This window comes from Zalophus californianus, chromosome 6 (genome assembly GCF_009762305.2).
Source record: "Zalophus californianus isolate mZalCal1 chromosome 6, mZalCal1.pri.v2, whole genome shotgun sequence".
Lineage (NCBI taxonomy): Eukaryota > Metazoa > Chordata > Mammalia > Carnivora > Otariidae > Zalophus > Zalophus californianus.
The window spans coordinates 61,427,426-61,676,492 of NC_045600.1; the positions used below are offsets into that span (position 1 = coordinate 61,427,426).

At 38.7% G+C, this 249,067-nt stretch overlaps 6 protein-coding genes and 1 non-coding gene across 13 annotated transcripts; 5 read left to right on the top strand and 2 right to left on the bottom strand.

The window, feature by feature from the left end:
• Positions 1-44,654: 44,654 nt before the first annotated feature.
• Positions 44,655-140,664, top strand: BAZ1A (bromodomain adjacent to zinc finger domain 1A). 6 transcript variants are annotated; one of them, XR_004820125.1, is made up of 27 exons: positions 44,655-45,053; positions 45,547-45,721; positions 58,229-58,507; positions 79,483-79,626; positions 93,304-93,405; positions 95,676-95,763; positions 100,104-100,238; positions 101,018-101,117; positions 101,785-101,975; positions 104,826-104,921; positions 105,825-105,963; positions 107,231-107,377; positions 112,353-112,448; positions 112,575-112,799; positions 113,734-113,899; positions 114,375-114,488; positions 117,448-117,572; positions 120,747-121,343; positions 122,949-123,112; positions 123,801-123,955; positions 124,891-125,039; positions 132,145-132,392; positions 132,486-132,712; positions 134,682-135,151; positions 137,206-137,349; positions 139,143-139,230; positions 139,670-140,664. XR_004820125.1 is itself a non-coding variant. In XM_035727934.1 (27 exons), exons 2-27 carry the CDS (start codon positions 45,609-45,611, stop codon positions 139,864-139,866), a joined length of 4,674 nt encoding a protein of 1,557 aa, XP_035583827.1. In that variant the 5' UTR covers positions 44,655-45,053; positions 45,551-45,608; the 3' UTR covers positions 139,867-140,664. The 6 variants fall into 6 exon arrangements, 2 of the variants coding, with proteins under 2 accessions (XP_035583827.1, XP_035583826.1); XR_004820123.1 differs by having other exon boundaries at positions 45,551-45,721; XM_035727934.1 differs by having other exon boundaries at positions 45,551-45,721; positions 101,809-101,975; positions 137,207-137,349.
• LOC113909015 (heterogeneous nuclear ribonucleoprotein A1-like) lies at positions 87,886-88,883 on the bottom strand. Its single transcript, XM_027569863.2, has one exon. The coding sequence runs from the start codon at positions 88,846-88,848 to the stop codon at positions 87,886-87,888; it is 963 nt and encodes a 320-aa protein (XP_027425664.1). The 5' UTR covers positions 88,849-88,883.
• Positions 140,665-158,093: 17,429 nt separating the features above from the next.
• On the top strand, positions 158,094-158,215 carry LOC113910787. Its single transcript, XR_003516273.1, has one exon. It is a non-coding gene; the product is annotated as a small nucleolar RNA SNORA28 (small nucleolar RNA).
• A 3,078-nt stretch (positions 158,216-161,293) lies between these two features.
• CFL2 (cofilin 2) lies at positions 161,294-166,826 on the top strand. 2 transcript variants are annotated; one of them, XM_027571429.2, is made up of 4 exons: positions 161,294-161,445; positions 162,538-162,845; positions 162,965-163,041; positions 163,122-166,826. In XM_027571429.2, exons 1-4 carry the CDS (start codon positions 161,443-161,445, stop codon positions 163,232-163,234), a joined length of 501 nt encoding a protein of 166 aa, XP_027427230.1. In that variant the 5' UTR covers positions 161,294-161,442; the 3' UTR covers positions 163,235-166,826. The 2 variants fall into 2 exon arrangements, with proteins under 2 accessions (XP_027427230.1, XP_027427231.1); XM_027571430.2 differs by lacking the exon at positions 161,294-161,445 and adding an exon at positions 161,546-161,859.
• Positions 166,827-177,941: 11,115 nt separating this feature from the next.
• Positions 177,942-179,414, bottom strand: LOC113908579 (60S ribosomal protein L39-like). Its single transcript, XM_035727860.1, has one exon. It carries the CDS (start codon positions 178,538-178,540, stop codon positions 178,385-178,387), a length of 156 nt encoding a protein of 51 aa, XP_035583753.1. The 5' UTR covers positions 178,541-179,414; the 3' UTR covers positions 177,942-178,384.
• Positions 179,415-215,376: 35,962 nt separating this feature from the next.
• LOC113909434 (60S ribosomal protein L7a-like) lies at positions 215,377-216,250 on the top strand. Its single transcript, XM_035728233.1, has one exon. The coding sequence runs from the start codon at positions 215,391-215,393 to the stop codon at positions 216,189-216,191; it is 801 nt and encodes a 266-aa protein (XP_035584126.1). The 5' UTR covers positions 215,377-215,390; the 3' UTR covers positions 216,192-216,250.
• A 4,695-nt stretch (positions 216,251-220,945) lies between these two features.
• On the top strand, positions 220,946-248,553 carry SNX6 (sorting nexin 6). Its single transcript, XM_035728234.1, has 8 exons — positions 220,946-221,266; positions 221,429-221,476; positions 234,630-234,734; positions 235,527-235,637; positions 238,349-238,470; positions 240,376-240,499; positions 245,995-246,090; positions 248,355-248,553. The coding sequence occupies exons 1-8, from the start codon at positions 221,018-221,020 to the stop codon at positions 248,481-248,483; spliced, it is 984 nt and encodes a 327-aa protein (XP_035584127.1). The 5' UTR covers positions 220,946-221,017; the 3' UTR covers positions 248,484-248,553.
• Positions 248,554-249,067: the final 514 nt, after the last annotated feature.

Here is a 249,067-nt window from a genome sequence, read left to right on the forward strand (position 1 = left end):
GGGCAGAGCCCAACACAGAGCTCGATCCCAGGACGCTGAGATCATGACCGGAGCTGAAACCAAGAGTCAGATGCTTAACCGACTGAACCACCCAGGTGCCCCTGTATTTTAAATTTTTTAAGGAACCTCCGTACTGTTTTCCACAGTGGCTGTACCAGTTAACATTCCCACCAACGGTGCATGAGGGTTCCCTTTTCTCTACATCCTCACTAACACTTGTTATGTGAACAAGTGTTCCTACTGCTGTGAGGTGGTATCTCATTGTGGTTTGATTTGCATTTCCCTGTGATGAGTGTTGTTGAGCATCTTTTCATGTGTCTGTTGGCCATCTGCATATCTTCTTCAGGGAAATATCCATTCATGTCCTCTGCCCACTTTTAATCAGATTATTTGGGGTTTTATGGTGTTGAGTTGTATGTGTTCTTTATATATTTTGGATATTAACCCCTTAAAGGATTTATAATTTGTAAACATTTTCTCCCATTCAGAGGATGTCTTATCATTTTGTTGATGGTTTCCTTCACTATGCAAAAACCTCTTAGCTTGATGTGGTCCCACTTGTTTATTTTTGCTTTTTTGTTTTTGTTTCAATTTCCTGAGAAACATCCAGAAAAATATTGCTAAGGCTGAGGTCCAAGAGATTACTGCTTATGTTTTCTTTTAGGAGTTTTATGGTTTCAGGTCTTACATTTAGGTCTTTAATCCATTTTGAGTTTACATTTGGATTTGGCATAAGAGAGTGGTCTAGTTTCATTCTTTTGCATGCAGTTGTCCAATTTCCCAGCACCATTTATTGAAGAGATTAACCTTTCCCCATTTTATATTCTTGACTCCTTTGTCATAGATTAATTGACTGTATAAGCATGGGTTTATTTCTGCCTCTCTATTCTGGTCCATTGATCTATATGTCTATTTTTGTGTGAGTACCATATTGTTTTGAGTATTATAGCTTTGCGTTTTAATATAAAACATGATGCTGTAAGTGCCAGTGGTGTTTAAATTTTTTCTTTTGAAATATGAAATATGTTATAAAACCAAGAAAAACAAGTTGAAAATGCAGAGACATCTAGATACCTGAAGAATGGATTTTTTTCTGTATTTTTGTATTTTTCATAAATAGTATAATTATTAGAAATGTCTATGGCATCTCATCACACTGAGTGTCTATCTCTGTGTGCTTGTTATTAACTCTTGTTACTAGGATTACAGGTGCTAGAAGACAGTTTGCTAATATAGACAAATTAAAATTAAACCAATAATTTGGAAGGTATTATTACAATTATTATCCTATCAAGTTCTTAATCGTTCAATATCAATTGGAAGTCTACCATGGGCAAGTTTTCCCAAGAGAAGAATAACCATTTCCAGAAATCATTCTCATTATTGACATTAAAAGTTATTTTTTAAGTTAATCTGTGTTCAATATCTATATATTTCTTTTTCCCCCTGTATATTCCTATATTGTGGAAACAGACTAAATATATACCCTCCAAAAAGTTCAAGGGCACCAGTACAAAACCAGGTGTGTACCTAATTGTAATTATCACACTAAAATCTTTTACCATGTTATTTGTTAAAGATCATCAAATTTGTAGATTTTGCTTCTGTTGACATAGCTTCTTAATCAATAGCTTAAGTAAAAACTATTAACATATAAAAATAAGTGTTTTTTTTGTCTGGTAAAGTGATAAACTGTGATAAAAACCTATTCACTTTACGCAGCCATCAAAAAAATGAAATCTTGCCATTTGCAAACATGGATGGGACTAGAAGGTATTATGCTAAGTGAAATAAGTCAATCAGAGAAAGACAATCATCATATGATCTCACTGATATGTGGAATTTGAGAAACAAGACAGAGGATCATAGGAGAAGGGAGGCAAAAATTGAACAAGATGAAACCAGAGAGGGAGACAAACCATAAAAGACTCTTAATCTCAGGAAACAAACTGGGGGTTGCTGGAGTGGAGGGGGGTGGGAGGGATGGGGTGGCTGGGTGACAGACACTGGGGAGGGTATGTGCTATGGTGAGCGCTGTGAATTGTGTAAGACTGATGAATCGCAGACCTGTACCCCTGAAACAAATAACACATTATATGTTAACTTAAAAAATAATTTAAAAAAACCCTATTCACTGTTGGTTGGGTTGGTTGGACATATTTCACTTTGTATACTGATGTCTGTTGCCAATATGTAGTCAATTAAAGCTCTGTGCTTTAGCCCAGAAGTCTCCTATTGCTCCTCTAGTCACCTTTCCGCTTCTTTGTAGACTGGTCAGGAAGCTCTTACGTAAATAAACACTTACATTGAAAACCATGAATGTATTTTGTATTACCTGATACAGCTTCCACATAGTCCTCCTGCTCCATTTCTTTCACAGGCTGAACCTGCTCTTTGCAACCCTTACTATCAGTCTCTGAGGAGTTGAACCTGCCACACAAACCAGCCGCAACCGGGAGAATCTCCAGATGAGGCCATCTCCTGCTGTAAGTCACCACAGTGATTGAGAGTGGAAAGAGTGTAAGGAAGAAGAGAGGGGTCGAAAGACGGGAAAGTCAGAACAACATGCTTTTCAACAAGGGAAGAAAGATAGATTCTGTGTACTGTATTTTGGCAAACTTAACATTTAAAAAGTTAAGAAAAAGGAAAAAGATGAGGATGGATTTTCTTCAATGATCGGAGCGCAAAGGGCAGGACACTGATCACTTGGAGCCGACATGAGTTTACTGAAAACCGAGTAAGCCACACTAACTTTATTTCATTTTCAGGTAATATTGGGAGATTGGTCGTAAAGGGAGATGCTATGTGAAGGGTGTAAAACATTGAACTCCTTGTGGACAAGATGAAAAACTATGAATCAGATTATAATGCAGTTAGATCTTGCTTGAATGACTTTGGCCCCCAGAAAAGCAGATAAATGTTCTCTTGGACAAGTCCTTCATTTATGCTGCAAGGGGTTGGACTGTCATGGACTCTACTGCACTTCACATTTTTATTAATGGCTTGATAGAAATGCACACATAATTACATTTGTAGATCACATGTAGTTAAGGATTACTAACATTGACACTAAAGATTTATTTGATAAACTGTTGTAAATGCCAGTGTTTCAGTTAAAAATCAACTCTACAAGTATAGTCCAGGTAAACATGTCCTCAAGGAGAAGAATTTTAATAGACTACAATCTTGGGCTTCATTAATTCAAATTCAGTGTGTAGAACCAGAGGGACATTGACCCTATCTATTCTTGCTTGATTAAACAACATCATAGTTTCAAAAAAGCATTGATAAACCAAAAGTATCACAAGAGGCCAACAAGGATAACAGGAATTTGAACCTATGTTTTATGAAACTGCTGAAGAAATGGCATATTTTCAGATACCTGAAGGAGAGTTATGTGGCAGATATTAAACTTAGTATTTGTGACTTCAGAGAACAAAACCAGGATCAATATATAGAAACTACATGTAGACAAAGCTTAGCTCAATGGAAGAGCTTTCTAGCATTAGAGTTGTGGGCTATTTTGAAGGTGTGGTAGACGTACTAATGATGTCTATATCTTAATCCGTGCAACCCCTGCATATGGTGCTGTACATGGCAAAAAGAACTTTGTAGATGTGATTAATTTAAGAATCTTAATTTAGGGAGATTACCTGATGAGCCCAATGTAATGCCAGTGGTCTTTAAAAGATGGAAGAGGGAAGCAGAAGAATCAGAGAAGGAGAAGTGTTGATGGAAACAGACGGCCAGAGAGAAAGGGAGATATGAAAATGTTATATTGCTGGCTTTGACGTTGGAGGAAGGGGCCATAAGCCAAGGAATGCAGGCAGGCTCTAGAACCTGGAAAGACAAGGAAAGAGAGACTACCCTCTAGTCTCTGGAGGGAATTCAGTCCTATAAACACCTTGAATTTGGCCTAGTGAAACTCATTTTGGACGTTTGACCTCCAGGACTATAAGGTTATATTTTTGTGTTATTTAAGCCACTAAATTTGTGGTAATTTGCTACGGTGATAAGGGGAAACTCATGTAGGGGGTTAATGAGTTTCCATTATCACAGGTCTGGTAGTAAACTGGGATCATTTTATTCTAGGGAGTTGAGATTTGTGTAAAGGCTTGGACTAGAATGATCTACGAAAAGTCTTTTCTACCTGAACTGAGCCCTCTTTTTTCATTTTTTTAATATTTTCCTTGGAGATCTTAATTATCTCCCATAACTTCAACTGTAACCTCTTTATTATTAACACCCAAATTCGTATTTCTAGTCCCAATTTCTCTTGAGTTCTAATTACATGTATTAGCTGACATATTCATCTGGACATATTGAAATCCCTTTAAATTCACTATGCCCCCAGAGAGGAAAAAATGCAGGGATTGAAAGTTCAGGATGCAAAGAGATAAATGTGGCCTTTCCTTGAAGGAGGAAAAATAAGGCCAACTTCTCTTCTATAAATGAACAAATCCAAAATTGAGAAAAATCAGCCATGAAGACTTCTGATGACAAAGTGTCAAGAGCTTTTGTGCAGCAAACTAGAGGTTTTTAACCTCATAGGGGATAAAGATGTTTTTCCTTAAGTTGTACTTCTTTAAGTTTTTTTCTTAAATGTTATGTTCTTACCAAGAAAAATTAGACTAAATAATATCTGGACCTGATATGCCTATCTTCAGCCATCTCTCTCAGGACCAGTCTGAGCCCAGTGAAATGAAAAAATGATAAACATGAGTTCAAATGGCAAAGAGCCATGTACTGTAATGGTTTGGAGTGCAGGCTCTGGAGTTAGGCTGCCTAGAATGGAGTCACAGCTCTACTCAACATTGGATGAGTAACCTTGGACAAGCTGGTTAACCGTCTTTGCCTCAGTTTCTTCTTCTATAAAATGCGTACAATCGATTACCTACTCCATAAAGTTGTTATAAAAATTAAAAGAGACAAGACAAGCAAAGTGCTTAGAACAGTGATGGCACATAGCAAATGCTCAATAAATATCAGATTTTTTAAAAAGAAGATAACTATGGGAAGTTCTTGACCATCAACCCAAAGGGAGATTCTGATTTCCAAGAGGGATGTGTTTGCATACAAACTTCAATCCAAGGATACACTGGCTTTTCCCCATGGCAGCCTGACTCAGTTTAGTCTCTAATTTCTGCCCTGGTGAGACATCTTCTTTGGTTTCCTAATTCCTGGATCATTCTGGTCTTGACTTAATGTCAATATTCTCCCTGTCATCCCAGTGACTAATCCGGAGCACACCACAACTCCCTTCTAGTCCCTACCCTACCTGCTCTACATTGGCAACTTGACCCACCTGTTCTTCAGGAATGCACTGCTCCAGCAGCCCTCTGCTGTCTTCACCTTTCACCCATCCTAATAGGTGTAGCATTCCAGCTCTGACATTAGCTCCAAAAGAACCTTTGGTGATTTTGGCAAGGTGTTGTTAAAGAGTTGAAACTGACTGAGGGAGGGGTTTTGTATATGAGTGCTATGGCTTCTCTGAATCTTATTGAACATGATGTTCAACATATGTCATTAGTAAGTAGAGAAGTCGTAATTGAAGACTATTATTCTTTTTTTATTTATTATGTTTTTAAATTTTTAATTCCAGTATAGTTAACCTACAGTGTTGTATTAGCTTCAGGTGTACAATACAGTGACTCAACAATTCTGTTGTACTCTTGATCCCCTGCCTCTATTTCCCCCATCCCCCACCCACCTCCCCTCTGGAAGCATCAGTCAGTTTGTTCTCTGTAGTTAAGAGTCTGTTTCTTGGTTTGTCTCTCTCCCTCTCTTCTTTTTTTTCCCCCTTTGCTCATTTGTTTTGTTTCTTAAATTCCACATGAGTGAAATCATATGGTATTTGTCTTTCTCTTCTTTTGCTTAGCATTATACCCTCTAGCTCCATCTATGTTGTTGCAAATGGCAAGATTTCATTCCTTTTTATGGCTGAGTAATATTCCATTATATATATATATATATATATGCCTCACCTTTACCCATTCTTCTGTTGATGGACACTTAGACTGCTTCCATAGTTCCATAGTTTGGCTATTGTAAATAATGCTGCTGTAAACATAGGAATGCATGTATCCCTTTGAATTAGTGTTCTTGTATTTTAGGGGTGAATACCCAGTAGTGTGATTGCTGGATCATAGGGTAGCTCTGTTTTAACTTTTTGAGGAACCTCCATACTGTCTTCCACAGTAGCTGCACCAGTTTGCATTCCCACCAACAGTGCACGAGGGCTCCTTTTTCTCCACATCCTTGCTAACACTTGTTGTTTCTTATATTTTTTATTTTAGCCATTCTGATGTGAGGTGTGAAGTGATATCTCATTGTAGTTTTGATTTGCATCTCCCTGATGATGAGTGATGTTGAGCATTTCTTCATGTGTCTGTTGGCCATCTGTATGTCTTCTTTGGAGAAATGTCTGTTCGTGTTAAGACTATTATTCTTAGTAAATAGATATGATGGAAAAAATTAGCTGGGTTATAGACTAATCTATGTTCTCTTACCCAAATCAGAGAATAAACTAAACAGTAAGCCCATGCAACCATAAAGCAGGCACCACCATCCACTTGGTGGCATCTGAATTATAAATATAATGGCTCACAGAAAATAATACATTTTCATAAGGTTGGCCTTACCAAAATTAAATCTATAACATGACAACAAATAGCCATTTTAAAGTGGTGTCCAGTGACCTATATAATGATGTAAAGAAAAGGAAAAATGTCAATATCGACCATAAAGATCAAAAATAGAAATAATTGGCCATAGAAGGGATGACCTTTTATACAAGTTGTTTACAAAACACAAATTTTTTGAAAGATTAACATTCGTATAACACTTCAAAATACACTTTTCATACACTCTACCTCATTTATTTCTTGTAACACAATTACAACACTGATGCTATTATTATTCCTATTTTTAAAGATGAGGAAATTAAGGCTGGGAAAGGTTATGCAACTCGCCCTAGGTTAGGTTCACACATTTAAAAAGAAGCAGACAGGAGCCTGGGTGGCTCAGTCAGTTAAGCGTCTGACTCTTGATCTCAGCTGAGGTCTTGATCTCAGGGCTGTGAGTCCAAGCCCCACACTCCCAGGGTGGAGCCTACTTAAAGAAAGAAAAAAAAGAAAGAAAGAAAGAGAAAGGAAGGAAGGAAGGAAGGAAGGAAGGAAGGAAGGAAGGAAGGAAGGAAGGAAGGAAGGAAGGAAAGAAAAGAAAAGAATAAAAGAAAAAAGAGGCAGAACCCTAATTCCAAGTTTTGGACTTTTCCCGTTATATCCTGCTGCCTCACTAGTACAGGGGCTCCATTTAAATGTATGTAAGAACTATCTAAATAGGCTTTTAGAATCTCCATCTCTAGGAATCTTCAAGAAGATAATCCATTTTAAATACTTTTAGCCAATCTGTAAGCAGATTTTTAGGCATAATCATCTTGAGGTGATTTTCCACTTTTCTAAATTTTCAATTACTATCAGCCCACTTCTCATTGACGTTTACAACTCGTATCTACCCCCCATGTGACGAACGGATTTACTGAGGTAGCCAGAGCGTCTGCTTTGGAAAGGTACCGTTCAATCCAAGTCAGTGGTGTGTAGGTGACCAGGTAGGTAATTGTCTCTCTCCGACACGACCATCTGACCGGAGCTCCATTCATAACCTCACTAGAGGCTGGGTTTGTAAACGTTTCAGGTCCCTTCTGCTTCCCTCTCAGCCCCACCCCTGCAGGGACCCAGCCACCCCTTCTTCCCCCAGCAACTTGCCCCCTTCTGAAGCTCTGCTGATGGGAAAGGCAAACTTAGGCCCCTGTCTTGCTTTTGGTGAGAGCCATTCAAAATGTTTCCCGCAGAAATTCTGTCCTGACACATACGCAGTGATCTCAAGTGATCTGAAGTTGTGTTCAGGCTGGCAGCCATCCTTCCGGGCAGGGGCACAACCCCCGCGGGCTTGCCCTAGGCGAGCTGGGTGGCTCTGAGTGAAGGGGAGTGAGATGAGCAGGTGGCCAGCAGGGAGAATGCGAGAATGAGAGAATGCATGCGTGGTCCCAGGCCAGAGCCACGGTGACTCAAGGGGTGAGCCCAGCCCGGTGGGAGGGTGGTCACCTACCCTGGATGAGTAGTCAGGGTCCGAAGGTTAACATTGGGCAGAAAACAAAAATAATCTGTTGTGAAATGTCTTTATTCCACAGAGCTTTAGAAGACCCTTCTAGACTCAGTTTCTAATGATAAAAGTCCCTAATGGTATAACCCAGGGCAGGGGTCTTGACACCAGTCGTCCCCCAAACCCATTGCTGAAGCAGAGCGCTCATCTTTAGAGCTGGCTCCTTTTGGTAACATCCTCTTTTTTGAAATTCAGACCCCAGTCCAGTTCTCCTTCCCACACTGATGTCTTTCTTTATAGGCCCCTAAAATGCTGTGGTGTAGAGTATACTCAGCCTATGAAATACAATCAACCAAAAAAAAAAAAAAAGGCATTTTACTGAATTAAATCTACTTTTTAAATTGTCCACAGTGTATTATTTTATTAATAACATAATATATATAATAATTTTTAAAGACAAATATAGGATGTAGCTACTACAATCTTGAGTTTATAAATGAGAAAAATAAATATAACCAAAAGGCATAGGAAAATCCACATGCAAAAGAATGAAGTTGGGTTTTTAACTTACATCATATATAAAAATCAACTCAAAATGGATCAAAGCCCTACATATAAGAACTAAAAGTATAAAACTCTCAGAAGACAATATAGAGAGAAATCTTTATGACATTAAATTTGAAGAGGTTATCTTAATATGACACCAAAAGCACAAGCAACAAAGGAAAAAGATAAATTGTACTTTATAAAAATTAAAGCCTTTTGCACATCAAAGGATACTATCAAGAGAGTGAAAAGACAACCCACTGACAGAAAGAAAATATTTGCAAATCATATATTTGAAAAGGGATTAATACCCAGAATATATAATGAACTCCTACAACTCAATAACAAATAAAACTCCTAATTTTAAAAATGGGCAAAGGACTTAGACATTTCTCCAAAGAAGATATACTATGGCCAATAGCACATGAAAAGATGTTCAACATCACTAGTCATTTAGAGAAATGCAAACCAAAACCACTCTGAGATACTAATTCACACTCATGAGGATGGCTATTATAAAAAATAAAAAAGGTAATAAGTGTTGGTGAGGATATGGAGAAATTGGAACCCTCCAATATAAAATGGTGCATACCATGGGGAATATAAAATGGTGCATATTGGAAAACAATGGGGCAGTTCCTCAAAAAAGAAAGAAAAAGAAGGAAGGAAGGAAAGGAAGGGAAGGAAGGGAAAAAGGAAAGGAAGGAAGGAAGGAAGGGAAGAAGGGAGGGAGGGAGGGAGGAAGGGAACTGCCATATGATATAGCAATTCCCCCTCTGGATATATACCTAAAAAAAAATTTGAAAACAGGAACACAAACAAATACTTGTATACCAATTTTCATAGTAGAATTATTCACAACAGCCAAAAGGTAGAAACAATCCAAGTGTCCATCAGCAGATGAATAAACAAAATGTAGTATATATATGCAATGAAATAGTATTCAGTCTCAAAAAGGAATAAAATTCTGATACATGGTACAACATGGATGAACCTTGAAAGAAAGCATCATGCAAAGTACAATAAACAAGACACAAAAGGACAAATATTATATGAGCCCACTGATATGAGCTATCTAGAATAGGCAAATTCATAGAGACAGAGACAGACATAGAAAAGTTTACCAGGAACTGTGGGGGGGGGGCGGTAAGGAAGGAATGGGGAGTTATTGTTTAATGGGTACAGGGTTTTTATTTGGCGGTGATGGAAAGGTTCTGGAATGCATAGTGGTGATAGTTGCACAACATTATGAGTGTACTTACTACCACTGAATTGTACACTTAAAAATGGTTAAAATGGTAAATTTTATATTATGTGTATCTTATCACAATTAAAAAATCTATTTTTAAGCACAGGAAACATGAGTCCTTAGCTTTATTACTGGAAGCCTTTGGGACCTCCATGTTTTTGCTATAGAGTGAATGGATAAGCCACCACACCATGAGAACACCAGAAACAAATGTGAATTTAGTTAAGAAACTGTATGTGTAGACAATAGGTGTTTTGTCTACATTAGATATGATTCTCCTTTTAATTGACTTGTCAGAAGTGTCACAGCCTCTTTGCTTCCTTTCTTCAGTATATTTTGCTTCAGTTTTTACAGGGAGAGATGGAAAAGAAATTGTTAGTGATGCTGCAATGAACTTACTTCACTCTAACCTTGAGATGGGTTGAAGGAAGAAGAAATGTGACAGAGGCTCTCCTGGCCATGCTTCTCAGCCATTTAATTCCTCCCAGGGTCAGAGGTGCCCCACGACCACACTGTTTATGGATACTCTAACCATCATTTCCCCCTCAAGGTTTAGCTTTCAATGTTTGAAGACTCAGCAAACTGGATTATTTGTTCTGGGTGAGTTTTGGCATATACTGACGTTTATTGTAGACTGTTGACCTTGAATAATAATTCTACACAAAGCTTTCATCATGCTTGGCAAAAGGAAATTTGTTTAGTAAGCTCTGAATAAAGTGGTACAGACATATATTAAAACTAGTGCCCCTTATGTGATTAAAATATATCATTTCGATCACTGTTTTTGGGAAGTTGGAGAGTATTAGTCATTTATAAATTGTGGTGATGTTTATCATAAAGATTGTTTTAAAGAAACAAACCACAGTGAAGAGGGAGATAAAAGATAGATAGATAGATAGATAGATGATAGATAGATAGATAGATAGATAGATAGATAGATAGATAGATAGATAGATAGATAGACAGACAAGCCTAACACAAGATGGAGGTATGAAAATAAAATAACCAAGGAATTTTAATTACAAGAACAGTTTCCTGTGGCTTAGTCCTACTGAGACATTAGTGGAAAATAGCTGACACCTGTAGCTTAACCCACAGTGTCACTAAACTAATGAGAAACTACCAGCTATCTTTTTAGGATCCTGGGCTGCTCCAGGGGTTTAGAGTAAGATTAGAATAGGTGTGAGGGACCTAAAACAAGGGAGTGGAAGTGGAGGTACCATATGCCCAAAAGGTCAGAAGCACTATAGAGTCTCCAAGGAGTTCTGATCAGTTTCAGAAAGTGTGTGCTACCTGGGGATTCCAGTTAGCATAAGCATAATCAGGCATTGGACCAAACTGGGTTGTTTGGGGTCACTAGAATTATTCTGTCTGGGGATTTTTCTGGAATTTAAGGATACCCCCAATGATACATTAGAGAGGCAATTGACCAGATCAAGTGTCCTAAACCTCGTAAATCATCAGGGACTAGAGACTGAATTTCTGGGTTTGCCAACAGTATGTGTGCTTATGACAGATTTCTGGTACTAGTATCAGATCCAGATACAGACTTTTTTTTCTATCTTACAGACTTTTTTTTCTATCTTACATGTTTTGTACTTAGTTAATGGTAAACATTTACATTTGAGGAAATTAAGGTTCATATAGGTTACATAGACCTGGGATTTAAACCCAGGCTCTGTGGTTCTAGTGTCTCTCCTCTTAATCCGTGTCCTCTGCTGTTCATGCCACTATGATCATTTTATCAAATACAGATGTTTAAATTAAATCTTACATGGTTCTAAGACTAGGAGAAAATTATGTGCTCTTTCTAAATAAGTTTGTTAGATTCAGGGCATGCATATCCACATACAATTAGTCAACAAATTTGTATGTTTTTAGGAAAATGTATATGACAGCTGCAAAAGTATTGCAGATTATAGATTTTTCTTTTTATAAAACACTAAAACAAGAATGAGAATGCAGATGTGTGACTCAGATAGATTAAAAGGTAAAAAGTAGAAGGGTGCCTGGGTGGCTCAGTTGGTTGTGTGTCCAACTCTTGATTTTGGCTCGGGTCGTGATCTCTGGTCCTGGGATCCAGCCCTGAGATGGTTCTACACTTAGCAAGGAGTCTGCTCATCCCTCTCCCTCCCCCTCAGCCCCTCCCTCTGCTCACTCAGCTATTGCCCTTCTTATCCTTCACCTAACCTTGAAAGAGTTGCATATACTTTACTAACTAGACTTCATTTCCCACTCATTCTTTGGTCCACTGCAATCTGTCTTTGGCCATCAACCTTTGTAAAACTACTCTTGCAAAGGACATCAGGGATATCCTAGTCTCAAAAATCCAATAAATGCTTTTTAAAAGAGATATAATTAAGATACCAGAAAAATCACACGTTTAAAGTATACAACCCAGTGATTTTTAGTATGGTCACACACACCAGGTTGTGTGACCATTACCCCTGTCTAATTCCAGAATATTTTTATTATCCCCAAAGAAAAACCCTATAGCCATTAGTAGTCACTTTCCATTCCCTCTTCCCTGCCGACCCTAGCAACCACTTGTCTACTTTCTGTCTCTATGGATTTGCCCATTCTGGACATTTACTATGAATGGAATCGCACAATATGTAACCTTTTGTGACTGGCTTCTTTCATTTTTCATCATGTTTTCCAGGCTCATCCATGCTGGAGCATGGATCAGTTCTTCCTTCCTTTTTATTGATGAATAATATTGTGTAGTATGCCACAGAATAGATCTATCATTTTCTTTATCAATTCATCAGTTAATGGACATTTGTGGTGTTTCCACTTTTGGCTATTATGAATAATGTTTCTATCAACCTTTGTGTGCAAGTTTTGGTGTGATTATATGTGTCAGTTCTCTTGAGTAAATATGTGAGTGGAATTACTGGGTCCTACGAAAACTATTTAACCTTTTGAGGAACCGCCAAACTGTTTTCCAAAGCAGCTGCTCCATTTCACATTCCCAGCAGCAATAGATGAGGGCTCCAATTTCATCAACTCTTGTTATGATTTGATTTTTTTGATTCTAGCCTTCCTAGTGGGTGTGAAGTGATATCTCATTGGAGTTTTGATTTGCATTTCCCTAGTGACTAAACATATTGAGCATCTTTTTATGTGCTTATTGGCCATGTGTGTATCTTTAGAGAAATCTCTATTCAAATCTTTTGCTCATTTTTAAATTGGCTTATCTTTTTATTATTGAGTTGTGAGAGTTCTTGATATATTCTAAATATTAGACCATTATCAGATACATGATTTGCAAATGTTTTCTCTCTTTCTGTGGGCTGTTTTTTCACTTTCTTGATAGTGTCCTCTGACAAACAAAAGCTTTTTTTTATTTTTTTACTTGAAAGAGAGAGAGAGAACATGTGAGCAGGGGGTGGGGGGAGCAGAGGGAGAGAGATAGAGAATCTTAAGCAGGCTCCATGCCCAGCGAGGAGTCTGATGCGGGGCTCAGTCTCACAACCCTGAGATCATGACCTGAGCTGATATCAAGAGTCAGACACTTAACTGACTGAGCCACCCATGGACCCCAACACACAAAAACTTTTAATTGTGATAAAGTCCCATTTATTGATTTGTCCTTTGGTTGCTTGTGTTTTGGTGCCATATCTAGAAACCAGGGTTTCTAATCCAGGGTCATGAAGATTTATACATCTTGTTTATTCTAAGACTTTATAGTCTTAGCTCTTACATTGAGGTCTTTGATCCATTTTAGTAAATTTTTATATGTAGTGTGATGTAGGGGTCCAAATTCATTATTTTGCATGTGGATATTCAACTATTACAGCACCATTTCTTGAAAAGACTATTCTTTCCCCATTGAATTTTCTTGGCACCCTTGTTGAAATCAATTGACCACAGATGTATGGATCCAATGGGCACTTTTCATACTTGACCTCTCATCAGCATTTGATTCTTACTGATGATCACTCCCTCCTTTTGAAAATGCTCTTTTTCTATGACTGCTCAATTAGCAGGCATCATGAGAATTTGCCTGCTTTAGAGATAATATAAAGCATATCTGTAGATAACTAGTTGGGTATCAGTATGTCTTAGTTGAATAAGCACACTGGTAGAGGAATCATGAGATGTATTTGTAACATTTTCTGTGAATAGCTTGGTCATATACTTTGTTCATCTTTCTTGGGGGTTGTGGGTTTTTATTATTATTCTTTTGTAGGAACTCTTTGATATTAGAAAAATTAATTATTTGTCTATGCTATGAGTGACAAATGTTTTTCCTCAGCTTGTTCTTAGTCTTTTGAATTTCCTATGAAGGTTTTTACCATGCATTTTTTTTCTGGTTAATTCATTAGTTTTTTTATGGCTTTTAGCTTTATATCATATTAAGAAAGGCTTTCCCATTCAGACATTAGCAGCAAAAAAAAAAAAAAAAAATACTTCCATGGTTTTGTCTCATAGGTTCAAGGGTTTTTGTTTTTGTTTTTGTTTTACATTTAAATCCTTGATTTATGTGAAACTGGTCCTAGGGTTAGGTGTGAAATATGGATCTTAATTTTTTTTTTCTGGATGGCTGTTTTTTTTTCTTTTGTTTCATTTTGATTACATGTAATTGAATAATCCTCTCCCAATTTAAATACCACTTTTATCATATTCCAATTCTCCTGTTTTAAGATGCATTTCTCTTACTATTCATAAGCTATTTCCACACTGTGAAATTAGTATTGCTTTCTAATGCATTTTAATATCTTCTCCTTTTTTTCAGAATTAGCTTAGATTACAGACTTTTTTTTTAGATGACAGACTTTAAATGGTCCCTGTTAAGGAATAAATTTCATCTTGTTTATTTCAGCTGGTAAAAATATTTTAAAATCTTAATTCTGAGGTAAACTGTTTGCTCTCTCTCTCTAATTATCATATTTAATAATCATGCCTATAGCTCTTAATCCAATATAAAATTTTCAACAGAAGAGGTTAGAAATAGATGCCTGTAGCATTGTCCTAGAGCCTCTTTACTCTAAGTATGGTCTATGAATCAATCCCACCAATACTACTTGGGAGCTGGTTATAAATTTTGAATCTGAGGCCCCAACCCAGACTTACTAATTAAAAATCTGCATTTTTAACAAGATCCCCAAGTGATTTGTACGCATGTTAAAAGTTCGAGAGCAATATACAATAGAGATTTCCCTCTAGGATAGTAATCCACAACCTTCCCTGCACATTAAATTCATCTGGGGGAGCTTTTAAAAAATACTGAGGACTGGGCTACACCCTTAGAGATCGATTTAATTGGTCTGGCGTTGGGACCCTTGGCATCGTATTTTTAAAAACCTGTAATTGCAGCCAGGGTTGAGAAACAGTGCTCTAGAATTACAGCTTGCCATTGTTAGGGTCCTGGTTACTCAAAAACCATGAAGGATGCCTTTATCATCTGGTGGGGTGTCATTAGAAAACAACCATGATCCATAAGCATTATCTGTGCAACCTGCATCCCCAGAATTTCTTAGCTGTTGCACCAGCTGGGCTTGACTTTTTCTCCCACTGTTTCTTTGGTTTCCTTGATAAATTACTCTTGCTTCCTGATAACTTAACCACCTCTTCTTCATCTTTCTGTTGTGATGCCCAGTGAAAGTTTCTGACTTGTCTGCTTACTCTAATAAGAAGCCATAAGTGGGTTCCAGCCAGTGTTTCTGTGCTACCTTAAATATTCCAGTTCATGAGCCTGCTTTAATTTCATCCCTGCCTGCTAGCTCCAGTGTTCGCTTAAGAGATTTTAGGTTTTGTGTACCATCTGAATCCTATACTCATAAATAGCTTTCACAGTGGCCAGTTCATCTTACTGTGGAGCCATGGTGATTAGCAAAAACAAGCTATAGAATTCCCCTGATACACCATCCCGGTAACTTTAGCAAAAGAGGGAAAGGGATTACTTTTGAAGGGCATTCTGAGAGAACATGTGCTGGCTTGTAATGATCACTATGTACTTCCATTAACGTTCATAAGCCAATGTTTAATAAACCACTACAGAATGTTGCAGGCTACCAGAATCAAGGTTTCCACTGTGTAATTATTAGAATATACATTATTGAAATTTTGTAAAGTTATCAGTCTACAGTTTCTAGAAACCTGCTCCCCCAACCCCTTCTCTTATATTATTTCTCAGAGATTACTAACACTGACTCTGGAATCAATGGGCCAATTCTTTCAGCATCTAAGTGTATGATTCTCAGGAGTCCTGGAGTCTTGAACTCTGTGTAGAAGTAAGAATATAAGAATAGTCATTATTGGGGCACGTGGGTGGCTCAGTCGGTTGGGTGGCTGCCTTTGGCTTGGGTCATGATCTCAGGTCCTGATATCGAGCCCCATATTGGGCTCTCCGCTCAGTAGGGAGTCTGCTTCTCCCTCTCCCTCTGCTGCTCCCCCTGCTTGTGCTCTCTCGCTCGTGCTCTCTCTTAAATGAATAAAATCTTTAAAAAAAGAATAGTCATTATTTCTTCACATATTGTAGGCTTCTTCTCGTCTAGTTTCATCTACCTTTACTATCTAACATACATGAATGAGCACCATGATGTGCTAAACTTGGACAAAGTTGAATAAGCAGGTTTACTCTCCATTTGTAAAAGGTAATATGTATGTCTTCAACCAACAAACCCTTGTGTGCCTGAAGTGGATTGGATGGGGTAGATGAAATTCTGTATGTGAAAGTAGCTGGTCTTAAAGTTCTGAATTTTGAATACTGATATTATGGATTTGCAGATTTTAAAGCTTGTCCCAGGCATGTGGATTATGTGAACAGTTTTATCTTGGAGGGACTGGAGACCAGTATCCAAGCAGTATTTTGATTTTTCTTTCCAGCTTGAAAATATTTCTTTTTGTGTAGAAGATGGGATCTATGAAATAATCAAGTAACCCAACTCTCTCTCTCTCTCTCTCTCTTTTTTCAGCTGTTACAATCATACCGTTTCTCTCAAGCAGTGGGCCTATTTTTTGTTTTGAAGTATTTCCTCCCACAGACTTCTAAAGAAAATCTACAGGTGAAAGATTTTCTTTAATTATATCAAGATAAAGATTTAAAATGTTTGGTATTTTGGGCATACAGAGTGTTAAAGCAGATTTGGCTCAACAAATAATTTAGCAACAAGTCACTCGTAACATATTTTATGATCTCCCTCAAAAATCTGTCCTTTCCAACTTCAGAACAGTGGTAGAGAAGAGAGTTAATAATGATGACTATTGAGCTCATTTATGCCAGGCACCTATTTTATTTGATCTTCACAACAAGCCTCTGATGTAGGCACTATTATTAACTCCACTTACAGATCAGGAAATAGGCACAGGATCAGGAAACAGACACTTATACATTGTTTAGTAGCAGCTCTTAAGTGCCCATGGTAGGGTTCAAACCCAAGCCCGCCTGATGCCAAGTCTTAACTGAGGAGCCACCATACAAAGTGCTCTCTTGTTTGTTGCTGTTCTCTCTACACTATTGGGTGGAGCTTGCCTCTCCGCCTTCCTTCAGGCTGTCAGTGGGATAGCAAAGCCTCGGACTTGAGATGGTTCTTGGAAGCCACTGACTAAGCAATTTCATCTCTTAATGCCAACCATACTGGGTGTCTGTGGAGATGGGTGTTTTTTTAGTTTGCTGTTGCTTTTTTTAAAGATTTTGTTCATTATTTATTTGAGAGAGAGAGAGAGAGAGAGAGCACACAAGGTGGGGGGGGTGGGAGGGACAGAGGGAGAGGGAGAAGCAGGCTCTCCGCCGAGCAGGGAGCCTGATGTGGGACTTGATCCCCGGACCCTGGGATCATGACCTGAGCTGAAGGCAGATGCTTAACCAGATCTGAGCCACCCAGGCACCCCACTGCATTTGTTTTTTAATAAAACATTCTGCTTTCCTTCAGTGACATATGAAAAAAAAATAAAAACAACAAAAAAATGGGAATGGTCCTTTTCTGGCTCCTCTGGCCTACTTCTGTTCATGCTCCCAGTGGTGCCCAGAGGCCCCATTTGAATATTTGCTTTTCTGTCTTTAACACCCTTGCACATACCTGAAACAGCCAGAAACATGGACACACACGCTTCCCCAAATACTTTACCTTATATTACATTTGCAGATTTTGAGCTCAACACCTGATCACAGCCCATCTATTAGAATTGCGCACAGAGAATAAGAAAGGATAAAAATATGGGTTTTTTCAATAATTTAAATGTTCTGTAATCTCCTATTTCCAATAAAAGAGATTAAAAACACGCACATGTATCTTTACTTCACTATAAATGACAATAAATGACCTTACCACTTCAGTATTGGCCCAGCTCCTGATTACGGTCAACTTTCATGGAATGTTGGGATTATACTACCGTTTTCCTGTAGGTTACTGGTTTTTAACGGCTAGGAGGAGAAAACCAGTAGAATAAATAGGATACATTCACAGCAATATGAAATTCAGCCTATAACTTTTCGACACCAAAAAAAAAGGTAATTATTTAAGAATTTCTTAGTCATTTAGAACTTTTGTTATCTTTATTTAGTATTTGAAATCTGACTATTTTGTTTGAATCCTGCTTGGGATCAACTGTATAAATAACATACTTTTGATTATTTGAAAAACTGTGAAATATGTGAAGTTTCCTCCATGAGTGCTTTATCCCCTTTTCTGTGGCATCTTTCCGCATTCTCCATTCTTCCAGGACTGGTGTTCTGCCGCTGCTCCCCAAACTGCCTACAGTCTCTACCACAGATATACTAGCCGGACAGTTGTCCTTTCTTTTTCTTTCTGCACTGAGCTCCTGTTTCCTACAAGTCTTGCACAGGTTGGTAACTGATAAACTCATTCAAACTAACATATTAATGGCTGACAGCAGTCTTGGGAATTTGGGGAAGAGGTTTGAGAAAGGCCTCTCCCTGTGGCTTTCAAATCCCACCTGGGCAACAGATTAATTAGCTTATCTACAAGTGTGGTCTTTTTCCTAAACAAATTAATCGACAAGTCCTGAGGTACATTTGGAAACAATATATTGTTTAAATATAAAGTAGTTCTGTGCTCGCTTCGGTAACAGATATACTAAACACAAAATTGTTCTTTATTTAGGGGGCTACTGCTTAATTGTGTCTGAGAATGTGGGAATTTTATTTTTTTTAACATCTAGAGTTAAAGTAAGAATTAGGAGACTAATTCCAAAATCACATATCAGAAACTCATCTTTTTCCTAGCTTTGTTGCTACCACATATCTTATATGCATTCCTATACGAATAATTTATAAATAGGAATGAAATGTCACATTCTATAGTAATGTCACAGAACTCAATGATTATTTACTACATTGTAAGTATAAAAAAGTAAATAATAATTATTTTATTTAAAGTCACAATCTTGTGGTTTTCTACAATATTACCATTTATAAAATCATACAGGTATAAATATAGCATTATAAATTTATAATTTAAAAAGTGTGTGAAGGGCACCTGGGTGGCTCAGTCGGTTAAGCGTCTGCCTTCAGCTCAGGTCATGATCCCAGGGTCCTGGGATCGAGCCCTGCATCGGGCTCCCTGCTCTGTGAGGACTCTGCTTCCCCCTCTGCCTCTGCCCCTCTCCCTGCTCGTGCACTCTCTCTCTCTCTGTCAAATAAATAAATAAAATCTTTAAAAAAATAAAAAATAATAAATAAAAAGTGTGTGAAATGTTAATTCATATAAACGTTAAATCAAGATGGATAGAGCTTTTGGAAGTGTTAAACATTCCAAATGGATAAGCTATAGAATTTAATTTTTGTGTGTGAAATTTGTCCCTAATGAGCAAGTCAGAATAAAATAAGAAAACTACTGGCACTTTACATCATTGCTGATTATAGGTTCTAAACCAATACTGCTGATTAATATAAACTGAGTTATAATTTTTAATTTATACAGTGTATAAACCACATACTCTTTCAGTTGCAGATCTCATGGATTCTATTTTTAAACCATACTACTTAATTTGGATTTCTCCCTGAGGTTTTAGAATTGGGAAAAAGAATTGGCATAGCTTTAAAAGCAGAATTGTTTTTAGTAACTATGTTGAAAGGTCCTTGTATATGTTTACCATCATCCAAATAGCTCAATTAATTTTCAATACTTTTGTGGACAATCTGAATCATATGTATTTCTTTTAATTAAAAAATTCTTTATATTTTCACATGAATGTAATTAAATATTATGCATCATTTTAACAAACATTTTATTTGCTCATTTATTTTGTTTGTATGAGTGGTGAATCATAACTTTTTGACTAATCTGTAACTATAGACTTAAATGTACAGACAGTGATGTTGCTTTCTCATTATTGCATCAAATTGCAAAAATTAAATTGGACCTATATCTTTCGAATTTAATAAGAGATAAAACTCAGAGATAATTTGTGACAGCTGCTTATTCTTTCTGATCTGTTTTAAAGAGATATTTCTGTTTACCTGTGAATTCTTTGTGTATTTGCTATATAATAATCATTCAGTTATTTAACATAGATATGTTAGGTATCTTTAATAACCTTAGTACTCAGCTAAATGATACTTGAATATAATGATCCTATTTTCTAAGCTAAAAAAATAGGACACATGCTCTGACAAACATCTCTTTGGAGACAGTGTTTTTAAATTATAGAGAGTGCTAGCCTGAACAATCTAAAACACAATGTTGCCAACTACAAGGTACTTGAAACAAATAAACATCATATAAAACAACAATAGACAGTGATTTATTGAATAGGTACTGTGTGTCAGGCACTTTATCTATAGTATACCTAATTTTTACAGCGACCGTGCAAGATAGGTGCTATTATTTCCATTTTATACTTACAGAATTCTGCTGAGGTTTAGGGTGGAAGTGAGGTGGTTATGTAACTTGTCTAAGATCAAATGGCTGGTGTGTGCTAGAGCTGGGTCTCAAACTCAGAGCTGGTCTAACATCAAAGCCTATGATGATCTAGTATCTCTTAGCATACAGATATTCGTGGTTAAGAAAGGATGAAGAGGGAAATCAGGAGTCAGATCTGGGTTGACTATTGGCTGTATTGTCTCTACCATTTAGTAGTTGTATGACTTTAAGTAAGTTCAGCTTAACTTCTCTAAGCCTTAATTTTCTCATGAGTAAAATAGGTTTAATAATGCCTATCTCAAGGGTTTGTGAGGATTGAGTGAGATAATGCATGTATAGTACTTAACATGGTGCCTACTACATGGTAAGCACTCAATAAATGCCATCTGTTATTTTTATTATTATTTCACAGTGACTCTCTCTCAAAAGAGAGAGTGACATTGATATGTACTAGTAAAAATGTTATTGCTGGTGAAAATTTTTATGGCATGTATCTTCCAATGTCATGTACGTCTCCATTATCAGATTTAATAACTTAACAAATAAAAATAATTTCTGAATAGTGATTTCAGTTTTTACGATTCTACTTTTTAAATTCCCTCTTTTAAACCTTTAGTATTTTAGTGCCTGTGGTAAATCTGGACAAAGCCTTAATAGAACAGAATTAACATGTATTTATTGAGCATCTAGGTGCCAGGCACTCTTCTAAGAGCAGGGGATCTAATAGTGAGCAAAAACAGCCTGTGTCCTCATGGAAGAAGCAAAATAATCAAATAATTACACAAATAAATGTAAAGCTGTGCTTGTGGTAAGGGCTATGAGAGAGATGCACATAGTGCTGTGAGAGATTAGAGCAAATAGGTATTTAACTGAGTCAAGGAATTCTCACTAGGCTTCCCAGAGGACGGAAGGGATGATCTCTGAAGTAACTAGCCAAAAACAGTGGGAAGAATATCCCTGGCAGAGAAAACAGCTCCAGGAGACAGGAGGAATACCAGGGATTGAAAGAAGGGAGTGTGGCTGGAGAAGGCCAGAAGATGGCATTGCAATAAGAACCTGAAGAATAGATGAGAGATGAGAACGTCCAGGGTTTTGAAGGCTGTGTTAAGGAGTTTGGACTTTAAGAACAATGGGAAGACGTTGAAGGTTTTCAAGTTGAAAATGGCATGACTAGATCATATTAAACAACAACAACAAACCATAGAGTTTTGTACAGTGATTGTGGTCATAGTAGGAAAATTAAACTGATTTGAGTGATTTTCTAAAGGGATTTTTATTAATTAGATAATGGAAATTAAGAAAGAATTAAGTGGTTTTACCATGAAATATGGTCATGTTTTGGGATAAAGTAATTTGAGAGCTAGATTAACAACCACCACCACAACAAAACAAAACAAAGACCCTCCTAAAATGTAGTTGAAGATTAAGTTCTATTAACAAAGATGAAGGGGCACCTGGGTGGCTCAGGTGGTTAAGTGTCTGCCTTCCACTCAGGTCATGATCCTGGGGTCTTGGGACATGATCCTGGGGTCCTGGAATCGAGCTCCACATCAAGATCCCCGCTCAGCGGGGAGTCTGCTTCTCCCTCTCCCTCTACCCCTACCCCCCTGCTCATGCTCTCTCTCTCTGTTTCTGTCTCAAATAAATTAATAAAATCTTAAAAAAAACAAAGATGAAACATTTTAGCTAGAAATAATGGACTAAAATAAGCACTAATAAAAATCTAAATTATTTCTGATTTTGTTTGTAGCATGATATGGCACATTTGCAAGTCCTTACAGAATTTGAAATGGTATTTTAGATGTACTTTCAAATTCGTGTGCGTAGATTGTGGTGGCACTGATGATGATGCATTACTCTTGAATGTCTTTCATCCCAACATGGTAAAAGCCTTTACAGACATTAAAATTCACAACACTTCTGACAGTTTGTAGGTAATTAAATTCTGTGATCTGCCCACTTGATATATGAATCAGTTCCTCATTACTATGCTCTTACATATTTAAAATGAAATTTAAAACTTTAAATAACAATAATGGCACAAACCACAGAGAAATACAAATGAATTTAAAATAACTATGAAGTGTTACATGCAAACAATGAATCACGGAACACTACATCAAAAACTAATGATTTATGGTGATTAACATAATAAACTAAAATTTAAAAAAAAAGATAAAAATAAAAATAAAATAACCATGAAGACTCCTAAATTTAAGAATATGTGAAATTTTATGCTTGAAATAGTTCAAGGTGGACCTAAAATATTAAAATTTAATTCATTCTTCAAAAAATATCTTTGGAGGGGGCGCCTGGATGGCTCAGTTGGTTAAGCGACTGCCTTCAGCTCAGGTCATGATCCCGGAGTCCTGGGATCGAGTCCCACATCAGGCTCCCTGCTCGGCAGGGAGTCTGCTTCTCCCTCTCACCCTACCCCCTCTTGTGCTCTCTCTCTCTGTTTCAAATAAATAAAATAAAATCTTAAAAAATATATATCTTTGGAGGTCTGCTGTGCATTAAACAGGTACTGGAAGTGGTTTATCCAATGATACATAAATACATCAACACTGACACCTGGCCTTGAGGAGCTCTCTAATGAGAAACCATAAAGGAGGCAAATAATTATGATACAGAGTGACAAGTGCTATAACAGAGGCCTTTACCAAAGTGCTATTCTGCTAAAGCATGAAAACAATGGTATGTAAAAAGGCAAAAGATCTTACATTAATAACAATCATTCCCAAAACTGTGTTAATAATACCAATTTTTCTAAAGACAAAGATACATTTCTGTGCTATGGAATAATGAAGGGCCTCACAAAATCTATAAATCAGCTGGTTCTAGGCATGCCTGGGTGGCTCAGTTGGTTAAGGATCATGAAATCAAGCCGGGGCTGGGCTTTGCACTGGGCAAGAAATCTGCTGGAGAGTCTCTCTCCCTCTGCCCCCACCCCACCCCCCACTTCTCTGTCTCTCTTCCCCCTCTCTCTTTGTTTAAAAAGGGGGGGCAATAAAAAGCTGGTTCTGTGGCAAGCGTCTGATTTAAACCTCTTTATTTTATAGATATGTCAACCCCACCACTAAGAAAACTGGGTCCCCTTCACCCCCCACCAGAAGTTTAATGAATGATGGTAGAAACTAAACCTCCTGCTATTGGGGTTCTTTCTATCTTACTTCTTTTTTTCCATTCCACTTTTAACATGATTTTATTTCAACCTTATTCAAGATTCAAAAAAGGAGAAACTATTTCACATCTCTTTAAGTTCATACAATGGAGTTGAAAAAAATACAATCCAGGAGCACGTGGGTAGCTCAGTCAGTTAAGCATCATGATCCCAGGGTCCTGCTCTCTGCTCACCAGGGCTCTCTGCTCAGCAAGGAGTCTGCTTCTCCCTCTGCCCCTCCGCTCTGCTCATGCTTGCACTCTTTGTCTCTCTCTTCCTCTGAAATAAATAAATAAATAAAACCTAAAAAAAAAATACAATCCAGATTCTTCCTAACGTCCATTCTATTCATTCATTCATTCATTCATTTAGTATATATTAAATAAGGGACTAAAGTGTGTCATGTATTGTTTTAAAGGAGGAAGGGGTTGTCCCTGCCCTCCTCCATACCAGGATTATTAACATATAAACAAATGGGTACAATGTGTTATAAGAGCTCTGTAGGGAAATAAGGGAACCAAGAAAGAAGTGTTCAGTGTTTGGTGTTTGGGTGGGGGTGGGGAGGATACAGGAAGTGCTTCCTTGAGAAGATATGTGCTTAGTTTAATATGTTTTAAGATTACTAGTCTTGATCTTGCAAAACAATGGCTTGGTCTACATAATTCTATCTGACTTGTACAAAAATAGAAGTTTTTATTCTGGCCAATTAAAGTTACATAAGACCTTTTGGACCCCTTAAGTTTTTCCCCGGGTCCTGCTTATTTTGGAAGTTTTAGCACTACTTGTTGCAATTTGCTTTCTCTGACTGTTGAGACACACTGATGAGCTTTTGTTCTTGAACAGACTGGTTGCAACAGCCTTGAAATGTGTTTGCAAAGTCAAAAGACAAACAAAAACACAAAATGTTACAGTTCAGAATTTGCTTTTTATTAGATCTGCTACTTTGCTTCAAACTTTAAACTGTACACAGATGATACAAGAAACAGATAAGTGCAAGTTGCAGAAAACTGCCTGTGTTGATTGTCTCTTGGGAATCTTAACATTTGAATATACTTCCCAAGGTCCAATCATGCGACAGGGTGGACTCCAGAAGGTACAGGGGTCGACCGAGTTGTGTATCCCCATTATTATGAAGAATGAAATTACAGCATAATTAAATTTTAGGCTATCTTTGAGAACATGCCTAGAAAGTTAGGTGTTACTAACAGACAATTTGTAAGCCTGAAGCCATTCAAAACCCAGAGAAGCGACATTCAGACTGAAACAAAACTTGCTATTTTGTTAGAACAGAGAGACTATACTTTTTGCTGGGAAGCTAAATCCTGGGAGGGACAGAGACTAAACACTCCATAGATAGCAAGTCCCGAAGAGCCTTCCTTTCAAAGTGAGTGGGATCGAGCCACCCTATGACCCAGGGACCTTTCCAGAAAAGCTGAGTGTTGCCCCATACAGACATCAGAGGGGGTTTTTTCAGTGAGTTTGGTCAGAAGTCCTACATGAGCTCTGGGGAAGAACAAAAACAACATAGAAATAGAGGTGAATGTGTGGATGGGGCTGTGACTTTGAGGCGAGGCCTCCAGGACCATTTTATAGAGAGAGATGGGCCCAGATCACTGGGTGCCCACCCAGCATTTTTAAAAAGGCAAAATCAAGTTAAAATGAACATCAAAACCAAAAGTGGTCCTCAGTTTACACAGATAAGGCAAGGATCAATCCCGTTTTTGGTGGGAGGGTGAGTGACAACATTGACCATATTGATTTTCCTGCTGTTTAGAAAGACTCTTGTTATAAATACAAATATTGCTTAAGGAGCATAGAGAACAATACTAAATGCCTGTGTGCTTACTACTTTCTCTGAAAGGTAACAATTAACTATCTCAGTATAAACAAGCAATTAGAAGACTGAAAAATTATCAATCTGTAGGGTCATCTGACCTTTGCTAGCCAGTAGACTTAATGATCAAATTAATTTACTAGAGCAATAATTTTTCAAAATCCATTTTCCTTGTGTTTTTGTGTATGAAATTGCCAATATTATCAACAGAGAGAATTGGAAAGGAGAAAGATAAGTGATATTGGGTTGTGTTCTACTGCCTAAAAGAACAGTGTGGAGGCAGGGGCAATCAAGCAAAGTTTAGGGACTGGGATGATGTTGCTTGGGGGGCGTCCATACTTGCATTTTGCATTCTTCATATGTAATCATATTGTCAAAAAAAATATTTCATTGTGTATTGTAAACACTTTTTCACAGACCCATCATAAAGTTTTCGTGCTGTATTGTCTTCTGGTTGTCATAAATATTACTGAGTTGCAGTGCTTCAAGACAAACAAAACCCAGCTAACCTTACTTTTTATTCTTTTTTTTTAAATCTTATTTATTTATTAGAGAGAGAGCACGCACCCACACGTATGAGTGAGAGGAGGGGCAGAGGGAGAAGCAGACTCTCCTCTGAGGGCAGAGCCAGGGCGGGGTCTCTATCCCAGGACCTTGAGATCATGACCTGAGCTGAGGTCAGACACTCAACCCACTGAGCCACCCAGGCACCACCCCTTAGTTTTTATTCTTATTGTAAAAACAATATATGCCAATTGCAGAAAAGTCAAAACAGCAAAGAAAATATTTGAAATAAAAATTAAAAACACCATTTAACCCATCAATCCAGAAATAAACGCTGGCCAGTGTTAAAATTTTGATACATCTTTAAGACCTATGATACATACTATTTTGAACCATTAAAAATTCACTTGAACCATACATTAAAAATATCTTTCCATGGGAATAAAACACACTTCTACAATGTCATGTCTAATGGCAGGAGTACAGTAGTTGTCTGGATATATCATAATTTATTTAATCCCTTTCTGCTAACTATTTGAATTGTCTTCTGTTTCTTTGTTTTTTTTTTTCTTTCTTTGCTACTATAAATAGAACTTTGATGGACAATCTTATATATAAATCTTTGCCTACAGTACCCAAAATTTCTGGGGAATACAATTCTAGTGAAAAAAAAAGTGAGTGAAATTTAACCCTTGAAGATTCATAAATGAAAATTGGTGTCCACATCTCTAATGTCTAATGAGACAACATCTTTCCCAAACAGTTGGCCATTTGTATTTCTTCTTTTATAAGGGGCTTCATGTGCTTTCCCCATTTTTCCTTTTCTTTGTAAGGAAATGACATTAGTATAATCCATAGAGTTTATTCAGATTTTATATGCACTCGTGTGTGTGTGTGTGTGTGTGTGCGAGTGTATATGTATAAAGTTCTATGCAATTTTGTCATGTGTAGATTAATGTAATCACAGCCACAATCAAAATATAGAACTGTCCCATCTCCACAAAGCTCACACCTCTGTCACCCCCACTTCTAACTCCTGGCAACCACTAAACTAGTCTCCATCTCTATAATTTTGTTATTTCAAGATGGTTACATAAATAGAATCACATAGTACATAACCTTGTGAGATTTTTTTTTTTTTGCTCAACATAATTCCCTTGAGATCCATCCAAGTAGTTATACCAATGGCTTGTTCCTCTTTATTGTTGAGTAATATTTAGTGGTATGGATATGCCACAGTTTGTTTATCCATTCACCCGTTGAAGGATATCTGGGTTGTTTGCAGTTTGGGCCTATTACAAATAAAGCTGTTATAGGTTTTTGTGTAAATTCAAGTTTTCATTTATCTGGGATAAATGCCCAAGAATGCAGTTGCCAGAATGCATTTTTAGTTTTATAAGAAACTGCCAAAGTGACTGGAGTGACTGTACCATTTTACATTCCCACCAGCAATGTACGAGTGATTCGATTTTCCCACTTCTTTGCCAGCATTTCATCTTATCATTTTTCATTATTTTAGCCATTCTGATAGATGGGTAGCAGTATCTCATTATGGTTTTAATTCACATTTCCCTGATGGCAAATGATATTGAACATCTTTTCATGTGTTAATCTGCCTTCTGTCTATCCTCTTTAGTGAAATGTCTGTTCCTGTCTTTTGCCCAGTTTTTTAACTGTTGAAGTTTGAGAGTTCTTCATATATTTTATAGATATATATATAAAAGTATATATATATACATGTACATATATACATAAAATTAAAAAACTTCTGTAAAGCAAAGAAAATCATCAACAAAATGAAAAGGCAACCATTCTGAATGGGAGAAAATATTTGCCAACCATATCTGACAAGGAGTTACTGTCCAAAATATTTAAAGAACTCATACAACTCAATAACAAAAAAACAGTCTGATTGAAAAATGGCAGAGGATCTGAAAATTTTCTTTTTTTTCTAAAAGTTTTATAGTTTTTATGTTTTAAATTTAAGTCCCTGACCCATTTTGAGTTAATTCTTATATAAGGGGTAAGTTTTAGGTTGAGGAAGGTTTTTGTTTTATAGCCTATAGCTGTCCACAATCATTCCATCACCATCTATTAAAAAAGTTCTCCTTCCTCCACTGACTTGCTTTTGCACCTTTGTCAAAAATCTGTTGGGATTATTTGTAGCTCTATTCTATCGGTCTGTGTGTCTACTTGCCCTTTTTATTCTTTTTTATTTTTAGAGATTTATAATACGTTTTGCTTCTGGTAAAGTAAGGAAGGCCATCTTCATGGCTCTTCTTTTTCAAAAATGTACTTGCTCTGGTGAATCAGTATAGCCTAGTGGTAAAGAGCTTAGTCTCCAAAACCAGTAGCTTAACCACTCAAGTAGCTATGGGGTCTTGGGCAAGCAAACTGAAATGGAAATGGAGCTGAGGGAAACTAAACATTTAATGTCTACAGAGTGCCATAATGTTTGACAAACAATAAATGTATTAGTCTGGTTGTCTAATGTTGTAATAAAAAACCCAAAGACATCTTACTTGAAAGAAAGAAACTTACTTCCTGCTCATGCAACAAACCAAAGTGGGTGTTCCTGATAAGGTGACTTCCTTGAGCAATTCTCTTCTAAACCGTGACTTGTGGACAAAGCCTCCTTAATTCTTACTTCCTTCTTGTGGCTCTACCATCTCTGGGTCTTTGGAGCATTCTCATTTTGTTAGTGGGAAGAGAGAACAGGGAGCAGAGAAGTGGTTGAGAGGTTTGTGTCCCACCCCGCTTCAGAAGTGGCACTTTCTCCCATAGGACATTGGCCAGAATTCAGTCACATGGACCCAACTCACTACAAGGAAGGCTGGGAAATGTGTTCTGTGTACCCAGGAGAAAAAGTAAACACAGGCAAACACACATAGCAGCCATCTCTGCCTCTGGAAATGATTAAGAGTGTTAGGGCCTAGAATGGGGAGAAGTCTTTTATAAAGAGCAGGAAATTGAGAAGAGAAAGGAATGATGAGAGAGTGGCAGACACACAGAGGTTGGAGGCGAAATATTTCAAGCAGAAGTTACCAAGGCAAAGGCCTCAATCTGGGCTCTTTTGAATGGGATCTTTCTTATATTTTCCAAACGGCTACTGCCACTGTAGAGGAAAGTTGTCTTTTAACCAAACATCTTTCTGAACCTCTCTTATTAGTGGTAATAGCTTTTGTAGTTGACTCTTGGTTTTTCCAGACAATTAGACCATCCACACATAATGATAAATTTCTCTTATTTTAAAGTAGCTATGTCTTGTTCCTTTGTCTTGTCTCATTTATTAGCTAGCTTCCTGAACAGATATAAATAATAGCAACAATAGCAGGGATTTTTTTTATTGTTCCTGATTTTGATGAAAGCGTAACTGAAGTTTTAACGTTAGGTTTGAAATTTGCTGTTTATGTTTTATTGTGGTTTTGTTTATACTTTTTTTTTTTTTTACAAACCAGGAACAGACATTGAATTTTCCCAAGTTCTCTTTTGTTCTCTCTCAAAGCAATCTTGGATTTTTACTCTTTTGATGCATTTCTGTAGTGAAATTTATTTATTGATCTCTTAATGTCGAACCATCTATACATTCTCAAAATAAACCCTTCTCAGTTAGGGTGTGTTATTCTAAATAATATACTACTGGATTCGACTGCTGATATTTTATTTAAGATTTTTTTTGCATCAGTTTTCCTAAGTGATATTAGTCAGTGGTTTTCTTTTTTTGTGTACTATGTGTCTCAGATTTTGTTCTCAGGGTTATGCTAACTTTGTAAAATGAATAATAAAGCTTTCTGTAGCATTCTATTTTCTAGAGTGGATTAGATACTATGGATTATGTATGCCTTAAAGTTATGAGCCTGGAATCTAGCTCCATTCTTTATAGATGAGGAAACTTTTTGTTTCTCAAGGCTTTATAGGCCAAACAGAAATTTAAAACCCCAGTCATACACATTCTGCGTGGAGCACTGGGTGTTAGGCACAAACAATGAATCATGGAACACTACATCAAAAACTAATGATGTAATGTATGGTGATTAACATAACAATAAAAAAATTAAAGAAAAAACCCAGTCATAAAAGACATTTGCTTTCTGCAACAACCTATTGTTTCTCCAGCATGATTTATTATCCCTAACTATTGTAGAGATGTCTTGCAAATAAGGGATTCTTGTCATTTGATAGAACAGAATTTACAGAAAGTCTCAATAATCTGACATGAAGGGGAAATGAAACTCGTCTATATTTGTGAATTTCCCATATGTGATCAACCAGCGGTTAGCTGGCCCTCCCATTTCAGCCCCCACTGTAGCTTCACTTTTAGACTGGGGGAAGGCTTCCAATGTTAGGCTTGCAATCTCTCAAAAATATTCTTTCTGGTTATGAGACTCTCTGCTGCTATCAAAACCCACTAGACACCCTAGAAACTGATGGATTCCATTCTTTGGACTAATGCCTTCTGGATCCTGAGGCTTAAAAGGAAATGTGATAGAGCAGGGTCCCTATGGTTTTAGCCTCCCTGCTCCTTTAGACTTCACAAAACTTGCACATTATATTTTGAAAGATAAATTTCTCCAAAACCTATTGAGAAAATAATATTCTCTCTCTATTTGCTGGCCTCAAGCTCACTCCATAGAAATAATAACTCTCCATTGCTGTACAACAGCTTTTGGTCTTTTCTTGCCTTGCTCAGAGAGCCCAAGAGCAAAATTAAAGAACTTTAGGGGCGCCTGGGTGGCTCAGTTGTTAAGCATCTGCCTTCGGCTCAGGTCATGATCACAGGGTCCTAGGATTGAGCCCCACATTGGGCTCCCTGCTCCACGGGAAGCCTGCTTCTCCCTCTCCCACTCCTCCTGCTTGTGTTCCCTCTCTCACTGTGTCTCTCTGTCAAATAAATAAATAAAATCTTTAAAAAAAAATTTAAAGAACTTTAGTAGCTGTTCTTTGTCCCTTTTCCACTTAACAAAATTCATTCTGTTTATTTTAACCACTTAATAATCAAAATCCTTTAAAATGTAAAGGGGAGGGGTGCCTGGGTGGCTCAGTTTGTTAAGTGTCTGCCTTCAGCTCAGGTCATGATCTCCAGGTCCTGGGATCGAACCCTGTGTTGGGCTCCCTGCTCAGCAGGGAATCTGCTTCTCCTTCTCCCTCTGCCTCTCCCCCTGCTTGTGCTCTCTCTGTCTCTCTCCCTCTCTCTAAATTGAATAAATAAAATCTTTAAAAAAATAATAAAATAAAATGTAAAGAGGATATTCACAAAGAAAAAATCTAAATGGCCAATAAACATATAAAAGTATAATTAACCTCATTAGCAATCAGGAAAATGCAAATTTAAGCCACAATGAGATAGTACTACATAGCCACCAGAATGGCTACAAAGAAAGGCAATACTAAGTATTAATGAGGATTTACAGTTACTGGAACTTATATAATGTTGTTGATGGCAGTGCCAATTTGTGTGACCGCTTTGGAAGAGGGTTTGACTATCTACTAAAGCTAAAAATATGTATATCCTATGACCCAATAATTCTGTTGCTATCTATACACTCACATGTCCAAGACGCATGTACAAGAATACTCATAGACAAAACTGCAAACAACCTAATTTTAATTAACAGAAAAATGGATAAATTATGGTGAATGTATAGAATACCACGTTGCAACAAAAATGAATAAACTACAGCTATGTGTAACAACATGGATGAATCTCATAAATATTAGGGTATGCACTGTGTTCTCTTTCTTTACCTAGGCAGTGTTTTCTGTGATAATTCCTTAGGCTAGGCTGTGTACTTCTTTTGTGTACTGTTCTACGTATTTTGCAATGGAAAGGGTAAAAATGTGTGTGCGTATGTATACACATATACATATATAAAAAATACACTGTATGCATTCTCAGACTCCTTAATAGTATATTGAACGTAATTGTATCTTTTCTTAATAATTTAGAGACACTATAATAAACACTTATTGGGGCTATAATACAATTGATTTATGGGGGACTTTTTGTCCTAACATTAAATGACTTCAAATCCAGGCTTTTAAAATTCTTTTATCTGCTTCTGAGTGTGTCTTGAGTAGGAAGTAGTTCTGAGTCATCTTCTGAGTGGTAGAAATTGTCTTTTATGTCAGTTGGAGTTATCTGTGCTTTCCACTGAAATACATGAATATAAATATGTATCATCTTGTATTAGAAAGATCTTAGGGGCGCCTGGGTGGCTCAGTCCCTTGAGTAGTTGAGCATCTGACTCTTGGTTTTGGCTCAGGTCATGATCTCAGGGTTGTGAGATTGAGCCCCATGTCAGGCTCTGGCGTGTGGAGCCTGCTTAAGATGCTCTCTCTCCCTCTACCCTTCTCCCCCAACTCATGTGCGTGCTCTCTCTTTCTAGAAAAATAAAAAGTTAAAAAAAAAAAAGTTTGAAAAGAATAATCTTAAAAACGTGAAAAAAAGATACCTGGGTGGCTCCATCGGTTAAGCATCTGCCTTTGGCTCAGGTCATGATCCCAGAGTCTGGGGGTCGAGCCCTGCAACGGGCTCCCTGCTCAGCAGAGAGTCTGCTTCTCCCTCTGCCCCTCACCCCACTCGTGCTCTCTCTCTCTCTGTCAAATAAGTAAATAAAATCTTTTAAAAAAATGAAAAGAAAAAATTCCTCTAGATGATTTCAAGAAAAAATCAGCCGATTTTCTGACTTATTCAATGTATCACTGTGATGACATTATTCACAGGACAAGATGTTATTTCTTCTTAAAGATAATTTTATGGATGTAGAAACACCATTCATTCAAAGCCAGCATAAGGTGACTTCTCAGCAATCAAGGAAGGAGTTTCTAGGAGTGGCCAGCCTCATTAAATGTCATGGACAAATCGAGAGGCATGAGGACTGCAAACAACCTGTGGAAGGGAAACCAGGTAGCAGAGGGTTAGAGAGCATGAGTGCTATGGAATACGGAGGATGGTGTGGAGCAAGAAAGAAGAATGGAAGTAAGGACAAGTAGAGGCATTTTTCAAGATGAGACCTGTATATAGTTAATGTAGTTGAACGGATCCAGTGGAAGAGGCAATAACTGATTAAGCCAGGCTTCAAAGGAGGTTTACGATAAAGATGAAAAAATCAACAACCTAGGTAGAAGGGTTAATCTTGGGAAAGTACGTGTGTGTGTGTGTGTGTGTGTGTGTGTGTGTGTGTGTGTGTGTGTAGGTGGGTGGATGTGTGTGGGGGAGTGGCAGGCAGGAGAGAAGACAGGAGTTGTCAGCTAATGAGTATAAACACCAAGAGTGCAGGGATCTTCTGTTTTCTCCCCTAATGTAGCCCATGTCTCTAGAATAGTGGCTGGCATATTGAAAGCACTTAGAAATATTTGCTGGATGAATAGACTTTGACATCTAATCAATCTCGATTCACATCCCAGCTCTACCACTGACAGACTGTGGGAACTTGAACAATTTCTTTACTCTGATAAACTTCAGCTTTATTATCTATAAAATGAGAATAACAATATAAAATGTATTTCTAGACATGTTTGTAACACAGACCTTTAAGCTGAGCCGTTATGACTTTCTTATATTATATTTAAATATTAAGCTCAGTGCTTGGCAAAGTGCTTTATAACAAGTAGTTGCTTTCTAAATAATTTTTTTTAAAGATTTTATTTATTTATTTGAGAGAGAGAGAGAGAGAGCACATGAGAGGGGGGAGGGTCAGAGGGAGAAGCAGACGTCCTGCCGAGCAGGGAGCCTGATGTGGGGCTCGATCCAGGGACTCCAGGATCATGACCTGAGCTGAAGGCAGTCGCTTAACCAACTGAGCCACCCAGGTACCCTCTAAATGATTTTTTAAAAAGATTGATTGATTGATTGATTTTAGAGCGAGAGAGTGTGGGGGAGGGGGAGCAGAGGGGGAGAGAGTTCCAAGCAGACTTCAAGCTGAGCGTGGAGCCAGACATGGGGCTTGATCCCACGACTCTGAGATCACCACCAAAGCCAAAACGAAAAGTCAGACACTCAACCCACTGCGACACCCAGGCGCCCCTCTCTAAATGGTTTTTAATTGAATTGTTATACTTAACTGTGAGGAATAAACTTGCTTTACCTGCAAATCTCAATCTTTAAATTTTTTTGGAAGTTTTCTAGTTGTGGGGCCTTAGTTTTGTTAGGATGACATAAAAGACATATTTTATTTTTGTGAAATTAAAAAAATAACTTTTTCTAGAAGTTGGTTATAAAAATTAATTTAAGTTTTTAAAATATTTTGTTCTTTAGCTCTTAGAGCCAACTCATAGCATCACATTCTGACATTTTCTCTAATTTCATCAATTAAGAAGGCAGCTATAGTGGATCAGGGCTGAAAGGTAGATTTTTAGGATAGAAGGAGAAATGTAGGTGTATGTATGTATGTATAGAGTATAGAGGGGAAAGCACTGTCAACTTCCCTGTTGGAAAGCTCTATAACACAAATAACTTTACTGAAGATTGATTATATCTAAATTAATAATGGAAAAAAATAGTGTTCTCATGGTGCCTTCTAAGTTTAAAACTTGACTGCCTGTTTCTCATGTGAACATCTACATTCATTGCCATAGGGATTGCCCAAGACTCTTACTTATGGGCTTAAATGAATGCAATTGCTCTTGTTATAGATATCAGAAAAATCCTGACTTATGACTAAGAGATATCCATTATGTGAAACTCTATGTGCATTTAGAATTTTAAATCCTTGGAAACAGCTAATGGCAAAGTAGTATTATATTATTTATTGTTTCTCAGAAGTCAGCATCCCAAATCTCACAACTATTTCTTGATTAGTCATAGCTGAAAACATTTTATGATTAATTTACTATATGCCTTTTGCCCTACAGAAACGCACATTTTCGAGACTCTGACATAAACATATAGGACATACTAACACAAATAGCTCTAGCAAGAATTCAAGCCACTATCAAGACTACATCTAGTTGTAAAGTTTATATTACTTAGTAGCACACACAAAAAAAGAGTAATAAGGTCATAGGAAGCTCTGAGGAAATCAAAGCGAAGGAAAAAAGTTTTTTAAAGATAAGGTGGGCTTGAATATGTTAGCAGCCCAAAATAAAGGAGCAAATGAGGTAGGAGATGATAAAGTTTAATTCATAAATTAGACACAGTAAGAGATTAACTGCAATAAGTCATAATAAAATAAAAAATTATAATAATATACTATATGGGCGCCTGGGTGGCTCAGTCATTGAGCATCTGCCTTCGGCTCAGGTCATGATCCCAGGGTCCTGGGATCGAGCCCCTCATCGGGCTCCCTGCTCGGCGGGGAGCCTGCTTCTCCCTCTGCCTCTGCCTCTCTCTCTCTCTCTCTCTGACTCTCATGAATAAATAAATAAAACATTTAAAAAAATAATATACTATAATAAAAGTTATGTGTATATGGTCTCTCTCCCTCAAAATATCTTATTATACTGTGTTCACCCATCTTGTGATGATGCGAGATGATAAAATGCTACTTGATGAGGTGAGGTGAGGTGAAGCAGTTTGGTTGGCATTAGGCGACTGTTGAACTTCCAATGATTCATCAGGAAGAGGATCATCTGCTTTTGGGCTGCAGTTGACTGTGGGTAACTGAAACTGTGGAAAGCAGAATTGTGGATTGAGGGGGGCGCCTACATCAACTTTAGCAGCTTTTGTTATCCTGTTTCTGGAAACTGTTCCTTGATTCTTTTGATTACAGAGCCCAGTCTTCCCTCTATGGGGCATCTCAGCTTTCATGTTCCATATCTAAAATTAAATGCTTCAGCTTCCTCCCAAACCTATTTCTATACCTGGTTACCCCATTTCTGTTAATGATGTTGTTACCTTTATAGTCTCCCAGACCTGAAATTTCTGAGTCATCTCTGACTTTTCCTCTCCTTCCTTAATGTGTCATCAAGTACTGACCTTAAATACTTCCACTGAAATATTTCTCCTGGCTTTTTTTCCTTTCCATCCATTGCCAGGGCAATAATTCAGGCTGTTTTCATTCCGTACTGGTACTTCTATGCCTTCTCAGCTGGTTTCCCTGCCTCCAGGCCTACTCAATCCAGCCAGTCCTACATACCCCACCCAGATTAATCTTTATAAAAGGTCAATTTGGTGAGTCATTCCTCATCTCAAAAACCCTCAAGGCGCTGTGGTAGAGTCCCTAAGGAAACAAGAGGACCCTAGAGAACATCATATTCCAATGAGAATGGGGCAGTTTATGTAGTCAGGAGATGTTGAGTTAGAGGAGACTTCCCTGAGGAGTGATGAGAGAGGAGAATGGATGCAAGAAAGATGAGATACATCAGGTTTAGGAAATAAGTTGAGGAGGAAGAGGTGATGCCAAGGAAACTCAGGAAAGTTAGAAGGGTTGGAGGAGAACCGGGGGAGAGTGTGTCACAGAGACCAAGGTAGGAGAGGATGTCAAGGAACAGAGTGAATAAGGTGGACTCTTCCTGGGCAAGAGTCCATTGGATTTGGCAATTAGGGTGTCAGAATCAAGAGCAGCTTTAGGGGAGTATAGGGAGACTATGGACAGTTAAGAAATAAAGAAATAGAAATGAGGGGCATAGGTTTCCTTTTTTAAATGTTGGTTAAGAAAAGATGAGAAACAATGCTGAAGATAAAGAGAGGTGAACTTAAAAATTTCCCCCCAAGGGAAGAGACTTGACTAGATTATAGCCTAAGGGTAGAGATCTCAGTAGTGGAGAGCTTGATATTAGATAGAGGGAAGATGATTGACTGAGCAAGATCCCCCGGGAGATCTGGGAAGATCAAATCTAATGAAGAGAAAAAAGTCTTTGTCCACTTATAATCATCCTCTTGCTATATACATGATAACTCTTGACTCTATGTATGTCATGGCTGTGTATGGTTAAGGTAATGAGGCATTATGAAATGACTACATGAATTTTTGCAACTTGAAGGGGTAGAACTGGATGAATCATTTCAGAAAACTTAAGGAATTGCTAATAACCTCAGCTTGAAAGAGCTAAATCATTCATTAAAGTTCAAAGGTGTCAGTCACTATTGCCTTGAAAATCAGCTGAGGATTAAGATTATTTTCAGACTGAGAAGTGGATGTGTTTTTCTATTGCTGCTCTAACAAATTACCAGAAACTTAGTGATAGGTCAGAAGTCCAACACAGGTCTCACTGGGCAAAAACAGGTGTTGGTGGGCTAGGTTCCTTTCTGGAAGCCTCTAGGGGAGAATCTTCCCTTCCCTCTTCCAGCTTCTAGAGACTACAGAGTTCCTTGGCTTGTGGCCTCTTTTTTTCTATTCCAAACCAGCAACATCTCTCTAGCCTTTCTTCACTTATGTCATCTGTCTCTGACCACACTCACGAAAACTTCACTTTTAAGGACTCAAGTGATTTGATTGGACCCACCTAGATAATCCAGGAATACCTCCCCATCAAGGTCCTTAACCTTAATCACATCTTTGAATTTCTTTTGCCTTGTGAAATAACACGTTCACAGTTTCCAAGGAATAGGCTGTGGGCTTCTTTGGGGCTATTATTCTGCCTACAACACTGGAACTGAGAGTGTGGTCTTTCCTTTAAGAGGGAAATTTGAAATGGGAAAAAGAAAGATGTTTAGTATTTGTATTTTATTCTTGAAATAGGCAAAATGCTTGCTCTGGTAGATAAAATGGTTTCTAGATGTCAGGTACGTAGTGTCTAGATGCTAAGAAGTTATTGAGAAACAGTTTGCTTGTAGCTTAGAGTGAAATTTCAGTTATGCTAAGGAAATAAGAGATGGGTGTTTTGACCTAAACATTTAGACTAGAGAAAATAAGGTAGTAACCTGTCTCCTGGGTTCGAGGTATAATGATGGCAACAGAAATAAAAGGGAGAAAACCCTAAATATGTTCGCTTATAGGACCTGTAGCATTAGAACATGCTTCAGCAGGAATTCTTAGATTAGAATTTAGCGATCTATTCAAAACTGGTGTCTGAATTTTAAGTCTTAATCCTCTTTCTTCAACCATAATTGCCAGGTAGTCTATACATACATAAAATATGGGGTTAGTTAATTGGTGTCAAACTTGCAGTATTTATAATACCATGCTTCAATCACATAAGATAATTGGTTAAAAAAAGATACGGTCCTAAAAAAATTGATATGGTCCTAATTATAAATATTACAAATTGACTATTATAAATATTACTTAAATATTATAAGAAATAGTAATACAAAAGTGAAAGATCATAATACTTTTCTATATTATTATATCCTATTACTATTATACTATTATATTTTGAGGGCCTGCTGTGTTCCAGGCATTGTAGTATATATTTTTTAAAAGATTTAAAAAAAGATTTTTTAAATTGTATGGTAATACTTAAAATGATATCTGAGAGTAGGTTATAGCCTGAGCAATAAAGGAAAGGTGAAAGAGAAACAAAATATATTCCAGTATTTTATACTCCAGTATTCACAGAAATTAGTCAGGAAATGAGATGATAAATACTAGTGCAACTTTTATCTGATGGCTAGTTTACAGATAACTAGTTTTAGTTTACAGATAAACTAAAACTTAAAAATTAGTTTTGCAGTTGGTAAAAATAAGAAAAAGAACCCTCCATTTCACATTTTAAAACCTTCTACTTGTTCTTTATATGTCTTTTTAAAAACACTAATAAACTATTTGACTGAACATAGTATGATCTGTAAATTGGTATATAACTAATTATTAACATAAACATTCTAGAGAGACTTTTTTTGGTAACATATAATCTAAATTCTATCTCCACATTAAGATGAAAGCAGTCATCCATCCAACTCTATTTCTTTCACTGTAATCAAATTAAATTTGTATTTTATATATCCATCTAACCATTATTCATCCAACAAAAGTGTGTTGAACTCCTGTCATGGGAAAGGCACTATGCTAGTCCCTGTAAAATATTTAACATAGATATTTGTACTTTTTATTTGCAGTTCTAAACTTATTTCCAATTGTGAGTGAGAGACTTTATTATATTACATCAGCTATCTGTCCCAACCTGCCTCTAACCATCTAATCTCTGTATCTTACACATTTTTATTCATATTTCTACTGTGAGAAGTCTCTCTTCTATTCCTGTCCCCTGGCAAATCTTCTCCCAGAGGGAAACAGTATGTTATTTTTCTACATATCCTTCCAGATGCATCTTATGCATCAAGAAAATGCATATACATATTAAACTCCCCATACATATTTTTCTGTACCTTATCTTTTTTTTTTCAACTCCCTCACTCTTTCTTACATCTGCATACTATTCCATTGTGTGGACACATCGTTTACTTAATTATGGGTATTTCCATTAATTTCAAAATATTTAATTTAATTTTAATATTAGTCTATTCCTAACAAAGCCAAATAGTCTTATATTCAAATATATTTGTGGATATCTTCCTAGAGATGGAACTTGTAAGGTACGTACAAGTATTTACTTGTAATACATTCCTAGAGATGTATTTGTAATTTTGAATAAATATTGTCAATTTGCCCTTCATAGAGGTTGTGCAGTTTCCCCACAGACTTACCAACAAATGATGGTGATCTTTGCAAATCCGAAGGATGAAAAATGTCATCTCGGTGTAGTTTTAATTTGCATTTATCTTATGATGAGTGAGGTTGAGAATCTTTTTATATATTTTAAAGCCATTTGTATTTCCTTTTCTGTTTCTCTTGGGTTGTTATACAATAAGGCAACAGGAAATTATTTACGTATTAGGGAAATTAGCCCTTTGCAAGTGAGTTGCAAATATGTAATTTTTTCCCAGTTTGATAATTGTCTTACAACTTTGTGGTAGCTTTTGTCATGCAAAAATTTTTAATTTTTATTTTATAGAATTATTTTTATAGATGGGCTTTGTGTTATACTCAGGCTTTCCCCACTCTGAGACAATTTTTAAAATTCTCCATGGAGGGGCGCCTGGGTGGCTCAGTCGTTAATCGTCTGCCTTCAGCTCAGGTCATGATCCCAGGGTCCTGGGTTCAAGCCCCACATCGGGCTCCCTGCTCCGCGGGAAGCCTGCTTCTCCCTCTCCCACTCCCCCTGCTTGTGTTCCCTCTCTGGCTATCTCTCTCTCTGTGTCAAATAAATAAATAAAATCTTTAAAAAAAAAATAAAAAAAATAAAATTCTCCATGGATTCCTCTAGTACTTTTCTTTTCCTCTAGTACTTTTATGATTAACATACATTCTTAATCATTACAAGTTCTAAATTGTTTAGTGCATAAGATCAAGTTCCCTGTTTCAATTTATATCTGAGCTAGATTACCAAATCAGTCCCATGAAATATAGTAGTAAGGAGCGTGGACTTCAGAGTTGATAATTTGGGTTTTTCTGCTTCTGGGCTGTATGATATTGAGTATGCTACTTAATTAACCTCTCTGAGCCTCAACAGCTTCATCTGTAAAATGGAAATGATAAATAATACTTAGTTTTTTGTGAGAATCACGAGATGATTCATTTAAAGCCCTTAGGTAGGACAATGCTTCACAAGCTACAATCATTCATTAAATGTAAACTATTGTGATAATGATGATGGCCATAGACTATTCTTTCAACTGCTATTACCATCCCATAATTCATGACTTTAATCACAAAGGGTTGAATAAAAAAATGCATCCCAAATTTGCCAACATTACCATGTTAGTATCCAATCGCCTCTAAGCATAGTTCTCAACTTTGGTAGGATATTAGAATCACCTGAGTAGATTTTTCAACTCCCAATGCCTGGGTCCCTACCCCAGGTATTGTTTTAACTGACCTGATGTATGGCTCAGGCATCAGTGTTTTTCAAAAACCCCTCTGGTGATTTCAATGGGCAGCTAAGGTTTAGAACCATTATCCTAACATGAGGCCAGTGGTTTCAGATATTAAGGAAAACATGTTCATTGCTTCTAAAGAACAATACATGGAAATTTTTTGTAAGTCAAATGCCATGAATTAGTGAGGAAGACATTAAGAGAACATAAAGAGTTGAGACTGATGTCAGATACAGATATTGAGGAAAAGAGTAACAAAGTTGAAAATATTCCTTGTATATACTTCTAAGACCTCTTTCTCAGAAGAGCTCAGGGCAACTATACTGAAGTACTTTTAATAACTGCTCCTTAGAGGTAAGGGATATAAAGTGTTTATACTTGTTAGGTGTGTTAACTGAAACAGGGAGATAGGACTGGTCAGCTCTTCAAAGTTAGGATTCTCATTATCCCCATTCTCAAAGATAAATTCTTGGATAATTCTCAAAAATAAATTATTATCTCTGATCATGAGTAATATAGCTTATCCCCTTACACATTTTAACAGTTTGGGAAGGATTTGGAATGGTATTTTAGCTCACTTATAGATACAGTGTGAGATGGGTATACAAGAAAATTAGATATTATCAAATCCAAGGGGAAAAGCAGTGTGGTCTAAACAGACTGGACAGAGTCAAGAGGCCTAGATTTTATTTCCTGAGCTTGAGTTTCCTCAGCTGCAAAATGAGAGAATTAAGAGTTCCCAAACAATTCTTTCAGCTCTAAGTAATTACTGTGTCACCAAGCCACCTAAGTACAGCCTTTCTTAATCAGTCAATAGATGACAGGAAAAGTATTCTAGCTCAAGCTTTTAAAATAGATATTTCGTAGATTTGTCTTGTTTTTACTTACATAAGGCAGTATGCTTTCTCAAATATTAAACTATGTCTTGATGATATTAGGCTAATATATGTCCTGCCTAACTTGCATATTTACATTTTACATTTAAGCAGGGGCAATTGGTGTCTTCACCCAGAGGGATGACTAATAGAGGGTGGGGGGCTGCATCCTGAGACCTGTGAGGAAATGCTGGAACATGAGCTTTCTGTTGTCTTTCAAATCTTGCGCCGTATAAGATGACTTGATTTGAGACAGATCCTGGGTCCTCCTTCTATACTTTCTTCTAATCTTTTCTACTTCTCTTTTTGCATTATATTACTCATGATCGTTAGTACTCACACGATTCTTGTTTTTGTCTTTCCTGTAAGATGTACATTTTTTAAAAATATTTGATTTATTTGAGAGAGAGTGAGAGAGCGTGAGCAGTGGGAGGGACAAAGGGAGAGGGAGAAGTAGAGAATCCCAAGCAGACTCCATGCTGAGCCCAGAGCCCCGATGCAGGCTCAATCCCACAATCTGGAGATCATAACCTGAGCCGAAACTAAGAGTCTGACGCTTAACCGACTGAGCCATCCAGGCGCCCCAGACTGTACGATTTTTAAGGCCAGGATATATTTATAGTGTATCCCAGGAGCTAGTAGTGTCTTAGCACATAAGAAAAGCCTGATAAATGTTTAATTAAATTGTTAAAAAATTAAATGATTTTAATTTCATTGCTTTCTTTTTTATGTGATACTTTAATTTTCAGTTTACAATATTTCCAATTTTTTGTTACACAAAGTCTTATTTCATGACAGTATCCTTAACTACCTCCTGAAATAGCAATGAGCTTTTCATTCTCAAAAGCCTAGAAGTAGTAATAAAGAAGTAATCATGATACTAAAATATGAAATAAATACTTTAGGTAAGCTTTCAGTAATAAATGTGTAGGATAACTTTAAAAGAAGTATTATTTTGAGGTAACTTAGAAAGGCTATCAATTTGATCAAGTAGTATAAATACACCAAAACTAAACTAATGTTAATTAAAATTTACTAAACTTACATTATTTTGAATTAACAATTAACAACTATATAACATTATTAAATATCACAAATCATTAAGATAAATCCTATGTATGTAACTCAGAGAATTGAGTTATGATGGTATGACTATTGAAATCTGCATATGGTAGTAGGGAAATAGTATTATGATCAAGTAGAATAAAATTTCAATTTCAAATTAGTACTAAAAAGAATCCAATTGTTTAAAAATTTATATTTAATAAAAATAAAATCAACATTTTTGATCATGATTTTAACAAAATTTTAACACCTTATCAAATAGTGAGCTCTAAGACTCCGGGTGAGGTATGGAAGTGTTGAATGTACAATGATATTGTACACCTGAAATATTACACTGTATGTTAACTAGAATTTAAATTAAAACTTAAAAAAATAGTGAGCTTTAAAAAATACAAATATTATATATTCAGAGAAAATTTCCTCTGTTTTTAGCTTACCAGTTAAGTTGGGATTTTGAATTGTGAGAGTAATGCTTCATTAGCACTTATAAATTTATCCATCCTCCATGATCCTCTTTTGAGATTACCTTTATGGGTTCTAAATTTTCACCTGGAAAATTAAATACTTTCTAGGTAGGGAATTCTAAATTGTCACTCAAGTACAAGGCCAGTTTAAATGAGTGCATAATTTTTTGGAGAGTTTATCCAGACTAAAGAATATAGTTAGTACTGAGAACATTTCCAAGCCTCTGCGATTTCTATATCCGTACAGTAAGGTGCATTAATTTTACTAATGATTTTTAAAACACTCAAAGTATATTGTGTCTTCCACAAATTTTATTTTGCTAGCTGTCATAAAAGTATCTTGAAAGAAATTAAAAAATTATAACTTGCAATTTGAATAGATCCCTTACATTTTCTGCTCCAATGTACACATGTACTTAATTTGAAGATGTAAAGATGATCCCACATTGTTTCTATAACTGTGATCATTTCAGTATTGGTACTTATGTCCTTCGTTGAACGACCGTTCTTCAAACCTACCGTCTTAATAGATTCATTCTTACATGTTAATCCACAAATAAGCAAATGTCAAGGGCAGTAGCAAAAAAGACCACTTAAAACAAAGCTGGCAAACATTTGGAATTATTTGTAGTTTCAAAAATTCCTTTTAATTCAAAAGTCACATGTACTATGTGCATTAAAATTAGTTTCACAAATGGAAATTGTGGATATGGGAAAGTTGCTTTAGGGGAAATTTCACTAGTAAATCCATAACCTTTAAAATTCTGTATGACTGAATTGAATATTGATACTTTGCAAAATATTTCCAGCGGCGTATTACAAAATTACTTTTTTTTCAAATATTACTTTTTAAAGGTGTGTTTTTTCAGTTTTAAATGTGTGGGGGTCCTACAGGCATGATGACATTTTCTAACATACTTTTTTGGTCTTTTCCTCTGCTAATCTTTGACTGAGTTGCCCTCTTTAAATGTTAACGAGAACTGCTGTCAAGAAAGGTATTTTCTTTTCAAGGAGGATGTTTACACAAGCAAAATATTTTTTTAGACATGAAAATTCTAATTTGGAGTTAAATATCAAAATACTATTTTTTATTCCTCATTTCTCTTCCCATCTTTAAAATAAAAGTTAAATCTTAATTGGAATCCTTTCCCCACCGTGAAACCAAGCGATGGTGCCAGACTTGAAGATGAAGGCTTTACTTTGTTAGCCATGTGTTTATGAAACCCCAGCGCCTTCCCTAGATCTCTTGGCTGATAATCTCAAACATGGAGGATGCTTCTGATTCTACACAAGGGGTTGCTCCATTAATTAATAATGTAGCTCTCCCAGGCTCTCCGCCGTCTCTTCCTGTATCAGTGACAGGCTGTAAAAGTCATCGAGTAGCCAATAAAAAGGTAGAAGCGAGAAGTGAAAAGCTCCTCCCAACAGCTCTTCCTCCTTCTGAGCCGAAAGTAGATCAGAAACTTCCCAGGAGCTCCGAGAGGCGGGGAAGTGGCGGTGGGACGCGATCCCCCGCGCAGAGCCAGGCCGTGGCAGCGGGAGAAGCGGCGGCTGGCGGCGCGGCGGGGCCGGCGAGAAGCGACCCCCCGGGAGGACAGAGACTCCCCTCGCCCACTTTGTAGTTGAAAAGGTGGAGAAGTGGCATTCGGCGTGCTCGCAGGTGAGGGGCTCCGTGTGGTCGTTCGGGAGCCGGCCGGCGCCGGCAGGGAAGTGTAGGCGAGCGGGGGAACAAAGCGGAGCGGCGCCGGGGTCCGCCCGCAGCGAGCTCCTCGCGGCGTCGGGCCGGCCGGCTGCGCGCCAAGCACGTTGCGAGCCCGAGGCGGCGGCGGCGGCGGCGGCGGCGGCGGCGGGCTGGGAGCCGGCGCTGGGGGAGGGGGCCGTCGCCGTTCCCGCACCGCCCGCCCGCGGCGGGGCGTGCGGCCCCATTGTGAGCCGGCAGCCGGGCGTGCGGAGGTGGGGCGCGCTGGGAGGGCATAGGCGGCGGCTCGGCTGGCTCAATACCCCAGTAGCGGCAGGAGCGACCTCGGCTTCGGTGGCAGCCGCGGGCGCGTCAGTCACACAAAAGGCAGTCGAGCTTCCCCCGGCGCGCGGACTGGCCCACGCCGCCGCCGAGCGCTCCCCACCTTACCGGCTTTCCTTTCCCTCCAATTTTGATAGGGAAGCGGGGCCGACGCGGGCGGCCAAGGGTCCGGGTGAGCCCGCGGGCGGACAGGAGATGCCGCTGCTACACCGAAAGCCGTTTGTGAGACAGAAGCCGCCCGCGGACCTGCGGCCGGACGAGGAAGTTTTCTACTGTAAAGTCACCAACGAGATCTTCCGCCACTACGAGTAAGGGCCGGGCCGGGCGCGGGGGGTGCGAGGGAGTGTGGGGACTCCCTCCCCAGCGTCCTTTTGTCTCTCTCCTTTTCCTCGCCTTGGGCTTCTGGCGGGGCGACTTGAAAGTGACGGCTGACCGCGGGCCCGCGTTTCTCTGTCCCCCGAGCCCGACCCGGTGACTGCGCGGAGTCCCCGGGCGGCGCGACCGGCCGTGGCGCGCGTGGGGAGTGCGGGCCGGGGCCGAGAAAGCTGGGGTCCTCGGCCGGCCGTGGGGACCGCTTCTAGCCGCGGCTGCCGCCCGGCCGCCAAACAGCGGAAACTCCCCGCCTCGCCCCTCCCCGCCTCGGCCACACGCGCACTCCGGGGCCAGTTCCGGGATCCCCGCCCGGCGGCCGAGGGGATCCCCGCTCGGGTCAGTGGCACGGGGCCCCCGTCCCCCGGCCGGGAGAGGGAATCCCCGCCCCCGGGGGCAGGAAACGGCCGGGCTGGGCTCGTCTCCTCGGTCGACAGTGGAGCCTGACGTTGGAGCTGCCTAAGGGAGGGGAGGGGAGCGAGGGAGGAAGGGAGGGAGCGGAGTTGAGACTCCGGGAAGGAGGGGGCTCCCTGGCGGGCCAGGGGCAGTGGGGCCCGGGACACGAGAGCCTCCACTGGCGGCCTCTCCGTCCGGTGCGGCTAGGCCTCGGAGTGTGCGACGCGAGCTGAGTGCTCTGTCACCACCTCTTCTTGGTGACTAACTCCCTGCCCCGGAGAACTCAGCGTCTCCGCCTCCGGGAGACCTTGGTGAGGAAGAAGTCGGGTTCGGGCGGGGGTGGGGGGGGGTGTGGAGAGAAGGGGGAGAGAGCGGGGCACCGGGCGCCCGTAGTTATCACTTTCGCGTAGTACCAAGGGCGGCGGTGGCTGTTGGGGGAGGGGGTTAAGACAAGTTCAACTCCAGCCTCAGCCAGTCTCCTCTTTTTATCCCCCTGCGCATGTGGGCTGCCTGACATGTGCCACTCGCTATTGTTTTGATAAGAATCCGGGAGCTGCTGCCTGTGTAGTTTCAACTACTAAATCCTCAGCACCTCGCCTGGTTTATCCCAAGAGATCCCCTTGTCCTGTGACACCAAATACTGGGGTGTTTTAGAGATGTGTGTTTAAACAGGATCTCCAAGTGAGATCCTGAATTGGTCGATCAATAAAACAGCCTGATCTTCCCTTTTTCTTGTGCTTTTTATCCTCTCCGCTCAGAAGGAATCCCTTTGTGGCTTAGAAACCAAATGTTATAGCGACGAAATAAACTGTGTGTAGGAGACACCTTTTCTGAGAGGGGGCTTGATCGAGGGAGGGCTTTAGGCAAAGGCTGCACCTGTCGGAGAAATGAGCAGTGAGGTTAGAAAAGTCAGTTCCTTTGAGCTTTTAAAGTAAGGCTGCTTTTTCTTTAGCTCCACAGAAAGAGTTACACATAAACTTGTTATATCTGGAGAAGTTTTTCAGCCGACTGTACTTTTAAATAGGAGTGCACATCTTAACTCTGCTCCGGTACAGACTTGTTTTGTTACTCAAATAGAGTTCACTCTTGTAACTACTTAAGTGAATTTGGATTAGGTAACTTGACAAGGATGATGTCTTTTTTTAAGTTTAAATTAAAATCCTCGGTAATAATTCCCAATTTATATTTAAGAATGCCAACAAAATAGAAAACAGGCTTAAGTTTCAAACTTTGTCCCTTCGAATTAAGCAGTCTTATCTGTTTAAGAGACTTTTCTCACGCTAGAAGGGTACATGAATATGGGCTGTATCCTTTTTTTTTAAAAGATTTTATTTATTTATTTGAGATTGAATTAAACTTTTTGTCTACTTTGGTTCTTGATGACTTACTATAATCTCCACTAGGATGTGGAGAAATCTGAAAAATTTGAAATGCCAAAATAAAGGAAGAGATTTTTGGTATTCCAAACCTACTGCCTTCCACTGATATTAAGGAACTGTGTCCTTTGTAGTCTTATAACACTAATGAATTTTTCTAAATAGTTGGTTTTTTTGTTTTTGTTGTTTTCTCTGTGATGAAGTATGTGGGTTTTTGGAATTTCACAGTTCTGGAAAGGCAGTTGGTTTGGGAGCAAAGATATTTAATCATTTACCCTGAACAAAACAGAGCTACTAGTGTTCGTAGGTATCAATTTTTGTGACTTTGAATTGGCAAAAAAGGAAGAAGACTGACATTTAATTATGTTAAATTTTGGATTACTTTCTCTCTCTTAGATGATTACAGAGAGAGCTTTCGAAAATTGCATTCATGGTGTATGGTATACGGTGATCCTTAGTATTATGGTAATCTGACCCTTGGCACAAGTCTGGGAGAAGGAAACCTCTGTTTTCACTCATTCATTAAATCACCAATTGGTTTATGTGAATTTGTTTGAAGATTACCCTTTAAGTGCATTATATGAATATTTGTCTTTTGTAGGGGTGTGAAGACCACTATGCTCATCTATTTGCTCAGGTTTTGATTTCTCCAATATAACCTTTTTAACCTTAATCAATCTCAAAGAGATTTTCTACACCTCCCTGCCTTGTTCCCTTTGCAACACAATGCAAAGTAAATTTTCCCTTTGATTCTGGATCTTAGAAGTTGCCAGTGACCTTTTAATTGTTAGTTTTCTGTCTTTATCTATGTGATATAATAGCCTAACACTTTCTCCTTTGTCCTAGGCAGAAATGATCATCTCTCCATTTTGTCTAGTGTAAGATGGTAGTTATTGCATGGTAATGCAATACATTTGTTGCCTCAAATTTTCTCTTTTCCTAGACGCTGAATTTTTTAAGAAAGGGACTGTGACCAGGATGGATCCTTAGCGATTATACAGTACAAACTCCTTTTTCTGTTTGTTTGAACTACATGCTCTTTAACTAATTGCTAACTCTTGTTCGACCTGCTTTCCATAAGTAAAGAAGACTCGTTAAAAATAGCACATTAACTGTAGGCAAATGCGTAAGCTAAAGCATAAAAGAATATACTGGACCACTGTTTTTGTGTTACACACAAAAATAAACTCAAAATGAATTAAAGACTTTAACGTAAGTTTTGAAACCATAAAACTCCTAAGCGGTAAGCTCCTTGACATAGTTCTTGGCGATGATTTTTTTAATCTAACACTGAAAGCAAAAGCAACAAGAGCAAATATAAACAAGTGGGACCATATGAAACTAAAAAGTTTCTGCAGAGAAAAGGAAAACATCAAAACAAAAAGGTGACCTACTGACTTGGGAGAAAATATTTGCAAATTATATATCCAATTGGGGCTAATATTCAAATTATAAAGAACTCATACAACTCAATAGCAAAATAAAAAAAACAACTAAAACATGGGCAGAAGATCTGAATAGCTATTTTTCTAAAGGAGACATATAGATGGCTAACAGGAACATGAGAAGACGCTATACATCCTTAATCATCAGGGAAATGCAAATCAGAACCAGTGAGATCCCGCCCCACACCTGTTAGAATGGCTGTTATCAAAAAGACTAGCATAAGAGTTGCTGCCTAGGATGTGGAGAAAAGTGAACTCTTCTGCACTGTTGGTGGAAACAAATTGGTGCAGCCACCCTGGAAGACAGTATGGAAGTGCCTCAAGAACTTAAAAAAATAGAACTACCAAATGATCCAACAACTCTGTTTCCGGGTGTTTATCCAAATTTTAAAAACCACTAATTTGAAATTATATATGCACTCCCATGTTCATTGCAGCATTGCGTACAATAGCCAAAATATGGAAACACCCTAAGTGTTTATCAGTGGATGAATGGATAAAGAAATTGTGGTGGATATACAAAGGAATATTACTCAGCCATTAAAAAAAAATGAAATCTTGCCATTTGGGACAAAATGGATTGACCTTGAAGTCATTATCCTAAATAAAGTAAGTCAGACAGAAAGGGAAAATACCAACAATCTCTCTTATATGTGGAATCTAGGGGAAAAAAATGTTACAAAAAATACTAAGCTCACAAAAAAACCCTCAATTCTATAGTCAGTGATGTTGTAATACCAGTGTTACGGGACAGATGGTAGCTACACATGTAGTGAATATAGCATAATGTTTAAGCTTGTCAAATCACTAAGTTGTACACCTGAAACTAATGTAACATCATTGTATGTCAGCTGTACTTTATTTTTTTTTAGATTTTATTTATTTATTTATTTGAGAGAGAGAATGAGCTAGAGAGAGAGAGCACATGAGAGGGGGGAGGGTCAGAGAAGCAGACTCCCTGCTGAGCAGGGAGCCGGATGTGGGACTCGATCCTAGGACTCCAGGATCATGACCTGAGCCAAAGGCAGTTGCTTAACCAACTGAGCCACCCAGGCGCCCCTGTCAGCTATACTTTAAAAAAGATTTTATTCCCCCATCCCCCTCCAAAACCACACACACACACACACACACACACACACACACACAAACTAAGCTCATAGGCAAAGAGCAGAATAAAGCATGTGCTTTAATCTCTTAGATAAGATAAAAATTTATTCTGTAATTTGGTTAGCTGACAGTTTTTTTTTATTTATTTATTTAGGACTGTGGATTGTTAAAAAATGGAGCAGTCAGGTCTGAATACTAGGAATTCTAGAGTGGGGGGATAAGGAAGGTGGTTTGTTGTATTACTGAATGACTTCATTTCCCAAATAAAATAACTTATTTTTTTAGCCACTTAGACCCTTGGAATTGGAATGTTTTTACCATCTTCGAGTGAGTTACACTTTTCATACAAAATGTAGGAACCTCTTCATTACTTATAGTCCGGCTTATGTTTCAGCCAGGCTTTCTAGTGAAAGGTGTTTAATCTGATTTTCATAGTTAATCAGCTCCTCATTTGTTAATTCAAGCCTTTCAATAGCCCTCTTTTACAGATAAGGAAACCGGATTTGGTGTAAAGAGAGTAAGTCTGAGATCAGTGTCGAAAACCACCTATCTAGCAGTTGGTGACCCTGGACTTTTCACTCACATACCTAAGACTCTAGAGTTAATGTTCTTATTTACTATGCACATGGTACATATTATGGAGAATTTTTCCTAATATTTGTTGAAGCTTGCAGAAACATGCACCAAGAACATAGGGCACTGCTTTGAATCAAGCTCACTTCCTAGATCTTTGGGTAGGCACCACTCTGTTGTCTGCCCAGACATTTGACTTCTTTACTATGTCCCCAATGATTAAGCTCTAGATATTAAATACACAAACTAGAATGCCATTGGTTTACAGTCAGGAAAAATGTCTTTCATACAGACCAGTTCTCATACTGATAATTAGGTATGTGTGAAATCTAATTATTATCTGAAGGCCATTTGGTGAGCATGGAATTTTTAAGGAAAATCAGATAATCTTCATAGCTAGTGTCTTCAAATTAGGTTTTCAGCTCCTCTTTAGGAATAAGTCTGCTACATGATCCCAATATTTGGGTCTATGAGTCTTTTTTTCTTAGATGGTGTAGCAGAGATTCCTAAATGCCTTTCCTTTAATTTTTATCCACTTAGTAGGCTACCATGTTTTGTGTTAATACACTCTTTCTTCAGACAGAATATGTCTTAACAGTTATTGTGTAACGAGCCATCCTAAAACTTACTGGTTCAAAATAATCATCCATTTTATTTGCTCACTGTTCTGTGGATTGCCAATGTGGTTTCTCCTGGCCTGTGTGCTCACTCATTTAGCTATAGTTAGCTAGAGGCTAGGCTGAGGCTGGATAGAGTAAGAGGTAGCCTCAGTCATATGTCAGGGACCTCAGCTGGGATAGCTTTTCTTTCTTTCATGTGTATGTGTTACCTTTTTTTCCCTAGCTTTATTGAAGTATAGTATAACAATAGATTTGTAAGGTATTTAAAGTGTACAATGTGAGGGGCGCCTGGGTAGCTCAGTGGTTAAGCGTCTGCCTTCAGCTGGAGTCATGATCCCCCGCATTGGGCTCCCTGCTCTGCGGGAACCCTGCTTCTCCCTCTTCCACTCCCCCTGCTTGTGTTCCCTCTCTCACTGTCTCTCTCTCTCTGTCAAATAAATAAATAAATAAATAAAATCTTTTAAAAAATAAAGTGTACAATGTGATATATTAATACTGAGATGGCTTTTCTTAATCATGTGGTTTTTCATCCTCAGAAGACTAACATGGGCTGCTTTAGGTGTTGGTCTCAGGGTTCCAAGAGGGTGAGAGCAGAAGTCTGTCAATGTCATTTCTGTATTATGTTGGTCAAAGCCAATCTCAAGGCTAGCCCTATTAAAGAGGTGGTAAAATAAACTATCTTCTTGTGAGAAACAAGTATCAATTATGTTGCTAAGGAGCCTCCATACCTTCAGCTCTCTTTGGAGAAGGTCTACCACTGAGCAACTGGTAAGATTTTATGCCTGGTCTTCCTGATTGGATTTTGGGAGTCCATTGGTAATCTCTCTGCAGTTAATCCCTCTTGGCTACCCTTCTTCCCAATGCCAAACTTTTTTTTCCAAAAATGCTCAAGTCTTTCATGAGTTCCTCTGACAATGTTCCTCTATCACACTGGTTATTCTGTGTATTTTTCTAGGATCTCTTTGCAAATATGGTACCTGAACAGTTAGAATTGATGCTATTTATTGAGTGTACATATACTGGGCATACAATATTATTATCTTACTTAATTTTCATATTAACTATTCATGGAAGATATCCCCATTTTATAGAGGGGAACCAGGTTCAATGAGGTTGTGTAATTTACCCAAAGACACATTCTACAAGTGGTAAACTGAGATTCAGACACTTTTCTCTCCTTCACATTCATATGTATACTTTCTCTGTTTAGATACACATAAAAATAAATGTGGGCTGCCGATGTTAAAATACAAACATGTATGTTTGTTCATTACTCTTGACAATATGCTTTGGAGAGTCTGGAGATACTGAGATAATTTGTCCCTCTAGTGAGGAATGAATGTATAACACAATGGCATAAATCACGTGTGCTATGGAGCCTGTGTAATGGGACCATAGATAATGGAGCTGATAACTGCTGGGGAGTTGAGGAAGCGCTGGAATAAGGAGAGAACATCTGAGTTGGGTGCTGAAAGATGGAGCTATCAAGATACCGAATGGAGGGGCACCTGGGTGGCTCAGTCGTTAAGCGTCTGCCTCAGCTCAGGTCATGGTCCCAGGGTCCTGGGATTGAGCCCCACGTCAGGCTCCCTGCTCAGCAAGGAGCCTGCTTCTCCCTCTCCCACTACCCCTACTTGTGTTCCCTCTCACTTTGTCTCTCTCTGTCAAATAAATAAATAAAATATTTTAAAAAAAAACCAGAATGGAGAAAAAGGGCATTCTAACCAGAGGATGCTCTAAAGAATACTTTTTAAGCTGAGGAAACTATAGAAAGGCATAGAAGTATGAATTTGCAGTTTCCCTTAAAATTTGCCTTTTTTACATTCATTGTTAAGCTAAGACTTTTGTTAAGCTACTATAATGTTTTACTTTTGTTGATTTCTATTTAGGGTTTTTTAGTCTCTAGATTTAAAAAATCTTTATTGCTATCCCCCACCTTAGGGTCATCTGCAGATTTTAGGAACCTGCCTTATATGTCATTATCTAAGTCTGAGGCAGCACTAAGTAAAGTGCAAAGTAATACGTCTTTAATGGTTTTTTAAATTAATATATTTTTAATTAATGTAACTTTCCTTCTGACCATTTATGAATAAATGTAATAAATGTAATTTTCATCTAGCTGATTTTTCTCTAAATAACATTAGGCATGTTAAGTCAGCCATGCCCAAGATCTCCTAATCTGCTCTATAGAGTTTAGTGATTCATCACTTAAATACAACACCCAGTGCTCAGCACAAGTGCCCTCCTTTTTTTTTTTTTTTAAAGATTTTATTTATTTATTTGACAGAGAGAGACACAGCGAGAGAAGGAACACAAGCAGGGGGGTGGGAGAGGGAGAAGCAGGCTTCCCGCTGAGCAGGGAGCTCGCTGCAGGGCTCCATCCCAGGAACCTGGGATCATGACCTGAGCCGAAAGCAGACGCTTAACGACTGAGCCACCCAGGCTCCCCCACAAGTGCCCTCCTTAATACCCATCACCCATATAACCCAGCCTCCTGCCCGCCTCCCTTCCAGCAACCTCTCAGTTTGTTCTCTGTAGTTAAGAGTTAAAACTGGTTTGCTTGTCTCTTTTTTCCCCCCATGTTCATTTGTTTTGTTTCTTAAATTCCACATATGAGTGGAATCATGGTATTTGTCTTTCTCTGACTTATTTTGCTTAGCATACTATAGTTCCATCCACGTTGTTGCAAATGGCAAGGTTTCATTCCTTTTTACGGATGAGTAATATTCCAGTGTATGTGTGTATACCACATCTTCTTTATCCATTCATCAGTTCATGGACATTTGGGTTCTTTCCATGATTTGGCTATTATTGATAAGGCTGCTATAAACATCAGTCATGTATCCCTTCAAATCAATATTTTTGTATCCCTTGGGTAAATACCTAGTAGTGCAATTGCTGGGTCATGGGGTAGTTTTTTAGGAACCTCCATACTGTTCTCCAGAGTGGCTGCCTCACTTTGCATTCCCACCAACAGTGCAAGAAGGTTCCCCTTTCTCCACATGCCTGCCAACATCTGTTGTTTACGGTGTTGTTAATTTTAGCCATTCTGTATGTCATGTCATTCTTAATCTTATTCTAGTAGATTTTTAGTTTTCCAAATAACCCTGTAAGTTAACAGTATGTTGCCCTTTGATCCTTAGTTTGTTCCCCAGAGTGTTGGTTGACTTTATGTTAATTAAAGGTGTGTTCTTGCTGGCAGTCGAGCTGATAACTCAGAAGCAATTTTTTTCTTAAGAAATAATGATAAAGAGCAGGTCATCAAACTTTTTCTTAAAGGGCCAAATAAAATCAAATTTTAGACTTTGTAGGCAGTGGTGTCTCCTGTACATACTGAACTCCATAGGACATAGTGAGAAAGCAATACATAGACAATACCTAAAGGTATGGGTGTGGTTGTGTTCCAGTAAAACTACAAAAACAGGTGGAAGGCTAGATTTGGCCTCCAGGCCAGTAGTATACTCATCTCTGGTAAAGAAGATAGTTGAAGGAATATAGTAATAAATTGGACACATAATCTATATTAGCCTAAACATATTCATATAAAACAGTATTTTGTTTTTTAAAAATTTTGTTCACAATAGTAAAATGTACTTCTTGTAAAATTTTCATGATCTTATATTCTTATAGAAATTGAGGAGGCACTGTTACCTACCCCCTAGAGTTCACTATTGTTAACAAAATCCTACATACTTGAATGTGTATGGCAAATGGATGAAGAGCAGAATTACAGAAGTGTGAGAAAGTGAAGGTATAAAATGTTAGAGATAGTGCCATGCTGGTAGGAGATAATGAATCAGGAGAAATATATTCCTTGGGCCTTTTTGCTTGCTTGTTTTTTTTGTTTTTCTTTTCTTTCTTTTTTTTTTTTTTTTTTGCTTGCTTGCTTGCTTTAAAATGGCCGTGTCCTTGTCTCCCTCCTCCTGAGGGTAGATCTTTGTACACAGCAGGGCTATAATGTAACAACTTTGCAGGGTAGATAGACACAAGGGAAACAAACAGTACAAACATGTTGCAAGAGGAGGTGGAAACCTGGGTATAGAAGAAGAGCCATATGTACAACAATGGTTACTGACTATCTTATTTTTCTGCGTTGTAACACATGTTTAATGGAGGTTTGTGGCACTTGTGCCATTGCTCTTTGGTATTTTGAACAATGTCAACACATCTAAATAGTGCATCTATCTACTTATTGCATCTAAGTATAAAGTCTGTCTCCCTGACATGGCATGAAATACCCTAGGCTATCAAATACCAAATCACTATGGTTAGAGCCGTGCTGTCCAACACCAGAGCCATTACTTGGCCCCAGGGGTTATTAAGAACTCGAAATGTGACTAATCAAAATTAAGATGGGCAATAAAGGTAAAATACATACTGGAATCTGAATACTTAGTACCCCCCCAAATTTAAAATGTTTATTAAAGAATTTAAAATTGATCACATACTGAAATAAAGCATTTGGGGATGTACTGGGTTAAATTTAAATAAAATATGTAAAAGTAGTTAATATATAAAATTAGTGTTTCTCTTTAAACTTTATTTATTTATTTTTTTAATATTTTATTTCTTTATTTGAGAGAGCATGAGAGGGGGAGGGTCAGAGGGAGAAGTAGACTCCCTGCTGAGCAGGGAGCCCAATGTGGGACTCAATCCTGGGACTCCAGGATCATGACCTGAGCCAAAGGCAGTCGCTTAACCAACTGAGCCACCCAGGCGCCCTCTTCGAAATTTTTTTAATATGGCTACTAGAAAATTTAAAATTATATGTGTGGCTAGTATTTTATTTCTGTTAGCACTGGTTTAGAGACTAGTTAATGTAAATTTGAAATATATTTTTCTTAAACAGCATTAAATATAGTTTAAACTATCAGAAAACCTCACATACACCATGCGCTGATTCTGTGTTGGCTTGTTAACCTAAGTATTACAGATACGTTTGTCCCAATAATAAAAAGTCTTAAAACTTTTACAAAGCTTTCTAGTGAACTGCAGTTTTAGGCAGTAAAACTTAAGACCTCTTTCAAGATCCATCCATTCTTTCATTTTACTCTGCACCATTGATGACCACTTATTGGGTATATCTGTTGTCAATCTCTTAGCTAATAAATTGTCTATCTGATATAGATTTTCTTGTTTATGAGAACCATATTACATTCATCATTTCTCTTTCTGGTATTTCTCCCTACAACCCTACTTTTCCTTTATTACCTAACTCTTAATACCACTTCCTCCAAAAAACTGTTCTAGTATTTCTTGATCATTTTTGCCTGTCTCTCCTTCCCTTCTTCTCAACTCCCAAAGGATATCTACCTATCTTTTAATCACTTTGTAATTTTAATTTTAATGATATACATCCATTATCTCCTCTACTGAAAGGTACTACTCAAAGGATCTTTGTACTGAATTAGGCTTATGTAGCTTGGCATGTGCATCTACCTCTGTAGATCTCATTTATGTTAGGATATGATTAATTTCTCTATTTCCATAGATTTCATTTTTGTTTTTGTTGTTCTACAGATGAATATACAAATGAAACTATGTTAAAGTACACCAAAGTATAGAGGAAGGAAAGACATTTACCCCATATCTTACCACTTAGTGGCAACCATTATTACCCTTTTTGTGTACGTCTAACATTTTCTAAAATTTGTTGATTATAAAAATAATACAAGTACATGCTCATTATACAAATTCAAGCAATATAGACATATTCAGAATAACAGATTTTCCTTTTCCTTCCTTTGCAGTCCTTCCCTTTCTCTATAGGGAACATCTGTTTATAGTATTTGTATAAGTACACATTTTTGTTATTCTAATTAATGAACATGGGATTGTGTTATTCAGTGATTTGAGTTTTTTCTACTTAATGTACCTTAGAAATCTTTTCATATTATGGATCTCTTGCATTTTAAAAGTGACTGGATAGAATTTTTGAAAAGAAATAAATGCTCATATTAAGAAATTCCAACAGTGCAGAAAAGCACTCAGTATAATGGTCCCCCAGGCCCATCCCTACTCTGTAGCTATTGCCTTGTTTTTTGTATAACATTCTAGAAATCTTTTATGCTTCTTAGGCTATCTTTCTTTTCCTGCCTTCCTTTCTTTTTCTCTCTTTCAAGTGGGACCATATTATATATATTGTTTTGGTAAGGTTTTACTTTCAAAAATATAGGAGGAAATCAAACTGGAAAGTGGTTTTTTTTTTCCTGTGAACATGTTAAGAACTCTCATACTTTTTAATGCCTATGATTTTTCATTATATGAAGTACTGTAATTTACCTAAACTTTGTCATCATTAGATGCTTAGATTTGCCAGTTTTTCACTATTATGTTAGAGCTTTTTAAAGTTCATACTTAAGGGGCGCCTGGATGGCTCAGTAGTTGGGCATCTGCCTTCGGCTCAGGTCATGATCCCAGGGTCCTGGGATCGAGCCCCTCATCGGGCTCCCTGCTCCACAGAAAGCCTGCTTCTCTCTCTCCCACTCCCCCTGCTTGTGTTCCCTCTCTCGCTGTGTCTCTCTCTGTCAAATAAATAAATAAAATCTTAAATAAATAAATAAAGTTCATACCTAAGTGCTTAAATTGTCCCTAGTGTTTTGGCTGCTTTGGAACAAAATTTTGAAGATTAGAAGAAAAAAGAAAGGTTGAGTTTATTTTCAATTTCACTCCCAATTTCAGAAGTGATGGAAATTAAAGTCCAATTTTAGCTGAATGTACCTTAAAATTGCAAAATATAAATGTCTAGTTTAAATATACTTTTTCTTAGGTTTGTATTAGTGTGTAAGTTGACCAGTTAATAAATCCTTCCTTGTTCTATGATTCTATATAAAATTTTGCAATGAGGACACAATCCTTTATCAGCTTTTAATGTAAAATTTGTGAAATGATAGGTAATGAATGGATTTTTGTTTTTGTTTTTTAATCAGTGACTTTTTTGAACGAACCATTCTGTGCAACAGTCTTGTGTGGAGTTGTGCTGTGACGGGTAGACCTGGACTGACCTATCAGGAAGCACTTGAGTCAGAAAAAAAAGCAAGACAGAATCTTCAGAGTTTTCCAGAACCACTAATTATTCCAGTTTTATACTTGACCAACCTTACCCATCGTTCACGCTTACATGAAATTTGTGATGATATTTTTGCATATGTCAAGGATCGCTATTTTGTTGAAGAAACCGTGGAAGTCATTAGGAACAATGGTGCAAGGTAAAGTACTTTTTAATTTTTTCTTTCGTTACGCATACATTCACATTACTTAAAATTCAAAGTACACAAAAAGGTAAACTGAGGAAAGCTTCCCTTCTCTCCTCCCACTACTCTCTCACCCTCCCCACAGACAGCCCTAATGTTAGTATATTTTTCCCAAGTTTATGTCTATACAGACCACCAAAGACAAATACCTATGCATAGGTATTTGTACACATGTGTGCATGTGCACACACAGTCTCCCATCCCTTTTAATGCCAAAGGTAACATACTTGATACCTTTTTCATTTAAAATATCTTGAAGATCAGTCCATTGCTTTATGAACCGCCTTTCTTCTCTTTTTTGTTTATTGTATAGTAAGTTCCATTGTATGGAAATTGCATCTTTATTTCCAAGTTAAAAAAAAAAAAACCTTAAAGATACCTATTTTGTCCTCATTATGTTACCTAATAGTTTAAATATGCGTGTATTTCTTGCTGGGTTTTAGTAGTTCCTCTGATAATATGAGGACTGAGTTTTATATTCTCCACTGAGTTCTCTCTTACCCAGCTCTTCAAGAAAAAAATGAATTTTTCATATGCAAAAATTTTAAATGGCATTAAGTTAAAAATTATTACTGCTTTCCTAAAGTCTTAAGTATTTGTGATTGGCTAGTCACTAATATTTATCATAATAATCTTTATTTGCATTAAAACTTTTTATAGCCTCTTGGAATTATATATAGTATCCTGTGTTCTTTCACTTACTGTATTGTTTTCAAAGTTTATCCACATTGTAGCATGTATCAGTACTTTATTTTTATTGATAAATTATACTTTATGGATCTATCACATTCTGTGACAGACATTTAGGTTGTTCCCACTTTTTGGCTATTATAAATAATTCTGTTACAGGCATGCATGTACAAGTTTTTGTGTGAACGTATGTTTTTAGTTATCTTGGGTATATACCTAGAGGTAGAATTGCTAAGTCATATGGTAACACTATATTTAGCGTTTGAAGAACCTCCAAACTTCCAGAGCAACTGCATCATTTTACATTCTCACTGGCAGTGTATGAGAGTTGCAGTTTCTCCACATCCTCACCAAGACATATCTATGGACAGTTTGTTGTTGTCCATCTTTTTTATTTTGCCATCCTTGTGGGTGTGGAATGGTATCTTTTGGTAATTTTCATTTACATTTCCCTAATGACTGTCAAGCATCCTTTCATGTGCTTACTGATCATTTATATATCTTTTTTGGAGAAATGTTTGTTCTGGTCCTTTGCCCATTTTTAAATTGGGTTATTTATCTTTTCTTTACTGAGTTGTAAGAGTTCCTTGTGTTTTTGGATACAATCCCTTATATGATTTGCAAATATTTGCTTCCATTTATGAGTTGTCTTTTCACTTTCTGGATGGTACCATTTCCAGTACCATCTCCCTTTGCTTTTAATTTTTGTTCCTACTTATTAATAGTATATACCTTTTGTTTCAATCTCTGGTAGTACCTACCAATGGTCCTAAAGACTGCTTCATCCACCAGAATTAGATTTACTGGAAAGAGCATGCTAAATTACAGAGAAATGCAATAGAGGCCATTCTTAAGTTGAATTAGTCAGTATAGGTACTCTGGATCTTCTCACCTCAGTGTTCTTTTCTTATTGTCTCATTTACCTTTAGGTTTTCTTTCCCTCTTCCTTGTTGCGTTTTACAAATATAGGTTAGGTGCTTCCCTCCTTACCAAGACTTTCTGTTTTGGAAATAAGCAATCAGCTAACAGATTCTTCTAGAGATCCTTTGTCACTGGTATGGTAGAATAGCAAAGAGAACACCAGACTACTTGACTGAGGCAACAGTTGAGCTCTTTACCCTCCCAGTCCTTATTACCACCCAGCTTGCCTGCCGGTTGTGTAGACATTTGTTCTCTGCTACTTCCTTAGAGCCTACAGAAGTGAGAGAATCAGTGGTCTTATGTAAAGAACACTAAACTAGGATATTATATTATATTATATTATATTATATTATATTATATTATATTATATTATGTTATATATCAGCAGATACGACCTCATTGTTTCCATTTACAGATGGGGAAATAGAGGTCCAAAGAAGTCAAAGGTTTTTTTTGGTGATGTTTATCAAATATTACTGATCTCCTGCTTTTGACTTGCACTGTTCTAGACACTGGAGTTATAGCAGTGAACAAAACAGTCATGGAGCTCCCATTCCAGTCTTACAAGTAGTAAGTGGTAGGATTTAAATTCAAGTAGAGTTGACTTACAAAATCATTTCTTTCACTGTATCATGGTCTCCTTAGTTTCGGATTCTGCCATTTATTTGCTCTGAGCAAGTAATTTAAACTCTTTAAGCTTTAGTCTTTTTTCATCTGTTAAATGGACCCCTACCTTATAGGTTTGCCATAGAGGATGAAATGATACAATGAATGTGAATTTTTTTAAGCTGTATTACATAATATTGCCATTTGATACAGGTGCCTTGTTAGTATTTGAATGTGTATAGTGGGGCCACGCAGTTTGACAGGATTTTTTTTGTTTTTTGAGAGCTATCAGTAGTAATGTGGGACTACAGTAACTGCTTGGACCACTGTAACTAGGAATCCAGTTTCTCTATTGTAGTTCTGAGAGGAAACCCCATAGTTAACAATTTCACTGTCTAAGAAAGACATAGTTGTTTGTTTTTGAAGATAGTCATCCCACTTTTGTACGTGGTCTTCCAAAAAAATGCTACACAAGCAGTTTTAAGGCGTCTAAGTTTCAGTTAACTTTATCTTCTTTTTAACAGCCTTATTATCATTGTTCAGTGAAGGGTTGGGAATATGGTGACCTAGAACTCAGTGCTTACATGATAAATTTGTCTTCTCCACTCCCTGCCCACCCCACTCCCCCCACCCCCCAGGTCTGGAATTGGAGAATTTAATCAGGAAAAAGAAGGTGGGAATCACACAACAAATAACACATTTGGGATTGTTGAGTCCTCTCTCAGTTGAAGGACAGACAGGGCTAGAGTTTGAGAGAATCTGAAAAACTGAATCAGAATATAATTGTGTATTTGGCAATTTTTTTTTAAATTGGGCTTTGGGCAACTTGTTTTCAGACATTTTACAGTCACAGTCAAGATATTCTTGGAGTTCATAGGAGATTTGAAGCAACAGATATGAAGAGGCACCTCTAAAAAAGTAGGTATACTGACAGCAAGAAGTGGTACCTGATAGGAAAGAAGGAGATGGAATAAACATTAACAACTGGTTAATGGTTAAGTATACTGGCCTGGCTTAGTATATAATTTGGTAGCATTAGAAGACATTGCATAATTGAAAGTATACTAGCATTTATTGAACCTTTCCTGTAAGCTAGGTACTGTGCTAGATGCTTTCATTTTAATTCTCATGATACTGATAGGTGACCCAGAATTTCCCAAAAGTTGTATACTCCTTGGTATTTACTCAAAGGAATTGAAAATTTAATGTCCACGCAAAGACCTGCAGTTGAATGTGTATAGCAGCTTTATTAATAATTTCCAAAATTTGGAAGGAACCATGTCCTTCACTAGGTGAATGGATAAATAAGCTGGTACATCCAGGCAATGGAATATTATTCAGTTATAAAAAGAAATGAGCTATCAAGCCATGAAAAGACATGAGGAACCTTAAATGAATATTACTGTGTGATAGAGGCCAATCTGAAAAGGCACATATGTATGGTTCCAACTGTAAAAGGCAAAACTACGGAGACAGTAAAAAGATCAGTGGTTGCCAGTAGTTGAGGTAGAGTTGGGGAGATGTGAATAGGTGGAGCACAGAAGGTGTTTAAGGCAGTGAAAATACTCTGTATACTGTAATGATGGATACATGTCATTATACATTTGTCCAAACCCATAGTGAAACACACCAAGAGTGAACTGTGATGTAAGCCATGAACTTCAAGTAATGATGATGTGTCAGTGTAGCAAATGTACCTCTGGTGGGGGGGATATTGATGAGAGGCTATGAATGTGGGGCAGCAAGAGGTATATGGGAAGTCTATAGATCTTCCTCTCAATTTTACTATGAATCTTAAAACTGCTCTAAAACACTAAAGTCTTTACATTAAAAGTTATGTGCTCTGCTTATTAAGACTGAAGTTTATCATTTTTTAAATGTTTTTTTCCTATAAAGATTCATATATATCAAAGAAAATTATGAAGGGCGAAGTCCTAGAGTGCATTTCCTAAATGCTCCTTTCAGAGATAAGCATTGTCAAAAAATTAGTACATAGTTTTTTTTTTCTATACTACACTAAATTTAAAAAAAAGAAATAGCAAGCAGCTTTTTCACTTAGTAGTGGTTTGGATATCTTCTTATATCAAAAGACATAGATGTGCATTTTTAATTGGTTTTGCATAAACTGATTAAAATATTGGTTCCTAAAAAGCTTACTTGCTTTTTCTGACGCTGGAGAAAGTTATTCCTTTTGCTAGCCTTATATGAATTTTTCCCTTTGAAAATTAAAAAAAAAAAAAACTGATTTTTTTCCAAATAATCTCTGACCTGGGTGCCTGGGTGGCTCAGTTAGTTAAGCATCTGCCATCGGCTCAGGTCAGGATCTCAGGGTCCTGGAATGAGCTCCAGGTCTAGCTCCCTCCTCAGCGGGGAGTCTGCTTCCCCCCTTCTGCACCTCCCCTCAGTGTGTTCAGTCTCTTTCTCTCTCTCTCTCTCAAATAAATAATCGTTTAAAAAAATAATCTCTGACCCTTGACTGACAGACCTTTTACTCAATGTAGTTTAAATCAGTGAAATAGCAGAATTGGATTTGCACCAAAGAGTTTCAGTTATGGCCAGATTTTCCCAAATATTATCCCCATACTACTTAGGGATCTTTAAAATTTACAGTGTTACCTAATTAAGAAGCATAAGAGATTACAGTTCAATATTGTTTTTAGAATTGTCCTGTAAAAATTATAAAATTCTTTTTTTTTTAAAGATTTTATTTATTTGAGAGAGAGAGAATGAGAGAGAGAGAGCATGAGAGGGAAGAGGGTCAGAGGGAGAAGCAGACTCCCCACTGAGAAGGGAGCCCGATGTGGGACTCGATCCCGGGACTCCAGGATCATGATTTGAGCCGAAGGCAGTTGCTTAACCAACTGAGCCACCCAGGCACCCAGATTATAAAATTCTTTTTAATCTTAGAAACTGGTATTGGTTTTGGCATTAAATAGTGACCAACCAACTAGAGATTTTAACTATTCAACTGTTGAAGTATATTCCCTGTAGCTTTCTATGTTTCATTGGTGGAATGCTTTAAGCACTTTAGTCTGATGAAGTAAGAGAAAATTAGCATTAAAACCTATACTATAGAAAGTAGGCACTTAGTATTTATTAGAAGTGGAAATAAGAAAATGAACTTTTAAATCTTGGGTTCTTTTTTTATATTGCTGGCCTAAATGGTATTAGTGAATCATAATTAAACTGCATTAATATTGAAGACAAAGAGAAATACTAAATATATTAAGATAGGATGAACATAAAAGATATAACTGAGGGCCAAATCTAGTGATTTTGATTTAAACATGCATGCTTGAATGTTAGAGACGTGATCCAGGTGGGATTAATCAAAGAGAAGTTTTTGGAAAAGGGTTGACTAGAAATTTGAAGGCAGAGAGAGAAAAATATAAATTAGTAAAAAAGGATTAAAGGAGAAAGACTTCTTATTTAGGTGTAAAGATAGTATAGAACTTTTATCAATGTGTATTAAATTTGTATTATAACTCTTTTTTTAAGATTTATTTATTTGAGAGAGCGAGCATACGCACACAAGGGAGGGGAGAGGGAAAGGAAAAGCAAATCTCAAACAGACTCCCCACTGAGTGGGGAGCTGGACTCCGGGCTCCATCCCAGGATTCAAGATCACAACCAGAGCCAAAATCAAGACTTGGACACCTAACTGAGCCACCTAGGCACTCCATGTTTTATAACTCTTTTTCAGAAAGAAGGCTTTCTATCGCTCAGCTTACACTACTGATCTTTTTTGTTTGTTTGTTTGTTTAAGTAGGCTCCACACCCAACATGGGGCTCGAACTCACAACCCTGAGATCCAGTTGCATGCTCTACTGACTGAGCCAGACAGGTGCCCCAGTACTGATCTTTTAAGGTCAAAATTTCTGGTTCTCAGCCAAAGAGAGTCCTTAGCAACATCCCCAAATTGTTTCCAGTGACCCTCGTATGTTGATACAATTTTTAATACCAAAAAAAAAAAAAAAAAAAGAAAAAGGCTGTTTGGGACAACTATTCTTTCTTTGGAATTCTAAGTTAAAGTGGAAACCACCTTCTTTAGATATATATTGTGTTTGTTGTATGTACCAAAGACCCAGACTTACAATCTGATTCCTAGATTGTCATTGCAAGTTCAACAGTTAAAATTTAGAATCCTTATTTACTTGCATAATAATGTAAATTAGGAGGACATCCTGGGAAACATTTTTATACTTTGAAAATCCCTAAGCAGTCACAAAAATAAATGAAAATGATTTTTTAAAGATTTTATTTATTTGTCAGAGAGAGAGAGCACAAGCAGGGGGAACAGGAGGAGAGGGAGAAGCAGGCTCACCGCTGAGCAGGGAGCCCGATGTGGGGCTCAATCCCGGGACCCTGGGATCATGCCCTGAGCCAAAGGCTGATGCTTAACTGACTGAGCCATCTAGGCGCTTCTGAAAATGAATTTTTTTTCTAAACAAGTTTATTTTAAATCACCTGTAAAGCTTATGTTGTATTTCTGTATGGACTCAACAAAATAGTTCAGCTCAACAAAATAGTAAAGTTTAATCATACAAACTTAACTCATTTTCTTTAGTATTCTAAGGGTCTTCAAGTTGCATTAGCCATTAGGAGCATCTGCCTAATGCCTTTCAAAAGTCTTTGAATGTTAAATGTTGTGGGTGAGGGTAGTTAGTCTCTGTGGCAACTTCTTTATTGATCCTTTGCACTAACAAGTACAGTCAGCTGAATCTCCACCAGGACTTACAGTCATTACTATGGGGGTAAGAAAAAATGATAAAAATGGGGAGTTGGTTAATAAATTGTGGTTCACCTCTTTCCTAACATAAAAGAGAATCAAATGTTTGTTTGCTTCAATTTGTATCTCAATGAACTGGTTAGTAGCAGGATGGTGAAGAAGAACAATAGTTCTGAAGTTCTTAGTTCCTTGTGGCGGGAGAATATTAGAGGCTAATATGACAAAAGAGGGGAGACTATGTTTATCTACTTAAGTGTCCTGAGATTGCTGTTAGAAATAAAAGGGAAGTTCATTTCTACATGGTTATTACACAGGTTCAGGTCTGAGAAATTTGAGCCTCTTCTAAATAAAATCTGTGTCCTGTATCTTTTCCTACCTACTTCGTGCTCTTTTTCATGTGGCCAATATAAGATCAGTTTTCAGTGAACAGCTTACCTCATACAACAATTTGAATTTTTGTGAGAACAAGATAAAATTGTAGTTTGTTAATTTTCCATGCTGTTTTAGAGGCCAATAGTATTGTATGTAAGTGGGATTCATTTGACCTATGGTTCTGAATTACTATTTTAAAAATGGGGTTATCTATCTTAGACAAAGTCAGAGACCATCCAAAGATAAAAGTTAAAGGAGAAATGAGTGAAATGACATAAGTTAAAAAAACTTTTGATGAAAGGAAAAAGAGTGGTAAAAATACAAATAGAGGGGCACCTGGATGGCTCAGTCAGTTAAGTGTCCAACTCTTGATCTCAGGGTCATGAGTTCAAGCTCCATGTTGGGCTCCACACTGGGTATGGAGCCTACTTAAAAAAAAAAAAAAGTACAGGGCGCCTGGGTGGCTCAGTTGGTTAAGCGACTGCCTTCGGCTCAGGTCATGATCCTGGAGTCCCGGGATCGAGTCCCACATCGGGCTTCCTGCTCAGCAGGGAGTCTGCTTCTCCCTCTGACCCTCTTCCCTCTCGTGCTTTCTATCTCTCGTTCTCTCTCTCTCTCAAATAAATAAATAAAATCTTTAAAAAAAAAAAAAAAAGAATTTAAAAAAAAAAAAAAAAAAAGTACAAATACAATCTACTCATCACTAAAGGCCAGGCAAAATCCTTTGTTTAAATTAAAAACATATGCCAAGAGAATAATTCTGAGCAGAGTTCAGTACACTTTTTTTTAAATAAAGGGCCAGATAGTAAATATTATAGACTGTGTAGTTCATATGGTTTCAGTCACAGCCACCCAACTCTGCTGTTACAGTGCAAAAGCAGCCATAGACATAGAATGAGCATGGCTGTTTTCTAGTAGTTCTTTATTTATAAATACTGTAATTTGAATATCCTATTATTTTCACATATCACAAAGTAGTCTTCTGATTTTTATTTTAAACCATTTAAATATGTATAAATTACACTTAGCTTGCAGACCATACATACAAAAAAACAGGAGGTAAGTTTGATCTGGCCTATAGGCCATAGTGTGCTAATTCCTGGAATGAGGGAAGGGTTACTGCTTTAAATAAGGGTTATAGAATAAAATTCCAGAGATCCCCTTTTTGTTTAGAACCTCAGAGTTTGGCATGCAGAAGTGGCTTGGTAGGGTGGAAAAGGCCTTTGGAGCCAAACTGACTCTTGTTTCTGGGAATCTTCTTTCATAATCTGTAAAACTGAAGTAATATCTATATTCATATGGTGGCTGTATTAGCTTTTGCTGCATAACAAACCATCCCCAAAATTTAGTGGCCTAAATCAGTAAACATTATTCTCACAGTTGGTTGGCTGGAATGTTCTTATGGTCTGGGGCTGGATTATCAAGTCCTCTACTTTAGAATAGCCTTACTACATGTCTAGGGCCTCAGACTAGGGTGGCTACTTTCATGCGGCCTCTCATCCTTCAGGAAGCTAATCCAAACTTGTTCCCAAGGCGGTAGCAGGGTTCCCAGCAGCAACAGAGGGCAAACTCCACTGTGCAAGCACATTTCAAGCCTTAGCACACTTTGTTTACTAGTATTGCATTGACCAAAGCAAATCACGTGAACAAATCCAGAGTTAATGTGGGAGGGATGGAAGAGGTATGATTCAATGGGGGCCATACCTGCAATAATCTGCCACAATAGATAGTATTTGTTAGTAGGCCAGCATAGTACCTGGCACATAAAGCACTCAGTCAATGTTAGATCCTTCCTGTGCTTGTCAGAGATGAGTGAAGAGTCTCACAGCTGTGATGACTCATTTAAGTCAGTCCCTAATTTTCTTACATCATAGTCACTGTTCTTCAGAGTTTGCTACATATCATTTTAGGGAGATGATGACAATCCCTGTAAACTTTTGAGAGCTTACTACATGCCACACACTGTTCTAAGCTCTTTATTTATATGATATTTAATTCCCACAACAGCTTATGTAATAAGAGCTCATTTGCTCATTTTACGGTTGAGAAGTTCATACATAGACGTTAATTAAAACTTGATCAAGGTCACAAGTGAAATTTCCACGTACAGGTAGTGTCAGAATCTGCTTCTGTTTGGGAGGAATACATACATACATACATAAATATTAAAGGATAGCACTTAAGCAGGATTAAAAGATTGTAGTTGAATGTACTCATTGATCACCCACTATTTACTTTTCCCTTTACCTGAGCATTTTATAATTTGTCTGAGTATGAAGAGAGATAGGATTATACATATGTGGTTAGATTAACTTTTGATCATTTGTTCTAAGAGTGATTGATACAGGTCATAAGGTTAAGTGTCTGAAAATCAGCATCATCTTTTGACCGTTGATTCAAAGGGGAAAAAAATTCTCAATATTTAAACAGGTTCCCTTGTTCTTTAAATTGTTTGTCATTGTTCTTGTCACAGGGTACCTTAATTTTTCTTTTTTAAGATTTTTTTTTTTGAGACAGAGAAAGAGCACAAGCAAGGAGGAGGGGCAGAGGGAAAGGGAAAAGCAGACTCCCTATTGAGCAGGGAACCCAATTGGGGGTGCAATCCCAGGACCCCAAGATCATGACCTGAGCCATAGGCAGATGCTCAACCAACTGAGCCACCCAGGCGCCCCCACAGGGTACCTTAATTATTTTACTTCTGTACTCCGAGCCGTTTAAGCTTTCTTCTTTTCAAATATTTTGCTTGCAGATGGAAGAATGCTATTTACTAACAACAAAAGGTGACTGCAAGCATAGGGAAGAATATAATTTTTATTTTTTGATTTTTCTATCTTTTCACATAGTTGCCAGGAATGAAAAATGCAATTATTTATGTCTTTTTCTTGGAGGTAGTAGGGAATATTCTAATTTAATACTTAAAGTATACACAAAGCTAAGTTTTATATGGTTCATTCAGTAAGCATTGTGTGCTCAGTTGTTACTCTTTAGGTTTTGAAAGGAGGGTAGTGACTAAGACAAGAACTAGGGGCTTATGTTCAAGTGCAAGAGAGAGAAACACACAAATCAACATGATAATTCATTTGATCAGTGTTGTAAAGAAAATAAAACTTGATGGGATAGAATCTTGTGTCATATTTTTTTGTTTTAGCCAATTAAATTCAGTATTTTCTCCATAAACCACTGTGTTGGATGCTACAGGATAATCCAGTATGAGTAAAGCATTAGTACTTACTGTTCTCCAGCAGAACATAGGTAATAAGGATAGAGTTTGCAGGGCAAAGATAAGTGAAATACATATGACTGACCAACAAAGGATTGAATGAAAAATGCCATAAGGGACATAGAGGGGAGGAAGAATTGGAGGAAAGTAGTCAAAAGGTACAAACTTCCAGTTACAAGTTAAATAAGTACTAGGGATATAATGTACAACATGATTGTAGCTAACAACTGCTATATGAAATATAGGAAAGCTGTTAAATGAATACAGAAATCCCAAGAGTTCTCATCAAAAGGAGAAGACCTTTTTTGTTCTTTTTATTGTATCTGTATGAGATGATGGATGTTAGCTGAATCTATTATAATCACAGAATACGTACATCAGTTCATGCTGTACACCTTAAACTTCTACAGTGATGTATGTCAGTAATTCCTCAGCAAAAGTTGGGGAAAAGAGACATAGATAAGTTTTACTTTGTTAGTGAATATATCACTAACATTCAAATAGAATGAGTAAAAGATCCTGTAATGCCAAATTAATTTAGCACTCCAATAATAATTTGCTATGATTGGCCATTAGAATGGGCTGATGTTTTATCTTTTAGTTATCTTTATGAAGGTATGCTTGCATCTTCATCTGCTTCCAGTCAGTGAGTCAGTCAGTGTGTTGATTTTCATTGTTACCACATTAAGAATGTTATTGACCTGGGACGCCTGGATGGCTCAGTTGGTTAAGTGCCTGCCTTCAGCTCAGGTCATGATCCCAGGGTCCCGGGGTGGAGTCCCACATCAGGCTCTTTGCTCAGTGGGGAACCTGCTTTTCCCTTTGCCCCTCCCCCTGCTTGTGTTTTTTCTCTCTCTCTCTGACAAATAAATAAATATATATATAAATAATTAAAAAAAAAAGAATTATTGACCTTAAGGATAGTAAAAAAAAAAAAAAAATTCAGGTTATTTCCTTTGAGCTTCCAGCTAGAATTTGGGAACACAGGAAGTAATTGGTATAATTTTGTCATCTTAATTTGTTAGTTGGGTATATAATAATTTCTTTGCCAATTCTTAGTTATTTTTTATGCACTGTATTTTGATGTGCAGAACCCATCTGACTTTGATTTGACTAACTCAAGTTGTAAGAGACAATACCCATATATTGAACTTCTTTTTTCATGAAGAATGGATTTTTAGATGAATTTTTTATAATTATTATGGTTGAGGTAGAAGCAAACTATAAAATAGGTGTTCTTTGACATAATTTTCTCATTACACAGAACTCTCTGGCCTTTCTTCTGATGAGTATCACAGGACTGATCCATACTTCACTGAGATCTAACAAGTAGACCTACTTCAATTAGCCTTTCTCATGTGCATTAATATTTTTAGAAAAACAATAAATGTTTTTCTTTTAAGCTAAAGAATAAATTAAATAACTTACATTCAGATCAGCCTTTATCCTAACTAGTCTAAACTAATAAAGTTTTATTAAAGCACTACTTTACTTATGATAAAATTCATTTTTAAATGTATAGTTGTGACTTCTGACAGTTATGTAACCCACCACAATAAAACATAGAACATTTCTACTATTCTCCAAAAGTTCTGTTGTCCCCCTTTGTAGTCTACCCTTGCCCCCACCTCCTACCCTAGCCTATAGGACAACCACTGATCTATTTTCTGTCCTTGTAATTTTGCCCTTTCCAGAATATAAATATAAATGGAATCTTGGGCCTCTTTTTTTCCCCATTGATCTGTATGTCTATCCTTTTGCCAATACTACAGTGTCATTATTTACTATAGCTTTTTAGTATCTTATCGATTTTTTTCCCGTGATGTGAAATGAATGCTTTTAGGGTTAATATTTCCTAATGTTTATCATTAGTATTTTTAAATTAAACTTTCTATTTTGAGATAACTGTAGATTCGCATGCAGTTGTAAAATAATACAGAATTTCTCCCAGCGGCACTACCTTGCAAAATTATATACAGAATCACAACCAGAATATTGACATTGATACAGTCATGATAGAGAACATTTCTATTGCTACAAGGATCCCTCATATTGCTCTTTGATCACCACAGCCACAAATCATAGATGTTATATTTATTTTCCTTCTTCAGGTTTTCAGTTTTCTGAAACAGATATGACTTGAAATCTGTATTGCCAGTGACAAAGTAACTTTCAAGTTTGAAAGTCTTTTTCAGCTTTATTGGTTGTATTGAAAAACACAGTACTGTGACTCAAAATAAATTTAACACAGATATAATGTTTATAAGCAGATCACTTTTTAATAAAAATACCTAGTACACCTAATAGATAGCTTAGTGTTTTTTTCTTATCAGCTGAGATTTGACTTTGGTGCATATGATAGAAAGAATTTTAATGGCATAAGGAAATAAAAATTTTTCATGTAAAATTAAGTGCCAGAGTTACAATGGAGGGGTGGGATGCAAGTCCACAAAGTTGTCAGGAACACAGGTTTTTTCCTGATTTCTGCTCCATCATTCTAAGGTTGTGACCATTGTTTTCATTGTTCAGGGTGGCAGCAAGAGAGAGGGAAGGCAAGAAGCTTGCTTCTCTTCCTATGTCCATCCTTCACATTGCAGCCAATTTAAATGTTCTAAAATACGAAATGTTGGTGGAGTACCTGGGTGGCTCAGTCAGTTGGGTATCGGACTCTGATTTCGGCTCAGGTCATGATCTCAGGGTCATGAGATTGAGCCCCAAGTCAACTTGAGATTCTTTCCCTCTGCCCCTCTCTGCCTCGAGCTCACACTCACTCTTTCTCTCAAATAAATAATTAAAATCTTTTAAAAAATAAATACTATATGTTGAAACAAAAGGTCACTTGCTGCTAAATCTGTAGTGGCATTTTATTGTATTTAATGTTTACTTGTCTCTGATCTTCATATGTTGGTCTTGCCTTCTCATAAGGCTGTCATGTCTTCTTACATGTTGGTGTCACTGTGCCAGGCTAACATAAAGCTGAGCACACAAACAATTTAAATGCCTGTTAATTTGAATATACTAGTTGGAATTTTAAAGTATTTTGGTGAATCTTTAATAAATTTGATTTATACTTCAGCCTAACTAACTCTTGTGGCTTTAAGATGATAATTTTGAATACTAAAGAGCTTAAATAGCATGCTGACAATATCCAGGTATTTGACACTTACGAGAAATACGTAGGATTTAACCCGTGTATCTTATAACCTAGGATTTTATTTCCAAAGATTTTCATTTGAACTATATATCTTTTAATAATAAATTTAATCTTTAATAAGAATATAATGATTTTTTTTTTTTTTTTTAAGGCTCCACACCCAGCAGGGCTTGAACTCAGTGCAGGGCTTAAACTCAAGACCGAGCTGAGATCAAGAGTCTGTCTGACTCTTAACGCACTGAGCGCCCCCGCCAGGCACCCCAAGAATCTGATGGTTCTTATTATCTTAATGATATTTAGGTTTACAATAGGTCAAATGCCAACTGGAAAGATAATAAGACCTGATTCTCTGGTCCATAAAGAGTCTCAGAACAGTTCAAAATGAAACATTCTTTGAACTACTCTGATCAGTATGTCTAAAAAGTGAGCAGTTAACAAAGCAACCTTTTCTGACCTCTTTTTCCCACTGACAAGTAATCAACATAATTCAGTCTTCTTGTTTGAAATAGCAGACATGTTGAGTGGTCTACTTTCCTCCACTTTAATTAAGTATCACATAACCACCTTAATTTGAGGGGTTTTTTTAAACTCTGAACTTCAGATTAAGCATATATACTCTGTTTCTACCTATAAAGTTGAAGTAAGTATCCAAGCATAGCATTTTAAAATAAATGTTATTGACACCTGTATTACAAAATAAAAGGTTAATGAGGCAGCACAGGGGAGCAGGTATAAAGTATGCCATATTCCATTTTTAGAGGAATGGAGAGAGAGAGACAGTCCCTTATGTCAAGTAAGTCTCCCCAAGTTTCTAATCTTCTTTTCTTCTGCTGTTGACTGTTTGTCTTCTACTCCAAGTACCTTGTAAAAACTCTGCATATGTTTCAATTGTAGAATGTTTTATAATTTTGCTTTAATGAATTTGTATTTTGAGATATAAATTGAACTATGACTGTTAAAACAAATTACTTTTAAAACAAAACCAACTTTTGGGGGGAAGAGGTATATACCATATTCTTATAAAAGGCTATTTCCTTGTTTAGTTTGTCACTGTTACAGGTTTATGGCTAACTTCTGCTGTGTCCTCATTCTGTGCTTACTGCTGTTCCGCAGACTTGCTTTCACTCTTAAAAGTGTTTAAGTCATAAGCACTTTAGGAGCCTCTTGACTGCCTGGGCTTTAAAGCTCTGAAATACCCTTGGGTCAATACAGTGTTTCTGTCTACCCGCCCCCCTCAACTCCAGTAATAGAGTGGAAGATTAGAAAATATATGGGCTTCAGAGTCAAAACTAAAGTTTTGGCTGTATCATTACTGATTGTATGATCCATGAGCAAATGATTTCACTTTTTTGACCCTAAATTTTCATCTTCTGGAAAATATATAACTTGTGGAGTTGGTATGAAGACAGAAACATGTTTAAATCATGTACTTATCTAGCATACAGGAACTCTAATTATAATAAGAATCCTCTTTTGATTGTCAGACTCCTCTTTGTCCTCAAATAATGGAGCATAACTTTAATTTAGAAAGTTTCTTTATCCTAAAAGACCCACTAGCTAGGTGTAGATTCGTGATTCTTTAACCTTTTTTACATTCCAATCTTCTTTGGACTCGCTAGAACCAAGAAATTGTAGCAAATGGATTTGAAAGACACGGACTAAGCCTAATTAGAAATCTATTAGAAGGTATTGACTTGACATCTTGAATAGTTAACTGAAGTTTAGCTTAGCACCAGCGAGAGGCCTGGCCTTGATTAGATTAGCAAGAAATGCTAAACCTGTGGTTTGTGCAAAGTTAATAACATTGCTAATAACTAGTATAATTTATGTATAAAACATTTCCTACATTGGCAGCTATGTCTCTATACTGTGCTGGTTTGCTTCTCCCTTATTCTGTCAGGGAATTATATTTCTGTTATTTTTCTGTTGTTTTTAAATAAATTAGTTGTTGAATTATTGTAGTTCTGTGGGCCCTACTGGGGACCATAGACTGTTCCCTTCAGTAGACTGTCAGACCATTTTAGGCACCACGCCAATCATACCTGAGCCTGGAGCAGACCCATTTCTTTGTTTTTCCTTCAACTTAGGGCTATTCACCTGGGCTCTGCCGGTGAAAACAATTTCTTTGTAACTTGAAGAACCTTGTCATAAGTTCACTGAAGAGCTTCCTTCATCACCACAGGGAACTCTGAGCAAATCATCCCTGGATGATACCCAGGCCCTTCAAAAGTAGGTCCATTTGAGGTAAAGGGTGTTAAGAGATGCAAACTTCTAGTTATAAATAAGTCACAGAAATGAAAAGTGCAGCATAGAAAATATAGTCAGTAATGTTGTAATAGCATTGAATGGTGACAGATGGTGACTACACTTACCATGGTGAGCACTGCATAATGTATAGAATCGTTGCATCATTATGTTGTACACCTGAAACAAATATAACATTACATGTCAACTATACCTCAATAATACATTTTTTAAAGTGGGTCCATTTAATTGATTCCTTGCATATTTTTGTGCAATTCGTGTCACTAAATTAGAGAACCTTTTTATTATTAGGCTACATAATTACCTAACATTTTTGATAGGATTTCCTGTAGTTGTTCCTCTTTAGAAACACTGGTTTATTTCTGCCAACCAATGGTGAAAGTCAGCCTGCAGTTCTTTTTACATCATTTGCTTTTGCTACCAATTAGGCTTGATAATTGAGCCTTCTTAAGCTTTAGTGTTAGAACAGAAAAAAATTATTTAAAAAAAATGGTAAAATCAACATAAGATTTGCCATTGTAATCATTTTTAGATGTATGATTTGGTGTCATTAAGTACATTCACAATGTTATGTAACCATCACTACTATTTCTAGAACTTTTTCATCATTCCAAACAGAAACTCTGTACCCATTAAGCAATAACTCCCTATTTCTCCCTCCCTCCAGACCCTGGTAACCTTTATTCTTTCTGTCTATGAGTTTTCCTGTTCTGGGTACTTCATATAAGTGGATTCATACAATACTTGTTATTTTTTGTTTGGCTTATTTCACTGAGCATAATGTTTTCAAGGTTCATCCATGCTGTAGCCTGTATCAGAATTTCATCCCTTTTTGTGGCTGCTGAGTATCCCACATTTTGTTTCTCCATTTACCTATTGGTAGACATTTAAGTTTTTTCCACCTTTTGGTCATTGTGAATAAAGCCCTTATGAACATTGGTATACAAGTATCTGCTGGGTTCCTGTTTTCAATTCTTTTGGGTTTATACTTAGAATTGCTGGGTCATATGATAATTCTGTGTTTAATTTTTTTTTAGAACCACCGTATTGTTTTCACAGCAACTACACCGTTTTATATGCCCACCAGCAATGCACAAGGGTTCCATTTTCTCCATATCCTCACTAACACTCGTTATTTTTCATTTTTTGTTCTTTTAATAATAGGCATCCTGGTATAAAGTGGTATCTCACTGCAGTTTTGATTTTGTATTTCCCTTACGATTAATGATGGCTGAACATCTTTTCATGTGCTTATTGCCATTTGTATCTTTCTTGGAGAAGTGTCTGTTTAGATCCTTTGCCTGTTTTTGAATCAGGTTGTTTGTTTTTTGTTGAGTTATAAGAGTTCTTTATATGTTCTGCCATGTCTTTGTCTGGTTTGTGTATCAGGCTAATGTTGGTGTTATAAAATGAGTTAAGTGTTATATCCTCTTCAATTTTTTGGAAGATTTTGAGAATTGGTATTAATTCTTAGAATGTTTGGTAGAATTTACCAGTGAAGCTATGGGTTCTTCTTGTTGGAAAGTTTTTGCTTACTCATTCAGTCTCCTTACTACTTTGGATCTATTCAAATTTTCTATTTCTTCTTGGGCCAGTTTTGGTAGTTTGTGTGTTTCTAAGAATGTCCATTTTATCTAAGCTATCCAATTTGTCAGCATACAATTGTCCATAATCTCTTCTTATAATCTTTTTTAGTTCCAGTAAAATCACTAGTAATGTCTCCACTTTTACTTCTCATTTTAGTAATTTGAGTCCTCTCCCTTTGTTCTCAATTCTTTAAGAGCAAGTTGTAAAGGAGTCACGTATGATACTTTTAATTGAACCTATGTAACACTCAGAATGAGGGAAAATGAGCCAAGAAAGATGATGATTTGAGGGCTGGATTTACCTACATAGTCTACATTTTGTCGATTCTTAAATCTTGGGGTGGTATAAAACCAATTGCTTTCTTCAATTTGGGTATAGTGCAAATATTTCCTAGCAGGAAATCCATGGTCCTTGTTTTCTCTGTGCCTAACAGTACTATTAGATATTTTAGAGTATACTAAAGATGTACTTCTAATGGAGAGTTAATAAGTACGTGATACAATGTACACTAATGAAAATATGTGCTATTATTTTATAAAAATTCACCAGCTTCCCAAAATGAGTCCACTCTGAATATACTGTTTGTCTTTCTGGAATTGTATGATTCTCTTTATTTTGGCTGTAAGTGACAAAAATTAATTTTGAAAAAAAAAACAGAGATAAAAGGGTCAGTTATCAGTTTATTGAATCAAAGGAAAGATTAAATAGCTAAACCTGAGATGAGCAAAGCACAGCTAAGTCTGAGGAAGAACAGGAATAAGAGAATTGATTGCCTCTAATATCTTTGTCATCTCTCCTCTCTTCTCTCTTGTTGGCTTCATCTTCTCACTGCAGTTACATGCTTCTCATGGCAGGAAACATGGCTGCCAACAGGACTGATTTTTGCTTTCTAGATTCCAAATTTTAAAATCTTGGAAAAGATTGGGGCGCATGGGTGGCTTAGTTGGTTAAGTGTCCAACTCTTGATTTTGGCTCAGGTCATGATCTCATGGGTTGTGAGATCAAGCTCCATGTCAGACTTCATGCTCAGTGGGGAGTCTGCTTAAGATTCTCTCTCTCCTGTCCCTCTGAGCACCCCCCCACACACACACATGTGCTCTCGCTCACTCTTCCTCTCTCTGAAAGTAAATAAATCTTTAAAAAAATAAAATAAAATCTTGGAAAAGATGTATTGGCTCAGCAAAAAGGTACCCACCCAATATCAACTAACTCTGGCCAGGACCCTGTGGGAACATGACGGCTCTACTAGCAGCCATGTGGAGGGAGGTGGGGTATGGGAAGAATGAAGTTCCTGGGAGAATGGGGATGGTGACTAGACAGGCAGTTTTATGAATGCCCACAATATATCAAAACTTGTTTATGGTACGTAGGATGACCAAATGAATGATACATAGCTAATTGTCTAATCTTGAACCACTTTTTCTCAGAGAAAAGGGATTTACCCCATTGGTAAATATAGGTGTATATCTACTTAAGATACTCTTAGTTAATAAAACCTCCCCCTGGATTGCCTAAGAGTTGTTTTCTCTTGCCCTCTTCTCTTTTCTGCCCCCCAGATCCTGGCAACCGATTATCCACTTTCTGTCTATGGATTTGCCTATTCTGAATATTCCCTATAAATGGAATCATATACTATGTGGCCTTTTATTTCTGGTTTATTTCATTTAGCATAATGTGTTCAAAGTTCATCTATACTTCATTTTAATTTTTGTATTGAATAATATTCCATTGTAGATATACTACATTTTAATTATTGCAAATTGGCATAGTAAAAATGGGATAGAGAAATATTTCAATTGTGGTGAATATGTCTGAAGTTGCAGCCCATAAAATCCAGATAGAGTGGGCAGAGGTTAGGGAACTCAAACTAGAGGCAATAAAGAAATGGGCAAAAGAAATGAACAGACATTTCTCCAAAGAAGTCATCCAAATGGCCAAGGTACACATGAAAAAAATGCTCAACATCACTCGGCATCAGGGAAATACAAATCAAAACCACAATGTGATACCACCTCACACCAGTCAGAATGTCTAAACTAACAAGTCATCTAACAACAGATGTTGGCGAGGATGTGGAGAAAGGGGAACCCTCCTACACTGTTGGTGGGAATGCAAGCTGGTGCAGCCAATCTGTAAAACGGTATGGAGGTTCCTCAAAAAGTTGAAAATAGAGCTACCCTACGACCCAGCAATTACACTACTGGGTATTTACCCCAAAGATACAAATGTAATGATCCGAAGAGACACCTGCACCCCAATGTTTATAGCAGCAGTATCCACAATAGCCAGACTATGGAAAGAGCCCAGATGTCCATCGACAGATGGATAAAGAAGATATGGTATATATATACAATGGAATACTACTCAGCCATCAAAAAATGAAATATTGCCATTTGCAGCAACATGGATAGAACTAGAGGGTATTATGCTAAGCGAAATAAGTCAATCAGAGAAAGACAATTTTATGATCTCACTGATATGTGGAACCTGAGAAACAAAAGAGAGGATCATAGGGAAAGAGAGGAAAAAATAAAACAGTAGGAAACCAGAGAGGGAGACAAACCATAAGAGACTCTTAACCATAGGAAACAAACTGAGGGTTGCTAGAGGGGAGGGGGGTAGGGGGATGGAGGAACTGGGTAATGGACATTAAGGAGGGCATGTGATGTAATGAGCACTGGATATTATATAAGACTGGTAAATCACAAACCTGTACCTCTGAAACCAATAATACATTATATGTTAATTAAAAAAAATAGAGGCAGTAGAACTAGTGAATAGGAAATTTTATAGAGATCAGAAATGCCAACAAAAGCTACAGTGAGAATAAAAAAGGTTATGATCAGGAAAATTTCAGAATTTAAAATGTTGGATGCTTTGAAAAACTGTAAGATCCAATCCGTATAATGACATATTATGCCAGTATTTGATTTTCTAACCAGTAACTTTAGTTGTTAAGAATATAATTGCTGGGACACCTACGTGGCTCAGTCAGTCGAGTTTCTGCCTTCAGCTCAGCTTATGATCCCAGGGCTTAGGATCGAGTCCCACATCAGGCTCCTTGCTCAACAAGGAGCCTGCTTCTCCTTCTTCCTGCCTGCCTCTCTCTCTCTCTCTGACAAATAAATAATAAAATCTTTTTAAAAAAAAGGAATATAATTGCTAAGAATCTTGATAAATTGACGTTTGCATTATTTTAAATTGTAGCTAAACTTTGCTTAAATTTGATGTTACAGATTTTCTATTAATTTGGTTACATCAATGAGTCAGTTTCTACAAAACAAAATATCTTTTCAGAAAGTTGTTCAGAATAATTAGATTGTTCTGAAATGCTTGATTATAAATATCAGATAATTTGTGTTTTTTAATGTATCATTTTCTTTCAGGTTACAGTGTAGGATTTTGGAAGTCCTCCCTCCATCACATCAGAATGGCTTTGCTAATGGACATGTCAGCAGTGTCGATGGAGAAACTATTATCATCAGTGATAGTGATGATTCAGAAACACAAAACATTTCCTTTCAAAATGGGTAAGTGATTTTTATTATTTTTTTAAATGTATATCAGATTGGCTAATGATACCCTATTGAAATAATTTTCTCTTTAATCCTTCCTTTTTTCCTTTGTAATCATAGAGTGTAAAATCCATCTAAGTGACGTGGTTCAACAACACGTGTTAGAATTTGCAAAATTGAAAGTACCTAGTTAACTCTAGTCAGCTGCATAGGAGCAATTGAAGTTCACCTCATTCAGTTACACTTAAACATTCCAATTTGGTTTACTTGGGAAAATTAATTCTGTGCTTTATTATACTTAATCACTTATGGTGCATATGGTAGAGAAACTAACCTTCTGCAATTCAGTTAGTTGACAGCCTGGGTCAGCTGAGCGCTCCTGGAGAAAAATCACACAAGCACATGTAGATTGGCATTGTCTACAGGTAAATTTAAAATCTGAGCTAAGTCTTCAACTGATTAAAAGTCTTCTTACATGCTTTAGCTCCACTCCCTCTGTTCTCCACAACTATCTAAATCTTTATTGCTCCATTCTATTCCCTCTCTGCCTTTTAGGCACCTCAAAATTAAAAATGCTTTTTCCAGTCTGTCTTGTGTCTTTTTCTTCCCTATTGTCAGTGAACAGTACCATAATATTCTAATCAGAAACCTAACCCGAGGCTGCCTTTTTTTTTTTTTTGAGCATAGTTGGCACACAGTGTTATATTAGTTTCAGATTTAAAACAGCAGTTCGGGGTTCCTGGCTGGCTCAGTGTGTAGAGCATATCACTCTTGATCTCAGGGTCGTGAGTTCAAGCCCCACATTGGGCATAAAGCTTACGTTAAAAAAAAAAAAGACATAGTGATTCAACATCTCTCTATACTTATGCTCACCAGAAGTATAGATATCATCTGTCACCCTACAATGCTATTACAGGACCACTGATTATATTCCCTATGCTGTGCCTTTGTATTCCTGTTACTTATTCATTCCATAACCGGAAGGCTGTATCTTCCACTCCCCTTCACCCATTTTGCCCATCCCCCCCATCGACCATCAATTTGTTCTCCATGCTTAGGTCTGATTCTGCTTTTTGTTTATTTATTCGTTTTTTAGATTCCACATACAAGTGAAATCATATGGTGTTTGTCCTACCCATGTTGTCACAAATGGCAAGATCTCATCTTTTTTATGGCTGCCTAAATTCCAGTGTGTGTGTGTGTCTTTACTCATTCAGTGGAGTAAATTGAGTTGCCATTGATGGACACTTGGGTTGCTTCCATATCTTGGCAATCATATATAATGCTGCAATAAACATAGGGGTGGGGTGCATATATCTTTGTTAATTTATGTTTTTGTTTCCTTTGGGCAGATATCCAATAAAGGAATTATTGGATCATATGGTATTTCTGTTTTTAATTTTTTGAGGAACCTCCATACTGTTTTCCACAGCGGCTGTACCTGTTAACATTCTTCTCAATAGTGCACAAGAATTCTTTTTTCTCCACATCCTCACCAACACTTATTTCTTATCTTTTTTATTTTTGCCATCCTGACAGGTGCATTTCCCTGATTGTTAGTGATGTTGAGCATTTTTTTTTAAGTAGGCTCCACGCCCAGTGTGGAGCCCAACGTGGGGCTTGAACTCATGACCGTGAGATTAAGACCTGAGCTGAGATCAAGAGTCACACTGCTTTAACCAACTGAGACACACAGGAGCCCCAGATGTTGAGCATTTTTTTTTAAAGAATTATTTATTTTTAGAGAGAGTGTGCATGCACGAATGGGGGGGAGGGACAAAGAAAGAGGTGAGAGGGTCTCAAGCAAACTCCCTGCCAAGCAGGGAGCCTGACTCAGGACTTGATCCCAATACCCATGAGATCATGACCTGAGCCAAGATCAAGAGTTGGACGCCCAGGTACCCCTTGAGCATTTTTTAATGTGTCTCTTTGCCATCTATGTGTATGTGTTCTTTCGAAAAATTTCTGTTCAGGTCCTCTGCCCATTTTTAATTGGATGATTTGGAGTTTTTTGGTGTTGAATTGTATCAGTTCTTTATGTATTATGGATATTAACTCCCTGAGGCCACTCTTAACTACTTTCTTTATCTCCTTTGCATCTGAAATATCAATAACTATCAAATTCTGTCTTACAGAACCTTGTAATTCAACTTCTAACTTGAACTATAGCATTTGAGCATTTGCTGTCCAGGCATTGTGCTAATTAGTCACTCCTGGAAGAATGTTGTTATCCTTATTTAACAAGAAGAACCTGAGCTTTAGAAATGTTAATTGGGGGGGCTTGTGTTCCCTCTCTTGCTGTCTCTCTCTCTCTGTCACTCTCTCTGTCAAATAAATAAAGGGGCGCCTGGGTGGCTCAGTCGTTAAGCGTCTGCCTTCGGTTCAGGTCATGATCCCAGGGTCCTGGGATCGAGCCCCACATCAGGCTCTCTGCTCCGTGAGAAGCCTGCTTCTCCCTCTCCCACTCCCCCTGCTTGTGTTCCCTCTCTCGCTGTGTCTCTCTCTGTCAAACAAATAAATATAATCTTTAAAAAAATAAATAAATAAAATCTTTAAAAAAAAAAAGAAATGTTAATTGGTATTGCACAAGGTCATCTAACTAGTACTCCAAAAATGATTTTTAGGTGAGTGAATGAAGCATGACATGGTCCTATGTATTAAGTCTTTTGATACATCTCATTTGGATCATATGGTATTTCTATTTTTAACTTTTTGAGGGACCTCCATACTGTTTTCTACAGAATAATATATCTCATTTTTTCTTCAGTTGCTACTTTATTAAGCAGAAAAAGAAATTTATAGGTCTTTTGTTTGTGTCCCTCATTGAATATAGGGTTTATGATGCAAAATTATTGAGTATTAGCAGCTCTGACAGTAGTTCATGTGTTTTGTTTGCAGTGTATGAAAGATTATATCCCTTAAATGGAGTTAATAATGTATGAGTTTTGAAGGGTTAAATATAGATTTGTACATAAGAGACATTACTTAAATTGATGTTTAAATATGGTAAGCATTGGGGTGTCTGGGTGGCTCAGTTGTTAAGCGTCTGCCTTAGGCTCAGGTCATGATCAGGGTCCTGGGATTGAGCCTCACATCGGGCTCCTTGCTCAGCGGGAAGCCTGCTTCTGCCTCTCTCTTTCTCTGTCTCATGAATAAATAAATAAAATCTTTAAAAAAAATAAATATAGTAAGCATTTATTTTTCTAAATTTTTTCGTTTTAAAGTGATTTATCATTTAAGCCTATTTTGTAGTAACTTTTTATTTTTACCTTTATTTTTTTTATTTTTTAAAGATTTTATTTATTTATTTTGGCAGGGAGAGAGACAGCAAGAGAGGGAACACAAGCAGGGGGAGTGGGAGAGGGAGAAGCAGGCTTCCCGCTGAGCAGAGAGTCCGATGTGGGGCTCAATCCCAGGACCCTGGGATCATGACCTGAGCCGAAGGCAGACGCCTAATGACTGAGCCACCCAGGCGCCCCATAACTTTTTATTTTTTAAGGATTTTATTTATTTATTAGAGAGGGAGAGCACAAGCAGGGGGAGAGGCAGAGGGAGAGGGAGAAGCAGGCTCCTAGCAGGGAGCCTGACATGGTGCTCAATCCCAGGACCCTGGGATCATGACCTGAGCCGAAGGCAGGCAGACACTTAACTGACTGAGCCATCCAGGCGCCCCTATTTTGTAGTGTCTTTTAACCTAATCTTCTAATTCTTGTAGATGCTGTGAGGTGCTTTAGGATGAGGAATGTCTAGACTCTTAGGTTCAGCACTCTATTATTCAGCTCATTAATGTCCTTTCTCTTCCTTTTAGATTTGAATATGAGCTACATGCATAGTTTGTAGCTAATTTGTTACCTTGAGTACAAAGCAAGTTAATTCATAATCCCAATTAGTAATAGTAAATATTTTACCTGTTATATGTGGCAATATATATTCTTATCAGTTCCACTTCTGCCACTTACAACAAGCTTATCACAGAGTATTATTGAATTTGACCCATAATTTCCTGCCTAAATAGGTTGTGCCTTATTCCATGAATATAAGTACTTGGGATAGACCCTAGGTATAGGAAAAGTGAGAAAGCTAATTAATTACTTTATTCACAGATATTGTAACCTGTTTGTGATTCTCAAAGAATCTGAGCCTTCTCTATACATCAACATCATAAAATGCCTACTTGTTTGTACAATGCTACTGTATCCTAATATACCAGGAAGAGTGAAACATAATCATCTTTGGACCTCTGTTCTGTCATTTCTATTAATTCCCTAACCTAAGTGAGTAAGAAATTTACTTCTAGGTTGTTCCCTGACAACAAAATGTAATCTGGAATTTCTCATGTTTCAGTAGGTAGGTTGAAGGGATGAGAATGGAACAGTTACTTCTTGGGCATTTTCCATTAGTTGAGCTGTATAACAGCACCCACATAGATTCTCTTATTTTATTCCTCAGAACCATTCTATAAGGGTAGATGGTCATATTCTTTTATCACTGAGGAGAAATGGAAGTTCAGAGTTAGAAAAATTTTCCAGCATCACCTAGTTCATAATATCTGTGAGACATACTAAGGCAGCATATTTAGAATTAAGCCTAGGTGCTCAAAATGGTCACCAGCGTTCCTGGGTTGGGGGGGGGGGGGGCATTAAAATGTATATAATATAATATTTTCTGTTTTAACCTTTTTAAGTGTATAATTCAATGGCATTAATTGCATTCACAGTGTCATACCACTATAACCACTATTCCCAAAAACTTTTCTTTACCCCAAACAGAAACTCTGTACCTCTTAGGTAATTATTCTACATTTTCCCCCCTCCATCTCCTGGTAACCTCTAATCTGCATTCTGTCTCTATGAATTTATGTACTCTAAGTATTTCATATAAGTGGAATCATACTGTATTTGTCCTTTTGTGTGTGGCTTATTTCACTTAGTACTATTTTTCAAGGTTCATCCATGTCGTAGTATGTTGAGATTTACAATAGAGCTTTTTGATATACCTGTCTGTATTTTAGAAAGAGATGAGGGCATTTGTTATAATCATTCCTTTTTATGGGTGAATATTCCATTGTATGTATATACCACATTTTGTTTATCCATTCATCTGTTGATAGACACTCGAGTTTTCACCTTTTGGCTATTATGAATAATGCTGCAATAAATATTGATGTATGGCCTCCTATTCAAGTCCCTGTTTTAAATTCTTTTGGTTATGTACCAAGGAGTAGAATTGCTGAGTCATATGACAATTGTTTAACTTTTTGAGGAACTGCCAAACTGCTTTTTACAGCAACTGCGCCATTTTACATACTTGCCATCAATTTTTAAGGATTCCAGTTTGTCCACATTCTCACCATCACTTACTGTTTTTCGAGTTTTTTGATTATAGCCATCCTAGTGGGATGGCTAGTATCTCAATTTTTAAATTGGGTTATTTGTCTTTTTGTTCAGTTTTGAGAGTTCTTTATTTATTCTGGTCATCAGAATTTTTTAAATAGAATATTTTGATACATTTGGGGGAGCATATTGATTATTTTTTCAAAGTAAAAGTAAGAAATTAAAAGCTTGACTTTTTATAAAGTTGCATTCCCTCAAAACAACATATTATTAGCTTACTCATCAGTCTGGGCACTTACTGCAGAATCTGATTGAACTAAGCAGTAACTATGTATTTACCTTTGTAGGTCCGCTTTTGTTGATGGGCAGCAGTCAAGGTTTTAGGAAGCAGGTCACTTATTTATTTTGGAAGATGGGTATTAACACCTTAAACATGTGCTGCTGCTTTTTTTTTTTTTTTTAAGATTTTATTTATTCATTTGAGAGAGAGGGAACACAAGCAGTGGGAGTGGGAGAGGGAGAAGCAGGCTTCCCGCTGAGCAGGGAGCCCAATGTGGGCCTTGATCCCAGGACCCTGGGATCATGACCTGAGGCTGACGGCAACCGCCTAACCAACTGAGTCACCCAGGAGCATCCTAAACATGTGCTTCTTAAACTAAGTTTGTGAAAGAGACTATGAGAAAATTATTACTCTTCTTCTTATCACAAAGCCATGGACAAAGTCGTAGACATAGCAGCCTTGGACATTTTAGTGCTCTCTGAATCTCAGCATTCTTGAAGTACTCTCCAATATCTTTGCCAGAACGGAGTTCTAGAGTAACATATGAAGTCATTTTCTCCTATCTAGCTGTTTACCATGGGATTTATGACAGAGTTTTGAATACCAATCTAAATATACTTTTTTAAAAAATTTATCTGAGAGAGAGAGAGAGAGCGAGCACAAGTGGGATGGAGAGGGAGAGAGAACCTGAAGCAGACTGCACGCTGAGTGCAGAGCCTGACGTGGGGCTCAGTCCCACGACCACGAGATCGTGACCTGAGCTGAAACAAAGAATCAGATGTTTAACTGATTGAGCCACCCAGGCACCCCCGAAATATACTTGAGAATGAAATGAGGCTAATTTTTGTACCACTAGGATACTTTGTGTAGATTGTATAATAAGGAATACTGTAAATTTAGAATTACTCATTTATTTTATGTATGTACAAGCAAATTTTATTTTAAAAATTGACTTGCTAGTATTTATAGCACTAAATAAAAGATTGGACTATGTTTTAGAGAAGATAATTTGCATCATATAATATTGAAGTAAAGAGATTTAGGGTTTTGTCTATAGTCGTACTCTGAAATATACATATTGTGTATCTGCTCTCGATGTTCCTCTCTTTACTCATCTCTTATGTTTGCCCATCAGGAGTGGGTTAAGTAAGGGTGCCTGGGTGGCTCAGTCAGTTAAGCGTTTGCTTTCAGCTCAGGTCATGATCCCAGGGTCCTGGGATCGAGTCCCACATTGGCCTCCCTGCTTGGCAGGGAGTCTGCTTCTCCCTCTCCCTCTGCTTCTCCCCCTGCTTGTGTGTGCTTGCTCTCTCTCTCTCTGTGTCAAAATAAATAAAATCTTAAAAAAAAAAAAAAGAATGGGTTAAGTAGTTATACTTATGTCTGCTGTTGTTCCTTTCCCTCCAAAATTACTAATAGATATAAAGAAAATTTATATTTGAAAATCCTCACTTGTTAAAATCACAATTTGTATAACTACTTGATACAGGTTTCCTTTATTTGAGAGCAAGAGAGAGCATGCAAGAGAACATGAGCTGGGGAGGGGCAGAGGGAGAAGCAGACTGCTTGCAGAGCAGGAGCCTGATGCTGGGATTGATCCCAAGACCCTGAGATCATGACCTGAGCCAAAGGCAGACCCTTAACTGACTGAGCCACCCAGGCACTGCACAAGTTTCCTTTCTTTTTTTTTTTTTTAAAGATTTTATTTATTTGACAGAGACACAGCGAGAGAGGGAACGCAAGCAGGGGGAGTGGGAGAGGGAGAAGCAGGCTTCCCACAGAGTAGGGAGCCTGATGCGGGGCTCGATCGCAGGACCCTGGGATCATGACCTGAGCCGGAGGCAGACACTTAACAACTGAGCCCCCCAGGTGCCCCCCACAAGTTTCCTTTCTTAATGAAAGAGCCAAATAGTGAAGTTCATTTGCAATCAGAAAATTCTCTGAAAATTTAACTAAATTGATAGCCAGTACTGACTGAAATAGTCCTGACAGTCCTGAAAATACTCACTAGTTTACCATCTGATTTCAGTATGATTCAGGTATGCCAAGTACTGGTGAGTGTGTCTAGTTGCTTTTAGGATTTGTAGAAGAAACTATGGTATTTGTAGCAACTCAGGTTGGTAGATAGATAACACTTTGTTAATAATATACTCTGCTGTTGTGATTTAAGGCTATAAAAATTTAAGGTCAGACTGCTTTTATCCTCTACAGTGGATCAGAGTTTTATGGAGTCACCTGTAGGCAGATGCTGTTTAAAGTTTAAAATATCATAAAAATATTATCCTAACCTAAAAATAGTACATGAACAAGGATACATTTTTTTTTAAAGACACATTTATTCAGTGTCATGATCAGACTATTACATTTAGCAATCAACAGCATGGGTGCAAAAAAAAAAAAAATCTACATTAAAACCCTTTGTTGGAATGCTTTACACTTTCCACAGAATAGAAACTAAAATAACCTGTTATACAATTAGTCACAAATACAGTCCTCGAGTTCTTTGCCCATACACATGAGTATTGTCTAAAGCATGTCTTCTTTGTAGCAGCGAGGCCCTGCCACCACTGTGCTTGGCTGAGTTCACAAATCTCTTGTAACCTGTGGCTTCCCTGTCACTTCTCTGGCTCTCCTCTCCTGCTAAGCTTTGTTTCCTGGCAGTAATTAAAACCTTCTGCCACTGCCATAGCTACTGCTGCTGCTGGAACCACCATAGCCACCTTGGTTTTGTGGTTTGGCAAAGTATTGGCCTCCACCACCATAGGGGCCAGAGCTTCTGCCTCCAAAATTTCCTCCTTTCATGGGTCCAGAATTTGAGGATTGATTGTTGTAATGGCCAAAATCATTATAGCTTCCGCCACCTCCAAAGCTGCTTCCATCATTACCAAGTCCGTTATAGCCATCCCCACGGCCACCATATCCGCCACCACCGTGACTGCCACCAAAGCCACCTCGCCCACTGAAGTTCCCGCCACGACCAAAGTTGTCATTCCCACCAGAACCACCTCCACGACCACCACCAAAGTTTCCAGAACCACTTCCACCTCTTTGGCTGGATGAAGCACTGGCCACCTCTTGCTTAGAGAGGGCTTTCCTTACTTCACAGTTGTGACCATTCACAGTATGGGATTTTTGAATGACCATCTTGTCTACAGAGTCATGGTCATCAAATGTTACAAAAGCAAAACCTCTCTTTTTGCCACTGCCTCGGTTAGTCACGATCTCGATCACTTCAATTTTCCCATACTGTTCAAAATAATCTCTTAGATGATGTTCTTCAGTGTCTTCTTTAATGCCACCAACACAAATCTTTTTCACAGTTAAGTGGGCACCAGGTCTTTGAGAATCTTCTCTTGAGACAGCCCTCTTTGGTTCCACAACTCTTCCATCCACCTTGTATGACCTTGCGTTCATGGCTGCATCCACTTCCTCCACAGTGGCATACGTGACAAACCCAAAGCCTCTGGAGCGCTTGGTGTTTGGATCTGTCATTACCACACAGTCCGTAAGCGTTCCCCATTGCTCAGAATGGCTCCTCAGACTCTCATCGGTTGTTTCAAAGCTCAAACCTCCAATGAAGAGCTTCCGCAGCTGTTCAGGCTCTTTGGGAGACTCTGACTTAGACATGACGGCGATGGGAGGGGAGACTTGAAAGATGCTTACTCTGCAGCATCCACGGGCAGAAAGGAACAAGGATACATTTTTGGTAACATCTTATATCCTGGTGGTAATTTGCAAGAGCACAAGGAAAACTAATTATTTTAGGAACTTCAAAGAGTATATTGTGAAATACTATGCAACTGACTTCCTTCATGAAGTGTAATCTGGCTGTAATGATGATAACCTGCTTAATTATTAGTAAGATTATGGAATCTGAGTGTTACTTTTAAAGAAGTAGACCTAATTGTTTTGCTAATTGTAGTTCATATATGAAATTTTATGTATGAGAGGTCAGTTTAGCATTTTAAATTCCACAAACAAACAAAACACCATAAGTAACTATTTCTGCTAAAAACTTAACTATTTGGTCCTTTGTCATTTCTATTTTACTGCTATAGAAAAAAATTATAACTGCCTCTTTAGTATCAAATATTGTCCATGGGATAGCAACAAAAACAATTACCATTATGAGAAAATAAAAGTGGAAATTAAATTATGTATATAACTAGGCATATTGGGGTGCCTGGGTGGGCTCAGTCAGTTAAGCGTCCAACTCTTGATTTTGGTTCAGGTCATGATCCTCAGGGTTGTGAGATTGAGCCCCATGTCTGGCTCCGCAATAGAGCCTGCTTGGGAGTTCCTCCCTCTGCCCCTCCCCCCCCAAAAAATGTATGTATAACTAGGCATATTGAAATATGGTGTATTTATAAAATAAGTGATAAAATTTTGTGAATAAATCATTGGAATTGCAATCTAATTTCTATAAATATAATATTTGATGTTAATGTACCAGTGTAGAGCTAGTAACACTTGTTATTAGAAAATCAGTCTCTTAGTCACAGTCATGGCTAAGATCACTACATTCAATTTAGTATTCCAGCTATTTAGGCCTAGGCTTTAGGAAGCAAGGGAGAAAAATTATTAAAATGGGATTTCTTTTTAATACTATCTTTTAATTCTTATGTTATAGGTGAATCCTTACGACAAGCAGTTTGTGTTGGTCTCTAATAGCTGTACTTCCTTGGAAATAATCCAGTTATGATTTTATCCTATATAGAATTTATGTAAGAGTTATAGCAAAACCCCCATAAGAATATTTTCACTGATTGGAAAAAATGATTTTAATTCTGTTATGTTTTCTCTTCAGAAACGAATTTCATGATATAGCAAGAAAAAACAAAAAATAGTTTTATGTACACACAGAAATCACATTTTTATAGCCTTAAATCCATTAAGATAAACTCCATATACAAGTTTTCTATAAACAAGTAATATATAAATATATTTATGCCTTTATAATTGTGACTTAAAATATAATTATATACTGCAACTGGTAGTAAATCTTTTAAGTGCAATCTATATTATACTTGATCAACCCCTTATATGTATAAAATGGTAGTGATTAATTGCTAAGTTAGCACCAATTCAAAAAATGATATCAAGGTAAAAAATCAAGTCTGTTCTTAAACAACTGCTGTTGATTCATCAAAACCCATTTTTCTTTTTCCCTCTTTTCATTCCAAGAAATTCCTTTATTGGGAACTCACATCAGTATTGCTCTCTGAACACTTAGACTTCTCTCTCTCTCTTTTTTTTTAATTTATTTATTTGACAGAGAGAGAGCAAGCACAAGCAGGGGGAGTGGCAGGGAGAGGGAGAAGCAGGCTCCCCACTGAGTAGGGAGCCTGATGTGGAACTCAATCACGGGACTCCAGGATCATGACCTGAGCCGAAAGCAGACGCTTAACCGACTGAGCCACCCAGGCGCCCTGAACACTTAGACTTCTCTCTTTGATCGCTTCTTTTGGGACAGTGCTTTTCAAACTGTAGGTTATAGCCTCATGTAGGTTGTGAAATTAATAATGAATTTTAATAGAAGAGAAAATATTAGACTGCATTCCATATAGTCAGGTTGAAGGATTAAATATATCTCCTGTGTATACTGGGTCTCAATGTAAAGATCCTTGGTGCTCCAACTAGGAAGTTAATGCTGTTAAAGGTAAATACTTCAGTTTGTTTGTTTGTTTTTTAAAGATTTATTTATTTATTTGACAGAGAGAGACAGCGAGAGAAGGAACACAAGCAGGGGCAGAGGGAGAGGGAGAAGCAGACTCCCCGCTGAGCAGGGAGCCCAATGCAGGGCTCGATCCCAGGACCCTGGGACCATGACCTGAGCAGAAGGCAGACGCTTAACCGACTGAGCCACCCAGGGGCCCCAGATACTTCAGTTCTGTGTGATTGTCTCATACATCCCTTCCATGTTGAATTTCTATAAAGACAGTGTATACTGTATTTATCACACTTTGGCCATATCTGACCCTCATTGCTAAATGTTTCCTTTATCATCCTTTCTTTTTTTTTTTTTTTTTTTAAGATTTTACTTATTTGTGGGCGCCTGGGTGGCTCAGTTGGTTAAGCGACTGCCTTCGGCTCAGGTCATGATCCTGGAGTCCCTGGATTGAGTCCCGCATCGGGCTCCCTGCCCAGCAGGGAGTCTGCTTCTCCCTCTGACCCTCCCCCCTCTCATGTGCTTTCTCTCTCTCATTCTCTCTCTCTCTCTCTGTCAAACAAATAAATAAAATCTTTAAAAAAAAAGATTTTACTTATTTGTTTGACAGAGAGAGACACAGCGAGAGAGGGAACACAAGCAGGGGGAGTGGGAGAGGGAGAAGCAGGCTTCCCACGGAGCAGGGAGCCTGATGCAGGGCTCAGTCCCAGGACCCTGGCTGGGATCATGACCTGAGCCAAAGGCAGACGCTCAAAAACTGAGGCACCCAGGCGCCCCTTTTATAATCCTTTCATGTCATTTTCTTCTCAATAACCCTTATTTACACCCCCATTATATATGCACTTGCATTCACAGAGGCAGCTTTTCAAGAATCCAACCACTTGTCTCTCTGCTGCCCCCACTACCACCGTAGTCTGTAACTGCCGTCAGTTCTCACTTGGTTCATTGCACTAGCTTTCTAATGGATGTCCCTGTTTGCACTCTTGCCCCACAGTCTGGCAGCCAGAGTGACCTTTCTGAAGTGTAAGTTATATCATTATCTCCCCAGTATTCAGTATCCTCTAGTGTCTTTTCAGAGTAAAATCCAAAACCTTTATATTGATGGCCTATAATCTGGCCCTTCTGCTTCCTCTCTGACTGGATTTTTTATTCTCCTTATTTATTCTGCTTCTTGTGCAAGCCATGCCTATTTCCACCTCAGGGCCTTTACACACTCTTTTCTCTCTTCCTTTGAACTCATTTCCCCAAAATTTTCTTGTGAGTTGCTCCCTCTTTTCTTTCAGATCTCTGCTTAAATGTTAACTTCTTATCAGGCCTGTCTTGTCAGTTTATCAGGATTGTCACTATATAAAATAGAGTACTTCCACCCTGCACTGTATTCCTTTCATAGCACTTACCTCCTACCCTGTTGTATATTTTTGTTTGTTTGCTTGCCTGTATCTCCCCCACTGTATTTCTATTTTGTTCACTACTTAATCCTTATTGTTTAGTTTTTGGCATATTGTAGTCTCTTAACTATTTATTGGACAGATGGATGAATGCATCCTCAAAGGAAAAACAAGATGAGAAGTTGGTGGAGACAAGGATTAAATGTATAGCCTCTGCCAATTCTTAAAACTGGGTAAACTACATTATCTCCACTTTTGCTCTTGCTTTACATAGCTATTAAGAAAAAAGCTTAGGGCGCCTGGGTGGCTCAGTTGGTTAAGCGACTGCCTTCGGCTCAGGTCATGATCCTGGAGTCCCGGGATCGAGTCCCACATCGGGCTTCCTGCTTAGCAGGGAGTCTGCTTCTCCCTCTGACCCTCTTCCCTCTCGTGCTTTCTATCTCTCATTCTCTCTCTCTCTCAAACAAATAAATAAAATCTTTTTAAAGAAAAAAGCTTAAAAGCGATTCCAAGAGCTGTTTGTTTACAAATCTATCTTACCTAAACTGGGTACTTTACTTGTGCTTATTCATCTTCAGTTAATTTCTTCACACAGGAAAATTCATTGAATGAGTAAAATACCTACCTAACATAAAATAGTGCTTTGTACTATTTTGGCTGATAGAACAGTGAGGGATGTCAGTAACTTATAAAATCCTAGTTAAACTAAAAATGCATTAGAATCTGTTACAGTGTGTTCTTAGAAACTATATTTCTGTTTAAAAATCTCACATTTTCAGGGGCGCCTGGGTGGCTCAGTTGTTAAGCGTCTGCCTTTGGCTCAGGTCATGATCCCAAGGTCCTGGGATCAAGCCCCGCCATCGGCTCCCTGCTCAGTGGGAAGACTGCTTCTCGCTCTCCCACTCCCCCTGCTTGTGTTCCTGCTCTTGCTGTCTCTGTCAAATAAATAAATAAAATGTTAAAAAAATAAAATAAAATCTCACATTTTCAAACAAATTATTGATTTGTATCTTTGCTCTTTTTTAGGAAGAAAAAAGATGCAGTCGATCCCTTATTATTCAAGTACAAGGTGCAACCCACTAAAAAAGAATTGTATGAGTGTGCTATTGTTAAAGCAACACAAATCAGGTAAAACTCGGTTATCTCATCTATGCTGGTTTCAAATAGAATAATTGCATTCAATTAAGATTTGCTATAGAACAGTGTTGCAAGTGATTGCTTCCCTTTTTAAAATAAATGTACACTTATAGACTGATTAAGTGAATCCTAATGGACTCCATGAGCCCTTTGTAAGTAATCCCAAAGAGTCTTCAGTCTAAAAAATTAAAAAGGATCCTATTTATGAGGCACTTCTCATGAGAGAACTCAGTTTCCAATGCTGAGAAGTCTGATGGTACTTACAAACACATCACATTTGTAGTATTTTATTCACTGGACACAGACATCTGATCAGTCTCTTCCATTCCTTAAAGTTAAATAATAACAATTTAGTATCTTTGAAAACTCCTGTTTGAAGGGTGCTTGGGTGGTGCAGTCAGTTAAGCGTCTGATTCTTGATTTCAGTTCAGGTCGTGATCTCAGGGTCGAGAGATTGAGCCCCAAGTTGGGCTCTGTGCTCAGCATGGAGTCGGCTTGGGATTCTTTCTCTCTCCCTCTGCCCCTCCCTTGCTCGCGCATATGCTCTCTCTAAGTAAATAAATAAAATCTTTAAAAAAAAAATTAAGTAAATAAAAAAATAAATTCCTGTTTAAGTCCTAATCAAAAGAGGGGTGATGAGTGGTTAATATTTAAAGGAATTAACTTTAGGTTACACAGATCTATTTTAGGACAATCCCTTTTGTTGCCTGCTGAGGTTAGGCCCTTAGTCACCTGAAAGTAAATTGACGTTATCAGCCAACTATCAACTTACCACCCAGTAGTCAATCTTGCATTTCATTTGATGTAAAATGCTTTTACTTGGGGTGCCTGGGTGGCTCAGTCAGCTAAGCGTCTGACTTCAGCTCAGGTCATGATCCCAGGGTCCTGGGATTGAGCTCCCCATCAGGCTCCCTGCTAAGCTTCTGCCTCTCCCTCTGCCTGTGGCTCTTCCTGCTTGTGCTCTCTATCTCTCTCAAATAAATAAATAATAAAATCTTTAAAAAATAAAATAAAATGATTTTACTTATTCTCATGTACCTCTTGCCTCATATATACTGATGAGTCTAAAGAAAAGTGGTAATAACATAAGTGTTGAGTGAATCCTGAGTCAAATATATTACTTTCTATAACTATGAGGAGGTATGTGTAGTTTTTTGTTTGGTTGGATCTTGGGGGTCCATCATTAAGAACTCTGGAGTGTATTGCATTTTATTATATGCTGAAAAATAGTATTCCCAAAATAATGCTCATAGATTATTCACACTTTTTTTTTAACTTTTTTTTATAAGTAGGCTAGTGGGTGCTATGTAGGACAATACAATTCTTGAGGACTAGTATATTTATTCAATAGTCAAGAAATAATTAACCTTATTGTCATCTACTCTATGTATGGTGGTGGGATAGCACAGTAAGCCAATCCTTTCTCTCATTATGGTCCTTTCTCTAAGAAAAGAATATACATTTTTGAGGAGGCTACTACTTTAAAACTCCTTTATTGTTTATGCACTCTTAGAAGTCTTTAACTTGGCTTTTCTTGGAAGGAATACATAGAATTCAATTAAAACATTTACTTTCTTTCCAGAACTTTTCCAGAAATACTTGGGTGTTTAGGGGTATTTTTTTTGTTTGTTTTGATTTGTTTTTGGTTGTGTTTGTTACCATTGTGGTGGTGGTTTTTGAATTTGGGGGCAAGGAAGAATCAAAAACAGCATATTTTTGGAATCTTAATTCTAATTCTCTTTCATTTTAATCCCATGAATTTGTTGGCTGCCATACGAAGTTTAAATACAAAATATTTTAGAAATTGAAACAACCTATGTTCAAGAACGTTCACATTATCCATTTGAATATTGACTTAGTGTTATGTGATATCTTGTAGCCTGCTGATTTTAATTTTTTAAAGAATTTCATTGGTGATATTTCTAGGAATGATCATCTAATTTTTTAAAATTAGGTTTACTCTGTAGTATATTTTCCTTGAGGTTTATTTGATTTCTAAGTGATTCTTATGCAAAAAATGTGTATACTATGTTTGTAATGGACATTTATAATAAATCCATTTAAGTTGATCTTATAACATTCCACATAAATACTTATGTATAAAGTTTCTCATAACTTATACATAAATACTATTGGAAAAGGAAATCTCTTTCTTTTCCTAAGCTTGAAATTGAGGTTATTGATTTTCGGAGAGTATAGAGTTCAAATTGAATTTTTTGATACTAACACTTTACTCTTTCTCCTCCTTTTTCCCCTGGCAGTCGGAGAAAACACTTATTTTCTCGTGATAAATTAAAGCTTTTTCTGAAGCAACACTGTGAACCACAAGATGGAGTCATTAAAATTAAGGTAATCAGAACAGTGAAATTATTTATTGGAAGGAAGAAAAAAAGAGATAGATTGTGTTATAAACTTGAAATATTGCAGAAATGTTATTTCAAAGTTGGTTGAAAATAGTTCTCTTTTTATCTGGAGCCAGTTTTTAGTAATCTTCTTTCTATTTATTGAATTAAAACTATTTTTGCAATTGCTAGAATTGCTAGATGGCTCAGGTACTGCATTTTTTTTCCCCTTGTAAAAAAGATCAACCAAGACATGTAAGAAGAGATGGAAAACTTGGAAAAAGAAAATGTTACAGGGGAAGGGAACATCTGTATTTTTCTAAGTGGGGTCCTGGCTCACAAAAATAAATTCAAAGAACAATGCTAAAATAGATCCTACTAGTTAGGAAAACAATTCATATAATAAAAAGAACATCAGAGACCAATACCAAGCAGATGGATTATATTTTATTCATAATCATTAAGAGGGGGAAAAAAATGAAGTTTAGAAACCTCACATTGTAAAATAAATAAAAAGTTAAAAAAAAACTAAGACTAATTTTTTTTTAAAGATTTTACTTCTTTGACACAGAGAGGGTGACAGCTAGAGAGGGAACATAAGCAGGGAGAGTGGGAGAGGGAGAAGCAGGCTTCCTGCTGAGCAGGGAGCCCGATGTGGGGCTCGATCCCGGGACCCTGGGGTCATGACCTGAGCCGAAGGCGGACGCTTAACGACTGAGCCACCCAGGTGCCCCAAGACTAATTTTTTTTAACAGAAATATTTAACTCATATTGGGAGAAATACTAAGTAAAAAAGGAGTAGAATGGGTAGAGAGATGTATGCATGTGTCAGAAATCAGCTATATGCTTAAGATTTGTGTATTTCATCAAAAGAAAGATTTGTGTTACATCAAAAGAAAAGAAATGAAAAAAAAAAGATATGAGTTTATGTGAAAAGTACCATTTCAAGTCTCTAGAGACCAAGATAGATTATTTAACAAATAAAACTGGGACACGTGGTTAACTTTGGAAAAACAAAGTTAGAACCAACTCGAAGGGGGAAAAAAGGAAATGAAGTAATTCTTAATGTTATGCATCCTAAAGTACTTAGAAGGAGCAAGAGAAAAATACCAAGGATAAGACTTATCTGACAATATAAACTTAATGTAGGTTAAAGGGGACCTGGGTGGGCGCCTGGGTAGCTCAGCCAGTTAAATATCTGACTCTTGATTTCAGCTTGGGTCATGATCTCAGAGTAGTGAGACTACTTGAAGATTCTGCGCCCCTCCCGCCCCCCCCCCCCCCGTTGCACGTGCACGCATGTGTTCTCTCTGATAAATAAATCTTCAAAAAGAAATAAAAATGAAAATGTCATGAATAGATTTCAAGGGCAAGTGCTAAAGGAAAAATACTTTCAGTGAATACAATGAGGAGCTCAAATCAATTAGAAAAACATAAATATCCTAGTAGAAAAATAGACAAATAGGCATGATCAAATTCACAAAGGACGAAATACAAAAAATTGAAAACATAAGATAGAATCATCTGAAATAATTTTGTTAATGTGAGCATATTTATGTATTTGTCTTGATAAGAGGAAAAAGCTTAAATTGTGCTCAATCTACAGCATTGAAAATCACAGATACCCAGGTAAAAAGATGCTTACAAAAAGTAAAGGATTCAAATACTGTGAGAAGTGGCTAGAACAGTGCTGGCACTGGTAGGCAATCAGTCAGTATATGAAATGAGTTCTAGTACGTGTATCATAAATAGCAAGTTGACCAATTTCCCTAATTTACAGAAGTTTCTTACATATCAATGAACAAAAACAACAATTGGGAAAAAATGGTAAAAAGTATCAGCAGGTTTTCATGAAGGAAAATAAACAGTCAGTAAACACAAACAGAAATTAAACTTTACTTAATAAATAAGTGAAAATTGGGACACCTGGGTGGCTCAGTCAGTTAAGCATCTGCCTTCGGCTCAGGGCATGATCCCAAGGATCCTGGAATTGAGTCCCACGCAGGGCTCTCTGCTCAGCGGGGAGCCTGCTTCTCCCTCTGCCTGCCGCTCCCCCTGCTTGTGCTCTCTCTCAATCTCTCTCTCTATTTCTGACAAATAAATAAAATCTTTAGAAAATAATAAATAAATATTAAAGTGATAGTAAACATTTTTCTCATAGAGTATAAAAAAATTATTAGTGGATAGTCTAGTGTACTTGCACACAAACCCAAAAACAATAGTTTAATACCCAATGTGGTGAGTGTGGTCTGCTATTAGGAGTACTACAAGAACACAAAGATGTATTTGTTTATTGTGTTATGTGTGTATGAATAAGGAATATTGGCAATTGATGTATTAAAATCTATTTTGACCTTTTTTGAGCATATATATTTGAGAAGAAACCACCCATATGCTTTATATTCATATTTAAAGGGCAATTCTATATATCCAGGCGTTATTTATATAGGATAGTCGACAACCATCTTAATAGACTTTAATATAAAATCTTAATAGATTCTTGATTTATTATGATGGCCAGAACTGATTGAGTTTTAAATGTTAAAAGTTAGGTTCTACCATGATTACAATTATCACACAGAAAATTTAATTCCTAATTGAAGTGTATTTTGTTTAATGATTTAAATTTTTGTATCATTATTTTCTTGTATATTTTCTGAAAGATACTTCTGTAAATGGCATGTTTTCTTAGAAAGAATGATGATCTTGGCTATTAGACCAAAAATAATCTTCAGAATTGCTAGCCAAAAATAAAAAGTTTAGAGTTGGACATGGATGAAAGGTGAACAAGTTTTGAAACTCTTTTGGATTTAGCAATTATCCTAAAACCACACAACTTCTGGTAAAACTGAAGTTGACTTTGCTGAACTTAAATTCTGAGTTGAAATTTGATAAGAATTTATCAGCATTTCTCCTTTTTGCCAGATCAGCTTTAAAATTTGATACATAAAGTCTTTAAGTTAAAAAAGTCTTGGGGCACCTGGGTGGCTCAGTTGGTTAAGCGACTGCTTTCGGCTCAGGTCATAATCCCGGAGTCCTGGGATCGAGTCCCTCATCGGGCTCCCTGCTCGGCGAGGAGCCTGCTTCTCCCTCTGACCCTCCCCCCTCTCGTGTACTCTCTCTCTCTCTCATTCTCACTCTCTCAAATAAATAGATAAATCTTTAAAAAAAAAGTCTTTATCACCCCCAATTGCAGGGAAAATCTAAATATTCAGCAGTTAGGAAATGGTTGAGAAAAATTTATTGGGTTAATACAGTGGACTTGTAAGGTTAAATATATGGATTATTTACATAGAAAATTCCATACAAAATTAGTCAAAAGCAATGCAAACCAAAGACGATTATCATATAAACATAATTTTGAAATAGTTTTATAATTTAAGAAACTGTTGAAGCATTCTTGCATATTTTATGGGGGGACATTCCTCTGAATTGTGGTTTTTTATCTTTCTGGTAAAGCTGATTAATAATAGATCAAGTAAACCAGCTAAAATGTGTATCACTGGATAAAGAATATTGGTGTGTGTATGCATACACACACACACACACACACACACACACACACAATGGAATATTACTTAGCCATCAAAAAAGAATGAAATCTTGCCATTTGCAATGATGTGGATGGAACTAGAGGGTATTATGCTAAGTGAAATAAGTTAGAGAAAGACAAATGATTTCACTCGTATGTGGAATTTAAGAAAGAAAACAGATGAACATAGGGGAAGGGAAGCTCATGACCTGAGCTAAAGGCAGATGCCTAACAGCTGAGCCACCCAGGCACCCCAATCATAAGAGATTCTTAACTCTTGGAAACAAACTGAGGGTTGCTGGAGGGGAGAGGAGTGGGGGATGGGGTACTTGGGTGTTGGGAATGACAGAGGGCACTTGATGTAGTGAGCACTGGGTGTTATCTGCAACTGATGAATCAGTATATTTTATCCCGAAAACTAAAAACAAACAGGAACATCTGGATGGCTCAGTTGGTTAAGCGGCTGCCTTCAGCTCAGATCATGATCCCAGAGTCCTGGTGTCAAGTCCCACATGGGCCTCCTTGCTCAGTGGGGAGCCTGCATCTCCTTCTCCTTCTCCCTGCTGCTCCCCCTACTTGTTCTTTCTCTCTCTCTCATAAATAAATAAATAAAATCTTAAAAAAAAATAAAAAATAAAATAAAAACCATAAGGGAGAGAAAATTTTTAAATGTGTGTTACTGTTTATTAACACATGAAATTCTAATGTTTTTGACCTTGTCTTTAACAGCAGTCCTATGACATTTTAAAGCACATCTATATGTGGTTTCCTAATGGTGTTATTACTGTACCTTATGTCTTTTTTTTTTTATGAAGGCATCATCTCTTTCAACATATAAAATAGCAGAACAAGATTTTTCTTATTTCTTCCCTGATGATCCACCCACATTTATCTTTAGTCCTACTAACAGAAGAAGAGGGAGACCTCCCAAACGAGTATCTATTAGTCAGGTAAGTAGAGAATGGATAAAAACTGCATTGTAGCTCTTAATAAAATTGTTCAAAATCAAGAGCAGTGTTTGGCTCCCCTTGTGCACATAGCCTTAGGAAGGAATACAGTCCTTTGTATACAATGTGTGTGCTGTATGTTGATAACTACTTAGCAGTGAGGCTTGTAGGAGTTTCAAGTGTGAATTAGACATAGCTTTAATGCCACAGGGATTTTATACCAAAGTGGAAGCAAGCATATAAGCAGTTACTGAAATGTAAAGCAGGAGAAATACAGAGGATAAATTATGGGATTGAAATGTGAAGAGCATTTAAAAGATAAAAGATAATAAAAACATACTAAGCAGGTTATTACACACCATTATTCTCCCAAGAAATAGAGTAAAAAAATCGTTTGGCATTATTTAACATTGACCATAAGAATGCTTTTGACATGCACCTTTTTCATATTTGATGTCTACACCATTTAGTTTATAAGGTACCTTGGAAAATTTTTTTTGTTTTTCTAATGCATATTTCTAAGGCTCTCCTTGTAGATCACTGGTAGTTTTTCCTAGAAGGTTTTTGAACTAATTTGTAGAGCTATAGAACTAACTCATATTCTCTATGTTACTATGATTAAAGTTATTAAAAGTTCAATTATGCTTAGAATAAAACCTTATTGTATAAAGGAAGTATTCTTGATGGGTTTTAAAATTTTTATTACTGTAAGAACAAGGCAGACCATCAGTTTGTAAAAGTTGTGGTGTTCTACAACTTTAGTTTCTTGGCTTGTTTTTTAGGAGGACAGCGTTGCTAATAAACAGACTATTGCAGGTTATAGGAACAAAGCTATTAAAGAAAGAGACAAACTTTTGAAACAAGAAGAAATGAAGTCACTGGGTGAGTTTAACATTCTCTCCAAAAACTGTTTACATACAGGAAAGAATATTTCACTGTGCTTGTTAGGGAGTGTTTCTGAAATGACATATTTCTTTTATTTGGGTTTTTTTTTTTAAGCATAAATAGTTTTCTCCCCTCAGGTATCTGTAGATTTTTATGATAAATGAGACCTGTGTTCATCTCTTAAAACAGTATTTGAAGGTGTAACATATCTCCTATTAAACCAGCCTAATGCTAGATTAAGCATAAATTGGAGTTTCTATGGCTTACAGACTGTTTGGGGCCACTTGTTTGATTCACACAGCTTTATAAAACATTGCTTTCCAGATTTGACTATATATATGAATCACTTGGGAATCTTACGAAGATTCTAAATTAGTAGGTCTGTGTGGGAGAAGAGATTCTGCTTTTCTAACAAAATGATACTTTGCTACTGGTCTTAGGACCACACTTTGAGTAGCAGGGCTTTGAAAGGCAAGTATATGTTTGTCCCAGTGCAGTAGTTTGTCTTAAACCCAGCCAACTTGCTTTCCCATTTTAATCACCTGCTGGCTTCCTCTAACAATTTACAACCCCTGTGAGTCTCTACCGATCATATTTAACCATAAAATATTTTAGGGATTCTTTTTTTACATTAAAAAATGTGTTGTTTTCTGTCTGTGAACAGATCTAAGTTTGATCTTCTCCACAGCTTTTGAAAAGGCTAAATTAAAAAGAGAAAAAGCAGATGCCCTAGAAGCAAAGAAAAAAGAAAAGGAAGATAAAGAGAAAAAGAAGGAAGAATTGAAGAAAATTGTTGAAGAAGAGAGACTGAAGAAAAAAGAGGAAAAAGAGAGACTTAAAATAGAAAGGGAAAAGGTATTCATTCAAGTATATTAGCTATGCTCTCTATATAAAAAAATGGTATGATTTACATATTTAAATTCATGGGGGACATCTGGTGGCTCAGTCAGTTAAGTGTCTGCCTTCAGCTCGGGTCATGATCCCGGGATTCAGGGATGGAGTCCCTCGTCTGGCTCCCTACTTCTCCCTCTGCCTGCTGCCCCCCCTGCTTGTGCTCTTTCTCTTTCTCTCTCTCTCTCTCTCTGATGAGTAAATAAATGATATCTTTGGGGAAAAAAAATAAATTTATGGTTAATTTTCAAATGCTTTACACTTTGACATTTCTAGTTGTATAGAGCACTGATAAACAGTTATTGGTTTCTCTCTCTTTTGCTTTGGAAAATTTAATGAATAATTTAAGGTTCAGCATATATATACATGCCTTTACACCCCAAAGCCTCTTAAGTACAATTCGTTTTTTTTATTCTGTTCCATTAGCCAACATATAGTATATCATTAGTTTGGTTTTTTGTTTTTTTAATTTTATTTATTTATTTGACAGAAAGAGACACAGCGAGAGAGAAAACACAAGCAGGAGGAGTGGGAGAGGGAGAAGCAGGCTTCCCGTGGAGCAGGGAGCCCGATGTGGGGCTCGATCCCAGGACCCTGGGATCATGACCTGAGCCGAAGGCAGACAGTTAATGACTGAGCCACCCAGGCGCCCCTAGTATATCATTAGTTTTTGATGTAGTGTTCAAAAATTCATTAGTTGCATATAACACCCAGTGCTCATCAGTTCTGAAGTTGATTTTCTTCATTATTTAGACTTGCAAATTTAGGGAAGATGATATGCATAAAACTCACAGAAGTAAAATATGTAATTAGAAAAATACAGTAAAATCTACAAATAACAAGAATCATTAGTGTTCTTTTTTTTTTTTTAAGATTTCTTTATTTGACAGAGAGAGACACAGCAAGAGAGGGAACACAAGCAGGGAGAGTGGGAGAGGGAGAAGCAGGCTCCCTGCTGAGCAGGGAGCCCAACACGGGGCTCGATCCCAGGACCCCAGGATCATGACCTGAGCCAAAGGCAGACGCTTAACGACTGAGCCACCCAGGCGCCCCAAGAATTATTGGTGTTCTTATTCTCCTTGAAGAATAGAGTATCTGTAAAAATAGATTTTTCAGCAAATCTTTTATTATAATCTTTAGTGGTAGATATTCTTTAGAGAATTCTGTAGCTGGCTTTCTCCAGAGTCAGTAAGTGTCATTGGTTTTCTGGGCTATTCACAAGTAGCCCTAGCTAATCCTGTTACACCCTGTGCTCATTTAAATTGCCTATAGTTTCTTGAACTATTTCAGATAGGCCATTGGGATGGGTGTGGAGGTATCTAATACATGTACACTCCAGAAAATGTAGAGGACAAGAAAACCACGTGTAATCTAAATGTGATAACATTTAGAGATAGCATTTTTTTTAAAAGATTTTATTTATTTGAGGGAGAGAGAGAATCTCAAGCAGACTCCCTGCTGAGTGTGGAGCCCAGCTAGGGACTCATTCTGAGGATGCTGAGATCATGACCTGAGCCAAAACCAAGAGTCAGATGCTTAACCAACTGTGCCACCCAGGCGCCCCTAATTTATTTCTAATCTTTATTCTGGGCCTTAAAAAAGAGATGTAGCATTCATAATTTTGTAATTTTTTTTGTTTTGTTTAACATTATTGAAATAGTCCTTCATGTTATTAAGTAATAAGTAAAGTCGGAGTTTTAGTGACTGCATAATAGTTAATCAAATAGATACAGGTAAGTGCTTTATAATTTTTTGCTCATAAATAATGATATCCTGTTCAAATTTATGAATAAAAGTCTTTACTGGTTTTGGATTATGTCCCTGGATAAATTTATGGGAAGTAGAATAATAGGTCAAAGGCTGGGAACATTTTTAAAAAAACTTTCTTTACACATACATAAGTATATGTTTGCTAAACATGTGCTTATTTACACTCTTAGCAAGAGTGAAAGAGAATACCCATCTTATTACATGCTACAAGAATTATTTGGGGCAGGGAGGGAAGACTTACTATAGCAGACTGTTAAAGCACAATTAATAAGTTCTGTAACTATCGTTATATGTTGAAAATTTGATAAGTGCCCATCTGTTACCACCAGTGGTCCTAAATTTCAAAGGAAGAGTATAACATTAACGTATGTTAAACATTTATTGGAAAATAATTATAAACTATAATAAATATAAAATATTTTATTTACACTCTGCTTTATTGGAGACTTTTTAGGGTCATTATTTATCTTCCAGTGTCAAATATCAGAACCAAGAAGTAAGTGTATCAAAAGACCAAGTGAGCAAGAGAAGTGGCCTGGATTGAAAGAAAAAGAAATCCACCAACTGTGTTCTGATAATTCTTTTACTTACTGGTCCCTCTGTCCCTAGGTTGTTAGGTTTAAATGAATCTTGAAAATAACAACTATATGACAAATATAGGGGGAGGTTTTATTTTAGGTACTCTAATAATTTGTTACTTTACTTTGTCAAGATTTAATTGATTTGAAATAGGAGAGCCCCTATAGGCAGGGTTAAATTGAATTAATATTTATCCATGGGCTCTTACGTATGAGACATTTTCCATCTTTGTAGCAGTAGTGTTAGGCAAGCATTGTTTTGATCAGTGATTCTAATACTTTAGCATGCATCAGAATCACCAGAAAGACTTATTAAAACATCAACTGCTGGATCTCAACCTGAGAGTTCCTTGTTCAGTAGGTCCAGGTTAGGGCCCAAATATTTGTAATTCTTACAAGTTCCCAGGTGATGCTGATGTTGCCTTATAAAATTCTTATAAAAAATTTTATTAACCTTTTGTTTTAGGAAAGAGAAAAATTACGTGAAGAAAAGCGAAAATATATGGAATACTTAAAACAGTGGAGTAAACCTAGAGAAGATATGGAATGTGACGATCTTAAGGTATAAGTATGTTACGTGATGTTTCACACCTATGCTCTATGTGCCCTATGTGGCTTTGCTGATGAAATTTTTCTTTTTAGGGGCGCCTGGGTGGCTCAGTCGTTAGGCGTCTGCCTTCGGCTCAGGTCGTGGTCCCAGGGTCCTGGGATCGAGCCCCGCATCGGGCTCCCTGCTCGGCGGGGGCCTGCTTCTCCCTCTCCCAGTCCCCCTGCTTGTGTTCCCTCTCTCGCTGTGTCTCTCTCTCAAATAAATAAATAAAATCTTAAAAAAATAAAAAAAAAAAAATAAAGTGGAGATATTAAAAAAAAAGAAATTTTTCTTTTTAATAGTGGCTTCATATTTAACTAAGAGGAACTAGCCAATTAAGCAAATGCTATAGTTAGAGTTCCAAAGCGGCACTGTTAGTATTTTATAACAGACTTTGAAAATGATTCTCATTCTGCAGACATAATTGGTCATTTGTATGATCGTTGATAATCCAGTATTATCATTCATCTCAGTTTGTATGGAACCACTTGTAAATTCAACAGATGGATTAATTCTATTCCATATCCTAAGGAGATCCTGCAATAAAGATAATATTGACGCAGCTAATGCCTTGATCTCAGAATCTAGGTTAAAAGTCCCTCTTAACTAGAAAATGTAGTCAGTAGTATACATCAGCCCAAAGTTGTTCTTAGTTTGATAAAGAAAAAAGTCCCTAGTGACTATAATTTAGTAAGGCTGGAATAAGGCCAAGACATCTATAATTTTAAAAGTTCCAAAGGTGATTGTGATAAACATCCAGGGTTGAGAACCACTAGTCTGCCTGAAATAAATCTTATTCAGCAAAGTGTATATATCTACCTTTTACAATTTTCTGCACTTGGTTAAAATAGTTATATAAATTGTTTAATCTTTCAGGAACTTCCAGAACCAACTCCAGTGAAGACTAGACTACCTCCTGAAATCTTTGGTGATGCTCTGATGGTTTTGGAGTTTCTTAATGCTTTTGGGGAACTTTTTGATCTTCAAGATGAGTTTCCTGAGGGAGTAACCCTAGGCAAGTGCTATTGCTGTGTTAATAGTTCACCCTCATATTAGTGGTTTAAAACAAAAAATTAGTATCTCTCAGAGTTCTGTAGAGTCACTGGACCTAACTGTCCAGCCCTTTCTTGGAGTCTCTCATGAGGTTACAGGAAGTGGCTGGGACTGGAGTCATGTGAAGGCTTACCTGATTGGGTGTTCAAGATGGCTTCCTCACACACATGCCTGGTGCCTCAGTGCTCCTGATGTGACATCCCACTCCATCAGGGTAGCCTATGCTACTTAGTGGCGGCTAAGGGCTCCAAGAAGAGGAGGACAGAAACTGCCAGCCTTCTTAAAGGCTAGGCTTAGAACTGGCAAGTCTTATTTCTGTCATACTTCTTTGGTCACGCCTGCTAGGTAAATTTAAGGGCGTGAAGGAATAGATTCCTCTTCTCAAAGGTGTCATGGTTTATGTAAGTGTGAGAAAGGAAGGAATTGACATCAGCTGTATTTAGAGATAACTTATTGCCAACCTCTAATTTGTGATTCTGCTTTGACTCCATACTTTTACTTTGTATAAACATTATAAGAACTACATTAATTGAGAAGGGCTTTGGATCTCATTTTGGATTTTTAATTGTCAAATAGCAAAATAATTTTCTTAAAATCAAAATAAAGACCCTCAAAGACAGAATTATAATGTCACTGTTATTTTAATAAAAGTGTATTCTTCAGGAGGGCTTTCACATTCCTTCAATGTGAAGGACCTGGGTGAGGCATGAATCATTGTGCCTTACAGATCAAGAAGGTCTAGACTATGCTGGTTTAGGTAAGATAAATTAGATAACATTTATGATTTGGATACAATATTAAGATTATACCTCACACTTATGATTCTCTCTCCTACGCGGTAAACATTAATGCCCCACATAGCTCTTGAGAACAATGGGGCAACAATAACAAATCTTTGAGTTGTTATTCATATTAGAATAAAATGATAATTTTTAATATGTGCCTTAATTACACCTGAAATTTAAACTTAAAAGGAAATATGGTATTGATCTGCTGAGGCTAATTTGACTTTCTTGAATGTAGTGATTTTGGCTTATGATTTTATTGTGTTTTATTATAATCATTATAAATCGTTTTTTGATTTTGCCTTGGATAATACTCTACTTTGATAAATGGACACTTAAAATAATTACACAGGCTGTTGTTTGATTAAAATGTTTATTCCAATGGAGTTGTTTTTTCAGTACATGAACAGAACTTTAAATTCATTTTAAACATTTTATTCACAGAAGTGTTAGAGGAAGCTCTTGTAGGAAATGACAGTGAAGGCCCACTATGTGAATTGCTTTTTTTCTTCCTGACTGCCATCTTCCAGGCGATAGCTGAAGAAGAAGAGGAAGTAGCCAAAGAGCAAATAACGGATGCTGACACCAAAGGTCAGAATTCAGTGTTATTGCTGATTGATAGTAGCTTTGTAGCTTTGGAACTGATTTTTGAAGGTTATCTTAAAATTAACCTCACTTTTACAATTATAAAATATAGCTCTTCAAGTCCCCCAGTTCTTGAGTCATATATGAACAATACATTATCAGTTATTTTATAAAAATTTTGGTTTAATGCACTGTTTCTGATGACCTTTAAAGTATCTGCTCTCCCCCCCCAAATCTATCTTGCATTTTATTCCTTTAGATTTCTCCTATGATTTAGGAACATTACAGATGTCATTGACCAGTATCTAATTCCAAGAGAGTCTGCTAAATGGCACTGATTTTTTTTTTTGCCCCCACCTAAGGAAATACTTAAATAATTGTTACCAATACTTAAACTGAAAATACTCTTGTTGATTTCATTTGAGATGTGACAGTTTATAGATCAGAATCAAGTAAAATTTAATTTTTTTATTTCATCAACAGTTTAAACTAGAAATTTTGCTGTTTAAATTCTGTGCACTTAAATATCTAAAGTCAGCGTGTGGTACATATTAACGTAGAAATAATTCTTGGAGAAACCCTTTTTTATTTTTAAAACAGAGTATGTTCTCTGTTTTGTTTAGGACTTACCTTAATCAGAGGAATTGTTAAGCATGTGTAGTAAAAGATTGATTTGGCTTCCTGAATTTATACTCTCCGTGAACTTTGTCACATAAGAGATTTAGGATCAGAAGCCTTATTAAACAATACTTCAGTGTACTGCATAAAAATTCACAATAAGAAATAACTTTTGGGAGACATTTGGTTAGTAGTCTTGATACAAAAAGGTGTGACATTCTTGCATTCAGATAGTATTGTTGACCTTAGGTAATTTGAGCTCATTTTTTTTATGCCTAGTCCCTGAAGCAATAGGATAATGATAAGTATGAATCTGATGTTGGTTTTCTTTATATTTTACAGTCTGAGTTCAAACAAAATATATTCTTGAGTGCTAATCACCATAGGTCCCTTATCAAGGTCATTTTAACAGCATTGTCCCTTTGTCATCTCAGATGACTTAGTCCATAAAATGAGACTCTACTAAAGGGAAGATGGAAGAGCAAACCATTTATAAAAGTCTAAAGATTTTCTGAGATAGCAAGTACCAGCACTAAAGATGGATTATCCAAGACAGAAAATATGGCAAATATTCATTCTTTTAGCCATTAGACTGTCTTAATGACCAATAACATCACAGGGTTATGAACCAAATTCTGACCTGACAAAAAGTGGGGTGACAAGGAAATTATGTTGGAAAATCAACTAGTGTAAAGAAAATATATGTGTACTGGTGTTTGTATTGCCATTGCAGTTTCCTTTCATGATTGATCTGTAATTTTTATAGCTCTAATCCTGTAAAGGACTAATCTATACATACTAATACAAGGTCTACCTCTGAATAAGTATTGGTCATTAAATAAAGGTTTTAATGCTCCTTTTGAAGATACTTATTTAAATGTTAAGGGGAAAAAATATGCTTTGGAGTTTTTCACCCTTCTCCACTTCCCTGTTGTATTGACTACATTTTTTTTTAAGATTTTATTTATTTATTTGACAGAGAGAGACACAGCGAGAGCGGGAACACAAGCAGGTGAATGTGGGAGAGGGAGAAACAGGCTTCCCGCTGAGCAGGGAGCCCAATGCGGGGCTTGATCCCAGGATCATGACCTGAGCCGAAGGCAGATGCTTAATGACTGAGCCACCCAGATGCCCCTGTATTGACTACATTTTACATAATTATTTCAGTTACAGTAAGGATCCTAGACTATTCTCCCAGGTTATTTTACCCATGTTCGCCTATCTCTGTAACAAAAAAGCTTTCCCACAGTTCTTTCTGAAAGCAAGTGATATAAGACATTATATATATATATAATTTCATTTAATGATCACATCATCCTTGTGGCATAGATAGGTAGGTATAGTAAACTGGTAGATTATTAATACTTATTTTCTGCCTTTACTTAGAAAAAAACTTAGACTTGAGGAGTTTAATTAACTTGCCCAAAGAGACATGGCTAATAAAAAAAAGTGATGGGATACAGACTCAGGCAGTCTGCTCTGGAGCCTCATACTGGCTATGCTATATTACCTCATAATATGTCAAAGATGTTGAAAATTTGAGTATTTGTTTCCCTAACATTGCCTATAAAATTATCCATCTTCAAGAAGATCTAAAATCTTTGGCCTCCTTTCTTTTATATCAAATCTTGGAAATTTGGACCAAGAATTTTTTAAATCTTACATTAAAAATTTCAGTTCCTCTCTTCAGTCTTATATGATGAGCTTAATAAGTATAGGAAGAAGAGTATCCTTACATAGCATAGTTTTGTGTATTTGCTAAAGTATCATTGTTTAGTGTTGAAATTGTAGATTCTAGGTTACTGTGATAAATGTAACTTTCAGATAATCATAACATACAGTTCAGCTGTACAGGTGACCCTTGAGGGGTTAGGAATGCCAACCCTCCCCACCCCCAACCAAAAATCCATGTATAACTTTTGACTCCCCGAAAACTTAACTATTAGCAACCTACTGTTGACTGGCAGCCTTACTGATAATATAAACAGTCAAACACCACATATTTTGTATGTTATATGTATTATATGCTGTATTCTTACAATAAAGTAAGCTAGAAAAAAGAAAATGTTATAGAGAAAATACATTTACAGTACTGTATTTTTACAAAAAAAAAAAAAACTACTTATAGGGGCTCTTGGGTGGCTCAGTCAGTTAAGCCTCCAACTCTTGGTTTCAGCTCAGGTCATGATCTCAGGGTCAAGAGATCAAGCCCCATATTGGGCTCCGCACTGAGCATGGAGTCGGCTTGAGATTCTGTCAGTCTCCCTCTGCCCCTTCCCCTGCTTGCTCTCTAAGTCTCTCTCTCTCAAATAAATAAATACAAAAAATCTTTTTTAAAAAAATCTACTTATAAGTGGTCCCGCACAGTTCAAACACGTGTTGTTCAAGAGTCAACTGTATTCTCTTGGTATGATGTACCCAAGTGACTGTCTCTAAGCAAATCCTAGAGTAATAATACAGTTTCTTGAGAGTGCCATTTGATAGATAATTGAGTTAAAGAATACATATTTTGGGGCGCCTGGGTGGCTCAGTCGTTAGGCGTCTGCCTTCAGCTCCGGTCATGATCCCAGGGTCCTGGGATCGAGCCCTGCATAGGGCTCCCTGCTTGGCGGGAAGCCTACTTCTCCCTCTCCTGCTCCCCCTGCTTGTGTTCCCTCTCTTGCTGTGTCTCCCTCTGTCAAATAAATGAATAAAATCTATAAAAAAATAAAATACATATTTTAACATGCCTAGTTTACAATTAAACAATTAAAAGTAAACTCATTTTGTTGGTTGTCCATTTCCTAAGGCCTTTATAACTGTCCTAGGAAGTTAAAAATTACTACAGATAAAATAGGTTGAATGTGGTGATTGGTGCAAAGGAAAAGGGCCAGTCCACTTTTACAGTTCTGTAACGAAGACTGGTGTTAATTTTAGAGTGCCTATTAATTTTCTGTGGTTTTCCATATAAAATGAAAATTGAGGAAGTTTTAGCTCTACTATTTCCATGGTAAGAAGGAATATAATGTCTTGCATTTGGACTGGATTCAGGGCCTGGTAGGAATAACTTCTGCATATATGCAATGTTCAGTCAGATAACTTCTGTGTGGTAGTGTTTATGCTTTAACTGCTATGAAATTGTCAATGATTGTAATCAGACATGATCCCAGAGCTGCCTTTTTCCTTTTAGTAAAGGACAGTAGTTTTTTTCTCTGAGGTTCATTTTGTCAGCTTGTGAACTTTCAGAAGGGAAACATAGTAGAAGGTTAAGGAACCACAGAACCAGTTTCGCCTAGCGATTTTCCCGCTCTAATCCATGGAGTACTGTTGAGTTGTAAAGGGATTCCTTGGTGCCACTGCAGGAGAATTGGAAAAATGAATGGGCAAGATTATCATCTCCATATCCCACTGAACAAAGGGAAGTTTTATCTCTTTTGTATTGGACTCCCAAGACATATCTGAAGAATTTAAAAACTGCTGATCGAGACTCACTCCTTTAAGAAAAATGAAGCCAATTAAGTGATTTGTCTAAAGGCTGCACAACTAGGAACTAGGGGGCTGTCAGTGTTGAGACTAGAATATATATTATCTGACTCAGTCTGAAGTTATGCCTACCATTCTATAATATAACAAAAGGTTTTTTTGTAAGCTTAAAGTTTTTTCATAGTTGACACTTTAATTTTTTTTATCATCTATGTGTTATAATTAGGAATAATTACGTATGCTAATGCTTTAAATACAATTTGTGCCAGTAGATTTACTCTGTAGTCTTGTTTGTAAGCTAGGTATGATTTTCAGAGTTAGAAAGCAATTTACTTAGAAAATGCAGGGTAATCTTCCTGTTGTTTCTTAGATTGGAGAGTTTTCAAAGTAAAAACAGGAACTTTCAGTGAAGAGGATAAATCAGTGGTTAAGAGACAGCTATCTTTAAGTTGTTTTAGTTCTTTTTCTGTGCTGGTTTTGTGATGATTATAACCCTACTTTGTTATGATTCAATCTTAAATATTTATAAAAGATTGGGGATCTTCAAATAGATTCTGATTTTCAAAGTAGACTTTTCTAAAGTTACATCGAGTGAGATTTGTTTTTAAAAGTGTATTTTACCATTTTGGGGGGAATGTGTATGTGCATCTTGTTGGTAACTTGGAAATTGTCTTCTGTGTTAACTAAGGAAAATATGAGTGTGCAGTACATGTCTTGGGATTCATAGTTTGAGGTGGACACTAGGCAGAATGTGAATGATGCTTGTTGTACCTAGTGTTGGTTCTTTTGCGGTTCCTGAATGTTAAGCTGTTTGCTGTTTCTTTCGTCATTTTAGAAGGGCGTTATTCCCAAATATCCCAGTTTTGATTTGCACTAGAATAAAGTATTTATTTCCTTAAAGATTTAACAGAGGCTTTGGATGAAGATGCAGACCCCACAAAATCTGCACTGTCTGCAGTTGCATCTTTGGCAGCTGCGTGGCCGCAGTTGCACCAGGGTATGTGTGGGTTTTATTTTGGTTTTGTTTGGCTTTTTATTTTTAATTTTATAAAGGTACATTTTACATTGCTGAGGACTTATGGCTTGTATTCTAAATGACAATTTCATTTCTTAACAACTATAGGCTGCAGTTTGAAAAGCTTGGATCTTGATAGCTGCACTCTTTCTGAAATCCTCAGACTGCACATCTTAGCTTCAGGTGCTGATGTAACATCAGCAAATGCAAAGTACAGATACCAAAAGCGAGGAGGATTTGACGCTACAGATGACGCCTGTATGGAGCTTCGTTTGAGCAATCCCAGTCTAGTGAAGAAACTGGCAAGCACTTCAGTGTATGATTTGACACCAGGTAAACTTTACAAGTTGGAATTTGGTTAACCTGCCCACTTCCGTCCCTCTTCTATCTCTTGAGCCCAGAAAACTAGGTCCTGATGAGAAATTTTAGATGATAGCCGTTTTAAAAGAGAAGGAGAACCGTCCTTAAAAACATTGTTGGAATACAAATAGTGACCCAAATGGAGACTACTGTTATTATTCATATTAGCTCTGTTTCTGATTTTCTTTTCTTTTTCATTTGGATTTCCTATTACTTTAAAATTTTGTGGTTAATCTACTAAATTTTGAAGGATAAGTGAGAATTAGCTAGCTTTCTTATTTGTCATTGTATCAGAAATCTAAGCTGTAGCTGCTAAATTCTAACATTTGCTTAAATAGTGTTTGAGGTATGAGAAATGGTATATAAAGTTAAGATGAAGTTACTTTTCACTTCCTTTTTTTAAATAAAAAATTACAATGCACAAATATGTAGGGCTTATTTTAATATGCTTGTTTAAGAGGACATATAATAAAAGTAGAGCGCCTTCATTCCAACATTCACATAGTTTTTATAATTTATAGTAGTGTTTTTGTGCAGTATTTTCAGAGTAGTGATTTGCCTGTTGCCATTTTTTTAATTCATATGGTAATAATTGTTTTTATTTGAACTTCCTAAGTGAGCCTAAAAATTAAAACTTGAAAAAAATTCTTTGTCATTAGAAAATTTTTCATGTCTATTTAACTGGTCTATATGGTAGTTACTTGTATTTGAAATGCCTGTATGTCACATACCTGTTAATTTGGATTCAGAGGTGCTTCTTTCTGAAGACATGCCATTGGCATGTTTGATCTTGAGACTTTTACCTATTCTTTAGTAAGCATTTTCACGTTGAGCCACAAACTAAGATTTTTCAAACAACTCCTTTTTGTCATTGATGATACAGAAGTTATTTACCAATTTTTGACAGGAGAAAAAATGAAGATACTTCATGCTCTCTGTGGGAAACTCCTGACCCTAGTTTCTACTAGGGATTTCATTGAAGATTACGTTGATATATTACGACAGGCAAAGCAGGAGTTCCGGGAGTTAAAAGCAGAACAACATCGGAAAGAGAGGGAAGAAGCAGCTGCTAGGTAAGAGATAATTATAGGCAGTTGTACTAATGAAGGCTGTTTATTTCTTTGCATCTAAAACGATATTTCACGGGGCGCCTGGGTGGCTCAGTTGGTTAAGCGACTGTCTTCGGCTCAGGTCATGATCCTAGAGTCCCAGGATCGAGTCCCACATCAGGCTCCCTGTTCAGTAGGGAGTCTGCTTCTCCCTCTGACCCTCTTCCCTCTCGTGCTCTCTATCTCTCATTCTCTCTCTCTCAAATAAATAAATAAAATCTTAAAAAAAAAAAAAACCACGATATTTCACATTGGGCTGTAATGTGATATTGGCTCACACTGATGTTTGATGGCTTAACTAAGGTTATGAATAAATTACTACATTATAACTTGTGGTAACATTTAGAGCACTTTCCATAATTTTATGATTAAAGCAATATGCCAAAAGTTTAAAGTATCTTCCATCAGATAGACTATAATATTTTATGTTAACTTTCAGAATTCGTAAAAGGAAGGAAGAAAAACTGAAGGAACAAGAACAAAAAATGAAAGAGAAACAAGAGAAACTGAAGGAAGAGGAGCAGAGAAATTCAGCTGCAGATACATCTGTTGGGTATGGTTTGAATTAGTGCTCATTGGGCTTTACATAAAGAATAAAAATTAGAACCTTAAACTCTAAAATGCTTTTCAAAAGTTTTAAAAACTAGTTTTCTAGTTTTTTTTATTTATAGGTACATAATAATTATACCAGTGGGCCTATGAAATTTACATATATACAGTTCTCAAGTATGTATGTGTTATGTTAAAAAATACTTTCAGGGACTCTAGAATTCATTTTCTCATGGAATTAATGTTGTAAATGATAATTGCCCAGAAAACCTTTCAATAGGCTATTTTTAACCAGTAATACATTTCTAGCATTAATAGTGGTATCTCCCCCCTCCACCACCACCACCACCACCACCATCAGAGTTGTACACTGTGTTTCACAAAGCTCCTCTGAGTTTGAGGAATAGGGATGAAATTGGAGGTTTTAATAGATGGCATTGGGAGAAGATGGAAGCACCTTAAGTATTCAGTGACTTAAGTACTCTGTTGCATTTGAAAATATTTGGGATAAAAATTGGCTATGAAGACAAGTGGGAATTTTTGCATACTGTAGTTGGCAAACCATATTCAAATTTTGCAGAAATAATTTTTTTATGAAATCTGCAAAGGAAGGTTCTAAAAATCTCAGTATTCTGAAATTCGTAATTGACTTTTAGTTATACTTGCATACAAAAATACCTAATAGTCTTAAGGCCATAGGTCACAAACTTGTAACAGCTGTTATTTTATATGGCCTTCAACAATATTTTAAGAAATGGAATTTGGATAGCTTGGTAAAGTTAATATACCTAAAGCATAAGCAATCAAAGAAAAAAATAGATAATTGGAATTCTTCAAAATTAAAAACTTTTGTGTTTTGAAGAACACTGTCAAGAAAGTAAAAAGACAACCCAGTGAATGGGAAAAAATATTTGCAAGTCTTGTATCTAATAATAGTTTAATATGCAGAATATATAAAGAACTCATATAACTCAACAATAAAAGAACAACCCAATTAAAAAATGGGCAAAGGATTTTAATAGGCATTCCTCCAAAGAAAATAGATATACAAGAAGCACATGAAAAGACACTCAACATCATTAGTCATTAGGAAAATGCACATCAAAATCACAATGAGATATTCACATTCGCTAGGATGGCTGTAATCCGGTTAAGGGACAATAAGAAGTATTGGTGAGAATCTGGAGAAACTGGAACTCTCATGCAAGTGGAGATGTAAAATGGTGCAGCTGCTTTGGATAAGTTTGGCAGTCTCTTAGACAATTAAACCCTTTGTTACCGTGTGACCCAGCAGTTCCCCTCCTAGGTATATACTGAAGAGAATTAAGAGCATATGTTCACCCAAAAATGTATATACAAAAGTTCATAGCATCATTATTCTTAATAGCCAAAAAAAAAAATGATAACCCAAATGTCCATCAGTTGATGAATGGAGAAACAAAACGATGTATTTCTTTGGTGGTATATCCATACAACACAGTGTTGTTCAGCAATAAAAAGAAATAGAATTCTGAAACATGCTACAATGTGGATAAACTTTGAAAACATGCTGAGTAAAAAAAGCCAGTCACAAAAGACCACGTATTGTATGATTCCATTTATATAAAAAGTCCTGAATGGGCAAATCCACAGCAAAAAGTAGGGCAGTGGGGAAAAGGAAATGGAAAGGGACTTATTAATGGCTATGGGGTTTTTCTTTTGGGATGATGAAACTGTTCTGGAATTAGATAGGGGTAATGACTGCACAACCTTGTGAATATACTAAAAACCACTGAATTTGTACACTTTAAAATGGTGATTTTAGGATATGTGAGTTATAGCTCAATTTTCTTTTCACATTTTATAAACCTTTTCCAGTTCTATTGAAATATAATTGACTTCTAACACTGTATTAATTGTTTAGGGTGTACAACATAATGATTTGATATATGCATATGTTATGAAATAATTACAGTAAGTTTAGTTGGTATTCATTACCTCCTATAGTTACAGATTTTTTCCTTGTGATCTCTTAATTTTGAAAAAAAAAGTAAGCACATTATAGATTCTCCCATTTCATATTTTTTTTTTATCCTCATCTAGCCTCACTCATTTAAATTATCTCTCTGGCTCCTAAACACATTTGAGTTTGCAAACCTCTGTTTGGATAAAGAACATAAATGGTGGAACTTATTTCAAGGTTAATTTGGACAGTATAATGAATTAGATAAAACATCCATCTTGTGTTCATTCAGCCTACTTACTATATCCGAAATTCACCTACTCTCAACTATTTGTTTACTTTCTACTCTGAGCCAACCATCACCTCCCAGCCAGCTACCTGGACTATTATAGTGGCCTCTTGTCTCCCCTCATCTACTTTCTCACCCAGATCATTTTCCACATAGCAACCAAAGTGCTTTCTAATCCTATCATTTCCCTTTTCTAAACTCTTAACATTTTTTTCCCATTGCTTTTTGAATAATGCCCTACAAAGCCCAGTATGATCTTTACCCTGCCTTTTTCTCATTCATATCTTGGATTACTTCTTTTTGTTTTATATTTTTCTCAAAATGATAAGCTCCTTCCTTTTCTCTTCAGCTCAGAGCCTTTGCACATGTTACCCCCTCTGCTAGAAAGGAGATTTCTTCTCACCTGCCACCTTACCCCTCCCCAGTCTCCCTAGTCTCACAGTTTAAATGTCACTCCTTCAAGCAAGGTTTTCTTGATCCTTGAGACTAGATTTGGTTCTTCTTGAAATGCTTTCATAGCAACTTGAACTTCTCATTTTTTAATAGTTATTACATACTTTAATTTTATAATTGTGTTATTACCTGTTTTCTCTGTGACAATATAAACTCTCTTGTCATCTTGTCCACTACTTCCTAAACATAATGGCTAGCACTTCATAGGCAGGCAATAAATACCTCATGAATGGAATTATATATTCATTAATGAAAATAATCTTTGTTTTTTTCCTTAAGGGAGGAAGAAAGAGAAGATTTTGATACTAGCACTGAGAGCAAAGAAATAGAGCAAAAGGAACTTGATCAAGATACAGTCACTGAAGATGAAGATGACCCAGGATCACATAAAAGAGGCAGAAGGGGTAATACAGAAATTTCTTAAGGGCATGACTGCTTGTTTTTAATTAATAAGGCACTTTATAATTCAGCTATCCTGAAATATGTATTAGGTTACTTCATTTGTGATTCCAAGGTGTGTTTTTTTTTTTTTAAGATTTTATTTATGTGAGAGAGAGAGTGAGAGAGAGAGAGAGAGCATGGGGGGAGGTCAGAGGGAGAAGCAGACTCCCCGCCGAGCAGGGAGCCTAATGTGGGACTCGATCCTGGGACTCGAGGATCATGACCTGAGCCAAAGGCAGTCGCCCAACCAACTGAGCCACCCAGGCACCCGGTGTGTTTGTTTTTTAAATACCTAACTCGTAGCTGCAATAAGTTTTTTAAATGGTAACCATTTTGTTAAAAAATGCTGTTAGAAGTTACATTCAGTCTTTATTCTCATGTCAGTTATACTTGAGGGAGGAGCAATAATATTCATATTGTTTTTATAGGTCAGTTTCTCATAACTTCAACTTTTGGTTGGCGCGTTTTGTTGAGTTTTTGTATTTACTATTTTATATTAGGCCAAATAGAAATTTTTACTCTATAGCATACTCAACATGCATTAAATGCCTTTTAGATGCTAGAAATACAAAGGTCAGTAATGCTTATAATTGGTACCATATGGCTGAGAATGGAAATCAACTACCTTAGAATAATGAGTTGCTGGATCAAAGGGAATATATTTTTTGAAAGTTGTTGATGCAAATTACTCTGAAGATCTTTAACCATCTTCATTTGACAACTATTGAAGGAGATTTTCAACTTTATTCTGTGCCTATAATTTCGATGGTATCTTTTTTTTTCTATATTATTTGCTAAATAGTTATTATAAGTAGACAGAAAATCTGTGTTTTCTGTATTTCTGTATTTTGGAGACTACATTTTCTGATTATAATGCAATTGATTTAGAAATCCAAACCAAAAAGCCTCATTTGATTAGAGTTTTAAGACACACTTCTAAGTAATAGGTCAAAGTAGAAACCATAAATGGAAACTAGAAAATATTTAAAACTATACTGACAAAAAAACTAATCATACTATACATTAACACTTGTTGGATACAGTCCCTCAACTTAGAGGAAAATTTCTAGTTTTAATACATATTAGGAAAGAAGAAAGGCAAATTGAGCTAGTCATTCATTTAAGAAGTTAGAGGTAGAAAACAGAATAATCCCTCCAGATAAAGGGAAACAATAGATACAAGTGGAAATTAATAGAAAGTAATAGGACAAGGCCAAAACTTTATTCTTTGAAAAAGATACAAACTAGACAAACCTTTCTTGAAATTGATTTGGGGGCAGGAGAAGGGGAGTCACAATAAGGTTAAGGCTCAAAAGGAAAGCAACATAACTACAGATAAAGTAGAAATTTAAAGATAAGGGGATAGCATATACAGTTTTATGGCAATTACTTTGAAAGTGGAGGCAAAAATAAAATCCTAGAAAAATGCATATTATAAAAATGGATTCATTAGAAAATTTAAAATGTGAACGGTCCTAAACCATTAGATCTTGAATCAGTGTTAAAAATCTTTCTACAAGGGCACCTGGGTGGCTCAGTCCGCTAAGTGTCCAACTCTTGGTTTTGGCTCAGGTCATGATCTCAGGGTGGTGAGATCGAGCCCTGTGTTGGTCTCTGCGCTGGGTGTGGAGACTGCTTAAGATTCTCTCTCTCCCTCTCCCTCTGCCCCTTCCCTGCTCTGCTCCCCCCATCCACTCTCTCTCTCTGAATTTAAACAAAAAAAAAAAAACTTCCTACAAAGAAAACTTTACTTCTAGACAACTTTATAGGTGAATTTTCCCAAATTTGAAAGCAGCAGATAATTCTAATCTTCTGTAGACCCTTTCAAGCAGAAGAAATAGAAAGAAGAAATAACTCCTCAGCCATCTAAGCAATCTGACAAGTGTTTGAAACGGGACAAGTTTAATTCTTCAACACATCATAAAAGGCCAGGCAGGGCACCAGGAATCCAGGCCCTCTCTGTCTTGTTTGTACTGCCATCCTTAGGGTTTTGCTGCCACCCTCATGTTCCAAAATGATTTATCCCCATGGCTCCATTCTGGCTAGTTGAAAGAAGGAAAATAGAAAGAGGTACAACCCAGAGGTTACATATAATGCTTCTACTCCATCTCTTTGATCAGAAGTTTCTCATGTAGCCATACCTCCTGGGGAAACATTTCCTGCTGGGAAATGTCCTTCTTTTGAATTGCTAGGTACCCAACTAAGCATTAGGGGTTCTGTTACCTTAAATCAGTGGTTAGTAAACTACAACCCATTGGCCAAATCTGCCCTGCCTGTTTTTATATAATCCAGTTAAACTGGTTTTTACATTTTTACATTTTTAAATAGTTGGGGGGAAAAGAATGATATTTTGTAATATGAAAATTATATGAAATTCAGATTTCACTGACCATAGTTTTAATTGAACCCAGCCATACTTGTTCATTTACATATTGTCCGTGGCTGCTTTCATGCTACAATGGCACAGTTGAGCAGCTGTGACAGAAACCATATGGCCCACAAAGCCTAAAAATATTTACTAGCTAGCCCTTTATAAAAGTTAGTTTGCTGACTCCTGCCTCCAAACTGAACATATGTTGCAGAAGGACAGACTCTGCCTCACTCTTCAGTATGGAGATTGCAGTTTTTTGTGTGTCCCTTGTATTTAAGTGTACCGGTTTCTTACCCGCGTAGTGTATTAGTCTATTCAGGCTACCATAAAAAAATACCACAGACTGGGGGGCTTAAACAACAAAAATATATTTTCTCGCAGTTCTGGAGGCTGGAAGTCCAAGATCAAGGTACCAGCAGGGTTGATTTCTGGTGAGGCCTCAGCTTGCTGTAGCACCTTCTCGCTGTGTCCTCACACAACCTTTCCTCTGTGCCCACAGGTGAAGAGAGTGAGCACCTGGTCTCTTTCTCTTCTTAAAGGGACACTGGTCCTGCATTAGGGTCCCACTCTTTGAACTCATTTAACCTTAATTACCTCCTTAAGGGCCCTGTCTCCAAGTATGTCACACTGGGGTTTAGGATTTAAACCTATAAATTTTGGGGGCATTCAGTTTGGTCCATAAGACGTAGTAACTTGGGATATTTTTAGATATTTTTCTGATGAAAATTTAAAATATGATGGTGATGATCAAATGTTTAAACTATAGGGAAAAGGGGACAAAATGGATTTAAAGAATTTACAAGACAAGAAGAGGTCAACTGTGTAACAAGAGAGCCTCTTACTGCTGATGAGGAAGAAGCTTTAAAACAGGAACATCAACGGAAAGAGAAAGAGCTCTTGGAAAAAATCCAAAGTGCCATAGCATGTACCAATATCTTTCCCTTGGGCCGAGACCGCATGTATAGGCGATACTGGATTTTCCCTTCTATTCCTGGGTTATTTATTGAAGAGGATTATTCCGGTCTCACTGAAGACATGCTGTTGCCTAGACCTTCATCATTTCAGAATAGTGTACAGTCTCAAGATCCTCAGGTATCCACTAAAACTGGAGAGTCTTTGACGTCTGAATCTACCTCCAACATTGACCAAGGTCCATGTGATGATTCCCTGCAGCTGCCAAAACCAGTGCATAAGCCAAATCGGTGGTGCTTTTACAGTTCTTGTGAACAGCTAGACCAGCTGATCGAAGCTCTTAATTCTAGAGGACACAGAGAAAGTGCCTTAAAAGAAACTTTGTTGCAAGAGAAGAGCAGAATATGTGCACAGCTAGCCCATTTTTCTGAAGAGAAATTTCATTTTTCAGGTAAATTTTCATTGAAAACTGTTTCTTTTGCTCTCCTCATAATCTCTGGTTCAGGTTTAAACATTTGTCAAACTTTTAGAGCTATATTTAAAACACCGTCTCTTTCATTTGGACGGTGTTCTCAGTTTGCAAGTTAGAGAATGTTTACCAGTTAGAGAAACAAGGTTCTCTCTAGGATTTCACTGGGCTCCATTTGGATTATGAGGAATGGCAGTGTGCGAAGATCCATACTCTTCCGGCTCTCATTCCCCGATCAGTAGACTCAATACCCAAGGCACTAAGGTTAACGTTAGTTTTAGACATTCGACATGATAGTGAGAGTTCAGTCACTAAGGGTTAGGGTCCAGGGACTGGTTCCCTTAGTGATCACTTCTTTGGAGATCGGCTGCAAGGGCAGATCAGGTAGCAGCATCTCCTATATGATGGCTGGTTCATTGATAACAGGTTAAGAGAAAGCAGTAAGGCATTTTGGGGTATAAGTTTTCATTATTACTAAAGATTCTCTAGGTAAAGAACTCTTAAATTTAGCGGCATATTGTCATGACTACTTTAGTTCTCTTCAGAATTAAAAACTGTAGATCACAATTCTTTAACAGCTTTATTGAGATTTAGTTCATACACCATACAATTCACTTATTTGAAGTGTACAATTAAGTGGTTTTCATTATATTCATAGATGTGCAGCCATCACACTGTCATTTTTAGAACATTTTTATCACCTCAAAAAAAAACCCAAATTTGTTTTCTGTCTCTGTAAATTTCTTTGTCTGAACATTCTATATGAATGTGATCATATACTATATCGTCTTTTGTGACTGGCTTTCACTTAGCATAATGTTTTCAAGGTGCATCCAAGTTGTAGCACATGTCAGTACTTCATACCTTTTTATAACCAAATAATGTTCCATTATATAGATATATAACACATTTTATTTAACCATATGTTAGTTGATGGGTGTTTCTGTTGTTTCCATATTTTGGCAGTTATAAATAATGCTGCTGTAAACATTTGCGTACAGGTTTTTTGTCTCAACATAAGTTTTCATTTCTCTTGGGTGTATACATAAGAGTGAAATTATTGGGTCATGTGATAATTCTGTGTAATCATTTGAGGAACTGCCATACTGTTTTCCAAAGCAGCTGCACCATTCTGTATTCCTGCCAATAGTGTATGAGGGTTAAAATTTTTCCACGTCCTTGGCAACACTTATTGTCTGACTTTTAGATCCTAGCCATTGTAGAGGTATGAAGTGGCACTTTATTGTGGTTTTGATGTGAATTTCCCTAATGACTAGTAGTGTTGAGCAACTTTTCATGGTCTTACTGGCCATTTATATGTCTTAAAGAAAAGTCTATTCATATCCATCCATTGACTGTTCTTCTTATTGGAATGTCTTTTTATTGAGTTGTAAGAGTTCTTCAAATATTCTAGACACAAGGTCCTTAGAGATATCTGATGTGCAAACATTTCCACCCCCTTGTTTTTTGCATTTGAGGATTTACTAAGTGTTTTTGTATTAGTTATCTCACGATCATACCATCACATTGGGGAAATTATATTTTTTAGTAAGAAAATCATAATAAAGGTATTGATAACTATTTCAGACAAACCTCAAACTGATAGCAAACCTACATATAGTCGGGGAAGATCTTCCACTGCATGTGATTCAGCTCAGATGTCTGCAGAAAGACAGCTTGAATTGAGGCTGAGAGATTTTCTTTTGGATATTGAAGACAGAATCTACCAAGGAACATTAGGAGCAATTAAGGTTTGTACCTCTTCCCATTTTTAGTTTACCTAATCACCAAAGTTTTGGTCATATTTGTTAATTTATTTGGTATAGGCAAGGCATGTGTGTTTTGAGTAAATACATGGGAGTGATATATTTTTTATGAAAACTAAGTTTGTTCCCCTGTATCAAAATATTTATATATGGATAGAGATCTTTCTTAAATATACTATATGGCTATCTGCTTTCTTAAACAGAATTTAATGAACATAATTGGCCTTTTTAATACGAATTTTTAGTAATTTTTAAATATCTGTTTTATGGTATTTTCATCTGAGATGTTAAAATGTGTAAGGATATTTTCTTCTTCCTTGACTAGCTCCTGCCTGCTCTGCTGAGTCTGGTTTGTTTATTGGTTTCTTTGTTACCTTTTTAAAATCTGTAAGTAATTCATGCTTGATATGTGTGTTCTGTTCATTCCTTTGCTATCATCTGTCACTTTTTTGCTACTATCAGGTGACCAGTCTTAGAATTGCTTATGATTTCCCTATATAGAGAGTGAGGTACTAAAGCTTCCATCTATGAATGATATGAATTTCATTTTGGCCACTTAGTAACCTTATTTTTAGATCCCTTTTTGATTCACAATCTGTTCTAGAATATTCATGAATTTTTCATATGTATGTCGAATCTCATACTTCTTAGGAACAACATATGTTTATTACAGGTTACAGATCGACACATCTGGAGATCAGCATTAGAGAGTGGACGGTATGAGCTGTTAAGTGAGGAACACAAGGAAAATGGGATCATTAAGACTGTGAATGAAGATGTAGAAGAGATGGAAATTGATGAGCAAGCAAAGGTCATAGTAAGAGACAGGTACAAAAAGGATTTTTCTAAAGTAACTGTCACTTTTCCTTGCCACTTCAACTGTATGGTTCTTTTTAGTAAATGTTTCTTTTTCTTTAAAAAACTGTTTTAAAATCTTATCATGAGGACTTTTAATACTTGTAACCACTGAAATGATCATTTTCCTCAACCTCAAGCCCTCTTTTACTCTACTTTGTGCTAGTGCAGCCAAAAGACAGCTAGTTAGGATAATAATTTCTCAAGTTAAAAAAAAAAAGTCTTTGAACTTAAGGTTTTAAAGTAACTTTATACTACCCATTTTTCTTTTCTGTAGGAAAACTTAGTAAATTGTGGTAGGCTTAAATATTATTTGAATTATTAATCAGAACCTACATCTGTATATCTATAGATAGATACTTTGACTTTCAGAGTTATTTTTGGGTAACTTCCCTTAAGGAGTTCATCTAGAAGGAAAGGAGATAGGATGCTGGGAGGGAAGACGTACTACTGAAGGCTTTGAGCGAATAGGTTTGTACGTTTAAATGATCATTTTACCTGCAATATGGAGATTTATTGCAAAGGGAATAAGACTGGAGGCTAAGAAACTACTTAGGAGGTAGCTATCAGTGTCCCAGCCAGTAAAAGTTGAAGCAAGAGAAAAAGAGAGCGAGGTAAGCTGCCTGGGATACTTATCATTAAGGCCCATCACTGGGTCATCTACCTAAAACCTTTCCCCTAAGCCTTGTCTCATCCACCTTCCCTCCAACTATTTGCCCTTCTGACCTCCTTAAATGACTTGGTATTTAGTTTAGCTCCTGATTCATGTATTTATCTCCCTTTCATACCGGCTTATGTGATCCCCTGTGAGATTGAGGGAACTGTTTCTTACACAGGTGTAAGTAAGCATTTGGAGGAATGGACTCGAGTTTTTAAGTACCATAAACTCTTGCATGTTTTCATTGTAGACTTTTGGGCATAAAAACAGAAACTCCAAGTACTGTCTCAACTAATGCAAGTACCCCCCAGTCAGTGAGCAATGTGGTTCATTATCTGGCAATGGCGCTTTTTCAGATAGAGCAGGGCATTGAGCGGCGTTTTCTCAAAGCTCCACTCGGTAAGTACCGGTTTTTACTTCCAAATATTAGTTATATTTTAAATGATTCTGAAATTGCCCTTTAGTAGAAATATATGGGCTGACACAGTAAAATTGGCAAATCTGAAAAACTTGAGATTGTATTTTCATTTCAAAACATGGGTTCTTTCAGGTGAGATTTTTTTAAAATAGTACTTAAGTACTTTTTACTCTAAATACTCATCTTTAATGACTGTCTTTTTTACTATTTCTGTCAATCTTTTCTTTTGTGTTTCATCGAAAGAAAGATTACCAAATCATGTGACTAGCCAGATCCTACATAATCAAAAATTGTATATAAATATTTGTTACCTAAAACAGAACCCCAAAGAAGCTACTTAAATGTCCACCATTAGAGGTATGGTTTAATAATGTTGTCACTGGGGCGCCTGGGTGGCTCAATTGGTTGAGCGGCTGACTTTATTTCAGCTCAGGTCATGATCTCAGGGTCGTGGGATTGAGCCCCACTTCAGGCTCCCTGCTCACAATAATAATAATTGGATCACTAACCTGAGCACTGTATAAGAAGCACTAAGTCAGAAATACCACGTGTTAAAGGGTACATAAATGAGGAAATGCTCTATAATTTATGGTAGGATGATAGAAGTAATACTGTCTGGATCGTGTTTTAGCAATTTATGAAGTTAATACGTTTTTAGGGACTAATCTAGGGACATAATCACTGTCTTTAGGAAAATATGTTTCAGGTTCCAAATCAGTTTTCATATCATAACTGCCTCTACTTCCCTGTGCTCTGATACATTAATTTATAATTTATCATATTCAAGTTAGTTTGTATCTCAGTAGTAGGGTGCCAGAAGAAACAGTTTTTAAAACCGTATCTTGGGGCACCTGGGTGGCTCAGTCATTAAGCGTCTGCCTTTGGTTCAGGTCGTGATCCCAGAGTCCCGGGATCAAGCCTGCATTGGGCTCCCCACTCGGCAGGGAGTCTGCTTCTCCCTCTTCCTCTGCCCCTCCCCCTGCTCATGCTCTCTCTCCCTCTCAAATAAAAAAAAAAAAAATCTTTAAAAATAAATAAATAGGGGTGCCTGGGTGGCTCAGTCGTTAAGCGTCTGCCTTTGGCTCAGGTCACGACGAACCCCGTATCAGGCTCCCTGCTCTGCAGGAAGCCTGCTTCTCCCTCTCACTCCCCCTGCTTGTGTTCCCTCTCTTGCTGTGTCTCTCTCTGTCAAATGAAGAAATAAAATCTTTAATAAATAAAAAAATAAATAAAACCCTATCTTTTTGGTCTCCTATTGAGAGCAACTTGAATAGACTAAAATCCTTTTTAAATTATTTGAATGTCACTTGTTTGAGTAGTAAGAACAAAGTTTTCATAAATATCTGGTGCTATCAGAATGTGAATATATTTGTAAAATGTCTGTTTTGAAATTGAAGAGTTTATGGCCAGTATCTCATTGTTCTAATAAGCCTATTCATATTTTTATAAATTGATAATTCTACCATGAGCTCAGTGACTCACTTTTCAGATTAGAAAGTAGTAGTTGTAGAAATAAATATGTATGGTCATAGCTCACAAAAATATTAGTTTGTATTTCCTATATCACTCTTATTTCACAGTCTTCAATATTTCTTAATATTTTCTGTGCCTTGGGGCACCTGGGTGGCTCAGTCGGTTAAGCGTCTGTCTGCCTTGGGCTCAGGTCATGATCCCTGGGTCCTGGGGTCGAGCCCCGGGTTAGGCTCCCTGCTCGGCGGGGGGTCTGCTTCTCCCTCTGCTCCCCACTTGTGCTCTCTCTATCCCTGTCGCTATCTCTCTCTCCCAGATAAATACATAAAATCTTTTAAAAAAAATTTTCTTTGTCTAAATCGAATTACATATACAAGGGATCCCTCTCTATTATTACAACCACGTGTGAATCTACAATTACTAAAATTAAAATTTCAATTAAAAGTTATTTGTAAATTATGTAGCCTTTATGAATATTTCACTACTACTCATTAATTCTGTGGTTCCAAAAGAGAGAAAATGCAATTCTGCTGATTTTTCCACTTCTGAAACTGCCATCAGTTAAAGTTATTTACAAATTCAAGGGAAAAAAATCAGATTGTTTAGTATGTCCATATTTTCATCAGTACATCTTATTAAATATTGAAACAAAAGGGAAAAGTTAACACTGGGAGATGTTACAGCTTACATCTAGTAGGTTATATGAGAGCTGAGAGCTATAGTGTTCTTTATGCTGGGTTGTATACAGCAGTGTTGGAACATTCGTTTCATCTGAAGGGATATAAAAGGAACAATTTCAATTTGAGGTCTTAAAAGTGAAATAAGAAAAGTTCAGTTTACTTTGGTGGTAAATGTTGATCAAAGTTTAGATGTTGATCATTTATAATATGGATATTATCATCTACCATTGTTGCCCCATAAAAAGTTAATAGAATAATTGATGTCTGTAGCTTTTTATATCATGTTTAAGCCTTTGGAGGATCTGTTTTGAATGGGACAACAAGAAATAGAGGTGCCTCTGCGGTTTTAAGGTAATCTAAATAGTTAGAACAACGTAATCAAGAACATCCTTAATCTGGGAGAGAAGTGGGATTCCATTTTATGAATGTTTGAGATAGAATATATATTAAAATTCTCCATTCTTTTGATTATTTTTCAGCATAGCAAATTAACAAAGCAATTACCTGTAGGAATTTTCCCAGTTTAGCTTCAGGGATTACTTCAGTTTCTTGAGGAAGCAAGTAAGAAATAAAAATTCTACTTATATTCCACCTTCCTTAGGATGTCCCTTTTATTCTAGCAGTCAATCACATTAATAAAACTAGGCTTTTTTTAACTTGAGGAAGATATATTTGAATAATTTTAGGTATATGTGAGAATTGTTTGTTTAGGTTGGTAATTTCATCATTTATAAAGTCATGCTCATGATTAAACCCTTAAGCTATGAAAAAAATCCTTAAACTAACTTTATCAATTTGAAATTAGGTAACACAGAAATTAATAAAGATCAAAGGGGAGATAGAAAAAAAAAGGACAAGAAAAAGAGAGAGGAGGATCAATCTAGTGTGAGAGATGGTAAATTTTTAACTTTTTAAAGAATATTGTCTTTTTGAAGAATTATGGTTTTACTTTCTGTGTTGCTGAGTACTGGTTTGAATATTTAGCTTTTGACAGAAAATCTTGAACTTAATTTTTTTGGAAAGGAATGAGATTGGGGACAAGCTTATAAAACAATATCATCTTCCTAGCATTTTTCTTCTACATTGCACACCTCAGCTAATGAAACTTTTAAAAATTGGTATATAAAAAGTTGACATTGTGAATCTTAGTATACTTAAGTTATTAGTGAAAAAGAGGAACAGTGATGAAGGTATGTTTACTTACTTTGCATATAGTATTTATTTACCACTTTCTTTTTTTCTTTTTTTTACTAGCATAGGGAGAGTTATAGGGTGGGAGTTTCTGTATTGTTTTATCTCCAGGAAAAACCTACGTAGTGTGGTCACATGCATTACTATGTAGTGGCAGTTAACAATATGAAATCTCCCAGTGTAACATTTGATCATATGACTACCATTAATTCATATTAGTAAAATCCTAATTCTAATTTCTTGAGGAATTTATTTATGCTAGCATGATGGAAGATAAAAGAGAAAAGACATTTCTGCCCTTTGAGAGTTTTATAATCTGGAGAAGAAGCAAGACAATTAACAGAAAAATGGAATCAGTAGTATACACTGTTTTTTATCCTTATTTAGGTACTATAAAAAATGTGAGGGGCGCCTGGGCGGCCCAGTCGTTAAGCGTCTGCCTTCGGCTCAGGTCATGATCCCAGGGTCCTGGAATCGAGCCCTCCATCGGGCTCCCTGCTCTGCAGGAAGCCTGCTTCTCCCTCTCCCCTTGCTTGTGTTCCCTCTCTCGCTGTTTCTCTCTCTGGCAAATAAATAAATAAAATCTTTTAAAAAAATGTGAAAATGTGAACATCCATTTAAAAGTAGGTGGGATAGGGACGCCTGGGTGGCTCAGTTGGTTAAGCCTCTGCCTTCGGCTCAGGTCATGATCCCAAGGTCCCGGGATGGAGTCCCGCATCGGGCTCCTTGCTCAGCAGGGAGCCTGCTTCTCCCTCTGCCTGCCACTCCCCCTGCTTGTGCTCTTGTTCACTCTCTTGGGCGCGCGTGCACGCTCTCTCTCTCTCTCTCTCTCTCTAGCAAATAAAAAATAAAATCTTAAAAAAAAAAGTAGGTGGGATAAAAATTGGACCTTGAGCTGCCGTTGATTTGGTCAAAACCCATAATGTTTCACCAACCTTTGAGTTAAAAATCATTCAAACTGGGTGCCTGGGTGGCTCAGTTGATTGAGCGACTGCCTTTGGCTCAGGTCATGATCCCAGAGTCCCAGGATCGAGTCCTGCATCGGGCTCCCTGCTTAGCAGGGAGTCTGCTTCTCCCTCTGACCCTCTCCCCGCCCATGCTCTCTCTCACTCTCTCTCTCTCTCTCAAATAAATAAAATCTTTTAAGAAAAATCATTCACACTGACTTTCAAGGTTCCAAAGTCTCTGTCTGCACAATTTGTTTTTTCCTTCCACTCTTCCACATTGGCCTGTATGCAGCCTTATTTCTTGCCTTTACTAATAAGAATGTCCTCTGATTTATCCAGAAAGATTTCTTCAAGATCTTTGAACTAGCAATTTTTGTTGCCTCCTTCCTTAGAGGTCCTGCTCAGGCCAGAACTTTTCATGAAGCTTTATATCAAAAAACCATAGTAAATAGAAAACACAAAATGAGAGGGTGGAAATAAATCAAATGGACTGTATTATTGCATTTATTTCCTACTTTGCTAATATTTCTCTTTAGCTTTACCTGAAGAACCATTTGACCCATTCATTTTTTCCTTCTCTCATTGAGTTATTACTCTCAATTATTTTTGGAGGTTCTTATGCTTTTTCAAACTGCTTGGTTACTTACATTTTCAAACATTTATTTCTTAAAACATATTAAAATAGTTATTTTATATTCTGCGTCTAACTCTAATCTCTCAGGTCTTTATGGGTCAGATTCTGCTGGCTCTTGCCTGTAATGTTTTGTTTCCACATGTGCATTGTGGGTTTTGACTATTAACTTTCATTCCTCACAACTGGATCTATGGAAATTTCTTTAGAGAGAATTTGCAATGATTTGTACTTGTTTCTGTCACTCACCTGAGGTCACTACCAATCTGGACGACTTTAAAAATCTTAGGTATTGGGGCACCTGGGTGGCTCAGTCGGTTAAGCATCCGCCTTCAGCTCAGGTCATGATCTCAGGGTCCTGGGATCGAGCCCCGAGTCGGGCTCCCTGCTCAGCAGAGAGTCTGCTTCTCCCTCTGACCCTCCCCCCTCTCATGCTCTCTCTCTCTCATTCTGTCTCTGAAATAAATAAATAAAAATCTTAAAAAAAAAAATCTTAGGTGTTTTCAGGTTTTAAACTATTTAACGCATTGCTTGTAGTTACATGTTCTCAGGGTAGATTTATTTTCCCTTTCCACCCAACTTCAAGGTCCAGAAAAGCAGATTTCCTGGCTACTTTCTTTCTTCATGGTACCCTTTTCCACCCTGATGCTTGAGGGTATAGCCTTTTGGAGTTCTAGCTTTTCAGAAAGGATTCAACACATTGGGTGAGCCCTGGATTTCACGTCCTGTCTCTCTCATCCTGCCCAACAAACAGGAGCTCAAGACTTACTAGCGTTTGGCAGGTCTGCTCATTTATGACTTCAATTCCTGTGTATATCTTCACTCTCCCAGCTATATAAAAAATTTCTTAAATGTAGGGACCTAGAATAGACTTGTTTCGTATCTTCTAAATTGTTGCACATAGGAGCGACAGTATAAGGCAGGAATAATGGTAACAGTAACAGTATTTACTCCACGACAGGCATTTTACTTGTCTTTACTTAATCTTCCCAACAGCCCTCAGAGGTAGATGCTATCTACATATAACTGTTGGGGAACCTGAGGCACAGAGGAGTTAAGTAACTTGACCCAGCTCACTCACCTAGGGGAGCTAGTACTTACCTCAAGGCAGACTGACTCCAGAGCCTACATTCCTTAACCATTATGCTACTGCCCAAGAGGACTTTTTTTGAGGATAATAGTAGGAAATATGTCATAATAGAAACAAACTATATATGGAGTCTTATATACCTTGTAGAATTTTGACATTATGTGGTAGTCTGGTAGTCCCTTCATAATTAAGCATAATGTCAGGAAAACTAAAGTGGTAGCAATAATTGAAGATTAATTGAAGAGAGAAATCACATGCCAATGTAAAATGATAGACTGGCTAGTTAATGCCATCTAATCAAATGACTCTTAATAAGCTTTTTAGTCCAGAAGACAAAAGAATAATGTTATTAATGAAAGAAAGTTTCAAATGTTCTTATGTAAATGTTGGTGCTGAACGTTCTTTTGGGAAGTGTGGGGTATTAGCATTTTTTTATTTACCTCATTTAAAAAATATTTTCTTAGAGATAGAAGACAATAGAGTTGGCATTTCTACATAATTGATATTTTCAGTAATAGCTGTGTTGAGATATTCACATATATAAAATCCATCCTTTTAAAAAGTGTATAATTCAGTGGGTTTTAATATATTCACGGTTGTATAGCCATTCACCATAATCTAATTTCAGAAAATTTTCATCAGCCCCAAAGAAACCTCAGACATGATTGATGTTTAACTTAGAGAGTAGTCCATCTTTTATCTGAAAAGAGGAAGCAATATTCTTGATTCAAATGGATAATAACTGACTTGTAATCATATTTAGCTAGTTCTCTAAGTCAGGTCAAGAATTGATAACAAAGACTAGCTTGAGAACATATTGCCTAAGTTATTTTTCTCTTTTTAACTATTGGAATCCCAAAGCTTTTGATTTATGGATTTAAGTAATTCCTTATGTCACAAACAAGGTGTGGCTCAGCAAATATTTTCTTGAACATGAGGTTTTGTTTTTAATATCAACACAATCTTTTTATTGAGTTTTAGAAGAATTTTAAAATCTAACCTGTTTAAAATACCAAGAAAATAGGAGATATCTAAGGTTTGCCTAGAAACTTAAATCACTTTACCTTTTCGTTTAAGATGCCAGTGACAGTGGGCGTTCTTACAAAACAGTCCTGGACCGTTGGAGAGAGTCTCTCCTTGCTTCTGCTAGTCTATCCCAAGTCTTTCTTCATCTGTCCACCTTGGATCGTAGCGTGATATGGTCTAAATCTATACTGAATGCTCGTTGCAAGATATGCCGAAAGAAGGGTGATGCTGAAAACATGGTACTTTGTGATGGCTGTGATCGGGGTCATCATACCTACTGTGTTCGACCAAAACTCAAGGTAGTTTTTCCCTCTTATACTTCTTAAATTAGAATTGAGTGGTTGAGGTTTTGAGTGACAGATGACTAATGATCATTTCTGTGATTTGTCAAGACTGTGCCTGAAGGAGATTGGTTTTGTCCAGAGTGTCGGCCAAAGCAACGTTCTAGGAGACTCTCCTCTAGACAGAGACCATCCTTGGAAAGTGATGAAGAGATGGAAGACAGTATGGAAGGTGAGGATGATGAAGTTGATGATGATGATGAAGAGGGTCAAAGTGAGGAGGAGGAGTATGAGATAGAACAAGATGAAGATGACTCTCAAGAAGAGGAAGAAGTCAGGTAAGTCCTAACATGCAATAAAATGAGTTTGTGAGTCATAACTAGACAGTCTCTTGACTACTCAAATACAAATGGAATGATTGGGGCCTATAACTTTTTTTTTCTTAATTTTATTTTATTATGTTATGTTAATCACCATACATTACATCATTAGTTTTTGATGTAGTGTTCCATGATTCATTGTTTGTGTATAACACCCAGTGCTCCATGCAGAACCTGCCCTCTTTAATACCCATCACCAGGCTAACCCATCCTCCCAGCCCCTCCCCTCTAGAACCCTCAGTTTGTTTCTCAGAGTCCATAGTCTTTCATGGTTCGTCTCCCCTACGATTTTCCCCCTTCATTTTTCCCTACCTACTATCTTCTTTTTTTTAACATATAACCTATTATTTGTTTCAGAGGTACAGGTCTGTGATTCAACAGTCCTACACAATTCATAGCGCTCACCATAGCACATATCCTCCCCAATGCCCCATAACTTTTTAAAAACTGGTGTGTAATATAGTGGCCTAAAGTTATCCTTGCTTTAGTATTCTGAGCATTTGAAGTTATTCCTGAGGAAGTGTAGTACGTTTGTGAGTTTAGCCAGATCATAAAATCAAATATGAGTTCACATTTGGACAGGAATACCAATTCAGACCCCCGTCAAGTTTGATTTTACTTAATTTTATGCCTAAAGCAGCAAATAAGCGTTCCAGAGGATATTCATGAGATAAAGATGATTGAATGCAGCTTCCCAGTGCCCCTCTTGCTTTCTCGAGGAGTTATACTCAAATATTGGTGATCTTGGCACCTGCAGAGAGAGAGAGAGAGAGAGATGCCAGTAGGCACATGGTATTGTTATACTCCTTCCACATTAGCATCCAGAAGCAACTCCTGTCCTACCATATAGCCAGGTATTTGGCAGCTTAGCAAGCTGTGTCGCCAGGCCTAATGAATGTGGCTACTCCCATGCGTGGCAGCGCTGGAGTATTCTCCCCTTATTTGTCCCTAAGACCTCCCCACCTTTTTAACATTTGAACCCCATTCATGTGGAATCAGAAAAGTGGATGTAAAGCAAGGGCAACTTTGAACTGACAAGGTACAAAAAGGCCAGTCTGCAGAGGATAAGTAGAGAGAGCTACCGCATCCGCTGTAAGCAAGTTGTTATTTTTTTACTCACTCCAACTAGCAGGAGCCGTCTTCCTTGTAGATTATAAGGGCAGTATTTATGTTAAACATAAAGATGATAAAGAATTTGGGGTGCCTGGGTGGCTCAGTCATTAAGTATCTGCCTTCGGCTCAGGTCGTGATCCCAAGGTCCTGGGATCGAGCCCTGCATCGGGCTCCCTGCTCAGCGGGGAGCCTGCTTCTCCCTCTCCCACTCCCCCTGCTTGTGTTCCCTCTCTCACTGTGTCTCTCTCTGTCAAATAAATAAATAAAATCTTAAAAAAAAAAGAAAAGATAAAGAATTTGGAAAATTCTTGGAAATCCTTTAGGTAAACTGGAAGTCCAGGTATGTGGGGAGATGGATAAAAAGAGGCTTAAAGGGGTTGTTTCATCCTTGTCTACAACTTAAAGGCAATTAAAAGATCAAACCTAGGGGTGCCTGGCTGGCTCAGTCAGTGGAGAGTGTAACTCTTGAGCTCAGGGTCGTGAGTTCTAGCCCCACGTTGGGGGTAGAATTTACTAAGAATAAAAGTAAGATAAAAGATTGAACCTAGTTTTATATTTTACAGTAAGAATCAGAAGATGGCAAAGAGATTCTTAGCATGGTATTCAGGAACCACAGGTTTAGGGCCTACTTTGACCAAGCCTGTAGGTTACCTCAGCATCGGTGGTTATGAAGAGTGATGGTCTCCTGTAGCATAAGGACACCAAAGAAATGTATGTGGAACTCACTGGCTGAAGAGTAGAACAAGGGGAATAGAAATTATCTATGGGCATCGTTTCTCTGTACAGTAATTATGTTTTCTAACAATATTTACAGCCCACCAAAACGAGGAAGACCGCAAGTTAGATTGCCAATTAAAACAAGAGGGAGACTTAGCTCTTCTTTCTCAAGTCGTGGCCAACGACAAGATCCTGGAAGATACACTTCAAGGAGTCAGCAGAGTACACCCAAAACAACTGTTTCCTCTAAAACCACTGGTAGAAGCCTTAGAAAGATAAAGTCTGCCCCTCCAACAGAAACTAAATCTTTAAGAATTGCCGGTCGTTCTACTCGCCAGAGTTATGGCCCACTGCAAGCAGATGTATTTGTGGAACTACTTAGTCCTCGTAGAAGACGCAGAGGCAGGAAGAGTGCTAATAATACACCAGAAAATAGTCCCAACTTCCCTAACTTCAGAGTCATTGCCACAAAGTCAAGTGAGAAGTCAAGATCTCTCAATGTTACTCCAAAACTTTCTCTCCAAGATAGTGAATCCAAGAGAAGAGGAAGGAAAAGACAATCTACAGGTATGAAGAAGTCTAATTTAAATTATTCTTACCTAAGAAAATGGAATCATTTGGGAAGATTGAGTGTTGAGATATTTTGCATCATTTTTTAAAGGCTGTGACTAAGATAGACTATGTGACTAGGGAGCAACCTGGCCTGAAGCATAATATTCATCAAAAGGGCAGCTATTTGGGGAATAAGGTAAATTATGAGTATTTTTCTAGTAGGGTAGCAATGTAGTTGTGAGAAATTTGCAGTGTCCTGTTTCTAATGGATAGATTTGGCCAACATTTCAGTAGTGTCAGTAGAACCCATTATAACACATTTCATTCAGTTCTACCCTTTCCTTCTTTAAAATACACCTACTCATCATCACCTAGACAAGCTACTTTGGGTTATTTGGGAAGGTTCCTATCTGACATACTGAATTTGGGGGCGGGGAAGAAATGGGGGAGTAATATTGTTAGGGAGTGATCATTGGCTATCTTTTTAATTCTGATAATTGTTGTTTATAGTAATCTTTATCCAAATAATCTCTTTATTTATCTCTTTGATTCTATTCTTTTTTCTTTTAATGTCAGTAGTTATAAAACTTTAATAGTTCCAGAAAATGAAATTAGGCATAAAAAATGATACTGTTCCTTGAAGAACTGTAGGTAGGTTGTATTGCATTATTCAAATACATGACAGGATTAAGGAGTTCATTTGGTGAAAGAATGGAAGACAGTCTGTTTATGCAGTCACTAGATTGTCAGGATGGTGGAAGGGTGTTGTATCAGGTAACTTGGCACCAAGATCTAATTTAGCTTTTCCTATCCCCTTACCTATCTATTTTGCTCTTCTTCAAGCTATTTGGAAACATAGTATACCTAAAACATTTGTATTCTAAAAAACTCTAAGAAAAAAAAATTTTTGATTGATTTATAAAATTACTAACCTGGTTCCAGTGACAAACGAAGGGGGAAATGTATGCATTTACATTTAAGTAGAGAATTTAAACACCTGAATTCATAATATGAACTATGCTACCCTTTTATACTAATTCATACACTTTAGATTTTGTTATATATACCTTAGAAAGCATTTTGCTTTAAGGAAGTCCCCATATGAAATTAAGATAAGAGGGGCGCCTGGGTGACTCAATCGGTTGAGGGACTGATTCTTGATTTTGGGTTGGGTCGTGATCCCAGGGTCGTGCAATCAAGCCCCACCTCAGGCTCCATGCTCAGCGTGGAGTCTGCTTGTCCTTCTCCCTCTGCTTCTCCCCCCACTTGCTCTCTTTCACTCTCTCTCCTTCCTTCCCTCTCCCTCCCTCAAATAAATAGGGAGATTATCTTTAAGATAATCTTTTACTTCGTTATTAAGCATTACATTTCTCTTATGCAAGGTAATTTATAAAGAGGCCTACTTGCTAGATCTTTGCTTTCCTAAGGATGTGTTTCAGGAAATTCTGGAGAATTGCTTGCTTTCTTTTTATTATAGTTGAAAAAATATTTTTAATAAAATGGGCTAAAAAATAATCTATAGACTTTGCTCTAAGAACTTTCTTTTATAGTACAGTGTTTTTACTTGTTCCCACTGAATGTTTAATTAATTTGGAAATTTTATGATCAAAAAGGAAATAGTGGGGGCACCTGGCTGACTCAGTCGGTGGAGCATGCAACTCTTGATCTTGGGGTTGTGAGTTCAAGCCCCACATTGGATGTAAAGATTACTTAGAAATAAAATCTTTAGGGGTACCAGGTTGGCTCCGTCGGAAGAGCATGCAACTCTTCATCTCGAGGTCGTGAGTTCAAGCCCCACATTGGGTGTAGAGATTACTTAAATAAAAACTTTTTTTAAAAAATTGCTAATCATAAAAATAATAAAAATAAATAATAAAGTCTTTTTTAAAACAAAGGAAAGAGTGAATATTTATTCCAGATTTTCATGTTTCAGAATGTAAGTTAATTTATCTCACTATATATCAAATGTCAATTTTCTGTTTGAATTTAGGTTGTGTTTTTATACCCATTTAGCTTGTAGTGATCAAATATTTTGCTTTGTCATCACCTAAAATTAATTATTTATTTAGAATTCCTCTCCTATGACCCTGAGTCGAAGGAGTTCAGGCCGACAAGGAGGAGTTCACGAATTGTCTGCTTTTGAACAGCTTGTTGTGGAACTGGTACGGCATGATGACAGCTGGCCGTTTTTGAGACTTGTTTCCAAAATCCAGGTATATCATTAAACTTGCACATAATAAAATAAAATTACATTTAAAAAAAAAAACTTGATAAAATGTATTCATGTATATTACCTGATTTAGTCTGCTTGGCAACTTTGAGGTAGTCAAAACCACGTTAGTCACCATATACTTTGTTTTTAAACACTTGGAAAGTTAGTTTCTACACTGAAAGCAAGGACATTTCAGAGCATTCTCTCCTCAGCCCCTTCCAACCTGACTGATTCTCATGCATGATGACAGTAATGTTGAAATAGCTTCAGTGTGTTTATTCTGTGTAATGAGTATGAGTAGATTTAATTCAACTGTGTGCTATTATTGGTACTTCTGTTATGCAAAACAGCTGTTCTCAAACTTCAGCATACACCAGAATCACCTGGGCGGGCTCGTTAAAACACAGGTAACTGGGCCTCACCCCAGAGTTCTTGATTCACTAGGTCTGGAATGATGCTGATGGCGCTGGTCCAGAGACCACGGTGTGAAAACAATAATGTGAAAGATAGGTACTCTTAGAAAACAGATGGCCTAAAACTAAGGCATTTGAGATGGTGTTGGAGTTATTCATATACGGGAAGCAGAATAGGACAGTGTTACAGTGCTGTGATAGAAGTTCTTTTTTTTATTATTAATAGAATCAGGTTAGTTTATTTTTTTATTATGTAGCCATCATATAGTACATCATTAGTTTTTGATGTCGTTTTCAACGATTCATTAGTTGCATATAACACCCAGTGCTCATCACCACACATGCCCTCCTTAGTACCCATCACCCGGTTACCCCGTCCCCCTGTAATAGAAGTTCTAACGGACTTCCAGAAGTAGAGAAGAAAAGGAGATTGATTTGAGCATTTTGGAGGGAGGGAATAGCAGGAATGTAAAAGTTTTTAATGGAAGAACTGTTTGGTCTGGTCATAAAAGATAGGTGGAATATCAACAGTGAGAAATGAAATAAGGACATTGCATGAAAAGGGCAATTTTTCTTTCCTAAGTTAAAGACCCAGAAGTGAGAATATGGGAAATGATGGGTAGTTTGAATGGAACACCAGATGTGTTGGAGAGGCACAAGTAGATTATAAAGGGTCTCACTTGTTAGGTGTGTTAGGTGAAGGTTTCTGAATGAAAAAGTTATACCTTAATGTGAAGGATTAATTACCATTGAATAGCATCCTATAAAAATTAAATCTCGGGCACCTGGGTGGCTCAGTCGGTTAAGCGACTGCCTTCAGCTCAGGTCATGATCCCGGAGTCCCAGGATCGAGTCCCACATCGGGCTCCCTGCTCGGCGGGGAGTCTGCTTCTCCCTCTGACCCTCCCCTCCCTCATGCTCTCTCTCTCTCTATTCTCTCTCTCTCAAATAAATAAAAATCTTTAAAAAAAATAAAATAAAAAAATTAAAATTAAATCTCAGTTTGACTCTAACTCATTTTTCCTGAGTAGTTTTTGTGCTGAATTTTTTGTCACATACATTTTATTATTACAAATGCAATAATGCTCATTAAATAACTTTATAGATACATATTTGTATCTCTGTGGAGAGAAATAGAGACAGAAAGAGAGCACAAAGCAGAATCATAAGCTTTTTCTTTTCACAATAAATTGTCATTTTTTATAGTATCAAATAAGCTTCTACAACATTATAGTGACTGAAAGATATTAAGTGGTTTTAATGGAATAATAGTATTCAGAGATTAACATTCAGTTGCTTTTAAGTGCAGAACCTTCACATATTTGGCCACTTATCTCTGATAAATTTTCTATAGGAGAGATATATTTGAATTATTTTACAGGTCCCAGACTATTATGACATCATCAAAAAGCCCATTGCCTTAAATATAATTCGTGAAAAAGTGAACAAATGTGAATATAAATTAGCATGTAAGTAATTTATGTTTTTCTCTGATAATTATTTTTGTTTAAAGAGGTAACTGCTGTTTTTCTTGTTATTTAAATGATGTATATTAACGGATTGTGTAGATGGCATCCCAGGAGGTCTCTAAAATGCTTGTCTTATGTAGATGAAAGATGGATAGGGACTTGAATGAGTTAGATATTTTGTAGAATCTGATCTTAATAGAAGTGCACAATTATGTAACATTCCTAATTACATAATTGCATAGTTTCAGTAGAGCAATGTTAAAGCATTTGTAGTTAAACAGTTTTAAGCTTTAGATCTGCTACCTTGTTTCAGAGGCTTCAATTTCTAAAGAAAAACGTGGGCTTCCATTTTCTTAATAACATTTCTAGATATATAAACAAAATACTTTTATGTACTTTTATTTTGTACTTTTAATCTCATTTGGTTTTTTCTTTCTAGCGGAATTTATCGATGATATTGAGTTAATGTTTTCGAACTGCTTTGAGTACAACCCTCGTAACACAAGTGAAGCAAAAGCTGGAACTAGGCTTCAAGCATTTTTTCATATTCAGGCTCAAAAACTTGGACTCCATGTCACACCTGGGAATGTGGATCAAGTTAGCACACCACCAGCTGCAAAAAAGTCACGAATCTAATTTTGTCCTTCTAAAGGATATATTTGAGGAAAACAAATTGTTCACGAAAATGGAACATTAAATCATGCTCTAAAGCAGACATATATATATAAAGCAATAACAACTGATTGACCACACTGAAGTGTGGCCTGCACTATATTCTCAATTTTAATATTAAGCACTCAGGAGAATGTAGGAAAGATTTCCTTTGCTACAGTTTTGTTCAGTATCTAATAAGTTTGATAGATGTATTGGATACAGTACTGGTTTACAGAGGTTTTTGTACATTTTGAGATCATTCATGTGTCCCAATATCTTTGAAAATATTTTTTCACCTGTGATTTATTTTGTCATTGATTTTTTTTTTAGAAGTGGTATTAAGGAAGATTTATCTGTATACAGATAAATCTATTATAGCACAGTTTAGAAAAGTATATATGTCTAAGAATTGTTTAATGAGCACATTCTTTCAACACTACACATGAATGAATCCAATTTTATATCCTTGAAGTGCTGTACCAGTGCTGGCTGGAGGTATTAAGTCTGAGTTTATTAACTAGATATTTATTTAGCATTCAAAATAATTTGTGAATTTGTTTTGTATTTATAAAATTTGTACCTGGAAAATGTTCTTTAATTTTTTAAACATTTTACTGTGTTTTTGTTTTCTTTCTCTAACTTCCTTAATGATCAATCAATAAAAGGTAACACCGCTCCCCTTCTCCCTGACAGTTCTTCCAGTTTTTTTAGAACTGTATTACAACTTTCTATGTACAACTTTTTAAGTGTACAAATAAAATGATACATGTTTTTCAAGTATTCTGAATCTGGAATTTTTACAAATCAGAACTGAACTATTACACGTGATACATACCGACCATAGGAACTAATAGTTTATTATACCTGAGTCTCTATGGCAGTGATGTGCATCTTTTTTGGCCCAAACCCTTGGAGGAGTAAGATACCTCCCATTAGGAACAGTAGCAGTCTGTGACAGGGATTCTCAGTAAAGGAAGAAAGAAAGTTTGGAATGTGCCTACCTGGTTAAAAAAACACCACTCAAAATTTTTTAAAATAGAAAGTGCTATTTCTTAGGTGTAGAAGATATAGAGGGGCCTCAGTTTCATAGGAGTAGCTGTTCCTTTTAGGATGCAAAAGACAGGTGTCCTCCCTTTTTGGGAAGCAGTAGAGTGATCCCTCTGTTTGTTCATCTAAATCTGGACAATACTATATTCTCATTTAGTTAGGTTTGTTTATTTGGGTAGTTACCCCTCTTTCATGTCTTTCTCTTATGCCTTGAGATGATCAACTCTCTGGATTCTTTGCATGAATATGTTCACAACTATAACTTGGTATTTTTGTAATCATTTCATATGCTGATAACCAAATTTCTTAGAAAATTTTACTTTAGGGGCACGTAGGTGGTTCAGTCAGTTAGGCATCTGCCTTTGGCTCAGGTCATGATCTCAGGGTCCTGGGATTGAGTCCCGCATGAGGCTCCCTTGCTCAGTGGGGAGTCTGCTTCTGCCTCTGCCTACCACTCCCCCTGCTGTGTGCTCTCTCACTCTCTGTCACATAAATAAATAAAATCTTTTTTAAAAAATGAAAACTTTACTTTAATAGTATATTAAATATTCAGGAAAGAATTCTAAAATATAATTACACTTTAATAGTAAATTACCTGATTACTTAATATTCTTCACTTTTTAATACTAATTTTTATATATTTGCTTTTCTTGTAGACTAAATACTAAGAAGTAAAATTCTGGCTAACTACTAAATTACTGAGTTTGAAAGTCTGTCTTAATGTCTTAAAACTTGGCAATTTAGGGGCGCCTGGGTGGCTCAGTCAGTTAAGCATCTGCCTTCGGCTCAGGTCATGATCTCAGGGTCCTGGGATCGAGCCCGCGATGGGATTCCCTGCTCAACAGGGAGTCTGCTTCTCTTCCCTCTGCCCCTCCCCCAACTTGTTCTCGTTCTCTCTCTCTCTCTCTCTCTTTCTCTCTCTCTCTCTTGCTTGCTCTCTCTTAAGTAAATAAAATCTTTTAAAAAAAGAAAATGTAGACTGGAGGGGTGCCTGGCTGCCACATTTGGTAGAGCATACCACTCTTGGTCTCAGGGTCATGAGTTCAAACCCCATGTTAGATGTAGAGATTACCTTAAAAAAATAAAATCTGAAAGAAAGAGAGAAAGAAAAAAAAAGGAAGGAAGGAAGAAAAGGGAAGGAAGAAAGAAAGAGAAAGAAAAAATGTAGCCTGGAAAAAAAATTTTTCTAAAATGTCCAAAAACCTATAAGGAGGGGAAAAAAAACTTTAAAAATGATCCTTAGGCAGACTTCTACTTCTGGGATAAAGAAGTAAGTATAACCATCCTTTTCCCTAATCCTCCTGCTATAAAACTAAAAAGCCCTGGATATTATGTATAAAGCAAACTTAAGCCTGAAAGTTGGAGAGGAGGCAGACTGACTGGGGACCTTGGGATCTGAGGAAAGAGTGATGACTTCCCTGGGTTTTCTTTTTGGCTCATATATCCAGATGATACTGAAGAAGCCGGCAACTGGAAATTCTAAATGGCACAAAACAAAAGCCACAACAAAAGCTTTTCCTAGCTGAAGGACCAGCAAAGGAGCAGCCTAGTAAGACAAAGCATTTAGACAATAACCACTCCATTCCAGCCAAACACCACAGACAAAAACTGGCTTTACCCACACACCCAGCAAAAATCAAATGGGGAGCCTAGACTTCCACCCTCATTAGGATAAAATGAGGCGCCCCAACACCCCCACTGGAGTGGTGTGAGCAAAAGACTCAGAAGGGAGCCTGGACTTTAATCCCCGTCAGTAGTGACGTATTTCCCTGCTCCCCCACAGTGTCAGTGGAGACCAGGAGGCGCCTAGACTCACACCACTGGCCAGCAATAATGGGAACCCCATTTCTGGTGTCATAAGAGGCTGAGTGGGAAACTTGGCTTTCTACAGCATCTGGCAATTACAAGGCGTTCCGGGCTTTCCCCGCCAGTGGGATCAGAGAAAGCCAGCGAAGAAAGAAGATTTAAATAAGGTCCAGAGTCTTATAATACGAAAATGTCCATGTTTCAGTCGAAAATTACACCACGAACTAGGAAGATCTCAAACTGAATGAAAAAAAAGGTGCCAACACCAAGACGACAATTAAAATTATGTGACAAAGATTTTAAAGCATCCATGATAGGGGCACCTGGGTGGCTCAGTTGGTTAAGCGTCTGAATCTTGGTTTCCGCTCAGGTCATGATTTCTTGGTGAAGAGGTCGAGCCCCGCATGGAGCCGCACATTGGGCTTCTTCCTCATCCGGAAGTCTGCTTCCCCTTCTTGCCTCCCCCTGCATTCTCTCTGTCTCTGAAATAACTAAATCTAAAAAAGAAAAAAATAAAGCACCATGATAAAATTGCTTCAATGAGCAACTACAAACACACCTGAAACAGAGTTTCAGTTTTCTATTGCTGCTTTAACAAATTGCCACAAATTTAGCAGCTTAGATGATGCAAGCTTGTTAGTTGTGGGTTAGAAGTCTGACACAAATCTCACGGGCTAAAATAAAGTTTTCAGAGAACTGCTTTTCTTTCTGAAGTCTCTAGGAAAGAACCATTTCCGTGCTCTTTCCAGCTCCTAGAGGTCACCCACATTCCTTGGCTAATGGCCCCCTTCATCTTCAAATCTACCAACATAACATTTCTCTGTGCCTTTCTTCAATAATCACATCTTCCTCTAACCACTGCCAGGGAATTTTCTCTGATTTTATGGACCCATTTGAGTAGATTATATCTGCCCAGACAACTCAGGAAAATCTTCCCATTCAAGGTCCTTGAGTCAATCGCATTTTAGAAGTCTCTTTTGTCATGTAAAGTAACATATTCATAGGGATTCCAGCGATTGGGACGTGGACATCTTTGGAGAAGGAACAGAAAAGAAAAAAAAAAGGTAAACATAAACCCTAACAAATCAATAATTATATGACTTTTTTTTTTGGACAGAGGCTGCGAGAGAGGGAACACAAGCAGGGGGAGTGGGAGAGGGAGAAGCAGGCTTCCCGTGGAGCAGGGAGCCCGATGCGGGGCTCGATCCCAGGACCCTGGGATCATGACCTGAACCACCCAGGCTTAATCTATACCGATTAAAAAAATAGAACAACAAAAAAAATTAGCCAGGGCTGGGAGGGAGAGAATAAAAGAGGCTTGGATGGAGCACAGGGGCTTTTTAGGACAGTGAAACTATTCTATACGATTCTGTAATGGTGGCTACATTTCATTATAGATTTGTTAAAACTCATAGAATGTACAACACAAAGAATGAATCCCGATGTAAACTATGGGCTTTAGTTAGTAAGGTATCAACATTGGTTTATCAGTTATAACAAATGTAGCGTGCTAATGGAAGATGTTACTAAGAGGGAAAACTGGGGGTGGGGATTAGGAAGTATATGAGAACTCTGTACTTTCTGCTCTAGTTTTATGTAAACCTAAAAGTGTTCAAATAAATAGTCTAATTAAAAAGAGATTGACAAAATGAATTAAGACATATGGCCAAATTATATGCGGTCTACAAGAAACTCACTTCAAATTTAACTATATGGGTAGCTTGAAAGTAAAAGGATGGAAAAAGCATGCAAACATTATTGAATAAAGAAAATGAGGAGTGGCTATATAAATCAATATCAGGTAGACTTAAGAACAATGAAGGTTACCAAAGACAGGAAGGGACATTACATGATAATAAAGGGATCAATACACCAAGAACGGTAATTCTAAATGTGTATGCATTTAGGGATGCAAAACATGTGGAAATGAAAATTGATAAAACTGAAAGAAATAGACAAATCCACAGTTACAGGTGGAGTCTTCACCCCTCCTCTCTCAACCATTAATAGAACAACTAGGCAGAAAATCAGCAAGTATATAACACCATCAATCAATAGGATCTACTCAACATTCATGGAACCCTCTGCCCAACAACAGTGGAATACATATTCTTTTCACATACTCAAAGATAGATCATATCCAGAGCCAGAAGCCTCCATTTCAACTCAGTTTTTTTTTTCTTTCTAAAATCTAAACCAACTCTGTCAGAGTCTGCAAAGTACTCTCTTTGTTTAACTTACTGGGTGGCCTAACAATGCCATCTTTTAGAACAAAGATAAATCGTCCACCAGTCCAGACCGTCTCTTGACAATTTCTTGGAGAGAAACGAGCAAACTACAAATCAAAAGAACATCTGGAAATCCATCCTGTATAATAGAAAGCAAGAGATCTATAACTACAGCAAGTTAGAAGTTGATGGTCTCGCTATGGCTACATCTGGTAGAATTAGAGAAAGTGTGTTGAGAGTTCACATATGTTAGGAATCCCAGCAGATCAAAGACTCTTAGCTTGAACTCTTCTACTGGATCTTAAAACATCTACCACTGCCCCCACCCAAATGTGAAAGAAGCCCTTCGTCTCTAAATGTGCATGTTACTTTGAAGGTAGGAATTCCAAGGGCGGAATCTTAAAGAGCTAACTTTTTGAGATGAAGCTTTAGCAAAAGTATTTTAGATAAATAATGCAATTATCACATTTTTTTAAATGTTCTGACCTATGGCCCAAAAATAAATGACCAAGAAGAGCAGGGTCTAAAAATCTTTTAATAGGGCGCCTGGATGGCTCAGTTGGTTAAGCGACTGCCTGCGGCTCAGGTCATGATCCTGGAGTCCCAGGATCGAGTCCCACATGGGGCTCCCTGCTCACTCAGCGGGGAGTCTGCTTCTCCCTCTGACCCTCTCCCCTCTCATGCTCTCTCTCTATCTCATTCTCTCTCAAATAAATAAATAAAATCCTTTAAAAAAATAAATAAAAATAAAAATCTTTTAATAAATGTAAAATACTCCCTTGGTTATTCTTATTTGTAGAAGATAATGGGCCTCATTCTTCAAATTTAGGTCAAAAAGTATGCTTCCACATAGCAAAGGCTAACTGTCCTCATTGGTTTGGAAAGAACTTTCCTGGGATAAAAATTGTCATAGGACACAGCCAACCACACAGGCATTCCTTCTTGACCATCTTTGGATAGCCCAATAAAAGCCTGTTCTCTGGTGCTCTTCTCTGGCAGTCTTTCAGAGTCACCCAGGTATTAGAAGCCTAAATACAAAGAATAAAATTTTACAATTATTTGAAGAATATATAGGAAAATATTTTTATATCAAGATTGAAAAGGAATTCATCTCTATATATATTATATATATGCTTCTTTATAATGGGCAAATTTTAACATATACAAATTAGATAGAATGAACTTCCATGTAGGGCACCTGCATGGCTCAGTTGGTTAAGCGTCTGCCTTTGGCTCAGGCCATGGTCCCAAGACCCTAGCATCAAGTCCTACATGGGGCTCCCTGCTCAGCGGGGAGTCAGCTTCTCCCTCTGCCTGCCGCTCCCCCATGACTGTGCTCTCCTGTTCTGTCTCTCTGACAAATAAATAAACAAAACCTTAAAAAAAAAAAAGGAACCAACTTCCGTGTACCTATTACTCAGCTTTGACAATTACCAACTTGTGACCAATCTTGCTTTATCTGTCTCCCCTTCCTCATATTATTTTGAGGAAAATTCCACTCATCACACTACTTCATCTGTAAATATTTCAGAATGTATCTCTAAAAGGAAAGGGACCCTAAACAAAAATCACCTCAATATCATTATTACATTAAAAAGACTAATACTGATTCCTTGAGCTCATCAAATATCTAGTGGGGAAGGATTTCTTGAAAGAAAGGAGAGGGTGCCTGGGTGGCTTTGTTGGTTGAGCTACTGCCTTCGGCTCAGGTCATGATCCTGGAGTCCCAGGATCGAGTCCCGGGATTGGGCTCCCTGCTCAGCAGGGAGTCTGCTTCTCCCTCTGACCCTCCCCCCTCTCATGTGCTCTCTCTCTCATTCTTGCTCTCTCAAATAAATAAAATCTTTAAAAAAAAGAAAGGAGAAAAGATGGGAAGAAGGAGGAAGTAGGGAGGAGAAGGGTGGGGGGAGGAAGATGGGAGGGAGGGATCAAGGAAGGAAGGGGGAAGACAAACCATAAACATAAAAGAAAAGGCACAAACCTAAAGGAATAACTTGATACATTCTTTTTTTGTTAAGATTTTCATTTATTTATTTGACAGAGAGAGACAGAGCGAGAGAGGGAACACAAGCAGGGGGAGTGGGAGAGGGAGAAGCAGGCTTCCCGCGGAGCAGGGAGCCCGATGTGGGGCTCGATCCCAGGACCCTGGGACCATGACCTGAGCCGAAGGCAGACGCTTAACGACTGAGCCACCCAGGCGCCCCTGATATATTCTATCACATAATTTTTTTAACTTCTTAGGAGACACCAAAAACAAAATGAAAAGATGGCCCAGAGAATGGGAGAAGATAGTGGGGCTCCTGGGTCTCTGACAAAAAATAAAAAAATAAAAAAATCTTAAAAAATAAAAAAATAAAATCTTTTAAAAACAAGATGTTTGCAATGCATATTATAACAAACAAAAACCTGGTATACTGAATACATAAAGAATTGCTAAAAATAAGGAAAAGAAAAATAACCCTACAGAAAATTTTATAAAGTATGCGAGCTGGCATAAATATGTAGACAGAGTTTGGGGAGGGAGAAACAATTTAAAAGTCATTGAAAGACACCTGCTTCTGCTTTGGTTCTTTTTTTTAAGATTTTATTTATTTATTTGAGAGAGAATGAGATAGAGAGAGAGCATGAGAGGGGGGAGGGTCTGAGGGAGAAGCGGACTCACTGCTGAGCAGGGAGCCCGATGCGGGACTCGATTCCAGGACTCCAGGATCATAACCCGAGCCAAAGGCAGTCGCTTAACCAACTGAGCCACCCAGACACCCTGCTTTGGTTCTTGATTGGTCTCTAGCCTTGGGGCAAAATTGTCTGTTAGGGAGGAAAGCACAGGAGTCCCTAATTAATTAGAGTTTCAAAATTTAAACCTAAGACATGTGGTAATTAAACAAGTAACTGATAGAATCACTTTAGGTTAAATGTCTAGATTTTTTAACTATTATTTTACTAGAAGATATTATAAAGCCTCCATGTCACTCTCCTTATTTTAAACCTTTTAACAGCTTCCTGTAACACAGAATAAAGCCCAAAGATCCTTAACAGTAGAAGCTGCCAAATTTTCTCTGTTCAAGGTGCCTTTAGTATCCCAGTAATTGTTTTCAAGGTGCTCTTACGCCCAAAGAAATACCTAACAGTTCTGTTTATTAAGTAAAGTCCAAGCGACTTAATATGTATGTCTTAACAGCGCCTTCTGGGCGCTACATAACTTCTCAGACCTTGGAATCAGATTGTCCACAACCACCCCTCATTTCCTGCTCCACATGGATTCTCTCGAGGGAGTAGCTTTTTAATCACACCAACAGCGGAAAACTCATCCAAAGGAATCGCGGGATCTGAAGTTCAAAGTGTAAACCAGCTCGAGTTGGTAAGTTCCCGCGGTGTCCGAGAGATGTCGCTGTGTTTCCCTTAAAACCGAAAGCATCCGCCCCTCGCCCGGGGAGTTTGCTGGGACCCCGCGGGAGCTTCAGCCCAGGGTTTGGGACAGGTTTATAGCTCCTGCATTAGTTGGCCCCTAACCACTTCAGCCTCGTTTTGTTGTGCTCTTCTTGTCTGCTACACTGTAGTTTCACTGGTTCTTTCTTTTCCCCAAAAGACGGAGCCTCTTTTTTCACGCTGTTGTCTTTGTTCGGAATGCTCTTCAAGATGAGTAACCTTCCTTAAGTCCCCTGCTATTTTTTCAATAGACTTTAAGCTGCATGAAAGCAGGGACCATGTTTGTTTTCTTCATCTTATATCCGGTGCCTAGCACAGTTCTTGGCACATACTTAAAAACATCAAAAAATAAAAACAAAACCAAAAAACTATGTATGTTCTATTGATATTTTTTCAAGAGTTTGTTTGTTTGTTTGTTTGAGAGAGAGAGAGTGCACAAGCAGGGGGAGGAGTAGAGGGGGAAAGAATCTCCAGCTGACTCCCCTGCTGAGCTCCAGGTCCCCCACACCCTGAGATCGTGACCCGAGCCAAAACCAAGAGTCACCCAGGTGCCCCTATTGATATATTTATTTAGAGATTAATTTTAAGACCTGCAATCAAGGTGTGAAAGGCAAGAGAAATTCCTTTCTTACTAGTTCAATTTGTCAGTAAGCAATTATAAATCTAAAAATTGATAGCGGTTTTTAATGTGATTGCTAGTGTACTTATAAAGGCATTTTAAAAAACAAATTTGAGATCTACATGTAAAGCTGGAATTACAAAACTTTTTTTTAAAGATTTTATTTATTTATTTGAGAGAGAGAATACATGAGAGGGCGGAAGGTCAGGGGAGAAGCAGACTACCGCCGAGCAGGGAACCGGATGCGGAACTCGATCCCGGGACTCCAGGATCATGACCTGAGCCGAAGGCAGTCACCTAACCAACTGAGCCACTGGCGCCTGGAATTACAAAACTCTTAGGGAAAAAATGGGAGAAAATCTTTATAAAGATTTTTTATTTATTTATTTGAGACAGAGAGAAAGAGAGAGAGAGCACATGAGAGGGGGAGGGTCAGAGGGGAGAAGCAGACTCTCCACCGAGCAGGGAGCCCGATGCGGGACTCCATCCAGGGACTCCTGGATCATGACCTGAGCCGAAGGCAGTCGCTTAACCAACTGAGCCACCCAGGCGCCTTAAACATAGATGAGGTGATGGTTTCTTAGATATAACACCAAAAGCACAGGAAACAAAAGAAAAACTAGATAAACTAGACTTCATCACAATTTCAAAGTTTTCCGCTTCTAAGGACATCACTGAAAAGCTGAAAAGACAAACCACAACCCACAGAATGAGAAATTTTTTTGTAAATCATATACCTAATAAGGGACTTGGATCCAAAGTATATAAAGAACTCTTACAACTTAATAAAAAGACAAATAACCAATTTAAAAAATGAACTGGGAGGTCAGCACGCAGGTGGCTCAGTTGGTTAAGCGTCTGCCCTCGGCTCAGGTCATGATCCCAGGGTCCTGAGACCCAGCCCCGCATTGGGCTCCGCACTCAGCGGAGAGTCTGCTTCTCCCTTTCTCTCTCCCTTGCCTATCCTCCTGCTTGTGCCACTCTTTCTCTCAAATAAATAAAATCTTTTTTAAAATTTTAAAAAATTAAAAATGAACTGTGGGTATTAAGAGATATTTCTCCAAAGAAGATATACAAATGGCCAATAAGCACATGAAAAGACACTCAATATCATCAGCCATGAGGGAAATGCAAATCAAAACCACAAGGAGTTACCACTTCACACTCACTCAGATGGTTAAAATAAAAAAAGACAAACAAGGGGCGCCTGGGTGGCTCAGTTGTTAAGCGTCTGCCTTCTGCTCAGTTCATGATCCTTGGGCCCCGGGGGATCGGGGGATCGGGGGATCGAGCCCCGCATCGGGCTCCCTGCTCAGCGGGAAGCCTGCTTCTCCCTCCCCCACTCCCCCTGCTTGTGTTCCCTCTCTCGCTGTGTCTCTCTGTCAAATAAATAAATAAAATCTTTAAAAAAAAACACAAACAATAACAAGTGTTGGTAAGGATGTAGAGAAATTGGAACATTGTGAATGATTATAAAATGGGGTGGCCACTTTCGAAAAGTTTGGCAGCTCCCCCAAAATGTTAAATGTGAAGTTACCATACGACCCGGTAATTCCACTCCCAGGTATATACACCAAAGAAATGAAAATAAATAAATGTTCACACAAAAATGTGTACATGAATGTTTATGGCAACATTATTCACAATAACCAAAAAGTGCAAACAGCTTAAAGGCCCATCAACTAATGAATGGATAAAGGAAATGTGTTATATCCATACAACCACTATTTGACCCTAAAAAAGAACAAAGTACTGACATATGGCACAACATGGATGAACCTTGAAAATGTTATTTGAAGTGAAAGAAGCCAGTCACAAAAAACTATGTGTTATATGATTGCATTCATATGAAATGTCCACAAGAGGGAAATCCTCCCAGATTAGTGGTTGCCAGGGGCTGAGGGAAGGTGGGAACGTGGAATGACTGCTCATAATGGTTGTGGAGTTTTCCTTTGGGATCCATAAAAATGTTCTAAACTTAGATAATGTGATGGTTGCACAACTGTGAATATACTAAAAACCACTGAGAGGGGCACCTGGGTGGCTCAGTCGTTAAGCGTCTGCCTTCGGCTCAGGTCATGATCCCAGGGTCCTGGGATCGAGCCCTGCATCGGGCTCCCTGCTCCGCGGGAAGCCTGCTTCTCCCTCTCCCACCCCCCCTGCTTGTGTTCCCTCTCTCGCTGTCTCTCTGTCAAATAAATAAATAAAATATTTTTTAAAAAAGGTACAGTTTAAAAGGGTAAATTTTATGATATGTGAATAATATCTCAATATAGCTGTTATTAAAAAAATAATTGAAAAATCTTTGTTGTCTTTCTCATTGTCTGCAGAATACTGTTGTGGCTTTGTACATTCAGTTCCCTCTGCTTTGCATGCCCTTTATCCTATCTGCCTAGTGACCTTGCACTTGTCCCTTTGGACCCAACTCCCTCCAGACTGAGCTGGTGGCCCTCCTTTGTGCTCCCAACCCATGCAACTCTTCCATAGACATTGGCTGCCTTGCTGTAATTTCACAGAATTGACTCTTTTCCAGACGGGAATTATGTTATTCTTATCTCTGCATTCTCGGCTTCTAGCAGAGGTCCTCAATAAATGAAACAAAAGAATGAGTGACTGAGTAGGCTTTTGTCATTCTTGACTTAGTTTTTGTTCTCTTGCCTACTCTTATTCACGTCTGTTAACATATAGTTTTCGGATGGAATGCTTTTCGTGTCTATATGATTTCTGTGATTTAAAACTCTACAGCTTTGGTGGGGGCACCTGGCTGGTTCAGTCAGTAGAGCATGCTACTCTTTTTTTTTTTTTTTTAAGATTTTATTTATTTGACAGAGAGAGACAAAAGGAGAGAGGGAACACAAGCAGGGGGAGTGGGAGAGGGAGAAGCAGGCCTCCCGCCAAGCAGTGAGCCCAATGCAGGGCTCGACCCCAGGACCCCGAGATCATGACCCGAGCGGAAGGCAGACGCCCAACGACTGAGCCACCCAGGCGCCCCGAGCATGCTACTCCTGATCTCGGGGTTGTAAGTTTGAGTCCCACATTGGGTGTGGAGATTATTTAAAAATAAAATCTAAAAAAATAAATAAAATAAAGAATAAAAATCTATAGCTTTTGTAATAAAGTACACTAAAGAAAGGATTTCCACCTTAAATAAATTACAAGCATGTTTCTTTTCTCAGATTCTGTTTTAGTAGGTGTTGTATAATTTAGGTAATCAATTGCTACTTATTCTCATGATTCGATTAGTAGCAAATCAGTGATAGATGAATCTGACAAATGTGTCTGTGAGTTAATAAATTGAAACTAGCGGGGCGCCTGGGTTGCTCAGTCAGTTAAGTGTCCAGCTCTTGATTTCAGCTCAGGTCCATGATCTCAGGGCTGTGAGATTGAGCCCCACATCCAGCTCCACGCTCAGCAAGGGTCTACTTGAGATTCTCTCTCGCTCTCCCTCTGCCCCTTCTCCTGTGCACACATGTGCTCTCGCTCTAAAATAAATAAATCTTTTTCAAACATACTTTAAAATAAATAAATCGAAACTAGCATCTATCAGTACAGAGTTTGCAACTGTTTCAAACATTTCACTACTTCCTGCCCTGCACTGCGGGACTCTCTACCTCACTGCCTCATCATGTGACATAAACTGCTAAGTTCCTTTACTATGAGGTCATGTTCCTAAGTTAGAAAGAACTAGAAATGAGATGTGTAAGACCCAAAGTGAGTTTTGTGGATCAGAGAGTGAGTCACAGAGATCAGACTCTGACACACATCTCCCACTATGTTTATTTTCTCCTTTTAAGTTCCAACTCAAATTCAGAAAAATACTTGACTTGCCTCCTTACCAGTCTTTTAGCTCAGGCGTGGGTTAGGAGAGATGTCAGAATAAAGAAGGCATGTGGGTAGAAAGGTACATTTTGAAGTGGCAAATGTCTTTACGCTTACATTTGTCTTTGTCAGGAAGTAGCTGTGGGAGCTGAGTGTGATGTGTCTTGACAGTGAGTGGGGCCAGGATAGAATTTTTCTGCATAATCTTTCAGATTCATTGGTTTCGACAGGACTTGAAAATGACTCTAAACTTTTATATGCCACAGAAAATCCGACTAGTTTGTTTCTTGGGAGAATATGCATCAGGGGATGTTCACTTTTCCGATTTTCTAAGGTATCTTGAATAAACCAACTTAAGCTGAGCCTTACAAATCAATACCCATGAGACCTGGGATTGCTTCATGACTGCCACCTGTGAGTTGGTATAGGGCAGGAAAACTTCCTTTCTCCCCTTCTAGATTCTTTGGCTGGCCTAATCATTCAATGGACATAAAACAGGTTAACAAGAGAAAAACAAACTTAATTTCATACACAGGAGCTCATAGAAATGTGAAACTCAAGGCAGGCAGCTTTCATCTCTTAAGCAAAGGAATAATAAATGTGTGAGGAAAGACAAAGGAAAGACAAAGAAGAGTGACCTGAGGGTACTGAACTAGTGAGGAAGTAACAAGCGTTGTTCATACAGCTTTCTTGGCCCTGAATTTGCTATCTCTGGTGATAGGATGTCTCTTTACCTCCTGGTACAGGAGGGGTACCTTTCACATAGGAGATGTATTTCCTGCCTTCAGGGGGACAAAGGATGATCAGTGCATGCTGTTTGCATTGGATGTTTCTTAAGTAACTTTAACTTAAAATAATCAATATGCCAAAGTGGCATATTTGGGGGCAGCCTGCCCTGAACCCCATCATTGGTAAAATCATGCTCTCACCTTCACTCCACACTGCTGCTAACAATGGCCGTCAGGGTTCCTATTCTCGTACTGGAAAGAGTTTTACATACTTTATCTCACCTGATCCTCACCGTAATTCCGAGAGGAAGGAGATGACATAATCCCCTTTTCATGCAGGAAGAAACAGCCTTAGAGCAGCGAAGTAAATGGCCAAGACTGTGCCACTACCATGTGTCAGAGCGAAGATTCCACTCAGATCCGTCCTCTGTGAGGCCACTCTGACGTAGGCCTAATGCAGCGCGCCGCTGCCATCCATGTGTGGTCCAGCAAATGGAAAACTGGAGCTGAGATGTGAGTTCTAGAACTGGATTGTTTAGGGTCCTTCTGTCCCACCTGTTATTTGTTTGGGCTTGAAATTGCTAAAGGGAACAGATGTGGTGTGGTAGGCAGAATAATGGCCCTGGTTAAAAAACAAAATTCAAGGGGCGCCTGGGTGGCTCAGTCCTTAAGTGTCTGCCTTCGGCTCAGGTCATGATCCCAGGGTCCTGGGATAGAGCCCCGCATCAGGCTCCCTGCTCCGCGGGAAGCCTGCTTCTCCCTCTCCCACTCCCCCTGCTTGTGTTCCCTCTCTCGCTGTGTCTCTCTCTGTCAAATAAATAAAATCTTAAAAAAATTTCAAGTAAGTTTGAAGATCTAATTGGCTTTATTAAGTGATTCATGAATCCGGCAGCATCCCTCTAGCAAGTAGAGAGATGCTCTGAGTTGTATAAAGTGGAAGGTTTTTACAGAAGAAAGTGGGGCAAGGGAGTTATTAGCAAAAGAAAGGTCTGTTGCAGGCCAGGACATCTTCTGGGGGCGGGGGGGGGGGGGGGGGGATGGGCGGGGGGTGGCCCACAGTAGGATTTTTACCATGCAGACCACCTCACTGGTGCTGATCAGAAAATTTCAGATTGACTTTGAAGAGTTCATATTCCTGGGATAGGTTGAAACCGTAATTCTTGGTTTGCTGTCACAGGGTGCGGGGGGGGGGAGGGGGGGGCAAATGACTCCATCTGGGGCTTGTTGTTTCTTTCTTTTTTTTTCTTAAACATCCCCAAAGGATGGCCCTGTTTTAAGTCCCAGAACCTTTGACTATGCTACTTTAACATAGCAAAAGAGGCTTTGCAGATGTGATTAAGTTAATGATTTTGAACTGGGAGATTATCCTAAATTATCCAGCGGGTCCAAAATAATCACAATGGTCCTCAGAAGTAAAAGAGGGAGGCAGGAGAGAATCAGAGATGTGATGACTGAAGCTGTCTGGGGGCCATAAGCCAAGGAATGTGGGCAGCCTCTAGAAGCTGGAAAGGACAAGGAAACGGATTCTCTTGCCGTAGCTCCAAAAGCAAGTAGGGCTGCCTTCACCTTGATTTTAGCCCTGTAGGACTCATTTCTGACTTCTGACCTCTGGAACTGTAACACAATAAACTTGTATGGTTTTAAGCCACTAAATTCACAGTAGTTTGCTACAGCAGCCATGAGAAACTAATATACATTGATGTAGAAAGATGTGAGGGTTCAAAGCCCATGGTCAAGAACACATTCTTGAGGTGTCTTTGGTGCAAAGAGGTGGTTTTATTAAGGCACGTGGGCAGGAAGAGCTGCACCGGGGTCAGGAGGAGCCGGCCCATTATACACTTTCAAGTTGGGAAAGGGTTAGAGATAGCGTTAAGTTTCTAAGGAATTCTGGAAGCAAGGTTTCCAGGACCTTGAGGGGGCTACCTATATGCTGGGAAAAGATCATTTTTTAAAAGATTTTATGTATTTACTTATTTGAGAGAGAGAGGGAGTGTGCGCACGCACATGAGGTGGGGGGAGAGAGAGAGAGAAGGAGGAGGGGGAGAGGGAAAGGAGACTCCTCGCTGAGCAGGGAGCCCAATGTGGTGCTTGATCACGAGACTCTGGGATCATGACTTGAGCGGAAGGCAGACGCTTAACCAACTGAGCCGCCCAGGCGCCCCAGAAAAGGTCACTTATTACTGTCTAATAAAACCTGAGTCATGGTGTATATCGGTGGGTCGTATGCCTGGGGGATGATTGCCAACATGTATCTTGGGAGGGGGGCAGAGATAAAGGAAGTGTCCAAAGGAATTTTTATATGTTAAAGTAGACTTACAGGATCCTGGGGGTTGGGCTAAGATTGCCTTTTGCCCTTAGCAAAGTATTAACACTGAAGCAGCTGAGTCCCTAGAGGAATGTCACTTGGCCTGTTTCAAGGATGTGTCAATGTGCTGTAAGTAGTAAGGAAATTTAATAATTTTTTCTTCTGCCTTTGTTTCCCACATACATGATGTCTGACACTCAGATCCCTCCACTACACAGGATCCAAAATTCATGCAGCAATTCTTGGTAATGCTGTCCCTTTACCAAGTGGTGATAGGTTCTGGTTATAAATAACAGGTATGTAGAAAAGGAGTTGCTACTGGCCCTGAGCTTCTAAGTGCCAGCCTCAAAAGGGCACATGGAAAGACCTCACGTCTTCAAGAGCTTCCTTTTTGTTGTCTTTATAGCACTAAAGCATCTTTTTTTTTTTTAAGATTTTGTTTCTTTATTTGACAGAGCGAGACAGAGCGAGAGAGGGAACACAAGCAGGGGGAGTGGGAGAAGGAGAGGCAGGCTTCCTGCTGAGCAGGGAGCCCAATGTGGGGCTCGATCCCAGCACCCTGGGATCATGACCTGAGCCAAAGGCAGACACTTAACTGACTGAGCCACCCAGGCGCCCCAGCACTAAAGCATCTTAAATATATTACTTCATTATCTATTGAGCACCTACTATATTCCAGGTTCCAGAAATTCAAATATTGAGTAGGACTCAGATCCTTAAGGAATTTAGAGCCTAGCTGTGTGCAGAACACATAAACTAGTACAATGCAACAAGATATGTGCAAAGACAAAAATATCTTTGGGAAAAGAATCCTAGTGTATGGAAAATATCAACTCTGCCAGTGGGTGGTGGGGTGAGGGGGGAGGGAGTAAGGGTTTGGAAAGGGTTTGATGTCACAGCTGGGGTGACTAGCATCTTTGGAATCCCCAATTTTGATGGGAGTTCTGACACCTAATTTAGGTCCCTGTCTCCAGACCTGGTCTCTGTTAGGGTTGTAGCCTCTATGGAATCTCTTTGCTGCAAATTTCAAGCTGTGGAGGGAGGGAGATGCTGAGAGGAAGAGTCCAGGAAGGAGAAGAGTGCCTGATACCCAGACAGAGCAAATGTTTGGAGCACTGGAGATCCATTCTCCATGATTTCCATGGAACTTCAAGAGAGATAAAGAAAGGGAAAGGTTTTGTAGGCATTCAGAATAAGTAGCCCCAAGATGTGCCACTTTGGCATGCAGATTATTTTGAGCTAAAAATAATCAAGGACCAAAAGACACAGGAAGAAATTCTGAGCTTCCCCTCTAGCTGCCTAAAGGAATTTAGACAGAGGATCTACTCAAGGAACAGAGCTATCACCACGGAGAACTACATTAAAATATGAACTAGGCGTAGTAGAGAGAAAACTAGCAAGGCCTATTTAATCAAAGCCCTCTCGGGCGCCTGGGTGGCTCAGTTGGTTGAGCAGCTGCCTTCAGCTCAGGTCATGATCCTGGAGTCCCGGGATCGAGTCCCGCATCAGGCTCCCTGCTCAACAGGGAGTCTGCTTCTCCCTCTGACCCTCTTCCCTCTTGTGCTCTCTATTCATTCTCTCTCTTTCAAATAAATAAATAATAAAAAAAAAAAATAATAATAATAATAATAAAAAAAAAAGCTTTAATCAAAGCCCTCTCTCTGTCCCATTGTTTCTGGATGGCCCAGCAACCTTTTTTTTTTTTTACACCAAACATTTACTCTTTTCTTCCTGTGAATTGTCTTCCTTTCCTTTGAAGCCCCAGACTCCTACCCCTTCTCCTTAGTTTAGGATGACATATATGCCTCCATTTGGGGGCACCTGGCTAGCTCAGTTGATAGAGGATGAGGCTCTTGATCTCAGACTTATGAGTTCAAGTCCCACACTGGGTGTAGAGCTTACTTAAAAAACAAAAACAAAAACCAAAACATATGTACATCATTTTTCCTGACTTGTCTTTGGAATCTCATGTTTATTTGGATTCCCTCATGTACAAAATGAGATTTGACTTTCCCCTGTTAATCTGTCTCTTGCCAATCTGATTTTAGACCAGCCAGAAGACCTTAAAGGGCAAAGGAAAGTTTTTCTTCCCCAACAGTTTCACAAATTGTAAAGTATCAGCTAAATATAAAGTATTGTATCCACTTGCTTAGGATTCATGCTTACACACTGGGAAATTCTGTCTCTAAACTAAGTCAATCTTTCCATTAAGAAAATACACACAAGCTTGCAAGCAACACTGTGGCAGATGATGGAAGTTGTCTGACACAATTTGAGCTTGCTACAGCAATAAAGTCTAACCTATTCCAGTATTCTCCTCCATGAGACCAACTGTTATATAGACTTAAACAGTGTTAAAAAAAAAAAAAAAGGGGCGCCTGGGTGGCTCAGTTGGTTGAGCAACAGCCTTCGGCTCGGGTCATGATCCTGGAGTCCCGGGATTGAGTCCCGCATCAGGCTCCCTGCTCCGCAGGGAGTCTGTTTCTCCCTCTGACCCTCCCCCCTCTCATGTGCTCGCTCTCTCTCTCTCTCATTCTCTCCCTCAAATGGATTAATAAAATCATTAAAAAAAAAAAAGAAAGAAGGAAAAAGAAAATACACACAAGGGTCACCTGGGTGGCTCAGTCAGTTAAGTGTCTGCCTTCAGCTCAGGTCAAGATCCAGGAGTCCTGGGGTTGAGCCCTGCATCACATCAGGCTCCCTGCTCAGTGGGGAGTCTGCTCCCTCTCCTCTGCCCCTACCCCCTCAGCTCGTGCTCTCCCCCTCTCAAATAAATAAATAAAATCTTAAAAGAAAGAAAGAAAGAAAAAGAAAGAAAGAAAGAAAGAAAGAAAGAAAGAAAGAAAAGAAAGAAAAGAAAGAAAGAAAGAAAAGAAAGAAGAAAAAGAAAGAAAGAAAAAAAGAAAGAAAAAGAAAGAAAGAAAGAAAGAAAAAGAAAAAAAAAAAAAAAAAAAAAAGAAAGAAAAAAAAAAAAGAAGAAAAAAAAAAAAAGAAAGAAAGAAAGAAAGAAAGAAAGAAAAGAAAGAAAAAGAAAGAAAAAGAAAGAAAGAAAGAAAGAAAAAGAAAGAAGAAAAAAGAAAGAAAGAAAGAAAGAAAGAAAGAAGAAAGAAAGAAAAAGAAGAAAAGAAGAAAGAAAAGAAAAGAAAGAAAGAAAGAAAGAAGAAAGAAAGAAAAGAAAGAAAAAAGAAAGAAAGAAAGAAAGAAAGAAAGAAAGAAAGAAAGAAAGAAAGAAAGAAAGAAAGAAAGAAAGAAAGAAAAAGAAAGAAAGAAAGAAAATACACAGAAGGGTGCCTGGGTGGCTCAGTTAGTTAAGCGACTGCCTTCGGCTCAGGTCATGATCCTGGAGTCCTGGGATCGAGTCCCGCATCGGGCTCCCTGCTCAGCAGGGAGTCTGCTTCTCCCTCTGACCCTCTTCCCTCTCGTGCTCTCTATCTCTCATTCTCTCTCTCAAATAAATAAAATCTTAAAAAAAATACACAGAAGCTGTGGACATAAAAACTAGGTCTACGTTTGCTGGGCAGTACCTAACATGGTTCATTTAAAATACATTAAATTCTGGGGCGCCTGGGTGGCTCAGTCATTAAGCATCTGCCTTCAGCTCAGGTCATGATCCCAGGCTTGTGGGATCAGGCCCCGCATCGGGCTCCCCACTCTACGGGAAGGCTGCTTCTCCCTCTCCCACTCCCCCTGCTTGTGTTCCCTCTCTCGCTGTGTCTCTCTCTGTCAAATAAAGAAATAAAATCTTTAAAAAAATAAATAAAATACATTAAATTTTGGACACAAGGATTTATCACACAAATTAGGGCATAATCCCTCCTCATTATGACTTTCCATCCCTAAATTTACTTAATCCTGAGAAAATATACACACCATTTCCTGAGAAACACTGATATACTAGGAAACTGGATTTTAAAGCTGGAAAGGACTTTAAATATAATTTAATGAGAGCTTTTATTTTTAATGAGAGATAATTTAAAGATAATTTAGTGAGATGTCAGTGGGGTTGAAAGTCCTTCGAGGTTATAGAGATGGGGCAGTGCCAAGATTAATACCCAAGTCTCCTAACTCCCAGCCCAAAGTTCTTGCCCATGTGCTGTACTTCTGGCTTAGTTTGTGTCAAGGTTTATCTGGACTTACTATTTTGTTCCCAACAGTTTTAGGCAATAACAAGTGTGCTTTTTTAGTGCAAGTCTCTTTCACAAAATAAGTTTAACTATCAGAGCTTTAAATTTCTTTTACCAATTTTACAAATGAAGAAAGAAACAGTAAACATTCAGGAGAAAAGGTAGCATAAATCAACCCAAAATAATTAAACACTCTATTAAATCTTTCTTTCATTATAGATAAGTACATAAAGTGTTTCATTTATAATATTTTCATATAAACTCATGAAGCGTTAAATCTTTGTGAAAATTTTCCTCAAAGTATAAAGTGACATTTTTCTTTTTTTTTTTTTTAAGATTTTATTTATTTGAGTGAGAGAGAGAGAAATCACGAGCAGGGGGAAAGGTAGAGGGAGAAGCAGACTCCCCGCTGAGCCAGGAGCCTGATGTGGCGCTGATCCCAGGACCCCAGGATCACGACCTGAGCCAAAGGCTGACTCTTAAACGACTGAGCCACCCAGACGCCCAAGTGACATTTCTTCTGTGATAAATAGGATACATGTGTAAGTACCAAAAAGGTTTAGTTAGAGAAGAGGCTTGGCTCAGTTATGCGGGCTTTGCTAGAAGAGGTTGTGATTGCCAAGAAGGAGGAATCTCTACTCTTGGATTCATTTGATATCAGCTGTCACAGCGGGGGCTTCACGAAAGAGTACATCCGTATCCTATTAAGTCTAACGTAAAAGGATATTACCAAGGGATGTTACTACCCAATTTTCCCCCTATTGTTATTATGTCAACCACAGATTCTGGGAAAGTGATTTTCCACTTCAGTTTATCATATTGCTTTTGCTGAGTAATTCAGTCAACTGGGGTAACCCCTATAGTATTTATTCTCATTTAACTGGAGGAAAAAATCTAAACAATTCACGACGTCTCTTAACGTGGGTTTTCCAAAAAAAAAAAAAAAACCAACTCAAAACGCTGGAATCCAGCCCCTTTCGATGGAAACCACAGGTGACTGACTAAAACAAAGACACCTTGGCGCACCGTTCCCCTCGCCGGCCCCCACACTCTGGAGCAGCGCCCTCGGGGAGGCAGTGTGGAAGGGCCCCTCTGGGAGCCGAGCGCCCTCCCGGCCGGCTGACCAGTGGTGGTGCCCCGGGGCTGGAGGCGGCTGTGCCAGGCCCCCGACCCCCTGCCACCAGCGCGAAGCCGCCGGGGTCGACTGGGCGCGCGGCGCCGGGGTCAGATCGAGGACGCGGGCGGGGCCGGGAGGCGGAAGGGCCGGCCCGGGGCGTGCCCACGTGACCGCCCCGCCTGCCGGCTGCAGCCCCCCAGCCGCCGCCGCCTCCGCCTCTCGGGCTGCAGCTCCCGACGTGCCCCGCACTCGCCGCTGCCCGCCGGCCCCTCCCTCTCCTCCTACCAGTGCCACAGAGCCGGAGTCCGAGCCGCCGCCGCAGCCACAGCCGCGGGCACTATGGTAAGGCGGGCGCGCCGCCCCGGGGGACCGAGGGCCGGGACGCGTCGAGCAAAAATCCCTGCGCGGCCCTTCAGGGCCCTGGGAGTGAGGCCGCCATTTTAACCTGATGTAGGCCTTAAAGGTGCGGGCTCCAGCGCCTGCGGCCCCGCTGCTCTCTTCTCCAGCCAGCTGGCCGGCCGGGCCTCCCGCCATCAGGCCGGGCCCTGCCGCTCTTCGGATTCCTGAGGGCGAGGAGGGCGCGGGTCGGGGGCCGGGGGCCCGGGGCCGGGGCCTAAGCCGGACAGGAGGCGTCTGGAGAGGTCGAGGCACTGGGAGCGGCGGCCAGGGGCGCGGGCGGGTCTGCGGGGCTCGTCCCGCGCATGCAGCGTTTGCGCGGGGCTTCCTTATTTTACTTAGCGCTCGCCTCTAAAATTGGTAAGTGCTCTAAAGCCCCGCCGAAGGCTTTCGGTTAAGGGTCTTGGTGGCCTATAATAAAACCCCTAAGAGGAGATTAAGGAGGGGAGAAAACGCTTCTTTAAAATGCTTTTTCGCCGTAAAAAGCTTTTACACTAGCTCCGTTAGTTTTGAAGTGTCTGCGTTTGAGCTGTGAGGCAATTATGTTGTAGCCGTGGGCGGTTTGGAGTTCACACTTGATTCTCTTTCCTTATGTGGAAACGGCACTGGCTAGGATGACTTTAAAGAAAAAAAAATAGTAGAAGCTTTAACTGAAATCCAAAAGTGTTTTTTTAAGGCCTGCAGAGTTGACACAATACAGAAGGTATTTTTGCTGTTGCTCCTGAAGCTCTGACATCACCCAGTGAAATAGGAAACATTTCAGCGATGGGACAGCTTGTATTTGTCCTTTTCCCTCTACGTTCCATTTACTTCAACCTCCAAACCCCTTTAAAAAGAGTGAATGGGGAAGGATGAATTAGAATCCTTCGGTGCATCTCGTATAACTGGTATTTAAAATGTGGCAAATCTGATTGGACTACTTGCGTGGTACGATGCAGTTTTTGATGTCCAGATTAAAGTGAATCCTCTCTAGGCAAACAGTAATTTTGGTTAAAACCGAAATACTTGTTCTGAATTACTGTTCTTTTTTTATTTCAGGCTTCTGGAGTTACAGTGAATGATGAAGTCATCAAAGTTTTTAATGATATGAAAGTAAGGAAATCTTCTACACAAGAGGAGATCAAAAAACGAAAGAAAGCAGTTCTCTTCTGTTTAAGCGATGACAAAAGACAAATAATTGTAGAGGAAGCAAAGCAGATCTTGGTGGGTGACATTGGTGATACTGTAGAGGACCCCTACACATCTTTTGTGAAGTTGCTACCTCTGAATGATTGCCGATATGCTTTGTACGATGCCACATACGAAACAAAAGAGTCTAAGAAAGAAGACCTAGTATTTATATTCTGGTGTGTAAAAACAAAAGAAAAAGTACTTTTAAAATGCAAGGATTGTTATTAACATGGTCAGTTTTGCGTTTGTTTTTCTTTTAAGTGGGATTCAACAATTGTGTTTTTTTTTTCTGTAGGGCTCCTGAAAGTGCACCTTTAAAAAGCAAGATGATTTATGCTAGCTCTAAAGATGCCATTAAAAAGAAATTTACAGGTACAAACATGAAAAATTTTGTGCAGAGGAATTACTCTTTCTTAATTATAAGATAATGGGATAATGTTTTTCCTTTTTAGGTATTAAACATGAGTGGCAAGTAAATGGCTTGGATGATATAAAGGACCGTTCAACACTTGGAGAGAAATTGGGAGGCAACGTAGTAGTTTCACTTGAAGGAAAACCCTTATAAAATGACAGTCAAGTGCCACCCGGATCTTAAGGAGCTTCCATTTCTCCAGCTCAATCAGTTGAAATAGTATTAGGTGTTTGTTTCTTTGTTTTTTGTTTTTTTTTCTTTCTCTTCCCACTGGGTCCTTCCAATACAGTGAATGAAGGAAATATCATTCATGTAAGCAGCCTATCAGTGATTGCCATTAGACTGTTTAATACTGTTATTTTTATGTAGAACCCAAGGAATGCCTTCCCATCATATTTTAGCCAAAACAACTGGTTATATGCCTCCCTTGCAGCAAGCACTACAATGAAAGTGATTGTCAATGTGAATAGCTTAGAATACTGCAAAGGGTAAGCTGATTGAATGCCTTGAAAGTATTATCCACTGGGCAGATGGTGAACTTTATTCAGTATTATTATTTATAGTTGCACTTGATTGCAGTTCTGTGAGGCTCGAGCATTCATACACCTCACCTGCCTTGGCAAGCCTATTTTTGTGACATGGCAGCACAGATATAACACTATGCATTGAAAGCACTTTTTTTGTAATGAGTTTAACCCCCTACCCCCCCCAAAAGGATTGCCAATTAAGTTTTGTTAACTGTGTCATCAACTTATCCTAGTACCTCAGTATTCATTCCTGTTACCTGCATATCTTAAAAGAAATAGCTGTTACTAATGCCTTTTTGTTTTCCATTGAGTGTACACTACTGAATAAGTGTAGGAGTTTACGTTTACCATGTAAGTTTTGCAACACTAAAAATATTTTGAATATCAGTCATGATGGCAATTTCTGTGTAAAAGAGCCTTAAATGGAACATTGCTTTTGAGATCAAACTCCCCACCCTCACAATAATGGCCACGTTGCAATAAAAATTGTGGCATATTACAGAACGTTGCCTTGTTTTCCTTGGACATTTTGCAAAATGTTATGTGAAGCAAATTTTAGGGTAAACAGCTATTACTAATCTTTGCACTGGTCATTTACGAATTTTTTTGTACAACATTCATGCATGATATTTTCCAGTTTGTTGAGTTTAAAAAATATTCTAAAGCCAATTAATAGAAAATGTTGTTATAGAGGGATACTTTTATAAGCATTAGTTTATTTATTTCCTTATATGTTAATATGAAGATCAGAAGTTATTTTTTGCACTTTGACATAAATATTCTTCAATACCAGGTTTGTTCTCTGGGTAAATTAGGGTAGTTATTTTTTAATTCACGTTTACATTTCTGAGTAATTGAGTAGTAGAAGCAGGGAGCTCTTACTGCATATTTGGTCATAATGAAAATAATTTATAAAATGTCCTTCAAAAGTTAATACTTCTCATGTTTAGGAACTTTTATTTCAGCTATTCTTTATTTTGCAAATTGGAAAAAAAAATGATGTAGCAGTCTTAAACATTAGTAGTGGGATTTGGCTGTGGTCCAGAGTGCTCTCCTTATAGAGAATTTGATCTGCTCAGTGTGAGCAGTTTGCTGTTAGCCAGAGCTATTTATGGCAAACACATGCTTTTGTATCTTGTCATAGTTATCCACAAATGGCAAAACTGGACTTGATTCTACTGGTATGCAAAACAGGCATGCTAGTAAGCAGTCAATCGTGGCTTAGAACTTAACCCCATAGCTCTCAAGAGTGCTCTTCTCAGAAAACAGGAAACAAAAACTCTCCCTTTTTTTTAAATGTGTGAAAGTGATTTGAGTATAATTAGATATTTTCCCATATTTTCAGAAGATTTTTTCAGGTGGAAACAGAGGAGTTAAATGTCTAGGCTTCCATTTAAAATTATATGAATGGCTTGGGATCTTTTGCACTGAGCCATCTTATTTCAGGCTTCCAGCTGTCCCTGTGAGTTATCCTGGACGTTTGTCATGGCTTTTTGGTAAGGCTAAACTCATAAGGAAAGTATGACAATAATGACATACACTAAACCGTATGTATAACTGATTCTTATACCATGGAATTTTTCATCATTTTCCTCGTTCTAAAAAATAAGGGACTCTAAGTTATGTAGTATCTTTATTTTTATAGCTGATTTATCAGCTTTCTTATATGCCTCATATAATAGTTTCAGAGATCAAATATTGCTTTAAACTGTGGTACTTTGAATTTGTTCGATTGACAGAACTGATACTAAGCTCATTTTTGAAATACATCTTTGTGCATAACGCCAAAAATAATGATAAAAGTAATGGTTCACATGTTACTTGAGACTAATTTGGCATTTGAAGTGATCATTTTATTTCACAGTCATTTACAATGAAACAATGTTCCAGTTAGCTTTAAAAGGTATACGGTGCTAATTAGTAAAATATTGCCCTCAATATTTTACTGCTAGCTTGCAAAATTATAAGTGTTTAAAAAAATAAAATGTATGAAAATATATAAAGCTGTTGAGATGTGTTCACTTATATTTCAGAACATTAAAATTTTAAAAATTAATGTTGGAGATCAAAGAGGCACCATTATCTTTAGTCTTTTTTAGGATTTTAGTTGGTATACTTTGTCATTTGCAGATAACAGTATTCTTTGAAAATTTGTAACTTACAGCGATTAATTTAACATTTTCAGACAAATGGAACAGTTGGCATTTGTCCCCAAACTGGCTATCATCAGCTGTTGTTTTCAATCATTATCTAAAATAATGTGCCAGCATTGTGTATTTAATGTCCCTTTTTAGTAGATTGAAAGAAAAGCCTCATATGTTTGAGTATCCTGATATAGATCCTTTGTAGCAGCTAGTTTAGAAATCTAGCAAATGAGTTTTGGGAGAAAATCATTTTAAGTGTTTCCTTATTAAGGAATAATCTCAGTAATGGTCAATCATAGAAGGGTTGGGAACACCCTTCATTAGGTTTGCCACTCTGAAAAAATAATCTGGTTCTGCTCTTCATAGGTCCTGTTTTTGCTTGTACAGTTAATAGTTTGAGATCCAAACAAACATGAATATTAAGTTTTCTATGAATATTAAAACTATTAGAGATGTGCAGGCAGGCTCCAATGAATATTGCTTTTTCAGACAGCTTGAATTTACACGTTCCATGTCTCATGTCAGCCAATAAAGAAGTCTGAGGCTTTTCTTTTGCTCTAGAACATCCAAATTGCTTTTTTCCATGTAGAATTGGGAGTCATCCCTCCACTTCAATTTCTTGTCATAAAGCAATTGGGCAAATTATTCTTTCTGAGCCTCAGTTTCATTTCTTTTAATAATATAAGAATAATATTCATCATACCTCATTGTAGAGGATCAACTATGGAAATTACTTTTGGAAAACGAAAATGCTATGTAAGCAATTGGTTAAACCATTCTACGTGTAGTTAAATAGATAACCATGTCAAAAATAAGATTTATTATAAGTCTGAACCTCTTCATTTTTGTAATTATTCCACTTCATCTCACAGTTTAAGGACAAATTAGCTGGTATGTGGCATTGGTTTTTCAGAATGTGGTAAAGTGTAGCCTCTGAGTTGATGTTCGTGACTGCTCTTAATCTTTTGAGTGTAGTTTTCTTTTTCATGTATGACCGATCCATTAACTACTCTTTTCCCCCAAATAATTTTGAAGTAAAAAATGAAATAAAGCTAGAGAAATATTGGTATGGAATACTTGTCATGAGTCATGATCCAGCTTGTTGAAAACCTATGACTGTTTATTACTAATATCCTAAATTTATATAGTCCTTTGTATTTGTCAAGACACCTGAAATTCATCTAATCCCCTTAGGTCCTCTTAACCAGCTAACCATATTCCTCTGCTACACATGAAGAAACTGAAGTCTGGAGAGGTTAAGGGACAGCTCAGCTATTGAGTAGCAAAGCTGATTCCGGTCCAGTATACTTTTCACTCTGCATTTATGTAACATACAGTGAGTTACTAATTTTCTGTTTTTTAAAAATGGATCATCTGATTTTTTTCAACAGGACATAATTATTCAGTATGTTTTCAAAGTAGTGTCTCAAGAATATTTGAAAAATAGTCTTGGAATTTTTGTTTCCTAAGGAAGCCCATGGTCATAAAGTCTGAAATAATTTTACACTTCAAAGATTTTCTTAGATATCTGTTTCAGTATTGTAAGTTTTATGGAATTGTGGAAACCGTTAGGATTGGATAAACACATTGTCCAGAAAGCTGATACCTCTTGTTTAAAAAAAAAAAAAAAAAAATTTAAGATTTTATTTTTAAGTAATCTCTACACCCAACATGGGGCTCAAACTCACTACCCTGAGTTCAAGAGTCAAATGCTCTACTGACTGAGCCAGCCAGACACCCCAAGGCTGATACCTCTTATTCTTTTTCCAAAACTTGGATATCTCCCTCCCTATGCTCCTCTACCCATCTTTCTAAGGAGAGATAGTATGGTGTATCATAGTGGTTCAGTACTAGAACTTTGGTATCAGACTGCTTGGGGTTGTTCACATACTGGTCTTTAACACTGGACTAATTGAGTGATCTTAGGAAAATCGACCTCTCAGAGCCTTAGTTCATGTATAATTATACTCTGTCTCATAAGATTTGAGGATAAATGAAAGCACCTTGAGTAGTTACTGGCACATAGAAAGTATTTTGTAGGATGATCCTAAAATTTGCAGCCCAAACCAGGACATTTCTTGAGAGTAAAAGGGAGAGTTTTAATAATTATGCCAGGACAATAGGCTTAAGTTGCAACAGTCTCCAGCAAACCAGATGTCATACTATCAAAAAGTAGGCTGATGTCAAAATGTAATACTTAAATAGAGGAAATTGCATGAAAGACTCAAAGTCATTAATTTCATTTTTTTTTAAGATTTTATTTATTTATTTGACAGAGAGTGAGAGCAGGAACACAAGCAGGGGGAGTGGGAGAAGGAGAAGCAGGCTTCCCGCGGAGCAGGGAGCCCAATGTGGGGCTCCATCCCAGGACCCTGGGATCATGACATGAGCCAAAGGCAGCTGCTTAACGAGTGAGCCACCCAGGCGCCCCTAATTTCAATTTTATAAGGTAGTAGTATGCTGACTAAGATTCTCCTGAAGTATATGGTTACTTGCAAGTAATTAGCCTCAGAACAGTCAACTTTGGATTTTTTTATGCTTTTTTTTTTTTTTTGGTAACTATTTTTCTTTTTTCTTTTTTTTAAATTGAGAGTGAGAGAAGCAGAGGAGGGGCAGAGGGAGAGGGAGAGAGACAATAAGCAGGCTCCACACCAGGTGCGGAGCCCAACGCAGGGCATGATCTCACAACCCTGAGATCATGACCTGAGCTGAAATCAAGAGTCAGCCACTTAACCGACTAAACCACCCAGGTGCCCCTTTAGCTTTCCTTTTGACTTTAAAACTTGTAACTCTCAGATACTGCATTTTGCTATTAACACTATCCTTTACTTATACCAGCTTCTCTTAATGCTTTTCGTCTCCTGTGGACTTGGAAAGCCAGTTTATTTGAATTGTGTGTAAGAAAGTGAATAGGCTGATTGTGGGCTTGAGAGCAAAATGCCTGAGTGTATGAACCTTCTAACATTTCTTTTGGCTGTTTAAAGAACTTTGATGTACTTTCTGGGTTTTTGGTATATATATATTTTTTTGTTTGTTTAAAGATTTTATTTATTTATTTATTTGACAGTGAGAGAGACAGTAAGAGAGGGAAATACAAGCAGGGGGAGTGGGAGAGGGAGAAGCAGGCTTCCCCCTGAGCAGGGAGCCCGATGTGGGGCTCCATCTCAGGACCCTGGGATCACGACCTGAGCCGAAGGCAGACGCTTAACGACTGAGCCACCCAGACGCCCCTGGTTTTTGGTATTTTAATAAGTATGTAAGATAACCAAGCTGTAGATAAAAGAGGCATGGCATCACTGTATCCCTGTGAGGTGTCGAAAATTCATTAATATTTTTTTAAAGACATTTATTTATTTGAGAGCATGAGTGGGAGGGGCAGAGGGAAAGAGAGAGAGAGAGAATCCCAAGCAGACTCCGCTGAGAGCAGAGCCCGATGCAGGACTCAATCTCACAACCCTGAGATCATGACCAAGAGTTAGAAGCTTAATGGACTGCACCACCAGGCGCCCCTGTCATTAATATTTTAAAAGGTCATTTTTGTCTTTGATACTTGTTTCATTAAGGCACACAAATGAATTTGTTCCCGTTAAGAGAAAAGGTTTATTCTGGGATTATTGAAACAATGGAATATGAGAACAGGCACTTGATAAGCAAAGTAATCTTTAAAAAATGTAAATGCCAGTTGATTTTTTTTAGCTTATTAGGTTTTTCTTACATGTTCCCTAGATGTGTTCACTTGGAAGTAGCTTTGATTACTCTTCATCTAGATATATAAAAACTTCCATTTACTCTTGAGTTCTGACAGCTAATTTGATTATGTGTACACAGTGGTTTAGTAGTTTATTTGGCATAACATGAAAGTTTAGAACAGATAACATGAAAATTTGGAACAGATTTTTGTTCAAATGTATAATTTTTATTTATTTTTTGTTTAAAGATTTTATTTATTTGACAGAGAGAGACAGTGAGAGGGAACACAAGCAGGGGGAGTGGGAGAGGGAGAAGCAGGCTTCCTGCTGAGCAGGGAGCCTGATGTGGGGCTCCATCCCAGGACCCTGGGATCATGACCTGAGCTGAAGGCAGATGCTTAACGACTGAGCCACCCAGGTGCCCCTCAAATGTATAATTTTCTAACATGAAAAAGCACTTAATGGTACTATCTTCTTGTACTTTTTCCTCATTCAATATATTCTTAATAGTGGAATTTCAAATATTTCCTTTGGGAAGTTGATAGTTACTGAGTGAATCACAAAATTCCTGGGCATATGTCCCATAGTTTCTATGTGTTTCTGTGAGCTGATGAGGCCTTTTTTTATTAGCAGCAAACTAAATCACCAGATAAAAAAGTCAGTTCCCAAATTGGCATAATTAGTTTTATCAAAGGTAAAAATGGCAATAGAGTACTTTGTTCTAGAGATCATAAAACTTTGCTATACCGTACAAGGAATAAGATATGAAAGAGTTGTAGACTTCATGAAATAAGTGTAAAAGTATTTTATGTGAAGATTAATGTGTAAACCTTTTGTGTATAAAAAAAGCTATGGATCAGGGATGCCTGGCTGACTCAGTTGGTGGAGTGTGTAACTTGATCTTGGGGTTGTAGGTTCAAGCCCCACACTGATGTAGAAATTACTTAAAAATAAAATCTTAAAAAAAAAAAAAAAACCCAAAACTGTGGGGCACCCGTGGCTCAATTGGTTAAGCGTCTGACTCTTGATTTCAGCTCAGGTCATGGTCTCAGGGTTGTTAGATCACCTGGTGTTGGGCTCCGTGCTGGATGGAGAGTCTGCTTGAGATTCTCTCCCTCTGCCCCTCCCCTGTGTGCTCTCTCTCTAAAATAAATAAATCTTTTTAAAAAAATAATAAAAAATAAAGCTATGGATCAAAGAACTAGAAAGATAGAGTGACAATCCCTTTACTCATTACTGCTTATTGATAATTGTTTTATGAACAGATGCATAGTTTCTTTATAGTTTCCATTTCAAAAAGTCATTTACATGAGGGGGATGGGGAACTAACAAAACTTGGTGTTAGTAATTTTCCTAATTTGCAATATATTTAGGTTTTAGAATGTATCTGGGTTTTTCAGGCCTTGGTTTTAAAAGCAAAATTGTTGATTTACAGTTTTTAATACTATTGCATATTGAGTCATGTATACATTTTGAATAATTGCTGCATTAGAATTAAATTTGGTATGAGGTTGATTTAGCAGTGTTTACCTCCTAATTTTGGCTTTGTTTTTATCTACCTGCTAAAGAAAAATGCCTTGTAGTTATCACTGAATAGCAATTTTTAATAAATACCAGGTGATTGAATTAGATAGATAATCTTGTGTCCTGGCTATAGAAAAAAGTTTTGGGATTAGTTGAAGTGTCATTCAGTGTGATTGCCACTGCAAAAAAAGATTTTCTTCTCTGAGCTGGATATTTTATTTCATTCAGATTTTCTCTTGGCAATATGTAAAATAATGAATAGAATTCTAAAAAACGAGCCTTCGGTAAAACAGAAACTCTAATGACATTCTCATAGAAAAACCCTAAAAAATGGGCTAGGCTAACATAAGTTGACACTTTTCTGCATAACTTTTTTAAATGATTATATTTTTATTTCAAAAATAATGTGTTTAGTGTGGAATCTGCGAAATACAGAAAAGAGCAAAGTTAAATCGAGCAAATTTTAAATATTGCAGATAAAATTATTTGTTAAGCTATTATGACTAATACGGAGATATCTGTAGCTAAAACTAGTTTTTAAGTCATTTGTGTGTGCTGCTAAAAGGGAAGACTTTATCTTTCAATATTGTTTGTGTAAATGCCTTAGTATTTTTTACCCCAGAAAGAGAACTTTGTTGTGTCTGTAGTCACAGAGGAGCAGATTTGGATCTAGAAAATTATGCATCCCACCTACCTGAATGCTTGCTGTATGACTTGGTGCAGTCTACCGTAAATACTTGAAGCCACAGAATTTCCCTGTATTTTTTATGCCATTTAGTTTGGTTTCATTGGGACTTGATTATAGGCACCCCTTACATAACTTTCATATAGTTTCCAATATATCAGGACTCTACTTTTCTCCTGGTATGTGTATGATAAGGGTGAATAAATACTAGTTTCTAGTACACAGTGTAAATAAACCATCCTTTACTTTGTATTGTGCTAAAAGACTTAAGATAAAACATAATGTATGTATTTTGCACTAAGCCAGAAGCTATCTATATTTAAGCATTTGTGTTCTGTGTGCTATTCCAAGAAGGTCTGGTAATCCTTGTGATTAAAGAACCGTAAGATTTATGTTTGCTGTGGAGAAACATGATCATCCTGGCCACTATGAATCATTCTGGAAACATCCCATCTCTGTTTCCCAATTACTCAGATCATTAGATCAAATTTAGTTCAATTCAACAAACATGAAGCGCCTTTCACGGTCTCAGAAAGTACGGTGATACAGGAAAGGCAAGCATTTAAACAATTACAATGCCATGTGATAAGTATGATGATATGTTACAAGACATAGAAGAGGGATGATTAACATTGAAGTTGGATGGGCTTCAAGAAGGCTTTATAGAAGTAATGTGTGAGCTGGGTTGTGAAGTGTGATGGAGTTGACCAGAACTCAGTGTGAGAGGATTGCTCTGGGGAAAGGAAAAACCTTGCAGAGGCCCTGCAAATAGTTCCTCACGGCTGCTTAGTTTAGCCTGAAGCCCTGTGATGAGAGAAGTGCAGGAGAGGTGAGTGTGAGCCTTATCATTGAGGGCCATGGATACCGTGCTAACGAACATGAAACCTGTGCCTGATAAGGAGCCAGTGCAGGGTTTTAAGCAGAGGAGTGTCATGATCTTTCTGAAACCCAAGTCTGATCGTTTTATGACCATGTTGAGAATGTATGGGAGGGTGAGGAAATTGGAGGCTGTTAGGAGGCCTGAATTAAGGCAGTGGCAAATGCACTTGGAATGAGTGTATTTAAGAGGTATGTAGAAATGACAGGACTTGATTGATTTCCAAATTAAAGGTTAATTAATGGTTAAAAAAATTAACCACTATTTGGAAATTGTTAGCTATATTTTTAGTATTATTGACATTTAAGATCATTTAAACATCAGATTGGCTCAGAAGAGACTTAATAAGAAATTTGTAAATGTGGAAGGAAAAAATATTAACACCTTTTTAATGAAAGTAGCATTTTGAAATAAACCATTGGTTAAAAAGTCAGAGTTCTGCTACTTGAATTTAGATTTACAAACCTGATTTGCAGTAATGTTCATAAAACAATGGTTTCAATAGATAAGAAAAAATTAAAACTACCATAGGTATAAATAACATCTTTGAAGTAGAATTTATCTTATAGTTTTAAAAATCATGGCTGAATTCCTGGATCAAAAAGAATTTAGCAATATTCATATAATCTGGTCATTAGAGAAAGCCTGTCCCACTCTGCTGGTGATAGAAAATGGAATTTTCAGATTATCTGAAAGATCACTTTTTATTAAGGAAGATTTTTAATTCTTACTAGTAAATAAAAGCTATTTATAAACATATATCTTAATTCCTTTCACAAAATATTATCCAGAACCAAAGATTCCTCTTTTTTCAGCACCTGGTAATAAACATTGCTTAACCATATTGGTTTTTATTTTTGCTTTTATGGTAAATAAGTTCACTTTTGTGAAAGGCCTTATACACATCAGGAAACATTTATTGAATGTCTATTTGTAGAACACTGTTCTCGCCATCCTGAGAAATAAACTTCTCAAGGGCACTTTTATAATCCAGTTGGCAAGACAAAATAGACCTGTGAACTAATAAGTATTCAGTGATAAACAATTGAATAAGCATTGAGGGAATACAGGAAAAAAGAATTGAAAGAGAAAAAATTTCATAGAAGTGTGCTTTAAATAGCATTTAGAGAAGAATGTTTTTTTAAAAAATCAAGACATTTTCCCCTCAAATACAGAATTATTTGAAATGAGATTCCAACAGCTTCTTTCTTCACTGAATATCTCTTTAAAATAACAAAAAGGGCCTTTTTATCACCACTTCCATTACATCCTTTTGGAGAAGGATTAGGGCCAAAGTAGAGAACTTACTCTGGGAGTTATGTGTTCCATGTGGGTAATTCTCACAGAACCCTGAGTTTCTACAGGGGTTCTTAGCCTCTTCTTGCACCATGGATCCCTACTTAGGATGTTTTAAAATTTATATATACGTATGTATTTATATATATAAAATATACCCATCAAAAATGATACCTTAATATATATGCTTCTTTATTAACACATTATATAAGTGTGTAGTGGCAATATAATAACTACCATAATATGTAGTGATGAATGTAAATGATACTTTGAGATCTGCGATAACATAATATGACTTGAATGTGTGATTTCTATTGGTGACGAACCTATAAGTACTGCTGATAGTTCTGTGGTTTATGGTCTATATTCATAATTTTTTTTTTGGTCTATATTCATAGTTTAAGGAAGTAATAGATTTCAAGTAGTGGTTAGTTAAAATAAAGATGTAATTTTTCAGGGCACCTGGGTGGCTCAGTAGTTAAGTGTCCGCCTTTGGCTCAGGTCATGATCCCAGGGTCCTGAGATTGAGCCCCCTGGGCTGGCTCCCTGTTCAGTGGGGAATCTGCTTCTCACTCTCCCTCTGCCCCTCCCCTCTGCTCGTGCTCTCTCTCACGCACTCTCTCTTTTTCTCAAATAAAATCTTTTTTTAAAAATGTAATTTTTCATAGATCCCCTGAATTCTTTCCATGGATCCCTTGGGCATCCAAAGACCCCAAGTTAAAAAACCCTATGGTAGGGCTTCCTGGCTGGCTCAGTCAGTAGAACATATGACTCTTGATCTCAGGGTTGTGAGCTCAAGCCCCATGTTGGGCATGTAACCTACTTTAAAAAAAAAGAGAAAGAAAAGATACCCTGTGGTTTAGCTATTACCTGAGAGCCCCAAGAAGTAAAGGTCTAAATGAATAGGGCTCACATCCATTTCAGAGAAACTTTTATTTTGTTTTGTATATTATAGTTTCCTATACGATTTCATTTGGAATAAAAATGGTTTCTGGGGCTTAAGTAATACATAATTTTTGAAAATAATTGTAAAAGAAAAAAGATTCTCTGTTTATCTTGCTTTTTTAACTTAAACTGATTTCTTTTGTAAATATTCTAAGCACATTAGTGTACCATCAAGTTTATAACCCTGGAAATAGAGATTTAGAAGTCAACAGTGTATAGTCGAAACCATGGAACATCAGTAAGATTGCCCAGCAGTAATCTGTGTGAGTGTAACTTGAGAAGAGAAACAGGCCAACGAGTAGGCAGAAGAGAAGCTTGGACAGAAAGGAGGAGTTGTCGGCAAGGTGGGAGAACACAACTTCCGTAATGTTACAGAAACAAAGGGTGTCAAATGCTGGAGATGTCACATACCATGAGGACATAAAAGAATCCACCAAACTTGGCCATAAGGAGGTCAGTGACATTTCCTGTGGCATTTTCAGCATGGTGGGGAGGGCTGATGCCAGTTTGAAATGGCTTGAAGAGTGAACATGTGATGAAGTGGAAACAGTATGGTATAGACCAGTGCTTTTCGAATGTCTGTGGTGAAGCACAGTATCTGTAATTTCTAATCTGACAGCAGTCCTGCTGTGCGTGACTAGTATGTCGCTTGCACCAGGTGCAAGGTACCCTGAGAGTTGGATGACAACCTAACTGGTCTACACTCTGTTCAACAAGACAAGTACACTGATGACAGGCTTGGAGGTCATGGCCGTGTCAAATTCCTATAAAAGTTTCTAAATGTTCATTCTTAATTCTGTACAGAAGTAGAGGTATAGATTATTTTTTTTATACATTTTATTTGAGAGAGTGTGTACAAGCGGGGGGGAGGGGCAGAGAGTGAGGGAGAGGGAGAACCAGACTCCTTGCTGAGCAGGGACCCCCCCTGCCCCCCCCCACGGCTGGATCCCAGGACCCCAGGATTGTGACCTGAGCTGAAGGCAAATGCTTAACCACCTGAACCACCCAGGGCACCCCTACATTATTCTTTCAAAAAGTTATCTGTCAAGGAAGAAAAAGACTAGTCAGTACTCTGTGGAGCCTTACAGAGTTGGGAGAAAGGTTTCTACCCATATTATTTCTTGCAACTTTCTCCTCTGAATATTTCCTGATGTTCTTCATGCTTCACATTCTTTTAGCCCCTAATTTGGATCTCCAGCCCCTAAAATAGTTCCTGGTATATAGAAAGCATTTAAATTAAAAGGTTGTTGAACAAGAGAATGAACTTTCATGTCAACTGTGGAGGATCCAAGCAGTCCTGTGCTTCCGCATTTTACAGTAGTATATCCTGCCTCATTTAATCTCTGGATATTTATTTTGCCTGTAGTCAGGGAATTATCAGGGAGGCTAATAATCTTCATGGTCTTTGAGTGCATTAAAACGTTATGTCATCTTTAAAGATGACGTCACTGACTTTTACTTAGTAGAACCTGTGTTTTGAGAGTCTTCCCTCCCCCTCAAAATTGGTATTGGATTTCCTTCTTGCATTGCGTTCCCTTCCCTCTTTAAGGGCATACATTAACAGAAGATGACAGGTTTAGGACCATACCATGGCCACAGAGGAAAGAGAACTAAGTTGACCTGCACAGAGCTCAAACCCGAAGATAATATTTTGCATAAAAAAGCTCTGGTCTTTTATAAATCCCTTCACTTTCCTTTTTCTCTAATTGGATGGATTTTCAACGATCCCTCTTATTTTTTCATCTAAAGCCTTGCCCCTAGTCCCCACAGTGGAACTCAAATCTGTACCTGGGAAAATGAGAATTCTAATACAAAATGTGGGCAAGATGATTAGGAGCCAAAGAAAAGCAGACAATTTCATTCATTCATACAGAAGACGTTTACTACATGCTTAGTATGTGCCAGACACAGCCCTGAGTACCACGTATGCAGTTGCCATCCAGGAAGGTGTAGAACTAAGGTCTAGTTGGCTGTAGCAGGCTAGACTTCTTTTTAAATACTCAGCTAGACTGGTTTCCTATGGTAGCTGGAAGGCTTTTCGCAGTGTGTACTACTTAAATACAGTTCTAGTACATTCTACACTAGATTGTTAATCAGGCATTGTTTAACAAATATAAGGAAGAAGCAAGAAAATCCCAGCTGTGTACATGTGTATGGTTTTGGGAGAGGGGAGTAAAGAGGGAGGTGATTAAATGGGAACTGTCAGTACTTTTGGAAATATGTGGTAGTTCAATTTATAGCTTAGTAAGAGTTATTAGGACTTTTTGTCCAGTTCTGGGATGAGGAATACCTTAACTCTTTAGTTGTAAATCTTACTCTCCATCCGGCCCTTAGCATGAAGTGCACAATCTGTAGGAAAGTATATTGCCAGTATTAGAGCCAGTGACTGTTAAAGTGTGTGGCTCGCATGTATTTGTTCATCTTTTTGTTCATTCACTCACTCGTTCAAAAACAATTAAATGGGGGTGCCTGGGTGGCTCAGTCATTAAGCGTCTGCCTCCAGCTGAGGTCCTGATCCCAGGGTCATGGGATCGATTCCCACATCCGGCTTCCTGCTCAGTGGGAAAGGGGAAGCCTGCTTCTCCTTCTCCCACTCCCCCTGCTTGTGTTCCCTCTCTTGCTGTGTCTCTGTCAAATAAATAAAAAGAAACCTAAAAAAAAACCCCAGCAATTGAGTGAACACATTCTATGTTTAGCATCCTTTACTGCCCTACAGGAGCTGGGCTCAGAAGAGAAGAGAAGAAATATATGTAAATAGCCATAACACAAGGTGGGAAGTGTTCTGTGCTGGACCTAGAAAATACATGATTAATTCCACTAATCTTGCTGTAAAAATTAGCCCAGGGCCATTCAGATATACCACATGGATAGAGGGGAAGTCTGCTTGTTTTGCACACTGACAAATTGTCATCTTATTGATCCACTTTATGTCAGAGGATTGAGCTAGAGCAGTTTGGGGAATAGTAAATAAATAATACCACTTTGGCATAAAAAGCTATGTCAAAATTGGACTTTTTTAGCATATTAATTTCTCACATGCAGTTACATAATTCTTTTTTTTTAAGATTTTATTTATTTATTTATTTATTTTAAAGATTTTTATTTGACAGAGACAGCGAGAGAGGGAACTCAAGCTAGGGGGAGTGGGAAAAGATTTTATTTATTTGAGAAAGAGAGAGCACGAGCCAGGGGAGGGGCAAGCAGATACCCTGCTCAGTGGGGAGCTTGATCACAGGACCCTGAGATCATGACCTACGCCTAAGGCACTGAGCCACCCAGGCACCCTCTTGCCACACTTTACATACTTGGTTGTCAAGGGACATTTCTATCACTGCAGAAAGTTCTGACAGTGCTATGCATGAATCTGACAGGTGGGGGAATTCTGTACTTCACAAATCAGAAACACAACAGCAGTAGAGCCAAAAGGTCTCACATTTATTACCGAACAAACCTACTGGTACAGAGGCATAGTCACAGAGAAAAATCATTTCAATGATAAGACAATTCTATGGCCAGGTAGGAAGGATGTTTACAGAATGAGAGAACACATGATCTTCACGCAGCTTAATTAAAGACGTGTGCCAGTTAAGTGTGTCATCTCATGATGTGTGACGCCTTATAGACCCAGCTTGGTTCTTCTCCAGTGCCTCCTCTTGGAGTTGTACCTGATTTTATTACCGGTTTTCATCCGAATCCACTGGGGAATGGGACGATTCTGCTTTTGTTTCTTGGCCAGGAATCGCTTGATTCTGAAAGTCTTGTGAAAAGACATGGCGAGAAGCAGTCAGCTACGCAGAGCAGGATGGCGGCGAAAAAGAGAAAGCTAGTTACATAATTCTTAAAGCATCTTCTATAAATGCATATTAAAACACAAAAGATACATCTACTCTAGCAGGCAAAATTACATGGTGGAAAAGCCTGGCTTTTACAGTCATGTGTCATCAGAATATCTGCTCCTTTATTAGGTGCATGACCTTGGGCAAAGTATGAACTTTTGTGGGCCTCAGAGTCCTCATCTGAAAAATGGGAATACTACCAAACTCTAAGATTGTTGGATAATCCATCATCATCATCATCATCATAATAGCTAACATTTATTGAGAATTTACTATGGGCACTTCACATGGATTATCTCACAGATTATTCCTCCAAACAAGGCTAGTAGTGATGCTATTACTCCTCTGTTTAGTTTAGAAACTGTAGCCTAGAGCTTAAATAACTTGTCCAAGGTAAAATGACAAAGTGATAGAGAGGATCCAAACCCAGGCAGTCTTGATCTGTTATCCTTTTTTTAAAACAGCTTTGTTGAGATATAATCCATGTCATACAATTTACCCATTTAAAGTGTACAATTCATTGGTTTTTTTAGTATAGTCACAGTTATGTAACCATCACCACAATCTAATTTTAGAACATTCGTATCCCCCATGCCCCACAAAAGAAGCCCCATACCCATTAACTATCACTCCACCTCAACCTCCTACTTTCAGCCCTAGGCAGCCACTAATCTGCTTTCTGTTTCTAGAGATTTGTCTATTCTGGACATTTCATATAAATGGAATCATAAGATGTGTGTTTTTTGTGATTGGTTTCTTAGCAGAATTCTTTCAAAGTTTATCCATGTCATTGCATGTATCAGAACTTCATTCCTATTTATGGCCAAATAAAATAATATTCCATTGTATGGATATACCACTTTGGTTTATTTGTTCATCTGTTGATGGGCTCTTGAGTTGTTTCCACTTTTTGGCTCTCATAAATAACATTTGTGTACAAGTTTTCTTGTGTACAGATGTAAGTTTTCTTTTTTTTTTTTTAAAGATTTTATTTATTTATTTGAGAGAGAGAGAGCACATGAGAGGGGGGAGGGTCAGAGGGAGAGGCAGACTCCCTGCCGAGCAGGGAGCCTGATGCGGGACTCGATCCAGGGACTCCAGGATCATGACCTGAGCCGAAGGCAGTCGCTTAACCAACTGAGCCACCCAGGCGCCCCAGATGTAAGTTTTCATTTCTTGGCTATATATTTAGTAGTTACATGCTAGGTCATATGATAACTACATTTAAGTATTTAGGAAATTTTTTTTTAATTGTGAAAAAAATGTTTTAAGATTTTTTTTTCAGTAATTTCTACGCCCAACGTGGGGCTTGAACTCACAACCCTGAGATCAAGAGTCACATACTCCATTGACTAAGCCAGCCAGGTGCCCCGTAATTGTGAAAAAATGTTAAAGTTGAATAATAATACAGAGTACCTGTATACCCTCCATTTGGATTCCTTAATTGTTAACATTTTGCCAGTTTTATATCCCTGCTTCCCCCCACACATCCCTGCTTCTCCCTTTCTCTCTCCCGATCTCTCTCTCTCTCTGATTTCATTTTTTAGAGCCAGCCCTCTTTACTATTTCATATCCATCCCCAAATAAGTGAGTGAACATAGGTGAAATAGTATAATGCCTGGCCAATAATAGCTACTCAATAAATGTAAATTCCCTCCTTTCCTCTTTTCCCCAATACTTAGAAATGTTATGTAGGATCCGGGCTGCAAGCTCTACATCGAGATAAGAGAAGTGAGATCTAAATAAAGACTTGTGAAACTTACTTTCCACAGTATTTCTGGACCAAGGTGTGGAACTAGGTAGGTGGCCATCCAAACTATAGTGATCTAGCTGTCCAATTTCTGGTTGATTTCATTAGGATGATAATTAGATAAAACAGCAAGATAAATTCTACGAATAGTTACATTAATAGAAAACAAAATAGACAAAATCCAAACTATCGCACCTGCTTCGTTTTTTTTTTAAGGTAGCAGGAAATTCAGCTCCTAGGATGCATAAACCTATTTTTTTTTTAAAGATTTTATTTATTTGACAGAGAGAGCGTACAAGCAGGGGAAGCAGCAGCCAGAGGGAGAGGGAGAAGCTCAGCAGGGAGCTGGATGTGGGGCTTGATCCCAGGGTCCTGGGATCATGACCTGAGCCAAAGGCAGACACTTAACCATTTGAGCCAACCAGGTACCCCAACATAAGCCTATTCTAAAGCAAGATAAGAAATCCCATTCACTAGTGCAGACTTTCATATCTCCACATTGCATGTGTGGACATGAAGAAGGAGCTGTGGAGGAGAACTGACCAAAGCTGAAGTTTTTACCAAGAATGCTAACCGGAAAGGTTCATTTCCTCCAGGACAGTGACATAGAACACATGAAAAGTAGGGCAGTACATGAGCTACTTATTATTGATTTATTTATAAGAATCAATCATAACATTGGATCCCTGGGGGCTCTAGAACAATCTTCATGGCAGTGAAATTCCCTTGCTTTCCAAGAAACTATTGGGCTTACTGGAATTTTTATGAATTCCAGACCTGCCATCCATAATTTCAGACATCAGACCCTTAGCAGCCACTTCTTTTTTTTTTTTTTTTAAGATTTTTATTTATTAGAGAGAGCACAAGCAGGAGGAGCGGCAGGCAGTGGGAGGGGGAGAAGCAGGCTCCCCACTGAGCAGGGAGCCGGATGTGGGACTTGATCCCAGGACCCCAGGATCATGACCTGAGCCAAAGGCAGATGCTTAATCAACTGAGCCATGCGGGCGCCCTAGCACCTACTTCTTATCCAGCTGTATTCCTGGAGCAGAGGTTTTCTCCTCACTGCTGAGTTAAGTCCAGAGAGATTATGCCTACTCTTGGTCTTGTAGACACCCAGGTCTGCTGCTTGAATCCCGCTGGGCCTGACCCTGAGATTCTGAGCCCTGGCTGTGTATCAAAGAGAGACCATTATTACACCTAACAAATTAATGGTTTCTTAATATAATCTAATACCTGATATACAAATTTCCCTAATTGTCCCCAAAATGTCTTTTTACAGCTTGTATATTTGAACCACTGTTCAACAAAGTCCACATATTACATTTGGTTTTTGTTCTTTGTAAGCCTCCTGTAATCTAGAACAGTCTCCAACAACCTTTTTTTTTTCCTTTTTTTAATGACACTGACTTGAAGAAACTCAGTATGTCCTGTAAAATGTCCCACCTTCTGGATTTGTCTAATGGTTTCCTGTGATGTCATTTCCCTTGATTCCCTATTCCCTGCATTTCCTGTAAGCTGGCAGTTAGATCTAAAAGGTTGGTTAGACTCAGGCTAAACATTCTTTTTTTTAGTAAAGATTTTTTTTATTATTCATTTGAGAGAGAGAGAGAGTGCACAAGCAGGGGGAGAGGCAGAGGGAGAGAGAGAAGCCGACTCCCCACTAGGCTGGGAGCCCGACATGGGGCTCGACATGGGTCTTGATCCCAGGACCTGGAGATCATGACCCTAGCTGAAGGCAGAGGCTTAACCATCTGAGCCACACAGGCTAAAGATTTTTGATAGGAATATTTCCTGGGTGATTCTGTGTCCTTCTTACTGCATCACATCAGGTGCACACATTATCGGGTTGTCCCACTGATAGTTCATGATTGATCAGTGTGGTCAGATGATCACAGTCCGATCCTCCCATTACACAGTTGTGTTTTCCCCTAGGACCAGTAAACTAATCTATGGGATGATACTTTGGTTCTTCTAGTAACTGCCGCCATGTGCCATGCTGAGTCCTGGAAGATTAAAGGGAAAACAAAAGAAAGGATTATCCTTGCCTTTCTGGTTTGAATCAATGGATTGAAACAAAATATGTTGTCTGATCACAATGGAGTGAAATTAGAAATTAATGACAAATAAGGAAATTCCCAAATATGTGGAAATTAAACTCCTAAATTTTAAATTAAACCAAGATTATAAAAATTTGTTCTTTGCAAAAGAAGAAAAAGATTTCCTAACCCAGCTTCATGACGGTACTACCTCCCACAAACTTGCTTTTTTGTCCGTGTTCCTGACTGAAGTCTGTGCCTTTAGTTCTGCAAGTCAGAAGCCAGGCAGCACCCACACCTCCTTCTCCCTCACACTTCTTAACCAATCCATCACCAGTCCTCCAAATCTTACCTTCTAGATCTCTCAGATTTGTTCACCTCTTCTGTGCCCCTGACCCAGGCTGCTATCATCTCTCACCCAGGATTATTGTCAAGCTTTCTCACAAGCTTCCTCATGTTGCATCTCCCACATGTCCTCCATACAGTAAGCAAAGGAATCTTTCCCAACTCACAGTTCATCCTGTTTACAATCCTTCAGTCTCTTTACATTTTAGGATAAAGATCAAGATCTTCAATGAGGGGGGCCTGGGTGCTTTAGTCGGTTAGGTGGTTGACTCTTGATTTTGGCTCAGATTCTGATCTCAGGGTCGTGAGATGGAGCCCCATAGTGGGCTCCACGGTCAGTGGGGAGTTGGCTTGAGATTCTTCCCCTCTACTACCTCCCCTCCCGCCCCATGCCCCTGCTTGCACTCACACATGCGTGTGCGCATGCATGCTCGCTCTCTCAAATAAATCAATCAATAAATCTTTAAAAAAAAAAACCTTCAATGAGGCCTGTAGGCACCAACCTCCACCCTTTTGCTACCTCCCCCACCTGTCTAGCTCCTGTACCCTCTTGCTTTCCAGGCTACATCTGCTCCACCTGTGCTGACTGCTCCGCAAGTGCCCTGTGCTGCTTCCTGTTATGGGACCTTTGCGCTTACTGTTCCCACTGCCTAGAATGCTCTTGTCCAGCATCCTTGCTCATCCAGCTCCTACTTTTCACTCAGATCTCAAACCCATTATTACTTCCTTGGAGAGGTTTTCTGTAATCCCCCAGATGAAAGCAGACTCTCTGGTGGTACATGCTCTCAACAACATGTGCCTTTCCTTTTTATCACAGTATGTATTTACAGGGATTTTTGTGCTCAGTGGGTTAATGTGGATTAAATCTCCTTCACTGGATTGCTAACTCCCTAAAGGATGAGACCATGCCTCTTTTGCTCACCACTCTCTCTCTTATACCTAGCATAGTAGCTAGTACATACTAGGAGCTCAATATATATTTGACCATTCATAAGAATAGAACAAAATTTTATGTAGAGGTTTACCACAATTTTATTTATGATAGAAGAAAAGGTATCAACATAAAGATTAAATGATAGGAAATTTACATAATGAAATGTGGCCATTAAAAATCATGTTTCTGAGTAATATTTAATGATATTGGAAAATACTTATTACATTATGTTAGATTAAAAAGACATGTTGGGAACGCCTGGGTGGCTCAGTTGTTAAGTGTCTGCCTTGGGAACCTGCTTCTCCCTCTCCCTCTGCCCCTCCCCCCACTCATTCTCACTCAAATAAAGTTCTTTTTTTTTTTAAGAATTTTATTTATTTTTGTAAGAGAGAGAGAGAACGCAGGAGCTCCCGGAGTGGGAGGGAAGGAGAGGTAGACTCTCTGCTTAGCAGGGAGCCAGATGCGGGACTCCCATCCCAGGAGCCTGGGATCGTGACCTGAGCCCAAGGCAGACGCTTAACACACTGAGCCACCCAGGTGCCCCTCAAATAAATAAAATCTTAAAAAAAAAAAAAAAGACATGAACGTGGAGTAAGAGTCCTATTTATTGATATTTTTATTTTTTATTTTATTTTTTAAAAGATTTTTATTTATTTATTTGACAGAGAGACAGCGAGAGAGGGAACACAAGCAGGGCGAGTGGGAGAGGGAGAAGCAGGCTTCCCGAGGAGCAGGGAGCCTGATGTGGGGCTCGATCCCAGGACCCTGGGATCATGACCTGAGCCGAAGACAGGCAGACGCTTAACGACTGAGCCACCCACCTGCCCCTATTGATATTTTCAAAAGTAGAATTATTCAGTATAGTTTCATTCCCTGCTTTTAAGTTAACATTGTATGAAAATATATATTGTATATATGCAAAAGATATATATGCAGAGAAGAAGGTTGAAAATAATGTTAATGGTGGCTTATTTCAGTAGACAGGATTTCAGGGAAATTGATTTCTTCAGACTTTCTGTATTTTCCAAATATTTTTCAATAAATACATACGTTTTTATAATTAGGCAGCTGTAATTAAGAACATGGACTCTGCTCTACCTCTGCCACCTAGACGTTGAGTGACCTGGGCAAGTTACTTAACTTCCCCTCAGAAGAATGCCTACCCACAAGGTTGTTGCAAGAAGCAAATGATATACTTATAATCACTTAGTACAATTTCTGCCACATCAATAAATAGCAGCTCTTGTTGTAGATTTTGATCTGATAATAAAATGTTAACTTAAAAAAAAAAACCAAAACTCTTTCCTTGGAAAAGAAAAAATGAAAAACAAGGGGTGCCTGGATGGGTCAGTCGGTTAAGCATCTGCCTTCGGCTCAAGTCATGATCCTGAGACCCTGGGATCGAGCCCCACATCGCGCTCCCTCTCCCTCTGCCTGCCACTCTCCCTGCTTGTGCTCACTCTCTCTCTGTCAAATAAATAAAATCTTTTTTAAAAAAATGAAAAAACCCACATCTAGTTTCAATTATATTTTTAAAGAGAAAAGAATGAACATTGCAAAAGTGAAGGACTGCTGGACCTGGAGGATCAGCAGTAGGAAGCAAGGTCATTGAAATTCAGGAAATTAAGTCCTGAGTCACTTTCTGAAAAGCAAAAACAAAACCCTTCTGTTGCCAACTTAAAGAGAGGTGAGAAAGGCGGCTTGGAATGGATTCATGTACTGAAGTATGGCTGCTACAGCAGAGCCCCCCAGAGCCATTCACACCGTGCTCTCAAGCAGGAAAGAATTCAGCCAAACTGTTTGACTTGGCCAACGTCGTGGCCAGCTCTGGAAGCCAGATAACCCCCAACTCGATGGGTACAGACTTACACAACCTCCAGCTTCTCCATAGCAAATGGCAGTCTGGCTCCACCACCGGGTGGTTAAAATGTAAGTGCTCCAGAATTTGTGCCTCACGTTACAGTCAGAGCAGTGTGGAGTTAGAGAGACCAACTTTGTAACAAGGGTTAGGTTTTCTGGGTGGAAAGACCTGGTTTGAATCTCAGCTCCCACGCTTCCCCAGTTTTAGGACTTGGGGTAAAACGTAATCATTCATGAGCTGTGTTTTCTCCCCTGTGGCTGGGAATGATAATTCCTACCTCAGCAGGAGGCTGTGCAGAGGGAGGGAGGTGATGTGTGTGGAAGCTTAGGACAGAGCTTGACAACTGGCAGGAGCCATGTGTTAAGTTCCCACCTCCAGTGGTGACCCAGTGCGTGGGGCAGGACCAAGAGCACCATGCTTATATCTGAACACAGGGAGACATAAGGCCCAATTTCTTCACAGGGCACATGTCCAGCCAAAGGACTTGCTGCCAAGTGGTGGAGGCCTTCAGAGAGGGGATCGCCGCCAACCCCCGCCTTCAGGAAGCAACATTCCTACGCAGCCCTTCCACCCATTAGAACAGTTCAGACTGTTATTAGTTTTAAATAGACAATGATCACATCTGCTTTCTTGAATGATTATACCTCCAAAGTTTCTAAATATAAACTTAAACCGTGATAACCCTTACACACACACACACACACACACACACACACACACACACACACAGTCCTTGAATCAGAAGAGTGATTTTCATTATCAGTCACAGCTTTTCCCCAACTTTTGACTTTGAAAAATTTCAAACATACAGAAGAGTTAAAAGGAGTACAATGAACACCATATGCCGTTCCGTTAGATTTATCAGTAGAATTTCGCTGCATTTGCTTTCTCTTGTTCTGTTTTTAATTTTTAACTTTTTGCTGAGCCATTTAAGAGTTAATTATAGACACTGTGATGCTTCATCGCCAAATACTTCAGTGTGTATTTTCTAAGAAGAAGGACATTCCTCCTACATAGCTGCAGAATGAGTATCTCCCTCGGGAAATTTAACATAAATGCACTAGTATTATCTAATATACAGTCCATGTTCAAATGTTCCCAGTTATCCCAATAATATCCTCCACAGGTTTACAAATAATCTAGACTTCAAAAAGCAAAAAGGAAAAAAATCATACATTGCATTTAATTGTCATGTCTCATCCAGTTATTCTAAAGTTTAGCACTTCCCCCTTTGGTGCTAAAGCTGTTGTTTTCCTCTTAATTTTTATTTATATACTGGGCCTCATAACTAAATGTGGGCCCCAGCAATGTTTCATTTTCATTTCTGATCCCTATACTTTTTTAAAAAGGTGGCTTGTCCTGAAAATAATCCCACTATTTTTTAGTTCTTAGCTTTTTCAGTTCTTAGCCTGTTTACATGGAGTAACAAATGTTAATGGCATCTACACAATGACAGGTCTGCGGAGGGAAGGGATGGGGCATTCAGCTTGCGGCATATTCAAGTCAAAGTAAGGACAGAACTTTCCAGTGACAAGCCCAATAGGTTGTGATTAGAGATGGGAACCTGATCCTCTTCCTAGGTAAGGTAAAGAAAGTCACTTACAGAGAAGTGCAAGGGGAAGCCACAGAATGGGTGACTTCCCCAGGAGAGGGACTATTCTTGAGGAGGCTAGTCTGAAATTGGGGAGAGGCAAAGCAGCAGGGTATGCTGAACACCCAGCAGAACCAGGGGACTGGGGTACAGAGGTAATGAGGGACAAACAACGAATCCCACCCCTGAGCTGCTTATGGTTTTTAATTCAAGGTGCAAATTAATTCTCAAGATCAGGCTGGGAGAGGGGCTGGGGGACTCAGAGCTTTGCCAGCTGGGGAGTCAGTTCAGGTAACCTCTGGAGGAACAGGGTGGAGGTTAGCCTAGAGGTGCAAAGCCTCAGATCTCCTGGGGCAAAACTCCGTTAGGTAAGAAAACCAGAAAAAGAACCAAGAATAATCATCAAGAAGGGAAGTTGCAGAGAAGACTGGGAAGGGACAAGCTGGGGGACAAAAGCCAATTCAGTTCGGATGGCCAGAGAACAAATGGAAAGAATTTGTGTCCTTGACAACATTGAGACACCAAATTAACCAACTCCGAAGCCGCCCCATCTCTGAACTTCTTGTTATGTAAAATAATACATTTCCGCACTGTTAAAAAACAAGAGGGGGCGCCTGGGTGGCTCAGTCGGTTAAGCGGCTGCTTTCGGCTCGGGTCATGATCCCAGGGTCCTGGGATCGAGCCCCGCATCGGGCTCCTTGCTCCGCGGGAAGCCTGCTTCTCCCTCTCCCACTCCCCCTGCTTGTGTTCCTGCTCTCGCTGTGTCTCTCTGTCAAATAAATAAATAAAATCTTTAAAAAAAAACAAAACAAACAAAAAAAAAAACGAGGTAATCTAAATTGATGGAGTAAGGAACTCCCCAAAAGAGCGTATTTACCAGAAAGTCTTAAGAACCAAGAGAATGAAGTAAAAATATCAAGTGAACAGAACGGAGTCACAATGACTGCAGCAAATCCTCTCGGCTTAGGAACTCCATCTTATACATATGATTACATTTGAAAGTTTATGAAGAACAAGTCTGTTAGGCAGGAATACAGTGATTTTTATTTTTTATTATTATTTTTTAAATTTCTATATTTAAGTAATATCTACAGCCAGTGTAGGGCTCAAACTCACAACCCCGAGATAAGAGTCCCATGCTCCACCGATTGAGCTAGCCAGGCACCCCTCAATTTTTTTTTTTAAGATTTTATTTATTTCCTTGAGAGAGCGGGAGAGTACAAGCAGGGGGAGCTGCAGAGGGAGAGGGAGAAGTGGACTCCCCGCTGAGGAGGGAGCCCAGATGATGCTGGGCTTGATCCCAGGACGCTGAGATCATGACCTGAGCTGAAGGCAGACACGCTCAACCGACTGAGCCACCCAGGAGCCTCCCCTCAGTGATTTTTAAAGGACCAGAGAGAAAAGGCCAACAAAAGGAAAATCTGCTATATAGGCCCTCAGTTTCTTACGACAAAACATATGAATATATATACACATCTATGTATAAGTATACATAAATGTGTTTATTGTGAATACACCTACATAATGTGCATACACTCACATATGCCCGACACAACCATATACACACATATGTGCATATAATATACTATATATGTATATACGCACAAAATTTGCCCTGCACAGGAGGCACGGATGAATCCATAAGCAGTTCTGATGATTCAGGTGGTGACAGGGAAAACAGGGTACCCACTGCTGGAGGTGGAAAAGAAGTTTAAGGTGCTCTTGCCACCTAATGAGGGGATTTTTGCCAGAATAACTAGAATAAACAGAGCTTTCACAATGCTCCCGTTTTCAGAAGGTTTCAAAAGCAGCGGGAGTAACTGAGGGGAAGTGTCCCGCACTGTTCCCACTGTCGTGCTTCTCTGCGGGAAACTCTTCTCAGCAGATCCTGAATCATCAGGGGGAGATTACTGAGCCCTTTTCGTGTCCAAGAATTAACCCCAGAGTACTTCAATGTACTGGTACAGGTTTTACTTCAGAGTTGTTTACGGACCGTGAATGAATTTAACAGGCTCTAGTTACTGATGAATCACAGACCTGTACCCCTGAAACAAATAATACATTATATGTTAGTAATAATAATAATAAAGAAAACAGGCTCTAGTTTACAAATTCAACCGTAAAATTTTCAAACTTATTTCCTTCAACGTATTGTGAAGACAGCCTATTCTGGAGTTATGGAGAAGAAAGGGGGGATGTATATTTTCACCCCTCTCGCCCTCAGACGTTTAGATGAGACAGCCATAGTTCATTTAGAGACTAGAAGCATTGACTAGCTCTTCCCTGTTCTTCAGACCCTCTAATCTCCAGGGGTGGTGCTGCTCGGGATTCGAACAGCTGAGCATTTCCAACATAGTATTCCCTACATGGTGTCAAATGACTGGGGATGAAGTTTTGGTGACTGGATGGTTTATTCACTTAGTCATCGTTGTTCCATCAGGGGAAACAATAAGAGGCTTTTGTTTGTGTTTCTGTGTGTAGGGTGTGAGGGATGAAGAGAAGAAAATAGCCATATAATGAAATCTTGGTCCTCTTTTTTTCCTCTCTCAAAAGAGGTCTTTATCTTCAAATTGCTATAAATATATCATAAATATATCATAAAAAATACTGCACTGTGGTTCTTTCTACATTGTTTCTTCATATTTTCCTGGAAAAATTCTTTTTTTCCTTTTTTATTAAAAAAAGTAATACACGAGTATGTTCTAATCGTAAAACATTCAAACATTACAAAAGCATACAGAGTGAAAAACAAAGGTCTCCCTTCATTGCCCTTGCCCAACCCTCCTCTCCCACCATTCAGCCCCTACAAAAAAGTTCTTTTTAAAAAAATAAAAAACCTCTATTACCACAGTTTGGGGCACTTTCATAACAACAGATGGCATATTGTAAGCAACAGGCAAATTCCAAAATACAAGCAATCAGAAATCAGTGAACATGAACCTCACTGTGGAACACATTCCCAGAAAGTACCAGGACAAAAATCATGGCAGAGTGACTCAGTACAGACCAGGGAGCCCCCCCCCGCCCCCCTGAAAAACAGGCACATGGAGCCAGGAACATCTGGGTTTGCTTCTGGATGTCCTTGAACTAACTGGATATCCTTGAGCAACTTTTGTTTCCCCAGGTAGGCATGTCAGTAGGAGCATGAAATGAGATTGTGTGTAAGTGCCTGACGACTGCTAAGTTTTTGGCAAATATTAGTTTTCCTCCCACTTTCAGAGGAACTTTGCTGCATCTAGAGCACACATTGGTTTATTTCTGCTGAAGTTCTAGTTATGTCTCCATGTTTATGGGGAAAATCATAATTCTATTTGTACACTGTTTATAAAAGGTGAAAAAGAGCCTGCTTTGCTCTCCTGCCAAGCTGCTCAAAGCACGTTGGTGTTTTTATTTAGAGGCTAATGTAGAAATAGCTCTGCATTGCATTTGGGTTCAGGCAATGTATGTGGATTCAGACAAGAGCGTCCAGGATCAAGAAATCCTGATAATCATGAGTTTGTTATCTCTTGGAATCCTGTATCATTAACCGACTGATTCAAAGAAGTTGAATAATGGGGCAACAATGATGCAAGAACATTGGGTATTTTTAAATTATTCGTGTAATATTAACATGGCTATTTGGGAGTTCAGAAGTTTTGGTTTTTGTCACCAAGAAAACTACTCTACGATCACCCAAGGGGCAAGCTCATAATAAGGTGAAGAGATTACGGCTGCTGGACTGATCCACAAGGGTTTTCTGCAGTCTATGAAGCCTGGAGTGCCCTCTACTGGTTACCTTCCAGAGAGCCAGGCAGCTAATGGTTTCACGGAGAACTCCCAATTTTTGAAACACCGTAAATATAACCCTTTCTCTCTGCAACTTCCCTACTGAGTGACTTTTTTCTGAAGGCTTATCTTCTGAAAGAGAGCAATAACTTTTTTCTTGGAATCACCTTGATTCCTTAATCAGAAGTGTTTCTGAGATGCCATTTAAATGTCAATTATCTGCTAGATCCTAATTTCTAAAATAACATGTCAGAAGAATAACTAAATGCAACAAAGTTACCCCCAAATATTTAACTGGATTTTACATTTTTAAAAATATGTTTTGTTGTAAGGTACACATTTTCTAATGTACCCTAGTCTCTCCATACTTGTTTTTCAAGTTCCTGTGAACCTGTAATTATTGCAAGATAAAAAGTTGAAAAAAAGATCTAGTGACAACTTTGCAGCTTTAAATCACTGAAATCTTTCTTTGAACTTGTTGAACCATAAAAGAAAGAAAATGCCAATGACAGAGATAGAAAAATGTGCATCATTTGAGATTTGTATTCTCTACTATTTTTCTTTCCCTGCTTTTGCCAGTAGCCAATAGCCCTTCCTGATGTCTTGAAAGACCTGCAAGGGTCCAGCAAGAACAGATATGCCCACACTCATTGGTTATCACATGCTAACTTCTAAAGTGAACTAGCTCACTGCTTTTCACACATGCATTTAAAAGCAGAACTCTTTATCTTCTAGTGCAGTGTAACCCAGAATTCATCCATTTTTCATTCATCCATGCATTCCTTTATTCCCCAGTTATTGAGCACCTATTCTGTGACCATGCACTGTCCATATGTCATGAGTATGTGCCGCTCCTACCAGATAGGGGTCCAAAATATAATCACATTCCTTTTAACATTAAAACTAAACAACTCTACCACATGCACACATGTGCATACCAATCCCAGGACCCTGTCTTTTTTTCCTTCCCCAGAATTCCTCTCTGTAATACCTCCATGAACTCCAGGGGGCAGACTCGGGCTGGGACCCAGTCTTCCTCTTGCTTGCCTCCTGGTCTCTGCTGGGAGTGTGGAGACTCAGATTTGGACTAATTTCCACCACCCCCAGCATTGCCCTGGATTGTACACACGCACAGAGCTCCAATGAGTCCTAGAAGAGGGAAGGAGGATGTCCTTCCCCACCCAGTTTATTTATTTATTTTAAAGATTTATTTATTTATTTATTTATTTATTTATTTATTTATTTATTTATTTGACAGAGAGAGACACAGTGAGAGAGGGAACACAAGCAGGGGGAGTGGGAGAGGGAGAAGCAGGCTTCCCGGCTGAGCAGGGAGCCCGATGCGGGGCTCGATCCCAGGACCCTGGGATCATGACCGGAGCTGAAGGCAGAAGCTTAATGACTGAGCCACCCAGGCTCCCTCCCACCCAGTTTAATGCAAACAAAGGGCAGATATCCCAAACTGCTCTTTAAACACACACACACACACACACACACACACGGCCCAAAGCCCACATTTCCCTAGAGGACTGGTGGCTAGAATACCCAATCTTACATCCATGACCTCTGAAGTCTTTAAAATCAAGTAGCCTGTCTTTTTTTTTTTTTTTAAGATTTTATTTATTTATTTGAGAGAGAGAATGAGAGATAGAGAGCATGAGAGGGAAGAGGGTCAGAGGGAGAAGCAGACTCCCTGCTGAGCAGGGAGCCCGATGCCAGACTCGATCCCGGGACTCCAGGATCATGACCTGAGCCGAAGGCAGTCGCTTAACCAACTGAGCCACCCAGGCGCCCAAGTAGCCTGTCTTTGATCTGGGAATTGTCAGTCACATCCTTGGTTACTTTGTTCCATATAAAGCAGACAACAGAGATGCCTTTGTTGAAGTAGGGATGGGGCTCTGTCTCTTTCCTCGTGTCCTTTCTCTGTATCTCTCCCCTCCCAGGTTGGTGGACATTGAGGTACTACTTGGAACTGTGATGTTTTGTGAAATACAGGTTGAAAGCCATTGATCTAGGGGTGCCCAGCTGGCTCAGTCAGAAGAGCGGGCGGCTTGATTTCGGGATTGTGAGTTCGGGCCCCACATTGTGTGTAGAGAGTACTTAAAAATAAAATCTTAGGGGCACCTGGGTGGCTCAGTCGTTAAGCGTCTGCCTCCGGCTCAGGTCATGATCCCAGGGTCCTGGGGTCAAGCCCTGTGTCAGGCTCCCAGCTCCGCGGGAAACCTGCTTCTCCCTCTCCCACTCCCCCTGCTTGTGTTCCCTCTCTCACTGTGTCTCTCTCTGTCAAATAAATAAATAAAATCTTAAAAAGAAACAAAGAAGGCCACTAATCTATTTTAAAACTCTTATTTTACAGATGAGAAAAATGAGACCCAAAGTGTTATAAACTGTTGATTTGGAACTCAAGCTGAGATCTCCTGGTTTCACACCCTTGCTCTTTTGGTTGTGTTGTATTGTTTCCTTTTTTATCCCTATGAAGATTTATTTGTTTTATGTCTCATTCCCTCCAAGCACAACTTTAGGTAGTTATTCCTTAAAAAGCAATCTCATAAGACTATGGACTCTGAGAAACAAACTGAGGGTTCTAGAGGGGAGGGGGGTGGGGGGATGGGTTAGCCTGGTGATGGGTATTAAAGAGGGCACATACTGAATGGAGCACTGGGTGTTATACGCAAACAATGAATCATGGAACACTACATCAAAAATTAATGATGTAATTTATGGTGACTAACAAAACATAAAAAATAAAATTTTTTAAAAAGGCGATCTCATAAGCTAATTTATAATTGGATGTTTATGGCCAATAATAGTTTGGTAAATTGCTTCTATCAAGATGTATCTGTCAGGGCGCTTGGCTGGCTTAGTCGGTTAAGCGTCTGCCTTCGGCTCAGGTCATGATCCTGGGGTCCTGGGATCTGAGCCCCGCATCTGGCTCCCTGCTCAACGGGGAGTCTGCTTCTCCCTCTCCCTCTGCTCTTCTCCCTCCCACCCCCCGCTCATGCTCTCTCTCTCTCTCTCAAATAAATAAATAAAATATTTTTTTAAAAAAAGATGTATCTGTCTAAGCCAGGAGGAAACAGCACACTCAAATTAGGAAAATTCAAGGTGGGGTAATAAAGGTACAATTTACACAAGTGTGTGCAGTGTGTAGGGAGACCACCAGCGATAACAGTATCAGGGCTAGTCCTACCTGTTGGCCAGGGAGGGAGTACACAATCCAGAGAGATGTGGACCCTGCCAGAAGAGGAGTGTGACCTTTGGTCAAGGGACCTAGGCAGCCCAAGATGAGCTTTCAGGGACGCAGTTGGATAACTATAACACCACCTTCACTGTCTTCTTGTCCTCTAATCTCTGCTGGAGATCATTGGTTGAACCCAACTGGAAGTCAAAGACATTGAACAGATTATATGGGTCAGTCACTCTACAGAGCAGGGTGAAGGGTGAAGAGTAGATCTGGAGGGCAAATGGATATCCTTTCTACAAAGTTATACAATTTAGCAAGTAGTTAGAGCTGGGTATTACACCACGATTCTAGAAGAAAAAAAAAAAACAAATCATTTTAGTCTCTACCTTTCCTGCCACAGCCAATCAGTCACTTAATGGAGGCAGTCCTGTCTTTTATAAACACTTTTTGATCCATTTCTCTAACCTCCAGCTTGATTGCCACTCACTTAGTTTTGGTCCCTACCACATCATACCTCGATGGGATGATAGCTTCCTAACTAGGGCCCTGCCTTTAAATTCCCAACTTCCACACCACAGGTGGCATTATTTCTAAGATGCAAGTCTGGCTATGTACTTCTCTGCTTAATACACTTAAATGACTTGAATCACCTCAATGCATTCTGTTATCAGTAATAATTTATCTTAAAATGTAGTGGCTTAAAGCAACAATAATCATGTTTTCTCTCTCATTTTTTTTGTGAGTCAGGAATTTGGAAAGGGCTTGGCCTTGGAGTCTTTCATGAGGATGCAATCAGATTTTGGCCAGGCCTGCAGTTATCAGGGACAAGGATTCCTGGGGCCATCTTGGAGACTGTCTATGACACATACCTGGACAATGTCTAATCCTAAGGTGTCCTACAGGGCCATTCACTCTTGTCGTCAGGAACAAGGACCTGCCATGTCCTAGTACGTCTCAAGTTTGCTATTTTAGAAGTAAGAGGTATTTCTTAATTGATTCATTTACTCCTCAGTCCCAGGAACTAGAGGTAAGATGTATACTCTAGTGATTCATTTATTTTAATTTTCTTGGTGAAACTGGGTTAGTGCCACTTAAAAATAAAGCATTCTTGGAGCATCTGGCTAGCTCAGTCAGTGGAGCATGCAACTCAATCTCAGTGTTGTGAGTTTGAGCCCCACATTGGGCATGAAGTTTACTTTAAAAAAATAAAATTTAATTTAAAAAATAAAGCATTCTTTGGTTAGTATTATTGACAAATGCAAAATTATCTTTTAAGTCATGTATATAAAACAATACATTAAATTAAATAGGTATATTAGAGCAACATAACATACTTAACATATTTAGTTTAATTCATTTAATGTATTTGATAATTTAAATATAACATAATCGGGGCACCTGGGTGTCTCAGTCGTTAAGCGTCTGCCTTCAGCTCAGGTCATGGTCCCAGGGTCCTGGGATTGAGCCCCACATCAGGCACCCTGCTCAGCAGAGAGCCTGCTTCTCCCTCTTCCTCTGCTGCTCCCCCTACTTGTATGTGCTCTCTCTCTCTCTCTCTGTCAAATAAATAAATAAATAAATCTAATTAATTAATTAGGCCCCTTGCTGACAAAGAACAATGAAAAAAGAAACAAACCAAAAAACAAACTTAACTATAGAGAACAAACTGATGATTACCAGAGGGAGGTGGGTGGGCGGGATGGGTGAAACAGGGGAAGGGAATTAAGAATACACCCATTATAATGAGCACTGAGTGATGCATAGAATTGTTGAATCACTATATTGTACACTTGAAACTAAGATAACACAGTGTGATAACTACACTGGAATTTTCAAAAAAAATTTTAAATTAAAGCCAAGCCATCAACACAAATAACTGTGGTATGTTAAAATAAATAAATAAAAATTTAAAAAAATAAAGGTTTGAAATCAGGACGTAGGTTATTGTTGATGTGAACATTTAATACACTGCCTTTTTTGTTGCCCCCCATATGCTGTCAGTATATCCTAGAATTGAAGAAATACATTATGTCAAAGATGTGGCCCATGTCTCTTGCTTCCCTGTGGCCTGTTCAAGAATGTGATGACTATGACAATTCATATGCTTTGTAAAGCTGGACTGACATCCTGTTGTCTTCCAGGAACTTCCTGGCTTTCTGCCATATATATACATTTGCAAAATGCATCTGCAGAGTTAAGCATTTTTAATCTAGAGAGCTTAATGCACTTTAGAGGAGGGAGAGGGGGAAAAGCACTCTAGAGACTCTGGTTTCTATTCTGTAGTAAACATGGGTAGAATATGCAATCTCTTACATGTTAAAGAAAGGACTGTTGATTTTCCTGGAAAAACATTTTTTCTCTTCATATAATAACTTAAGCACATTTACTTCAGGGCTGTTAATCCTTTCATCATCATCACCATCATCACCATTGCCATCATTACAATGTATGTGTAGTGAGGGGGAAAAAAAATTAACGCCCCATTGTTCCTTCCAGAGTTAAAACTGTTATAGTTTAGGAGCACATTTTTTTTCTTCTTTCTTTTTTTCAAGTTTTTATTTAAATTCCAGTTAGGTAAGGGACACGTGGGTGGCTCAGTCAGTTAAGCAACTAACTCTTGATTTGGGCTCAGGTCATGATTTCAGGGTCGTGGGATTGAGCCCCGAGCCCCAGTTGGGCTCCACACTCAGTATGGAGTCTGCTTGAGATTCTCCCTCTGCCGCTCTCGCTCATGCTCCCTCCCTCTCTCTCAAACAAATAAATCTTTAAATTCCAGCTAGTTTAACATACAGTGTAATATTAGTTTCAGGTATACAATTAAGTGATTCATCACTTACATACAATACCCAGTGCTCATCGCAACAAGTGCCCTCCCTCATACCCATCACCCATTTAGCCCATCCCCCCACCAACTTCCCCTCCAACCACCCTCAATTTGTTCTCTATAGTTAGGAGTCTGGCTTGCCTCTCTTCTTTTCCCCCTATGTTCATCTGTTTTGTTTCTTAAATTCCACATACGAGTGAAGTCATATGATATTTGTCTTTCTCAGATTGACTTACTTCGCTTAACATAATACATTCTAACTCCATCCAGGTTGTTGCAAATGGCAAGATATCATTCTTTTTTTTTTTATGGCTGAGTAGTATCCCATTGTATATATATATATAGATAGATATATCTATATATCTATCTATATATATATACTACATCTTCTTTATCCATTCATCAGTCGTTGGACATCTGGGCTCTTTCCATAATTTGGCTATTATTGATAATGCTGATATAAACATCAGGTGCATGTGTTTCATCGAATCAGTATTCTTATATCCTTTGGGTAAATACCTAGTAGTGCAATTGCTGGATTGTAGGGTAGTTCTGTTTTTAACTTTTTCAGGAACCTAGGAGCACATTTTAAAATTAATTATGAAAAGGAGACTTCGGGGAATAACTTGGATGGCCTAGAGCCAGTAAAGGAAGAGCTACAGTGCTCTATAAGAAATGAACAAAAGAAAAAAAAAAAGAAAGAAATGAACAAGAGGGGCGCCTGTGTGCCTCAGTCGGTCAAGCCTCTGCCTTCGGCTTGGGTCATGATCCCAGGACAGTGGGATCAAGCACCCGCATTGGGATCCCTGCTCAGTGGGGAGTCTGCTTCTCCCTCTCCCTCGGCCACTCCCCCTGCTTATGTGCTCTCTCTCACTCTCTGTCAAATAAATAAATAAAATCTTTAAAAAGAAAAGAAATGAACAAGAATTTGGGGGATTAAGGACAAAAATAGGTTAGGGAAGGATGAAGGCTAAGCAAGATGAGGGGGCACCGGGGCTGAAATCTGGCCCACTTTCTGCTGTCAAGCTGTGAATAGCGAGGCCTGCTAAAGGAGAGCTGCTTTTTTTCTAAATGTGCACAAAGATGTCATATGGGTCAGCAGTGACCCCAAGACGGACCCAGCATAATGCCAAGAGACTGCAACCTCAAAGGAAGAGATACAGAGTGATTTCTTCATAAGAAAGAACAGACCAGGGATTTTTAAGTTCAGAAATGTTAAAATCCAATTTAGGCCATTCTGCCCTAAATATCATCTCTTCTATGCCTCTCTTCCTTTGATAATATCTGCTAACGTACATTATAGGTGAGCAGTGCTTCAGAGAGAAGAGATTGAGGCGGTCTCTAGTGAGGGGATGAGGTGAGGAAAAGACAGAAGCAACACTGGGTTGAGGGTCTGTAATGTGGCTGGAAACATGACCTCAACCAGAGGACACCAAGAGGAGCTTAAGCTCCAGAGAATCCTCAGAGACATTGGGGATGAGTATTTGAACTAGCTGCTATTTGAATTTCAAAGAGTTTGAGGACATCCATACAGCTGACATTTATATTATACCTACATAAATATCACCTAAGATCCTTTGAGTTTTCAACAAATGGTACTGGGACAACTAGACATCTGCATGCAAAAAAAATCAATCTAGACACAGAGCTTACACCTTTCACAAAAAAAAATCACTCAAAATGGATCATAGACCTACATGTAATATACAAAACTATAAAACCCCTGGAGGGTAACATAGGTGAAAACCCAAATGACCTTGAATTTGCTGATGACTTTTTAGATACAGCACCAAAGGCACAATCCATGAAAGAAAAAAATCGATAAGCCGGACTTCATTAAATTTAAATTTTTCTGCTCTACGAAGGATACTGTCAAGAAAATGAAAAGATAAGCCCCAGACTAAGAGAAACTATTTGCAAGAGACATTTCTCTAAAAAAAAAAACAAAAAAACTGTTATCCAAAATATACAAAGAACAAGTTAAAACTCAACAATAAGAAAACAGACAACCTGATCAAAAAAATGAGCCAAAGACCTTAACAGATACCTCACCAAAGAAGATATGCAAATGGTATATGATCTGTACCCTCCACATCATATGTCATCAGGGAAATGCAAATTAAAAACAACAATGATATATCACTACAGACCTATTAGGATGGCCAAAATCCAGAACATTTCCAATACCAAATGGTGGTGAGGATACGGAGCAAAAGGAACTCCCATTCATTGCTGGTGGGAATGCCATTTTAGAAGATGGTTTGGCAGTTTCTCACAAAACTAAAAATACTCTTGCCGTATGATTCAGCAATAGTGCTCCTTGGTATTTACCCAAAGGAGATGAAGGTTATGCACACACGAAAACCTACACACAGATATCCATAGTAGCTTGTTCATACTTGCCCAAACCTGGAAGCAACCAAAACATCCTGCAGTGGGTGAATGGATGAACTGTGAAACATCTAGACAGTGGAGTGTCAAGCCATGAAAAGACATGGAGGAAGCTTAAGTGTATATTGCTAAATGAAAGAAGGTGATCTGAAAAGATACATACTGCGTGCGGTGCCTGGGTGGCTTGGTTGGTTAAGCACCTGCCTTTGGCTCAGGGCATGATCTCAGGGTCCTGGGATCGAGCCCCGCATCGGGCTCCCTGCTCTGCGGGAAGCCCGCTTCTCCCTCTCCCACTCCCCCTGCTTGTGTTCCTGCTCTCACGATCTCTCTCTGTCAAATAAATAAAAAGAAAAGAAAAAGTATATACTGTATGATTCCATCTATATAACATTCTGGAAAAGGGAAAACTACAGAGACAGTAAAAAGATCAGTGGTTGCCAGGGGTAGGGGATGTGGGGAGAGATGAATAGGTGGAGCACAGAGGATTTTTAGGGCAGTGAAATTACTCTGTATGATACCATAATGGTAGATACTTGTCACTATATATTTGTCCAAACCCACAGCATGTACAACACATAAAGTGAACTGCACTGTACACTATGGACCCTGTGTGGTAATGATGTGTCAATGCACGTTCACCAGTTGTACCAAACGTCACACTCTGGTGGGGGATGTTGAGAATGTGGGAGGCTATGCACATGTGGGTGCAGGGAGTATATGGGGAATCTCTGTAACTTCCACTCAACTTTGGTATAAACCTAAAACTGCTCTGAAAAGTAGTCTACTTTAAAAAAAAATCACTGGAGGAAGCGAGGTCTGAGAGGCTAACGAACTTGTTCAGGGAAAAACAGCCCATCTGTGATAGAAGTATGGCTCCCTCGACTTCTGCTTTCTGCCATGATGAAGTAAGAGGAACCAAAATCGCTGCCTGCCTTAAAACATTTTTTTTAAACTGGGCAAAAGCTGTGAAACAACAGTTTCAGACATTGGACAAGAGGCAGCAGAGAACAGTGATCTCTGAAGGGAAATAAAAAGATGAGGTCTACACTCGCTCTGGCTTACTGCCTGGGACGTTTCCAGGCGTGGTACAGAGAAAGGGAAGCTAGGTCCAGCCTTGCAGTCTCCCGAGTGAAGGAGACAGAGTTGAGAATTTGAGAAGCCTCGGGTGGCTGGAATTTGCAGGGCAGAGCACCAGAGAGATTGGCTGCACAGAAAGAGAGAGAGCTCCAAAGATCTGAGGAGGGTTCCCATCAAGTCTTTAGCTAAGTACTGATAAGCACATGTGAGGAAAATACTATTATCTTCCAATTTGGGAGCTCAGAAGTGAAAAGGAGTCTTAACGGGGCTAAAATCAAGGTGTCAGCAGGGTGGAATTCCTTCTGGTTGCTCTAGGGAAGAATCTGCTTCCTTTCCTTTTCCCTTGCAAGGCTGGCTGCACTCCTTGGCTCATGGCCCCCTTTCAGCCATATAGGGCCAGGTCTTTCACACAGCCACCTCTCTGGGTCTCCTATTCTGCTTCTGTCCTTCACTTACAAGAAGCCTTGGGATTGATTATACTGGCCCCACCTAATATAATTGAGGATCATCTCTGCCTCTCAAGGCCAGCTGATTAACAAACTTAAGTCCATCTGCAAACTTAATTCCCCTTTGCCTTGGAAGGTAACACATTCCCAGGGTCTAGAGATTAAGACACAGATCTCTTTGGAGGCCATCGCTCTGCCTACCACACGGTGTAGACTACTTGGAATTAGAATTTTGCCACCGCAGTGCCTTCCGTAAGGAGGACAGGAAGTTGTAGTCTGTTTCAGAGGGCAGCTTTTGCAACTTTGAAAAATGAAGTTAATATCCTCAAGATGTCTTTAGAGCTTCAGGAAGAAGTTTTTGAGCACTTCCAGATCCTTTTTAGGAGCACTCAAACATCAAGCGCATTTATTATTGTATTATTAGTACACTCGATTTCTACAAAGGACATGCAACATACTCTCATGCCATTCCTTGCCCTTTTATTATTTATTTATTTATTTATTTATTTATAAAGATTTTATTTTTAAGTAATCTCTAAAACCAACATGGGAACTCACAACCCCCAGATCAAGAGCCGCATGCTCCAACAACTGAACCAGCCAGGTGCCCTGAGAAAACATTTTATTTTTTTTTTTTATTTTTTAATTTTTTTTGAGTAGGCTCCATGCCCAACATGGGGCTTGAACTCATGACCCTGAGATCAAGAGTCACATGCTCTACTGACTGAGCCAGCCAGGCACCCCTCTTGCCATTTTTATTTTTTAATATTTATTATTGAATTATATAGTTGACATGCATTATGCCTTATACTAAATTTTATGAAATAAGGAGCCAATTGATACAAAAGCATTTATCCAATAAATGTGCCAGTGGGAGATACTTTTGCATTTGCACCTAATTCAGGCCTTGTTGAGGTACCCAGCCAGTGCCACAGGGCTTTGGTTCACTCAGCAGAAGCTTCAGTATAATCTCACAACATTTGTGGTTTAAGGAAGCCTTCCCATCCGCACTGCCCTTCTTCTTCTGGGGAACTAAATCAGCCAACTGAGATCAAGCACAGCTGATCTTTCCAAGTAAGACATCACCTCCCAATTGCTTCACCCTTCCCTGGTTTCCAGACAACAGAAGTTTGGAGGAGGTCTCCCACTCCTAGTACTCTTCATGGGGCCATTCTAGCATTTCTGAATTTTCTTCTTTCCAAAGTTACCTGATGTCTAGCTTTCCAGTCTCAAGACCAGCCCCTTTTATTCAGGGGTGGCTCAGGCCCTTGGCTTATAGTCAGTCTTCCATTCCAACTCAAGTTCTGTCAACTCAAGTTCTGTCATTCTCTTTGCTCTGCTCATCTCAAGTGACAATGCCTCCATGTGGTTTTAGCCCCTCCCTTCATGGTTATAACCTGACCTTGCTGTCACCGGGAAGTGCTACTCCACTGGAATAATAGATTCCAACGCCCCACTCTCTGGCCATGGCATTCTTTTTTTTTTTTTTTTTTAAGATTTTATTTATTTGACAGAGAGAGACACAGTGAGAGACGGAACACAAGCAGGGGGAGTGGGAGAGGGAGAAGCAGGCTTCCCGCGGAGCAGGGAGCCCAATGGGGGGCTTGATCCCAGGACCCTGGGTTCATGACCTGAGCCGAAGGCAGACGCTTAATGACTGAGCCACCCAGGCGCCCCTCTGGCCATGGCATTCTATTCTTCCATCTCCCTGACTCCGTTATCCTCCCAGCCCCTGCTTTAGTCGAACTGCCTGTCATAAACAAATTAAAATCTCAGTAGTTATGTTAGTTAATCTTTGCTATCTAGTAAGCCATCCTAACCTTTATTGGTGTAAAACAACAACCATTCCATTATGAAGCACTAGACTAGGTCTGTGGCAATGGCAGAGGCAAACGAGAGCACGCGGATGCGCGAGTGACCTTTAAGGCCCGAGCATGCTGTCAGGTACCTCCACTCACATGCTACCAGCCAAAGCAAGTCATATTGTCAAGCCCAAAGTCAAAGGGCCAGGAAGTACACTCTGACCACAATGAGGCCTTTGCAAAGGTGTTGACACGGGGGGCGGTGGTTAAAATATCGGGGCCAATAATTCAGTCAACCACAGTGGCTCACCACAACAAGAAGATTTTTCTCGCTCATTTCACAGTTCAGTGTAGTCAGCAGGAGAACTGTGTTCTAGCCAGTCACTCAGCTTATGGGACTTTCCCATCTCTTTTGGCTTCATAGTTCTCTGCAGGTGTGGAAAGACCAAGTAGGAGGATCACAGCAGTAGGCTGAATACAAGTCCCCAAAGATGTCCATGTCCTAATCTCTAGACTCTGAGAATGTTATCTTACATTGCAAACGGGACTTTGTAGATGTGATTAAGGATCTTGAGATGGCGAGATTATCCTGGATTATCTGGGTGGTCCCTAAATGTAATTGCTAGAGTCCTCATAAGAGGGAGGCAAGGTCAGAGGAGGAAGAAGATGTGAGGATCAAAGATGTTGGGGTGAGGAAGGGACCATGAGCCAGAGCATGCCCAGGCAGCCTCCAGAAGCTAAAAAAGGCAAGGAAATGGATTCCCCACTAAATCTCCCAGGAGGAACCAGCTCTGTGAGCACCCTGACTTTAGCCCAGGGAAACTGATTTCTGACTCACAGCCACTAGAAGTAAGAGAACAAAACCGTGTTGTTTTAAGTAACTAAGTCTGGTAATTTGTCACAGAAGCAGGAGGAAAACTAATACAATCATAAAAGAGGTTTTCCACAAGCAGCCCCGTGCACATCTTTTTCACTCACATCCTATTTGACTTAGTCACACAGCTGCTCCTATCTCTATGGGGTCTGGGCGATGTAGTCTCTTTGAGTAGCCAGGGAAAAAAAGAAGAGGGTTTGGCGAATACTTCCTCCACAGCCCCTCACGGATCCACCAGCCAGACGGAACGTCTCTCACCTCCTCGAGGGCACCACACTCCTGCCCCAGACCAGACCTTTACAATTACTGCAATTGCCGTCTTGTGGTGAATCCTGTGGCAGGTGATGGTGGTCTTCACCCAAATTTCTGAGACCCTCTCATAGCAAGTTTATGCAAGGTATGGGTTCATTAAATGCGAGGGGGAGATAATTATCTTTAATAATTTAGAATTTAATGGATGCTGCCAATATGCCTTTAAAATGGGGATGCACGTGTTCTGGCTTTCCTTTTTAGAAACTGCAAGGCAAAGGAAATTGTGTAAATAGCAAGGTCAGAGAAGTGACTAAAAAATGTGGTTGTAGAATACAAAAGAGTGAATAATTCAATACATTTGCTGTCAAAAGCAGAAAGAAACCTCAAGAGGTCGTTTGGCCCAACTCTCTGCTTCTGGGAAGGCTCAGACCAAAATCATCCCAGCTGGGGCAAGGGTGGGGTGTGGGGTGGAGGAAGGATGGAGACAGGAAGAGGGGAGTGGGGGTAGGCTCTATTCTGTTCTACGATTTCTAGGAATGGAGAAAGCATTGTATAGACCTTTTCAAAGTTTTGTCTGAATCCTCAGAATATCTCTAAAGTAGCTAACATATTAAATATCTGCTAGGTGCCTTACACATGGAAGACCTGCGGGTCTTCCCCTCTCAACTTAGCTCTCTTCTGACTTTGAGGAAGGGCTGAGGAGTGGGGAAACTTCTGGGCCTCGACCATATTGCAAGGAAAGCTACCTCAAGACTTCTCTCTGCCGGATAGGGCTGAACTGCCAGGTTAGCATGGGGCAGCCTTTCGGACAACTCATCTCAGAGTCCTCAAACTGATCAAGAACAAGAGTGTCTTGGGGTGCTTGGGTGGCTCACTTGGTTAAGCATCCAACTCTTGATCTCAGGGTTGTGAGTTCAAGCCATGCATTGAGCTCAGGCTCCATGCCCAGTCTACTTAAAAAAGGGGGGGGCACCTGGGTGTCTCAGTTGTTAAGCGTCTGCCTTCAGCTCAGGTCATGATCTCAGGGTCCTGGGATAGAGCTCCGCATCGGGGTCCCTGCTCCGCGGGAAGCCTGCTTCTCCCTCTCCCACTCCCCCTGCTTGTGTTCCCTCTCTCACTGTGTCTCTCTCTGTCAAATAAATAAAATCTTTAAAAAAAAAGAACAGGAGTGTCTCCCTATTACCAGCACATGCGTCCGTGAGTCTGATGCCCCTATTCCCTTCAGACCTAAACTCTGAAGAGAGGAAATCAGGACCGGAGTGTCTATCTATGCCCCGCTCTTTTGCTTTCCCTTCTCCCCCGTCAGGGCTGAAGAGGGCTGGAGACACTGTCTCCCTCTCCACTCCAGCCTCCCACCCAGCAGGGCCTTAGGAGCAGGCAGGAATCTCTTGTTTACAGTCAAGGGAGCTCTATGTTCGAACCCCTCCATCAGCCAAGTATCCTGCAACAAAGGGCAAGTGACTGCTCTCTCTTGCTCTGGGGCAGTCAGCCCCAGGCTCAGGCCAGAGATGGAAAGATAGGTAATAAAACTTAGGAATGGGGCGCCTGGGTGGCTCAGTTGGTTAAGCGACTGCCTTCGGCTCAGGTCATGATCCTGGAGTTTCAGGATCAAGTCCTGCATCAGGCTCCCTGCTCAGCAGGGAGTCTGCTTCTCCCTCTGACCCTCCCTCCTCTCATGTGCTCTCTCTCAAATAAATAAATAAAATCTTTTTTTAAATAAATAAATAAATAAATAAATAAATAAAACTTAGGAATGTATTTATAGTCAATATTTTAATATTTACAGAAGCAAGTCCTATTTTATTAAGAAGTGGAGAAGCTGGGGCCCCTGGGTAGCTCAGTTGCTTAAGCGACTGCCTTCAGCTCAGGTTATGATCCTGGAGTCCCAGGATCAAGTCCTGCATCAGGCTCCCTGCTCGGCAGGGAATCTGCTTCTCCCTCTCCCACTCCCCCTCTCATTCTCTCTCTCAAATAAGTAAATAAAAATCTATTTTTCAAAACTATAAAAAAAAAAGTGGAGAAGCTAGAACTCAAATGAGCTCTGTCTGATTCAAGTGTTTGCACTTATAGAAGTTATTCTTGAACTTTTCTGCTCAAGGCCAGCCTGGCTTTATAATATATTTCCCAGCTTTTTCATTCCATTTTATTGCAACTTAATTAAAACTATTTGTTGAGGATCCATTAAGGACTCCTTACTATGCTACTGTGATGGCTGACTTCCCACCCTCAAGATGTCAGTCCTTTGGGGCTTCTGCTGGCCTGGGTTCTGCTGGCCCTGGTCCTGCATTATTGCCACCTCACGTTTGAACATTTTCCCCTCTGTAAGTGAACCCTCCGTGAATCTCTTGAGTGTGACATCTGTTTCCTGTTAGAATCCTGACTGAGAGACAGGAAGTCCATAACTCCCCTGCCAGAACTCACATGGTAGGTGGCTAGCTGAGTTGTGTGCCCTTCCACAGTGCAGACTTGCTGCCCAGTCCGGGAGTTACTGTCATTTCCCAGACCTTCTTGTGTCAGGACAGACCGTGTGACTGAACGTAGCAGAAGAGCTGTTCCTACCACCAGGCCTGGCCCACAGAAGCTTCCCACTTGATCTGAAGCTCTCTCTGCCCTTGTGCAATCGCATCTGAAGCTCTAGGGCAGGCATTATCCTTCTGTGCCATGGATACCTGAATCCCTTTTCAGAATCATGGTTGTTGTTTTTTTTTTTTTTAAGATTTTATTTATTTATTTATTTGAGAGAGAGAGAGAGAGAGCAGGGGGAGGGCAGCGGAAGAAGGAGAGAGAGAATCTCAAGCAGACTCCCCTCTGAGTGTGGAGCCCAACTTGGGGCTTGATCTTATGGCCCTGAGATCATCACTTGAGCCGAAATCAAGAGTCAGATACTTAACTAATGGAGCCACCCAGGCACAACCTACCCCGTTTTTAATAAACTTTTTATTTTGGAATACGTTTAGATTTACAGAGAAGTTGCAAAGATAGTGTCTTAGTCCATTTGGGCCACTATAATGAAATATCATAGACTGGATGGCTTATAAACAACAGAAATTTATTTCACACAATTCTGGAGGCTGAGAAGTCCAAGACCAAGGCACTAGCAGTTTCAGTGTCTGGTGAGAGCTCACTTCCTTATAGACAGATGTCTTCTTACTGTAACTTCACATGGCAGAAGGGGTGAGGGGTCTCTCTGGGGCCTCTTCTATAAGGACTCTAATCCCATTCATGGGAGGCACTAATCACCTCTCAATACCATCACATGGGGCTCTAAGATTTCAACATATGGCTTGGGTGGTGGGGGTGGGGGACATAAACATTCAGTCCATTACAATAGTAGAGAAAATTTTCTTATATTCCCCACTCGGTTTCAGTGTCCTCCAATCTTATCATCTTACATTACTGAGGCACATTTGCCAAAACTAAGAAACCAATATTAGTGTATTATCATTAACTAAACTCCAGACTTTATTCAGATTGAGCTCATTTTTCCATTAATGTCCTTTTTCTGTTCCAGGATCTAATGAAGATACCATGTAGTACTTAATTGTTAAGTCTTCTTAGTGTCTGGGATCTCTGGGTGGTTCAGTCTGTTGAGCTTCTGCCTTCAGCTCAGGTCACAATCCCAGGGTCCTGGAATCAAGTCCCACATCAGGGTCCTTTGCTCAGCAGGGAGCCTGCTTCTCCCTCTGCCTGCCGCTCTCCCTGCTTTTGCTCTCTTTCTGACAAAGAAATAAATAAAATATTTTTTTTTTAGATTTTTTTTTTTAATTGAGAGCGAGAATGGTAGAGAGAGAGCATGAGAGGGAAGAAGGTCAGAGGGAGAAGCAGACTCCCCGCTGAGCAGGGAGCCCGATGCGGGACTCGATCCAGGGACTCCAGGATCATGACCTGAGCCGAAGGCAGTCGCTTAACCGACTGAGCCACCCAGGCGCCCCTAAATAAATAAAATCTTAAAAAAAAAAGTCTTCTCAGTGTCAGTCTTCTCAGTGTCCTTTGATCTGTGACAGTGTCTGTATTTCCCTTTTTTTTATTTAAGTTTACTATTTTTTTTTTAGTAATCTCTACACAAAATGTGGGGCTCAAATCCATGCCCCCAAGGTCAAGAGTCACATGTTCTTCGGACTAAGCCAGCTGGGCACCCATGTTTTCCCTTTTTTTCATGACCTTTGACAGGTACTTTTGAGGAGTATCAGTCAAGTATTTTGTAGAATTCCAGAATAATGTTTTAAATGCATAAAATAGGATTATAAAGAAAACAAGTCATATTGAAATATAGGTATTGGAATTTTTTTAAATTGTGATATAATATCATATGGGTTTTTATTAACACATTAAATAATTAGAACTAGTGGTAAGTCTAGTAACTATCATAACTTTTAAATAGTGGTGAGTATAAACATTATTTCAAGATTTTGTAACATCTGTAATATAACATGAAAATCTGTGATTTCTTTTGGTGGCAAAGTCATGAGTACTACTGTGGTTTGTTGCCTACAATAAAAGCTACAGAAAATAAAGATGTAAATTTCTTTCCCATCCAGTTTACAGATTCTCTGAATTCTGTGACCTTCATGGCTGTCCTAAAAGGGATGGCAGAACCAGAAGATGGGAGGGGACGGAGTTCCTGAATATCTACATACAGCAGGGAATCCACTCCCAAACTCTCCCCTATTACTGAATACATTTTGCATAAGTAAGAAATAAATCACACAGGGTTACACCATTTAGGTTTTGGGTTTTTCTATTAAAGCACCTAGCATGATCTTAACTAATACAGATCTTAACCACTAAACTTGATACACACACATACACACACACATAATAACTAATACAAAAGTACATATATTAGTATTAACTGAAACTTTTTTTAGGATTTTATTTATTTATTTGAGATCGAGAGAGAGTGAATGAGAGAGCAGAAGCAGGGGGAGTAGAGAGACGGGGAGAAGTAGGCTCCCCACCGAGCAAGGAGCTCGATGTGGGGCTCGATCCCAGGACTCCAGGATCATGACGAGAGCCAAAGGCAGCCGCCCAACCAACTGAGCCACCCAGGCGCCCTGAAACTTTTTTTTTTACAAGTAACCAAAAGCTTCATCAAAAAGGGAAATATTACTAGAAAAGTACTGGAGTATTTCACTCAATACAAAGAGAAGTCAAATCATAAGACTTCTTAAAGGGAAAGGGTCAGAGCAGCACCAGGGGAACCTCAGCAGCAGTATTCTGGGGTCCTTGTATCTTACAATAAGCCCTGCCATTAAAGTGACTCAGCTTCCAACTCTGTCTCTACATGTCTCTGCTAAAATTTCTTTTTTTATCCCTGCTAAAATTTTTTTTTATTTTTTATTTTTTTTAAGATTTTATTTATTTATTGGACAGATAGATAGAGAGCACAAGTAGGCATAGTGGTAGGCAGAGGGAGAGGGAGAAGCAGGCTCCCTGCTCTGCCGGGAGCCCGATGCAGGGCTCGATCCCAGGACCCCGGGATCATGACCTGAGCTGAAGGCAGACGCTTAACCAACTGAGCCACCCAGGCATCCCTAAAATTCTTTTTTTAAAAAAAAGATTTATTTATTTGAGAGAGAGAGTGAGAGTGGAGGGAAGGGGAGAGGGAGAGAGAGAGCGAGAGAACCCTCAAGCAGACTCCCTGCTGAATGCAGAGTCCAGCGTGGAGCTCGGTCCCACAACCCTGAGATCACCACCTGAGCCGAATTCAAGAGTCTGGCACTCAACTGACCTAGCCACCCAGGTGCCCCTCCCCTGCTAAAATTCTTAAGCAGAGGAATCTGATTGGCTCAGCCAGTTTGAGCCAGCTGTTCTCCTCTGGTCCAGTCAGTTGTAACACGGGTTTACTATCCATGATAGACACATGGCTTTGGGGGACCCACTTATCCAGAGTGGGATAGGTAGTTCTAAGAAAATGATAACAATATCATTATAACATCTCAGTTTTTGCCACATGTCAGATACTCCTCCATATGCTGTATATGGATTATTTGAAACCTCCTCAAACCCTTTGAGATAGAGGTACATGTTATTTATTATCCCCATTTTAAAGAAAGGGAAACCTTGGGGAGCCTGGGTTGCTCAGTTGATTGAGTCTCTGACTCTTTTTTTATTTTAATTTTTTTTTAAGATTTTATTTATTTATTTGAGAGAGAGAGAGCACATGAGAAGGGGGAGGGTCAGAGGGAGAAGCAGACTCCCCGCCGAGCAGGGAGCCCGATGCGGGACTCAATCCCGGGACTCTAGGATCATGACCTGAGCCGAAGGCAGTCGCTTAACCAACTGAGCCACCCAGGCGCCCGAGTCTCTGACTCTTGATTGCAGTTCAGGTCATGATCTTACGGTCATGAGATCGAGCCCCACATCGGGCTCTGCGCTGAGCAGGGAGTCTGCTGGAGATTCTCTCTCTCCCTCTCCCTCTGCACCTCCTGCTCCTGCTTTCTCTCTTTCAAATAAATAAATCCTAAAAGAAAAAAGAACAAAACCGGTTAGGAAATTATTCAAGGCTCCACAATAGTTAAATGGCAAAGCTTAGATTCACACTCAGGAAGTCTGACTCCAAAGACTATGTATTGTTATGTATGAGGAAACGCGCAGAGAGAGAAAATGGCTCGCTCACAGTTACAAGTCACAGAGCCAGCATCTGAACACAGGAGACCATCCCCAGAGTCCACATCCTTTCTCAACCATTACAGGTAAAGAGAGAGTGGTAATGGAGGACACTCCTTGACCAATCTTGAAGGGTGACTAGGATTGGGAGCGGCAAAGATGAGAAGAGAAGTCAGTTCAGGCAGTGAGATCAGAGAAGGACCTTACACTACCTACACATACCAAAATCTGGCCAGATCCCCTTTCTAGACCAGACTAACTTTGAGTCTTTACTCACTATAATGAGAGGAAAATTAGCACCATAAACCAAAGGGCTTCCTGGACCTGCCATTTTATTCTCTGTGGAACACAATGACCAAACACTGTTCACACCCACTCCTGAACTGGAAAGCTTCGTGTTTCTGGAACTCTTGGGCCCAGTTATGTCTGAGCAATGGTACCAAAGGGACAAATAGAAGGGGGTTCCCAGGGCCTATGACTGAGACTCCACGGGGTATTTCTAGGCCTTTTGCTCTGGGAGCTAGAATCATTCCCTGAACCCTGTATATTTCCTTTCTTGGGACTCCTGTGGCAGAGGTTGAGGCCCCCTTCCAGGCTTCCTGGGACTTAACCCCATTAATCTTTGCTGGACAATGGTTCTTGCCCAGCTACCCTTTGATCCTAAATAAAAGGATAAGCTACTCCTAGAAAGATTAAAGCAGGAGGGTGAGACAGCAGGTTTTCCAAACAAGGCATGGGGCTTGTATAGATTACTGATTCTCCTTTATGCAAACATGCAGATACTTTTCAGAAAAGAATGCAATGACCTTTTGAAATATCTTCTTTAAAACTGTGTCTATAAACTCCTAAGAAAGTAATTCCCCAAAGTCACTTCATTCTTTTTTTTCTAATTGAGATATAATTCACACACTAGAAACTGACCTCCTTTAAAGTACACTATTCAGTGGTTTTAGTACATTCACCATGTGCAACCATCAATACTATCCAATTCCGGAACATTTTCATCACTGTAGAAAGATACCACATACCCATTAGCAGTCACTCCCTATTTCTGCCCCAGCCCTGCCCAGCCCTTGGCAATTGCTATTTACTTTCAGAGATATATGTGTAAAGGGACAATTTCACTTTATTCTGACCTTCCTCCTTAAAAAGCACATCGGCTAAGATCTGGCAGAGCACGGGCTCCTGGGTGGCTCAGTTGGTTTAGCGACTGCCTTCAGCTCAGGTCATGATCCCGGTGTCCTTGGATCGAGTCCCACATCAGGCTCCCTTCTCGTCAGGGAGTCTGCTTCTCCCTCTGACCCTCCCCCCTCTCATGTGCTCTCTCTCTCTCTCAAATAAATAAATAAAATCTTAAAAAAAAAAGATCTGGCAGAGCACATTTATAATTAATGCCTTATAAAGCATGTTTATAGGGGCACCGGCTAGCTCAGTTGGAGGAGCATGTGACTCTTGATCTCTGGGTCATGAGTTTGAACCCCATGTTGGGGATAGAGATTACTTAAAATAAATTAAATTTTTAAAAATTAAGCATGTTTATGGAAACCTGTTAATAGTCCCACGGAACTTTTTTTTAAGCTGCAGTACCTCACTCAATGTTGCACATAAGAGGGCTCAATCCAGAGGCACTGGGTGGCTCAGTTGGTTGGGCACCAGCTCTTGATTTCAGCTCAAGTGATGGTCTCAGGACCGCGAGATAGAGCCCTGCGTCAGACTCTGTGCTCCAGCTCAGCAGGGAGTCGCCTTGAGATTCTCTCCCTCTTCCTCTGCCCCTTCCCTGACTCATGCTCTCTCTCTCTATCTCTCTCCCAAACAAATCTTAAAAAAAAAAAAAAAAAGTGCTCAATGCAACTACCAAACTGAAATTTCATCCAGGAAACCTCATCTGGTATTGGAAAAATTATAGAAACCATCTATGTGAGGGCGCCTGGGGGGCTCAGTCGTTAAGCGTCTGCCTTCAGCTTAGGTCATGATCCCAGGGTCCTGGGATCGAGCCCCGCATCGGGCTCCCTGCTCAGCGGGAAGCCTGCTTCTCCCTCTCCCACTCCCCCTGCTTGTGTTCCCTCTCTCACTGTGTCTCTGTCAAATAAAGAAATAAAATCTTTAAAAAAATAAAAAACAAAGAGGGCACCTGGGTGGCTCAGATGGTTAAGCGTCTGCCTTCGGCTCAGGTCATGATCCCAGAGTCCTGGGATCGAGTCCCTCATCGGGCTCCCTGCTCCTTGGGAGCCTGCTTCTCCCTCTGCCTCTCTCTCTCTCTCTGTCTCTCATGAATAAATAAAATCTTTAAAAAAATAAAAAATAACAAAATGGTTAACGCAGCATCCAACAATTTTGTTAAATCTTTTAAAATTCTTTTTTTGTGGGCGCCTGGGTGGCTCAGTTGGTTAAGCGACTGCCTTCAGCTCAGGTCATGATCCTGGAGTGCCGGGATCGAGTCCCGCATCAGGCTCCCTGCTCAGCGGGGAGTCTGCTTCTCCCTCTGACCCTCTTCCCTCTCGTGCTCTCTATCTCTCGTTCTCTCTCTCTCAAATAAATAAATAAAATCTTTAAAAAAATCCTTTTTTTGTATGATCTAAAAAAACACAGCTCTACCTTATGTTGCATAATAGGTATGTTCTTGAAAATCTGAGTAAAATGTAATTTTTGTAAATTAAGTATTTTAGATTTTTTTTAAAAAGACTCTTTTTTTTTTTTGAAGATTTTATTTATTTGACACCCACAGAGAGAGAGAGAGGCAGGCAGAGGGAGAGTGAGAAGTAGGCTCCCCGCTGAGCAGAGAGCCCGATGAGGGGCTCCAACCCAGGACCCTGGGATCATGACCTGAGCCGAAGGCAGACACTTAACCGCCTGAGCCACTCAGTCCAGCGCCCCAGTATTTTAGATGTTTGAAGGTTTTCTGACTTAAAAAAAGTCAGAACGATGTCTGGGTAGAAGTCTTCTGACAAGTAATAAACAGTAGGGTTCTTAGCTGCTCTACTGTGCCTAGAATGCAAATAACGTCATTACACTAGATGTTTTATTTCAAAAATTGTTTGAAAGATTTGCACTCTTTATTTCTGCTTTTCCTGTAGGGCCTGAATCCTCAAGTGAGATAATGGAATATTACAAAAGATGAAAGAAAATATGTCTAAACACAGCTTGGTTTCCCTTCTCCTAAAGCATTTAACATCTGGGACTATGGGGGTGGGAAATCTTGAATTATTTTAATATTACTTTAATTTTTCTAGCTACCTATGAGTGTCATGGGTTAGGCACTTCCCTGTATTTCTTGCAGGTTTCTGTCTTTTGCTTCTACTGCAGCTCTCTGATGGAGGAATGAGGTTATCAAATTATCAATACTGAAATACGACTTAGAAATGATTTAACCATAATATATGTGCTGCTTTGGTTCTAGGCATGGAGCAAAGCCTCTATCCTTATCAACTCATGTTTAAAATAGGCAAAAGAAAGCGTGCTAGACTTCAGTGTAATGATCTTTGGCTTCTAAATGGAATTCTTCCAAATAGAATTAGAGGTACTGACATTAATCAATAAATCTGCATGTGCTCTGGGATCAGGGTTCTGTAGAGATTATGTCACCTTTTCTCTTGGCCCTCAGGCACTATGGTCAAGATTAGTTTAGCTAGTTCACTACTGGTACTGATTCCCAGATCTGAATCCCAGGAAAGTGGGAGCTGATTGTTTCCCTAAGAGTAATTTTCATCTCTGGAACATTGACTTTTCCACCCTCACTCTCCTGAGACATGATTTTTATTTATTTATTTTTTTGATCTTCTATATATGGTGTCTGTGTTGTTTGCTTGTTTATTGATTTATTTAAATACAGTGTGGTTTGCTTTTTTAACTCTGAAGGTATGGGGGAGGATCAAGGAGCAATAAGATTGACAAATTTATTTTTGCTCATCTGATGTGGTCCATTAACTTAAGTCAGTAACTTTCAATCTAAAAACTTACTAGAAAAAAAAATTGTGGATATTTATGTACTTGGGATAGGTAGGGTCTTTCTTGGTATTATCACTGAAATAGAAGGCTAAAGGAGAAGAGGGATAGATCTAAGTATATTAAATTTAAAAACTTATGGTGTCAACATCATACCGTAAAACTTAAAAGGCGAAGTTAAATAAAACATGTATCTTTACGGCACCTGGGTGGCTTAGTCGGTGAAGCATCTGCCTTTGGCTCAGGTCATGATCCCGGGGTCCTGAGATCAAGTCCCTCTTTGGGCTCCCTGCTCAGTGGGGAGCCTGCTTCTCCCTCTGCTGTTCCCCCTGCTTGTGTTCTTTTTCTCACTCTCTCTCGCAAGTAAATAAATAAAATCTTAAAAAAAAAAAGGATTCAACAAATGGTGTTGGGAAATTGGACAGCCACATGCAGAAGAATGAAACTGGACCATTTCCTTACACCATACACAAAAATAGACTCAAAATGGATGAAAGACCTAAATGTGAGACAGGAATCCATCAAAACAGGCAGCAAACTCTTCGACCTCAGCTGCAGCAACTTCTTGCTAGACATGTCTCCAAAGGCAAGGGAAACAAAGACAAAAATGAACCACTGGGACTTCACCAAGATAAAAAGCTTTTGCACAGCAAAGGAAACAGTCGACAAAACCAAAAGACAACTGACCAAATGGGAGAAGATATTTGCAAATGACATATCAGATAAAGGTCTCGTATCCAAAATCTATAAAGAACTTATCAAACCCAACACCAAAAGAACAGAAAGTCCAGTCAAGAAATGGGCAGAAGACACGAACAGACATTTCTCCAAAGAAGACATCCAAATGGCCAAGAGACACATGAAAAAATGCTCAACATCACTCGGCATCAGGGAAATACAAATCAAAACCACGGTGAGATACCACTTCACACCAGTCAGAATGACTAAGATTAACAAGTCAGGAAATGACAGATGTTGGTGAGGATTCAGAGAAAGGGGAACTCTCCTACACTGTTGATGGGACTGCAAGCTGGTGCAGCCATTCTGGAAAACAGTATGGAACTTTCAAAAAGTTGAAAATAGCTCTCCTCCAGCAACCCAAGATGCCGAAAGGGAAGAAGGTGAAGGGGAAGAAGATGGCCCCGGCCCCTGCTGTCGTGAAGAAGCAGGAGGCCAAGAAGGTGGTCAATCCCCTGTTCAAGAAGAGGCCCAAGAATTTTGGCATCGGACAGGACATCCAGCCCAAAAGGGACCTCACCTGCTTTGTCAAATGGCCCCGCTACATCCGGCTGCAATGGCAAAGGGCTATTCTCTATAAACGTCTAAAAGTGCCTCCTGCAATTAACCAGTTCACCCAGGCCTTGGACCGCCAGACAGCTACTCAACTGCTTAAGCTGTCGCACAAGTACAGACCAGAGACAAAGCAGGAGAAGAAGCAGAGATTGTTGGCCCAGGCTGAGAAGAAAGCTGCAGGCAAAGGGGATGTCCCCACTAAGAGGCCACCTGTCCTTCGAGCTGGGGTTAACACTGTCACCATCTTGGTGGAAAACAAGAAGGCTCAGCTGGTAGTGATTGCACATGATGTGGATCCCATTGAGCTGGTGGTTTTCCTGCCTGCCCTGTGCCGTAAGATGGGGGTTCCCTACTGCATTATCAAGGGGAAGGCCAGGCTGGGCCGTCTGGTCCACAGGAAGACCTGCACCACTGTCGCCTTCACACAGGTCAACTCGGGAGACAAAGGAGCCCTGGCAAAGCTGGTGGAGGCCATCAGGACCAACTACAATGACAGATACGACGAGATCCGCCGCCACTGGGGAGGCAACGTCCTGGGCCCGAAGTCTGTGGCTCGCATTGCCAAGCTGGAAAAGGCAAAGGCTAAAGAACTGGCCACCAAACTGGGCTGAGTGGATGCTGTTGAATTTTCTGTACATAAAAGTAATAAAACGTTGTGTTTCAGCCAGTGTCAAAAAAAAAAAAAGTTGAAACTAGAGCTACCCTACAACCCAGTAATTGCACTACTGGGTATTTACCCTAAAGATACAAATGTAGTGATTCAAAGAGGCACCTGCACCCCAATGTTTATAGCAGCAATGTCCACAATAGCCAAACTATGGAAAGAGCCCAGATGTCCATCGACAGATGAATGGATAAAGAAGAAGTGGTATATATATATATATATATATATATATATATAATGGACTATTACTCAACCATTAAAAAATGAAATCTTGCCAATTTGCAATGATGTGGATGGAACTAGAGGGTATTATGCTAAGTGAGATAAGTCAATCAGAGAAAGACAATTATCAATGATCTTACCGATAGATGTTTTTTTAAGAAACAAAACAGAGGATCATAGGGGAAGAGAGGAAAAAATGAAACAATACGAAACCAGAGAGGGAGACAAACAATAAGAGACTGTTAATCATAGGAAACAACTGAGGGTTGCTGGAGGGGAGGGGGGTGGAGGGATGGGGTAACTGGGTGATGGACATTAGGGAGGGCATGTGATGTAATGAACACTGGGTATTATATAAGACTGATGAATCGCAGGCCTGTACCTCGGAAACCAATAATACATTATATGTTAATTAAAAGAATTTAAATTTTTAAAATGTTAAAAAAAAGAAATTTAAAAAAACGATGTGTTTTATACTTTTTTGTTTTCAAGTAACAAACCAAAATACAAACAATGTCAATTTCAAACAATGGGGTTTGGTTAAATGCATTGATACATCTAGCTGATAGAATATTATTATACAGTTATTAAAATTAATGCTGAAGAATAGAAATATATCTAATAATATGATGTAATATTATCAAACATGATCTTGATTATGTCAATAAAAATACTAGATGAGGGGGGCACTTGGGTGGCACAGTCGGTTGAGCATCCGACTCTTGGTTTTTGCTCGGGTTGTGACCTCAGGGTTCTGGGATTGAGCCCTGCGTCTGGCTCTGCACTCAGTGCCGAGTCTGCCTGAGATCCTCTCTCCCTCTCCCTCTGCCCCTCCCCACCGCGTTCTTTCTCTCTCTCAAATAAATAAATACATCTTTTAAAAAAAATAGTAGATGAGGGGGGCACCTGGATGACTCAGTAGGTTAAGGGTCCAACTCTTGATTTTGGCTCATGTCATGATCTCAGGGTCGTGAGATCAAGCCCCGAGTTGGGCTCCTTGCTCAGCATGGTCTGCTTGAGATCCTCTCTCCCTCTGCCTCTGTGCCCACCCCCCATCCATGCACACTCAATCTCTCTCTCTCTCTAAATAAATCAATAAAATTAAAAAAATAAAAAATACTAGATGAGGCATATGCATGGGAAAACATTTAAAGGCTTATTTACCAAAATATGAACAGTGATTATCTCCAAGTGCTGGATTATAAGTGATTCATTTTGTCAGAGCTGCTATTGCTAGACATTGGCAATGAACCACAGCTCCCAGTAGGCCATGCAATCACAAAGGTAAACAACCAATACACTTACAACCATTCTGTACCCATGCAACCATTCTGTTTTTCACTTTCAGTACAGAATTCAATGAATACATGAGATATTCAACACTTATTGTACAATAGGCTTTGTGCTAGATGATTTTGCCCAACCGTAGGCTCATATAAGTGTTCTGAGCATGTTTAAGGTGGGCTAGGCTAAGCTATGATGTTGAATACATTAAGTGTATTAAATGCATATTTAATTATGATATTTTCAACTTGCAATGGGTTTATCAGGCTGTAACACCACCATAAAGTGAGGAAGATCTATACTATGCCTAGAGACTTCTTATTTCTTGATTTTTTTGTTGTGAGCGCATAAATTTCTATTCTGCTCAGTTTATTCAAATTGATGTTTTCTGTTACATGCAGGTAAACACATCCTGATTGACATAATTGGAAAAAACAGAGTTCAGCAATCTTCCTGTAGAGAATTTTGTTGTAACATAACTCCCAGGGAGGAGGCAAGAATTGGGACCTAAAGGTTGTCCAAAACAAAAAATGACCTAGAACTTGAGGAACTGAGGAGTTGGCAAAAATACATTTTGGTGAAACCTTCTTTGATCAGAATGTGATAAAAGGAATTAAACAGTTTTCTGCTAAATGTAACTAAATAATCACCATTTCATATTTTTTTATTTTTTCTTCTAGAAAAAAACTCAGTTTTTGTTTGACAAAAATGTTCAAAGCAAATACATTTTTTGATTTTCAAAACTTAGAAGTGACTTATTTATTATTCTCTAAAAGTTTACTTTTCTCTAAAATTTTCCAATACATTTGTTTTTGAAGCACACTGTTGGGTGTCTACTCCCAATTGTAGTATTTTATTTTCATGTAGCTAAATCTATGAAATAATCAAATTGTGATTCAACACAATTTGCTCATGAAATTTATATAGAAGTAGGCAATTTCATAAAAATCTATTAAAACAAGGTGAAAATCGATTATTTGGTTAAAGGTACTAAGGAAGGGGCTTCTGGGTGGCACTGTCGGTTAAGCATCTGACTCTTGGTTTCAGCTCAGGTCAGGATCTCAGGGTCCTGGGATCAAACCCCATGTCAGTCTCCATGCTTGGTGTGGAGCCTTCTTGGGATTTTCTCTTCCTCTGTCCCTCCCACTTATGTGTGTGTCTCTCTCTCTAAAATAAATAAATCTTAAAAAAAAAAAGTACTAGAGAAGTGGTTCAGTTTTAATATCTTCTTGATTTATCTTATAAGTAGCAGAAAAATCTGTTGTGTGAGCTTGTTTTAATTTCTTTTCCTTTGATATTCCTTAAATTCTGAAACTGCCTTTTTAATAGTTGTTAGTATACGTTTACTGATAATTCCTTCTTATTATTTACAAAATATAGTTTGTGACCTTTACCCAGAGAGGTAGGCTCAGGTATTAATGAATAACTTTATTATTTCAAGGTTGGGTTCTCTATTCATGTGAGTTTTCAGCCATTGATTTTAACTGCTGTAATTACTAAATGCCTTTGTTGATAATTTTATTTGGCTACTCGTATTTTAAAACTTGTTTTTAACTAGTGATTTCTAAGTTTTGACATTTGATAATTTGAGTGTTTCTGTACAATGTTTCCGGACTTGGCTTAAGTGTTGAAACCCTTGGTTAATGACCAGAGACATTTCGGTGGTCCTAGGTGGGACTTCTCAACTTTTGTCCACAGGACACACTTCCCCTCCTCTCAGTTGTACGCAAATCCTGCTCATTAGTTGTAGCTTCACTCCTCTCTCCATCTAGGAAGCAGAGCTCTACAGGCATTACCTTCAATCCAAAAACAAAATAGGAAATATTAGGAAATATTGGCACTTTTCATCAGCAACAAATTACCAGAACATTCCTCCTGACACTTCATCACACTACACTGACACCACATGATGCCTCATGACTCCCAGTGAAAAACACTACTCCAGTAGTTATTACAATGCACTGGAAAACAAGAAACAAAAGACAAAAAATAAAGCCACCCCCACCCAATTGGAGAATAACCCTTGTCTGGGCAGTAACTTAACTTCTCTATGCCTCCGTTCTCCCTACATACAAAATGAAAGCTACAAGAAATTCTCATGAAGAGATTAATAGCTTAACGTTATTGTTTTGAGAGCTTCAATTCAACAAGATAGGACAGAGGGCCTGGCAAAATAGGAAGAGAATCTAGTGTGGAGGGCCTTAAACGCTAGGCGGAGGAGTTGGATCTTAATGTAATAAAGATGTGTAAAGATCATCGAACAGGGTAGCAGCCTTATCATCGATGTCTGTCTTAGGAGGAAAACCGGCAGCAGGAGGTAGAATGGAGGAGAGAGAGATGGAAATAAGAAAAGTTAAGAGGGTATTGCAAAGGTCCAGACAGATGCTGTGGAAGGGAGGAGAGGGAGCACTGGGACCAATTTAAGAGGTGAGACAGACGATTTGCAGATCCAACAGAATTTGTTACTAAACGGTGTGACGAGTGAGGGAGAAGAAGGAGGATTTGAATAGGACTTTGAGGTTTCTGGTCTGAGAAATGTAAAGAGGCTGATGCCATCAAGTGCCTGGAAGCACAAAGATGGCATGTGCGCGTGCGTAACAGGTGACACGGGGCAAAGGCCAAAGAATGATTTTGCCCCGTCTTTTTTTTTTTTTAATTGACAGGGAGAGCACAAGCAGAGGGAGAGAGAGGGAGAGGCAGGCTCCCCGCTGAGCAGGGAGCCCGCTGCGGGACTCGATCCCAGGACCCTGGGATCATGACCCGGGCCGAAGGCAGCGGCTTAACCGACTGAGCCACCCAGGCGTCCCTTGTCCCGTCTTTTGAATTGCCCGTGGAGGGATCATGACCCGGGCCGAAGGCAGCGGCACCACCCATGTGGTGCTGTCCGGCTGGACAGTTAGAGTAGGTCTGGAGGCACTTGTTCATAAAAAGGAAAGGAATCCTCTTGTAACGCGAACAGGTCATTTTTATAGTCCTCACCATTAGCGCCCTAAACCCTGAGGTTATTACCTCACCAACAGTAAAAAGCTGGATTACAGCTCACTGTGGGAAGGCCCTTACTTCCCACAATTTCTATGGGCAAAATATTAATTGTGTTTAATCATTGTGCGGCATAATACAAAGACTAGGCGATTTATTGTGGCTTCTGGAGGGCGTTTGTTTGGGTTTTTTCGCGGCAGCCCTCAGGGGAAGGAAACTGGACAGCTCCCCAGGTGGCATTCGGCCCCTTCCGGGTCAGAGCCGGCCAGCCGCGACCTGCCCGCAGCCATGTGGGTCTGGGCCTTCGGACCCTTTCCGACTGGGGTGCTCCAACGTCGGGCGGAGGGCCCTACCTTCCTTCTTCCTACAGCTTACCGCCCCCGGCCCCCCGCGCCAGGGCGGGGCGGGGCAGGCTGCCCCGAGACCCCGCCTCCTCCTGCCGCCACCAGCCCCGCCTCTCCCGCTGCTGCCGGCTCCCTCCGGCCCCGCGGTGCGGTGCGCGCCTGCGCCGGCCCTCGCCTTGGAGCAGCCATGATGGTGGGTGTTCTCAGCGGCGTCGAGCCCCGGGCGCGCGGTGGGGGCGACGGGCGCGGGGCGGGAGCGGGAGCGGGGGCCGCGCCGGCCTAGCGCTAATGTCTCCTTTTGTGTCTCCCCAACTCCATCTTCTCCCCTGGTGCGCCGGGCCCGGCAACCCCGCAGGAAGGCCTGGACGACGGCCCCGACTTCCTCTCGGAGGAGGACCGAGGAGTAAGTTCTGCTTCTTTCTCGCTCACGGGACCCTTCCGCCCAAGCCATCCCCTGGATGTGGTACCAGAAAGGGTCCCCGGTCGCGCGGCACCTTCTCCCCGGCGTCCTCCTTTCGGTTTCCTCGCTGCACCGCGCCCCGCCCTTTTGCAGCCGTTCCTCCCTCGGGGCCGCTCCGTTCTGATTTCCCGGGGACCCACGGCCGCTTTCTTGTCCCCCGCCCCGACTCGGGCCCCACTTTGGGCCTCCTCCCCCGCCCGGCTCGGGGCGCAGGTGGGAAAGGGAAGTGGAGGCCGGAGCTGGGTCCTTACCCCCCCACCCCCCGACACTTGGAGGGGCTATGAAAACCTATTCTCAGACCTTTGTGGCGGCACCCTCAGTTTTCTCGCGTTGTGGACCTCGAACCCGCTGCCGCCCACTCTTCTAACCTTCTAAAACATATAGTACAAGCTTTTTCTAAATTACCCCTTTGCAAGGAATTTTACAGTTGCCGAACCTTAACTCTTATCCAGTATCCTACCAGATTTTGCAAAGTGCTGGAAGCTCACGGTACCTTCACGTTTCTTAATGTCCAGAAAATACATCTTTTGCGGAGTTCCCTTGGTGATGGTTTGAGGCACTGCAGTTGGCTGCCACTTAAGAAAGGGCCTCCAGGCTCCGATTCCTCCCTGCCACTCTCTCCCCCTCTCCTCTATTTGCCTTGGCTGAAGGGGGGTAATCTGTATAGTGCCTTGTACAAGTGAGCACTTGAAAAATACTGATATATGATGATTGCAGCTTAGCAAGGTTCCTTGGGTCCATCACATTTAACAGCCTGCCCTTCAGTTTTCCATTTTACCTTTACTTATTCATGTTAGATCATGAGAGAGACACATCAGTTAGTCGATTTTTGGCAAGTGACAAAATATTGTTGTGGGATATTACTGCTTTTTAAATAAAAGAGGAGGCAATATTAACTGATGAGCTTTATAAAGTTTTCAGATGGTAAGAAGGATACAGAGGGGGCTGCGTACTTTTATAAGTGATGTTTTAATAAATTTCTCAGTTTACACAAATCATCATTTAGAATTTCTAGTTAGTGTGAAAGCATAGGATTTCTGGTTATTTCTATAAAGTTTAGGTTCTAATGAGTTTTAAAAAACTGTGTAGGTGTGTATATCTCTCTTTTCTGTGATAAGACCGTAGCGTTAGATGGCTACTAAAAGTTACGTTTTGGGGGGCGCCTGGGTGGCTCAGTTGGTTGGGCATCTGCCTTTGGCTTGGGTCATGATCGCAGCGTCCTGGGATCGAGCCCCGCCTAGGGCTCCCTGCTCAGCTGGGAGCCTGCTTCTCCCTTTGCCTGCTGCTCCCCCTGCTTGTGATCGCGCGCTCTCTCTCTCTCTCTGTCTCTCTCTCTGTGTCAAATAAATAAATAAAATCTTTAAAAAAAATTACGTTTTGGATTTTAAAATAGGGAAGCCAGTTAGAGTTGTGTAATGAAAGGAGATGAGTTGATTATAGTATAATTAAACTGATTTTTCTAAATATAAAGCAGTTGGCACTCTTTATTTAGATAACTTTGTCTCTAATTTTTGTGGTCTACCAGAAAAAGCAAACAGGATTTGCTTTCCTGTAAAATCTGAATAACGTTCAGTAAAAGTATTAATTTTTTGAGTATTTATTTTGATATGAAAAGCAGAGTATTTTCTGGTTAATATTTGCATTCATTGCTTTACGCCTTTGGTAAGATTTGTTTATGAAACTCGAAGCACTTATGTAATGTGTCCAAAAACTTTTTTCATGTATTACAAAATTAAAGGGAAAGGGAGACAAAGAGCATGCCTGATCAGGAGGAAATGGAAAAACCATTACCATGAATTTTTTTACAAAGCATTTAGACTGTCATAGTGAATATGTATATATGTCCAGTTCTTCCTTACTTTTTGTCCTGTGGAACTGGGTGAATCATAGTAATAATTATAGGTGGGCACTGTGTTAAGTACTGTATAAGCATTGTTTCATTATATCCTCTCATTATCCTCGTGAAACTTTTAGTATTCACCTTTTACAGATTAGAAATCTGAACCTTGGAGGACGCCTGGATGGCTCAGGTCATGATCCCAGGGTCCTGGGATCGAGCCTCGCATCGGGCTCCCTGCTCGGTGGGAAGCCTGCTTCTCCCTCTCCGACTCCCCCTTCTTGTGTTCCTGCTCTCACTATTTCTCTCTGTCAAATAAATAAATAAAATCTTTAAAAAAAAAATCTGAACCTTGGAGAAATTAAGTAAGCGGTGTAAGGTTCATACAACCAATGAGTGGTTGAAGTGGACTTTTTTTTTTTTAAGCTTTTTTTATTTATTTGAAAGAGAGAGACAGAGATAGCAAGAGAGAGCACAGGCAGGGAGAAGAGGAAGAAGCAGGCTCCCCACTGAGCAGGGAGCCCCATTTGGGGCTCGATCCCAGGACCCTGGGATCATGACCTGAGCTGAAGGCAGATGCTAAACCGACTGAGCCACCCAGACGCCCCTGAGAAGTGGACTTTAAACTAAACCATGGTTCTGATATCAGAGCCAGTACATGTATTTCTCAAAGTGACCCTGAAACATTTGCTTCAGAATCACCTGTGATGTTTGGAAAACAAAAGTTTCTGGGTTGTGCCCTAGGAAATCAGATTCTCCTGAAGTAGGGAGAAGGACAGATAACTACTTCTTTTTTTAATACTTTTTTTTCTTCTTTTTTTAAATCCAGTGTAATTGCCATACACTACTTTTTCAACAAGCACCCTGAAGTTTGATTATAGCTGCACAGTTATCCTGCTGTCCATCATTTCAGGAACAGAAATATTTGGCCTGTTTAAATTTCCTTATATTGTGTTTGTTCTGAAATAGACTGCCATAATTAGAACTTTTAGACATTGTACTTTTAGTTCAGGTTATCTTGTTCAGCCTTTTAAGAAACTCTTGAGAGAGAAAAAGCAGGAAGTGCGTGTATCAATAGGAATTTTTATATAAATCACAGATGCAGAAATAATTGTAAGCATTTCATACAGAGCAGCAAGTAAGCAAAATTAAAGTCAGTATTTTTAAATACATTCTTAAGCAGCCTTAAATTTTCATCATGATTTTTGGAACAGAAGAGAATCTTACAGCCTTAAAAAAATATTGTGAAAAACTTAAAAAGCAGGCTTTAAGAAATACACAGTATTGAAAATTACTGGCCACTCTTCAGCCGTACCTCTACATAATAGGCTTTTTTCTTCCCCAAAATGAAGGACAGTAACATATTATTTAGTAAACAAATGAGCCCTTTGAACTGGACACATTTTGCTCTGATGTGCTTGTTAAATAAGAGCCGTGGGTGCCAGTGTGTTGGCATAATTCTCTTAGCATTTGATTTTAATTCTAAATAATATGTTTATTGTTTTCAAAATTACTTCAGGTGGAGTAACTACACCTGTCCTGGACTCCTAACCTTGCTCCTCCCTCTCTATTCCTTATCTTTGTCATGTTATCATTTTCCAGTCGTGCAAGCAAGAAACCTCTGAATTGTCCTATCAGAATAGTCACTGAGGCCAGTTAATTTCTTTTTTTTTTATGGTTTTATTTATTTATTTGTCAGAGAGAGAAAGAGCACAAGCAGAGGGAGTGGCAGGCAGAGGGAGAAGCGGGCTCCCCGCCGAGCAAAGAGCCTAATGCGGGACTTGATCCCAGGACCTTGGGATCATGAACTGAGCAGGAGGCAGACACTTAACCGACCCAGGCGTCCCTGAGGCCAGTTAATTTCATCTCAAAAATGTTGTTTATCCTGTCGTTATTTGTACAGCCCCACTTGTCCTTGCTATTTCTTGCCTGGATTGTAGTAGTGCCTGTCATTGGTCTGTGTCTCCTGTCTACCTTCCAATCCAGGCTTCACATTATTTAAAGTTACCTAACTTTAAATGACTAAATCATATAACGACACTAGTCGAAAGTATTTTCTTGGACCCAGTTCTTCTTGCAGGAAGGTTCAAACTCCTTGGGCTAGCATTAAACACCGTTCGTGACACTTTCGGGCTGGCTTCATTTCTCAGTATATCTTTCCTGCTAGACATATTCTAGTCTGCTTGTCATTGCCCAGGCACTTTAATGTCTGCTTTATGCATGCTTATTAATGTGGTAGAGTGCTTTTTTTCTCACCTTTTTTTTTCGATTTGAAATTTATTTTTGAAGACGTGGCCAGATGTTTGCATTTTCTTTTGTACCTACACAGCATTTAGTTTGAGCATGTTCCAAATTTATTGATAGTTATTTTAGATAAAAATGTGACACCGATTATGTTGGCGGAGGATGAGAAGATGAATGTTGGCAAAGGAAAAATGGGAAGTTCCTACCCTAAAACCATCACAGTGTAGTGACAGACTTAGATAAAGTGCCATGGGAGTACAAAGGAGGGAGGGAGTGTTTGCCTTTGGGAGAAGGGGAAGTAGTGAAGACATTGATAGAGCTACATACCTATGTAGCATTTACTGTGGGCCAGGTACTTTCCGTATATTAACTCAGTTCTCAAAACCCTGTTAAGTAGCTGCTACTATTCTAGTTTGGAAAGAAGAACTGAGGTTCAGAGAAATTAAATAACTTGCCCAAGGTTATAACAGCTAGTATGAGCTGGTTTCAGACTCAGGCAGTCTAGCTCCAGGTCTGGCACTCTTAACCACTGTGCTATCACCTAAGTGAGCTAAGCCTTAAATATTGACCAGGAATTTTGTAGCCTCTCAGGGAAGGGGAAGGCTTGCCAGCAGAGTGGAGAGCCTGGGTAGGTAATTTGGTTTCACCTGGAGCACTTGTTCTCACAGGAAGCAGGGGTAGATAATGGTTAGTACAGATGAGTGTAAAGTGCATAATAATTAAGATTCTAGGCAGTGGGAAGTCCTTGGGGATTTTAAGCTGGTAAAGACCTATGCCCAGATGAAAATAGCATTGTAGATTACTCTGATGTCCAGATGAAAAATAATGAAGGTATAACTAAGCAGTGGAAGAGAGGATGAAAGAAGGGACATATTAAAGAGATGTTGAGGAGATAGAATTGACAGGGTATAGTGACTGTATAAGTACTTGGGCTGGGCAGAGGAGAAGGAGAAAATGAGGAATGCAGGAGAGAAGAACAGAGTTCGGTAGGTAATATGTTTGGTTTCATATATGTTGGATTTGAAGTACCTATAAGGTATCTTCTAATCCCTTTCCTGCCAAAGATCTGTAAGGGTGAGGATTGTGTCTTTTCACTGCTCTGTCCCTAGCTCCTAGGACAGTGATTTGCACATTGAAAGCACTCAGTTGTTTAATAAGTGAATACTTCTGGGTGGATATGTCTAGTTGGTACCGTGAAAGTATGATTGGGAATTTAAAATAAGAGGTCTGAGCTGATGATAAATATTTAGGAGTTACAGTCGAGAATGGCTGAGATTGCCCAGGCTAGATAGCACCTGTGGAAACCAACATTTAAGGGAAGAAATAGATCGATTGACAGGGTTGAGAGAGGTAGGAGGGATATGAGAGAAGTCCCCAGAAGTTGAGAGTTTAAAGGAATTAGTGATCACCAAGGCAAAACACTGCAGAGAGGTCAAGAACACTAAAAAGTTACTGGATTTGGAAATTAGGTATTCGGTGTGTACAGGGTTTGTGAGACCGAGTCTAACCTTGACTAGAAGAGCAGTGTCTGAGCAGGTCGTGAAGCAGACAGCACAATTAAATGCTCAGGTGGACAGATGGACACTGCTTATGAAAAAGTGGAAAGGATGATGAGGTTAGATTTATTTGTAGGAGAGTTTATTGATAGGTCTGAGGGAAAAACAGCTGCTAGTGTTCGTTTCTTCGGGATGTGGGAAACCAGGTCACTTGTTGAGAGTGGGGATGGAAATGTAGAGGATTGAGGTAGTAAAAGTTTGGAGTAGGAGCTGAAGGGAATCGGAAGGGGAGCCGAGCAGATCTACTCAGGAGTGTCAAGTGGTTTTAAGAGCCGAATGCAATTTGAAGACCATTAATTTGTAGTAGACCAGTATAAACAGTTGTGACTTTTCTCTAGCCACACCGGCACCTCAGAAAGCAAAGGTGATTGTTGAATTGAGTGTGGGAATTTGCAAACCAAGTATGGCAAAAAAAGCAACGAGAGTTGATGGGACCAGGAAGAAAGATATTGGAGTGACATGTCATGCAGTGGAGTGGAAGAGGAGGGAAGCAGAGAGGGTAACAGACTGCAGACATACGGAAAGGTCACAGAACAGGAGGTATTGATAAGGTTAAATTGTACACAGAGTACAGTTGGTGAGGAAAAAATGAATGAGAAGTACTTAATTTTGTGTTTTATTACATAAAGTTGATTGTCTCCCTCACTACCGATTTCTTGAAGGCAAGGCTTTTTGTTCACCCAAGACAGTTGTTTGAAATCTATTAAAACAAGATGAAAAATTGATTATTTGGTTAAAAGTACTAGGGAGTAGGTTCCTAGGTGGCACAGTTGTTTAAGTGCCTGGCTCTTGATTTTGGTTCTGGTCATGATCTCAGGGTCGTGAGATCCAGCCCCCATCGGGCTCCGCACTCAGTGAGGAGTCTGCAGGAGATTTTCACCCTCTCCCTCTGTCCCACCCCCCACTCATGCTCTCTCCCTCTCTCAGATAAGTGGATAAATTTTTTTTTTAAGTTTATTAAAGGGATGCCTGGGTGATTCAGTCAGTTAAGCGGCTGCCTTTGGCTCAGGTCATGATCCCAGGGTCCTGGGATCGAGTCTCACATCGGGCTCCTTGCTCAGTGGGGAGCCTGCTTCTCCCTCTGCCTGCCACTCCCACTGCTTGTGCTCTCCCTCTCTCTCTTTCTCTCTGACAAATAGATATCTTTTAAAAAGAAGTTTATTAAATAAATGCACATTAGTATATTGTCTAAAGAGTAAAGTGTTATATTTGTACTACCAGTAATATTAACTTTGACTTGGAGGGAATGCAGAAGTGGACACCATTAGTACTACCCTAGTAATGTTTAATTGTGTCTGATACGGTATGTGAGAGGAAATCTGGTTGCAACTGCCAGTTTTGACTTTCTCTAGCCACACTCAGCAGCTCAAAGTGTAAAAGCAGAGAGCTGATGGTTGGATTAATACCAATTACGAGAATTTGTAAGCTGGGTATGGCAAAAGAGCAGTGGGAGTTGTGACACTGGCAAGAAAGGCATTGGATAGGGCTCCTGGATGGCTCAAGTCAGTCAAGCGCCTAACTCTTGATTTCAGGTCAGGTCATGATCTCAGGGTCCTGAGATCCAGCCCCACCTTGGGCTCTGCACTCGGTGGGGAGTCTGCTTCTCCCTTTCCCTCTGCCCCCTCCTGTGCACGTGCTTGTGCTCTCTCTCTCTCTAAAGTAAATAAGTACATCTTAAAAAAAAAAAAAAGGCGTAGGAGTGACATATCATGTGACCCTAGTAATGTTTTGTTGTTTCTGGTGTAGTATATGAGAGGAAATCTGGTTGCAAATGCCAGTTTCCAGAAAATATATATATAATCAACCATGGATTTGACTGCTCAGTATCAGACCTACAATAATAATAGAAATGATATATTACAGGACTTCCAAAATCATATCTGGGCTAGGAGTTAAACATTTAAAATTTGGCCTGAATTAGTGAGCCTGATGGAATTTACTTCTGTCTGTCTCAGAGGTTTTCCATTGATTGTACTATAATTACAGTTTCTTAGCCCAGTTATGATTACCACCTTTCTACCCTTCTTTTCATTCAGTACGTACTTATTGAAGTCTGCCACTGGGAATATAGCAATGAACAAAACAAAAATCTATGTCCTCACAAAACTGACATTCTAGTTAGGGAGAACTATTAAAAAAATAAAATATAGTAGATGGTAAATAAGTGATATGAAAAAAATGAGGGAGGGATAAGGATTGTTTGGGAGTGGAGAGAAGTTGAGCTGTAGCAGTCTTAGGGTTGCCAGGAAAGACCTTCCTAAGAAGGTGACGTTTTGGTAAATACTTGAAGGAAATAAAGGAGTGAGTCATGCAGATAGATAGCTGGGGGCAGAATATTCCAGGTAGGGGGGACAGTAAGTGCAAAAACTGCTGAGGTGGCAGCATGCCCCAGTGTTTAAGGTTCAACAAGGAGGCCATATGCAGGTTTACAGTGAGCCAGAGGAATAGTAGATTAGCCTGAGAGATGATGTCAAATACAGATTTTGTAGGGCCTGGGAGACCCCTGTAAGGACTTTGGCTTTTCTACAAGCGGGGACCCCTTAGATTTTGAGCAGAGGAATGATTTTTAGTTTAATGGGATCTGGTAGCTCTGTAAGGAATAGATTGAAGAGGGTAAAGGGTAGAAACAAGACACCAATTGGGAGGCTATTGCAATAGAGTCATTTTCCTTTCTTCCTCCATCCATCCACTTATCTCTGTACATTTGCTTTTTCAGAGAGCACAAGGGGAGGGGAGTGCAGAGGGACAAGCAGACTCCCCGCTTGGCGGCTCACACTCAATCCCAGGACCCTGGGATCATGACCTGAGCTAAAGTCAGACACCCAACCAACTGAGCCACCTAGGCACCCCTAAATTATCTTTATAATATTATGTATTTATGTTGCTTAATCCATTTTTCCTGCCAAGTCTTTCTCTTGACCTTGACACAGATGTTTAACCTAGTCAGTCTCTGACAAAAAGAATACAAAGTTTATCAGCCCAGATAAGGATTAAACCAGTGAATGTCATCTAATGAGAATTTCTTCACACCGACCCCACTAGTTTCAGTCAATTAAATGTTGATGAATCACAAGTTGTTTGCTTTCATTTCCCATTAATAAAAACTCTCTAACATTATTAACTTTAAAGAAAGAAGAAAATATGCCTGAAAAATCTTGTGTGCATTTTATGTAATTAACATTAAATTTGCAATATGATACTTCATCAAATCTAAGGCACAATTGTTTGGAAGGTATACTTTATGTACCACCAAGAAAGAAAAAACATTTTCAGTTAAACTGAAATTTGTCATCAGTTGCAAGGCATTCCTATTTCAAATGTTAAAATATGCAAAATATGCATCTGGAATTGATGAAATATAGCGGATTAGCTTGCACTGGAAATTTTATATTTGTGTGGGGGATGATTTCATTTTATTGGCTGGCTTTTCCATTATACATCTTAGTTATTAGAAACAGGACTTTAAAAAAAACGCTAATGTGTGTGAAGCAAATCTTACTGCCAAACAAAATAATTTCCTTATGTCTCCTTTTCTCTGTAAGCTCAGGAAATGGAAAAAAAAAAATTGAGGTGTGAAGTGTATACCAGAACTGACTATAGAAAGATGCAATATTGGGATGAACACCACTTCAGCTGATATTTTGAATTTACTATGAAATATAAAGGAGTCACAATCTCACCACCAGCATTTTGCTGTGACCGTATTTATGATTCATGCACTTTTCCTGAGATCAATTCTAGAACAAAGTTTCTAAAAGAATGAAAAAGACAAATGATAGATTGGATTGTGGCCATTAAGGCAATATGTGAATGGCTACAAGCTTTAATAAGGCATACAAAAGAGAATTTACCGAAGAGGTGGAAAATAAAGAAGTAGAAATGTAAAAGTAAAGAAGGAACTCCTGGAGATGATTGTGGTTATGATCACAGGGATGTAATCTGTGTATTTTTCAAAAGTCTTCAAACTGTATACTTAAAATCTGCATCTCAGTGTACATAAGGTATACCTAAAAAGAATCCAAGAACAAAAGCAGTAAAATACATAAGAATGAAAAGTTACAATTTTTAAAAAAAGCCAAGTGTCACACTATCAGAAAAAGGGGAGGGTGTGTTTGATATACAGGGATAAGGAAATAGAAGAAAGAAATAATAATTTGGAATAATCTTAAATAGGAAGATGAATAAGTTACTCAAATGTAGAAATCCTGAAAAGTGTGTTTCCACATTGATAATGCAACAGTTAAAATAAATAAGAAAATAAAAACGTACATAGAGATATGAAATCCGGCAACACTTTTATATAACCATTAAAAAAATATTGGAGCACCTGGGTGGCTTAGTCGGTTGAGCGTCTGTCTTCGGCTCAGGTCATGATCCCAGGGTCCTAGGATCAAGGCCCACGTCGGGCTCCCTGCTCCGCGGGAGGCCTGCTTCTCCCTCTCCCACTCCTCCTGCTTGTGTTCCTGCTCTTGCTGTGTCTTTCTCTGTCAAATAAATAAATAAAATATTAAAAAAAAATAATATATTAACAATTGAGATGAAGTTTTGACAGAATATAAAGACAAAGCAACCCTGAAAATCTAGGTTAGAGTTCCCAAACACAGTTTTTAAGGCTTTTTCCCTGAAGATTTTTAAAAATTTTATTTTATTTGAATTCAATTAATTAACATACAGTATATCATTAGTTTCAGAGGTAGAGTTCAGTTATTCATCAGTTGCGTATAGCTCCCAGTGCACATTACATCACTTGCCCTCCTTAATGCCCATCACCCAGTTACTCCATCCCCCCTCCCACCCCCCCTCCAGCAACCCTCAGTTTGTTTTCTGTAGTTAAGAGTCTCTGAAGATTGTTATGATAAGTCTGTGGTAGGGTCTGGGGTTCTGTATTTTTAACAAGCACCCAGGGGGTGCCTAGATGGCTCAGTTGGTTCAAGTGTCTGCCTTCAGCTCAGGTCATGATCTCGGTCCTGGGATTGAGCCCCGAGTCTGGCTCCTTGCTCAGCAGGGAGCCTGCTTCTCCCTCTGCCTGCCACTCCTGCTTATGCTCACTCTCTGTGACAAATAAATAAAATCTTAAAAAAAAAAAAGGGTTTATTAGAGCGCGTGCACACGTGCGAGCAGGAGAAGGGGCAGAGGGAGAGGAGGAGAGAGAATCCTCTATACAGAGCAAGTAGTGGGGCTTGATCTCACCTCCCTGAGATCATGACCTGAGCTGAAATCAAGAGTGAGATGATTACCAACTGCCCTACCCAGGTGCCCCCATATATGCATTTTTAAATATATGACAGAGCAGAGATTATAAACAATTTTGCTTCCAGCATTTTTTCCATTTACATTGTAATTAAAATTTGAAATGCTAATGACAGGACACCAGGGTGGCTCAGTTGGTTAAGCATCTGCCTTTGGTTGGGGTCATGATCTCAGGGTCCTGGGATCAAGTTCTGCGTTGAGCTCCTTGCTTGGCGGGGAGCCTGCTTGTCCCTCTGCCTGCAACTCCCCCTGTTCATGCTCGCTCACACACTCACTCTCTGACAAATAATTAAATCTTTAAAAAAAAATGAAATGCTAATGACTGTGAGATTCCCAAAATTAAGTCCTGGGTTTTACAACTACAGTATTTGAAGTAAGCTAGGTAGTAATTAGGCTTTAACTATTTCATATTTTTGCAACTGGCTAAGACTTTATTGTCATCTTATAGTGTATTTGATTTTTTTTAATAAGTCTCCAAATTAGTCAAAACATTTTAGAATGTATATTTGTTTATTTTTTTTTAATTATTTATTTGACAGAGACAGCGAGAGAAGGAACACAAGCAGGGGGAGTGGGAAAGGGAGAAGCAGGCTCCTGCAGAGCAGGGAGCCTGATGTGGGGCTCGATCCCAGGACCCTGGGATCATGACCTGAGCTGAAGGCAGATGCTTAACTGACTGAGCCACCCAGGTGCCCCTAGAATGTGTATTTGTTTAAAGGGAAGAAAAATTGATGAAATTTAAGAATTATAAAATAGAATTAATGGTAAGCATTGTAAAGTAGAGGGGCATCTGGCTGGCTCAGTCAGTGGAGCATGTGACTCTTAATCTCGGGGCTGTGAGTTTGAGCCCCACATTGGGTGTAGAGTTTATTTAATAAAAAAGAATTATAAGTAGAGAAGTCTTCTCATAGACAAGTAAATGAAAGCACTAAATAGAACGTAGTCAATTCTTTGAACGTAGTAAAGCTTGTAGAGTAAAATGTGAGATTTAATTCATATCACAGGTGGTAGTTGAGTATTTACTATATGTTACCATTTTTCTTAGCACTTTACATATGTTATATGTAATATATTTATATTTAATAGTTTCATTGTTTATTCCTGAATTAAGCAACAGAGTTAAAATTATTAGCCAATATTCTTTTCATTATTTTGCTTGTTGTAAAAGGTAGATACTTTCCTGGGCACCTGGATGGCTCAGTCAGTTAAGCATCTGCCTTCGGCTCAGGTCATAATCCCAGAGTCCTTGGATTGAGCCCCACATCAGGCTCCCTGCTCAACAGGGAGTCTGCTTCTCCCCCTGCCCCTCACCCCACTCGCATGCTCTCTCTCTGTCTCACAAATAAATAAAATCTTAAAAAAAAGAAGAAGAAAAGGTAGATACTTTCCTTAATTTTACAGCACTTGAACTTTAATGGACCATCTTCTTGGAAGTTAGTTTATGTATTTTTTTCAAACAAAAAGTCTCACGTATTTATTATAACTGAACCAACCAACTGGTGCAGAAGCGTAGTAACAGAGAAGAATCATTTCCCTGATAAAACATGTCTATTGCTCAGGTTGTAGTGATGTTACAGAGTGATAGGATAGGAGTATGTGACCATGCAGCATAAATATGTGTGCCATCCATGTGCTGTTCCTTATAGACCAGCTTGGTTCTTTTCCAGTGCCTCCTCTTGAAGCTGTACCTGATTTTGGTACCAGTTTTCATCTGAATCTACTGGGGAATGGGACAATTATGCTTTTGTTTCTTGGTCAGAAATTGCTTGATGGGTCTTGTGAGAAGATCCAAATCAGAGTATTAACGTGCAGAGTTGGGATTCAAACCCAGGCCATTCAAGCTCCTAGGTTAGGGAGCCTTCCAGACTTCCCTGCTGTCATCCATGGTGAGGAACAGTCAACCACACACACCATGATGGCAGAGAAATAGGAGAGAGAAAAAACAGTTCACTTTTTGACTGAAATTATAATGAATCATGGTTAGCACATCGACTCATACAAAGCATAGTTGAAATGTATAGAATGAAAATTAAGATAATGACATATCCAAAGCACCTGCCTCCCAAAATATATATGAGGTTTAAATGAACTTTTAGATTTAAGATTCTTGTTATTTTTGTTTTGTTTTGCATTATCTTAATGTCTGAGAAAAGAATGAAATTCTATATAAGTCCACAGAATTTTTCATTAAGGTATTATCTTTTTCTAGCTTAAAGCAATAAATGTAGATCTTCAAAGTGATGCTGCTCTGCAAGTGGACATTTCTGATGCTCTTAGTGAGAGAGATAAAGTAAAATTCACTGTTCATACAAAGGTAAATGTGATTTTGTACTTGTATTATTAATAGCTATTTATTGTGCAAAAGTTACATATGTAATATACTGACTGGAACTTTGGTTTTGAACAAATTAGAAAGAAACCATATTTTAGTTTATAATTCACTGCTTTTATTTTAACAGTTTTAGGGAATGTACCTTTTTTAATATGCTTTTTAAACGTTAACATTAGAGAATTAGTCACAGAACCTAGATGTAATGCAAAGTTAATTTTCTCTAGACTTATTAACGTGTTTCAGTATTCTTGTTTTCAATTTTGTTTTGTTCTTTCAGTTAATTATATTACTGTCTTAGAGGGCATTTGGGTGGCTTAGTTGGTTAAAGCCTCCAACTCTTGATTTCGGCTCAGGTCATGATCTCAGGCTTGTCCCTCTCCCCCCACTGACCTTCCTCTCTTTCTCTCTCTCTCTCTCAAATAAATAGAATCTGTAAAACTAAATAAATTACTGTCTTAAAAATTATTTTCTTCTTGGATTTTAGTTCTCAAGCACATTTTCAGATCTTAGATTTATTTTCCTTTGAGTAGTTGAGTTTGATATATATTAATAACTTTTAAGTAATGGTAGCAGTACAATATAATAAGAGGCTGTCAACTTACTTTCTTAAAGATCCCAGGATAATTTTTTCTGGGTGTCTCAGAGTTTTCATAATAGAGTTTAAAAGTACTGATAATCATTCATATAAGACTAAGAAAATAAGATTAAAAATGTTTATTAAAAGCTTTTTAGTGTAATTTTGATTTTTCTTCAAGAGAATCTCTATCTTTGCAGAGTTCATTGCCAAATTTTAAACAAAATGAGTTTTCTGTTGTTCGACAACATGAGGAATTTATCTGGCTTCATGATTCCTTCGTTGAAAATGAAGACTATGCGGGTTACATTGTAAGTGTTGGGAAAATGGGATTAAAACCCATTTTAATCCCATTTTCTAGGAACTTTTTAGATACTTTGTTATGTGTTAAATCTTGTTTAGCATTTTAGTGAACTGGTGTGATTTTTAAAAATTGTGAGTTACAAAACGCAATTGACTGCCACCTTTTATCCTGAATTATCTAGTTTGAGAGTGTGGAGATATGGATATCTTACGCTCCTTCATTTAAACTTAAATTCTTACTGTTTATTGGAATTGAAATGGACTTTTCCTAGAGATTAAGGGGATGTTATAAACCATACCCATTTTGAACCCTTAGGTAGACAGATATTTAGAGTTGGAGGGTTCCTTAAGAAGTTATCTAATCTCAGTATGCATCAGGTATTGTGCCTCAGCTGTTGACCACAGTCAGATTCCTGAAATTTAGTTTCATTTGATCTCCTTGAAATCATCCTGAACTGATTCTATCTCCATCCTTATGGCCACTCCTTCTCAGTCATTTGTTTTTTCTTTGTAAAACTCAGAATTTGGTGGACAGCTGGCAGTGCATTCTTTTTTTTCTTTCTTTCTTTTTTCTTTCAAAAAAATTACCAGTTTATATAAAGAATCAACACAGGAACAGCCAAAAGGAAGAGATGCATAGGACAAGGTACAGGGAGAGGGGGTTGGTGCAGAACTTTCTGTAGGTGTACCACCTTCCACCTTCCAGCATGTCAGTGTCTTCGCCAACCTGGAAGCTCCTTCTCTTCCCATCTTATTTCCACCTTTTCTTCCTCATCTTGTCTAATTCTTTATTTTTTGTTTTAATTTTATTTTATTATGTTATGTTAGTCACCATTCATTACATCACTAGTTTTTGATGTAGTGTTCCATGATTCATTGTTTGCGTATAACACCCAGTGCTCCATTCAATACGTGCCCTCCTGAATACCCATCACTGGTCTAACCCATCCCCCACCCCCCCTCCTCTAAAACCCTCAGTTTGTTTCTCAGTACGTAGTCTCTCATGGTTCGTCTCCCCCTCCAATTCCCCCCCCTTCATTTTTCCCTTCCTACTATCTTCTCTTTTTTTTATCTTAACATATAATGTATTATTTGTTTCAGAGGTACAGGTCTGTACATAATTCACAGTGCTCACCTAATGGCATTTTCTTACTACCATGTCCTTCTACACACTAAACACTCCTCAAAGATCAAGACCATATCTTATTTAGGGACGCCTGCGTGGCTCAGTTGGTTGAGCCCCTGCCTTCAGCTCAGGTCATGATCCCAGGGTCCTGGGATCAAGTTCCTCATCGGGCTCCTTGCTCATCAGGGAGCCTGCTTCTCCCTCTGCCTGCAGCTCCCCCTGCTTGTGCTCTCTCTGACAAATATAATCTTTAAAAAAAAAAAAAAGGCCATGTCTTATTTATCTTTATATGCACATTGTTCAGCATCATTCCTGGCACATAGTAGATGTGGTGTATGGGCATCCATGAATGTGTGCTCAGCTGTACTTGATGCTTCCTTCCCTGTGGCTTTCCTCAAGTATAACCTTTTTCTTGTATTCATTCTTTAGCTTTCCCCTACTTATCTGTTCTTCCTCTTATCTTCTTGCTTTCTTTACTTGCCATCATTTCCCCTTAACAGTTCTTACTTCTAGGCCCTTCCTCTTAAGATAAACTTTTTCTTTATCCTTCCTTTGAATGATACATCTCTTCTAGATCTTATATTTTTATTTCAGGTGACTGTTTACTTACCCACTGTGAGTGAATAGAATGATGTTAGTCATTAATCCCTGTCTTGTTCTCTTGGTTTTAAGTCAGTGCTTTCTTCTTCTGATAACACTCCTCCAATTCAGGAACGCTTTTTAACATTCCTTGCTGGATCATACTCTTGGCATTCATGAATTTTAAAAACATAGAATAGCATAAAGCTACTGTGAATTCCTTAATTAAAAAATATATTTGTATTTAATCAAACCATGTACATCCTTCTGAAAAATGGTATGCATCTTCTTTTAGTGTATAGTCAGAGCTTAATGCGCATATACATTTGAGGACTCTAAGTTGCCACATAGGAATCTGCAGATTAAAGTTTGGAAACTAGTGTTCTTATACTAGAAAATAGTGCTCTGCTGTATTTCTTCCTTGGCACAAAGGACCTAATCAAATTCTCTATCCTGGGGCACCTGGGTGGCTCAGATGGTTAAGCGTCTGCCTTCGGCTCAGGTCATGATCACAGAGTCCTGGGATCGAGCCCCGCATCGGGCTCCTGGCTCAGCGGGGAGCCTGCTTCTCCCTCTGCCTCTCTCCCTGCTCATGCTCTCTCTCTCTCTCTCTGTATCTCTGTGTCTCAAATGAATAAAAAAAAAAAAAAAAAAAAATTTTCTGTATCCTGAATTGGGATATTCCTGGTGTCGTGTTCATTCAGGATGTCTTTAGCTCTCCCAGATAAAGTCTTTTATGGTGGCAGTAGTATAACTGCTGTGAAAAAGAAAATAGTCTTTAAATTAGTGACTTGTGGGCACCTGGGTGACTCAGTTGGTTAAGCAACTGCCTTCGGCTCAGGTCATCAACCTGGAGTCCCTGGATTGAGTCCCGCATCGGGCTCCCTGCTCAGCGAGGAGTCTGCTTCTCCCTCTGACCCTCCTCCCTCTCATGTGCTCTCTCTAATTTTCTCTCTCAAATAAATAAATAAAATCTTTAAAAATAAATAATTAAGTGACTTGGTTCTCTTACAGATCCCACCAGCACCACCAAGACCTGATTTTGATGCTTCAAGGGAAAAACTGCAGAAGCTTGGAGAAGGAGAAGGGTCCATGACTAAGGAAGAATTCACAAAGATGAAACAGGAACTGGAAGCGTATGTGATTTTTGTTGTTGCTCTTGTTAATTGTGCTTGTTTTAATGCCTTTTTCTGTGCTCTCTGGTATCCCATCCTTTTAATCATTTCACCACAGTGACCCTTTCTGAAAGATGCAGGTTTAAGCCAAACAACCAGTTTTAATGATCATGATCAGAGCCTACAGGAAAATTATAGAATAATTGTCTGTATTGTAAAATTCTTTAACGTTTTAAATAGACTCTGAAAATTGAAAACAGAGGTTCCAAAACTTTATTAAAAAATAGTAGAAAGGGAAATACGACTTTTTAAAGCAGAATGTAACTTGTTTTATTTTTTATTTACAAGGTTTTAGTCATTGCCAACCTAGTTTTCTTTTTTTGATATGTGCATACCACCCTAACTTCTGTTTCTCATAGAAATATGCACTGAGCAATTCTTCATATATTATTTTCTTTTTTAAAAAATGTGTGTGTGTGTGTGTGTGTAATTTTTACCTTCTTTTTTTCTGTCTCTGGCTTCTGGCTGAAGGGAAAAGAATAGGAACAAAGTAACAAGAGAATAGTCTTTAAAATGTTATTCAATGATTATTAGTTTCACATATACTAGAAATGTATTAAATCCTTGAAAAAATTTGAGATAGTTTCTATTTTATTTTTAGCATACTTGCTAAAAATACCAAATCTTTCCCCTTTTACTAGACATATGAATAATTTTAGATTTGCAGTATATTGTTTTTCTGTATTTTGGGAGCTATACAAAGAAATAACTTTCCTTGTATCATCATCACTTCCATCACTCTTTTTCTGGCCATTTCTCCTCTTCATGCATTTCCTTTTCTTCACTTAGTTTCAGCTTTTAAGCGTCTATCCACATGGCGACTAGACCCCTCTTCAGAATGCTAAACTCATTTGACAAGATAAATTAGCAAAGTGGATCTTTTTTGTCAAAGTGTAAGGTGCCAGGTATTTTAAGATTTTTGTCCATGCTGGGTGCAAGCAATAGCCTGAGAGCAGACAGAAGTCTATACTTTTATAGTTATAAGACTGAAAACTGGAAATTAGCAGAGCACATTAATATTAAAGAATCTGTGGTTTTCCAGTGGCCCTGATCATGATTCTTTTGTGGTCTGGTTAGGGGTTGGATAACAGAGAACCTTGGGTTTATTCTACTGCTACCTCCATCCTCTGCATCCTTCTTTTTTGTCTTCACTGAATGACTACCCTCACAGAGATCAAACTTCTCCCAACATTGGTCCTGCTGGTTTGCTGGTATGTAAAATTTATCCTCCTTGCACGTAGTTGAAGCAAGAATATTGGGCCTTTTCCTTGAGTGTTTCTTTTTTTCAAACTGACATGTATTACTATATGATCGCTGTGATTCACTGATGATATTAAAATATTTTAAACAGTTTTTCAATGTAATGACAAAAATTAGTCTCTCTGCAGTATGCTTTTTTCTTGTGTGTTTGGGTCATTAGATGAAAATAATTATTAATGTCAAAAATATGTTTACTGAGGTTTGGGTTTGTTTTTTTTTTTATAAAAGTGTTTAAATGCAGTAATTATCTAGAAATTGAGTCATAAAGATTATATTGAATAACTTGTAGTATACGTTCTCTGGAGTTGAAAACGAACCCCTCTATAGTTACTTTAACATCAACTTGCATAGGAAGAAAGGTTCATAAAACCTAAAAATATTAACATTTAAATACAATAAATACTATTAACTAGCATGAAGCCTTTTCAGAGCTGGGTTTTATATATTTTATTAACAGTTCAACTAAAACCTTTGCTTACGTGGATTATATCTTTATATCTTTAATTTTGCTTTTAGTATAATTCAGAGCATTTGTTGAAAAAATTGTTGCAGATGATTTTCTAGTTGATGCAGTGTTTTACCTTTAATTTTGTGTATTGTTTCTAGTGAATATTTGGCAATATTCAAGAAGACTGTTGCAATGCATGAAGTGTTCCTATGTCGTGTGGCAGCACATCCTATTTTGAGAAAAGATTTAAATTTTCATGTCTTCTTGGAATATAATCAAGATGTGAGTATTGATTAAAGTAGTGATCAAAGTTTATTTTTAGAGTTACTGGGAAAGGCAGGGAATAGTTAGATGACCCTTTTTTGTAACATTCTTATATTTCAAGGCAGTTTAAAATGATACTTTTGTAGTGGTAATACGGTATTTCAGTAGAACTTGAGATTAGTTGAAGAAATGAGGGAAAATCATGTTACTACATGGGATATTGATTTTCATCCTGAATTGTGAACTTTTTAAGAAACACGGTTATCAACTTGATTGTTTCTTAAATTTGAGTTTGGAGTCCTCTGAAGCCTTATGGGGAATCCCAATGAGATGTTTGAGCTAAAGAATTCCAGATTACTTTTGGGTTAATCATTAAGTTTTGATCTGTTTAACTGACCTTCTTCAGTGCGATTGCTCCTAATCTTCCTCCCTCCCTGCCTGAAAACTGTTACAGTGCAAATAGAAAAATTGATGCAATTGAGCTTTAAAGATTTCTTCATTTGTAGTACTGGCAAAAAAAATTTTAATGGGTGGGCAATACAGATCTTGGGATTTATATTCGGATGACAAGATTAACTCATAATTTTAGCAAAAAAACAAATGTAGCATAGTGCTAATTTGTTTACAAGTTAACATCAAGATCAAAGAATTTTGTATATATAAATTTGTCATTCTGGTTTGGTTTTAGTAGACATGACAATGATGACAAAATGTCCTAAGTCTAGCAGTAGAGAGAACACATTTTTTTAAAAGGGTATGAAGTAACTCAAGATCACAGAAACATAGCACTTAAGCATGGGTACTTTCACAAGCATAAATGTGGTATGTGATACTGGCATGTGGTCGTTTGTAACTAGGAATTAATTGTAAAGAATGCTGGCTATATCATGAATTATAAGAAGTGAAAACAATTCGTGAGTAGGGTTACCAAAGAACACATGATATAGAATGCTGTCATCAGTTTTACCCTTTATGTGTTTGTTTTTCCTCAACCTTGTTCGTGGCCTGGGCCAGAACCTTAATAATAATTGGTAGAGCAGCATAGGTATGTATACAGTGAGGCGTGTTATTGGTTCAAGGCGACTTGTGCTAGAGGAGCCTCGTGCTCCACGTACTGTAGCCCATTGCCAAATTCCTTAGTGCTATCTGAAATTACATCTGTATTTTTTTTTATTTTATTTTTTACACTTTTTTTTTTAAGATTTTTTTATTTATTTATTTGACAGAGAGAAACACAGCGAGAGAGGGAACACAAGCAGAGAGAGTGGGAGAGGGAGAAGCAGGCTTCTGGCCAAGCAGGGAGCCCAGTGCGGGGCTTGATCCCAGGACCCTGGGACCATGACCTGAACCAAAGGCAGATGCTTAACGACTGAGCCACCCAGGCGCCCCATATCTGTATTTTTTTTTTTTTTTTAAGATTTATTTATTTGAGAGAGAGAGAGAGCAGATGCACGAGCAGGGAGTGGGGAGGGGCAGAGGGAGAGGAAGAGACTCTCAAGCAGATCTTGTCACGGGGCTCAGTCCCAGGACCCTGAGATCACGACCTGAGCCGAAATCAAGAGTCACACACTTAACCGACTGAGCCACCCTGGCGCCCCATTATGTATCTGTATTTAAAAAATTTGTATATTTATTATTTGTCTCCTTCTGCTAAAATATAAGCTCTCTGGAAGCAAGGCTTTAATTTTTCACCATTGTATCCTTAGTACTTTAGAATAGTGGCTGACAATTAAGATGTAAAATAAGTATTTGTTAAAATGGTAAGTGAATGAGGGGCACCTGAGTGGCTAGTTGGTTAAGCCTCTGCTTTCGGCTCCTGTCATGATTCCAAGGTCCTGGGATCAAGTCCTGCATCGGGCTCCCTGCTCAGTGGGGAGCCTGCTTCTCCCTCTGCCTCTGCCACTCCCCCTCCTTGTGCTCTCTCACTCTCGCTCTATCAATAAATAAAATTTTTTAAAAAAGTAAGTGAATGATTTTTAATTGTTTAGATCAGCTTTATAAATAGCTTTCAGAAATCTTAGGGTTTCATAAGTTTTCTCCCATCAACGTACATTTTTCTTCTTCCCAAACTAATATATGCTCAATAGAGATAATGATGTGGTGCATTATAATAACCCTTTTATGTCAGCATATGGTGTTTTGGAGAAACTCTAAAAAGACAGGAAAGTGTTTTGCAAATATTCTGTACAAATTAATGGCGGGACACCTGGGTGGTGCAGTTAGTTAAGCACCTGACTCTTGATTTCGGCTCAGGTCATGATCTCAGGATGGTAAGATCGAGCCTCGCATCAGGCTCTGCACTCAGCATGGAGTCTGCCTAAGAGTCTCCCTCTGCGCCCCCCCCCCCGACGCTCACGTGTTTTCTTTCTCTCAAATAAACCCTTCTAAAATATATAATTAATTAATAGCAAGTACATTAATAGGTTATTGCAGATTATAGGCCCAAAACTAAAAAGTTTCTCTCAATCTTGTTCTGATGATGTTTCTCAGATCTTTACTCACTTCACTGGGGCAGGAAAAGCAATCTGTATGTGCTATTTTGTTATCTAAGTTTCAGAGGGTCATGGGACTGATGAGCTGTTGAAGTAGGGCTAGGGTGCTTGAAGTCTAAAAAGGCCATGGGGCGTTTGGGAGGCCTAGAAAAGCTTGTTCTAGCGTTCAGTTGTGTGAGAAGTAGTCACTGTTGTAAGCCTTTAGTGTTGCTTTACTTAGGTAGCTATATACCTTCTCTGTTTCTACTAGGTATAGTCTGAGTCTGCTTAACAGTAGATTAAATATTTAACCTAATTAATTCCCTTGGGGCACCTGGGTGGCTCAGTCGGTTAAACAGCTGCCTTCAGTTCGGGTCATGATCCCAGGGTCCTGGGATCGAGTCCCACACCCGGCTCCCTGCTTGGCGGGAAGCCTGCTTCTACCTCTCCCACTGCCTGCCACTCTGCCTCCTTGTGCTCTCTATCTCTCTGTCAAATAAATAAATAAAATCTTAAAAAAAAACACCCTAATGTCCCTTCAATTCTTGCTACCTTATCAGTGGCCACACCCAGGACCCTATCTCTTATCTGAGTTCTTAAACTCTAGTATTAAGAGACTCCAAACATTGACAACTAGACTCCAAACATAGACAACTCTCTTTTTCCCTACTCCTATTTTGGTTGTTCTTTAACTCACTGGTACATCTAGACCCTTGACCTCTCCAGCATTTTGACCCTGTTAGAAGCTCTTTTGTCTTTACTTATTTCTCATCTAGTCTAGATTGCCTGCTCCATCATTTATAACAAGGTTATGACTTTAGACAGCTCTCTCCCATTTTCCATAAAAGCTCATTTCAACTTTCAGCAGTTCCTTTAGATGAAAAAATGACCTTGTTCAGTGGGAAGTGGAAGCTAGTCAGAAATCAAATCCTACAACTCTATGTGTCTCCCACAACTCTCAATCACCATGGCAGCCATGATCATGTTTTAGCTTTTTTTTTTTTTTTTAACTTCTTCCTTTCTAATCTGGATACCCTTTTAATTTCTTTTGCTTGCCTAACTGTCCTGGCTAGGACCTCCAGTACTATGTAAAATAGAAATGACAAGACCAGACATCTTTGTTTTGTCTCTGATCTTAGGGGGAAAGCATTCATTGTTTCACTGTTAAGTATGATGTTAGCTGTGGGGTTTTCTTTTTTTTTTTTTAAGATTTTATTTATTTATTTGAGAGAGAGAATGAGAGACAGAGAGCACGAGAGGGAAGAGGGTCAGAGGGAGAAGCGGACCCCCGCTGAGCAGGGAGCCTGACGCGGGACTCGATCCCGGGACTCCAGGATCATGACCTGAGCCGAAGGCAGTCGCTGAACCGACTGAGCCACCCAGGCGCCCAGCTGTAGGGTTTTCGTTGATGCTCTTTATCAAGTTGAAGTTCCCTTCTGTTCCTAGTTTGTTGAGTATTTTTGTTATGAAAAAGTATAGCTATTAAGATGATGTGGTTTTGTCCTTTATTCTGTTAACATGATGTATCACATTGTGCCTTTCCATTTTGATGAAGATACTTTCTAGCTCTCCTGGATCCCACGTACTTCTACATCTTTGGGATCTCTTCTGAGTTTTCTTAACTCTGAACATTGTGAAACCCTGTAAGGGTATTGAGTAAGGAGGAGATGCTCAAAATTTGATTTTGGAAGTCATCAACAAAATGGATTGAATTGAGGAAATGAGAGATGTTAACTAGTAGTCCAGTATAGTAGTTAGGCAAGAAATAATGAGGTTTTTCACTAGGACAGTGGGAAAGAAAGGGACAGATTTCAGGATTTGATGGTAGAATTTGAGCTGTCAGAGACAAGAAGTTGTAGATTATTTCAAGATTTTTAATGAGAGGTGGGGGGCTTAAGGGAATATGTTGGAGAGACTGGTTGGATGGAGGGACCATGGATAGGGAACCAAGAAGAAAAATTTGGAGATGAGATTAGATTATAATGAATACTGTCTTAGTCTAATGTGGATTTAGCAGAATCTCCATATAAGGATGTAATATAGGCAATTGGAAATAGGGTCTGAGGTTCAGAAAGAGCTTAGGGGTAGTGATCATGATTTGTGAATCATTTACATAATGGTGAACATTGAAGCCATGGCAGTAGATACGGAAATTAGATGGGATGTTCCATTATGGGACACCCTGATGCAGCAAGTGGTAAAGTCAAAGAGTTGGCTGCTTCTCAGTTTTGCCTTTAGATAACCATTCTTGCCATCTGGAGTCACCTTTTGTGTCCCTTATGGTATAAGTTGCTGATCCCCAAAACAGGACAAGACATGATATTTGTATGAGTTCAGAGTGAAGAATTTGCAGAATATGGGGCGCCTGGGTGGCTCAGTAGGATAAGCATCTGCCTTCGGCTCAGGTCATGATCCCTGAGTCCCGGGATCAAGTCCACATCAGGCTCCCTGCTCAGCGGGGAGTCTGCTTCTTCCTCTGCCTCTCACCCCGCTCATTCTCTCTCATTCTCTCTTAAATAAGATAAATAAAATCTTACCAAAAAAAGGATTTGCAGAATGTATTTTCAAAGCTTTTACAGAGTCTTATGATGGTGTATTAGACTCCAATAAATTTTACATCTTTAAAGGAACTCGTGGATTATTTTTTAGTTGTCTTTATATATATAATTACTATATATGTGATGAGAAGGCTACTTGCAATGGGATTTTTAAAGGAACTCCTGGATTAAATTTTTAGTTGCCTTTATATATTACTATATATGTGATGAGAAGGCTACTTGCAATGGGATTATCAAATATACATATCAAATTTGAGATACCTAGGCATTATTGTACATCACCTGAATCTAAATCTTTGAGAGAGGCCAGCCTCCTCTTTAATACACTAAAGTTTGAAAGTCACTGATACACATGATATTGCCACTTTATTTTAAAAACCAGGATCCTTTTGTGGTTGCCATTTTGATGTCAGAGAATAAAAGAGGCATTACTTTCCATTTGTAATCTAAAAAAATTGCCAACTTAAGTTTACCTTTCTTTCAGCTGAGTGTGAGAGGAAAAAATAAAAAAGAGAAACTTGAAGATTTCTTTAAAAACATGGTAAAATCAGCAGATGGAGTAATTGTTTCAGGCGTAAAGGTAAGCTTTTATTTGATTAACAGAGGTATTTGTTTGAGAATCTACTTCTTTTAAGAAGATAGATTGAGATTTCAGATGTGCAGATGACTTATTACAGTAAAAGAGAATTTGGACAGTAGAATGCTTAGGCCTGGGAATCTGGGCCCCCTGCCCTTGATTCTATTCTTTAGAGAACTTCCTTCTCCCAGGGGTGAGGTCTGTAGGTACAAGGGGATTTGTGCATACCCCTTCCCTCCAAGCTAGACCATGCTTTAGGGGTCTGGAATTCCATATTTCCTTGCCCAAATCTGAAGCCTCCTTCCAACTTTTTCTCTTCTGTGGGCCTCTTCCCTGAATTCATCCTCCAGTGTGTGCATTCATGGGTGGTCAAGGGTGACCATGGAACAGCTGGGGAGAGGGAGGGCACAGGGGAGAAGATCAGTGTGCAGGATAGAATATCCGTTTATATACACACATGAGGTTTCTCTAGGTGCCTTACAGAGCTGCAGGATAGGGCACGAAAGAGGTTCTGCCTCCATTTGTACACTTGCCCTCGGCCTTACAAATGTTAGGGGCAGCATCGGGCTCCCTGCTCGGCGGGAAGTCTGCTTCTCCCTCTCCCACTCCTCCTGCCTGTGTTCCCTCTCTCGCTGTCTCTCTCTGTCAAATAAATAAAATCTTTAAAAAGGGGGGGGCACACTTGGGTTCAGATCTGGAGTTAGAAGAGCTCCTTTGAGGTTTTAGTTTTGTTGTGGGGCGCCTGGCTGGCTCAGTTAGTAGAGCATGTGACTCTTGATCTCAGAGTCGTGAATTGAAGCCCCACATTGCACGTAGAGCTTACAAATAAATAAATAACAGGCATATTTAAAACTAAAAGAAATAAATACATAGCACCTAAGTATTTCTTAATGATGTTCTAAAAATGGTACAAGAATTGATTTATCTGAAGATTCTTACCATTAAAAGAGGAAAGTGTTTATATTACATTATCAAGCAGGTACTAAGAAAGAGATAAATAATGCTGCTTTGTCATCATTGCCTTTTTTTTTTTTAAGATTTTATTTATTTATCTGACAGACACAGCGAGAGAGGGAACACAAGCAGGGGGAGTGGGAGAGGGAGAAGCAGGCTTCCCACTGAGCAGGGAGCCCGATGTGGGGCTCGATCCCAGGACCCTGGGATCATGACCTGAGCCGAAGGCAGACACTTAATGACCGAGCCACCCAGGCGCCCCCATCATTGCCTATTTTTATAGATACATCTACAGTAAAACTTAGGTAGGAAGAAGTACTATTTATTTGATTTATACTTTGGTTTTTCAGAGACAGGTCAGCTGGTATGTTGACAGCGCATATGCCATGGCTACTTTCTAATAAGAACTCCACTTCCTTCCATTTTGATGCTACTTATGCATTAATATTGAACATTTTTCTTAGCATTAGGCCACTATATGGATTATGATTTTGGTAAAGTAGTAACATTTTTGAATATTTACAATGTGGTGTTTGTTAATCCACATTTTGTTTACTCTTCAACCTTACAAGTTGGATAGTTTTATCCCCATTTTAACAGTTAAAAAAATTGGTACACATGAATTACAAATTTTAAAGGACATTTTGTTAGTACTGACTCTTCTTTCCCATTCTGTTGATGTGGATTTGAATTACATCATTTTAGCTGGTGCTTTTTCAAAAAATGATTGCTGTTTTAGAAAGGAGGAAAGCACTTTTAATAATTTTTATTTTTAATGCGTATCTAGCTTTGTTTCAAAAAAGATACAATAATTGCTCCCAGAAAGCTAGTTTGGCCATGTTTCCCCAAAGCAATCAGAGAGGGCTGTAATGGCAAAGGCCTCACAGCCTTTAGGAATGACTCATAGAATACATAGTAGACCAAGAGAAATAGATCCAGACTTGTCTATCAGAATTTTTTTCTTCTCAAAAGCAATTGATTACTCCCCCCTGGCAGCAGTATATTTGTTGGAGAGGCTGGACTGTAGACACAGAGCACGAGTAGGAACATATTTCAGAGTACAACATGTGAACGTGAACCATTATGGAAGGATCTAAGCTTTCAACTGCAAAACCATTGCAGATTTTTTCCTGGATAGGTAGAAGTGCATGTCTGTATAAAGTCTGAATTTGTTGGTGAAATCATTAGAACATCTGATTATTAGAGGATAGCTGTGCTGTTTTACTGATCTTTTATGATTATAATGGTAAAGTGATTTATGTATTACACTAAAGTAAATAAGTGAAAAATTATATTTTCTTTTGACCCTATAGGATGTAGATGATTTCTTTGAGCATGAACGAACATTCCTTTTAGAATATCATAACCGAGTTAAGGATGCATCTGCTAAATCTGATAGGATGACAAGATCCCACAAAAGTAAGGTTTTTCTCTGCGGCTAAAGCTTACATTTTTTAATGGAATAATTATAAAGCTATTATGTTACTTATAGTTTATAAAAGTCTGCTATAGAACAGTGGTTCTCAAACTGTGGTCTGTGAAGTCTTGACCCTAACGCTCTTTTTATTTTTAGCAAGTCTGTGAGGTCAAAACTATTTTCATAACAATCCATGATGCTTTTTGTATTTTTCACCGTGTTGACATTTACACTGATAAAGCAGAAGTCATGGTGGATAAGATTACTGGTGCCTTAGCACAGATTAAGACAGTGGCACCAAATTGTGCTAAGAGTCACTATATTCTTTCCTGCAGTGCGTTTGCAGTTAGAAAAAAAAAATCAATTAAGATTATCCTTGATAAAGCAGTTAAAATTACTAATTGTAATAAACACTTCCCTTGAGTTCACTTTTTTAATATTCTGAATGATGAAATGGAAGGTATACATAAAGCACTTTGCGTACTGAAATATAATGGTTCTCTTTAGAAAAGCACTTTAGTTGCAACTGAATTATCTGCCTTTTTTTTTTTCCCAAAAAAAACCACCATTTCTACTTGAGAGAACAGCTGCCAAACTATGATTATTCAG

Bases quoted from the DNA above. Each gene is read 5' to 3' on its own strand.
- CFL2 (XM_027571429.2), top strand. The intron at 162,846-162,964 runs GTGTGTAAAAAC...TTTTTTCTGTAG, and splicing joins GACCTAGTATTTATATTCTG to GGCTCCTGAAAGTGCACCTT. The intron at 163,042-163,121 runs GTACAAACATGA...TTTCCTTTTTAG, and splicing joins CATTAAAAAGAAATTTACAG to GTATTAAACATGAGTGGCAA.
- SNX6 (XM_035728234.1), top strand. From the start codon at position 221,018: ATGTGGGTCTGGGCCTTCGGACCCTTTCCGACTGGGGTGCTCCAACGT. The intron at 238,471-240,375 runs GTATGTGATTTT...TATTGTTTCTAG, and splicing joins ATGAAACAGGAACTGGAAGC to TGAATATTTGGCAATATTCA. The intron at 246,091-248,354 runs GTAAGCTTTTAT...TTGACCCTATAG, and splicing joins TAATTGTTTCAGGCGTAAAG to GATGTAGATGATTTCTTTGA.
- LOC113909015 (XM_027569863.2), bottom strand. From the start codon at position 88,848: ATGTCTAAGTCAGAGTCTCCCAAAGAGCCTGAACAGCTGCGGAAGCTC.
- LOC113908579 (XM_035727860.1), bottom strand. From the start codon at position 178,540: ATGTCTTTTCACAAGACTTTCAGAATCAAGCGATTCCTGGCCAAGAAA.
- LOC113909434 (XM_035728233.1), top strand. From the start codon at position 215,391: ATGCCGAAAGGGAAGAAGGTGAAGGGGAAGAAGATGGCCCCGGCCCCT.
- BAZ1A (XM_035727934.1), top strand. From the start codon at position 45,609: ATGCCGCTGCTACACCGAAAGCCGTTTGTGAGACAGAAGCCGCCCGCG. The intron at 112,800-113,733 runs GTAAACTTTACA...AATTTTTGACAG, and splicing joins AGTGTATGATTTGACACCAG to GAGAAAAAATGAAGATACTT. The intron at 117,573-120,746 runs GTAATACAGAAA...TTTAAACTATAG, and splicing joins ACATAAAAGAGGCAGAAGGG to GGAAAAGGGGACAAAATGGA.